The sequence below is a fragment of the Boleophthalmus pectinirostris genome, unplaced genomic scaffold (assembly GCF_026225935.1).
Source record: "Boleophthalmus pectinirostris isolate CB_2022bp ecotype Guang Dong unplaced genomic scaffold, ASM2622593v1 HiC_scaffold_16, whole genome shotgun sequence".
In the NCBI taxonomy this organism is placed as follows: Eukaryota; Metazoa; Chordata; class Actinopteri; order Gobiiformes; family Gobiidae; genus Boleophthalmus; species Boleophthalmus pectinirostris.
The window spans coordinates 7,853,236-8,118,040 of record NW_026571095.1 but is presented as its reverse complement, the minus strand read 5'-3'; the positions used below and the strand labels follow the sequence as shown (position 1 = coordinate 8,118,040).

General features: G+C 38.2%; 13 protein-coding genes, 2 long non-coding RNA genes, 3 other non-coding genes and 1 pseudogene across 20 annotated transcripts in view; 8 read left to right on the top strand and 11 right to left on the bottom strand.

The window, feature by feature from the left end:
* Positions 1–4,342: 4,342 nt before the first annotated feature.
* Positions 4,343–22,953, bottom strand: ncstn (nicastrin). Its single transcript, XM_020922196.2, has 17 exons — positions 22,832–22,953; positions 20,300–20,401; positions 19,042–19,165; positions 17,923–18,044; positions 14,733–14,878; positions 14,424–14,574; positions 13,899–14,011; positions 13,643–13,795; positions 12,880–12,984; positions 12,689–12,769; positions 12,435–12,604; positions 10,778–10,880; positions 9,864–9,962; positions 9,381–9,468; positions 8,516–8,679; positions 8,125–8,337; positions 4,343–5,467 (listed from the first exon to the last, which is right to left on the bottom strand). The coding sequence occupies exons 1-17, from the start codon at positions 22,887–22,889 to the stop codon at positions 5,345–5,347; spliced, it is 2,115 nt and encodes a 704-aa protein (XP_020777855.1). The 5' UTR covers positions 22,890–22,953; the 3' UTR covers positions 4,343–5,344.
* A 1,310-nt stretch (positions 22,954–24,263) lies between these two features.
* On the bottom strand, positions 24,264–46,549 carry copa (COPI coat complex subunit alpha). Its single transcript, XM_055151595.1, is given in 31 exon segments — positions 24,264–24,590; positions 24,785–24,979; positions 25,642–25,803; positions 26,440–26,550; positions 27,034–27,216; positions 27,464–27,604; positions 27,780–27,926; positions 28,015–28,124; positions 28,597–28,686; positions 29,228–29,351; positions 29,442–29,530; positions 30,053–30,148; positions 30,922–31,111; positions 31,764–31,910; positions 32,933–33,061; positions 33,063–33,096; positions 33,542–33,680; positions 34,488–34,713; positions 36,097–36,179; positions 36,292–36,367; positions 36,468–36,534; positions 36,690–36,840; positions 37,503–37,721; positions 37,923–38,022; positions 38,886–38,995; positions 42,832–42,941; positions 43,818–43,894; positions 44,076–44,156; positions 44,756–44,829; positions 45,909–46,022; positions 46,351–46,549. Coding segments are annotated over 31 exon segments (3,675 nt in total). The 5' UTR covers positions 46,391–46,549; the 3' UTR covers positions 24,264–24,530.
* Positions 46,550–50,319: 3,770 nt separating this feature from the next.
* On the bottom strand, positions 50,320–61,438 carry pex19 (peroxisomal biogenesis factor 19). The gene is given in 9 exon segments (XM_020922226.2): positions 50,320–53,983; positions 54,572–54,616; positions 55,472–55,615; positions 55,617–55,643; positions 56,442–56,612; positions 57,134–57,219; positions 57,717–57,879; positions 59,200–59,282; positions 61,332–61,438. Coding segments are annotated over 9 exon segments (867 nt in total). The 5' UTR covers positions 61,396–61,438; the 3' UTR covers positions 50,320–53,899.
* A 4,614-nt stretch (positions 61,439–66,052) lies between these two features.
* Positions 66,053–90,994, top strand: LOC110157836 (myeloid-associated differentiation marker homolog). Its single transcript, XM_020922228.2, has 2 exons — positions 66,053–66,249; positions 86,637–90,994. The coding sequence occupies exon 2, from the start codon at positions 86,674–86,676 to the stop codon at positions 87,553–87,555; it is 882 nt and encodes a 293-aa protein (XP_020777887.1). The 5' UTR covers positions 66,053–66,249; positions 86,637–86,673; the 3' UTR covers positions 87,556–90,994.
* Positions 90,995–93,913: 2,919 nt separating this feature from the next.
* Positions 93,914–94,807, top strand: LOC110157823 (myeloid-associated differentiation marker homolog). Its single transcript, XM_020922215.2, has one exon. It carries the CDS (start codon positions 93,914–93,916, stop codon positions 94,805–94,807), a length of 894 nt encoding a protein of 297 aa, XP_020777874.2.
* Positions 94,808–106,195: 11,388 nt separating this feature from the next.
* Positions 106,196–138,843, bottom strand: nfatc4 (nuclear factor of activated T cells 4). The gene is made up of 15 exons (XM_055152103.1): positions 138,440–138,843; positions 122,315–122,487; positions 119,336–119,450; positions 118,315–118,616; positions 117,706–117,807; positions 117,431–117,606; positions 116,675–116,837; positions 116,488–116,588; positions 115,823–115,924; positions 114,180–114,367; positions 112,561–112,701; positions 111,940–111,995; positions 110,329–110,455; positions 108,827–109,543; positions 106,196–106,421 (listed from the first exon to the last, which is right to left on the bottom strand). The coding sequence occupies exons 1-15, from the start codon at positions 138,612–138,614 to the stop codon at positions 106,354–106,356; spliced, it is 2,706 nt and encodes a 901-aa protein (XP_055008078.1). The 5' UTR covers positions 138,615–138,843; the 3' UTR covers positions 106,196–106,353.
* Positions 138,844–151,880: 13,037 nt separating this feature from the next.
* On the top strand, positions 151,881–175,293 carry ltb4r2b (leukotriene B4 receptor 2b). Its single transcript, XM_020922227.2, has 5 exons — positions 151,881–152,032; positions 169,474–170,075; positions 172,240–172,440; positions 172,525–172,568; positions 172,929–175,293. The coding sequence occupies exons 2-5, from the start codon at positions 169,494–169,496 to the stop codon at positions 173,194–173,196; spliced, it is 1,095 nt and encodes a 364-aa protein (XP_020777886.1). The 5' UTR covers positions 151,881–152,032; positions 169,474–169,493; the 3' UTR covers positions 173,197–175,293.
* A 3,868-nt stretch (positions 175,294–179,161) lies between these two features.
* LOC129408421 (uncharacterized) lies at positions 179,162–180,349 on the bottom strand. Its single transcript, XR_008631924.1, has 2 exons — positions 180,296–180,349; positions 179,162–179,290 (listed from the first exon to the last, which is right to left on the bottom strand). It is a non-coding gene; the product is annotated as an uncharacterized LOC129408421 (long non-coding RNA).
* A 467-nt stretch (positions 180,350–180,816) lies between these two features.
* On the top strand, positions 180,817–182,635 carry LOC110157798 (uncharacterized). The gene is made up of 5 exons (XR_002318678.2): positions 180,817–180,879; positions 181,447–181,475; positions 181,684–181,722; positions 182,285–182,333; positions 182,542–182,635. It is a non-coding gene; the product is annotated as an uncharacterized LOC110157798 (long non-coding RNA).
* LOC129408500 (small nucleolar RNA SNORD89) lies at positions 182,369–182,475 on the top strand. Its single transcript, XR_008631986.1, has one exon. It is a non-coding gene; the product is annotated as a small nucleolar RNA SNORD89 (small nucleolar RNA).
* A 445-nt stretch (positions 182,636–183,080) lies between the features above and the next one.
* On the top strand, positions 183,081–187,983 carry sdr39u1 (short chain dehydrogenase/reductase family 39U, member 1). Its single transcript, XM_020922230.2, has 6 exons — positions 183,081–183,449; positions 184,439–184,545; positions 184,630–184,712; positions 185,201–185,322; positions 185,986–186,138; positions 186,622–187,983. The coding sequence occupies exons 1-6, from the start codon at positions 183,434–183,436 to the stop codon at positions 187,047–187,049; spliced, it is 909 nt and encodes a 302-aa protein (XP_020777889.1). The 5' UTR covers positions 183,081–183,433; the 3' UTR covers positions 187,050–187,983.
* A 1,355-nt stretch (positions 187,984–189,338) lies between these two features.
* Positions 189,339–195,094, bottom strand: LOC129408377 (eukaryotic translation initiation factor 4 gamma 1-like; annotated as a pseudogene).
* On the bottom strand, positions 192,169–192,249 carry LOC129408498 (small nucleolar RNA SNORD66). The gene has a single exon (XR_008631984.1). It is a non-coding gene; the product is annotated as a small nucleolar RNA SNORD66 (small nucleolar RNA).
* On the bottom strand, positions 193,598–193,674 carry LOC129408497 (small nucleolar RNA SNORD66). The gene has a single exon (XR_008631983.1). It is a non-coding gene; the product is annotated as a small nucleolar RNA SNORD66 (small nucleolar RNA).
* A 4,032-nt stretch (positions 195,095–199,126) lies between the features above and the next one.
* Positions 199,127–207,285, bottom strand: mettl17 (methyltransferase like 17). Its single transcript, XM_055151525.1, has 15 exons — positions 207,151–207,285; positions 206,749–206,982; positions 205,112–205,253; positions 204,728–204,875; positions 204,329–204,418; positions 203,593–203,674; positions 202,886–202,959; positions 202,713–202,807; positions 202,364–202,434; positions 201,902–202,009; positions 201,284–201,352; positions 201,113–201,163; positions 200,618–200,710; positions 199,889–200,106; positions 199,127–199,366 (listed from the first exon to the last, which is right to left on the bottom strand). The coding sequence occupies exons 2-15, from the start codon at positions 206,815–206,817 to the stop codon at positions 199,267–199,269; spliced, it is 1,410 nt and encodes a 469-aa protein (XP_055007500.1). The 5' UTR covers positions 206,818–206,982; positions 207,151–207,285; the 3' UTR covers positions 199,127–199,266.
* On the top strand, positions 207,220–222,576 carry parp2 (poly (ADP-ribose) polymerase 2). Of its 2 annotated transcripts, XM_020922198.2 has the most exons (17): positions 207,220–207,361; positions 209,142–209,351; positions 210,265–210,435; positions 212,071–212,141; positions 212,967–213,017; positions 213,530–213,626; positions 214,194–214,269; positions 214,670–214,775; positions 215,231–215,384; positions 216,309–216,447; positions 216,524–216,587; positions 217,605–217,739; positions 218,880–219,007; positions 219,438–219,537; positions 219,626–219,727; positions 220,295–220,419; positions 221,007–222,576. In XM_020922198.2, the coding sequence occupies exons 1-17, from the start codon at positions 207,286–207,288 to the stop codon at positions 221,164–221,166; spliced, it is 1,965 nt and encodes a 654-aa protein (XP_020777857.1). In that variant the 5' UTR covers positions 207,220–207,285; the 3' UTR covers positions 221,167–222,576. The 2 variants fall into 2 exon arrangements, with proteins under 2 accessions (XP_020777857.1, XP_055007498.1); XM_055151523.1 differs by lacking the exon at positions 209,142–209,351 and having other exon boundaries at positions 207,227–207,361.
* A 335-nt stretch (positions 222,577–222,911) lies between these two features.
* On the bottom strand, positions 222,912–229,858 carry si:ch211-284o19.8 (protein lifeguard 1). 2 transcript variants are annotated; one of them, XM_020922192.2, is made up of 6 exons: positions 229,707–229,858; positions 228,002–228,405; positions 226,950–227,150; positions 225,425–225,553; positions 224,425–224,568; positions 222,912–223,296 (listed from the first exon to the last, which is right to left on the bottom strand). In XM_020922192.2, the coding sequence occupies exons 2-6, from the start codon at positions 228,392–228,394 to the stop codon at positions 223,162–223,164; spliced, it is 1,002 nt and encodes a 333-aa protein (XP_020777851.1). In that variant the 5' UTR covers positions 228,395–228,405; positions 229,707–229,858; the 3' UTR covers positions 222,912–223,161. The 2 variants fall into 2 exon arrangements, with proteins under 2 accessions (XP_020777851.1, XP_055007499.1); XM_055151524.1 differs by lacking the exon at positions 229,707–229,858 and adding an exon at positions 228,986–229,134.
* A 10,559-nt stretch (positions 229,859–240,417) lies between these two features.
* LOC129408376 (tripartite motif-containing protein 16-like) lies at positions 240,418–241,749 on the top strand. Its single transcript, XM_055151901.1, has 2 exons — positions 240,418–241,471; positions 241,571–241,749. Exons 1-2 carry the CDS (start codon positions 240,418–240,420, stop codon positions 241,747–241,749), a joined length of 1,233 nt encoding a protein of 410 aa, XP_055007876.1.
* Positions 241,750–243,351: 1,602 nt separating this feature from the next.
* Positions 243,352–264,805, bottom strand: part of zgc:66427 (uncharacterized protein LOC406256 homolog) — a 22,812-nt gene continuing 1,358 nt past the window's right edge. Inside the window, 4 exon segments of the mRNA XM_020922224.2 lie at positions 243,352–249,491; positions 252,497–252,592; positions 256,255–256,360; positions 257,411–257,506. Of these exon segments, the coding sequence (XP_020777883.2) occupies positions 252,535–252,592; positions 256,255–256,360; positions 257,411–257,506 (260 nt within the window). The 3' untranslated portion in view covers positions 243,352–249,491; positions 252,497–252,534.

The window sequence follows — 264,805 nt, the reverse complement described above, 5'->3', positions numbered from 1 at the left end:
AAGATCAATCTCACATCTCCACAGATCTGACCTGTAACTCCTTGTCTCCATGGCGATGCAAGTTTAATACCTAACTTTGGAACTTTCAAGGCAATCCAATGACATTTAGAGACACGTGACCTTAATACAAACATTTGGGGAAAAGTGTATAAGAAGTCAAGGTGTGATTAAAAACATTAAAATAATCATAATTTAGTATCTGGTTGAACTATAATCAGATCTTTTTTTAAATGTTTTATTTATCTATTTTTATTTTAAAGTTTTCATTATCGATCCATAATCTGGCTGATAAATCTAGGTCAAGAGGTGAAGTTGAATGGAAGGGCATCTGATGTTTAGACCTTGCTCTTTGTTATTTATTTGTTATTTATTGTGGCATGTGAGCTGCTGTGTCCAAAGTAGACGTAGACAAACTTTACTGATCCACAAGGGAAATGATTTGGACACAGTAGCTCGCTCATAACAAAGAGTAAAAATACATAAATGGTAATAATAAATTCTAAATAAGTAGCAAAAAAAAAAAAAAGAGATAGCACAAAATTACATTGAATACCATGGCAACTTACATAAGTGGTGTACTCATGAAAACTGGAGGTACAAAGCCTCCACACTCGCCTTTTCTCTGGGAGAGTTTTGAAAAAGAGGCGGTTCGTCCGGTCCCAGAGCGGTCCTCTGCGCGCACACCCGAAAGCGCACGGTTATGGAGAGGCCGCAGAGACGCTCGAGGATTAGCGGCTCAAAGGAAGTTTATGGCGCAGTAAAAGAACAAGTCTGGACCCGACGCACTCCCACGTACAGTTAAGATTTAAGCCCGAGATATAAAACTACTCTGTGCTGTGGATTCAGCTGCTGTTTAGTGCAAAGTAGGACGTGTTGAGTTTAGGAATTTCCTCACATCTAATGCAAGATTTTCATTACGCAGTTAGATAATAGTGTGAAATCATAAACATGACGTGCGAACTACAGCTTCATACCATTTCACAGCTTACATCTGAGAATATGAGATACAGGAAAATGCCATGTGCAACAAACAAACAATTAAAGGGTCCATATTATGCTGCTTTCTAGTCTATGTTTTAGAGTTTCTTCATCAAAAACATTCCTGGCGTTGTGTTTTCTTTCACACATTTAACACACTAACCCTGCATCATAAGGCTGAGTGCTTCTCTCAAACAGAAAACACTCTGCTCCACCTTGTGATGTCATGTGGTAATACAAGAAGTGCTCCATTCTGTTTTTAAACTCCATACACCTTCACTAGAATCATTTGGATAATTTCAGCCCTGGAATTCCCAATCACTACTGAATTAATTATGACATCACAAGGTGGAGATTTTTTTGAGATTTGGAGATGTACACAGCAAAAAACTGTGGAGGGTTAAAATTTCAGGGTAACATATTGGAGAGTTGTTTTTAATACAAAAAGTGTTATTTTAGGTATTTCAAAGTTAAATGGTTGGTTGGAGTTGATATGGTTGTTAATTCAATTCAAGTTAATTCAGCTTTCCCTAGTGTTAATTTGGCACCTCCCACAAAAAACATCTCTGTGTGTTGTTTAGCTAAATCAAAACATTAATATAACTCTTGATTCAGGAACTTTGGTCCAGTGTTACTTAATTAACATTTCCAAAAATGTTAAATTAACTCTAGAACAGATTGGACTCATATAAAACCTGAGAAAATATTAAAACTGGTTCTGTGAGAGTCAATTTTAACACTCCACTTTTTGCTGTGTAGACAGATTAATAATAAAGTTACTCATACATGTGGGAATGAAACTAAACACAACTCCAGTCTATTTTTGAAAAGGTAACAACATTCTAACCTGACTCAAAGTTCACAAGAATCAATTTTGCGTAATATAAGATCTTTAAAAAGATATTATCATCCTCATACATGCTGAAAAAGAATGCATTTTTATCATAACATTCTTGCATCATCAAACAAAAATAAGAGAATATTAAGAAGCAACAGTTTTATTTCCCATAAGACATTGCAGTTGGTCATTTTAAATCCAGCCAAAAAAAAGGAACAAAATCAAAATAATAACAATAATTCACAAATTTAAACATCATTAAAAAGATGTGATAAACTTAGGACCAAACTGTGTGCAAATCTGAAAAGTACCAAATGCATCTTTTATTCATTTAACAAAGGGCGCTCAATATAAGATTATGATAGAAATTTAGGTAGATTAAAGAAAGTACACATGATTTGGTAAATTGTCAGTAAATCAACTGCTCAGATTTTGTTTAATTATTTTAAATTAAATGGAAAACAATGTAAATATGCATAGATTTATCACAAATTGTGTTAAATGTTGTCGGTTTCAAATTTTCTTAAACATCAAAGTCAGGACTGAACCAGACCTGAGCTGGGACTGGAAACCAGGTCTAAGCCAGGACTGAACCGGGACTGAACCGGGACTAAACCGGGACTAAACCGGGACTAAACCGGGACTGAACTGGGACTGAACCCAGAACCAAACCAGGACTAATCTGGAGCTAAACCAGAACTAAACTGGGAACAAACCAGGACTAAACCAGGACAAAGTCAGGACTAAGTCAGGACTAAATCAGGACTAAGTCAGGTCTGAACCAGGAGTGGACTCACTCAGGGCTAAACCAGGTCTAAGCTAGGACTGAAACAGGACTGAAACAGGATTGAACCAGGACTGAACCAGGACTGAACCAGAGCTAGCCCAGAACTAAACCAGGACTAAACCAGGATTAACCCAGAACTAAAACAGGACTAACACAAAATAAAACCATAACTAAACCAGAACTAAACCGAAAAACGAACCAAGACTAAACCAGGACCAAGTCAGGACTAAATCAGGACTGAACCAGAACTGGACTCAACCAGGACTGAGTCAGGATTGAGTCAGGATTAAGCCAAATCTAAACCAGATCTAAAGCAGGTCTAAGCCAGGACTGAACCAGGGCTAGCCCAGAACTAAATCTGGACTGAACCTAAACTAAACCAGGGCTGAACCAGAACTAAACCATGACAGCAGTTTTACTAACAATACCAATGTAGGTCACTCTATCAAACAATAAATATAAAAACATCCTTCCTGTGTACTTGAACTTTGACTCCACTTTAAACCACGTGCACAGTATATTTGGGATATTTACATTTGGTCTAAAATTTGAACTTTTGAAAAACAAAAAATAAACAAAAACTCCCTCCCCGTATCCAGAGACCACTGTACTGTACTCCCATGTTGTTGTTTTTTTTACACATATTTCTGTTCATCGACTCATAAAGTGGTTCATTATTAAAACTGATTGATAAGTTAACTACATAACAAAGAAGATTACTACAGTATTGCACACACCATCTCAATCTCCATTTAAAGCCACGCTATGGAACTTTTCAGGACAGCGAAACTACATTAAAACTATATGCAAAATCTTTATAATTCACAGCCTGGAATGACATTTTGACCTCAAGCAAGATACATTATATTAATACAGTGACCTAAAACATAAAGGTGTAGTATGTAACTTTTCTAGTGAGGGTTCTGCACTTTCTTGTCTCCATGTGGATGTGTTTCATCAACAATGTTCCACAGTATGGCATTAAATACAGGGTGTCCCAAAAAACTTGATATCGTTTCACAGGCCGATAATTTTGGCAATTCTTTTTGAAGTAACATCACATTTTCACAGAATGTATAAAAACAAATCAAGATTTTATATTTAATGTTTTCTTTTTGTTCTGTTTTCAGGTTGAGGCATTCACTCACAAAGAAGTCATTTTGAGACTTGGAATCTGTTCACACGCAGTCACCCAAGACAAATTTTCGATATAAAATTTGGAAAAACTTCGCAATTGGCAAACAAATTTGGACTTGGTACCAAAAATTTAAAGAGGAAGGTTGCTTATGCAGGGCTAAAGGATCTGATAGACCAGCATCAACATCATCAATGAGCTAGACGTAGTAGTTTTCAAGTTAATTGTTTTTAAAATTATGTCAATTTTTTGGGAACACAGTGGATAACCCCCACGAGAAAGGTTACAAAAAGCACCTTTAAAATTAAATGTCAAATGTTTTTTTTAAAATTCCAGCGTTGTGAACATTTGGCATCGCGATTTTTTACTTGGACAAATTTTGACAACATAAAGTAATCTAGTAATATGGCATATATTACAAAGCTGACAAAAACTATAGAAGATAGTTTGTTCCATTAGATTTTGAATTTTAAATACAGCTGAATTTCTCACTTCGAATTTTTTAACTCTGAAAAAAGATGTTCGAATTATTTTTATTGTGAACTTCAGCTGCTGAAATTTTATGTATACTTTTTCAATATGTTACAAATTCTTAAAAAATTAAAAATCACCTTTTCAACACAAATATTTCCAAGCCCTCAAATTCAGAGTGTGAAATTGAACTTTAAAACACTTTGAAAATGTACACTGTCATTCAGAATAAAAATAATTCAAGAGTTAAAAATTCAAAATGAGAAATTCAACAGCATTTAAAATTCAGAATCTAATTGATCAAATCTTCCCTCGAAAACAAAATATAATATGCATTTCAAAAGGGGCTCAGTACAGATAAGCAGCTCTTGAGGCCAAAATAAGTCCACTGTGTATCGTCCGCATCTAATCATAAAGTGTTTTAATGTCCCAGAATCAGGAAGTATGTGTTAGCATGCTAGTTGTGGCCAAAAGCTCTTATAAACTCATTGCGTTAAGTAATTAAGATGCTCTGAGTGTGTAAGGTAAGTGAAGAAGACCAGTGCGATCCTTTTAAAATTAACTAGTTCTGTTTATAAGTTTTTTTTTTAAAGACATTCAGAATCAGATGCAGCACCTTTAACAGTTTTGAGGTTTAATGCTAAGTCCTAAAAGTTCCACAGTGCAGCTTTAACCACTCATACAGTTATCATCTACTCTAAAACATACATTCACTGCAATGAAATACTCAGCCATACTTTTGAACTGCACTCACACAAACACACAGTCCCATATAAGTAATGCGCAAAGTTTAGTGTCCAGAAAACACGAAACAAAACATTTTTCAACATTTAAAATCAGAAAAAAACTCAAAGAAAATTATGAAATATTAACATCTCATCCTCTCAAAAGGGCCGGCCGTCTTTCGACTTCTGATTTCGGCCCAAATTATAAGTCCAGGTTGAATCAAAATTGGCCAAAGGTTTAAAAAGTCTCATTGGCCTGTCTCACAAAACCAGTGAGTCCATTGAAACAAATTCTAAATCTCTGTACCTACCATTTGTGTGTCAACAGAAATACCCTGCCCTTGTATTTGAAGTATTTGCAATAGTAGTAGGAGTAGTGGTCCTTGTTGCGTGAATGTCCTGGTAGTTGGTCAGTAGGTGGCGTTAGTGGGTTCCCTCCCTGAACAGAACAGGATGTCTGCCTTTGAGCTGATGGCGTAGGTTAGAAGAAGAGACAGAAGAAGAATGCCGATGCCCACTCCCAAAGTCAGCATCTGAGGAGAGAAAAATAAATGAATCTGAATATAGTCAATATAGACAATATAGTGAAAGAAATTGAAAAGGGCCTAAAGACAGGTTAGACACCTTAATTTTATTTAGGTCATTTTAGATAATTTTATTTAAGAGTTTACAAAAAAAAACCCTCCCAATTTGGTAACTATAAAACTTCATCATCTCACCTTTGTAGCTCTAACTAAATCAGTTCTTTCTGCTCAGATTGTGTTAAATCCAAATCTAAATCCACTTTATTTCTACAGCACATTTTATAAACAAAGCAGTTTCCAAAGTGTTGCACAGAGATCATAAAATGAACTCAACAAAAAGGTAAACTGCTAAAATTTGGCCTTACCAGTCCTAAAACAGGGAAGCTGCGAGGTCTTAAAAGTCTTAAATTTCATGTTCCTAAATTAAGGCCTTAAAAAGTCTTAAATTATGTTGTCCAAGTCTTATCTTTTTCACAAAGGTCTTACATTTCATTAGCCTATTTTTTTCTTTAGTGAACAAGGCTGCAGTACAATGTTAAATGGAGGGAGAGGGGGAAAAAAAAAACTACAACGAGAAATAATGTAATGTGAATGAACGTCTAATTTGGAGTATGAGCAAACAATACTTTGGTTTTTGGCGCCGGCGGCAGTGAGTAAACAATCAGTTCCGTCGACACTGCTGAAGACGCAAAACTCTGGTCAGATCTGCTCACGCTGTGTACGCGCTTACGTCACATACATCACCACCTAGAGTCATCACAGAGCTGCCGGACATGCATACCCAATCCAATTCCACACACTTTTGCGTCACAGTACGCACGCGGATTTCCTCCTGAAAACGCTCGTCTAAACATGGAATAAAAAGTGAAGACGCTAGGCCACTTTTGTGTCTTCTGTTCCAGTAGTTGGTTGGTCATTATTAGAAATAGACCTGGTGTTTTTGCCCGATTAATGGGTGCAACGTTGGTCTTAACTTTCATTTAAGTGGTCTTAAAAAGGGCTTAAAAAGTCTTAAATTTGGGGTAGTCAAACCCAGAGATACCCTGTAAAACAATAAAACCAGTAACATCAAATAAATGCAAAAATCATAAAATCATAAAATAGCAGTAAATAAGTAAAATTGATAAAATAAATAGAATAAATAAAATAAAAGACACAGAGGACCACACAATTCTCTGTTAAAAGCCAGAGAATAAAAGTGGATTTTAAGACGAGACTTAAAACACTCCACTGTGGGGGCTGTTGGGACGTGGGGGGGCAGAGCATTCCAGAGTTTGGGGCCGGCCACAGAGAAGGTCCTGTACCCCCTGGTTTTAACTCTCGTTTTAGGCACCACGAGTTGGAGCTGGCCCTCGGACCTCAGAACACGCAACGTGGTGGAAATTTGGATGAGGTCCGAGAGGTACTGCGGGGCCAGTCCATTCAAAGCTTTAAAAACAAACAAACTATTATTATGTTAAGAATAACTGTTAAAATAAAGCTCGGATTAAAGTCTAACAAAGCCTCAGACAGAGCAGAGCCTACAGTTAGCATCACACCCTGAATGTTGGTAACATCAGTTGTAAAGTATCAGTTATGATGTTATGATTCATGCATATAATCCTGTACTGCCCTACAAAAGGAAAAGTGGAATAACTGCGTATTTTGCCAAACTTGAATTAAGACCAAAAAGCACCTTCAGATCACCCGTTTTATGAGTCAATTGTCTTGTTTCTGAGAAGTCTTTATGTAAACATGCCGTAATTACAAATTCTTCAGCATGAAATGTTCTAACACAGTGTTTCCCAAACTTTTTTTTTTTAAAGTCACAAACCTTCGCGACCCAAGTCAATAGACATTATTCGTAAACCACAAAATAAAGGTAGATTTGACCATTATTGAACATTAATGAGGATATTTTATTGTTGACTGAAGTGATCGTGTCTCTCTGAACAATTAGTATTACTCAAGTTTTAAACAATGAAAAACAGTAACTGAAGCAGCAATAAAAGGATCCAGAGCCCAGTCCTTGGGAAACAATGTTCTAACACGGCTTCCTTATGTGGCAATCATAACAATTTTCTAAGAGCCAGATCACAATTTAAATTTGATCATAACAAATGTCTTTAAAAGGGCCTATATTAGGTTATTTTCTGATCTACGTCATAATGTTGTTTCTTCATCAAAAACAGACCTGGAGTTGTGTTTTGTTTCATTCACATGTTTAACACACAAGCCCTGCACATTTAGGCAGAGTTCTTTCTCTCAAACTGAAGACTCTCTGTTCCACCTTGTGATGTCATGTGGTAATCCATACACCTTCACTAGATTCACTATCTTTTGGATAGTTTCAGCCCTGGTTTCGCCAGTCTTTACTGAAGAAAATGTAAAAGGAGCTGTTAACTTGAAAACTACAATTATGTGACATCACAAGGTGGAACAGAGCATTTTGAGCTTGACAGACAGTTTATTCTAGTTTATTCTATAGTTTATTCTTCTCCGTGATTGGTTATATCCACCTGCCGCTCACACAGAACATGACAGAGTCTGACCGATAGGAGCAGTGGGAGGGAGAAAGTGCCTGTTTTTAAAAGTTGGGAATCACAATGTTACCAAAATAGCAGATCTTCAGAGATGAGATCACAATCCGATTTTTATCCCTGTATTTCCCAGCCCTATTTTCTCACCTCTAAATCGTGACTGGCCACAAGGAAAATGCGCCCTGTGATCTTCTTCCACCTCGACTCGGTCCAGGTGGAGTATTCTGAGGAGGTGAGGAGGTCCAGGTCGAAAGCTGGAGAGATCGCAGAAGATGAACGAACTGAAGATCTGACGCAGTAACTCTGTCTGTCTGTGCTGTTAGGAGCTAGAGCGCCCTGCACCCACATGTAACTGTAAAACTGAAACACAAAAGCGAGGAGAAAGGTTAGATTTGAGTTAAGGGGAAGGATTTTCCAAAGTACTGACAATCAGACACTGATCGATATTAAAACTAGTATTGAAAGTGTTGTTATTCACAGTAATACAGATTCTTGTTATGCACACAGTGTATTCTGAGTCCATCTAATCTTCACTCACGTGCTTGCTATCCTTATCGTCCTCCCTCTCCCTCTGGCTCTTGCAGTTTTCTTCAGTCACATTCACAACATTCCCAGTTAAATTAGCCAAAATGTATTCGACCAAAAACGAAGGTTCGCTCCTCTGCATGTGAACGCCAGAGTAGAAGTTTGTAGGTCTGTCCACTGCAACAGAAGAACGGTTGGACCAATCACAGAGCAGCACTAAGGTTTGGGCGGAGCCAAAGGCGAAGCGCCCAAATGAGCTAAAACAAACATGGTGACGCTGACAGATGTACTGCAGCCTATTTTAGTGAAAATACAGAGTAATTAAACGTTCAGAAGGTAAGTGCTTTGTGCATTTATGTACAGGGAAGATATCCGTGCTTTCCTCTCAACTGGATATAAGTGTGAGTTCTGGTGTTATGACACTTCAACCAATTAGATTCAAATACTTGTCATGACTATCTGTTTTTTCTGATCTCGTTCAGTGAACGCCGTCCCAGACTGGACGTGTGTAGAACTCAGTTCACAGTGACACATGTCAGTCTGGTGTGAGCCAGGTTACTGCTGCCTGTCTGTTTGTCTCCATGAAGTTTATCCATCTTCATGGAGACAAACAGGCGCCTCCAGGCCAAGTTACAGATCAGATCTGTGGACTGATTCACAGAAGGAATGCATGATTTTTTAGCAAGAAATATGCCTGTAAATGAATAAATGCAAGACAGATAAGTTTAAGCCATACTTTGGAACAGTGAATACAGTGAATACTCAAATGCAAAGTATACCAGATAGTAGTAATAGTAATTTCATCCATACCACAATATTACTGGTAACTGAGGTTTAAATTACTGTAGTATAAAGAACATGAGTAAATCTCCACTCACCGAGGCGGCTGACAAAGTCTGAGGGAATTATCTGCTCAAACCAGGAATTTTTTGACTTGACCAAAAACCCATACAACAGCTGGGTCACCTGAGAAACAACAGGGATTATGTTTAATTCAAATTATAAAGGAATACAACACATTTCTGTTATTATGAGCAATAAAAAGTCAAGTCCAAAATTAAAAAGGCACTGTATGAGATTTGCTTCCATGTATTTGAGCCAAAATTGTCTTGCCCCAGTGCAGCAATAGTATGAGGTGGGTAGTAAAGTTACATTTACTTAGCAGCACAGTACTCCATTCTGACTTCTGAAAGTTGTGAAAATCTCTAATAAAATCGTAGTGAATAATTAGGATGTTCTGAATGCATGAGGTAAGTGAGGAAGAACTTTGGACCACTGCAAACCGTTTCAACTCGTTCTGTTTTTCATGTTCTTAAGACAGTAAAAATCAGATACAGCGCCTTTGATGGAATAAAACTTACTATTTTGGAGTCTGCTGTGATGGAGGGAGCTTGAGCTGCATCACCTCCAGCCTGAAGGAACAGAGTCTGAGCGACCAGCGTGGCCACATCTGTCAGAGCCTAAGGAAAAACAGTATTATTACATTACAAATAACTGATTTTACGGTTTTGTATCAACACAAGGATTTATGTAATTCATTATATCACCTTTGCGCTGTTTTATCCTGATGACCTCTTAAATATAACTGTGATAAACTGTATTTATATGACTATAATTCTATTTTTTATATCATTCTATATCATTATGCCTTATTTGATTATTTTAATTTGCTACTTATTTAGAATTTATTATGATTATTTATTTATATCTTTTTGCTCTTTCTGATTATAATATATTGTGATGTGTGAGCTACTATGTCCAAGTAATTTCCTAAGTCTAGGTCTTCACTGATTCTTTGCAGCTGATATCACCAACATTCCCTGGAGGTGATGCTAACAGAGAGCACTACTCTGTCTGAAGCTTTGTTAGACTCTAATCTGATCGTTATTTTAACACAATCTGAAAATAAAGATCTAATTTCGCTGGAACTACAAAAGGTAAGATGATTTGTGCTGTTAATTTTATTTGTGAGAGACTTGTTTAACCAACAGTTTTTCAGTTTAGTCCCTCTCACCTTTTAGTTGAAAATCAAACTCCTAAACAGGACCATGAACGCTTGGACTGATCTCAGACTCCTGAAAATGTGCTCTTTAAATCCATTTTGTATTTTTTTTCTAGAGCTTTCAGACCATCTTAAACCTTTTCAGTCAGCGATTGCTAATGTGTGCATAGTGTCTCCATGTTGACTGCTGAACATTCCACTGTAAAGATACATGTAGAACACCTCTGTGCGATGTCACGGCAAAATATCAATAGTGTTCTAATAGTCTCTTACCTTTGCAGTTTCAGTGACAAAGCTGAGCTGCTCCTCTGGGCTCAGGTCGGGAGGATAGTTCATGTTCAGGTTCTCTGGATTATCAAACATGCTTTCATAATATCTGCAGGAAAAATACAATTCATGAGACTCCATATTAAGAAAACATGCAATAAGTATGTAACTATACAATATATATATATATGTACAGTATATATAAATTATATAATATAATGCTCAGCCTAGAAGAATTCATAACAAACAAGGACTGAGCAAAGATTTAATTCAAATGGAAATCCTACAGTGAGGAAAAAATACATCTGATGGGACTCCATATTAGAAAATAAATATTGGGGATGGCCAGATACATTTCACGTTCTGTTTTATTGGCTGTTGCTGTGGTAATGTTTTATGGTTAGGATATTAATAGAGACATGCACATCCAATCCAAAAGAGTTGTAACTGTGTGCTGGGTCCAAAGATAAAAATTATGCAAAAGAAAAAACAGATCTGGACTGCAGTTCTTTGGAGCTCCCAAATTTTTATTTTTATGACCCTGAAACATCACATTGGCCACACATGATGCTTTTTAATTCTGAATTAATTATTCTGAATTAAATAGTTTGGAATTAAAATATTCTCCTTTGAGTTTACATGGAAATAATAATTCCAAATTGAAGTTTACACTGAAAACGCATTAAATCGCCTTTATTTAATTCCACTCAACATCTGGGGGTCAAGAAGGATCATCGATTTGGAAAAGGACACGAGCGTATTTATGTCAACCGGAAGAAAACACACAATTTAGCTGCTACCGGCTTTGTTGTCATCTCGGTTTGTCGTTACACCACAGACACAAACATGATCAAACCTTTATCCACAGTCGTTCAAATGATAATTAAGAAGCAGCTGGAGCAGTGTTTTACATCTGTCAGCTGAGGAGGAGAAGGGAAGAGTGTCGGAGAAGGGAGAAGGAAGAAAAACTGCATCAACGGCTGCTCTACCTCAGCCCACTCCCGCATCCCGCTCGCAAATCCAAAGAGCAGTAGCGTAGTCCAAATCCAGGACTGATGAAACCGTATTGTCAGGATCGCGTCAGAAGGGCGACCCAACGAGAATGCATTGAATGACCGAAATTATTTTTTAGAATAAACGTTTACATAATTGAGGAATAAATTTATTCGGCTTTAAAATCGGAATAAACCACCCACTTACTTTGGAATTAAGTTTAATTCCAAATAATAATTTTCATTAGGAATTAAGTGTTTACATGGTCTGATGGGTTGTTTGAAGGGGAATTAATTTTTCTTCAGAATAAAATAATTTTTATTCGTAATTAAAACTCTCATGCAAACGTGGCAATTGTGGTGTCATTTGCACAGTTTGCAGTTACTATAATAGAGCAGCTCAGAGTCGCTCAGACACCACACACACGAGGAGAGCAGTGGATTCAAAATCACATACAAGGATCCAAAGTAGGATCACGCCTTTCTGAAATCATGGTTGAGGCAAATGGGCTCCAAAATCGGCAAATTATCCTGTAGTCTGTGGCTTACGGTAATCATGAGAAAAGTTACATAGTGCACGTTTAATAACCATGTGGAAATCCAGAATAAGCAACACTCTCTTTCTAATATCTAATTCCTCAGTATTCCCCCGACTGTGCCTCCTTTCTCACTTGTTAGTATAGGCAGACTCATGATCCTGGATGACGATCCCGGGGAGAGGTCGTGCTCGGAGAAAACGCTGGAAGGACGAAGGAGGAAGAGGCTGAGACACGTCCGGTTCCCTCACGGTGACGTTTGTGTTTTTAGCCACGTTCTGGAGGATTTCAATCAGCTTTCGCACCTGACACACAACACAGGAAACATTCAAATTTGAAACTATAGCAAGGGTCCTAATTTGTCACTGTTCTGGATCATAGCCACAAACCTCTTCATTGACGCTGCTGTTCCTTAGAGACACAGGATCCGAATGGATCCATATTGGAGAATTAGAAGGTCTGATTCCCACCTATAACAACAACAAGATGCAGTCTACATTAAATTGTGATAATATAACAAAATATCCAAAGAATAATACAAAAATAAAAGAGTTTCCATAGGTCTATAAATGCTACAGACCTGTCCCACTTCCACCACAGAGTGAACATTGTCCAGGTCCAGAGCAAACTGCTTGTTCTCCATGTCGTACACCATCTTTGAGCTGCCGATGTAGTCAAACGTCTCCTGATGAAGTAAAAAAGAAATGGGGTTAGCAGCAGGGCTGTCACACAAAAATAAAACAAAACACTAAAATACTAACACTTAAACTGGTATCAACACTATATATGCATTCAAACAAGCATCAGTACTTAAAAATGGACCTTTCCTGAACAGTTTTAGAATGTTCTATATCAGAACAAGAAGCAGTCACATGGTAATATTAAACAACTATTTATTTTTCATCTAAGAAAATTATTGAAATTGGTATTAAACATTGGGCCAATATTTTCTAACTCACTTTTGACACAAGGAACACATGAGTACCAAAATAGAGTTTGAAATTGGGAATAAGATACTAGGTAAGATAATAGGTAAGTAAAAGTGGAAATAGAAGAGTAAATAGGCTAAAGATATGGCTGTATGTTTACACAATCACGCAACAAACGATTTTATATCCCAGATAAATCAATTTTCCTATTATTTTTACAAAAGTGAAAAGTTAATATGTGAACAGGTGCTCAACAAGGGCAGATATTCAATAGAATAAAAAAAAAACAAGAGACCCAAGCACTCCGTTTTTTAAAGTTTGCTTTATATACAAGTACACCAATGTTAATTTAATTCTATAAATAATTAAATGATTAAGTGTATAAATGATATATGGCATGCAGAATGGACTGACCCCCTCAAAGAAAGTGTAGACGATGGTTTTGTTGGGCTGGGTCTCCTCTGTGATGTTCTTCAGAGCCTGAGCTGCAGCCAACAGAGCCACAAGACCAGACGCACTGCTCTGAGCTCCAGGGGCCAGGTCAAAGAAGAAAGAACGACTGTCCAACTGAGACAGAGAAAGGAGAAAGAGAGATGGGGGTGTGTAAAAACTATATTTGAATCTCATTGAGCTATGCTAAACGACCTCTCGTATCTCAGTGAAGACTTACTCTGGCGGCGGCAATGACCACGCTCTGAAACTTCTTGTGTCCTTTCTCTGTGTTGTTGATCGGATGAGTGGAAGTCCAGATGTTTAACCCTCCCAAAGGATCGCACACCATCTCTGAAAAACAGCAAGAGAGGCAGAGGAGAAGGTCAGATGGAGCAGAGGAGCAGAGGAGAGGATCAGAGGAGAGGATCAGAGGAAGCAGAGGAGAGGGTTAAAAGAGCAGAGGAGAGGGTCAGAGGAAGTAGAGGAGCAGAGGAGAGGGTCAGAGGAGTAGAGGAGAGGGTCAGATAAAGCAGAGGAGCAGAGGAGGGGGTTAGAGGAAGTAGAGGAAGCAGAGGAGAGGGTCAGAGGAGCAGAGGAGAGGGTCAGATAAAGCAGAGGAGCAGAGGAGGGGGTTAGAGGAAGTAGAGGAAGCAGAGGAGGGGGTTAGAGGAAGCAGAGGAACATAGGAGAGGGTCAGAAGCTCAGAGAAGAAGAGGAGAGGTTGAGAGCAGATGGAGCAGAGGAGGGAGAGTGTTGTTGATACCGGGGCTGATGCTGAAGTCGTTCTGGATCTTGTTCCTTCTGATGCAGGTGGGGGTGTCTGTGACCGCAGACATGTGAGAAAACAGCTGCATCGCACACAGGGGATACTCAGGAGCACTGCCGTTTACTCCGATATTATGGTCCAAATAACACTGCAAAACACAACAAAACAGTTAGGGATCTGACTACAGTTCCAAGAAGACTGGCAGAAGGCAGTAAGAGTAGTAGTAGTGATAGATAGATTATTACACTTTAAAATAGACCTACTAGCAAAGGGCTCATTTGAAAACCAGCATAAACAGTGTCTTACCTGTCGTATCACCTGAGTGTCATTGTCGTCTTTTAAAGAGAAAATGGGGAAGTCAAACTCTTCGTATGAAAGGCCGTTTCCCAGAGGGTTCCACAGAGTGCCGTTACAGTGAGCGTACACTGGGTCATACTTCTCTGTGTACACACCTGGAGGAAAAGAGAACATTTATTATTACTACGTTTAAAGTGAAAGGGCTTTATATATTTTCAAAATAGTGAAGTGAGTAAAGATAAAATATGGTATGGATACACGTTTGCCTCTTACAAATATGAAAGATACACTACATAAGTTTGTGCAATTTAATATAATGTAATTTATTGCAGACTATATTGTTCGATATTTTCAGGCAAATTACATTTAACTTTGGAGTTGAAAAAAATGAAATACATAATGGAAATGTCATTGTTTTTCTTCAGAAGTATACTTAGATTTAAAGGTGCACTGCGAAACATTTCTAGTGGAGGGTTCGCCACATCCTGAAATGTTATTGCTTTGTCTGGAAGGTTTCACAGTATAGAGTAACTAGGGGTGTCAAATTATCGCGTTAATTGCGATTAATTAATTACAGTCATATTTAGCGCGTTATGTTTTTTAATCGCGTTAATCTCATTTTTAATCTCTAACTTTAGTGTTTCTGTATGCGAGTTGCTTTATTATAAAACCTGTTTTTATGTGTTGTTGGGACAATAACACACACACACACACACACACACACACACAAAAACCACATTTATACATTTTTTTATTTGGGTAATTCCTCTCATTGCCGGAAACCCACACAAAACGCGCGCAGTAAGAGCGATGTGAACGTCATGTTAAAGTTGGCGGCGTCAGGCACAATGGACGAGGTCGTAGAGCCAGTAGAACAGAGGCAGCAGTGCACAGGTAAAAACACATTCGTGTCTTGGAAATTATTCTCCCGACGTGAAATATAAAAGAAAATAAGTAATATAATATCACCTACAACTTAAATGTCACTGGTGAAAACAACCTGCATAGGCTCATGATGTCTGCACTACTGTCCTATAGTGACCTGCCACATGAGGGGACACGCACACAAACACACACAAACACACACAAACACACACAAACACCTTCATCATCGTCATTAACCTGAGAACGCGCGGACCACGTTTCCTTCCGTAGACACTGCGCGGACACCGACGTGCTCCCGTGAGCCGCGTGTGGATCGTGTTTTCTCGCGTACGCGGCGTAAACCGCGCTTCCTCCTGTGCGCCTCTAAACCAGAACTAACACCAAGACTAAAACCAGGACTAAACCAGGACTAAACCAGGACTAAACCAGGAACTAAAACCAGAACTAAAAACCAGGAACTAAAACCAGAACTAAAACCAGAAAACCAGAACTAAAACCAGAACTAAAACCAGAACTAAAACCAGAACTAAAACCAGGACTAAACCAGACTAAACCAGAACTAAAACCAGAACTAAAACCAGAACTAAAACCAGGTCTAAACCAGGACTAAACCAGGACCAAACCAGAACTAACACCAGGACTAAAACCAGGATTAATCCATTCCAGGACTAAACTAGGACTAAAGTAGGACTAAAGCAGGTCTAAACCAGGACTAAAACAAGGACTAAAACCAGTGATCTCATATATAAAGCATTTCTCTATCAATAATATTTTTAATATGGTTAAGGAAAGACTGGACTTTTTATTGTCTTTAAGTCGACAAAAGTTATTATGTTCAGATTTCCTCGTCTTTGCTACTTTACAGCAAACAGTTTCTTATTCATGGAGACTTGGGCTCAACAGCCAATTTGGAGAGATTTGTTAAACAATAAATGACTTTATAAAGTCACTTTTTTTAAGTCTATATCAGTCTTTTGATCTGCCACAATAATGTAATAATGAATTTAAATGAAAATACCTCAAATTGAAGGCTTTTCTCAGCAATTTTTAGGTGAGATTAAAATTAGATTAATTAATTACAGATCATAATTAATTAATCTCTCAATTTTTTTAATCGCATGACAGCACTAAGAGTAACCCTGTCTATCACGAGGGAGACAAGCAGGTTACAGCACAACGCTACATTACAGTTCATATCTTTGAAGAGTAGACCCTATTCACAGAAGGAATTCATTTATTTTTGAGCAACATTTTGAGCAACATAGCATTTATTTATTATTTATGTAATAAATAAATACTAGATGGGGATATTTAACAGAAAATAATTTTCACACTCTTTCTTACAAAACACATAGCAAACATGTATAAACAACCTTTTGGACACAGAAAATGCTTAATTTAGGGCCTTAGCTACAAAAGTGCAAAATATCAAGTCTGTACGTAAACTAAACATATCCTTATTGCCCTCAAAACAAAAAAAAAGTGCAATAACCCCATGACTTTCCTGGTGTCAGTCATGGACACAGCTGGTGTCAAGTCCAGGGCACAGAGCCACATCACTTTCTGCAATTCCATGCTGTTTATTATATTTGGATTTGTACATTTTGACTGAAATAAATAAAAATAGCAAGAAATGTGCAATTATGCAGACCAAGATGCATAATTTGCCATTTATTTGAGAAATATCTGCACTTAGAGCGGCGTTTTCAATTGTTACGAGTACAGACACTCAGAGCAGTCGACCATTTTGACTCACTACACTCTTTGGCGAAGTTTGGGCCAATCAAAATGGATGGAGCATATGTGTTTGGTGGAAAACAAAGCTCCTATTGGACACTCCTTCTCCCTACATCATCATGCAGTGTACGTGTGGCATAGGATAATGCCGGAAATATGCTCGGAAAGCCACGACTCCCAGCTTTTCAAGGGAAAAAAAAGTAAGTTTCTATTTTTTATGGTTCAAAGTTATGTGCGGGAATAAGTTATTTAAAACATATTCCCAGGTATCTATCGTATACAATTCTGTCCATCTGGAAGCATTAATGACATACCATGGAACATTCCAGGACAAACAATAACATCTCCATGGAGACAAGCAGGTAGTGGACCCTCCACCAGAAAACTTGTGCAGTGTATCTTTTTTGGAGTCGGGATCATTTAAAATTTCTGTTTTTACTGGAATTTAAGCCTTGTTAGGTGTGATTATGTTGTAGTTTTGCTTCAGTAGAGCCTTACATTCCCTTCTATACTTCTCCACATATTGATTGATTGATTGATATTCAGGGGCAGGTTCAGACCGGTATCTCTCTCTCACCTGTGTTTTCATTGGGGCACTGGGTGTGAGGAGAGAAGCCACCAGGTAAGTTTGTGTTTGGCTCTATAACAGCAACGCCAGCCACTCTGCGAGAGCCACTCTTCAGTTTCATCATGATCGACCTGGAAAACAAAGAGATACGATGGTTAATATAGGTCAGAGGAAATCATAGGAGTATATAATATTACTACACCACGCCTAAGACTCAGATTATGCACAAAATGATAGGAATATTTTGCTTTCCATTCAGTAACAAAGTATACCTATATACTTTGTGGCTTAAATGGCCTGTTCCACCTTGTGATGTCATGTGGTAATACAAGTTCTCCACTGTTTTTTAAACTTCATACACCACAAAAAACAAAATGGAAAAGGTAGCTGTTAACTTGAAAACTATGACTTCATGACATTACAAGGTACAACAGAGCATTTTGAGCTTTGGAGATGTAGCACAGACTAGTAATAAAGGGTTACTCAAACAAAAATTACTCAAACAAAAATTTCCCTTCTTTTTCCTCGTAAACAGCCCTACTTGTTTTCATACGTACAGACCATGTATGTCCCTGATTGGCTAATCCACCTGTCAATCACAGCCATCTAAAAAAATCTGCTCACAGGCAAAGTCATTTGGATCATGATTATTATTATTTTATTTTATTTGAGAGGGACAGTGCACAATTTTTTACAATAACCTTGACAGGAGAGATGCATTGTACCAGGTTGTAGCATCAGTACTAATTTCTACCTGTAGTCCTTGGGCAGGTTCATTGATTGATTGTATTTAACTGACCTTAGCTATCATCTGTTCTTGGAGACCTATGTAGAATGTTTTGGGTTGATGGGGGAAACCGGAGCACCCGGAGGAAACCCATGCAGACACAGGGAGAAACATGAAAACTCCACACAGAAAGGCCCGGGCAACCCAGGGATCGAACCCGGAACCTTCTTGCTGTGAGGCATGAGTGCCTCACAGCCACCGTGATAGCTTTCATATTTTAGATTTTTCCTCAAAATCTTTAATTATTGCATTCCAGTGTACAGAAAAATTTATCCAATATAAAAATAGATATAAAATGTATATTTGATGTTTTTAGCCAATAACGACCTCTGGTACAGTACCTGGTGAAGAGCTCCGCCTCCAGGATGACCATATATGGAGGGCTGTGACCAGTGTTAAGAACCCAGTCGAGGTTGTTCTCTGATTGAAGAACATGGAGGACGCCCACATCTCCGTTAAGAGAGGCTGAAAGGGAGAGAGGGGGGAGAGATAGAGGAGGGAGAGGGAGGAGAGAGGTCAAAGAGAGGAGAGAGAAGGGGGAGAGACAGAGGAGGGAGACGGAGGAGAGGTGAAAGAGGTGAAAGAGAGGAGAGAGAGGGAGGAGGAAAGGAGAGAGAGAAGAGAAGGGAGAGAGGGAGGAGAGAGAGGAAAAAGAGAGAGGAAAGAGAGAGAGGGAGGGAGACATGAAGAGTAAGTATGTTTGCAATCATCTGATATCAATCTAATCCAGCCTAAATAATTCCCAAATGTTCAAATGCCAAAACCAGTGTTTTTTCTATCGTGCTGCACTAAGTACTTAAATATAAAGTCCATTTGGACTACACCGATACCAATTCGGGACTAAACCTGGTCTAAAACACATCCAAGCCCTGATAAACTGATTGCAGATTCAATTTACAGCAGGATTAAAATTTAAAAAGTGTGAAGTTCAACTAAAAATGGAGAAGTAGCAGTAGAAGTTTTAGAGCCACAGGATTACACAGACTACAGGCTTCAAATACTTTGTTTGAGTCACTTCTCATTTCTAAATATAAACAGACATGAGAGAATTAAACTTATAAACATAATAATACTTATAAACATAATAATATAATAAACTAATAAAAACTAATACATAAACCATAACCATAAGAAATAAGGCAGATTTTGGGCACCATTTTATTTATTTTTTTGGTTTCCAGTTTCAGTCCTCAGTGCATCAGATCTGTATTTATGAACAGACTAGTAGCCATGGAAACAGAAGTCTCACTAGGTTAAAGATATGGTTTACTCAGTCATTATACAGAACTAATTATTTTATATCCTAAATAAATACATTTAGTTATTTTGACAAAAGTGAAAAGTGAATTTGTGAACTATCTGATGTTTCATTGCATCATTGACAGTGTAGTTCACATTTAAGATTAGATTTCAATTGTCATATACATCTTTACTATAACTTTGAATTTGAAAATATTAATATCAGGATTGGCAAAGACTGTGTTTTAGCCAAAGCAGAGTGGCAAAAATCAGACGTCAGTGAGCTCAGCTCAGTGAATTCTATATCAGACACCCCTAAACATAATTCTGTTAAAAAACAGACAGTTCCGGCAGACTCACACTGACAGCCGATCTGGTGCGTGGCGTTGAGCAGCCGCACACAGGGCACAGTGTAGTTCAGATCCACATAAATCTTCTTTTCTACAGAGTTACACGTGATTCCTGAAAAAAAAAAAGACCAAAAAATTCCAAATGACATTTTTGTTCATTTCTTGTGTACATTTTATTTGTTCTTTTTTAATTTTTAATGTATTTATTTTTTTCTAGAAAAGTCTAATTTAATTTCAGTTTTAATTTCCATAAGCATAGATCATACAGTAAAAGGTGCACTATGTAACTTTTCAGTTGGGGGTTGTTTCTATAAAAATGTCATTGCTCTGCTTAAAATGTTTCACAATATGACAATAAACGGATTACCTTGGCTTGCATGTATTCAATTCCTGGTAGTTTTATAGCTGAGAAATAAGTAGAAATATAGGCATTCTGACTGTGAGACGGTTGCCTCTCCACAAATCTGACCTGTAACTTGGCCTAGTTTGGTTTCCATGAAGATACAAAGGTTAGGTAAGGCCACATGGTAAAACATTCCGGACAAAGCATTAAGATCTTCATGGAGAAAAGCGTTTGACGGGCCCTCCACCAGAAAAGTTACATATCACACAATAATTGAAAAGTGACAGTGAACCCTTGTGACATTATTATTTGCAGCTCTATAATAAATTTCTCTCTCTATATTCCTCATCGCATGTAGTCACCCTGAATGCCCTTTCAGTACATCCGTGTTTCAGCCAATCACATCCTTTTTACAGTGTTTACTTTTGGTTTTACTGTCACAATGTGGTCAAGTCCTTTACATACTCTTATCATAAACAAAGCTGTTATCAGTGACAGTTTATAACAGGTAATAATACAGCCAATATTGACCAAAGATTACACACTTCACATTAGCCTGAAATGGAAACTAACTACATTTTTTATTTACACAGACATCTTTGATTTTGAAAGCATGGTTAGAAGAATTTTAGACTTATTCCGATTTATTACAGTATCAGAAGCAGGACTAAGAATGTTACACTATCAGACTATAATGTTATAATTATAAATACGTTAGAAACAAAGGTTGTCAAAAGTTTCAAAAATCTGATACTAATCAATACTAAAACTAGACACTAATTTTTCGCAGGTATCGATATTAAAATAAAGTCCAGAAGAAGTATAAGAGCACATAGACTAGACATGGCATGGGAATAGAAAAGAAAGATGTAGGTTTAAATTTTGCTTTTAAAATTCCAACAGGATTTTTTTTTTTTAGTATACTATTACATTCTGCTCTGGAAAAAACAAGAAATTGTAATCAAATAATGTCCATTTTGTGTTAATATTTTTATACTTTTAACTCAGATCAAACATTTACTTATAAGAAGCATGTAAAAAAATGAAAGTGTAACTAAAGCAGATATTCAATCTGGGAGGGAGCTACAGCAGAAGCCATGACACAGCCATTGTGTATTATTGAAAATGGGAGCAGTGAAAAATATCAAATAACTACTTCAACCAGTATTAATATGCCATAGAGACTTCAGTATTTTAATATTTGAAACATTAAACTGGTAAATATGTCTTACCTATTAGTCTAATAACAATGAACATATAGTGCTTTAAAATGGAATCGTCGAAGGTAGAGATATCAGATTTCTGTACTTTAAAACTAGGAACCGTTTCACAAACTAGTGTTTATTTTGATCATAAGCAAGTCAAATGACAAAAAAAATGCAAATATCAAGATAAATTGAGTCATAATTTGTAAATTTGTAGGCTAAAAATTAGCAAAACATAACAGTAAAACCTTTATAGTTGGTAGTACTTTGAGTTAAGTTGTATTTTGGTATATTTGGATATTAGCTATTTGGAAATTAGTTGAAAATGGGTAAATGGCCAGTTTTAATAGATATGAGATCGTATTGAAACAGTAACACTTTTAATAATAGGTCTATCTGTATAATTTATCTTTTTTGATCTTGTTTAATCCTTTACAACAGGGCGTGTACAAATTGCAGTACAGAGCAGCCATTTAAAACTCTCTAATTCATTTAACACCTGCTAAAAACCGAACTGGCTCCAAGTTTCGAGCAGTTTATCTATGTTTTTTTATGGATGAAAGCTCTAATTTAACGTGATCTCCTGCTGTTTTTGCATTTAATCCTTGAAGACGTAGCCGGGAGCGGAGATCACGAGCGGTCACGCTGAAGTTGAGTGAGTTCGGATCAGAGAACTCCAAGCTCCCATTGCACCCGGTAATATCATTAAAACTATTAAAATTAAAAGATCGCGTTAATTATTTAAGCTTTTCTGCATTTACATATTTATCAAGAGTTGCTAAAAGTATGTGGATCATTGTGTAACTAGTAATAAAAGCAGTTCTAGAAGATTTAATGCAATGAGATAGCAGGTGTGGGCGCTAGCTGAACCGTTAGCATCGTGCTAATTCAGAGCACAATGAACTCCACAGGCTATTAACAAAACTAAGTAATACTTCAGATAAAGGTGTAAATAAAAGAGGAGATGTGTTAAACGTGATCGGCAAAGGCTTACCGGTGATAAAACAGCTAATAAACAGACTAAAGATCCATTTGATCGGCAGTAAATCCATCTTCCTGGTTTGAAAACCAAAAAAACACAACAGGAAAAGTCAACGCCGAAAACTTCCGGGATCCGCTGACCACTTCCGCTTTCAGAGGGTGGAAATCAGAAGGTAAACAGGAAAAATAAACACAATTATTTAACTATTAGCAATTTTATTTTTTACGCATTTTTTTCTCATAAGTTTCTACATTCTACGTTCTTCATAATTTCTCCCAATTTAACTCTCAGAAAAAGTTGATAGAAATTGTGTAAACGATCTTAAACTATTTGTAAGATGAAAACTCTCGCTGTATTTAGGTTAGGGTGACCAGACGTCCCTATTTACCCGGGACAGTCCCAGTTTTGAGCCCTGTATCCTCTGTCCCAGCAGATTTATACAAAACCAGTGATTTGTCCCAGTTTTATACAAGAAATGTCACAGGTGCCCGTATGTTTGACCAATCTGATCCCTTTCAACAGAAAAGAGAGGCATAAATTGTCATTTGTTTAGGTCAAATACAGAAAAACTGCTAAAAATGACCAAAACACAATGAAAATGTGACTCACTTTAGTGCTGAGTGCAGAACAATTTTTCCTTAATTGACATTTTTTTTTTTTTTTTATTACCAACCCAAACCAGAGATGTCCCAGTTTTTTTATTTTGAAAATCTGGTCACCCCGATTTAGTAAAAGTAATGATTAGTGGCTATGTGGTTGAAAACAGTGTACTCCTATAGCTGGACTCTTAAATAACTGGCTGTAATTTTAAGTTTATTTCAACAAATGGCCAAATGCAACATAAAACAATTCTTCTCTGTAGTATATTTGGCTGGACACTGTTGGTTAATATTTATCATAAAATAATCCACCCAAACAATAAGTAGAGTCAGTCAAATCATTGTCGCTATAGAGATGAAGAGTTCTGTTACATTTACTTTTTAAAGAAACTGTACTTTTCAGAGCACATTTCTAGCATACTTTTACTCCTACTAATATTTTTAATTTTCAATAATATTTTTTACTGAAGTATTCTTAGTTACTGTTATTCAAGTAGTATTTTTCTCAAATACTTGTACTCTTGAGTAATTTCTCTATCACTACTTTGCACTTCTACTTGAGTGCAATTTTTGGCTACTCTGCCCACCTCTATTAGAAGACATAAGTACATTTGATTTCTTCTTAGTTTGAAAAAAGTTTACAACTCTGAGCCAGATCTGGGTCAGCCAGACTAATGGAGTAACAAGCCGTCTTTTTGGCTGTGAATACTTTAAGAAAAATAAACCAAGCAAGTTTTGAAAAGTAATTTGACAACTGAAGTTACACCATAAGTTTATATACCAAGCACTTGATTCTTTCTACATAAATGATTAAAACCAACATGGGATGAAAATGACAGAAGACATTTAAGATAGTGACAGCTTTATTATTGTTTCCCCCCATCTGAAACATTATATTTTGAAGTGACAGGCAAACAGGAGCTACATTTCAGCACAGAGAAGACCCAAGCAGCGAGTTTATTTCTCACAAGTGTTGATTACATACAGAAAAGGGTTTAAAATGTTTCCACAGATATCAACTAGGAGCAGACATGAGTTTTAGATCTTTAGGTATAATTCTGTTACATTTAAGTGTTAAACTAAACAGTTGTTGTATTTTTGTTGCACTTTGTTTAGCGGAACTGGAGTGGACTGACGCGCAGACCGATCACATCTTTTCCAATCTCAGTCACCTGGAAAAATGCAGAACAAAATAATTAAAATTGAACACTGAAAACACCTTACTTAGATCACATTCTATTGTCTAAACAAAGAGGGTTTTTATTATAATTGTCGTATCAGAATCAGTATTGAATCTCAAGTCTATTCCTTAGTAACGAAATGGAGTATAAAATGTTAGTATCATCGTGACAGAACTGGTACAGACCTGTGTGACCCTGCAGATCTGGCCCTTGTATGTGGGGCAGTAGCAGGCTCCGGACAGAGGGCACTTCTCCACTGGGCGCCCGCGGTACAGGGGCACGTATGAGGCGGCGCAAAGGTCGAAGGGGTTATGGGCATCGTAGTTCAACTGGTGAGCATCAGTCAGGTTCTTCTCACACGCAGCCAAGATCTTACGAGTCTGTGGAGAAAATGGTACAAGAGAATAAATGAAAGAAAGTTGATCTTATTTGTAACACCTTATTTTAGTAGATTTTTATTCATTGCTTCGCATTGAACCTTATCGCCAAAACACATGCCTAGTTTGGGAATTCTGGAGAAAAAGGGTCTAATTAAGGATACTATCTGTCTTTTCATTCCAAATTAAAAGTTGATTGTAAAGCTCAATTGTTTTATTTTGAAATGTTTCTTGTGTGAAGTGTGTCACTTCTGGTAACAGTGGGAAATGCTTAAAAATATGTTGATAGACATGGAGGGGGAGAATGGCATAACTTTACGGTGCTCCTGTATACTTTAGGCCCTGGCTGGAAGGAGAAAAACTTATCTGTTAACACTGTTGGATGCGTTTCTTTGGCTTGCTATTAATTCCTCGCATGTTTTTAACTCTTACAATGGTTATGCTAATATGGACAATAAAGATGGCGACTGCTGTTCACGTCCACTTGTACACATCATTCATCTAACTAGGATACTGGAGTGATATATAAATACAACTTTAAACAAGGCTTAATTGTAGTTTAGACCTGATTTAGGCCCTGGTTGAGCCCTGGTTGAGTCCTGCACTGATACTTTATATACAAAGTCACTACAGAAAAGCCCATGTTATTGATCAGTGGCACAAACCTGCTGAGCCACATCTGGTTTGGGCCCGAGCTCCAGGAGACGCCGGGCGAATCCTGCAGCGGTTTTAAAGTTTCTGAGTTTGAAGAAAAGATTCAGAGCCGTCCTCAGAACCAGCACCATGTGGACGGGCTGCAGGTTACAGTGAGTGAAGTACGCCGCCATCTAGAGGAGGGAGAAAGATATGCAGATTAAGTATTGGTGGTTTTCAGATTTAACAATAATGATGATGATGATAGTCATTTTTCCCTATTGATTACATTGTACCCAATAACCTGCTATACTGCAACAACAATTCTGGAAAAAAAAATCTGCGGTTTAACCATAATTAACCATAATTTTTACCTGCCCTATCTGTGTTAAAGGTGCATTGTGTAACTTTTGTGGCGGAGTGTCCGTCAAATGCTTTTTGCCATGTAGATGTTATTGCTTTGTCACAGTATGGCCTTATTACCTTATTATCTTTAGAGACCAAACCAGACCAAGTTACAGGTCACATCTGTGGAGAGGCGACTGCGCTCACAGTCAAAAAGGCCTATTTTTCTAGGTATTTTTGAGCTATAAACCCATCTGTAATTGAATAAATGTACGGTAGAGCTGTTTAATGTCAGACTGTGGAACATTCCAGGCAGAGCAATGACGTATCCATAGACACAAGCAATACATAGACATAAAGTAATATCTTGAGTCAAATAATAAGTCAATATATAAAACATAACAGAAGTGCAGTCTTTCCCATGAACAGGAGACTATGAAAAAAAATAAAAAATAAAAAAACAAAATAAAAGCTCGGGTCCTCACCTCACAAAGTCGTTTCTGTTGGTCCAGAGTATCTTTAGGTAACTTCTTCCTCTCTGTTTCCATGGTGAGACCTACGATGTACTCTCTGCAGATGGTTATCAGCTGCTGAGCCTTTAACAAAAGCAAAAATCAAAAGTATGAACACACAATTACATAGAAAAACTTATTTTTGATATTATAAATAAAATTAACTGCTAATTACCCATAGAAAATACTTATTCAATCCTCTACAGCTAAAATCCTATTGTATTGTTGGAAAAACAAGGCAAAAATCTTCCCGCTACAGCACTACTACAAATGTACACAAAATATTGAGCACCAAAAGATATTGTCACAGCTTTCATTTATTGATATAGTAAATATCATAACAGGCCTAACTGTTGGGTCCTTGGAAAATACGCTTTACCCAATTGCCTGTACTGTGTATTTGAGTGTTTTGAAATTGTTGGTAGGCAGAAAATTTCAGCCATGTCTTTGAAAGTGCAGCCAACAAAGTAGCTTATATGAATTAAGGATGTTGAAATTTAAAATCCTGTAAAACCTAAATATAATCCATTATTACTTTAGTGTATTGTCGTATTGATTGTTGCGTACCTCAGTGATTTCCTGTTTGTTGTCGACCACGAGCAGAGGCACAGACAGGAGGATGGCTCTGAACTTCTCCACGGCCTCCTCAAAGCGTCCCGCGGTGGTGAGCTGATAGCACTGCTGCAGACGAGAGATGAGGTCGGCCAGACGCAGGCCCACAGCGGGGAGGCCCTGCTTCGCTCCACAGTCCTGGAAATACAGAGGAAGGAGAGAGGTTTTTACTCTATCTCATAGTGGAGAGATTTGAATATGGGTCTGTAGCAACATGCTGTAAAACATGTTACTACAGACCCAAACATGCTGTAATGCTCATACATAAGGAAATCCTACAGAGAAATAAAACATTTTTGCAAACTATTAAGACTAAATCAGCAGTCAGTGGTGGTGTTCAAAGCCATGAAATTATGACATAAAAGGTAATCCATGAGTGCAGTACCTTCCAGTTTCTCTGGGGGTGGCTGCGCAGACAGGGCAGAGAGGGCAGTCCCAGGAAACAGGTGCGTCCTCTGGATAAAGTCTGCATGAAGAGGGTCTTATATGGACCGAAGTTCACCACACCCACCTGGTCGTGCAGCAACTGAGAACAGAGGAGATCAGTTAGATTTAATTAAAACTATTTGCAATGTTCCTTTTCTTATAGGTATGGTTGCTAGATTTGCTTTTTTTGCAATATGATTAAGCTTGCAGCCTAGCATTCAGCCAGTAACCATTTCAAGTAAAAATACTGGGAACTATACATTTCCCGTCCTTACCCTCATGGCGGTCTCGTAGGAACCGGCCAGGATGTGGTCCACGGGCAGCTGTGAGTTGTTGCACCACATCTGTGTGGGACTCATGCCTTTGGTTGGAGGCACAAAGAACCCATCTTCTGCCCCTCCACCTGCAGCCGCCGGGAGGTCCTGATGAGAGGAAATGTTAATATATCTGGTACAGGATATGGAGAATTCTTCACTTTTGCCTAAAGAAGATCTCAAACTCTGTTCTCACCAGCTCTGGAGGCAGGTCCAGGTCCTCCTCCACTTCCCATCCTCCTCCGCCCTCGTCCTTCACCACGCCACCCTCGTCTCCAAATCCCTCCTGGGCGTCCATGTAACCATCTGACATACACATAACAAATGATATTATTCTAAAGGTTAAATAGTGTAACTTAGATTAGCATTAACTCTGAGGCCAAAACACCTATTTTTATGAACACAAAAGCTTCCTCTGGTTAAGTGCTTTCATCATGGTAAAGGTGTTGACACGCTGTCTGCTGTGACATTTAAATATAGTTTTATGTCTAGATGTATTTTAGCACAACTCTGTTAATTCCCAATACACAATGAATGGAGCAGGAAGCGCGACTTCCACACTTTCAGGTAAAAACAGAAATAGCCAGGTGGCTTTAGGAATAGGGCCGATAGAATATGGTTACATTTTAACCTTTTTTGTTTTTAGGTGACATTGACATCTGTCACGGAACTACAGCTAAATCTGGGATATACAAAAATGTTCATTAATATGTAATGTTCCTGAAAAAACAAAACAAAAAAACCCTAATGTTCGTGTAGTCAGAGCCATGGGTTTTACCTTCGTCCAGCTGCAGCTCTGCGTCCTCTCCCCACCCTTCTCCTCCAGGAGCATCCATGTCCAGATCAGCAGCCATCTGACCAGCTTTACCTGTACAATAACAACAGAAGAATTATATTTAAATCCTCCAGCTACAAAACTAAAACTAGTTGGTCTAGGTCTTGGAATTAAACCTGGGATTTAAGCAACTACAGTTATAATACATCACATATTCACCATTGTTTATAGAGATTTGTATGAGCAGTACTGACCAGAGTATCAAAAATCAGACACTAATCGATGCCAAAACTAGTATTGAAACTAGATATTCATTTGAGCAGGTATTTGAGCATCGATACTAAAAAGTCACATTTACAGGACAGAAATGAACCTTTCCTGAATGTCTTTAGACTGATCTTGAGCTGTATCAGAACAAGTATAAGAGCACATAGACTAGTATACGCCCATGGAGCACTATGGAACCTACCTGGACCACTGAGGGATTACAAACATATAAGACCACATGGGAATAGAAAAGAAACTATGTTTTAATATTGAAAATAACCTTCTATTCTATAAAGAGAGGGTTTTTTGTGATATTGTGTCTGTTATTCTTTAGTATTGAAATCAAGTTTAAAATTTTAATACTGACCCTTGGCGGCAATGGCTCCCTCAAAGAAGCCCTTGGACACAGTGAGCAGAGGCCAGTTTGTGTCCAGAGGGTTGATGGGAGGAGGAGGCTGTAGGAGCTGGGCATTTGGGTCCACCTCTGGGATCTGGAGAAGAAACAAAACTTAACTAAGCCTGAACAATTTGTACATTTCTTATTCTTGAATTCATCTTTTAAAGATTTTAAAAGAACCTACCGTCTCCTTTTCTGGGTCAAACGTCTCCTTCAGAGCCTCGGCCTCTTCGTCCAGTCCGTGAGTTGCAGCGGTCAGATATGCCAAGGACTCTAGACAGCAAAAAAAAAAATAAAAAAATTTAAAAGGTGCAGTGCGCAACTTTTCTGGTGGATGGTCCAAGTGGCGGACCATGCTTGTCTCCATGGAGATGTTATAGCTTTGCCTGGAATGTTCCATGGTATTGACTAAACATTTCCATTTAGCATTTATTCATTAGGAGTGTTTCTATTGTTGAAAAGTATAATAATTCCTTCTGTGAATAGGGCCTTCTCTCCACAGAACTGACCAGTAATGTACCATTGTGCTGTAACCTGCTTGACAAACTCGTGACAGACAGGTTTAATCTGTTCGGTGGAACATTTTAGACAAAACAATAACGTTTCCATGGAGATGTCAGGTAGCAGACCCTCCACTAGAAATTTTATACAGTGCACATTTAATGCATTTTTTCAAACAGCAAAAACAGTTAAAAATGTCGTTAAAAATTCTACACTTTTTTCCATTTTTGACTAATTTTGAAATAGTGATTAAACATGTCATAGTGTCATATTACTGTATCTTAAAAGACTTACTCTGTCCACAGTTCTTGAGGATGCGCACTCTCTCGCTCACGTCTCCCAGATACAGAGCCGCCTGGTAATGTCCACTCATGTCCTTCCTGATCTCGGCTGCAAACACACACAAATAATATGTCAATTATGAAGACTGATTCATATGTCGGCAGTTACATTCTATTGTTGAAAAAGTACTGAGCTTAACTATTAGTACTTAAATCAGAGGTGTGTGAGTGTTGGTGGTGGTCGGAGAGGCCGATTGGCAGCCTCCCTTCTGTCAGTCTAGTGAAGGGAATGTATAATGCTTTGTAAAAGTGCTTTGGCTGTCTTGTAAGTTTTAAAATTCTAAAAAAGTGCAGACACATTTTAAGATATAAAGAGTAAAATAGCAAAGGCAAAGAGCCAAAAAATGCACATTATAGGCCCTTTACACCATAGATTGTATAATAGAAGTGGTCAGAGGGAGCTTGACATCACACATAGAGTTCAGTTGCAACCAAATGAAGCTCATCGAGGCTAGCAGGTATAGCGGCTAATCTGCAACCAGGGACCAAAGAGCCAATGTTCATATTTTAGTTTGGTGACAAAATAGTGAAATAACTAAAACTAACCCCAGGATCAAGTAGAGCGGGTTTATACGACCATCAGTTACGGCAGTTACAGAAAAAGTTACAGAGAAAGGTGGGATGATTTTTCAATAGAATGTCATTTGGAATAAGAGCTCAAAGGAATCAGATTGACTGATTATAGTGTGTGTCTCACTTGGGGACTATTCCTGAGGAGTAATTTGATATACTGTATTTACTCTATTTGTGTGTGTTAGCAAGTTCCTATGTCCATTTATATTTACAGTCTACACTTTAAAAGTACACCCCTTTCAGACTCACCGATCTTCATCATCTTCCTCAGTTTGGCGAGGTTTCCGGTGATGAGGTAGAGGAAGGTGAGTTTGTCAAAGTTCTTGGTTCGCTGGTAGCACATCTCCACGACCTGGTGATGCCCCTGAAGAAGAGCCGCTTCTCCCAGACGCTCCCAACACGAGCGCTCGTCCAGCGCTTTAGCCGCCTCCAGCGCCACCTGCAGGAGAGGAAGAGAACAGTGTACAACTTCAACAAAAATATATTTAAGCTTTAGTTACCATGTCAGATTGTTAAATGGTGAGCTAACAAACTTTTCTAGTGGAGAGTCTGTTACCTGCTTGTCTCCATAGAGATGTTATTGCTTTGTCTGTTTATGTTACACAGTACAGAATAACCTATATTACTACTAAACTAAATAACTGGTCAGTTCTGTAGAGAAGTGACGCCACCTACAGTAAGTATGTGTGTTTCTGAACATTTTGTGAGGCAATAAAAACATCTGTAAATTAATAAATGAAGAATTAAAATTGAAGTTTAAAGAGACAAGTTAAAAATAAGTTCCATTGTGGATTAATAATGTTAAAAACCATACAGCGGAACATTTCAGGGAAGGCAATAACATCTCCATGGAGACAAGTATGAGACAAACCCTCCACCAGAAAAGTTACATAGTGTATCTTTTTAAAAGCTCTAGAATCTACTTGTGGGTTTTGACTTCCTATTTACATTTTAAACACAAGTTCATTGCTATGGCGACAGGGCTAATTTGTCATCACTCTGAAAACCATAGATTATTCATTTTTATTATTCTCTTAATTATTAATTTGATACAAAAAATGGGTAATAAATAAAACAGTATAAGCACTCACCTCAATGTTTCCACACTCCAGAGCGAGACTGAAGCGAGTTTTCTCGTCTTTGACAAAGTGCAGAGCGACCTCGGGGTAGCCCTTCTTCTGCAGGTATGCAATGATGGACTGTCCCACCAGTTTGGCGTTACGCACCATGTGGAGGACCTGCGATACAAATATGAGAGTTTAATGAAGAGACAACAGGAAATTTGTAAAAGTTAAGCCAAAATTAATCCAGAATTTATTTATCCACAAATTATGAAAAATACAAATAACCCACAAATGAATGCTGGCGTTGTATCCTTGGGCCCTTTCACCCAGTTTCTGTGTACACTGATGTATTAATGTGTGTGTGAATGGGTGAGTGGTTCCTTGATGTAAAACGCGTTGAGTGACTTGAAGGTGGAAAATTAATGTGGGCCATCTTAATGCAAGGGTCTCTCATCACAGCACTTGGAGCTCTTAAACTAATAAACATTTACACTTTGATCTGATTTAGCATTTTTAAATGTATACTCTTTCTAAGTTTAGTTGCCGTTTAACTTATCATTTCAACTGCTATATTATAATACTGAATGTAAAGACAATGATCTCAAGTCATGATTGGTAGAGTAGTCTTATATTTCTATCCATTTTTACAAAACACATAGAGCCATCTGGGAGTATGACGTCACCACATTCTAGCATCTGAACATCAACAACAATATCCCATAATTAGCTCTGTACAAGCTACGTCACAAACCAGGAAGACATTTGGAAACATGCAATGAGAACTTCCGGTGTAGTTCCTGACACTGGGCTCGCCAACTGACTGTGATCAAATCCACTGAAGTAAATGTGATCAGTGGTAAAAGGCAGACTGCATACGTATGTGCTGTTTAGAAGCATCTTGAATTTGGCGCCTTGTATCTTCTAATCGCATGTACCCAGTCTGCTCGGAGTTGTGCGTCAGTGGGGAAATGATGAAAACTGAGGTATGATTGTAATTGTTGATTCGCCGAACATAGCGGAACACTGTAATGGCATGGAGATGAAAAAAACTGGGCAATTTTCAAATTTTTCCTAGATTTTGTCAGACTTACTACCACGAACAGAGCCCAAAGAAAGTTGTCATCTCATTTTTATAAATGTCTTCCTGGTTTGTGACGTGAGTAGAGCCCATAATAGTACACGTGTATAGCCCTGACCTCATCGTATTTGCGGTTGACCAGGGCCAGTTTAAAACGATATTCTGTGGGGTCGATGGTCAGGACTCTGGGGCGGCACTCTCGGTCCAAACAGTAAACACTGTTCCCTCGGACTCTGGTCACATAGATTCGGCAGGTCCAGGGTCCGGATTATACCATGGTCTCTGTGGAATAGACAATGATACAAACTGAAATTACATGGCAAAAATTAACCAACATTAGTGTTTTTTGTAGAATAAATTAAACCCTTAGTATAGGACATGGTGATAGTATTGCCCATTCCAGTCTGTCTATGCTGTTGTAGGGAGTATTATACCTCTAATGACATAGGCCAAGATGAGCAAAACAAAATATTTGACTTGTTTCAAGCTAAATTACCTTCCAGTGGGTTAAACAAAACTGAAAACAGAAATACCTTGAAAGTTAACGTCCTACAAGCAAATTAAACCACATTAGATTAAAGTTCTGTATTAAAGACAAGGTAATAATAAGTCTCACATAATGCACCCACAAAAGTCAGAATTTTCTTCCCTAATCGTGCTGCCCTAGAGGGAATACTGTGTTTTTGTAGTGTAAAACGACGCAAACACAGGCTTGTTGCCTTCGTACCCAGAGGTGAGGGCGTATTTGATGTGGTTGGAGGTGGTGTAGATGAAGACTCCGCTCTCGTCCCAGGCTCCACTCTTCACTCGGATGTTCTCGTGGATGTTACACAGAGACTCCAGTTTACGGTTGCAGATCATGATCGCTGCAAACAAAAGAAGAGGCGTTCAGGGGCTGGAGGAAAAGCAATCTATATCCACTTAGAGTAAATAATAAAATAAAATGGAACTTAATTGATCTCAGTGGAGAGATGTACTTATAATGGCAGCTCTTAAGACACAGTGAAGTGTAGCTAGTAGGACTATGCAATCATTTAATCAGACATTCATCATCAATGTTTAGAGACTTCAGAGGAAACAAATTGACTTTATGGGCTCCAAGGAATTTATTAATTTTGTTTCTGTTTGGGAAATTAAGATTTAAATTTTAATAAGATAAAATGTGATAGATCAATACATTTTGTCATACTGCCAACCCCTAGGGAACAGTTAAAAATAAAAATATTAACAAGAAACAAGTAAAAAATGTAATGTGTGTAAAAAAAAAAAAAAAAGAAAATTTAAATGTTTGACACCCATAATGATAATTACTACATCCACGAGAACGATATACTTTGGGGCTCCATATTTATCATGTACACATTTCTGTTGTTGTTTTCTATGTAATACTGTCAAATTTAAACCGAGCCACGACTAATTATTGGTACATTCTGCCATTTATTTGGTGTTGCTCAGGCCTCTTAATGGTATTGTCTATTTAAAATGGTTTACTGTGATTCTCCTGCTTTACTGTTATTGTGTCAGTCATAAAATAGTTTCAATATTTCTCTAGAGCAATATTTTGTGCTTCAAAATATATTGTGATTTTGTTTTTCCGCAAGTAGAATTTTGTTGTTCTTTTCGTAATAAAATAAAATGGTGTTATAATTTTTTTTTTTTCACTTCGCTCTTACCATGTTTGGCGAGCAGGGCCACGTGGCTGGTGTCCGCGCTCCACACCACGTATTTCACTTTGGCGATCTTCACGGTGGCGAGGGAGCGTTTCTGTTGGACGTCGAACAGCGTGACTCCGTCTGCGTCTCGGAGCAGCAGAGAGCCCGTCCCGGCGTAAAAGATCTCCTCGCAAGAAGGAACCTGCACCTTCTTCACAATCTCATTCTTCAGGTTCTTAATCAGCAGCTGAAATAGAGAGGATAATCAGAATATTGAACAAATACTGCGCCTTATAATTTGGCCAAAAGCATTAAAGGACCCATATTAGACCATTTTCTAATCTATACTAGAATATCATTTCCTCATCACAAACATACCTGGAGTTTAACACACAAACCCTACATATTTAGGTTGTGTTCTTCTCTGGTAATACAGGAAGTGCTCCATTGTATTTTTAAACTCCATGCACCTTCACTAGATTCATTTCGATAATTTCAGACCTGGAATTGCCAATCTCTACTGAACTAAAGGTAAAAGAGTATCTGTTAACTTGAAAACTATTGTTTCATGACATAACAATATGGAACGGAGCATTTTGAATTTTGAAGATGTAGCCTAACAATAAACAGATTACTCGCAACAAGTCTGAAATCATCATCAGTCCCAAATCTCACCTTCCTTCTGCTCCAAATTTTACTCTCACCATAGATGGCCACAGAGTCACCTCATAAGATCAGAAACCTTGGATTCATCTTCTGCGATACCCTCTCCTTCAGACCACACATTCGCAATGTCACCAAGACCGCTTTCTTCCACCTTCGAAACATCGCCCGTCTCCGCTGCTGAAACTCTCATCCACACCTTTATCTCTTCATCTTGACCTCCAGACTCAATTATTGCAATAGCCTCCTCTACGGACTTCCCTACACTAACCTTCAAAAACTTCAACATGTTCAAAACGTTTCCCATCCAACAGGACATCAACTTCAAGATCCACCTGATCACCTACAAATCTAACCATAACCAGGCCCTTCCGTACCTCACAGACCTCATCCATCCACACTGTCCCTCCTGCCACCTCCAATCAGCCGACACTAACCTTCTCACTCCCACAGTCAAATCAAAGTACCAGGCCTTGGGAGACTGAGGCTTTGCCGTGGCCGCCTACACCCTCTGGAAGTTTCTCCCACTTTACAACAGAAACTCAGACTCACTAAACACCTTCAAAAAACTGCTCAAACTCACCTTTTCTTCACAGCCAATAAACACCACACATGACTGCACCTCTTTACTGTTCTGTCTGTCCTGTCCTTGTTTTAGTCTTACTTTATTGTGAAGCGTCTTTGTGTTACTGTGAAGTGCTAAATAAAACCCATTTATTATTATTCTTATGCATGAATAAAAAACACTGCTGCAGGTATGTTCTTGATGAGGTAACAACATTATAATATGGCTTAAAGCTCACAAGATTTTACGTATATACCAGTATAGCTGAAATATAAACTAACTCTAACCTGTAGAAAGGTTACTTAATGCACTTTCTCTTGTAAAATTAAATGTGCAATAAAATAAAACCCAAATAATTGCAGCCTTTGCCGTTTTATTTATCTTCAGTCTTGTCAAACTTACTGAGTGCATACGATCCAGGACTGCAAATCTGTTCCTGGCCACCCACACAGCGGTGAGACCAGAGGACCTCTTCCCCTCAGGAGCTGGAAACCGAATGAATAAAGTTTGTGCAAAGAAATGGGAACAAATGTACACACCATTCACTCATATTGTCAGCTCGAATAATAAAATAATAAAATAAAAGGTTCTCCTTACCATCAGGGTTCTGGGAGTCACTTTCTTTGGGAATGGAGTATAAGTCATAAGTGCTGTTTTCCAGATTGGTCGCCCTCTGGAGGACAAAAGGAGTGTTATAAATTGTTAAAGAAAAACATGCAGTAAATTGCGTTGAATGTTATTAAATGGTAAATGTTATTCAGGGGTTTTCTTACAGTGCAGAGGAGGACGGAGTTCTCTGCAGGATTGTAGGACATGCTGAACACAGGGAACTTGGACCCACTGAAAAAAAAAAAGAATCAAAGTTTTGAAAAGACAATCAGGTAACAACAAATTACCAAAAATACAGAATTATTCATCAAATATTCATAGAATTCATAGTCCCGCATCCCCTCCTCTGGTCCAGCGCCCCTCCCCTCCCTGGTCTATCCCCTCACCTGCGCAGTTGCATGACGGCGGTGTCTTTGCTGCTGTTGAAGTCGAGCTGTCGGAGGAATCTGTCTTTAACATAGTAAAGCATGTTTCCATAGACGGCGTAAGCAGGACGCTCTCTCTCCAGTTTGAAAACGATCATCCCACTGTCATGACCTGAGAGTGGAGAAAATGTGTCAGGGCTCAGATTTCATATTTAAAAAATATTATGCAGCATGTTCAATAATATATTAGCTGAAACTATAACTAGCTGAAGTCTTTGTGAAGAAAAGTTGTAAGTCAAAAAACAAAAACAACTATTGTGTAAATGATTTTGGCAAAATCTACATTTTGAGCTAACTATAGAAAATGAAGCAACATTTGTAGTAAAATCTTAAATAGAGCAGTTTTTTATTTATTTATTTTATGTATTTAATTGCATTCATAAAACACAAAACACATCAACAGTGTTAAACATACAAGGAATGAAATGGAGCAAAAAGAATTCTTATCTTGGAAATAATGTGGTAAGGCTCAGATTTCAACTGAAAATTACAGTAGTAGTGTTTTCTCCTGATACTGTACATTTTGTATTTGGAAATCAAAGTCTATTATTGTACCTTATTTTAATGCATGCCCTATTTATTTTTTAAATTTTATCAGTGTATATTTTTATTCCTTGTTTAATCTTACAATGGCGATGCAAGTTCCGTGGTTGTGAATTTTATTCACTGACAATGGCAATAAAACTTTTCTGATTCTGATAGAAACGAAATGGGGAAAAGTCCTCAAGATGTGGCAGATAAGAGGAAGATGTGTGTAGATTGAATAGTTCTTACCGGCAGCAAACAGGTTGAGGTTGGGATGAGCCCCCAGGACCCAGAACCTGTCGTGGTCCCTCCTGAAAGTCTGGACCCCGGTTCTTTTGGACATGTCCCAGACTCGGATGCTCTTGTCCTCAGAGTTGGACAGAATCAGCTCCTGACGCGGATGGAAAACCGCGCAGGAGACGTTATTGTAGTGACCACGGCAGGTGTCCAACTCCCACGCCTTAGACTCTGGAGAAGTGAAAAAAGGGGAAATATTTAGTAAGTGGACATTTTAGTGTATGAATAAAAATATGTTTTGTTTTTGTTAATTAACTAAAACGTAAATTATCTAAACGGTGGACCCAAAAGAATAAAACTGGCTCTAAATACAAAAAAAACAAAAAACATTTACACTTCAAATCAGATTCTCTTATAAAACACGTCTCTCACCGTTCATCCTCCAGATTTTGACCTGTCTGTCGTCAGCGCCGGAGACGATCAGAGGCATGCTGGGATGGAACGCTGCCCAGTTCACTCCACGGTCATGACCCTGAACAGAAATATTGTTTTCAAGGGAAAATACTATATAACTACTACTTAGGCATGGGACAACATAGAAATTTGATGTCACAATTGTCATGCCCAGAGTTGTGATAATCAGTTATACCACAATAATTATGAACATTGCTGAAAGTTAAAAATGTTATGGATCTAAATAATGATAATTTGAATATTATGAATAGGTTCCATATTAAACAACTGTTATAGAACTGTACTTTGTTATGAGTGAAAGCAACAATGATCTAGAAGAAAACATCAAGGATAAGTATATTTTTCTTGCACATTCTAATGATAAAATGGCAATTATCTTTCTTCTTGATTATCACAATTATATAAAATGTCCCAGAACAATTATTGTCTATGCTTTTTTATCACAATAAACAAAACTGTTTATTGTAAACAAATTATAAACAAAACTGTTTATTGTCCCATCCCTATGAATTAGAATCTACTACAGGGTGATAACTAAATTTGAAGAAGGGAAGAGAATGAACTCTACAGTTAAAAGGCTCCATGAATACCATGTTATATGAGCACCACCAAAGAATTTCAAATTTTATTTTCAAATTTGATTCGTTTAAGCCCTTTTTCAAGGGGTATTCAAAATCACAACAACAAAAGAGAGACAGTAGATCAGACAGAGCTCCATAAATTCAAAACAAAACAGACTAAACAAAACAATAAAATCGACACACACCACATACACTCACTCACACTTTACTGTTAAACATTAGAAAAAATAAAACATGACCAAAACTTTAACCAGTAATAGAAGCCTAGCCCCTCCTAGAATCAGTGTCTTTTTACATAATCTAGGAGATCGAGACCTGATGCTGTTGAACCTGCACCCACCTCCAGCACATGTTTGACCACCGCGTCTGAAGCTCCAAACAGGTCGACTCCAGAGATCCCCCTCACTTCAGTCTCCACGGCTCCAGGAGACAAGTTCTTTTTCCTCAGACCTGGAACCATCATTAGAGCAGCGCGTGCAGGGGGGCGCATTTACACGTTACACACAGTCACAACAAACATAAGGGACGAAACAATATAGGCACATTTAGCATCATTAAATTTTTAAAGCTGCAAGTTTAGTTTCTGGTGAGATCTTGTGGCAAAATTGTCAAAAAACTGCTACTGCTATGGAAAGACATTTGGGGTATGCATTTGTGTATAAGCAGTCATGAAAACTGATACATTCTCAATACTGCTTTTGGTCTAGAAATGTATAGTTGGTTTACGGTTGCATACTTAATATTTATCAAACATTTCATTTAAATGCCAATAAGCTCTGACATAATTCATTTAGTTCGAGTGTATTTTAAAGGGCCATATTATGCTATTGTTACGTTCTAATGTTGTTTCCTCATCACAAACAGACCTGGAGTTGTGTTTTGTTTTATTCATAAGTATTTAAGTTGAGTTCTGCCCTCAAATGTAAAACACACTGTTCCACCTTGTGATGTCATGTGGTAATACAGGAAGTGCTTCACTGTGTTTTTAAACTCCACAGACTTCACTAGAGTCATTTGGATGGTTTCAGTCCTGATATTGATACCGAACTAATGGTAAAAGGAGCTGTTAATTTAAAACAACCACTTCATGACATCACAAGGTGGAACAGAGCATTTTAGGCTTCAGAGCTGCAAGACAGACTAATAGAGTTACTCAAACATGTGTGAATGAAACAAAACACTACAACTCCAGGTCTGTTTTCGAGGAGGTAACAACATTATAACAGAACAAAACGTTTTTAAGCATTTCCAAATAAGGATAAGTGAAATAAAATTACAATGATATGTCCCTACAGTGCTTCCATAGCCATCCACTAGCTCTAAAAAGGCAGTTGCAATTTCATCCTTTACCACTAGATGTCACTAAAAACAACAAAACTAAACATTGCACCTTTAAACTACTGACTGTTGGGCTCATGAACGCACACTTCGGACAAAACACAAACTTCATTTCTTTTCAATTTGAATCTGGAAAAATAATCATTGTACCAGCATTGATTGGGTTACAAATGTTAATTTAAATCAAACACAAACTGATAATAACTGATCATTTCCCAGAAGCAAACCACTTTAAAAAACAAAGCTTGCATTTCGTTCCATTTCAATGACTGTGGTGAACATAAGCTCAACAGTACGATGACAAAAGCAGGGTGTGGAACTAGGAACCTTTGAGCGCATGTGGATGTTTCTGGGGGGAGCATGGGGGTGGACACGGGTAATGCATGGCGAATGGGGCAGTGGTGGTTGGGTTTTGTAAAGGCGTGCTCTGATGGGGCGCCAGATGGGAGAGATGTGAATTTTGTTTGTGAATATTTTTGGAAAAGTTAACATGCAGAGGTGAAAGGTCAGAAGGGATGCTGTAGTAAAAATGATATAATAGAAAATGCCATAAGCTCTTAAAGGTGCACTGTGTAACTTTTTGGTTGGGGGTCCATCACCTGTTTGTTTCTATGGATATGTCATTGCTCTGCCTGGAATGTTCCACAGTGTGGCATTAAACAGCTCAACTTTACATTTATTCAATGACAGCTGGTTTTATTGCCCAAAAATACCAAGAAAAACAGGCATTCTGACTGTGAGTGGGGTCGCCTCTCCACAGATCTGACCTGTAACTTGGACTGTGCAACATTCCAGACAAAGCAATAACTCCAATATCTTCATGGAGAAAAGCATTTGATGGACTCTCCACCAGAAAGGTTACACAATGTACATTTAATACTTTAAGATATGTATAAAGTTTAATACCAAACTGAATATTTTAAATCAGAAACTTGGCATTGGTTAGTAATTATTAGTAGCATAAATAACTCTAAGCAGTTCTAAGGCTGAAACATTTGGGAAAAATATCTAAATGCGAATTTTCTGACAAGCATTGAGATTAAATGAGAGATTTATGTTTTCATAATAGGATTCTGTTCAAAGTTCACATTTTAAATTCATCCTGAAGACCTGACAAAGACTGAAATATAACCTGACAAACTTACACAAGAATCCCATTTCAGAACGTGTCTGCACAGATGGAAACGAGAGTTAAGTTTTTTATGCAGAATAAGATGAGATTTTACTGTTTGTGGAGGAAATTATAATTACTTAAAAAACGCTAGCCTTTGCTAAATGCGTTCATTCAAATGGTGATTTCGATTCACTAACGCAGACGTTATGTCCTGTACTTTTCGCAAATACTTTTATTTGAACCACTACTTTGTGCGTCTACTTGAGTAATTTTATGTAGTAGCGTTACTGTGCTGACTACAATTTTTGGCTACTCTACAACTTCTGTATTTCCTCAAAAGTCATTAATATTTTGTATTCTGCTACAAATTCATTATGTCTCATTATGTCTGAGCAGTAAGATTTCTTAAAAAGTTATTTGTCTAGGTTAATTCTACGCTAATAACTATTTTACGTTAATCTTTGAGGTAGTAGTTGTTGTTGTAAATTAGTTTTGTGAAGATAGAAACTGACCAGCTTGCGTGATGTAAACTGCAGCATAGTTTTAAAAAGCAAAATTCTAAACAGATGAGAGGTAAGTGTCTTGTTAAATGGTGCCATGCTTGTTATAATGACAATAATGAAAGAAGGCTTAATGGAGCTAGTGCAGGTGACCTTATTGTATGGATAATAGGGAAAGGGAGGGTATTGGGATGCAACCATGCTCTATGCAAAAAAAAATGAACATAAAACTAAAATAAAACTCAAAAAAGTCAAAAACAGCACATTTCAACACACAAGCTACCACACAGTTAATTTGTTAGTATTAAAAGACAAAATATTACATTGAAACCAAACAAAGATTATCCATGCAAATTACACAGAAATACTACTTTGTTAAACCCAAACATTTAGAATAAAGTAGTTTCCGTTGAAAATACTCCTGACTAAATGTTTTGAAATTTAAAAAAGAGGTATTTCTGTGAACAGCCCATAGAGATTGGCCCTCAAAACAAAAACAGAGCTGGAGAATTAAGCTCCAGCTTTGTACCACTGGTCCCAAAAGACAACACAAATTCACACTGCAAAAACTGAAAATCTACAATAGCTAAAATGACATGACAAGTACTTTGGACTAGTTTAGATTTGTTTACTTATTAGACTAATTGTTGCAAGATATTTCTGGTTAATTATGCAGTTTAAAGGTTCACTTTGTCACTTTTCTGAAAGAGGGTATGTTATCTGCTACTTCAGGGAGATGTTATTTCTCTCCTGGAATGATCCACAGTATGGCATTTAACTTAACCATCGCCATAGAGATCAGCGGGCCACCTAAAAGTTCAGATTTGTACTGGAGATTCAACTTCTAGTATTTTTGAGCAGTTATAACAACGATAATAAAGGAATCAGTGCTACATAATTTAATGCCGTACTGTGGAAGTATCTGTAGAAAAAAAATAAAATCTCCATGGAGACAAAAAGCCATCAGAAAAGTTACACAGAGTGCCTTCTAGTCAAGCTAAATTACTTAGCAACTAAGTAAGAAAATTGCAAAGTTATATAATGGGTGGTTCAAGTAATGCTTGAGAGATGCTATGACCTCCTAACTTAGCAACTTCAAAATATATTGATATATAGATATTTTTTACAAATACTAGGCAAAATGACAAAATGGCCATCTAAATCACTGCTAGAAATATAGTGAAGCCAGTTAAACACCCTACACCTGATAAGTAAACAAATCCACACTAGTCAAAGCTGCTTAAATTAATTCTGAATGTAACTATTTCATGTCACTTAAGCTCCTGTAGAGGCTCTGTTTTTGCAGCGTGTTTCTGTCCACTCTCCGCTCTCACCAGAGATATCCCACACGCGCACGGTCTGGTCCAGTGACGCCGACACCACCAGGTCCTCAGACGGGTGGAACTGAGCACACATCACATAGTGGTTGTGTCCGGTCAAAACACTGCAGAGGGAAGAAGAAGAGGAGGAGAGGGATGCTAAAAATGGTGGTAAAAAAAAATAGGATCTGACGATAAAACACCAACTATACAACAGCTCACCATTATGTAAAAGATAATGTTACTCATTTTCTATTTTATTTTGACTTGTACATATACACTTATACCTTATTTGACACCTCTTGCTATCTTTGCTACTTAATTAGAATGTATTATTATTACCATTCATATTTTTTACTCTTTGTTACTATAATATATTGTGATGTGTGATCTGCTGTGTCCAAGTCATTACCCTTGTGGATTCATAAAGTTTGTCTAAGTCTAAAATAGGGATGAGACAGGATCACGTGCATCAAAATTGCCACAATACACACAAGAAAATGATCCATTATCCAGCTTTTCTTTATTTTCTAAATTTTCTTTTCTGACACTGGAGTGATTAAAAAATAAATCTTACTTCAGTTCTTCCCACTCCATTTCAAGCATCAATCTTCATTAGTATGAGTCAAACTTAGACTCAACTAGCACTAGTAATAATAGTAGTATATTGCATTAATCTCTGTACCACATTCTGTTTATTTAGCTATGTCACAGAAGAACAAAGAACTATATAAGAACTATATTTATCCAGAGAGACATTTTCCCCATGTGTTTACTTTTGGATTGGGCAAAATAGGAGTTGAGTGAGTTACACCTTTTGAGAAGCTGAAGTTCCAAAAAGCAATGCTTCAATGACAGCAATAACATTAAATTAAACATTTGGATTATGATCATATGATCAAGTCAAAATCTCATCATGTTTCTTGTTCTCATCTACCTCGTTTTGTGAGAATTGTGTCTCACCTACTGTTATTATGTAATATTTAATCATAATTTCTCACCAGACACAGGTCCTGGACTGCCAGTTCCAGATGCGGATTGTCTGGTCATCTGAAGCGCTCAGAATCCAAGGGTACTCCTGAAATACAAGAAACAAAAAAATAATTTTAAAGTCACACTGTAATAAAATATTAACTAACAAACTGGCTCAACATGTCTTAGAAACTTTTATCACTATTTTTTTACTACTTTCCTACAATACATTGCCATTGTCAAACAAAATGGCCACGTGAAATTGTAGTAAATTGTATTAAACTCACATGGTGAAAGAAGGTGGTTCGGATGTAGTCCAAGTGTCCAAGGAGAGTGAAGAGGCAGCGTCTCAGTTTGTAGTTCCACACCTGAGAATGAAATGAATGAAATTAAAATCATGCAAATGAAAATAAGGACAATACAGAATAGCATATATATGTGTATGTAACAGATAATACTCCCTACAACTGTACAACAACCCAGCTAATCCTAACCCTTATGTAACAGATAACCCTATGTCCTGTCAAGCATCATATCATTGTTGCACTGTCTTCCTATGACCACTTGTATATATTGAGATATATTTATTAGTTATTTTCTATTTTATTTTGGCTTCTACATAGACATTCATATAATTATGTCTTATTTGGCACCAGTCTCTTGCTACCTTTTTGCTACGTATTTAGAATTTATTATTACCATTTATGTTCTTACTTTTTGTTATTATGTTATATTGTGATAAGTGAGTTACTGTGTCCAAATAATTTTCCTTGTGGATCAATAGTTTGTCTAGGTCTAAGTCTATATGTTTAAAACAGTACAGTGGACACATCATGTATCAACTTAAAAAGTCTACTGTAAAAAATTAACTCTTTTGTTTATTAGAGCCCAGTGCATAATGACAGTTGGTAAAAAAGTAGGCAAGCAGCTCTTTGAACTATAGACATGCTAATGATTCCACCCTCACCTTAATTTTGTAGTCATCACCTCCAGACACGAAAAGAGGCTGCTGTTTATGGAAATCGATTCCTCTAACGGGTCCTGTGTAAGAGAAAACAACCATTTAAACATGTATTTAACCACATTTTAATGAGTAACTTTTTGGTTGGGGGTCTATCACTTGTTTGTTTCTATGTCATTGCTCTGCCTGGAATGTTCCACAGTATGACATTAAACAGTTCAACCATACATTTAATCAATTACAGGTCATTTTATAGCTCAAAAATCTGACCTACAACTTGGTTTGGTCTCCGTTAAGACAGAAAGGTTTAATGCCATACTGTGAAACATTCCAGACAAAGCAATAACATCACCATGGAGAAAAGCATTTGAAGGACCTTCCACCACAAAAGTTATACAATGCACTTTTAATACTTTAAAATATGCATAAAGTGTAATGCTAAACTGATTATTTTAAATCAGAAACTTGCCATTAATTAGTAATTATTAGTAACATAATCAGTTCTAAGCAGTTCTAGGGCTTAACATTTTGGGAAAAATATCTAATTGGGACTTTTGTGACAAACATTGAGATTAAATTAGAGATTTCTGTAATAATAGGATTATGTTCAAAGTTCACATTTTAAATTCATCCTGAAGACCTGACATAAAGATTGAAATATAAACTGACAAACTAATAAAATTCCATTTCAGAACATGTTTATACAGATGGAAACTACAGGGTTAACAGTTTTTATGCAGAATAAGACTAGTGTGACCAGGCATCCCTATTTAACTGGGACTGTTCTGACAGTTTTATACAAGAAATGTCACAGGTGTCCCTATTTTTGACCAATTTGATACATGCCAACAGTAAATAAATTGACCAAAAATGACCAAAATACAAAAACGTGGCTAAACTGCCTCACATGTGCCGACTGCAGATAAAATTTTCCTTAATTACACGCTCGTTTCACAATTTTATTATTTCCAAACCACTCCAAACCAGGGATGTTCCTGTATTTTATTTTGAAAATCTGGTCACCCTAAATAAGACTGGAGATTTTGTTATTTGTGGATGAAATTATGGTACTTCAGCCACAGAGAAAGCAACCATTTAGACATGTATTTCACCATATTTTAGTGAGTTTAGTTAAAGCCACGTCAGAACCCCTCCTTACCATCGTGCTCGTCGAACTTGTCAATGAGAGTGCACATACGATAGTCCCACAGCTGGATCACGCCATTGTGCAAACTCGCAAGAACCCAGGGCCTTTTAGGGTGGAAACTGAGGCCTAAAAAAAGACAAATCAAACAATAAATAATGATATTTAACAGCAGAACTGACACGAAGTCGCTCATCTTTAGCTAAGGTTAATTGGTGAAAGAGTTGACTAGCAATAGATAGCTCTTTGCACATTTTGTTTCATTTTTCAGCAACTGACAATTAAACTGCAATGATCTACACATTGCTTTGAAGTTAAATGGCACGTATTACATCTTAATCTACATCTATCTACATATCTTACACTAAATACCTAAATAATGCTGTTTAAGAGGATTTTGCGGGTAACATTTGACTCAATCCGCTGCTAGCTCAAATGCTAACAGCTTCGTTCTTACCTTTAACACGGGCCGATTTGGTTTCAAACTTGGTAAGCATAGTCACGGAGAAAATTCCTCCTTGTAACTCTCTCAAATATAAGTCCACACAAAGGTATTAAAGGTGGAAAATGTTGTAGATTTGTAGCTCTAGGCGGCCCGTCCTCCTTGGCCCATTTAGCAGCTTCTTCTTTTCCTGACACGTCGCTGGTTCTTACTTCCGGTTTGGTGACGCAGAAAGATCCACGAAAGCTACGCACAGTGACCAAAAAAATAAAAAATAAAAATAAAAAATTTATTAATTAAATAAAACAAAACAAAACAAAATTCGCACGCTGAATGAACGCTGCAATAATTTATTTAATATATCGTGATGCAGATCATTATAACATTTTCACACACACACACACACACACACACACACACACACACACACACACCTTCATCAACAGTTCAAAGATTGAATAACACAAGATATGATGAAATACATCAATTTATTTACATGATTTGCAGGTCTTTAAAATTTGGGAAATAATTTTTGTTCCATGTTGCATACATGGTATGTTTAAAACGTATGTAACTTTAGAACCAAAAATGGTATGGAAAAAAGGTAAACAACTAGAGTACATATGCTATCTGTTGAATACATTTTTATATCAGATGCATTAACTTGAATTTTTGGCCTTGCTGTATACTTCTGCTTGACCGGGCCTATATATATATATATATATATATATATATATATATATATAGAGAGAGAGAGAGAGAGAGAGAGAGAGAGAGAGAGAGAGAGAGAGAGAGAGAGAGAGAGAGAGAGAGAGAGAGAGAGAGAGAGAGAGAGATAACCAAGTGTGGTGGGCATAGTGTCCAGAAACATCTGTACAGAGTACGGGCTGGAGATCCCAGAATCAAGGTGGGCAACAGTACCTTCTTGAGCCCCTGGCTTATCCACCACCACTATGTCTGGTTGGTTCGCCATCACTATCCTGTCAGTCTGTAACTGGAAGCCCCACAGGATCTTGGCTAAGTCATTCTCCACAATCTTTGGAAGTGTTACCCACCTTCACCTTGACCTTGCCAGCATCTTACATTCTGCAGTTATGTGCTGGACTGTCTCAGGAGCCTCTTTGCACAGTCTACACTGTGGGTATTGTCTGGTGTGGTAGATCTGGGCCTCTATTCCTCGAGTGCTCAGGGCCTGCTCTTGTGCTCCAAGATGAGTGCCTCTGTGCTGTCCTTCAGATCAGCCCTCTCAGGCCATTGGTAGGATTTCTTGATATCAGCCACTTCAGTTATGTTCCAGTGGTACGCCCCATGTAGTAGCTTGTCCTGCCATGATGCTCCCTCCAGCACCTTCTCCTCTGGACCCCACTGTCTGAGACATTCTCTGAGCTCGTCATATGTCAGGGCCTTGTCCTTGATGTACTCGTGGATCTTAAATGTTTCATCCTGGACAGTAGTTCCCACACTCACTAGTACTCAGCCTCCTTTCTTCCAGCTCGTGTACAGTCTCAGGGTGCTGGATTTGGGATGGAAGCGTCCATGCATGGTCAGGAGCTTTCGTGTCTTAACATCTGTGGTCTGTATCTCCTCCTTTGGCCAGCTTATGACTCCTGCTGGGTATCTCATCACTGGCAGGGCGTAGCTGTTTATTGCCTGTGCCTTGTTCTTGCCATTGAGCTGGCTTCTCAGGACTTGTCTCACTCATTGCAGGTATTTGCCCATAGCCGCTTTCCTTGTTACCTCTTGGAGATTGCCATTTTCTTGTGGGATACCAAGGTACTTGTAAGTGTCCTCTGTGTCTGCTATTGTTCCCTCTGGGAGTGAGACACCCTCTGTGTGGACTACCTTCCCTCTCTTTGTCACCATCCTACCACATTTCTCAAGCCCTAATGACATTCCGATGTCTGTGCTGTAGATCCTAGTGGTGTAAATCAGTGACTAAATGTCCCTCTTGCTCTTAGCGTACAGCTTGATGTCATTCATGTATAGGAGGTGACTGTTGGTGGCCCCATTTCTGAGTCGGTAGCTGTAGCCAGTGAGGTTGATGATTTGGCTGAGGGGGTTCAGATCTATGCAGAACAGAAGTGGGGACAGTGAGTCTCCTTGGTATATGCCACATTTGATGGACACTTGTGCAAGTGGCTTCCCGTTGGTTTCAAGGGTGGTTTTCCACAACTGCATTGAGTTTGCAATGAAGGCCCTTAGAGTCCTGTTGAGTCATAGACTTTCTTGTAATCAATCCAGGCAGTGCACAGGTTGGTGTGAAGGTTCTGTGCTCATGTTGTTGAGAAACAGGTTATTTTCTGATAATTGGATGGGACTGTACCCTTTGATAACATCATGGAGAAAAGCAGGTGACAAAATGTTACGTAGTGCATCTTTAACCTGAGAGTCTACAAAATTAATGAACAAGAGCTCTAACACCACTTTAAACACAACCACGCAATGGAGTTCTTCTGTCAAACAGAAAACACTCTGTTCCACCTTGTGATGTCATGTGTTTATACAGGAAGTGCTCCACTGTGTTTTTAATCTATTCAATTATTTTGAATGTTTGGGTTTACAGTGTGTTGTTTGTGTATCTTTTTTTAATTTATTTTTATTTTATTTTATTACCCCTTATTTGTTTAAAAAGTAGTATTTTCTGTTAATTCATTGTGGTGTCTGTATTTATTTGGAATAAATAATTTTGAAGGGAATATTTGAGTCATCATTCCACACCGTTGCAAGAATTATAATCTGTAGGGAAAATGAAATACAGAGAAAGATAGTTTAGATTTAAACCAAGATAGATTAACTAGTACAAATCAGTAAGTAGGATTTACTAGGATAAAACCAGGACAGACTGACTAAACTAGGTCTAAACCAGATATAAACCAGATATAAACCAGAACTAAACCAGGGCTTGAATGAAAGCCAGAGCCCACAGCCTTGCACAACTATATTTACATTAGACATAAGGGCCTAGTTTCAACTGAATTGCTCCCATGTGACTGCAGCCACTCTGGAAACTAACATAATGTACATTAAATGGAAGGTAAGGGCTAATCACTCAAGCTGCAATCAAGTTACAAACACTCCACCTAAAGAAAACATGGGCCATACGATAGACAGAAATAGGAAGTAATTTGTTTAGTAACCCTACACTATAATGATCGACAAAGGACTGCAGAGGCATCTGGCAAAAATAACTCAATATGTTTAAAGGGACAGAGCAGGATTTTATACTAGGTGGTCTAGTGGTTGGGTTTACATGGTATCACAATATTCTAGAGGCACTAATGTTTAAAGGTCCTATATTACACAAATTTGACATGTGAGCTTTAAGTCATGTTATAATGTTGCTACCTCCTCAAAAACACACCTGGAGTTGTTTTGTTTCATTCACATGTTTGAGTAAACCTTTACTATTAGTCTGTCTAGATCTCCAAAGCTCAAAATGCTCTGTTCCACCTTGTGTTGTCATGAAGCGGTAGTTTTCAGTTTAACAGCTACTTTTTACCTTTTGTTCAGTAAAGATTGGCAATCCCAGGTCTGAAATGATCCAAATGATTTTAGTGAAGGCACATGGAGTTAAAAAAAAAACAGTGGTGCGCTTCCTGTATTACTACATCACAAGGTGGAGCAGTGTTTTCTCTTCAAGAGACTTCAGTTTAAATCTGCAGGGTTTGAGTGTTAAACATGTGAGAATGAAACAAAACACAACTCCAGGTCTGTTTGTGATGAGGAAAGATCATAACTGAAAAAAAAAACAGCCAAATTAGGAAATCACAACAATTCTCAAACAAAAAAAACAAATTCTCAAACAAAAAACAAAAAAATGCCCATTATATAAACAGAAAATAGCGTAACATGGGGGCTTAAAACATGGACCAAACTAGATCTATCCTTGGACTGGACCATAACTAAACCTGGACATTTTTCATTTATAAATTTCATACAGCTGAATGTATGGCTCATCATGTTACACAGAAAAAAACACTGTGCTTTGGCTTAAAAACTGGCAATAACATGATTTTATTGTTGCTGCAACATTAATGAACCGTGAATCACATTCACTTTGGACAATTATTTAATTATTCAACAAATGTACACTCTTTTATTTGTGTATTTACAAGCTTTTTTTTTTTTTGACTATAGCTACTACATTATGTACAAATGATAAGGTGGGGGCAAAATCACACTCAGATCATAGACTATGTAAACATGGAGGTGCTATGGAACTGCAAATTCAAAACACAGGGCTGCACATTATAGTGACAATAAACAGATCCACACATTTAAAATTATTATTACTCATTTTATCTGCATAAATTAAAATTAAAAACAAAAAAAAACATTGCATTTTGTTAATAGAAAAAAAATTCATTGGAAAATCTGTCCTCCGCCTTTCTTGCTGGAGTGAATGCCTTAAAGGTGCACTGTGTAATTTTTCTGGTAGACAGCCCGCCAATTACTTGTCTCCATGGAGATGTTACTGCTTTACCTCCAATATTTAACTTTGCAGTCTCCATAGAAACAAGCAGGAGATGCCACCGGGCCAATTTACAGGTTCGATCTTCGAAGAGGCGACCCCCACTCACAGTCAGAACGCATGTTTTTAAAGGAATTTTTGAGCAATAAAAACACCCACGATTGTATAAATGCATCTGATATAGTTTAATACCATATTGTGGAACATTACAGGCAAAAAAATAGCACCTCTATGGTAGCAGATCCTCAACCTGAGAAGTTACGCAGTGCACCATTAAAGAGGAACTAAACACCAAGTCCACTATTTCGAACTGTGTATATGATGTTTTAATAGCGTGATCTACTGTTCCTAGTGATTCTTTGGCAACTTCACTGCAGATGAGGTCAGTTTGCAGCTTTCTGGTCAAAAACTCCTAAATGTAAGTTTGGGCTGGAGTTTGAAGTGTGGATACCTGTTAGACCAATCACACTGCTCCTTATACCTCCTCATTAGCAGCTCCGTTTGAAACGGACTTTTGGTGTTTAGTCCCACTTTAAAGGAATTGCTTAAATTACCTGAAACTTATGTATTAATTTTCATTGCACAAATTTGAAAGAAAATGAATGACACAGTCCCACCACGTTACTCTCCCCAAAGTTCTCCCAAAACAATTCAATTCAACCGCTGTTTTATAGTTACGTAAAAGGGAATGATCTATGTATTCTATATGGCATGCATCCATAACAATGTGCAGCCCAAGCTCACTTTCAAATCAAAACTCCCCACTACAGTAGTTTCAGTTCAGCTCACACTAACCCTAATGTATCAGGATCCTAAACCCTAAATTCTCGGCATTTCGTCCGGGGGTGGGGCTTATCTTAGCTTAGTGATCAAAGCCAATTAACTGCTGTGTGCTATTTTTCTGTGGAGTTCATTTCATAATCAACAGACATAATTACAGTACATTTTAAGGTTCGGGGATATTGACGGTATTAGTTAACTGTATTTATTTACTTATAATGTTCTTATGTCTAAAAATTACAGCTCAGACTTGGTTAGCAGACCTATCACAAAAACTCTAAACTTACTTGTTGCTAACCTAACCCTGACGCTAACCTTAACCTTAACCTGATTGTGAAAAAATATATTGACAAAAATCATCATTGCTAACCCATCGACAGAAATCTGGGAATTACATGGGCCTCCTTTTAATATAAATACATTTTGGACAAATAAAAGAAAAACTTCATGTATTTTTGTTGTAATTCTAAGTCTAAATTTGCTCTGTCTTGTCATAATGTCTGTTTTTTTTAGATCTGACAGCTCAGGTGAATTCTGAAAACACTGTTAAAAGGGGGTTGTTGGGGTTTTTATGGTTACAGCAGAACGTCATGTCCCACTCCCAGACAAATGTTGAAATTTTAGGGAGTCTCTAAATGTCTCTGAGGTTGTTTTATTGTGAAAGGCACAGCAGTTACCTGTTTACCGGTTTATTTAGTATTGTATTCAAAGAGGCTAAAGTGTATTGTAAAAACAGAAAAGAAAACTTCGTAGGGCAGTGCTAAGCAAGCATCTATGGAAAAGTCCAGTTAAAACCAACCAAGCCATGAATGAACTTCAGCCCCTCCACGCAGTTCAAAAATACACTGGTGTCATGTTCACAGTACAAGCAGTGCAGTTACAAGCTCTGTCCACACGGGCAGGTATTCATCCCAACTATAATAATTTAACAGATTATTAGGACTGAGATTGCGAGTCTCATTAAAGTAAGGATCATTTTTAGTATCATTATGTTGTTCATTTGCAAATTAGTTAATTTAGTGCATATTTTAAACAAGGAACAATAACATTTGATAGAAGATGAAACTAGACTACAAGAATCCGAACAGGTAAAAACTATAGGGCTCTATGGAGAGGGGATACTTTATTTTTTGCAGAGACTTTTATATTATTTAAAAAGCTTTACTGTGTAACTTTTTAGCTAAATCTTGAAAAAAAAAAACATGTATCTTTACTGTGAGCTGACTTGCATCTCCATAAAATAGACTCAAATTTGGTTTGATTGTCACCATGGACATTAAATAGCTTTGCCAAAATGTTCCATTGTAAGGCAAGAAATGTATCTATCTTTAAGAAGAATGTTCCAAATTATGGTTTGAAGGTTTTATGTCCATGGAGTCATGCAGCAGTTAAAAAGTTACATGATGTTACTTTAAATAATTACAGGTCCACTTACAACAGTTAAAACTGGGATTTTGACTTCTTTGCAATCGTAGTCCTTATTTTACAGTAATTTGGTCAATTGCATAGTTAGACTGTACTCACATAGAGGTGCACTGTGTAACTTTTTGTTTGGGGCTCCGTCACCTGCTTGGTTCTATGGATATGTCATTGCTCTGCCTGAAAAGTTCCATGTGACATTAAACATCTCTACCTTACATTTATACAATTACAGGTGGTTTTATAGTTCAAAAATATCTAGAAAAACAGGCATTCTGACTGTGAGCTGGGTCGCCTCTCCACAGATCTGACCTGTAACATGGTCTAGTTTGGTCTCCATGAAGATAGAAAGCTTTAATACCATACTCTGAAACTTTCCAGATAAAGCAATAACATCTCCATGGGGAAAAACATCCTACCAGAAAAGTTACACAATGCACCTTTAGGAGTAAAAGAGGTCCAAATAGCATAACCGCAAAACAATGTCTCTTTACAATTTTGAACTGGCAGCACTTGTGTTTGAGATGAGAATATTCTATGTTAGTATGCTTTTAGTACCGTACATTTAGCAATGTTTTTTAGTTTATGTTATCCCACCAGATTGTTAGCAGCAATATTTGTTAGCCTTATTTAAATCGCTTTACTCATCAAAACAGCTGCAGCTGGGGTCCTTGCACCTCCTGCTGGCTTATTTACACGTAAAATACCTTTAAACGTGTGGACAGAGCATTGGTGTAGTGTAGTGTCCGCTCCTGTAACTTCTCTTTTGGCCTTGTGATTTAAACCTTTAAGGGCTCCAGTCTCAGAAACCACGGCCTGTCTCCTCTTCTCTTCTTCTGTAGTTTCTCAGTGAGGGACTTTTACTCCAGTGATTTAGTCCGAGGTGAAACCAAGTCACATGACCGAACACTGATCAGGGCCCCCTGCTGGTCCTCCAGGGAGGTTCAGAGACTCCATATCGAAGTTTAGACCGGGAGGCTGAAGGAAAAGAGAGACAGGTGAAGAAAAAAAAAACATATCTTTTCTACAGAGGATTGGTCTGGTTTTATTCTCAAACTGCTACATAAGATGCCTGGTGAGTCAGTCTCTCCTACATCCTGTTTGAATGCAGAAGAGCCTGGAGCTGGACCATAAAAAGAGTCAAACCTTTTACCTTTTGGATAATTCATGTCAAAGTTTAATATAATCAATCAAAAAAACAGGCCAACCACAGAGTCTCCCAAATGCAGAAGACCTCTCTTGAAAAATCACAGATCATTCGAAACTATATCTATAACTTCTTTAGTTTAGGTTGTGTTTTTTGTTTCTTTTGTTGATATTTTGACATCAGTGGGCCAATGCGTTTCTCTGATTGGTTCACGTCTGTCAATTTCCATCAATCACGGAAATAGCAGAGACAGGATACAGTTCCAGATCTTTATGTGTTGTTTTTTTTGTCAAAGCCTTTTTGTCTAGAACTTTATTTATTCATGTTAGAATATGCACATCTGCTGCTCCTAGGGGTCCAAATCTGGCATCAGTGCATTCTGAGGTTCAGCCAAACAACATCATAGCACAGAAACTTACCGCATCTCCTGCAAGCTCTTTGGGAGGCTGACCAAGCTCCTGCAGCTATGGGTGAAAAAACACAAGATTCAAATATTTATAAGTCTTGAATAACACATGAAATGAAAAAATAGAAAAAATATATGCTGCCATATAAAGGAAAAGTCCTCTAGTATGAGTAAAATAAACTGCACAAAGAAGTTAATTAAGTATTCATGACTAAACAGGAGAATTACATAATAATTATTCATCAAAATTACTCATTTGAGCAGGTACTGATACAAAAAAAAAAAATAATTACACTTTTCTGAATGTCTTTAGAATGATCTTGAGCTGTATCAGAACAAGTATAAGAGCACATAGTAATAGTATACACCCATAGAGTCTAGTATATAGACTAGTATACGCCCATGGACCACTATGGAACCTACATGGACCATTGAGGGATTACACACATATAAAACCACATGGGAATAAAAAAGAAAGTACTACCATTTAATGTTGAAAATCACATTCCATTGTCTAAATAAAGAGTGTTTTATTATCATTGTGGTATCGTGTTATGGTATTGCGTATCGAGTCTATTCCAGAGCATCAAAATCAAACGTTGTTGCTCAAAGGTCAAATATGTCACCGTGTTTAATAAAATGACTCTTAACTCTTGACTTCAAACTTCAAATGAACTGTCTGAAGTGAATTGTATGTATAGTGAGTGTTTGGTACATTTGTGTTATGTACATTTGTGTGATTGTTGCTGTGCTTTTCCCTGTCCTGTAGATGATTTGACATTCGACCTCCCGAGAAACTGAAGATCCACTACGACTCACATTTCCTACGTTGTTATGTGTTAAGCTATATCTCTGTTCTTCCAACAAATAAAATGTCTTTAAAAGAGCGTATTGTGTTAAACTTAAATTTCACCTTCTGCATTAGGTCCATGATGGTCTCAAAGGTCCTCTCTTTATCGGACGCTCCCTCCTCCTCCTTCTCAAACAGTTTACAAATGTCTCCCATGATTGTGGCTTGCTGCTCATAGCGCTGGAAATCCTCAGAGCTCAGGGTTCGATTTATTTGTTTCCAACCATTCAGGATACTGTTAAAGAAAAAAATTACAACCACTGTGTAACTACTGTGCTTCAAATAACAGCAAAGGTGCATTGTGTAACTTTTCTGATGAAGGGTTCGTCAAATGTTTTTCTCCATGGGGACGTTGTTGCTTTATCTGGAATGTTTCACAGTATGGGATTAAACCTTTCTATCTTCATGGAGACCAAGTTACAGGTCAGATCTGTGGAGAGGCGGCCAGCTCACAGTCAGAATGCCTATTTTTCTAGGTATTTTTGAGCTATAAAACCACCTGTAATTGTATAAATGTAAGGTAGAGCTGTTTAATGTCACACTATGAAACAATCCAGATAAAGCAATGACAAAGCACAAAGTTATACAATGCACCTTTAAGCTTCAGTTTTTTGTTACTAAACCCACTAAAACAAAAGTGTCATAATCCTAATAAAACAATTAGTTTACTGAAAAAAAAAAAAAAAAAAGGCGGTTTAATTAAATATAAGGCAATGGTTCAGTTTATAGTCCCTGTATGGAAATTTGGCCTCTGCATTTGACCCATCCTTCAGTGTCTCTGGGTTAAACCTGTCAGGAGCAGTGGAACCCATCTCCAGATCTTCACCTAGTTTTGGTCAGGACTACCTCAGCTGGAGGATTTTATATTGTGCTTGTTTTTGGATGGTGGAGAAAAATCATGCTGCCTGAAGGAGACCAACCCAGACACAAGGAGAACATGCAAACTCCACATAGAAAAGCCCGGGAGTCAAACCTGGGCCCTTCTTGCTGTGAGATGACAGTACTAGCCCCTCACTTGTTGAGCAGAACTTACCTTGGTGGTGATCTCTTTGAGTGATGGGTACAGGACTTCTTTGGACAGTAGATTCTGCATGAAGGATTGCATTATGGGAAGAATATTACCGTCGTCTCCTCCTTCGCCTCCTTCTTCTAACGCCAGACCCTCCAGAGCCTTGACCAGGTCTTCTCCAGCCAAACCCGACGTCTAAACACAAAATAAACATTTGTAAATGTCTGTTAAAGAGTTTTTCAAATGCTGCATAGATGATTCTTTGTCTTATTTTATCAAAGGGTATTTCTCAAAGTGTATTTCTCACGGGAAAACCAACTTCCCATTAGCCGTTATCTTCCGCAAGGACAGTCCTCCCTACGCACATCCCTACCTACACCTCAGCAGCTGGCGCACACGCGCGCAAACGCACGCGCACGCGCGCACGCACACACGCACACACACCTTTTTTTTACTGTGCTAGAAAAATGTAACCACCCATTCATTCTGGTAACCTGTGTGATTCAATAAATACGTGATGTTGGACGGTGGTTCTTCGGCAGTTAAGAGCTGTAGCAGCGCCTCTGTCCCTCGCCGCGAGTAAAAACCTTGAATTCTGCCTTCTGAGTTTCTTTGTGTTAATATTTCTGTTATTTAATGACAATGTCATTTAAAAATAACAGTGCAAATATTATCACTCCACACACAAACACACACACACATACACACACACACACCTGGAGGTTGTCTGCATTTTTGGCCAGTCCCTTGAGTGTATCTTTTAGGCATGAGGTGAATTCTTGCTGAGAGGCGGTGTCTGTGCCTGTTAAAAAAACAAACGTTGTAGAAATAGGCTGATTAGAAAGACTGTTGGTTGCAAAACTTTTTTTGAGACAGAGACAGACAGAGACAGACAGAGACAGACAGAGACAGACACAGACAGACACAGTGAGACACAGTGAGACACAGTGAGACACAGTGAGACACAGTGAGAGCACGATTTCAGCCCTAGTATCGCCTCTTTCTACTGAACTAAAGATAAAACTGTAAACTTGAAAACTATCACTACATGACATCACAAGGAGCATTTTGAGCTTTGGAGATGTAGACAGACTAATAATAAAGTGTTACTCAAATGTGTGAATGAAACAAAACAGATCTCCAAGTATGTTATAACATGGCTTAAAGCTCATGAGAGTCCATTTTGCATTATATAAGACCTTTAATCAAAACATAGATATCCAAGACACGTCTGGTGTTAGCTAAAAGGATTCATTACAAAAATGCCAAACCACCAATATAGATCTAATGTAAACGTACCGACTTTCCCTGCAGCCTCTGACAGTTTCTGAAAATGCTCGAGCAGCTCTGGCTCCTGTTGGGCCAGTTCACTCATGGCCTTCTCCCACTCCTCTCGCGCCTGGTTCGCCATCTCCCCCTCGAAAAGAGTCTCAAACAGCTTACAGTCTTCAAGAAGCGGAGGCTGCACACAAGAGGAATTCAAACAAGATTATGAACAGCTTGCATTATAGTAAATGAATATTCCTTAAACATGTGAGAAATTATTGTTAACAAGTTAATACTATTAGATGAAGTTTCTCTAAACCCCATAAGAAAACATGTTAGAAATTCCCTGGTTTGTAGGGCTATAGTCGACTTAAGACATGCTTACCAATCATTAGCCAACTAAAAAGAGCGTGCAGCAAAAGCTCTCAAAAATATTATGTACCTGTATATATCTGACCCAAACACCTCTCACAAGACTACACCTGCATACAATTCCATGCAAAAACTATTTACTAATAAAGAAATGTAAGTTAGTGGGAAACTGAACTGTAAATTCATTACCTACAACCTACAGCTATACTGGCTTAAGCAAATTTTCTGAATTAATTAACACTTATAGATCAACCCAGAACTTTGAACTAATCCTTAATATGGTTTAACTAAGTCTTAACCAGGACAAGTTTAAAGTAGGACTATAGTACATTTAAATAAGACATAATCTAGGTGAAAATCAAACCAACCAAAGGTATCAATTTGAGCTAAACTGGATAAAAGTAGATTTTTTGAGATTTCTGACAAACCTTACACCACACAACCTACATTTTCATTTCCCTTGTTTCTACCGTGACTGTGAATCCAGCTTTTAAAACATTAAATTTAAACGTAGAAATATCTGGATAAAACTTGTATTAGAATAAAAGGCTGTGCAGAGACAGTTAATGCTAGAATTAGCTCTGACACAACTGAACAATGGGTTTCCACATTATTCCTGTTTACTGCTGTTGACCTCTATGTACAGTACAAATAATGCACACACAAGCATTCAAGACAATCACTGTTTTGCTCATTTTAGGAAGTGATGTCGAAGCTAGTGTATTCTTTCCACAAGATTTCTTATATTTATATTTCATTTACTTTTATTTGATGTCATAGGTAGGAGATATGCATATAAAAATATATTACAATTGCTGTTTTAGAGGTATACAAAATTACCATATTGAGTACTTTTTGTATATTTGAAAACTAGTAAAAATAACATTAAAAGAAAGAATGTCAAATAAGTTCCTAATATTTTTCTACACAATTGTACTACTATTAATTCAAAGTTTTACTGCAATTCCGTTTGTTTGTTATCACTGTATTTTGTACTGTTGAGTAACATAAAAGTAATTTCTCTTAAAGGTGTTTTTACACAGCTTTTGGTGCCTGTACTAATTATTTCTATAACAATGGTGATGTTGTGAATGTTATCTTCTTCTATGTTAATCTAACCATTGTAGTTGTTTTTGATCATTACCTTTTCAGCTCCACTGGCTGCTGAAGCGGAGGCAGCTGAAGCTGGGGGAGGAGCTGCTGCTTTGTCGAAGTCATCCAACGCACCTGAGAGAAGAATTTGTCATCATTTACATTTAATTATCATTTACAGTTGATAAAAACCATACTAGAATCAAATTAATCCAAAAAAAAATATTAAAAGTTGGTTCCAAGAAATAAGATGACATCCTGTTGTATCTTGGGCCATTATTTATTCATAAAAACCTTTCTGTGATTATATAAATATGAATCATAGTTAACAAATATTTTGAACTGTTAATAGTTAATTGAGTCAAGCAAATACATTCTATTTTCAGTCTCTGCGCTGCTATTAGTTAGTAAGAATTGGGTACCACCTGCTAATACTTTACGTTAAGTATCATTAATGTTATCACAACTGAAAAAGCTGAATTGGTGCATCCCTATTCTTTCTGAAGCTCTGAAGAGTGTTTGCTGCTAGCGGACAAAACATGTGCCAAGGTGAAGTCATATTGCTAAGTAAGTTTTCAAACTAAATAACAAAACAAAAGGGATTAACAAATCAACAAACGACACAAATGCTATGAAAGTATCCATATTTCTTACTTGATTAATAATACACTAAATCCCACTTTAAAAAATGACAATAGGTGTTAGAGGGGCACGAAACAACCAATAGACAGCCCCAATAAATACTGCACTTATACCCTACCTATCTACAAGAACTACCAATATATCATGTCAATCTGACTCATATTAGTAGTAGCAGTAGTTTATTCAGTCATTTTGCAGCAATAAACACATAAAACATAACAAAACAATGACTACAACCCCATGGATCATGCCTGAAAGGGTTTAGGTTGAAGTAAAAGTACTTATAATGCCGAACCGTGTAACCCATATACAATGACAGAATTCCAAGAAAGAAAAGCAGCATATGAACAGCAAATTTCCATTAACAATTTCACTTACGACTTACTGTATATATAAGAGACAAGATATAAATTAAAACAAACAAAGACAAATTTAATGCATAATTCATTAATTCCAGAGATCTTTCAAAACATAACACTTTATACTCTTTTTTTGAAGGCTTTTACAGTGTTAAGACTTTGTTTCTAGACTTAGACTTTGCACTCAGATTGTTACAAACACTAACCCCTCTAACAGAAATGCAATCACTTTTTTTCTTAGTTCTTACCTTCATTTTTTAACTAAATTAAGAATAATGTTAACAAAACCACAAAAGTTTATTGTTTATGAGCATACAAAATAAACCACAATGAGAATGAAAAAAATGTAAGGATTTTATTGTTTTCGTTATGGTCGTACAAACTAATAATAATGATAAAGGGTGCCATTATTTTTTGTTGCCATTGTTTGTTGCACATTTTCTACATTTAATCTGTCCATCATAAGAAAAACTAATATTATGAATACATACTATTTGTCATTTTTTGGTCACAGATAAAGGAACTATTTCATTTCAGGATGCACCGACGGAACAATTCACTCTTTGGTACAGTGACCCCACCCCTTTTTGCCACATCTGACCTTCTGGAACAACTGGATGAATCTGTAAACCAAATGACCTCTGGCCCGATTTCATAGATCTTTGTTTACACAGAGGACATCACAATAACAAACCCACTAGCCCAGTTATCACTCACAACTATATCACACGAGTTTCTTCTCCAAATCCCAGAACAAAACACGTTACGAGTACCCTGGCCTAAGCAAATCTATTGGATTAGTTAAAATTTACACTCTGGAAACAAGCATGACTCGCTTTTCAGCCCACAACAGCGAATTCCAGTTGTGCTTTGAAGCTTTGAAGGAGTTGATCTCTGTAACTATACCATGTTTAAAGATTTATGAGTTTATTAGTCAGTTATTAAAGGAGAGTCAAACTATTCGCTCTCACGGATATTCCTAAAAAAATAGGTTATATAAAACACGCAGAACTGATAACTTTTTGCACGAGCTGAATGCAAAAATCGATGACTACACTTGTCATTAGTGAAGCAGAGTACCAAATGTCCCAGAGCCGAAAGAGCAGCAAAATCTCCAAAGTAAAATTAGGCACAAATGCAGGCACTCAGCAGAGCATTTTATAAACTAAATATCAACGCTTACTGTCCAATAATTCGTCCAGTTCAGCATCGTGCCCAGAGGACGACTGTCCTGCTCCCGACGCCATGATGGATCCTGCTCCGAGGAGTGACAGGCGCGGAGAGGTGACGTCAGAGCTGTCAGGTCCCGGCGTCGCAGAGAAAGTGCGTCAAGGTTAAAATTTGTTTTGGGGGAATTTTGGCTCCATCCTCTGGGATTATTCAAAACTACAAGATATACATTGTGGTATTTCAAATATTCATGCGCATAGTATTAGTCAAAAGTTTGGACACACCTTCTCATTCAAAGTTCTTCTCTTTGTGTTACTACTTTCAACATTTTGGCTTTCTCAGTGAAGAATGGTTTTCACTTCACAGCTGTGCCTTGTCATGGTCAGGAAATGTTCAAAAATGCAAAACTGGGCTGAAACCAAAAGGTGGACATTAAATTTACATTTCTTGAAACAGGAGTGTTGGAGGAGAGAGAGTCCAAAAACATGAACAGAGACGAATCCCACACACCGTCGTACTTGCAAAGTGAGTGTGTGTGTGTGTGTGTCTATATATATATTGTGTTCATTTATAGTTTAGAAGCCTTCAGTGAGATTCTACAGTGTAAATCTGCCAGTTGATTTAACATAATAAAGTTTATTATAATAGGCCTTTTGTACACTTTATACATACAATTACAGTCTCAATTAAATTATCAATCTTGATCTGGGCAGTTTTGATTAAATTGTCAGTCTGTGGCAGAGATGGTTTGAGTGCTTGGGTGCATTATGTAACTATTCTGGTGAAGGACTTGCAGTGATTGCTTTGTCTAGATTAATGTTCCACAGTAGAGCATTAAACGTATCTATCTAGGACAGTATTTTATTAGATAAGTTTATTGCCAAACTGTGGTACATTCAGGCAGCTGTAAAGTAGTCCTGGCAAAGACTAGCTCAAGATCTGGAGATGGTCCACTGCTCCTGCCAGGTTTAAAGCAGAGACACTGAAGGATGGGTCAAATGCAGAGGCCAAATGTGTTTACGGGAAAAGTAACCTTGAAAACCAGTACATCTCCATGGAGACAAGCTTGTGGCAGACTTTCTACCACCACAACCATTGTGCACTGAAGTGTTTTTCAAGGGAAAGGGGTGCACTGCAAGCACACTCAGTCTATAAACATAAACTGTACATAAAATTGCTGTAAGTGAATATAAATGTGTGGTATTGATTAAATTAAATTGATGTGGTTATGTTGTGACTATACTGTTGAGTTGCCCAATTTTTAATTTAAAAAAATTTTTTTTTTTGGTTGTACAAACACAAACAGAAAATGTATTCTTTTAGTCTTTTATTTATTTCTAGTGTAAACAACCAAAAATGTATTTCACTCCGTTTTATACCACAAAACTGACCTAGTTTGCATTACAATTTCCAATAAATGACATAGAACAGTACATAATGTTATGAAAACACACAGATAAGTAGTGAAAAAGTGGATTTAGTGTACTCTAACTAGATCAAATCTAGTCAAAACTTCTAGAATCAATGTTTATGGACCCAGTTGTAGTCTTGTGTATATGTTGAGTGTTGAGAGAGAGGAAGGGTGTGGGAGGGTTTTTCTTTTGCTTTTGTGCATTGTGTTTCTTTTCTGGTAGAGGGTTCACCACCTGTCTGACCACATGTAGATGTTAATGTTTTTCCTCGAATGTTCCACAATATGGTCTTCAATTTAACTATCTCCATGGAGACAAGCAGGCCATATCACAAGGCCAAGTTACAGATTACACTTGGAGAGAAGTGGGTTCATTTACAGTGATAATGCACATTTTTACTGTAGTTTCAAAGAAATAAGAACACCCGTAATTAAATAGATACAAGATATACTAGTGATCAAATGAGGTTTCTTTGGTCTTCCGATAATTTATGTTATTAGGTTCTTTTTTCAGACCAAGGGTTTGTTTTCATACCTGACAGTTTCGACAGCTCACTAGCGCGCTTCCTCAGAGTGGTCACGTGATGTTGCTGTGACGTGTTCGGACAGCTGATTTTCACAGGTTTTAGCGCTGTCTTCGCACTGATGGAATCTGCAGTCCATCTTCTTCAGTACAGTACCTCAGGTGTGTGACAGTAAAAAAGGCCCCCTCATCCCGGTTTATAGTCCCGTGAACGCATTTCTGTATTTCGATTGCCTCTTTAATGATGTTTGTTGTCCTCTGTCCAATGATGTTTGCTCCATCATGGTCCATAATGTGGTTCTCTCTTTTACAGTGGTCAGAAATGGCTGATTTGAGTTGTTCCAGTTCTGTTTTGCATTTTGTTGTTTTTGTGTGCATGAAAACAAACTCTTGGTCTGGAAAAAAGAACCTCAAGATATACTAGTATTTGTTTAATGCCATACTGTGGAACATCCCAGGCAAAGCAATAACATCTCCAAGAGACAAGTTAATGGCAGACCCACCATAAGAAAAGTTGCACAGTGCATCTTTAATTTAAAAACTGAAAAAAAAAAAAAAAACTAAACAAAAGAAAATAATAAATTATCAGTGTGTTTAACTAATAAAATAAAATGAAAAAAAATTTTTTAATCTGTATATTTTTTTCAGCGTTTGTCGTAACCTCCTCTCATTATTAAAATGTTGTGGTCTATTTTCGCACCCGTCAGCATAACAACCTCAAAACAATTCAGATAAACACAAGAGAAGACGTTTCCCCTCTTCACACTTTTGCAGGAAACTCTGGGACGTCATAACTAAAAAAAAACACCGAACCAAAAGATGTTGCTTCCTTCTCTTCATCTCCATGGTAACACCCATCATAAATATCCTGCAGAGTTCAGGCGCTGGTGAGTCATGGTGCAAATATGAGACACTCGGCTCAGGGTCTCCCCCGAAGAACAGGCTCTGTAGATCACTGGGTAGACGAGAGGAGATGCAGCTGCAGATGACAACAGTGGTGGAAGAAGTACTTAGTTTTGTTACTTAAAAGTGCATTGTGAAACTTTTCTTGGGGGAGGGTACGCCATATGCTAGTCTCCATGTTTGACAATACTGCATTAAACTTGCCATATTGTGGAACATACCAAGCAAAGCAATAGCATCTCCCTAAAGGCAAAAAAGGTGGTGTACACTCCATCAGAAATGTTGCACAATGCATCTTTAAGTAAACATACAGATACCAGGTCAAAGAGATACTCAAGAAAAAGTAGAGTGTAAAAAGTAAAAGTATTTTTTTAACGTGTTCTGACACATAGACCACTAAGAGCAGTGGTGGAGGAAGTATATAGTAAATATTAACAGAGTATACAGAAGCAAATTCTGACTTACACAGAAATAAATCCAAAATCACCAGTGATTTACAGAAAGCTAATTATTACTATTCTATTCTGTGTTTATACAGTATACATGAGAACCAATTAGTGCCCATTTCATGCAAATTAAGTGATATGTATTATTTGTTAATTAGTTATAGTTAGTGCTATTAACCGTATGACCATATTTCACCTGTTATGCCACTGACCATATGACAGTGTGTCCACCTGTCAACAGGATTTAAATGCCCACGCCACGGAGGCAGGACATAGAGGGCAGCTCGGGCTGCAATTGGCCTGTCAAAAGATTGAATGGACTATTTGATTGGCTCTAGAAATAATGGAAATGTCTCAGCAATTGGCTGTCAAGTGTTGGATGTGACCGCTTGTTTGGTGAGGGAATGATTGACCCGTGAACATCATTAGTCCCCATGTACAGTCTAGCGGCCATTAGGTCACTGTCTTCATTTAGACCTGATATAATCTTGGTTTAGTTCTGGTTTAGTTCTGGTCAGTGGCATAAAGAGTAGTCACTTTTGTCACTTACATAAAACTGCACATAACGAGCATTAAAAAAAAAAAAAAAAAAGAAACTCAAGTAAAAGTATCACATGGAAAATTTGCCTATTTAAGTAAAAGTATTAATAACGTACCCAGTTTAAAGTGTATTTAAAGAGTAAAAAGTAAAAGTATTTCATGCTAAATTTTTGTATATTACATTTGCTCACTTTATGAACTTGATAAAAATAAATCCTGAAACTTTTCAGCAGGTTTCAAACAATAATAAAAAATACTCTTACTTTTATGTCCTGTTCAAAGTGTAGTGGAGTAGAACGTACAGGTACCTGCTCCCAAATGTAGTGATGTAAACTTAAAAAGCATCCTCTGTAAAATGTATGCTAAGGTGCACTGTGTAACTTGTCTGCTACTTGTCCGTCACCCCCTTTTCTTCATGAAGATGTGCCTAGATTGTTCCACAGTATTGCCACAGAGTAAGAATCTCCATGGAGACTTGCAAGCCACATTACAGGTTAGATTTGTGGATAGAATTCATGTTTTCTCACATATTTTTGAGCAATAAAAACACCTGTAGTTGACAGATCAGTTTAAAGCCATACTGTGAGCAATGGAGACAAAACAGGTTGCAGAACCTGTCCAAAAAGTTACACAGTGCACCTTTCATTACATCACAGAACACACTACAGATATCTAAAATTTGTACTTAAGTAGGCTACACTATTTTGCCACTTTCACTTAATTACATTCCACCACTGGTTCTGGTTGTACTCTGAAGCCCAAATATTTTCTTAGGTGGTGAAAGTTGGAGAACCACCGCGCTGGGCTTCTCTACAGTGGCTATGGGCGTGTCCCGTTATGGCGCTGCGGTCCTCCGTCTGTTACGCGCGGGGGAGGAGGACCGACCCAGGCCCTGCCCCGGACAGATGTGAGTAACGGGACTCACCACAGCCCCGCAGCCCCGACATGAAACTCCTAATTCTGTTTTCTGGGCGGGACCTGCCCCTCCGAACCCGCTAATATTCCTCAGCGGGCGATGTTTTAGAGACAATCCACGCTTTCCTCCAAGGAGACGAGGTTCTGCGCGGAGCAAGACCGAAGTGAACGCAAAACAAGCAAAAACTAGAAGGTAATGCACTTTTAAAACTCATATTTGTAGTTGTATGTCAATTTTTGACTTTTAATTTCAATATTTCCATGCAAAGTTGAGATAAGAATTTGGTATTTTCTTGCTAGCACTTGTTGCGTCTACTGCCTGCTGCGCCTCAGGCAAGAGTCGCGTGGAGATACAGATATTTTGTTGTGAAAATGCAATGCCGGGCATGATCGTATTTTAAAAACTCATTCATTACCTTTGAACACAAAAAATAACATTTTATTTTTTTTAATTGTTGATAAAGCTTGATTTTTTTATTTTTTATTTTTCCAAATTGTTTTCTTTTCTGAATAGCTGCTATACAGATCAATGTCAGGACCTTTACGTCTTACCGACGTTATTACGTAAAAAAAAAAAAAAGAAAAAAAAAAGCAGTGCATTTTAATTTGATGTTTTTTTATTTTATTTTTTATTTATTTGTTTGAGTCATGAAAGATGAATATAAAAATGTTGTTTCATACTTAAATCAATGTGAATGAAAAGGAGTAGAAAGAAGTGTAGACTCACACAGGATTGGTATAATAATGTAGGCTACTACTACATTTACATTTGTATCAGGGCATTTACCAATAGAATTCTTAGTAGGCTATTGATGCAAAAACAACAGTGAAGCCCACAAAACACATAGACTTTCCAGTAACTATAAGTGTTTTTTCTATATACCGTCATATCATGCATGTTATGATTTCCTACACAACTTGTTGCAATTGAACTTCTACTATTATACAGATTCTGATATCACTGTGATAATAAAAACACTTTTTCTTTAGAGAATAGAATGTGATTTTCAACATTAAATTGTAGTATACTTTCTTGATTTATTCCCATGTGGTCTTATATCTGTGATCCAGGTCAGTTCCATGGGTTAGTATCTAGTTTTGATAGTTTTAGTATTGATTAGTGTCCGATTTCTGACAATCCAAGTACATCTCAAAAGTAAATACACCTTTAAGGACTGTTTTATATATTGTTTGCCTGTCAAAAGAAAAATCCATTGTCCATTTCCTCTAATATGTGATTTGAGATGATGTAATGGCTTCAGCTCTATTGGATTCTCTGGGCTCTAGTTTGAAGAAGGGAGAAGGGCGCGACATGAGGCACACCCACTGAATGAATAACTCCTCGACTTTTCCACCTCACAATCATGTAAATTAAATGTATGGATACACATGTTTCAACTAATTTTCAAAATGTGATTAATTGTTCCTCTTTTCTGATATTTATTTCACATGTGATTTGGTCATGCAAAATTCAAGTGACTTTCTATGTTGTAATACTTGAACTACATTTGAACTTGGGATTGTGACATTTAGATGTTCTCACTTTTAGCCTGTTCAAAGTTAAAGAAGATATATTATGCAAAATCTGCTTTTTCCAAGTTTTTCTTCTTATTAATAGTGAAAGTTGCATTTTGAGTGCTTTGTGTATGTTTGCGTAATATTTATTGTCCTATTTTGGACACCATTGCTCGGAGAAATCCTAATTTCACCTACCCCCTATACACGCCCACTGCTCTGTACCATAGTGATACAGGTAGCTTGTGACTTTCTCACTTTTAGTCTATTACTAGTAAAAGAAGACATATTATGCTAAATTTGCTCCTAAGATCTTTAAGACTCATTCAGTACCAGTGAAAGTTGCACTTAAGCACTTCTGGCATTTTTGAATACTATTTATTGTCCTATTTGAGACACCATTGGTCAGAAAAATGCTGTTTTCATTTACCCCCTATACACACCCTCTGCTGTGTATTATACCACTCTAAGCAACTCATTAAAAACTGCTTTTTCCAACTGTGAAACATATCTAAACTTCACACGATGATTTCTGAAGCTGAGTTAGAGTTAAAGATAATAATCCATGCATTTGTGTCCTCAAAACTAGACTATATTGTAACTGTCTGTTTACCTGTCTGAGCAAGAAGGAACTTACCCGGCTGAAAATGATCCAAAACTCTGTCGCAAGGCTTCTGACGCACACCAGTAGGAGAGCTCATATCACTCCGATCTTAAAATCCTTACATTGGCTCACCGTTCTTTTTCGTGGTCACTTTAAGAACCTAGCGCTGACCTTTAGGGACCTACATGGCCAGGCTCCTGCTTACATCACAGATTAGATAAAGCCATACACCTCTGCCCGTAGCCTGAGGTCCACCAGCCAAACCCTACTAATAGTTGCTTGGACAAGTTTTAAAACGCGAGGCGACAGATCCTTTCAAACCGTCTCCCCTAAACTCTGGAATGAACTGCCTCCTTACCTATGCGCCTCCTTATTTACTTACAATTGTGGTGATGCACATAGCTTGTATCTTTCTCACTTTTAGCCTGTTAAAAGTTAATGAAGACATAAATATTATGCTAAATCTGCTTTTAAGATGTTTTCCCCTCATTAACAGTGAAAGTTGCATTTTGAGTCCTTCGTGCATGTTTGAGTCATCTTTATTGTCCTGTTTGAGACACCAATGGTCTGAAAATCCCCTTATACCTGTTAGGGCCGTTGACTAAAAGTATTAGTCTACAAATCATGTTATTTAGATTATCAGGATTTAGTCAACAGTCAACAGCTGCAGCACGAAGGAAATGAATTAGCTAAATATTTGGAAGTGAATCACAAGTTTCATCTGCATGTTTCTCACTAGTTTCCATTTAAATATTAGTTTTTGCACGAACTCTGCAGGTGTAGTCTTCTGAGTGAAGTTTTGGTCAGACACATGGTGAGATTATACAGATATTTAATAGTTTGGGGAGTTTTTGCCAAGCCCCCTTTTTAGTCGACTAAGAATTTTGTTTGTCCAGTGAGGTTCATCTGGAGTTCTGAAACTGAAACCAATGAAAACAAACTAAAGTAGTCTATTCAAATGAGAATACACGTAGCTTGTTTCTTTCTCAGCTTCAGTCCACACTGGCTACTTTTAAGGCTTTACTCAGAAAGTTTGTATTTTATTATGCTTTCTTTCCATTGGCTGTACTTTGGGTCTAGGTTTGGGGTGTGTCCGTGGCCCCGCCCTCTTGGTCCCTCGCTGCTCATTCACAACTTTATGGGTCATTATGTAAGTGACCTTTACTATAGTGGTAGTAGAAGGAACAACATTTGGAATATTTTCTCATCTGTTCAGTATTTGGATTAAAGTTGTGGTTAAAGTATTGTGGTATTATGCTATTTTCTGATCTACTATATGTTCTATAATTGTCAACTTCACTGTTAACTGTTAATTTAAATGTCCTATAGTACACAAAATTGACTCTTCTAATGTTGTTTCCTCATCACAAACAGACCTGGAGTCGTGTTTTGTTTCATTCATTGATGCATATTTAGGCTGTGTTCTTCTCTAAGGCTGAAAACACTTTTCAACCTTGTGATGTCATGTTTTAGTACAGGAAGTGTTTCTCTTATTTTTTATACTCCATACACCTTCACTAGAATCATTTTGATAATTTCAGCCTTGGAATTGCCAATTTATACTGAACTAAAAGCGAATTGTAGCTATTAACTTGAAAACTACAGCTTCATGACATCACAAAGTGGAACAGAGCATGTTGAGCTTTGCAGATGTTGACAGACTAATAATAGAGGGTTACTCAAACATGTGTGGATGAAACAAAACACAACTCCAGGTTTGTTTTTGAGGAGGAAACAACATTATAACATGGCTTAAAGCTCACAAGAGTCCATTTTGTGTAATATTGGAGCTTTAAATTCACAGTGAAGTTGACAATTTTCAGATGGACTAGACAATAGGACGTAATTTTCAACATTAAATCGCAGTACTTTCTTTTTTATTCCAGTGGTCCAGGTAGTTTCCGTAGTGGTCCATGGATGTATACTAGTCTATCTGCTCTTATACTTGTTCTGAGAGAGCTCATTGTAGTATTGATACCTGCGAAAAATTTGTGTCTAGTTTCGATATTAGCTTTAGTATCGATTCGTATCCTCTTTTCAATACTTTTGACAGCCCTATTGCCTTGTTACCTAACCATTACTATCACCATTGTTGCCTTGTCTGTTGTCATACCTCTATATTATTCCAATTGCACAAAACATTCCAAATTTCTGTAGTATTTGCGTTTGGCTTATCTCCCAGCTTTAACCAAATATTCACAGGCAGAGACAGAGACGTGCTGTGCCTGGGTCGAAGATGGCTCTAAGCAGATTACAGTGAAATTGAGTTAACATCGCTGTTGTGTCATAGCAACCAAAACAACATGCACTCAGTAAACAACATATGGTGATGGTGATGTTTGCTTCCTTATTTTAGTGTCTTCTGGGTCAGGTCAAAAATTAAGTCATAATTGCATGTTTCCTTGTTTCCCTGAGAGTTGGGATGTTTTGGGGGAAAATGAAAAAGTACTGAGATACGTAAAACTGGTATTGAAACTAGATACTCGTTTGAGCAGGTATGATACTAAAAACTCACAGGAGAGAAATGAATGTTTTCAGAATGTCTTTAAAATGATCTTGAGCTGCATCAGAACAAGTATAATAATAATAATAATATCAAGTTTGAACTGTAAATATAATCATGACACCACTTTTAACTTAAATGTGCATTGTGTAACTTTTCTGGTGGAGGGTCTGTCAAATGTTTTTCTCCATGGAGATGTTATCGATCGATATGATACCTATAAAACAGGAGTTAGAGATGCTGATAGCCTATATAAAAGCCGATATATTTAGTGATGTTAAAATTCACTATAAAATTTCAGTTGATTATAAAACTTAGGTTTGGTTCTGTTGGATTTTAAATTGTGTTTATTTAAGATACATTTATTGTTATTCTGCCTCTTTACGTCATATTAAAGACAGCAGGTCGGCCTAATGACATTTTCACATGACATTCTAGCCAATAAGGAAAATAAGTAAACTACAACTATCAACCTTTAGCAGTAAATGCGTGTGCGCCATGGTAGTTATGTGTAAATAACTACATCATTCACACCTCTGCTCAAAGCTCATTTACATCAATGCAGGTCCAAAAACATACAGCCACTGTAGTCACTTTACAATAGGCCATTGTCAGAGAAAACACGCTGTTTATGTGTGGGAGCTATGGATGCAACAATAACTGAAATATCGTGATATCGCATCATCAAAGTTCTCACAATAATATCGTGGACCATCGCAATGTATTGAATTACAAGTCTCTTTGTTTAAATTAAGAGTTATGGTGCAAAAAAAGACAGAGGGAACTACATAGACAATGATCATTTGCTCCATTTCAGTGCAGACTACATGAACAAATAACAGTTCTAAGCACTTTTAAGTCTTAGTTCTTTGGATTAAGTCTTTTCAAGGCATTTTAAGAGGAAAAAGTAGCATATTAACAGTTTTGTTTGCAGCCTCCACAAAATATCGCAGTAAATATTGTACCGTGAGATGTATATCGTGAAAGTATCGTACTAAGAGACTTGGATATCGTTACACCCCCTAGTGGGAGTTACAGCATCTGCTCACACAAACACCTCAAGTCTTCACTAATAAGTGTCCTTTCAATCCTGACTCAAAAACATTGTCTGTAAATATAATATAATCCATCATATTGACTGCAGATGCATGTATAAACAAGTGCACTTGAGTGACGTGACTCTAGGGGTTCATTCAGGGGCAGTATGGCGTCACACACAGACAAATTACTCAGAAGATAAATATTGATGTGGCGCCACATATTAGGACATTTATCTGTCTGTAAATTGGATTTAATAGACATAATATATATGCCCACGTGGACTATCGGGCCATATCGGCAAGATTTAGGTCGATAGCGATATGTCTCCAAGTGCCCATATCGGTTAAGCCCTACTTTCTATCTCCACAGACAGCAAATCGGACCAAGTTACAGGTCAGATCTGTGGAGAGGTGACCCAGCTCACAGTCAGAATGCCTGTTATTCTAGGTATTTCTGAGCACCTGTAATTGAACACATGAAACAAGCACGTAAATGACTCACCAATTTAAAAAAGTTACACAATGCACAGGGCAAAGATCGCATTAACTGATGGAACTGACCAGGACTTGACCGGATGGAACCTAACTCAATAGCTCTCTGTTGGAATAGGCTTGAATGTAAAGAAGACCATTGTAATGTTCACTAACCTGCAGAGACACGTGGGCTTCTGGTATGCGCAGTTTTACAATGAGACGTCACTTAAGGATTGAGAGCTGGAATCTACTCAGCAAACATGACGCAAGTTTAAGAAAATGTGAAATAAACAAAATCATTATTCATACCAGTGTTATCACGATACTAAAATTTCAAGCTTGATTTCAATGCTGAGGAATAAGCGCCATACTCTACACCTATTCAGAAACCATAATGATTATAAAAAACACTCTTTCTTTATAGACAATAGAATGTGTTTCTCAGTATTAAAGGTGCAGTATGTAACTTTTCGGTTGGAGGTCCATCACATTCTTGTTTCTATGGATATGTTATTGTTCTGTTTAGAATGTTCCACACAAAATCTTTTACAATGCCCTCTTAGTAACCCCATTGTAATACCAGCAGATTATCAAATTCAAGTCTCAAATTCCAAAATGTTGTGTCATCTTAAAAATAAACAAATATCCCACAGTTGGTTTTTTTTCCCACTTTTATCCAAATATTGACTTTGTGACACAGATGCATGTGGTCTGTGGTCTCCCACTGCTCCTGACAGTTTAACCCAGTGGCACTGAAGGATGGGTCAAATGCAGAGGGCTCATTCTCTAAAGGGTTTATAAATACAGTCTTGGACCAAAACAGGACTAAATCAGGTATGAATTTGGACTACACTATTCTAAGTACAAAACAGTTCTAGACTAGCTCAGATTTAAACCAGGTCTCAACCAGATCTAAACCAGGTTTAAACAGTCCAAAAAGTATTTTCTAAACCTGATGTAAAGCATATACCAAAAAGGTTTAAACCAGGTTTAAACCAGATCTAAACAAGGTCTAAACCAGGTCCAAACCAGGACTAATTAAGGTCTAAATCTGGACTAAACCATGTTTAGGCCAGAAGTCAACCAGGTGTAAGGCAGGACCAGAATAGTACCTGGCCAGATGTAAACCAGGACTAAACCAGATCTAAACCAGATCTAAACCAGAACTCAACTAAGTCTAAACCAAGTCTAGACTCTTCCAGGTCTAAACCAAGTCCCCAATATGTCTAAAAATATAGCATGTCCAAACTATATGTAAACAACGTCCGTGCGATAGGTCTAAACCAGGTCTAAACCAGGCTTAAGACCAAACTCAATCAGTTTTAAACTAAGTCTGGACTTTTCCAGGTCTATGCCAGGGCCAAACAAAGAGCTGACCAGATCGAAACCAGGATAAAATTTTCCTGATGGTACAAATAAAGTTACCTTGAACCATGGACCAAGTTTAAACCAGACCAAAACCAGGTCTGAACAAAGTCCAACCAACTCTACTCTAAACCAGGTCTAGACCAGAACTCAACCAGATCTAATCCAGGACCTAACTAGGGCCTGCCTAGATATAAACCAGGACTAAACCAGTGTCAGACTAGGGCCTAACCAGATTTAAAAAGAGCCAGTTCTAAACCAGTTTTTAACCTGATCTAAACAAGGTCTAACCCAGGTCTAAACATAGTCTAACAAGTCTTCTGTACACCAGTTCTTAACCAGGTCTAAACCAGGACTTAGGCTGGTCTGGACTGGTATTGTCCACTATGACTCAAACAAACAAGTATGCTGGAGCTCACAAAAGTCTGTGTGGTTGTACAGAGGCAGGGGGCCAGATCTAAACCAGAATTCAACCAGGTCTAAACCAGGACCAGAATATTATCTGCAGATCTAAACCAGAATTGAAACAGGACTAAAACAAATCTAAACCAAGTCTGAATCAGATTTAAACCAGTAGGGCCTAACCAGGACTAAACCAGGTCTAACCCAGATCTAAACCTGGTCTTGAAAAAGAAAGACAAACACATCTTCTGTAAACCAGTTCTTAACCAAGTCCAAACCAGGACTTAGGCTGGTCTGGACCAGCATGGTCTACTATGACTCGAACAAACAAGTATGCAGTAGTGTACAAAAGTACTTGTACAGAGGCATGAGCTCATATCCTGTTTTAAGCCTATTTCTAGACCTGCTCCATTTGGGAAGTGCCCTCTTCTTGTTCGAATCCTGTTGTCTTTTCCACAAACTCCCGCCTAAAATCCCACCTTTCCACACTAAATCCTTTTTTTTCCCACCTTTTTTTCCGTATTTCTGTTGGCAGTTTTCGCTCGTTTTCCTTTCTTGCTTTTGACTTTTTATTACATAAGCTGCAGTAATGGCGGTAAAAGTGGGGACATTGATTTTTCCGCGAGCTATAGGTTTATTTTGAGTGGTTTGGATAATTGTAGACTACAGTGAGGAGGGAGGGGACAAGGAGCTAGGAAGGATTGTAGGAGGCGAGGAGAGAAGAGATACACTGTAAAAAACTAAAAGGGGGTGTGGCAAAAGATCTCAAAACTTTTACGTATCTCGACTAGACCAGAACTAGACCAGGACTAGACTAGAACTAGACCAGAACTAGACCAGGACTAGACTAGAACTAGACCAGAACTAGACCAGAATCAGATCAGGACGAGAAGAGAACGAGACCAGAACTATACCGGGACTAGACTAGAACTGGACCAGGACTAGACCAGAACTAGACCAGACTAGTAGACTAGAACTAAACCAGGACTATACCAGGAGTAGACTAGGACCAGACCAGAACTAGACCAGGACTAGACCAGGACTAGACCAGGGCTAAACCAGGACTAGACCAGAACTAGATCAGAACTAGACCAGAACTAGGCCAGGGATAGACCAGAACTAGACCAGGACTAGACAAGAACTATACCAGGACTATACCAGGAGTAGACCAGGACTAGACTAGAACTAGACCAGGACTAGACCAGAACTAAACCAGGACTAGACCAGGAGTACACCAGGACTAGACCAGAACTAGACCTGAACTAGACCAGAACTAGACCAGGACTAGACCAGGACGAGAACGGGACCAAACCAAGTGAGTACTGAACTGTGTAACTTTTGTGATGGAGGGTCCACGCCACATTACGGGTCAAATCTGTGGAGAGGCGACCCAGCTGCATGTTTTTCAAAGTATTTTTAAGCAATGAAAACATCTGTAATTGAATCGGTGTAAGATATATTAAGTAAGTAAGTTTAATGCCATACTTTGGAAAATTCCAGGCAGCGTAATAACACCACCATGACGACAAGCAGATGGCAGACTATCCACCAGAAAAGTTACATATTACATCTTTAAGTACGCCTTTCACCACACCCTTTATGTATCCAGCCTCTCCCCCCAAGTCATTTCGAATAACAGATTTTGCAGTGTTGAGAGACTGAACAAGCCTTAAAAGTAAAAGGGAGTGAAAATAAGTTGGCAAAAATGACAAAGTTCCCAGTTGTTCGGCAGCAGACAGACTGTAAAGCATTTGGAAAGAATTAGACGGTTGGAAAAAGTTACATGAAAAAGAGGGGCCTGAGGTGACTCACGGAGGACTGCACTGCAAAACGCAAACTCCAAAATATGAGTTCATTTAAGTCTTTTGGAGCTAAAGGGCGTACTCACATGTCCTCGTATGAGCCCACGTCGAGTAGTGATGCAGGCCTTATTTAGTCCTGGGTTAGTCCTGTTATTTAATCCTGTTTTTTAGTCCCCTGTTAATTCCAATTTTATGCAGATTTTAGTTCTGATTTAGTCCTGGTTTAGTCCTTGCTTAGTCCTGGTTAATTCCTGGTTTAGTTCTGTTTTACTTTTGGCTTAGTCTTGGTTTAGACCTGGTGTAGTCCTGATAGTTAGTCCCTGGTTTAGTCCCATTTATTTCCCATTTTAGTCCCACTTTAGCCCTGGTTTCCTGTTATAGTCTTGGCTTAATCTTGGTTTAGACCTGGTTTAACCGTGGTTTTAAGTCCCTGGTTTATTCCCCTATTAATTCCAATTTAGTTCTGGTTTAGTCCTGGTTTAGTTACACTTCCATTAAGTGGTGATGTAGACTTGATATGAACCTGGTTTAGTCCTGTTTTAGTCCTGACTTAGTTCTGGTTTAGTCCTGTTTTAATACTGTTTTAGTCATGGTTTAGTCCTATTTTAATCCTGGTTTAGTCCTGTTTTAATGCTGTTTTAGTCCTGGTTTAGTACTGATTTAGTGTTGTTTTAGTCCTGCTTAGTCTTGGTTTAGACCTGGTTTAGTCCTGTTTTTTAGGTCCCTGGTTTAGTCCCATTTTATTCCCATTTTAATTCCGGTTTGGTTCTGTTTTAGTCCTGGTTTAGTTAAGTGATGTTGGAGACTTGATTTGATCCTGGTTTAGTCCTGGTTTAGTCCTGGCTTAGTTTTGGTTTAGACCTGGTTTAGTCCTATTTTATTCCCATTTTAATTCCAGTTTAGTCCTGGTTTAGTCTTAGTTTAGTTCCAGTTCATTTAAGTGGTGATGGAGACTTGATTTGATCCTGGTTTAGTCCTGATTTAGTCCTTGTTTAGTCCTGGTCCAGTCAAAGTTTAGTTACCCCCAGTCTAGAACAGAGATCGTTTAGAATCCAGACCAACTGATGCAGATCATTTTGGCCTGATTTTAGATTCTTTTTCCCCTAATTTCTGTCATTCTGTCAGCCCTTTTTACCACAAACCTTTAAAAGAGTACCACTAGTCAGAGTTTACGCGGTTATCTCTGGACTAAACTGTTCAAATAAAGATTTCCGTGACCGCTGTTTTCACTGCCACTGGTACACACCCACTGCTCTGTACTTACTTTGTTCTCTAATTTTATTCTCTTATCTGTGGTACAGGATACAAGAGCACTGCTTAGTCATTTTGGTATAAATGGAAAAAAAAAATTGCAGCTTTTTGTTGTGATGATGTCTATGGCAACATCTGCTCTCATGGTTACTGCAGAAGTCAGCTGTTGTTTTAGATTTTTTTTTTGTAAATATTTTTTTATTGCTACTTATTTAGAGCTTTTATAACCATTTATATATTTTTTACTCTTTGTATTTATAATATATTGTGATGTGTGAGCTACTGTGTCAAAGTCATTTTCCTTGTGGATCAATAAATTTTGTCTAAGTCTAAGTCTAAAAATGTCCAAATTCTAGCATAATGATCCACGGCTGTCACAGAATATAACTATACAGCAGGACTAGACCTGGACTAGACCAGAACTAGACCAGAACTAGACCAGAACTAGACCAGGACTAGACCAAGCCTAGACCAGAACGAGACCAGGACTAGACCAGAACTAGACCAGAACTAGACCAGAAACTAGACCAGGACTAGTAGACTAGAACTAAACCAGGACTATACCAGGAGTAGACCAGGACCACACCAGAACTAGGCCAGAATTAAACTAGGACTAGACCAGAACTAGACCAGAACTAGACCAAGACTAGAGCAGAACTATACCAGGACTAGACCAGAAGTATACCAGAACTAGACCAGAACTAGACAAGAACTAGACCAGAACTAAACCAGAACTAGACCAGGACTAGACCAGAACTAGACCAGAACTAGACCAGAACTAGACCAGGACAGACACAAGCACAATATGAGTTCTTTAAGTCCAATAACACGGTCACCTCTCCAACTTGGCTTGGTTGTATCACCTGTTTGATTCATGATATGTGAACCAGAAAAGTTACATTGTGCATCTTTAACCGGTGCTAAAACAGATGAAAGTAGGAGAGCAAACATTGGCCTAACCCGGGTGAACATGGGGTCAGACTCAGGCGTGTGGATATCAGATCAGAACACTCTGCTCTCAACTCTCATTTACCTCTTGTATGATTGTTTTTTTGCAGTGCAGGAGGGGCCCGGGTGAGTCATGCTGGGACTATTCCACCACATTTGTCTGTGGCCAGAGCAGGGCTTCCCTCATTTATCCCTTCCTCCCTCTCTTTCTGTCTCTCTGCCTCTTTCTGTCCCTCTGTCTCTCTCTTCCTCTGTCTCCATCTTTCTCTCTTTTTCCCTCTCTTTCTCTCTCTTTCTTCCTCTTTCTCTATCTCTGTCCTTCTCTCTTCCTCCTTTCTTTCTCTCTGCTTCTTTCTGTCCCTTTTTCTCTCTCTTCCTCTGTTTCCATCTCTCTCTCTGTCTTTCTCTCTTCCTTCGTCTCTTTCTCTCTCTTTTTCTCTCCCCCTTCTCTCTTTCTCTCCTCCCTCTCTTGCTTTCTCTCCCTCTCTCTATCTCTCTTCCTCTCTCTCAGTCTCTTTCTGCCCCTCTTTCTCTCTCACATTCTCTCTCTCCCTCTTCTTCTCTCTGTCTCTCTCTCCCCTCCCTGAGCCCCCCTTTATCTCTGTTTCTCTGCCTCTTTTTGTCCCCCCATCTCTCTTTTTCTTTCTCTGCATCTCTTTCTCTCTCCCTCTCTCTTCTCCCTTCTTCCCTCTCGCTCTTTCTCTTCCTCTCCCCCTTCACTGTTTCTCTCTCCTCCCTCTCTCTCGCTATTTGTCCCTCTTCCTCTTTCTCACTCTCTTTCTGCCCCTCTTTCTCTCTCTCTGTCTCTCTCCCTCTCTCTCTCTGACCCCCCCATCTCTGTCTCTCTGCCTCTTCTTGTCCCTTCTCTCTCTTCCTCCCTCTCCTTCTCTTTCTCTTCTTCTCCCCCTTCTGTGTTTCTCTCTCCTCGCTGTCTCTCGCTTTCTGTCCCTCTTTCTCACCCTCTTTCTACCCCTCTTTCTCTCTCTCTCTGTCCCTCTCTGACCCACCCTCTCTATCTCTGTCTCTCTGCCTCTTTTTGTCCCTTTTTCTCTCTCTTCATCCCTTTCTCTCTCTCTCTTTCTCTTCCTCTCCCCCTTCTGTTTCTCTCTCCTCTCTCTTGCTTTCTGTCCCCTCTCTCTCTATCTGTCTCTTCCTCTTTCTCACCCTCTTTCTCTCTCTCTGTTCCTCTCTGTCCCCCTGCTCCCCTCTATCTCTGTCTCTCTGCCTCTTTTTGTCCCTCTTTCTCTGTCTCTCTCCCTCTCTCTTTTGCTTTTTCACCTTTCTCTCTCTCCCCCTCTCTTGCTGTCTCTCCCTGCTTCCCTCTCTCAATCCCTCCCTCTCTTCCTGTCTCTCTCTCCTTCAGTTAAAATGAGTCATCAGAGCAGGACTTTGGGGTTCACTTTTTCCAAACCCTCCCAAACATGCAGTCATATTATTCAAATATATTTGGTTACGACATTTTCTGGAAAGGACAGGGTTCAGCTGCTAATTCTGTGCTATCGCTTTTATCGCTTGGAGGAGAAGGAAACAGAGTACACAGCAACGCAGCAAACAAAGAAAACTATGTATTTATTTAAAGATTATTAGTGAATCATGACTTTAAGCTGCCTAATTGTATAAAGTCTTTGCGGTAAGTGATTAGGACGCTCGGAATCACAGGCTGTATAAAGAAGTGGACTTCAGAGTGCTGGGCTTAATGCTCAAGTTGGATTTTTTTGTGAAATCTGATTTTTTTTCAAGGTCATTCACATTTCCAGTTAAATGTGACTCCAGTGTGAACTTTAAAAGCCCCAAAAGTGTCCCGCATGAGCAATGAGGGACTAAATGCTGGGCTTATCTCCCAAAATACGGTCCAGTTCTTGGTAAAATGGACTGGTTACACATCCACCACGGCCTCTATGTTTGAGACTTTAGCCTCCTTGTATTTGGCTGGCAGGCTCTTTATTTTTCATTGACACTGGAGCCAAGACCACCTGTAGCTGCATTGAGACATTTCTTTGGAAATCATTTTAAAAAACACACGGTTCCGATAAGACCCCTCCAATTTGGCCTCCATTGACTAAACTCCGAGCTTGATGTGTACTTGGGATGAATGTGGCCTGGCCGTTCAGACTGAAGTCACATGTCAAAAGATCAGATATGTATTAGTTTTAGGAGCACGTATCCAAGTGGCCTGGGTCGCATTTGAAAAAATTGGATCTGTGTCGTCATTAAAAGATCAGATACAGGAGCATAGGAGTGAAAAAATGGATTTGGGTCACTTCAAGCTGCAGTCTGAACCTAAGTGAGCGTGATGCCCTACAAAGGCAAAAGATCTTAACTTGACAGGGTGTGAAACTGAGAACAATGACTTCAAAGTTTCTGGTTTTTCCAGACAAAAGTATAATAGATAGGGCTCCCAAAACAGACAAGTTACTTAGCAGTATAGTATGTACAGTATGAATAAATACACAAAATACTAGTGTTGTAGTACTCGAGACCGGTCTTGAGACCATTTTTTTGCGGTCTTGGTCTCGTCTCGGACTCAACTGCACTTGGATTCGGTCTTGTCTCAGTCTCGAGGTCTGACACTCGACGGGTGATAAAATGGATAAATTTATAAAACATTCATGTACATATATGTGCCAAAATAACAGATATATACAAATAAATGTCAGAAATTACAATGCTGATCTCGATTTGATCTTGATGGGCCGTGGTCTCGTCTCGGTCTCTGCCTTTAAAAGTCTTGTCTCGGTCTCGACCCTCGGAGGTCTTGGTCTTGTCCTGGTCTCGGAACCCTGTGGTCTTGATTAGTGCGGTCTTAATTACAACACTATGAAATATTTCCACATTAAAGATAATTTAAATGTAAGTGAACACAAAGGTAGATTTATTTCTCGCTATATCGACTCTGGCTCCTATTCATTTGTATTGAAAAAACGTCACCCCTCTCTCCCCTCAGACTCCTCATTTTGGTCTAAAAATGTTCGTATTAACCCATTCTACATAATCCTGGTGTTTTTATTTCACTATTTTGTCCGTACTGGAGCCGAACGCTATGGGGGACGCCACACTCCCTTAGTCCATTTCTTTATACAGCCTTTCCTCCATTGTGTCCATGTTATCCCAGCTTTTTCTTTTACTCTCTTGTCCTTGCAGCTGTAGCGGTTCATTCTGTAGGTGTCTAATGGGAGTCATGTAAACTGTTTATTTCTCTGGGCTGAGCTGAGACTGGAGCAGAGGCTGGGACAGAGGAGCCAAAGGGAGACAGTTAGACTTAGGGTGTAGCCTGTGGTCTTTAAAAACACCACAATATCATGAGCATAATAAGGTTTGGTTGTGTTAAATTTGCTTCAGCTCTGAGACATACACTGATGATTAAAACAGATTGAAGATTTTAATTTTAAGTTTCTACTAGGGTTGTCAAAAGTATCGAAAATCTGATGCTAATCGATACTAAAACTTGCATCGATACTGAATACTCATATGAAGGTATCAATACTTCACAAGTCACATTGACAGGACTGAAATGAAGCTTTCCTGAATGTCTTTCGAATGCTCTTGAGTTGTATTAAGAGCATAAAGAACAAGTTTAAGCGCACATAAAAACTACTTGGGCCATGCAGGGATTGCACATCATGCTGGGGGTGTTCTGCATGTATCTCTATGGTGGAACGTTCTACAGCTGCCAAACGTGCTCAAAAAGTTTTACAATTGTCTCACAACTCAAGAAAAAACCCAAATAGTTTTAAATAGCACATTTTCAGGAGCCTATGATCAATGCAAGCGTTCATGGTCCTGTTTAGGAGTTTGATTTTGATTTTCGTTTATTTATGCTTAATATCTGTGTAATTACTCGGCCTATCCACATGAAACCAAAAGTGACACTTCTCACAGAAAGTGGTGCCATTGTTCAACTCTGAAGATGTGATATTTCCTCCGAACACAATAAATTTCCCATAGAGAGAGTCCGACCGACAAGTCAAACCTCAGATTCAGGAGGAGCAGTGTCGGTTTTGTCCCAGTTGAGGAACACTGGACCAGTTCTGTTCTCTCCATCAGGAGCTCGAGGTGGTGGAATGTTCTGTAGCTGCTACAGAGACACAGATGCTGTAAAAATAGTTTTACAGTTGTCTCAGAACTCAAGAAAAAATACAAAATGGATTTAAACAGCACATTTTCAGGAGCCTGTGATCTATACAAGCGTTCAGGGGCCTGTTTAGGTTTAGTTTGATTTTCCACAAAATGGTGAGAGTGACTAACACTAGCACAGCGCAAATCAGCTCACCTGTTGTAGTTCCAGCTAAGTCATCTCTTTATGGTCAGATTGTGACCATAACAGAGCAGTGCCTCTTGATGACATCAGCTGCAAAGTATCTGTAAGGCCATATGGTGATAATAAAACAAATTACTATGATTTAATGCTGAAAACCACATTCTATTGCCGAAAGAAAGTGTGTTTTTATAATCATATCATATCGGTGTCTGTTGCATTTCGAGTCTGCTCCTCAGTTTTGAAATCAAGTTTGAAATGTTAGTTTCGCAATAAAACAAATTCTGCTGTAATTAATAATGTTTAGTTAGAGATGCCGCATGGTTGAGATCTTTCCTTAGCCCTAATAACGACCATATTTGGAGTTTTATGCTCTTTACATCACAGAGGAATTCACTCGGAGCTGTGTGTGGTCCCTCTCCTCTTGTGTTGTCTGGCATTTTGAAGTTACTGTACCTTAAATAGCAGACTCGTATAACTCAGGCTTAAAAGAGCTTAAGTTTGAGTTTACTGCCCCACCTGTTGAGCATAAACAAGGAAAATGAGATGCGTAATTGTCTCTTCTTAGTGTGAACCAAGGTTAGATTTTAGTGGTACAATTATGGTGATTTTGAGTTATTAAATTAGCCATATTATGTAATTGACTTTTATGAGCTTTTCACTGTGTTTACATGGTGTTTTTTCATCATTAGTTCACTCAGAGTTGTCACGTAGCTACTTTTCAACAGTAAACAATGTTAAATAAAATCTGGGAAAGGGACCTAACTTGGACTAAACGAGGACCAGACCAGGATTAAACCAAGAATAAACCAGGGGAATCAAAAGGTTTAAAGCAGGATTACTCTTGGACAACACTTGGATTAAACCAGGACTAAACCAGGACTAAACCAGGACCAAACCAGGACCAAACCAAGACTAAACCAGGACCAACTCAGAACCAAACCAGAACCAAACCAGAACTAAGGTCTAAACATGGAGAAAATGAGGTCTAAATCAGGATTATACTGGAAAGAAACCAGAACCAAACCAGGACTAAATAAAGGTCTAAATCTGGATTAATCTTGGACTAAACTAGAGCCAAATCAGGATCAAACCAGGTCTAAAGCAAGGCTAATAAAGGACCAAGAACATTTTTAATAAAGGATAATTTGCTTTCTAAATGTACCCCATACTCCCTCTTAAAAGTCTCTTGTGAGTTTTAAGCCATGTTATAATGTTGTTAACTCAGCACAACCATATGTGGAGTTGTGTTTTGTTTCATTCACACGTTTGAGTAATCCTTTATTACTAGACTATCTACATCTGCAAAGCTCAAAATGCTCTGTTCCACTTCAAGTTTCAAGTTAACAGTTTCTATTTTAGCTTTAGTTCAGTAGAGATAGGCAATTCTAGGACTGAAATCAACCAAATGACTAGTGAAGGAGTATGGAGTTTAAAAACACAGTGGAGCACTTCCTGTATTACCACATGACACACAAGGTGGAACAGATTGCTTTTAGTTTGAGAGAAGATCTCAGCCTAAATGTGCAGAGTTTGTGTGTTAAAAGTGTGAATGAAAAAACACAACTGCAGGTCTGTTTGTGATAAGGAAACAACATTATAACATTGATTTTAAAGAACTGCATAATATGAGCACTTTTAATAAGTCTGAATTATTGCCTTTTTCGTTTTGTTTTGCATGGATAAACATTCCCAGATAAAGTTGGTATGTAGTTGTGTGGGAGTGAACGAGGAGGTCGCTGGTTTTGAGGCCGATCACAGAAAAGTATGGAGTAAAAGTTGAACCACGCCTGAAACTCAACTCTTAATCAGATAAGATCCAAACCAGGAGTGAACTAGGTCTAAACCAGAACTGAACTAGGTCTAGACCAGGCCTGAACTAGGACTAAACCAGGACTAAATAAGGACTAAACCTTCATCATCGAAGAATGTCCAAACAGAGCAGAGCAAATGGAGTAGAGGGGGACATATGTTATACTGTGAATGTAACCAGTTAAACCAGGACTAACCAGGACTAAACCAGGACTAAACCAGGTCTAAACCAGGTCTAAACCAGGACTAAACCAGGTCTAAAACATTATAAGGGCTAAAACAGTTCTGGATTTTACCATTTTGTCATTTAAAGGTTTGGAAAAAAGCTTAACTTCATGGCTTGGACTTAAGTCTGGTCTAAACCAGTTTCAAGGTTTAACTTTTCTGGCGGAGGGGTTTCTACATGCTGGTCTGCCTGGAAATGTTATTGCTTTGCATGGAATGCTACACAGTATGGCATTAAACCTGTCCTCAGTTCTAACTCCATGGAAATATATAGTGTCACACTGTGGAACATTCCAGTGAAAGTGCACACATTTCTTCAGAAACCACACCACCAGAAAAGTTACATAATGCACCTTTAAGTCAGGAAACATCCCAGTGTTAACCAGTCAGGACTAAACCAAGACTAAAACCAGAACACCAGGACAAGACCTTGTGAATACCATAAATAACATGTATGAATGTATGTATGCGTTTGTGTGTGTGTGTGCGCGCGTGTGTGTGGAGGTTAATGTTGTGCGACAGAGGTGACCACAGAGACTGCATTATGCTTAAATCACATTGAGTTTTCATGCTTGTTGCTTTTACCATTCATAGAAATACAATGGCAGCTTTGTGTGGCTTTGTAAATGAGCTGTAGGGGTGGACAGGGCAGAGGTGGAGGCTGCAGCGGCCTTCTAGTGGTGACATTTTGAACTAGACAGAGGAAAGTCATGCTGTCATACAAACAGGCTTATCATATTATTATTTACTTACAAATATTATAGTTTTATGGATGACAGTAGCCAGAATCGTACATGTAAATACAAATAATATGATCTGTCCAAGAACTGGTGCTTTATAATGGGGTTGGTTGATAATAATTACTATGTTACTAAGCTGAAACTAGTTCAGGTTAAAAAGCAGGTCTAAATAAAACCAGGTTCAAACCAGGATTGTGCCTGTACTGTAAACCAGGACTAAATTAGGTCTACAACTAAAAGGACATTACTTTTTTCACACATTCTAGAAGTTCTGTTGTTCATAATTAAGAAGGACACCAAATTCTGTGGTGTAATTTGCTGTGTAACTGTCAGATTGTAGATTTGTTGTTCTGGTTTATTTATGATTAATGTCTGTAATTACTGGGCTTGTCAACATGAACCCAAAAGTGACTTCTCACAGAAACTGGTGCCATTGTTCAACTCTGAAGATGTGATTGTTGTCAGCTGAAATGACTGTGTGAATGGCTGCATGCAGATTGTCTGTTTAAATATTTCCTCCAAACACAATAAATCTCCCACAGAGTTACACAGGCTCTTGCCCTCCATCTGAAATGATGATATACAATTCTAGAACGTGAACCCAACCTATCCATCGACTTCAGAGTGATGAAAATCTAGCACTGTTCCAAGTAGGCACCGATCAAAAAGGTTCGGTAAGTACCAGCACAGAAAAACTAAAAAATAAACTAAGAAATAAACTAAGAAACAAACTAAGAAACTAACATTCAGGAAAAAATTTGCTCCTCAATATCCAAGGCCAAGGTTTTCAACTGGAAAAAGATGGTGGGTGGAGAGTCTCGAGGTCTTGTTCTTGATTGAGGGGAGGATGGAGCATGAGATTGACAAGCGGATCGGTGTAACGTCTGCAGTGATCCAGTCACTATATCGAAATGTTGTAGTGAAGAAGGATCTGAGTCCAAAGGCAAAGCTTTCCATTTACCGCTCAATCTACTCTCACCTATGGTCCTGATTTAGTCCTAGTTTAGTCCAGGTTTAGTATAGGTTTAGCTCTCTGTTCCTACCCTCACCTATGGTCATGAGCTTTGGGTAATGACAAGATCACAGATACTTGTGGTCAAAATGAATTTCCTCTACAGAGTCGCTGGGTGCTCCCTTAGAGACAGGGATCGAAGTAGAGCCAATACTCCTCCATGTGGAGACGAGCAGCTGAGTGTGTGTCCTGGAAAGACCCAGTCTGGATCTTCCTACTCAGACGGCTGCTTCTGCGACCTGGCCCTGGATAAAGTGAACAAAAATTGATGGATGGATGTTGCCATAGCAATTAACTTATAACTCATATAACTTATTAATTCATAACAAAGTATATAATACTTTTGAATGGCAATGGAAAAGTGTTCTAAAAATATCACCTATTAACAGGAACCCTCCTGTTCTGTGTTGTTGCTGTCTGTCTGTGTACATGTCAAATGAGCTCTGTGTTTGTGAAAAAGAATTTCCCCTTGGGAACAATAAAGTCTAAAGCCTAATTCATGGGTTTCAGGCAAACAATTCCTTCCTGATTTGTAGGATTTTGTCATACCCCCATAGACTAACCTATGTACTGATAAAATCTATGACAAAAAATTAGTCAATAAAATTAACCCACCCTCTCTCTTTTTCCAGATCTTCCTTCAGACGATTGGACCTTCTCCTCATCACCATGCCAATCGTCCTGCAGTCCACTCCTCTGTTCTGGACCCGCCTAGCGGCTCTCATCTTCTCCTGTGTGGCCTTCTCCGTTGCAGTTCACGGAGGAGACCTGAGGCATGGCACAGGGGACTGGTGCATCTTCTGCTGGGCCTTTAGCTTCGCTGGAACTCTGCTGGTGTTGTTGGTGGAACTTTTCGGTCTCCAATCTCGCGCTCCTGTTTCGTGGAAGAACTTTCCAATAACTTTTGCCTGCTACGCCGCACTCCTCTGCCTGTCTGCCTCCATCATCTTCCCCCTGTTCTACCTCAAGGGCGACACGTCATCAAACACAATCCGCGACTACCGAATTGTCTCAACCGTTTTCTCATGTTTAGCAACAATCGCGTACATGACCGAAGTTAGCATTAGCAAGGCGCGTCCAGGTGAAGTCGCTGGCTACATGGCTACCGCTCCTGGCCTTCTGAAAGTCTGCGAAACCTTCATCGCCTGTATTATTTTTGTTTTCATCAGCGACCCGGTTTTGTACGAAAGGGCAGACGCTCTGAAATACTGCATGGCTGTCTACTGCATCTGTTTCATTCTGTCCGCTGGTATTATAGTTTTGTGTGTTTGTGAATTCACCGGGTGCCTTCCCTTTCCATTTGCGCGTTTCCTATCTGGTTACGCTTGCCTAGCTGTTCTCCTGTACCTCTCCGCGACAATTGTGTGGCCGCTTTTCTGCTTCGACCCCAAACATGGTGGAACGAAGGACCGTCCGAGCAGATGTAATGTCCGCACGGGCCTCTGCGAATGGGATAAAAGGATGGCGGTGGCTGTGCTCACGGGTCTGAACTTTATTCTGTATTTGGCAGACATGATCTACTCCACTCGTTTAGTTTTCGTCAGCTCCTAAAAGACAAATGTACTAAAGCTGGGTGGATGCTTCAGATAGGATTGTGTTGATATACTGATGTAGACACTGGGGTGGTGGTTGGTTAAGATCAGTAACTGCCTCGTTTTTTTCAATAAAAAGGCCCTATTGATACTTTGTAGCTGATGTCATCAATATTCCCTGGGGGTGTGAAACTAACTGAAAGCACTGCTCTGTTAGAAGCTCTGTTACTCAAATTAACTTAATCTGAACTTTATTTTAACAGTATCTGATTTGGTTGTGACTACAACGGGTGAAATGCAACAAGTCTTTCACGTAAAATTACAGTCACAAGCTTAGGTAGTTTTTCAGTTAGTCACACTCAGCTTTTTTGTTGAAAAGCAAACTCCTAAACAGGACCATGAACGCGTATCACAGGTTCCTGAAAATTATTATTTTTAATTCATTTTGTATTGTAAAACATTTTTGTCTGTGTTTGCTAATGTGTGCATTGTGTCACCATGGTAACTACTGAATATTCTGCCAATAGAGATACATGTAGAACCCCCAGTGTGATGTCACTGCAAAGTATCAATATTTCTGTCTCTCAAAGCTCTACAATTCAGTCATTATTCATTCACTTCACTTCTGGAAGTAAGTTACCTCTGTAGCCACAGCTGCCCTGGGACAGATTGACCAAAGAGAGGCTGCCCATCTGTGGCTATCTTCAACCTGATTAAAAAATAAATATAAAATGTTTTAGAAATTTAAATTGTCAATATTTTAGGTTAAGGTTCACATGCAATTCCAATACATTGGCATTATTAAAAAGTAAATGGTCGCCTTTCCACCTTCAAGGCACTCAAAGCTCTCGCTCATTCACACACCAGTGTACATAGACACTGGTGGGGATGTAGGTTAAGTGTCTTGCCCAACGACACAACGACAGCATTCACCTGTGGGAGCTGGAATCACACCAGCCAACCTGTGGGTCAGTGGACAAACGCTCTATCAACTGAGCTACTGTCACTCATAACAATGTAATGATCATTTTGGTATAAAGTTGATAAATTAAAATGATATTAAATTAAAATTATAAATTAAATTCAGTTCTAGCTCTTGCATAAGTTAATCCATAAACTTCCAAATTACCGTGTAAATTTGTGGTAGAATTTCACTTTCATGGAAGTTATATCAAAGCACCAAACCCCTAAACTGGAAATCATATTAATATCTAAAAATCAGTGAAAATAGAGTACAAACACCATCCATTCTCTGTCTAGTCAGTAATGTACAACCTGATGCTAAACTTTTTCATTTAAAAGCTTTCTACAGCCGCTGGAAGCCATTACTGACATAACACAAAGTGAATGAAGTGTTGGGACATTTCCTGTTTCAATGACTGTAGGAACGAACCTTAATCTTATTTAGTTAATACAATAAAGGTGGAGTCAAGGCTATACCACTAAGTGAACCAAACCCAATTGAATTTAATAGGCTGGGTTCACAACATTGTAGAATCCCTTTAGTTTAAACTGAGCTGGAGGACAGGTCAGAATACTATAGTGGAATTTGCTGTTTAAAGTGCATATGATGATTCTCTAATATTGACTTAATTTTTTAGGATAATACGTGTTGTAAATATAAATTATAGTTTTAGACTGATTAAGAAGCAAATTGTTAAGAAAAGTTTAAAAAGTAGAAAGTTCTATTTGAAAGAAAGCTCTATATTGATGACAGCACACTAGGGAGTATTCTATCCAAAAAGTTTGACAAAATTTACACATATTTTCACCAAAAATAAAGGTGTATTGTATTTTCATATTTGTCAAAACTTAATTTCATCTTTTGAAACCTAAAAAGTAATCAAACTGTGCATTTTTAACATTTCTTTTGGTAAAATCTTAAATATAATTACTGTTTTAGTCAAATGAGTAATTCAAAAAGTCATAGGCTCCTTAATTGTCAGTTTGCAGATTTGTTGACCTGGTTTATGGCTCATGTCTCTGTAATTACTGGGCCTATTCATATGAAACAAAAACTGGCACAAAGTTCAACATCTCCATCAGCATAAATAAACAAAAGTCAAATGATTTTTTTCACAATAGCTTCAGAAAATGGCATTAGTGGATCTCTGGATATACATTTTAGAACGTGAACTCAACCTAAATGAAGTATGCACCCAGCTTTGGAAGTTTAAAAGGCTTATAGTTGTAAAGGCAATATGAACATGTACAAAAAGAAATATAGCACTTAGTTAGCTCCAAGTACTGCGTGCATGTGAAGACTGTCTAAAGCGAAGAAGAAATAATAAAATGGCGGCTTATTTTTGTTTAATTTTGTTGCATTTTTTTTTTACATGTTACCAATTGTTTTTATGCTACAAAGATGTATGGTAGATTGGTGCATTCGATTTATTCTAAAACTTGAAGAATTGTACCAAATGCTTTTGCTGGCTTTGTGCGCTGATTCAAAATGTATAACTGCTACAATAAATGTATATGAGAAATGATGGCCTAGAGTGAAATTACATGCAAGATACATGTGTGTATTTTATTCAGTGTAACCAGTTCTATCATTATTTTTCAATTCAAGGTTTGATTTCGTTTTTCAGATTCTGATGTACATTTTTTGTTTTGGTTCAGGCGGAATAACTTGATATAATAAACTAATTGTTGTAAGCTTTTAGAACACACTGCAAAGAATCTATAGTTAAAATGAGTAAAAAGTTGAAATTATCTTTAAACAATTCATAATAATAAAGCTCTAAAAATTGCTCATTTGCTGCACTATGTAACTTTTCATGTGGATTTTCGGTCAGATGATTGTCTCCATGGAGATGTTATTGCATTTCCTAAAATATCCCACAGTATCACATTAACTTACCTATCTTGATGGTGAGCAAGATCACAGATAAAAGTGTTGAAGTGAATTTCCTCTGCAGAGTATCTGGGCGCTCCCTTAGAGTGAGGAGCTCAGTCACACAGGAGGAGCTCAGAGTAGAGACACTGCTCCATGACGCCTTCCTGGGAAGGTGTTCATGTCCTACCAGGAGGAGACCCTGGGGTAGACCCAAGACACGATGGAGGAACTATTGTGGCCTTGGAACATCTTGGAGCCGCACCGGAGGAACTGGAGGAAGTGTCCAGGAAGAGGGAAATCTCTGCTTGGATGGACCGAACTTGTGGCGGCACTTGTCTGTCACATACATAGATGAGATCTATGCCATACTGTGGAACATTTTAGGCAAAGAAATAACATCTCCATGGAAACGGGCAGGTGATGGACCTTTTCCTCGAAAAGTTACACAATGTACCTTTAAATTCAAAACTCATTCATAGATATGGCTTTTTTGCAGTGCACAGCTCATGCTGAACTACACTGTTAAACATTTCCACTTTTGTTCTTGCACGCCACCATGAGTGTATCCAAAATATATAGTTATCAGTGTTCAAATAAAACATATGGTATTGTACATTTACCTCTGTGTCATTTTTCTTTTTCATTTTGGAGTTGGCAGCTTTCAGTTTATTTCCCAAATAATATATATAATATATCGTATTGTTTAATGTGATGATACAGTATTGATATTTTCAGCTGCTGTATCGCCAAGAGTATTGGAATATTTTGCTTAATTATTTTCTTACAGTCCTACAGTTTTGTTGTTTGTTCAGAGGAAGGAAAGCCATTTATGCAACACATTTGACATTTTCACTGTTTTGATGATTAAAATGTTTGTGTTTTATATTCACTTTGCACAAAAAGTGGTTGAACAAAAACTTTTAGTATCACAGCCATGATTTAGCCTTTATTTATCAAAAATGCACTGTATCGAGGTATGTATCATTTCGGCAACTTCTTAATAATAGTCAGCCCTAATCCCAATGGGTTCTCCAGTTTACGCTAGAAAGAGAGAGGGAGATAGTGGTGTTTTAGTTAAAAGAGAGGAAGAGTCATGCAGAGGTTCCTATACTAAAAGAGCTATGAAAGGAAGCAGGCTCCTTTTCTAAATTCCTTCTAACTCCGTAGAATATCCGGACTGCCCTTGTTATGGAAGACCGCAAAGTGCATTGGGTTTGATTTAAGGAGCTTGGAGCGTTGTGGTCATTTGGGGAAGAGCCTCACCTGTGCTCTCTGGTCTTCTTCTGTCACAGACGAGCTGAGTGGAGCTGTCCACAAAACACAGACTCAGAAACATCTTATTTAAAAAGTGAAAAGTTAAGTTCACTGTGTCTGATCCCAGAGTCTCTATCAATGATAAATAGTGTAGCCTGCAGTGTCCCTGTCATTAAGCTCTTTACTGGTTTTCTACTGTGGACTTGTTTTAAATGTCAGATACAATCTAAATACTGTATATAGCAGAGTTGTAGATTTTGAAATTTGTTACTAAGCTGTAGAACAGACATGTCAAACTCATTTTCATATTCATATTTGGCCTGCGAGATCATATCAAATATGAATTAGAGCTGCCTGTCGGCTACAGATAGACTATAGAAACATTATTTCTTTAAAATGTTGATATTATTTATATTATGCTTGTTCTGAATTCAATATTTAAGCAAAACTATTATTAAACATGTATTTTAATAAGAAAAGGTTTAACATTACATATCTCAAAAGAAGAGAAAACATGCCCATGTTGTTGAAATTTTTCAATAAATATTTAGTTGGGGCCACGACTTAGTCCCAGTTTTTAATTTTGGCCGTCTGTGAATTTGAGTTTAACACCCCTGCTGTAGAAGTTCATTCACATTTTAAATGTGTTTTGAGCTTTAACGGAAGATAATGCCATTACCTTACATTTCATTCACCACTGACACTCATATAATGTTGTTTCTCGCTAATTAAGTTCAAAAGGCTCTGGTGTTATCTGCATTACCAGGGGTTCTCAAACTTACTGAGGCCAAGAACCCCCTATAGGTCTCCATGATGTTTAGAACCAAATATACAATGATAATTTCACAATGTTTGTAATTGTAAAGTATATCATAAGATATTGTAGTAAGCAATGATCCAAGTAATCACAGGTTTGAGAGACCACCAACACGTGGCTCAAGGACCCCCTCTTTGAGAACCACTGCGCATGTTAAGGATCTTTTTTTTATTCTGAGACTCACGGACTGACAAAAACTATGACAACAAAATATATCAGACAATAAAATTAAAGCAGACCTATTATTACAATTCACATTTTTAGATCTTTTAACCATCTTATAATTATTTCCTCTCAACATTTACACACCTGAAGTTAGTGATCTGTGCTTTTGAGTACTTCTTAATCACTTATTTACAAAATCAGACTTATTTCTTTTATCAAGGTCCATCAAATAATTTTCTCTATGGAAATGTTTCACAGTATGGCGGTAAACCTTTCTATCATCAACCCAAAGTATGCTACACAGGTCTCCAGAACAGTTGATAGTCAAGGTCAGTTAAATACAACCAATTAATGAACCTGTCCAGGGACTACAGGTGGAAATTAGCACTGATGCTACAACCTGATGTACAATGCATCTCTCCTGTTAAGGTAAAATGCAAAAATTGTGCGCTGTCCCTGTCTCAAATAAATAAATAAATAAATCATAGAGACCAAACCAGGCCAAGTTACAAGTCAGATCTGTGCATAGGGAACCCTGCTCACAATCAATTGTCTGTTTTTCTAGGTAATTCTGAGCAATAAAACCACCTGTAATTGAATAAATAAGGTAGAGCCGTTTAATGTCATACTGTGGAACATTCCTAGCCAGGCTGATGCCACCTAGTGCATCTACTCAATTTAATTTCTCTCCAGCGATTAGGTTAGGAATCAGAATACACTAGACTGTTCGGAAAAACCCTGGAAGTGCAAGTTCGGGCACCAGCCAATCAGCGAAGAGCCATATATTCTGTGTTGGCAACAATTCCCGAGATCGAGGATTTAAAGCGGGAACAAAGAGAATGTTTGGTGAATTTTATCCAAGGGAAAGACATTATTGCCCTTCTTCCAGCGTGATTTGGGAAAAGCTTAATATACCAGTTCGCCCCATTAGAGGCGCATTATATACATCACAACCAATTAGTAGCAATTGGTTAAATGAAAAAAAGTACCCCCTACTGTCAAGCGAAAGAATCCTAATGCTGTAAAGTCAGATGTTTTTTATGAAGTGAAACCGGCTGATGAATCTGGCTAGAACATTCCAGGCAGAGCAATGACATATCCATAGAAACAAGCAGGTTATGGACCCCCAATCAAAATGTTATATAATGCATAAGTCGTAGATCAAATTTGCAAAAATGTGCAAAGAGATTATACTGTTACTATGTAATAGATACAAACACAATAGGTCTTCTTTAACCCATCTTATATCTACTTTCTATTTCCAGATCTTTCTTCAAACATTTGGACCTTCTGAACATCACCATGGCGATCTCCTTTCAGTCCTCTCCTCTGCTCTGGACCCGTGTGGCCGCTCTCGTCTTCACCTGCATCACTTTCTCCGTCGCGGTTCACGGGGGCTGGCTCTACTACGGCACAGGGGACTGGTGCATCTTCTGCTGGGCCTTTAGCTTCGCCGGGACCCTCCTCATCCTCCTGGTGGAACTTTTCGGCGTCCAATCTCACGTTCTCATTTCTTGGAAGAACTTCCCGATCACTTTCGCTTGCTATGCCGCTCTCCTCTGCCTCTCCGCCTCCATTATCTTCCCCATGGACTACCTCAAGGGCACCACCATATTCGCATTAAGTGAGACCAACGGCTGCAGAATCATCTCAACTATTTTCTCGTGTTTCGCAACAATCGCGTACATGGTGGAAGTCCGTATCAGCAAAGCACGTCCGGGCATAGTCACTGGCTACATGGCTACAGCTCCCGGTCTTCTGAAGATTTGCCAAACCTTCAGTGCTGCCATAATTTTCTTTTTCATCAGTGACCCGATTTTGTACGACCGGTTTGAAGCTCTTTCCTATTGCATGGCGGTATATTGTTTTTGCTTCATCGTGTCTACTGGTATCATCATCGTGTGTGTTTGCGAGTGCACAGGGCGTCTCCCGTTCTCGTTCTCACGCTTTTTATGGGGGTACACTATTCTGTCTGTTCTCTTGTACCTCTCTGTGGTGATTCTGTGGATAATTTACAACTTTGACCCCAGAAATGGCGGAGAGAGAGAGCGGCCGAGCAGTTGCCGTTACGGGCCCGGTGTGTGTAGTTGGGATAAGAGGATGGCGGTGGCTGTACTCACGGTCTTAAACTTTGTTCTGTACGTGGCCGATCTGATCTACTCCGCTCGCGTATTTTTCGTCAGCTCCGAAAACTGAAATGTGTTAAAGCCGGGAGGACGCTTCATGGAGTATTGAACTAGTAGAAAATGGTGGAGGGAGTTCAACCATTTGTTTGGTTTAGTTTTGTTTTTCTTCATTGGATATTTTGCAGTGACAGCACGCTGAGGGGGTTCTGCGTGTGCACTAACAGTCAAAAGTTTGGACAAAAAAAAACAAAAGTACCATATTTTTTGGACTATATGTCGCACTTTTTTTTTCATGGTTTGGGTGTTTCCTGCAACTTATACTCCGGTGTGACTTATATATTAAAATGTTCACACTGACAGCCTCAGGAGGGCGCTCTATGCTTGTGTGCCAGTATCTGCTGCTCCTATCACACCACTGATACTTCACTCTACTGAGCATGTCTCCTGCAGAAAGAGCCTCTGTTCTCTCTGTATCATGTCAGTCGATCGCACCATTACTTCTGTACCACTGGAAATTTAAGGGACTTCAGTGACATCAATATAAAAAAAAACAGCTTTTTTTTTTTACCCTTATGCTTTATTGATTTGCTGCCTTCGCACAATTGAAGTCTACTGAAATGGCTTTTACTTCACAGCTGTCCAGGATCATGAACCAAATACCAATACCAAAAGAATTTCTTAAACCAGTCACTGTTTTGAACCTTTTTTTAATCTAAAATAAGTTTGAGGACACAAATCATCTCTCCCACTGTGGTTCCAACTAAGTCAATTCTTTATGGTCAGATTGCATTAAAACAGACAGAGCAGTGCCCCCAGTTAGCATCAACCCCCAAGGAATGTTGATGTCGTCAGCTGCAAAGTATCATATCATAAGAGTTTTACAGTGATATATGTGATAAAATGCTTGAAAATGATCACTTTTGATGACTATTTGTCAGGCAGACAGACATTTTTTTTGTCTTTCGGGATATGTTGAGGGTGACATTTGACAGTAGAAAGGCAGCAAAAATTTCTGCTAGTTTCCCCTATGTGTCAGGATACACCATGCAAAATGTTTGGATTATTTGACCAGTTATTTGACTATTTATCCAGTTGCAGTACCTTAATATTTACAGTTACATAATTTCGCCAAAAGCTTTTCCTAAAAAGGGTGTTTTTTTGGGCTCTGAGACCAAACAGGGCAGAGTTGGGGGTGGTCCCTATCAACTTGTAATGGCCCAAGATATAACATAACAGGAAATATTACTGAAAAATGGTAGCAAAAAACATCCTGGGGAGTGGACTGGCTCCCAGCTTAACATTAAAACCAAAAATGGAACCAACAGTCATTCCCAGTCTACTCAGAACTGTGTACATTACTCTTTTCATTTTAACCCCTTACAATTTTTTGTATGGTAACACCCAATAGTTTTACCCACAGGTGTCAGAATTACTGTAAGTATATCTGCTAGGTATTTATACACTTTGGAGCACACATAAAAAAATATTTTTCTCATCCTAGCCTACATTTTTTTGTTAAAATTAAAGGCCCTATATAAACAAATTGGTCGCTTGTGAGCTTTAAGTCACGCTATAAACTTCCCCTGGAGTTGTGTTTTGTTTCATTCACACATGTTCGAGTAATCCTTTATTATTAGTCTGTCTACATCTCCAAAGTTCAAAATGCTCTGTTCCACCTTGTTCTACATTTCACTTTTAGTTCAGAAGAGACTGGCAACTCCATGGCTGAAATTACCCCAATGATTCTAGTGAAGGTGTGTTTTCTCAACTCAGCCTAAATCTGCAGGGTTTTGTGTTAAACGTGTGATTGAAACAAAACACAACTCCAGGTCTGCTTTGGATGAAGAAACAACATTAGAAATCAGAAAATTACTTCCCACAGCAGCTGAAAGCCATTACTGACATCATAACACGGAGCTAATGAAGTGTGGGGATTTCCTGTTAAATTATTACAGGAACAAATTTTAATCTTATTTGGTTGAAACAATCAGGGAGGTGTCAAAGCTATAGACCAGTAAGTGAACCACGCCTCATTCAGTTTTATATGAAGTTTGCGCCCAGCTTTGGAATGTTAATGTATTCAGTAGTGTTGTAGTCAAGACCGCACTAATCGAGACCAAGACCAGTCCAAGGCCACAAGGACAAGACCAAGACCTCTGAGGGTCGAGACCGAGACAAGACCAAGACTTTTAAGGCTGAGACCGAGACAAGACCAAAACTTTTAAAGGTTGAGACAGAAACGAGACCAAAACAAGACCAAGACCTCTGAGAGTCAAGACCGAGACAAGACCAAGACTTTTAAAGGTTGAGACAGAAACGAGACCGAGATGAGGCCGAGACCACAGCCAAGGAGACCAAAACAAGATCATCTCTGACATTTCCTATATTTCTTTGTATTTTATAATTATTTTGGCACATTTATATCCGTGTTTTTATAAATATATCTCCCTTCTATCGGATTAATGTTAATTTAAGTTTAAAATAGGTCAAGCATACTGTACTGCACTAAAACACTCTGCGTCCCTTTTTTGGACCCTCACCCACAGTTTGAGAACCCCTTCTTTAATTCCACTTCCACTGGCACTTTACAGAAAACAACTTCGAAGTTGATCAAGTGGGTTTTTTCAAGTTCATAACATTTACACTTACATTATCTTACTGGTTTTGCAGTGATATTTAGCAGCCTCTGCACATTTAACGGCTGTAATGAAATATAATAGCACTTGTCAAGTGTCTTGAGTCAAGACTGAGACAAGACCGAGTCCAAATGCACTCAAGTCTGAGACGAGACCAACACTGTAAAAATGCGATCTTGAGGAAGGTCTCGAGACCAAGACCGGGCGCAAGTACCACAGCACTAGTATTCAAAATAAAAAATGCTAAAAGTTAAATGTGCACTATGTAACCTTTTGGTTGTGGATTCATCATCTGCTTGTTGCTATGGATATGTCATTGCTCTGCCTGGAATGTTCCACAGTACGACATTAAATAGCTTTACTTTACATTTATTCAATTACAGGTAGTTTTATAGCTCAAAAATACCTAGAAAAACAGACATTGTGACTGTAGGTGTAGTTGCCTCTCCACAGATCTAACCTGTAACTTAGTCCGGTTTGGTCTCCATGAAGATAGAAAGGCTTAATACCACACTGTTAACATTCCATAGAAAGAAACATCTCCATGGCGAAAACATTTAACAAATTTTCTACCACAAAGTTACACAGCGCATCTTAATGGTTAGATTATGGTTATGGTACAGACAATTTTAACCTGCACAAAAATAATAACAGCACTTAGTAATTAGTTCCCTAATGTTGCGTGAATGTGAAGACTAAAATGAAGATGAAATATAAAAATGGCAGCTTATTTTATGTTTAATTTTGTTGCATTTTTACATGTTATAACTACTGACTTACTATAAGAGAGTGGGTTCTGTTGTCGTGGCAAATGTGGCAGCCATATTGTGAGAGGCGGAAACGCAAAATTCTGATTCACAATTATAAAATAAAAAGAGAAAAATACATAGACCAAAGAGTTTAAATTGGTATATAATGGTGTATTTTTGGTCCTAATAATGTAGAGAGCTACTGGTGTCACCCAAGAAACACTGCACTAGTCTATAAGTTTTGCACAATTAAGTGATTAGAACAAGGGCATTAGACAAAAGTAAAAACACAAAAAAGCCCAATTATTAAAGTATATTAAAGTAAAGGGAAACTTATAATTAAAAGGTCACACTCCCTTAGATTGTATGAGTTCTTGAACAGAATTTTCCATTGAAAACATGGCTGCCGGAAATGGACGTTCCCTCTCTCTAGTCCACTATTATATCTTATTTATTTACTTTATTTATCTATGTATTTATTTTCATTGAGATTTTCAAGAGAGACCTGGAAAAGGTAGCAGCCAACACTGGATGATTATATAATTAAGTACTAAGTTATATCTTGCCACAAAGACGTACGGTACAATCAGAATAATGAATCGGATTTATTTAAAAATTTGTATTCTTTAAAACTTGAACAATTTGCAGCAGGTTTATGCTTTATTCTAGCTTTGTGTGCCAGTTCAAAATGTGTAACAACTACAATAAATGTATATGAGAAATGATGCCTGTATAATAAGATGTAAGGTTCATGTGTGTTTTTATTCAATGTAACAAATTTCAAAAACATTTTTTATTTCATTTTTCAAATTATGTTACACATGTTTTTTGTTTTTACACAGAATAATCTCATATAGAAATCTCCTCTCATGCTGAATTGTTATAAGCATTTAGAACATGCTGCAAACAAATAGTTAAAATTGATTAAAAATTGTAATTAAACAAATCATGGTAATAAAGCTGTAAACATTTACTCAATCTAAATTCCACTTGCTTGTCGACATGGAAAGTTAATTGAATTGCCTTGCTTAAAATGTCCCACGTTATGGCATTAACTTAACAACTTGGCACTGTGGTGTTACCGGTTTGTCTCCATGTGGCATCGTGGCCGCCCTTTCACCAGAAAAGTTACACAGTGCACCTTTAATATTCTGAATTCAAAGCTCATTTAAAGATTTAGAGCTCATACTGTTTTAGTCCTAAACATTTTCACTTTTGTTCTTGCAAGTCACAATCAGCGAATCTAAAATATGTTGTTTCAGTGTTTAAATAAAACATTTGGTGTTGTACATTTACCTCTGTGTGATGGTTCTATTCCTGCGTGGTGTCGATCTGTTCTTTGTGAGTTTTGTGGCTCTCCAGTTTACTCCAGAAGTGAAGAAGAGTCCTAATAATGTAGAGAGCTCACCTAAAAACACTGCACTAGAGTATTAGCATTAGATAAAAGTAAAAACACAAAAAAGCCCAATTATTAAAGTATATAAAAAAAAAGGGAAACTTACAATTAAAAGGTCACGCTCCCTATAACAATGTTTCCCAAAGTTTTCTTCTGGGGACCTATTTTATAAAAGTCACAATCTTTTGCGACCCAAGTCAAGAGACATTATTCGTAAATCTCAAAATAATGGTGTGTTTGGACATTATTGAACATTAATGAGGATATTTTATATTTTATTGACTGAGTGATCGTGTCTGGGAACAATTAGTAGTCATTGAAGCAGCAATAAAAGGATCCATAAGTCGCTTATTTGGACATTAAATGTAGCCTATTTCCTTTTCTTTTCAACATTCAATGGAACCAGCGATATTGGAACAATATAGTCAATAAGATAATTACAAAAAGATTAGAAATTATACAAAACATCTGTTAACATTTCTACATTTCTATTAAGATAGATGGGCCTGTCTGCCTTTTTGTTGAACATTCCAGTCTGGGCGCAGGAGGAAAGCGCAACACGAATATCAGTGTCAGAACTGTATGATGCAGATCTACATGCAGATCTTGACAATGCGACCCCCCCCCCCAAAAAAATCTCTTGCAACCACCTGAAGGTCACGATCCAGTCTCTGGGAAACAATGCCCTATAGGCCCCACTGACACTTACAGGAAGACGTCTGGAATCATGCGGGTGACAACTTCCGGTGTAGTTCCTGACACTGGGCCAGTGATAAAACCATGGATTCAAGCAGCAGCGTCTTCACAACCTGCCAAAGCTTTTCCTGGTGATCACATTTTTGCTGTTACTCACAGGCAGCTGGTTGGAACTGTTGATCTACCGAACAAAACGAAACATTACAATGGCATCTTTTTTATACAATACACAAATTAATTAGCAGTTTATAAAAGGAAAAAAGAAAGAACACAATAACACTTAGATAAAGAAAACTGGGCCATTTTCTCAGTTTTCCCAGATTTAGAAAGAGTAAAGGAGTATAGAGCTCACATTACAATCAGCATGCATTTCGCTAATGAAACTACTGCACGTCGCATCAGGTTTGTGAAGTTGTAGAATATTGTTTTCTATCATGTTTTTGTATATTTATAGAATTGTCGTATGGGAGCATGGTTGGCGTAGGCTTGTGGGTGGAGCTTTGGACTGAATCTTACAGCTAACCATAAATAATTTGAATAGGGCCCAGGAGAGATCGCTAAATTACTCAAACATGCATGGATGATGTCTAAAAAGAGGGAACAGTGTTATAGCATGAAAGAAAGCAAAAAACTTAGACTTTGCATAATACCAGTTTCTTTAAATGAGAAAAAGACGGGGTTTAAAAAGAGAGAGGGATTAAAAAAAGGGATTGCAGTAATGTATCAGTGAAGAGAGAGAGCGATGCAGTTTAGAGAGACAGACAAGAAGTAATGGAGGGAGGTGAAGAAAGAAATTGGGGGAGAAATATAAACGAAAATGGAGGGCTTGTTGGGGGGGTTGTTTCAGCGCTATAGCTTACAAAGAGAGAGGGAGGGATGTAGAGAGGAAAAAAGGGAGGAGAGAGGGAGGAGGGGTGTAGACAGATGGAGAGAGAGAGGGAGAAAGAGAGAGGGAGGGAGCAGAGAGGTTTAGTGAAAAATAAACAGTGTGAATACATTGACATCTGCTTCTCTCAGTCTATGTATACTGTACGTCCATGTTAGTTCTGTCCTTCACCACCATCAAACACACTCCTCCCCCTCTCCTTCACTCACTCTCCTCCTCTTTTTCACTCCCCCTCCTCCACTCCTCTGAAGTACTGCAGAGAGAGACCACCATAGGAGCCCCCTCACATATGGAACTGCAGCAGAAATGTTTAAACTTCTGAGACCAAAGTGCCATTTCTGCCCCTACTCATGAGTTTCAGCTATAGGGGACATTTTGAGGACCATTCAAGATGTTAGTAATATTTTGTTTTGAATTGGTAATTGCCATGGTAACAGTGCTAATTTTTCATCACTCTGAAACTGAAACACAGACACAGCCAACTTAAACGCACAAAAGTTGTTTACTCAGTAATTGCTAAATTAAACTAAATTCCAATTACTGTATTTTTTGGACTATAAGTCACACTTTTTTCAATGGTTTGGGTGTTTCCTGCGACTTGTACGCCACTGCGACTTATATAGCATAATTTTCACACTCACAGCAGCGAGAGGTTCTAGTCTTGTGTGTGAGTATCTGCTGCTCCTGTTCCTCCTGTACCACTGTCACTTCACTCTACTGCACATGTCTCCTGCAGAAAGAGCCTCTGTCCTGTCTGTATCATGTCAGTCGATCGCACCATTACTTCTTTACCACTGAACAATTTAAACAAACTTATAAGGACAACTGAGAAGACTGAACACAAATGCCCCCAAAAAGAAAATCAGATTTTGCAGATTACATGCTGCAAGTCGTGAAATCTGCAGCTGAAAACAGTAATCGAGCAGCAGAAAGAAAGTTTGGAGTCAGTGACAAAATTGTGACACCGGGAGAGTGCAGCATGAAACTTTCCTGGAAGTCATTGGATGGATGGACAAAGCCTGGACTTCAGTGACACCAAAACCATCCTGTCGGGATTCAGAAAGGCCGGAATAATTCTAACTGGAACTGATGCTGAGTCTGACGACAGCGACACAGAAGAGGAAGAGGTGCTCTGTTTACCTCTGGAGGTCGCGGAGTTGCTCAGAAGTGACATCGAGAATGAAGAATTCAATGGATTTAGTGATTTGGAGTGAGATGGAGAGTTTGTGAGATGAGGGCTTGAAAATACTTGTGCTGAATATTTAAAAGGAGCAATTATATACATATACAAAAGTATACTTAAAATTTCAGCAACTAAAATTCAGAATAAATATATTTCAATAATCTTTTTTCAGAGTTAAAAAAAATCAAAGTGAGAAATTCCACAAGATTTAAAATTCAAAATCTGATGGAACAAATTATGTTCCATACACTGTCTGCTTGTCTTCATGGGAATGTCGTAGCAGTGTCTAGAATGTTCCACAGTACAGATCAAACCTGTCTATCACAAAGGAGACAAGCAGATGACAGCATTATGCTACGTTACAGTTCAGATCTGTGGAGAGGCGCCTCTATTCACAGAAGGAATTGTTGTATTTTTGAGAAGCAGAAACACCCATAATGAATAAATGCCAGATGAATGTGTTTAATGTCATACTATGGAACATTTCAGGGAAAGCAATAAAATCTCCATGGAAACAAGCAGGTGGTGTATCTATAGACTGTTCCCCCCTATACCGCTGATATTGGCATTAACACCATTGTTGCGTCCTTGGGCAAGACACTTCCCCCATCTTGCCAATAACTAGACGTGTTAGTTTGATTGGAGGGCAGGGAACTCCAGGGAACTTGTAAAAATGAAGGTGGAAAAGTGTTTTATGAATAGTCGTATTGTCCGTGTACTATTTGGTTTTTTAATGGTATTTTTCCAAAGTTTTTTTTGAGGAAACATTTTAAGATTCCCAGTTTGACCAATTCTATGACTTTTAATTGTAGCTGTAGATGGAATAGTAGCAGCAGTTGTAATAATTATAACATAGTAGTAGCAGAAGTAGTAGTAGTAGTGCCCAAAATAGCCATGAGTTAGTCATTTCTTCTGGGACCCCACTTACTTTCTTGTTGAGGGGTAAAATCTCATATCTGTCCTCACTGGTGGTCTGGAGGATCTGAACCAGACTCAGGAGGTTTCAGAGTCTAAACCTGGGACTGTCAATCATCCGGGGGCTTTTGAGAGGTTTCTGGCGCCCTCTACTGGTTCAAAGTTTTTTTTACTTCTCCAGATAAAACTGAATATTTCACAAATTGTGGCATTTTCAAAAGTCTAAAGGTGCATTTTGTAACTTTTCTGATGTAGTCCCTGTCCTGCCTTGTCTCCAGGGAGATCTTATTGCTCTGCCTGGAATTTTCCACAGTATAGCATTAAACTTTTGCCTGGGATCCAGAATACACACTTCTTCAATTTGTTGTAAATATCCAACTGTATAAAAATATAGAGATTATATCATTCTGGATTTGGATCTGTACATTGTATAAAATAAACAAAACAAATACTCAAAATGTGTTTTTTTATTTTTTTTTTACATTTAAGCCAAATGACATAGATTTGATTTAGACAAATTTACTGATCCACAATGGCCCATATTACGCTTTTTTCTGATCTATGTTTATGTTGTTTCCTCATCAAAATTGTGATGTCATGTGGTAATACAGGAAGTGCTCCACTGTTTTTAAACTCCATCCACCTTCACTAGAATTGTTTGAATGATTTCAGCCCTGGAATTGCAAATCTCTACTTAACTAAAGGTAAAAGGTGAAGGTTTAAAAAAAAAAACAAAAAACACTTCATGACATCACAAGGTGGAAAAGAGCATTTTGTGCTTTGGACTAATAAACCAGGATTACTCAAGCGTGTTAATGAAACAAAACACAACTCCAGATTTGTTTTTGAGAAGGATACTACACTATAAGAGCCCATTTTGTGTGATATAGGATGTGAATGTTTGTAATTTGTTTCCACCCCAGAATAAATGTAACTTAAAGGTGAATTGTGTAATTTTTCTGCTGGAGGGTCGGTTAAACACTTTACTCCATGGAGATGTTATTGCTTCATCTGGAATGTTTCACAGTATGGCATTAAACCTTTCTATATACATGGAGACCAAAACAGACCAAGTTACAGGTCAGATCTGAGGAGAGGCAACCACCTGTAATTGAATAAATGTAAAGTAGATCAGTTTAATGTTAGCCAGGCTGGTGCCACCTAGTATCACTCAATTTAATTTCTCTCCAGCGACAAGGTCAGGTCATGCAACTAAGCGCATTAGCCAATCAGCTGTGAGCTGTGAAGCCATGACGTCAAACTCAAGCGTCTGTTTGGGTCCTTTTTGTGGTACAACACAACAGTAAACAAAGGGGTCGAGATGGATGTAGACGAAGTCATACATTCTGTGTGGACAACGATTCCCAAAATCGAGGATTTAAAGCCGGAACAAAGAGAATGTTTGGTGAATTTTATCAAGAGGAAAGACATTATTGTCCTTCTTCCTACGGGATTTGGTGCATTACAAATGTCATGACCAAACAGCAGCGACTGGTTAAATAAAGTACTGTTGAGCGAACGAATCCTAATGCTGCGAGATCAGACAGTTTCGACGAAGTGAAACCGGTTGATGAATCAGGCTAGTTTAATGTCACACTGTGGAACATTCCAGGCTGATCAATGACATCTCCATAGAAACAAGCAGGTAACGGACCCCCAACCAAACGGTTACACAGTACACTCACCACATCTGGCTATAGGAACCATACAGTGTTCTCATTCACACTTAATTTTTTTTTTTACCTCACGTGAACTTTTCCATTCTTTCATGGGTCGACGTGGAGGAAAGTCGTTGTCAGTGACGAATTACAACTTCAGAAACCATTAAAAAACCTTTACACGTTTTACACCAGGGCTCTGCTGCTGCCAGAACATCAGTACGGGTCCATCCCTGGTTTGTCTCAGTCTCTCCGTCCAAACACGCCCTTATAAGGACATGCCGCTCCATATGTTCGGCCGTAAAGCTGTCAGGGGCACGGTGAAGGCAGGTTTAGCGTCTTCACTTTTCACTCCGGAGCTTTTAAACGGTTATCTATCAAAACAAGAGGAAGGCTTCAGGATCTTAAAGAGAGCGTATTAAGTAAAATCGACTCTTCAGAGATTTGAGAAGGTAGAGAAGCTAAAAGTTGTATTCAAGTAAGGTTACTTCAAAATAATATTGTGCAAAGTAGTGCTCCAATAAATTACTGAAGAGTTAAAAAGTATTTGGGAAAAGTATAACTCAAGTAAAAGTAACTTAAAGGTTCTATATTGCACAAAATGGACTCTTGTGAGCGTTAAGTCATGTTATAATGTTGATACCTCCTCAAAAACAGACTTGGAGTTGTCTTTTACTTCATTCACACATGTTTGGGTAATCCTGCATTATAAGTCTTGAATCAACAAAGCTCAAAATGTTCTGTTGCACTTTGTTATGTCATTTAGTAGTAGTTTTCTGTGTTTCTGCAAGTGAACAGCTCCTTTTTCCTTTAGTTCAGTAAAGATTGGAAATCCCAGACTGAAATCATCCATACAGTTCTAATAAACGTGTGTGGAGTTTAAAAACACAGTGGAGCACTTCCAGTATTACCACATGACATCACAAGGTGGAACAGTTTTTTCCATTTGAGAGAAGAACTCAGCCTAAATGTGGAAAAAAAAGATTAATAACACATTTTTATGAGCGTTCATGGTCCTGCTTAGGAGTTTGATCTTTAACAAAAACAACTGAAAAGCTGTCGGCTAAAGCTGGATAGCCTGTGAGTGTAAATTTAAGTGCGAGAGTCTTGCTTAACAGCACAAATCAGCTCACCTGTTGTAGTTTCATATCCAGTCAATTTTCAAGTCTAATTTGAGACAGAGCAGTGACTAAATTTAGCATCACACCCCCAGAGAATGATATTAGCTGCAAAGTATCAGTTGTTTAACTAATATAATGGGGTCTTATATTTGAACCCTCAGAAAACATGTTCTGAGAATCAATATTTGAGTTATGCGAAAAAAAGAAACAACACTAAATACTTTAATACATAATTTATCTTCCAAATGTGTTAAAAATACTTTAAAAACATTGTTCTTGGTGGTTTCATTACATTATTTTTTACAATCAAAACATTTTAGCCCAATGCGGTTTAAATCCATGTGCCTCAGGTTTACTCTGATGTTTGAGTCCAGGTTCAGTTTTGCTGGTTTTCCATTTGTGTCGAATGGTATGAGTGTAAGTCCTCTCCAATCAGCTCCGTCACTGTGAAGGAAGCAAAAAAGAATTATTATGGATCAATACCAGCAAAACAATATGCTTCAATAACGTGTAATATATTAAGTATTATGTTGCACGGTAACATTTCCATACTAAAGAATAGACTCAAATCAAATCAAATTACACTTTATTTATAAAGCACTTTTCATACAAAATGCAACACAAAGTGCTCGGTACTCAATACTCATTCTGATGCTATGATAATAATAAAAAACCTGCTTTATTTAGACAATAGAATGTGATTTTCAACAGTAAATCGTAGTATTTTCATTTCTATTCCCATGTGGCCTTATTCCTCAGTGGTCCAGGTCTAAACCAGGTCTAAACCAGTTCTAAACCAGTTCTAAACCAGGTCTAAACCAGGTCTAAACCAGTTCTAAACCAGTTCTAAACCAGGTCTAAACCAGGTCTAAACCAGGTCTAAACCAGGTCTAAACCAGGTCTAAACCAGGTCCATGAGCGTATACTAGTTCATGTGCTCTTAAAATTGTTCTAATACAGCTCAAGATCATTCTAAAGACATTCAGGAAAGCTTCATTTCTCTCCTGTCAATGGAACTTTTTCAGTATCGATACCTTCTCAAATGAGTATCTAGTTTCGATACTAGTTTTAGTATTGATTAGAATCTTATTTTCGATACCTTTGACAGCTCTTTAAAGTATTAAAGTTTAGAAATCACTTATAAAAACACTCAAAGACAATACATTTAAAGGGAGCTACAAGCTTTTAACTAGGCCATAATTCAGTTTTTTTAATTTAATTTAAACATCTACACTTGACAACATTTTATCTAAATCAGTATTAAATGGTCAAATTTTTATATAGTGCTTTTCCACCTTCAAGTCACTCAAAGCGTTTTGCAACAAGGAACCGCTGACACATTCACACACACATTTACACATCACTGTAAGCAGAGAGTGAGGGCTGGGTGGGTTAAGTGTCATGCCCAAGCACACAACAACAGCATTCATCTGTGGGAGCTGGAATCAAACCACCAACCTTCTGATCAGTGGACAAACGCTCTTACCAACTGAGCTACTGTCGCCCCACTGAGCTATTATAATTTGTATCTGGTTGGTTCAATCTAGCCTCAAAGTTGCCTTTAAATTTGCAATCAGCATCATTCATCCACTCGACTCAGATTTGGTGCGATGCTATTTCTGCAGTCACAGCTGTCTTGGGGCAGACTGACTGACGCTGCCAAATCCTACATGTATCACTGATTATTATCTTTCTATTTGATTTTTACTGTACTGTACTGTATTTAGATTTATATAATTATGTCTTATTTGACACCTGTCTCTTACTATCTTTCTTGCTACTTATTCGGAATTTATTATTACCATTTATATTTTTTACCCATTGTTATTTTATTATATTGTGATGAGTGAGCTTCTGTGTCCAAATAATTTCCCTTGTGCATCAATAATGTTTGTTTAAGTCTAAGTCTAAGATTAAGAAAATAAAATTGATGAACGAAGTAAGTACAGAGCAGTCGGTGTGTACTAGTGCCAATGAAAACGAGACATCTTCAATACAAGAGAATAAAGAATACTCAAACATGCACAAAACACGATAAATACTACTAATTTGAGAGGGTAAATCAAAAGAAAAATAACCGTGACAGAGTAAAAAGATCTGAAAAGTCGATTTTGCATAACGGGCCTTCTTTCATAAAGGTACAATGTGTAACATTTCATTTGAGGGTCTGTCACCTTCATGTTTCTGTGGATATGTCATTGCTCTGCTTTGAATGTTCCACAGTGTGACATTAAACAGCTCTACTTTACATTTATTTAATTACAGGTGGTTTTATCATTCTGACTGTGAGCGGGGTTGCCTCTCCACAGATGTGACCTGTAACTTGGTCTTGTTTGGTCTTCATGAAGCTAGAAAGGTTTAATGTTATACTGCAAAACATTCCAGAAAAAGAAAACGAACCCTCCCCCAGAAGTTACACAACGCACCTTTATGCCTCATTTAGAACTTCTAACACTTCTAGCTGCATTTATATATAGTTGCTAGGGGTGTAACGATATCCAATTCTCTTGATACAATACTTTTACGATATTGCGATATTTTAGGAAGGCTAACAAAATTGTGAATATGCTACTTTTGTCTTGTCATAATCCAAATAATTAAAATTTAAAAGTGCTTAATAACTGTTATTTCAACATGTAGATTAGACTGAAAAAGCGCAAAGGATTATGGTCTATGTAGTTCCCTCTGTTATTTAGCTATTACCGCACCATAACAATGAATTCAAGCAAATAAACATGTGATTATTGTGATGGTCCAGGATATTATTGTGAGACTTTTGATGATACGATATCACGATATTTTGGTTATTGTTACATCCGTAATAGTTGCATTTCTAATATTGCACCCACCTTCTTCAAATGTGATGTGCTGCATGGTGGTTGAGCTGTTGAACTCTAGGGGGCAGTCTAGTGCCTTCCCCTCTCGGTCTCCTCCATGTCTCCCCTGCATCTCCCACGAATCGAACTGCGAGTACTGCACCGGGCACATGTCCTGGTAGTGACCTGACGAACTGGACAGCAGCGGAGGGGGCGACGGGCACACTTCTTGGGGGTAAACCGAGTGGAATTGTGGGTAGGGCGAGGAGGGCATGGGGGGTAAGGGAGAGGAGGAGATGGGGCTACCTGCCGGGAACGGACTGAGAGAGGAGGAGTGCGAAGGAGAGGGTGAGGAAGATAAATATGGAGAGTCCAGCCACGGCGAAGGGGAGGGAGGCTGGGGACCGCGGGGGTAGAAGGGGGGAAGGAGCTCGGTGAACCCCAACTCTAGGTTCTCGAAGCTGGGTTGGCGTTCGGATAGTACCCCCCTGGTGTCCTCCACGGGCACTGCTTCGGGTTTAGAGGAGGAGGAGAAGGAGGAGAAAGAGGAGGAATCGTCCGGGTAGAGCATGGAGGGGCATGGAGGGGAGTAGGGGTACAGGGGTAAGTGGAAGCCCAGGGAGCGGTCTTCGTTGGAGGGTTCGGGGCGCAGCTGGTGCGCCCCCCGGTGGTCGACGGGAGGTGGGTGCAGAGAGTCCAGAGGAAGAGTAGAAGGGCGAGGTAAGAGAGGGTCGGCCTCTTTGAACATGACTGGAGACAGAGAAGAAAAAATAATAAAGAACATATAATATAGGTTGATCAGATTCACAATTTCAAACACTAGTTTAAAGTTTTTTCTTTCACTGAGTTTTAGAAATTCTAAGCACTGCAAACCACTTGTTTGTTTGACCGTGAAAAAATCTAGGAAACCAATTACCTTGAAAAATGTGACTTAAGTCGAATGTGAATCTAAAGCTGAGCTACAAGTAATTCCTCAGTGTAGTGTACAGTAAATTTCTCTTTCATCAAACTAGGCACAGCAAGTGAAGAGTACTTTAGTTTCCATTCATAAAAATCATGTTGTGAAGCTGTGCCAATGAATCATCCAGTTCAACATGTAGTAACCTTTACTTTAAGAGTAAGTTTATCTTACTTAGTAAAACCATGGAAACTGATTGTCTTGAACTGAGCAAGTAAATGTTACTTCTATATACAAGTTACAGTAAAAACAGTTTCTATTCTACAATAATGCCATTTAGGATTATTAAATAAATTAAATGAATAAAAAAAAACAGCAGAATGAAACACTGCTTACTTTGCATCTGTAATGAACCATAGAATAGTCTTTTATCATATAGTCAAATATTATTTGTTCCATTAGATTTTGAATTTTAAATCCAAATTCAAAATCTGATGAAACTAATTATCTTCCACCGTCATGTGAAGAAAAAGTACACACGATAAATACTGAACCCCCAAAAATGTATTTCCAGCTTTCTTCTATTAAACAGGGTGCATTCCTTTCAAGTCTGTGAGCACTGCCAAACGTCACTTACTGGGAAGATATTTGAATGAGTGAGTGGTGCTTCTTTTCCTCTTTCCGTTGGAGACGTACAAACTGACGGAGACTGGGCGATTCACAGAGAGGTCACTATAGGCGGGGACTCGTACACACAGCAGGCACTGAGGCAAAGACAGAGTCAGGTGTTTATGGTGACGGGGTATTCAGATCTGTACAGTCAACACATCAAAACTTGGACAAACCTTGGACTAAACATGGAAGTAAACCTAGACCAAGAATAACCCAGGAGTATAACAGGACCAAACTAGGACCTGAAAGTGTTCTAAGGGGACACTCACACTAGGACTTTTGTACCATGCCCTGTTAAAGCATGATTGCGTAGTGTTCTATGGTCACACTCACACCTGCACAATCAAACTGAGCCGATGTTTGTTTACATGCTGCGCAGCAGAGCTAAAAGCTTTTAGTGGCATGAAATATCTATTAAATAGTGAGACAGGTATGAGTCCTGCTCGATATGAGCACCTCTGTGAGTTTATGGGTATAAAAACAGCACCGAGGAGTGAGGACAGGAGGAGGAGTGAGAACGGGGGGAGGAGTGAGAACGGAAGGAGGAGTGAGGACGGAAGGAGGAGTGAGGAAGGGAGGAGGAATGAGGACAGGAGGAGATGAGGCTGAAAAACTTTAGCCTCTGTCATAGTCCATATTGAAAGTGAGCGTGGAGTTTTGGAGCAGACTTTATTCACTCTTTTTCAGCATTGCCAAGCTTTGCCCCACCTCCTCCAACAGGGCTGAAGTCCCAACCGTGCTGCACGTGGCAAGGACTGACTGCAGTCACACTGGACAAATGTATTGCACTTTAGGGGTGATCCGTACCTGGGCATGGTTCTAAAGTCCTAGTGTGAGTGCACCCTGATTCACCTATTTGGTTAGTGTACATTATTGAGGGTTCTAAAACTACTTTAAGAACTCTTTGTTTTAGACATACAGGTGCACTGTGCAACATTTTTATCTTTGCTTTACTGTCTCATGTCACGACTGCTTGTGTTGTTTAATGTTGCCTCTTGAGCAGCTCATCATTACAGATGAGGTGTGTTGACTTTTCTGGTACAATATTTAATATATAAATAAATCAAATCAAATTTTACTGGTGGGGGATACACCACCTGCTTGTTGTCTCCATGGAGATGTTTTATTGCTTTGCATTAATTGTTCCACAGTATAACATTAAAGATACCTATCTCCATAGAGCCAAGCAGGTGCCACGACCAGTGTGAGTTACGGGTCAGATCAGTGGAGGCAACAACACTTACAGTGAGAATTCAAATTTATCAAGGTTTTTTTGAGGCAATGCCATAATATGACAGACTCCAGGCAAAGCAATATAATCTCCATGGAGATAAATAACATGGACACCTCACAAAGAGGTGAAGTTTTTTATTAATAACCATTCAATAACAATTCAATGATTTATATTTGTGTTTACAAAACTCCATCTGTAAAAGGTTACATCCTTGTTTATAGTAAAATCTTAGCTGGTCCAAGGTCACAGCTGGTTTACTCCTGGTTAGCATCTGGATCACAGCTCATCACGCATATTCAAACACAGATGAAAGTTGAAAGCATCATTTCTGGTTTATGTTACCTCACTGCTGTTGTCTCTGTCGACGTGTGCCTCCTCCTCCCACTGCACCTTCCCATCTGAAAAACAATAACAATAAATCAAAGGCAATACAGACAATACATTTTCAAACTTGATCTCTTTCTTTAGACTATAGAATGTGATTTTCAGCGTTAAATCATAGTATTTTCTTTTCTCCTCCCATGTGGCCTCATATGTGTGTAATCCCTCAGTGGTCCAGGTAGGTTCCATAGTGGTCCATGGGTGTATATACTAATCTATATGCTTTTATACTTGTTCTGATACAGCTCAACTTCATTCTATAGCTTTTCAGGAAAGGCTCATTTCTGTCCTGTCAATGGGACTTTTTTAGTATCGTACCTGCTCAAACAATCTACTGTAGTTTCAATTAGTAACTGAATTTCAATACTTTTAACAATCCGGCATACATCAAATATCTACTTTTGTTACTCGTTTTTTGTATCAATTATTATCTGGACATTTATTTTTCTGACTACCCTAAAGAAATATATTTAAAGGTCCTATATTACACAAATTTGACTCTTGTGAGCTTTAAGCCATGTTATACATAGAACAGATCAGAAAATCGTGTAATATGGGCCCTTTCAATATCGTCTTTCTGACCTGTTCCTCTCTCCATGAACACTACTCTGGAGATGGGGAGAAAGTTGGTTCCGCTCAGCAGCAGCTCGTCTCCTCCTTCGGCCGAACTCGAGGTCAGACTCAGAGACTCCACCACAGGCAGCTCCTGGGCCGAGCGCTGGGCTGAGGGCAGGAAATATGTCAGGATTATTAAGGATTTATAAGTCAATGTCAAATTGAATGTAGAATGTATTTATAAAGCACATTTAAAACAACCACAGGTAACTAAAGTGCTGTGCAGGTAAGTAAATACATAAGAAAACAGTGGAATAGTAGAAATGCACAAAAATACAGTACAATATTAACGTTACATAAAAGATGACCTGGTCTACATTGAATTAAAACTCAAAGCAAAAAACTGTGATTTTAGTTTAGATTTAAACTCCTCCACAGACTGAGCAGAGTGGAATAAATGAATAAATGTAAGGTGGACCTCTTTAATGTCATATAGTGGAACTTTTCAGGCAGTGCAATGACATCTCCACAGAGAAAAACATTCAACAGACCCGCCACCAGAAAAGTTACATAGTGCACCTTTAACTTCTATACAAATCTAGCTCGATATATATAAAGTTGGCTAAATCTTTATCCATGGTTTCAGAACAATGAAAAGTTAGGACATAGTTTACTCTCCTCAACTCGCCCTGACACTGATCTGATGACTTGACCTGTAGAGCTCCACTGAGACTTTAGTTTAAGCTTTTTTATTATTATCATCATCATATATATTTGTATTACTATTGTATTTTACTTATTAATGTGTTTAAATTAACCCTCAGGGACAAAAAATGTAATATTGACTGATCATTTGAACAGCTCACAGTCCTCAAAATGGCACCATACAACAGGAAGTGGAAACCCATGAAAACCCATTTAATTTCAATGTAAATATAAACTATTATATGGCTTGCTATTATTGTTTTCACTTGAGGGCCTGTTTAAACGAGAACGCTTACAGGTAGAAACGACAAAATATTTTATCGGAAGTGCCTTTCATTTAGAAGGTGACGGCGTTTTTAGGGATTAAAAATGCAAAAGTCTGAAACCACCCTCCAGAGTGGAAAAGTTTCCGTCTACACTGCCCAAGACGCAAAACTCTGGTCAGATCTGCTCACATCACATCACATACATCATCACCTAGCATCCTCACCTAACCGCCTGACATGCATACACAATCGAATTCCACACACTTTTGCTTCACCGTATGCATGCAGATTTCCTCCTGAAAACGTTTGTCTAAACACAGAATAAAAAGTGAAGATGCGACGCCACTTTTGTGTCTTCTGTTCAGACCATCAACATATAAATGCAGCCTTAAACTTAAATTTTTCTGGTGAGGGCATATGCCACCTGCATGTTTGCATGGAGATGTTATTGTTTTGCTTGGAATGTTCCACTGTAATGCATTAAATATCTATCGACATCTATCCACACAGAGACAAGCAGGTCAGTTACATGTTAGATCTGTGGAGAGGAGATCCCATACCCATCACAGTAATAATGCATGTTTGCATTATTACTGTGATCTGTAATTGCATAAATAGATTTTTACATTTGCGTTTACATGAAAAACTGCACTGGTTTTGTCTTGTGTAACTTACAGCACTCTATAGGCAGAGAGGCCACCTGCAGGGCCAGTACTCGTCCTGGGGGGCCCACAGGGGGCGCTAGAGGGAGGTGAGTCCGAAACACCAGACGTACTCTGGTGTTCTTCCTCCCAACGTCTGTCTCCCCTTTCCTCAGCTCGATGTCCGAATTCCTCAACTTCAGAATCCCAGCGCAGTCAATGCTGAGAGAGAGAGGAGAAAGAGAAGGAAGAGGAGAGAGGAGAGACAGGAGAAGAGGAGAGAGGAGAGAGAGGAAAGAGGAGAGAGGAGAGAGAGAGGAAGAGGAGAGAGGAGAGACAGGGAAGAGGAGAGAGGAGAGACAGAGGAAGAGGAGAGAGGAGAGAGCAGGAAGAGGAGAGAGGAGAGACAGGGAAGAGGAGAGAGAGAGAGAGAGGAGGAGGAAGAGAGAGAGGAGAGAGAGGAGAGAGAGAGAGGAGAGAGGAGAGAGAGAGAGGAAAGGAGAGAGAGAGAGAGGAGAGAGGAGAGAGAGAGAGAGAGAGAGAGAGGAGAGGAGAGAGAGGAGAGGAGAGAGAGAGAGAGAGAAGAAGGAGAGAGGAGAGAGAGAGAGAGAAGAGAGAGGAGAGAGGAAGAGAGAGAGGAGAGAGGAGAGAGAAGAGGAGAGAGGAGAGAGGAGAGAGGAGAGGAGAGGAGAGAGAGAGAGAGAGAGAGGAGAGAGAGAGAAGAGAAGGAGAGAGAGAGAGAGAGAGAGAGAGAAGAAGAGAGAGAGAAGAAGAGAGAGAGAGAGGAAGAGAAGAGAGAGAGAGAGAAGAGAGAAGAGAGAGGAGCGTGTAGGAAGAGGAGAGAGAAGAGAGAGAAGGCATAGGAGACAGGAGAGAGAAGGAAGAAGACAGCAAGAGGAGAGAAGAGGGAGAAGGAAGAGGAAAGAGGAGAGAGAAGGAAGAGGAGAGAGAAGGCATAGGAGAGAGAAGAGAGAGAAGGAAGAGGAGAGAGATGGAAGAAGAGAGCAAGAAGAGAGAATAGAGAGAAGGAAGAGGAAGGAGAAGAGAGAAGGAAGAGGAGAGAGAAGGCATAGGAGAGAGAAGAGAGAAGGAAGAGGGGAGAGGAGAGAAGGCAGAGGGAAGTGGAGAGAGAAGGAAGAGGAGAGAGACAGGAGAGAAGGAAGAGGGGAGAGAGAGGAGAGAGAAGGAAGAGGAGAGAGAAAAAAAAAGAAGGCAGAGGAGAGAGAGAAATAATAGGAGAGAGGAGAGAGAAGGAAGGGAGCGAGACAGGAGAGAGAAGAAATAGGAGAGAGATGAGAGAGGAGAGGGAGAGGAGAGAAAAAGGAGAGGGAGAGATGGTACCATGTTAATCAGGATGAAAGGGTGTATCAACTCTCTCACACCTGCAATACAGTTCTGAAGAAGTCAGACTGCAGGTGGCGCTGTTGTAGGAAAACAGCACCAAAATCTGAGCAAACACGTCACAGCAACATCATGTGACACTTGTGAGGAAATGGAGCCAAAACTATCAAGGGATGAAACAAACTGAAGTCTGGGCATACAAATCTAAACTATAATCATTGCAGAAGATCTAATGAACCTAATCTAATCTAATCTAAGGTTTTGAATTGAAGAGGTCAGAGGTCCTCCTTGTAACTTTATATCATTTTGTAAAGTATCAGATGGTCTAATACTCACAGGGCGCTCATGTTGTTCTCTGCTGTGAGCGGAATGTCCAGCAGTTTGGTCCCAGCCTGAACACTCTCATGAGACGCAGTACCCACCATCTTCCCAGTCACTCTAAAAACACAAATACAACAATTCACCAATGTAAAGCTCAGAATGCAGTGATCAAAAGCAGGGCTCCCCAACCACCAGCAAGCCATCTAGAACAAGGACCCACAGGAAAATATGACCTATCTGTTAAAAGGAACTTCAAACTGCAGAAAAGTTAGTGTTCTTCAGTGTTACTGCTCTAATAGCTAAATTGGGTAAATCCGTGTGTAGCACGCCCTTGGTTCTCCCCCTGGAAACACCACCGCAGAGGAGATCATCTGAGGGCAAGCTCCAATGGCTTTAAGAGGCACAAGGGGAATATTGTACTTCCTCAATGGACAGTCAAATGGATGAGCATCACCACACACCAGTGGACGCTGGTAAAAGCTGTTTTGAGTACAGTTCTAAAGCCTACGGTTCTAACCCTAATGAATCTGCTTCATCACCAAAGATGTAGAAACAGGATCATCGAGTGAAGTAGCGCCCACCATCATAATGAGCTTTAATACCAGTCCTTAGAGTAAAAAGGTTGGGGAGAGTTGGTCTAGAGCCTTCTGAGACTATAATACTGTGAATGAGAAATTTACCTGTGTATTTGATAAAAAGGGTGTGGTCTCACGGATCTGTCATCGGCTGTGCCCACAAACACCTGGAGAGACAGAGGCTTTCGCTCCGAGTATCCACACAACTGTGAGGGAGAGGAGAGGGGAGAGGGATTACATATGTTTAAATCCACATTCTTTAGATTTAATCCTTGATTTGCCGTACATGTACCTTTACAACTGGATGTCCGGAGGGCGTGGCCTTCACTGCCCCTCTGCTGCCCTCTGTCTCATAATGGGCGCGGTGATGAGGTCGGGGCTGCACCTCGATCTTGAGCTCAAACTGATCAAACTGAGAGGGCAGAGGCCAGTCCAGAGGAGGCAGGGCTGTCGACCTACAGGGAATACATCAAGATATTTACACATATAGAATATGTAACACATGCCATAAACTATTCTACTAATATATATAAACTTCTCCTGTGTTTGAAATCCAGCGTCATGGTCTTCTCTACAACAATTAATTCAACAAAATTTTAAATATACATACAGGCAATGAGGGTAAAGTGTTTTGAAGTGTCTTGCCCAAGGACACAACCAGTATGCATTAAAGGTGCATTGTGTAACTTTCCAGGTGGAGGGTCTGTCACCTGCCTGTTTCTATGGACATTAAACAGCTCTACTTCACAATTATTCAATTACAGGTGGTTTTATAGCTCATAAATACCTAGAAAAACAAACATTCTGTCTGTGAGCGGGGTCGCCTCTCCACAGATCTGACCCGTAACTTGGTCTGGTTTGGTCTCCATGAAGACAGAAAAGTTTAATGTCATACTGTGAAACATTCCAGACAAAGCAATAACAACAAGAACCAAGATATGCATACTTTTCAGTGATTTTAACTGACTGAAGAGTTTATTAGATCTTTTTTAAGGTATCATCTTTCCTCACCTCCATCATGTTTATAAAGCAGAAGTTGTGTATGTACCTGAACAGAGGGCTGTGAGCGTTGGCCCTGGTCCTGCCCCACACCAGCGCGGGGGGCACAGGGAGGTAGTCCATGCCCAGAGGAGGGGCCTCTCTCCTGGGCAGAGGAGGCTCGGGCAGTGGGCAGGGGGAGGTGTGTCCTGGAGCCTGCTCCTGATCCACCTCCCGCGGGGATAACTGACACAAAAACACGGAATATGGGATTTAGAAATATATTTGTCTTTTATTCATGCAGAGTAATAATTTGAATATAAAACATTTTGTCTCTTTATTTACTTGCTCCAGTGAGGTCTTCCTGGTTTTCTGAGGGACACTGAGCTCACACAGGACTGGACCCTGGTTTAGGGAGTTGGAGTCTCCACCTTCAATATTACATCCCTGTGAAATAAGAAACAACAGGCTAATTTCAGTTAACCTAAACCTCCTTGTCAAAGCCTGATCTCATCAGTTCTCAGAAGTTAAGCAGGGCCTTTGATGGGAGACAGCTGGGAATATCAGGTGCCACAGAGGGGCGCTATTGGCTCTAGTGGAAACTTTTGTTGTTTCCTTAGGCAAAACACTTGACCCACATTGAATAGTATGAATGTGGTAAGTAAGTGATAGTCAGAAATCGGAGGGGCAGATGGTGCAAACTGGCAGCTTCCCTTCTGTCAGTCTGTCCCAGGGCAGCTGTGGCTGTAGCTTACCACTACTGAGTGTGGAGTGAAGGAATAATGCACAAATTGTAAAGCAACTTCAAGCATCTGGAAAAATGCTCTACAAGACTAATGCATTATTATTATTAACTTTTCCTAGACTAAATTTAGGTGAATTGTGTGGCTCAATGAATACTCCTGATAACTTCGACTTAATATGACTTTGTACACATGTAGTGACTCCACCCACCTCCCCCTGCGTGTCCTCAGAGTAGCTCCCCCTTCTGGACGTGCAGGGCGATGCCAGGGGGCTGTTCCTTCTCTTCTTTCCTCCCGGAGACGTGGGTCTGGACTGAGGGGACAGGCCAAAGTTCACTGTGGCCTCATTGAGCTCGTCGTCCTCCACAGACAGTGAGTCACAGCTGGAGGCCGGACTGAGCCAGCCCCGAGATGAGGGGCTGGAGACTGGACTCGGACTCACAGAACCGGGGCTGCGGTCTCTGTAGGAGAACGGGTCCAGCAGGGGCAGGTACAGACGCTCTCTGTCCCACACTGTGGAGAAGAGAAAAGAGTTATGATTCAACTGACAATCTTTGAGTTGAATAATAGCACCACTTTCTGAGGCCATTATGAAAATAAATATTCTTCTTTTGTTTATTTATTTTGACAGAAGAAACTAAATTTGTGTGCCATTTTTTGTTAAAGAGATATTAATAATAACCCAGGTCAATAAATCTTTAATCTGACAGTTAAAGGAAATCCTCATCACAAACAGACCTGGAGTTGTGTTTTGTTTCATTCACGCATGTTTAACTCACAAACCCTGAATACCATTTTTAACCAGAATTCTTCTTTTCAATAGAAAACACTCTGTTCCACCTTGTGATGTCATGATGATGTGGTAATGAAGTGCTCCACTGTGTTTTTATACTCCATACACCTTCATTAGACTCATTGGGATAATTTCAGCCTTGGAATGACTAATCTCTACTGAACTAAAAGTAAAAGGAGCTGTTAACTTGAAAACTCCTTCTTCATGACATCACAAGGTGGAACAGAGCATTTTGAGTTTTGGAGATGTAGACAGAATAATAATAAAGGGTTACTCAAAGATGTGTGAATGAAATAAAACACAACTCCAGGTTTGTTTTTGAGGAGGTAGGAGCATTATAACACGGTTAAAATTTCACAGAAATCCATTTTGCGTAATAAATATAGGACCTTTAAACAGCAAATTCTCCCATATAAACCTGATCTGTCCCAGTTCTCACCTCCTCCTCCTCCAGAGTTGATGTCCCAGCAGGAGGACAGGCTCGGGGTATCGTCCTCTGGGGAGATGGTGGTGATCTGGATACTGGGGCACTCCACCACGCGGGACTCTGACACCTGTTTTATACATACAAAACATGTATTGTATTTATTTGAATTAGAGCAGTGCATACTGATTCTTTGCAGTGAGATCAGCCTGGGGGTGTTCTGCAATCTGCATGAATGTCTATGGCGGAATGTTCAGCAGTGACACAATAGACAAACTATTACCAATAGGGATGTGACAATATCCAAATCTCTCTGTACGATATTTTCATGATATGCATCTCACAGTACGATATTTATTGTAATATTTTGTAGAGGCTAACAAAACTGTCAATACGCAACTTTTTCCTCTTAAAATGCCTTGACAAGACTTCACCCAAAGAACTAAGACTTAAAAGTGCTTAGAACAGTCATTTCTTCATGCACTGAAATGGAGCAAAGGATTATGGTCTATGTAGTTCCCTCTTCACCTGTAAAATAAAACCTCTTTAATTTACCTATGTTGGGTTCTGCTTTTTGGTCCGATCCCTAGTAAATACAGATAAAATGTAGGTTTTTGTTGTAATAAAGCATGTTAATGGGTTCAGTCATCGATAGAAAAGATTACTTTAAAAGATTTGTGAATAAACCTTTTGATATTTCAAGATAAAATACAATTTTATTAATAGGGAAATCTGTCTCTAGGCCTCCATCTTATTTCATCATTCCATTGTACTTTCTTATGAAGGGTTAGTTACAAATACAATATGGTGCTTAAATCATTTCTATCAATAACCAGACCCTAGAACTTGCTATATAACACCTTTTTAAAAATTTGTACTATTGTATTTTTGGCTGCCCCTTGTTTGTATTAAATAATATTGGCCTATAGAATGTTGTGATGTTATCTGAAACCCAGCAATAGTGTGTTTTTCTAGTGTTTTTTTATTAAATGCCAAGTTTTAATCGTCTAAAACACATGACGCATCACAACAGTTGATGTCAGCTGAAGATTATTTTTGTTTTTGTTGAAAATCACAATCAAATGATGAGTATAAACACAACCAGAACAAAATCTAAACACATGTGAATAAATATAGATATTATGAGTAAAAGCCGCAGTGACCATCCGTGTCTCTGTGCTGTAAACACATGATACTCTAGACTAACGTGGATTAAAACAGATGAAACATGACATAGTGTTAAGACTACAATACAGAAATGCAGCTATCTCTATACAACAACCACACTCAAATCAAACAAAATGGTGCTCTGAAAACACAGTTGTTTGGTCCCATATTATTCTTATTATGTGAGTACTTTTTACTCCTTAGCCTTAATATTTCATAATGTTCTTGGGCAGTACGTACGAATGTGGTGTGTGAGTGGTGATGGTCATAGGGGCAAAACTGGGGCAAAAATTGTGAGTCTTGTTTCCGTTAGTCTACTGAAGGAGCTCATTGGTCGCACATTATTTTGAACAAAATCAAACTTCTCTCATCTCAGATTAACAGAGTTTAGTGCTTCATTCATTGATTTTGAGAAATTCACAATGCTTTTCAGTCTTTTATGATATTTTTTTCTTTTTTCCTCATAAGCAGCCACTTGTTTTGATAAAGACAAACCATGAATGTCTCTGACTGGCTAATCCACATGTCAATCATGCTCATTTGAACTCTGGGAGATTCACAGACATCTTTATAAAGTATTGGAGCAAGTGTGTATTGCGGTATCCATTCGATACACAGAGAGAAAAGTATCAAATTGTAGATGAATTTTCAATATAAAGTTATAAGACTAATGAATCTAGTAAATCCTATGTACTTGAAACATTGTTGTGAGTAGGGGTGGGCGATATATCGATATTTTAAATATATCAAGATAGTTTTTAAACTCGATATGAATTCTGACATATCGTATATATCGATATAATGTTTATATTCAGTTTAGATTTCGCCGCTTCACTTGTTTACCTTCTCTCTCGTCGCCTCCGCGCGCCCCCGCCTCCCTAATTTTGTTCGCTCGTGTCTCCTTCACTCGTCACTGTCGCTGTGAACGCCGAAAGTTGGTGCCAGTGAAAAGCTTCAAGCACCACGAACCTTTTCCATCATTTACAGACAAAACCATCAGCAGCACATCCTCATATTCCACTGAGTCGCGTCCTTTAGCCCGAAAGAAGCTAAACGAGTTGAGCTGCGTGAGAAGTGCGCTGTTTATGTTTATGCAAATGAGCCATGCGCTTAAGTTTCGTTTCTGTAAAATGTAAACACACGTTCGCAAAACTGCATTAAACACATTCTTATCTCAAACGGGCTGATGTGGCTCTAGAGTCATTATGCTTTATATGTTGTAAAGTTTAGCAATGTAAAGTTGTTTTATGCAAAATATTTTAATTAATCATCTGCTGCAGTGTAACTTGAACAACAGTGTTTGGAAACGTTGGGTTTGATCTGCAGTGGATTGTGGGATTAAACCTCAGAGCTCCTTACTGCTGGTCAGGAACATGGATCTATTAAAATAAGGAACATCCTGAGCTTCTTCTGCTAAATGAGCTCATGGTTCTGGTTCTGGTTTGGATAACAGAGTTAATGCAAAGATGATCTTGTGTTGAGTTGTTTTATTTATGAATGAAAAGAAGGAAATATGTATTATTTATTTAATTTTACTGTTAAATTATTTATGTAATTAGGGTTTTTTGTAATCTTAAATGTTCCTATATATAAAAAAAAGGACCTTGTGGAATTTGGCAGATTTGTTTTTGCAGTTTTCAGTTTTAGGGGGTTATTTTTTCTTGAACATATATTGAGATATATATCGTATATCGAGATATAGCAAAATATATCGAGATATATTTTTTGATCCATATCGCCCAGCCCTAGTTGTGAGTATAGTACTAGTCCATATTGTTATAAGACAATTTAACACTGTAGAAGTTATTGAGATTTGGTCCCTCTCACCTGTACAGATCGTGCTGGCAGACTCTCATAGGTCCCACTGAACTCTCGGACCACGGCCCTGCGAGGAGGAGGAGAGTGCATCCCTGCTCTCTGATTGGACGACGGAGACAACGCTGCTCTCTGATTGGATGAGGCTGGGGGGCTCGGGATGGAGATGGAGCGAAGGTGGCTGTCTGAAATGACAAAAGAAACAGGGTAAACTTGAGCTTTGTGATCAAACTAGAAATATGTGTTAAAAAAGTATATACTATATTCTAGACTCAAACAAAACACATTTTAAACCACTTGGACGCCCTATTACATACTGCGCCTTCAAATGTATAAAGTGTTTGTTGAAAGGTGCAATATGGGGGTGTCACATCTAGGGATGCACCGATCCACCTTTTTCAGTTCCGATATCTATATCAATCCTTTGGCTTTAAGTATTTGCTGATACCCGATATTAACCAATACCAGTGTAGGAACAGAAAATGGCACTTATCTCCTTCAAGGTCCACTAAACACCGTCCTGAAGCTTTACTCCACCCCTAAGCAAAATCTGAAAAATGCTCCAGAGTGGGCTGTGTCTGGTGAGTCTGGGGGGAGTGAGTGTGGGGTGGGCTCTGGTGCAGTGATTGACAGCTGACTGAGAGCCACAACAATCCAAAATGGTACAGACCCAAAAGACAGATTTTTGAACAAATATGCACTAAAATGCCAAAATAACGCCATGGTTAATTAGAAGAAAAAAGTGGTTTTGGTGTTTAGTGGCCCTTTAAAACACTGTTAACTTATTACACAAAGATCGAATAGCATTATGTAACTGTTATTTAACCTTCAAATAACCACAGAACCACTTTGTATGAAGAAAAGTTCAAACCTGAAACATTCTAGGACAAAATCAGCCTGTAAATAGTCAGTATCAGTGCTTGTCACATGACCTGCAAGATTCTATGGAAATAGCAAATTAAAACCATACTTCAAAACAGATCAACAGGTTTTATGCTATACTGTGGAATATTATAGTCAAAAAACAACATTTCCATGGAAAGAGTCAGGTTTGTGGAGATGCAAGACCACTCACAGTAAGGACACATGTTTTCATGAATTTCAGTGCAATGAAATCATCAAAATGGAAAAAAAAGCTTTTATTTAACTTTTTTTTTTTTTTTTGGCTAAAAGGTTACATACTGTGCCTTTACTAAACGATCAGATATGTCCCTTTCATATACTGTCAGTACATTTTTATCGGAATTTTGTCCATTAATAGTTGGGAGAGTCCTTTTCAAAACTTGAAACTACTTATTGTAATTTTCCATATTTTTCTCATCTTTCCTTCACAAACTAAAACTAAAACTGAATTCAAACAGTAGATTGGTCATAGCACAGCTACATGATGGATCGGAATCAAACTGAAATCACAATTTGAATGGACGCAATTAGCAAATCGCAAAGGCAGCAATATTTTAAGTACCATAATTTCCTCCACAAACAATAAAATCTCCAGTCTTAATCCACATAAAAATTGCTAACCCTGTAGTTTACATCTGTACAAACACGTTCTGAAATGTGATTCTTGTATTAGATTGTCAGTTCATATTTCAGTCTTTTTGTCAATTCTTCGTCCAAAATCGTAACCACAATGTTTGTCAGAAAATTTAAGATATTTTCCAAAATCGTGCAGACCCACTTTAGAGCATAATTACAGTATTTTCCAGACTATAAGTCGCTCCGGAGTATAAATCACACCAGCCAAAAAATGCGTAATGAAGAAAAAACATATATAAGTTGCACTGGACTATAAGTCGCACTTTTGGGGGAAATGTATTTTATAAAATTAGAGACAAGACACTGACATTTCATCTTGAAAGTCAAGTTCTAGTAATAACAATAGAAGATACAGACTGTTAATGTTAAACAGACTGTTAATGTCACATATGAACAGTTCTTCAGATAAACTATAACATAAACAACAGAACAGAACAAGTTTACCAAACTCTCCATCTCACTCCAAATCACTAAATCCATTGAATTCTTCATCCTCGTGTCACTTCTGAGCAACTCCACGACCTCCGGAGGTAAACGGAGCCCCGCTTCCCCTTCTGCATAGCTGTCGTCAGACTCAGCATCAGTGCCAGTTAGAATTATTCTGGCCTTTCTGAATCCTGACAAGACAGTTTTGGTTGTCAATGAAGTCACTTAAATCTTAAATTTTCAATGGTACAGATGTAATGGTGCAATCGACTGACATGATACAGACAGGACAGAGGCTCTTTCTGCAGGAGACATGCGCAATAGAGCCAAGTGACAGTGGTACAGGAGGAACAGGAGCAGGAGATACTGACACATAAGACTGGAGCCCTCTTGAGGCTGTCAGTGTGAAAATTTTAATAGATAAGTCACACTGCAGTATAAGTCGCAGGAAACATCCAAACCATGAAAAAAGTGCAACTTACAGTCTGAAAAATACTTTACTTTAAGGGCCCATGTTATACTTTTTTCTGATCTATGTTCTAACGTTGATTCCTCATCACAAACATGAATGGAGTTATGTTCTTTTTCATTCACACATGTTTAACACACAAACCCTGCATATTTAGGCATATTCCACCTTGTGATGGCATGTGGAAATACAGGAAGTGCTTCACTGTGTTTTTAAACTCCATACACCTTCACTAAAATCAAATGTATGATTTCAGTCCTGGAATTGCCAATCTCTACTGAACAAAAGGCAAAAGATAGCTGTTTACTTGAAAACTCATTCCTTGTCTCCATAGAGATGTAGTTGTTTTGTCTGGAATGTGCCACAATATGGTATTAGACTTGTCTATTTCCATTAAAACAAGCGTGCGACACCAGCTAGCTACATTACAGGCCAGATTTATGGAGAGATGACGGCACTGACAATAATGATGCATGTTTTAAAGGTATTTTTGAGCAATAAAAACAACTTCAGTTGGATAAGTTTACTTGCATACTGTGGAATATTCAGGACAAAGCAATAATGTCATCACAGACACAAGCAGGTGGCGGACCCTCCCAGTGAAAGTTACACAATGCATGTCAATTTTGCATAATATAGGCCTTTCAACTTCTTTTCAGATCTTCTCAGAGCTGTTTTCGCTGTTTTTGGTGCAACTTTTTGGGTTCACTCCGACCCATAGCAGCCCGTGCCAGCTCCATCAGGACTCAAAATGTTTCCTGGCAACGTGGATCTTTCCAGTGTGATTAAAACCTCTGCAGTTGTTGTGGATATTTCTCATAAAACATTGATTTACATGTTTGTGCTCGGACCAGCGCGTTTTACAAGGCTCAGAAACATTACGGCTGGTTTTAAGGAGAACTATTGTCAAATTTCACACATCTCTGACGCTCTAGCACTGTGTAAGCCCCAATAATAATAATGAGTACAGCCTCCACTGCACAATAAAAAGCAGAGTTTGTGGTCTTGAAAATGTAACTTGTGTTTTTGAAAATATGGTAACTGCAGCCATCAAGAAGTGTTATTTAGAATCATTTTATTACCCAAAATGGACTCTTGTGAGGTTTAAATCGTGTTAGAATGCTGTTACCTCAAAAACAGACCTTGTGTTTCATGTTTTGTTTCAGTCGCGGTAGTTTTCAAGTGAACAGCTACCTTTTTACCTTTGGTTCAGTAAAGATTGGGAATTCCAGGGCTGAAATGATCTAAATGATTCTAGTGAAGGTGTATGGAGTTTAAAAACACCGTGGAGCACTTCCTGTTCTCAGTTTGAGAGAAAAACTCAGCCTAAATATGCAGGATATGTGTGTTGAATGAAACAAAACACAACTCCAGGTCTGTTTTGATGAGGAAAGAACATTATAACAGATATATGTAACTGATTTTGATACTCAATACAGTTCTGATACCACAATAATAAAAAACCTCTTTCTTGAGACAATAGAATATGATTTTCAACATTAAATTGCAGTATTTTCTTTTCTACTCCCATGTGTCCTTGTATCTGTGCAATCCCTCAGTGGTCCAGGTAGGTTCCATAGTGGTCCATGGGTGTGTACTAGTCTATGTGCTCTTATACTTCAGGAAAACTTAATTTCTATCCCATGAATGTGACTTGTTTTAGTATGGCGAAAATTTTTTATCTAATTTTGATACAAGTTTAGTGTCGATTAGTATCTGATTTTCTGTATTTTTGACAACCCTACCTGATTTTAGTTAGTTTTACATTAATTGACAGATTGTCAAGAGAAGCTGAGAAAAAAGTTGAAAATCCTCTATAATGTCATCAATACACAAATTTCCATCCAAAATGCATGTCCAAGCAGGAAGTAAAATCATCAGGGTGTTGTATCTGAACTTGACCGTCTTAAAAGGACAGTTCAGAATTTTGGACACGGTACCTAATTTTCTAGTGAGCCAGAGTGTTGGAGACGTGTGGAGACACTTTTAAAAAATATTCCATCCAGTCCTTGTATTTGCAGAGGTCGCTGCTGCTAAGCTAGTGCATGTTAATGGCCATAGTTATCCTGTCACTAAAAACAGTCTTACCCACTCCACAAAACACCCGAAGCAGAACTATTATTACTCCAGACTGTCAATGTAAATGTCTGTGTTGCTAGAATAATGTTTGAAATAAAACTAACCTTGCATCACATGAATACTCGCATGTTGAGGGATCATTTTCTCACATATCAGTCTGCCGCTGCTGAGCTTTCTGTCAGGAAGTACAACTCACTGCTGCTGCTCAGACATAAATCCTCCAAATGCAAGGTTGGTTTTACTTCTAAATGATTCTGAGACATTTACATCAACAGTCTGGTGTTATAATTGTTTTGCTTCAGGTGTATTGTAGAGTGGGTAAGACAGTGACAAGTTTTAGTGACAGGATAACTATGGCCATTGACATGCACTAGCCTAGCACCAGCGACCTCTGTAAATACAAGGACTGGATGGAATATTTACAAACATGTCTCCACACGTCTCCAACACTCTGGCTCACTAGGAAATGAGTTTGTATGTCCAAAATTCCAAACTGTCCCTTTAAACATGTGAAAGTCTCAGGCTATTTCATAAAGGTGGATTGTGTAACTTTTCAGGTGGAGGATCCGTCAAATGATTTTCTCTATGGAGATGTTATCGCTTTGTCTGTAATGTTTCACAGCATGGGATTAAACCTTCATCTTCAAATCTTCATGGAGACCAAACCAGACCAAGTTACAGGTCAGATCAGTGGAGAACCTACACAGATCGAACCAAAGCTAAGTTTTTCGAGGCATTTTTGAGCTATAAAACCTGTAATTGAATAAATGTAAGGTAGAGCTGTTTAATGTCATACTGTGGAACATTCGAAGCAGAGCAATGACAGAAACCTTCATAGAAACAAGCAGCCCCCCCAACCAAAAACTTACACAATACAATGTGAAACTAAAATTTGTCAAGATTTTGTCAAACAAGACTTTATAATAATCATACGTTTCAAAAGTCTGAAACACAAAATGAGTCACAAAGTCCGAGGTCAGTTGAAGATTATTTGTGTTTTTGTTGAGAAGTGTATCAGAATCAAATGATGACGAATACGGGCGGCTCCCACAATCAGAGAAGCAGATTTAAGCGTAAACATGACCAGAACGTGAAAACAAAACACGCGTAAATAAATACAGATATTATGAGCAAAAGTTACTGTGGCCTTCTGTGTCTCTGATCTGGAAACACATGATACTGAGAGACTAATGTAGGTTAATACAGATATGCTATAGTGTTATGGCTATTACTTAAAGCTGCACTGTGTAACTTTTCCGGTACAGGGTCCGTTATCTGCTTGATTCCATTTAGATGTAAATGTTTTTCCGTGGAATGTTCTACGGGATAATGGAACAATTAGCTCACAGCTCATGACAATAGACAAAGATATAAGAATAAACATGGTGGAAAAGGGAATTGAAGTGAAATAAAAAGTGCAATAAATGCAATGGGACAATATGGTGCAGCATGATGGCATTCCCTTTAGAGTTTATTTAAAAGATCAACATAACATTTACTAGAGTTTAAGTTGGAAAATAAGTCCAGACCAGGAATAGCACAAGGATTAGACCAGAACTAGACCAACGATATCCAAATCTCTCTGTACGATATTATCACGATATGCATCTCACGGTAAGATCTTTGTTGCAATATTTTGGAGAGGCTCATGTAATTCTAGATACTGTAGAGACTTTTTTGCTTTTAAAATAGTCTGACAAGATTTTGGTGTGAATTATTTCTGTCATAATCCCAAGAATTCAAGTAAAAAACATATTTCTTCATGTTGTCTGCGCTCAACTGAATCATGGGATATGTAGTTCTCGATGTTTATAAGCTGTTATTACTATAAAACATTTAAGCAAAGGCACTTCGAAATGTGACACGATATTTCGGTTGTTGTTACATCCCTAATAGAGTGGGGACTAGACTAGGATTAGACTAGGACTAGACCAGGATAACACAACATCTGGTCCTTAATTATAGGTTATATAAGAGGCCTTACAGTCCTGAATGCATGGTTTCCGACTGCATAAACATTTGAGAATGTTGACAAAATGACATAGAAATGTACCATATTCTTGTTAATATCTAATATCTAATATAATACAGGTATTTCTAATAATAAATACAAATTGTAAATAAACATTGGGTATCAATCCACAAAACAGATTTTTTTTTCACTTTTGACATGTGTTGTTACTGTTGACCAGGTCATCTCTCCACAGATCTGACATGTAGCCACGTCTGACTGCTTATCTCTATGGATTAATGGTGCACTGTGGAACATTCCAATCAAAGCAATAACATCACCCCCTACCACTGCAACCAACCAGACAAAATTATGGATACGACTAAACCCTGGACCAAACCAGGACTAAACCAAGACTAGAACAGGACCAAACCAAGTCATGCCAGAACTAAACCAGGACCAAATCAGGACTAAACCAAGAGTAAAACAGGACCAAACTAGAACTAAACCAGGACCAAATCAGGACTAAACCAAGACTAGAACAGGACCAAAAGAAGTCACACCAGAACTAAACTGGGACTAAAACAGGACCAACCCCAATTTCCATCAGGACTAAACCAGGACCAAACCAGCACCAAACTAGAACTAAACCAGGACCAAATCAGGACTAAACCAAGTCTAGAACAGGACCAAGCCCAGTCTATAACAGGATCAAACGAAGTCTACATCAGGACTAAACTGGGGCTAAACCAGAACTACAACAGGACCAAACCCAGTCTATAAATGGGACTAAACCGGGACTAAACCAAGATAAGAACCGGACCAAACCCAGTCTACATCTAAACTAAAAAAGGACCAAATCAGGACTAAACCAGAACTAAACCAGAACTAAACCAGGCCGAAACCTTGGTCCAAACCAGGACAGTCCATGTGAACCCTGCCCGTGGGTGAGGTGAGGATATGGTGAGGTGTGCAAATGAGAGAGTCAAAGTGGAGGAGAATACGACGTGCACATGGGAACACTTAGCTCCCCTCCCTCTCTCGCGCTCTCCCTCTCTCCGTCAAAAACATACAAAAAACACTGATTAGAAACACATTTAGTCTGGGCTCGCACGCACTCCAAACATGCACGAGAACTGTACGCGAAGCAACCAGACACACACAACCAGCACAAAGAAAAATATACAGAGGGAGGAATACAGGGGGACACATGCATGCACTAATAGGGCTGTTCTGAACCATTACATTTGAATGGGCCTCGGGCTAGAACAATAACTCCAATGATTCAGGCATTTTCGACAAGTTTTGGTTGGAGTCTAGAGTAGTCCTGTTTGTTAGTGAAGAAAGTTGTACTATAAAATTATCTACAAGAGAAAAAAAGCAGATGTGCAATAACTTAAATTCTCTGCCTGCAGTCTTCCACCGTATGACATTAAACAGCTCTATTCAATTATTATCAATTATATCACAATTATTATCAATTATTATTCAATTACAGGTGGTTTTATAGCTCAAAAATACCTAGAAAAACAGGCATTCTGACTGTGAGCGGGGTCAGCTCTCCACAGATCTGACCTGTAACTTGGTCTGGCTTGGTCTCCATAAAAACAAAAGGTTAAATGTTATATTGTGAAACATTCCAGACAAAGCAATATCATCTCCACCAGGGCTGGGTATCATTAAGAAGTTGCCGAGACAATACATACCTCGAAACAGAGGCCACGATGCGATACGTTTTTTGATACACTGCACTTTCAATTCAATACAATTCAAAACGATATATTTCAAAGCGGTTCCATAGGATTCTGTGAAAAACATAGGCTAAATCGACAAGTCTACTAAGTCCACTGGGTTAATAAGAAAAACACCCATTTTACTCATCAAAACAGTGAAAATGTCAACACAAGTGTAGCTCTTACACAAAACAATTCAGTAAAACATACCTAAAAAATACTGTTGATGATTAGGAGATGTTGGTATATTTTACCAAATTTTACCAAATAATTTTGTTACAGTACAACAGTTTTGTTGCTTGTTCAAGGGAAGGAAACTCTTTTACGCAACACATTTGACATTTTCACTGTTTTGATGATTAAAATGGGTGTGTTTCATATTAACTTTGCACAAGAAGTGGTTTAATAAAGAGTTTTAGTATCACAGCCATGATTTAGACATTATTTTTATTGAACCATATCGAATAGTGTTGACATACATCATATCAAATCAAAAGTGCAGTGTATCGAGATATGTATCGTATCGTGGCCTATGTATTGAGGCATGTATCGTATCTGCAGCCTCTTAATGATACCCAGCCCTATTGGTGATATATTGATACAGCAGCCCATGATACTGATACTGTATCATCAAATTAAATGATACAATATATCGATATTTCAAAATTTTTGCACCCCTATTCTCTATGGAGAAAAGCATTTGCTGGACCCTCCACCGGAAAAGTTACACAATGCACCTTTAAATTTTTTATTACAAATTTCAATTGATTTAAATTATGGCAGTACTGTTGACAATATAATTCTAGTATTCAAACATAATTTTCACAAATTTTAAACTTTCTGGTGGAGCTTCTAGTACCAGCTTGTCTGCATGGACATTGTGATTGCTTTGTCTAGAATGTTCTACAGTATGGATTTAAACTTTGTTCCAGCAGGACAAGCAAGTGATGGTTAATGGTCACATTTTTATACAGCACTTTTCCACTTTCAAAGCACTTTACATAAAGAAACCACAAACCCGTTCACACACACAATCATACACCAGTGTACACAGACACCGGGGGGAAGGTGGGTTAAGTGTCAACCTGTGGGCCAGTGGATCTGACCGCTCAACCAATGATGCATGTCGAGAGCGGGATTCGAACCAACAACCTACAGATCAGTGGACAAACACAACTGAGCTACAGTCGCCACTAAGACACATGTTACAGATGTACAGGTCAGATCTATGGCGATGTGAGCCCGCTCTCAGTAAGAATGCATATTTTTGAAAGCCAAAATCTTTAATGCCATATTGTGAAACATCGGCTCTTCAGCATTGGACTTCTTCCCTAAAGGCTCAAGGAAAAAAATATCACAGGGGACTGGAAAAAAATGCAGATTCAGTTTTTACTGCAGATAAAGCGTGAGCTCTTTTGTTTCACATGTGAAATAAACAGATCTGTTTGGACGGTTGTGTTTGGTTCTGGCTCGAGGCGCGATGTAGAAAGTGAGACCAGACTGATACATAAAATCAGTCTGGACTTACTGGGCAACCACAGTTATTTCAACCCTTCAGCCGCCACACACACTACAGGATTTCTCGATCTTAAATGATTTTTAAAAGCGCAACAAAAAGAGCACACCACAGACACAAGGGAGAATCTTATGAGATTTTAAATTTCTGATCGCAAAGACTGCTGCGGATACGGCTGTGGACCACAGGCTAAAGTTATGGGCGCACCTCACATCTGCTGTTTTCTTTCTACAGTAGCTTTGAGACTCTTAAGTGTTCAAAAGATCAGAGCACTGCATTTCTAGTTTAGATGCAAGACAAAACTGTGTTATTATTTGTGAAATGTGGTGCAATACTTCAGATACATGATTTTTAAAGCATAAAAGACTGCTGATAAAAAACACAGGAAGTAGAGTCACTATCACTAATCTGCAGCTTCACCCTGATACGTGTGCTGTGTGGACGTAAACAGACCCACGTAAGGAACTACTCTGCTTTTTTACTTTTAAAGAACGCTTCAAGATGATGTTGAAGTTTAAATTTACAACTTTACTAGAGCTGAGTAATAATTATTTTCGCTGTTTACTGAGTTTGTATCTTGCGTCTTTGCGTCCGTCACTTCGTCTGCCCCTGACTCCGTTTTATTGACTGTTGCTGTAGCGTTGCTGATGTTTGGTGGTTATAATTTGACAGAACAGCTCAGAGTCACACTGACACCACACGAACATGAGGAGTGCAGCGGCTTCAAAATCGCACACGAAGACACAAAATCGGGTCAGCCTCCCCAAACTCGAGAAGCAAATCACAGCCTAAATCGAACAAATTCTCCTGCAGTGTGTGGCAACCTTAAATCATCTTGAAATTACAGTGGAAAACAAAAGACTAATACATTTCTATTTTATATTCTATTATCTGAGTTTCATTTCTCCTGGCCTGACACTTGGAGACCTCCTATTCACTCACTAAAAGCTGTTTGGAGTCCACTATCACCAAAACTAGGTCAGTATATCCAGCCATAGTTACTAAATAATGCTGTCTGCAGACTTTTCTATCATGGTACAAGCTATTTTGGATTATTTTAGAAGACATCTATCATCTGTAGATCCCACTGTGAATGTTTGGAAATATATGAGGTCTATTCTTAGGCCAGTATCTGAGTCGCTGAATTATGAGGTGTGGTGTCTCTGAGTGCTCCCTCTTAGATTTTCTTAGATAGAAGTCTCGAAATTTTTCTGTGTTACGGTTTAGTCCTGATATAGACTTGGTTTGGTCCTAGTCTAGTCCTGGTTTAGTTCTGGGTCCAGGTTTTGATGTAGTGTGTGTACAAGTCTGAACATACCCCCAGTCCCATAATAGTCCTGGTTTAGTTCTAACAAGGTCTTAATTTGAATTGAGTGGTGCATTGTGTACATTTTCTTGTGTAGTGTCTGTCAAATGCTTTTCTAAATGGAGATGTTATTGCTTTGTCTGGAATGTTTCACAGTATGGTATTAAACTTTTCTGTCTTCATGGAAATGAAACCAAGCCAGACCATGTTACAGGTCAGATCAGTGGAGAGGCGACCCCGCTCACAGGTACAATGTCTGTTTTTCTAGGTATTTTTGAACTATAAAACCACATGTAATTGAATAAATGTAAGGTAGAGCTGTTTAAAGTCATACTGTGGAACATTCCAGGCAGAGCAATGATCTCCATAGAAACAAAAAGGTGATGGTAATTAACATATGACTCTTGTTACCTTATGCATTCAGAGCATCCTAATCATACACCACAATGAGTTTATAATTGCTTTTCACAACTTTCAGAGGATGCCATAATGCCAACAACAGCTAGCATGCTAACTACACACTTCCTGATTCTCGGGCGATAAAGTGATTTGTAATTACATGCAGACAGAACACAGCTGACTTATTTTGGCCTCAAGAGCTGCTTATATCTCTACTGGGGCATCAAATTTAAGGAAAAAAAAAAAAAGTAGATGCCCTTTAAAAGACTTTTAATGCTCTATAGTTCAATATTAGCTTTTATTATAGTTCTTTTAATAATAATTTTTGTAGTTTTCAAGGATTTCCATTTGAAAATCACAATCACGAGACAGTTAAAAATGTTTAAAAAGTCCCAAATCTTCTATGGGAGTTACAAATTAAAGTTAAGTAAGGTAAACAGTAGTGAAATATTAGTGTTGAGTGTGTTCTTTGAGTTCTGGTTTAGTCCTACTTTAGTCCTTGGTCTAATCTGGGTCTAATCCATGTTTAGTCTTGGTTTTAGACAAAGAGATGTTTTGTCTTTGTTTATCTTAGACTCCAAGCCAACCCTAAAGCCCATTTGTAACAGCTATTTTTACGACTCTTTTGCGCAGGAGCAGACGAGGTGGACAGCCAAAAATACTGTTACTTTAAAAACTTAAAGGTGCACTATGTAACTTTATGGTTGGGGGTCCATTCACTTCTTGTTTCTATGGATATGTCTGCCTGGAATGTTCTGCAGTATGACTTTAAACAGTTCTACCTTACATTTATTCAGTTACAGGTGGTTTTATAGCTCAAAAATACTTAGAAACAGAAGATAGAAAGGTTTAATTCTTCTGTGAAACATTCCAGACAAAGCAATAACATCTCCATGGAGAAAATAATTTAACAGACCCTCCACCAGAAAAGTTACACAATGCTCTTTTAAGTACATGATGATTCTGATTTTTAATTTAGAGATGAATGTAGATTTGAATTGGACAGGCAAAACATGAAATAATGCATATTAACTTGAAGCTTTTGTAACTTACAGATCTTAGAAGAGCCACCAAAATATTTAGGTACACTGTGTAACTTTTCCGGTGTAGATCTACCACTTTCTTGTCTCCATGGAGATGTTATTGCATCGCAGAGAACATTCCACAGTATGACATTAAACATATCTGTCTCCATTGACATAAGCAGGTCACATTGCCATCTTAAATTATGGGTCAGATAATGGTATTTTTAGCCTTAAAAACAACACTGTAATGAAATAAATGAAATATGGATAGGTTTAATGCCTTATTGTGGGACATTTCAGGCAAAGCAATAACATCTCCATGGAGACAAGAAGGAAGAGAACCCCTAACCAGAAAAGTTACATAGTGCACTGTTAAATAACGAGTAAAAGATATAGATACTAACTAATACTAAAACTAGTATCGAAACTAGATACTCATGTTCCGCAGGTATTGATATTAAAAAAGTCCCATTCGCAGCACAGAAATGAACCTTGATCTTGAGTAGAGCTGGGTATCATTAAGAAGTTGCAGATACGATACATACCTCAATACAGCGTGCTATCGATTCGATATAGTTCCATAAAAAAATAAAGGCTAAATCATGGCTGAGATAGTAAAAGTCTTTGTTAAACCACTTCTTGTGCCAAGTTAATACGTAACACACCCATTTTAATCATCAAAACAGTGAAAATGTCAAATGTGTTGCATAAAATGTTTCTTTCCTCTAAACAAGCAACAAAACTGTAGCTGTGACAAAATAATTTAGTAAAATAAACCAAATATTACTCTATACAGCAGCCCATGATATTCAATGCTGTACCATCACATTAAATGATATGATATATTGATATTTTCTATATTTTTGCACACCCCTAATCTTGAGCTGTATCAGAACAAGTATATGGAATCTGCCTGGACCACTGAGGGATTACACACAAATAAGACCACATGGGAAAAGAAAAGAAAGTACTACTGAGTGTTTTAATTATCATCATGGTAATAACATCAGTATTGAGTATATAAATCTATTCCTTAATATTGAAATGGAGTTTTCAAGACGCACTGTGTAACTTTCTGGTGGAGGGTTTGCCTTTACTTTGTCTGGAGTGTCCCACAGTACAGCATTAAACTGATCTATTTCCATGGAGACAAGCCCACAACGCCTCCAAGCCAAGTTACATCTCAGATCAGCAGAGACGTGAGCTCACTCGCTGTATAAATGAATGTTTTTCCCATTATTTTTGAGCAGTAAAACATCCGTAATTTAATAAATGCAACATAGATAAGTAATGCAAGACTGTGAAACCTGACAAAACAAAAATATCTCCATGGTAACAAGTTTGTGGCAGACCTCCTACTAAAAACATTACACAGTGAACATTTAAATTTTATTATCGAGACAACGCTAGAAGTAAAACTGTGGTGTATTATAGCTACTTGAATGAGACTTTGGCTTACTGCACAAGATGTTTAGTATCGTTTTGTTGTATTGACTGATTCTGAACACAACTTTCTTTAGTTTAGACAGTGTTACAGTTCATTTAGAGTTTATTTATTGCTTAGCCTTCACTATGCAGCCAGTCAAGGCCATGAAGTCGACATAAGACAGTTCCCATGCACAGCTAAACAGAAATGCAATAACAGCCGGTAGTGTTATCACAATACTAGATTTTGAAAAACTAAAAGCAATAAACTTGATTTTGATACTAAGGAATAGACTCGATGCTCAATACCGATTCAGATACTCTTTAGACAATATTTAGACAATAGAAATAAATGAAAATAACCTGAGTAATCACAACGGAGACAGGTTAATGGTCAGATCTATGGAGGAGCAAGACTGCACATGGTAAGAATTTGTGTTTTAAGGTTTTTTTTTTAGCTATAAACACCTGGAATTGAACAAGAGCAAGGAAAAGACATAACATCTCCCCAGAGACAAGCATTTGACGGACCCTCCACCAGAAAAGTTACACCATGCACCTTTAAACTTTAAACTACCACAATGATAAAAAAAAAACACTCTTTGTTTAGACAACAGAATGTGATTTTCAATATTAAATAGTACTTTCTTGTCTCTTCCCATGTGGTCTTATATCTGTATAATACCTCAGTGGTCCAGGTCTATGTCTTACTCGTAAGCCTAGCAACCAGTAGAATTTTTTTTTTTATCAATTCAAGAAGTTTTCATTATAGTTTTGAATTTCAGAATTGGATCCAGTCTTTATGTTTCCAATTTAGAGATTAAACTGATTATACAGACAATATTTGATCAATTAATGGCTTAAACATAAAAGGTCTAGCTTCAGTTAGTTTCAGGCCTGTATATTAGGTCATCACTTCCAATAAACATATGAATACATTTCACTTTTCGCTAGTTTTTCCTATTTTCTCGCGTTATTGCGGTGTCTGGAATGCTCCGCAGTATGGCATTAAACATGTAGCATTTATTTCATTCAAGTTGGTTTTATTGCTCAAAAATACATTGAGGAGAAAAACATGAATTCTACTGTGAGCTGACTCGCCTCTCCACAGCTCTTGTAACTTGTAACTTGGGCTGGTGTTTCCTCCTTGTTGTTACCATGGAGATAGACAAGTTTAATGTTGTACTTTGGGACATTCCACACAAATCAATAACATCTCCATGGACCCTCAAACAAAACATTTCCATAAATTATAGTGCACCGTCAAGTATAATTTTTGGATAGAAAACGTCTCTGATCGCTTTTATTTAAAGGTGTATTATGTAACTTTCTGGTTGTTTCTATGGATATGTAACTGCTCTGCCTGGAATGTTCCAAAGTATGACAGTTCTACTTCATATTTATTCAATTACAGGTGGTTTTATAACTCTAAAATATGTAGAAAAACAGGCATTCTGACTCTCCACAAATCTGACCTGTAACTTGGTCTGGTTTGGTCTCCATGACGACAGAAAGGTTTAACACCATACTGTGAAGCGTGAACCATCCACCAGACAAAGCAACAACATCTCCATGGAGAAAAGCACTTGACGGACCCTCCACCAGAAAAGTTACACAACGAACCTTTAAACGTTAAACCACTATTTTAAGCTACTTCTTTTAGGCTATGCGTCAGCTATTAGGCTACAAGGAGCAAGGCATATTCCAATTTATAGTTCAGCTCAGAAGCTTGTTAAATGTAAAATAGGGGTCCACCAAACTCCTCGGTGGAAAACCAGATCCCAATGAAAATCTTTATCCATTGTAATAAAGGCTACAAGGCTGAAAGGCATAGGAAAAATATTTAATTGCAACTTTTTCTGACAAGTTCTGCGATTGTGATTTAAGTTTTAATAATAGAATTTTAAACTCGTCCAGAAGAATTGGCAATAAGACTGAAATTAACAATAAATTCAAACAAGAATCACATTTCTGAACATGTTTGTACAGATGTAAAGTACAGGGTGAGAAGTTTTTATGCAGAATAAGACAAGAGATTTTGTTTGTGGAGGAAATTATAATTATGGTACTTCAAAAAATGACAGCTTTTGCGATTTCTTATTCAAATTGCGATTGCGATTTCAATTCGATTGCGATGAATCTTGAGGCAGCCCTAATAAAAGCTCTGGTCTGCCTCTCCAACTTAGTAACGTAAACAAAGTAGTCGACATTTCCCATGCACTTTTCACACTAACTTCAGCGTGACGAGGGAAAAAAAAACGAAACTGACCGTTGTTGGTGGTCTCCAGGGGCAGCGGGCCGCTCTCACTCTCCTCCCCGGGCCTTGAGCGCTCCTCCTCGGCCGCGCACACCGGAGTGGGCCGCTGGTTCTGGTGGTCCTCCTCGAAGACCAACTTGAACTCAAACTCGCCCTCCTCCCAGCCCGAGCCCGGAGCGGCCCCCATCGCCTCTCGGGGCAGCCTGAACGCGGACACAACGCTGCAAATACACGCCGATTGCAATAAAGTCGTAGTAGTTTTACCGCAAAAACACTTCAAACTTTGCAGTACGTGTCTTGCAACTTTATCTGACGTCTTCTCCTATCAAAACATCGCATCAAACGTGACAAAACGCCTCAAAAACGTGGCAAACTCCGAGAAATATCCCATCTTCTTTCATTTCCACGCCATCTTCCCTCCGCTCAAAAGAAAAAAAAAAAGTTTATCAAATATTTGGTCGTGGTTTTTGCCTTAATTACAGATGGGAAGGTTTGGCAGCGTCAGGGGCTCCGTTACTCGTATTCTGTTGGCTAATTCAACTGTCAATCAAGAAACCCCTCTGCCCCAGGTCCCGCCTCCACAGCAGAGGTTTCCCATTCACTTTACACGATGAAAAGTTGAAAAACTGTTTTTAAAATGCTTAATGTGGGTGGCATGATGGGTTAGTTAAAAGTAATATAATACAATTAATAGTCTGTATATGTATAGTTTTTAACCCCTTTGTGTTTTGGCCTATTTTTTTCCTAAAATGCCATCTTAAATGACTCAACAATTCAAACTGAATCTGTTTCTGAACCTTTTGGGGCTCAGATGAATGGCTGGACTCTTTGCGAAACTGAGGCTCTGGAGTGGTAGTTGTTGTCTCTGCCTCTGTTGTCCTCTAACTGTCTCTGTTCCCTCATTTGAATTGGGAACAAGCTCTATACAGAGGAAAGTCAGATTTCAAAGTCCACCTAAATCTTTGGGGGTAAATATAAGAACAGGTATAGCAGATGTCCCTGGAGATGGTCTGAGAGACAGTATCAGAGCATTTGTTGGATCTTGACAATTCCCATGTCAGAGCTGAAGCGGACCTCAGTAAACATGAGATTTAGAGACTTGTAATGAGGCAAACAAGTCCAGGTGGAATTCATATAAAATTCCTCTTAAATTTTTTTTTTTTAATAATTTTGGGCTATTTTTGTATTTGTGGGTTTGGAGTCCAGACTAGTCCAGATTCTTCTCAGAATGGTTGATTTGACTGAAAATAAGTGGGTGATATTAATGTTTTACATGTTCATGAGATTGAGAGTTCCCTTTTTATCAGAAACTGAACAAACAGAAATGAATTAATAAAAAATACAAGGGCTCGTATCAGGCCAGTAGTTTTTAAGCCCTATTATGTGATATTATTCAGCAACAACAAGTTTTTATCACTGTTGAGAGGAGGGAAACTTTTAAAAAGATAAATATATATTTAGTTACAGAGCACTGAATATATGTATTAAAATGTATTTTGTATTATATTTCATTACATGGTCCAATCAGAGTCCTGTACGCTCAATACTTAGAGTACTTGATACTTTTATTGGCTTGATTTATACTAAAGTGTTAAAAATACTTTTTTGCTGCAGAGTTTTTGAGGCATTTATTTGCTAGGGTTGTGAAAAGTATTGAAATCAGACACTTATCGATATTAATACTGTATCAGAAGAAGTACACACGTGTTACACACATAAAAGGCCAATATAAGGTAAAATAAAAGAAAGCATGATATAATACTGAAAATGAACTCTATGAATTCTATACAGTTTTTATTATTAATTTTTTTTTTTATTATATTTATCATCATTGTAGTATTAGAATCAGTATCAAGTCTCCACAGTATTAAAGTCAAGTTTGAAATTTCAGTATCATGGCACAATTTAGCAGACACACTGACCAAAAAAGTGATATATAAGCAATATATTTCTTTGATTTTAGTAAAGTAACTGTATTCTGAATATAATCAAATGAGAGAGTAATTATCCCATAATACTGTTACTGAAAACTTGGTAGGCCTCTATTTAGTTACTTCCCAAAGCAGATCATTTCCCGGTGTCTGTGTGATCCACTACTAAAAAACATAATGAGGGCTGTTGGTGCAAACTGGAGCCACACAGGGGTTTGCCCTCTACAGGTGGTGGAGAGTCCCTGCCTCAAGTGGAGGAGGTCAAGTATCTTGGAGTCTTGTTCACGAGTGAGGGTTTTGGTCTGGTCCTGGGTTAGACTTGGTTTAGACCTGGTTCAGTGAAGGGAGGATGGAGCGTGTGATTGACAGGTGAATCAGTGTCTGCAGTGTTGTGGTGAAGAAGGAGCTGAGCACAAAGGCAAAGCTCTCTATTTACCACTGCATCTATTCTCCTCCCCTCACCTATGGTCATGAGCTTTGGGGAATGACTAAAAGGACAAGACCACAGATACAAGCGATCAAAATGAGTTTCCCCAACTGAATGGCTGGTGCTCCCTTAGAGACAGGGTGAGACGCTCAGTCACATGAGAGACGCTCAGAGTAGAGCTACTACTCCACTTGGAGAGGAGCAGTTGAGGGGAGAACATCTGTCCAGACGCTTCCAGGACGCCTCCCTGGAGAGGCATTCATGTCCCACAGGAGGAGGCCCTGGGGAAGACCCAGGACACACTGGAGGGACTCTGTCTCTGGGCCTGGGAACGCCTTAGGGTCCCCCAGAGGAGCTGGAGGAGGTGGGTGTGGAGAGGGAAGTCTCTGCTCAGACTGCTGCATCTACAACCCGACCCTGGATAAAGCAGAGGGAAACAGATGGACAAACAAACAGTTTACACCATCAAATGAGCTGCTAGTTGTTGTTTGGGTTTTTAACATTACGCTGTATTCCATATTCATCCTGGTCCTGTTTAGGGGTTTGATTTTCAACTAAAAGGTGAGAGTGACTAACTGAAAAACTGTTGGCTAATGCTAGTTACATAGTAATGTTATTTGAGAGAGTGAGAGATTGTTTAACAGAACAAATCAGATCATCTGATTTAGTTCTGGCTAAATTGTTCTTTCTGGTCAAATTATTGAAAACAAAGCTCAGATTAAAGTCGAATTTGAGTAACAGAGCCTCAGATAGAACAGAGCCTCTAGTTAGTTAGTTACAACCCCCCAGAGATTGTTGATGACATCAGCTGCAAAGTTTATCAACCTTTTAACATTTTATTCCCAATTCAGTGCAAACGAGCTTTTCCTATATGACATTTTATACATGATTTTTGCTTGGTCACCTTTGTAAATGTTATTGGCTCATTATTTGGCATTACCTCATGTTTAGTCATAGTTTTAAACTGAAGTGCTTTCGACCTAACCACATTATTATAACCTTTTAATCTTTTATTTGCTGACTCATCCTTTCCCTCATAAATACTCTCTCCTTGTGCAAACTCCCATTAAAATCCATACGATGTTTGTAATGGTGACGCCGTGTGGGACAATCTAACCACAGCTCCACGCCACTTCCTGTATTTCAGACTGTACGCACGACGGTGGCATTTGATCATATTTACGGTAAATTTCAAGGTTAAACCAAGATACATACTTTATTGATCCACTGGGAAATAGTCAAAGTGGCTAAAATAATTCAAATTTTTATTGGGTCATGAAATATGTCATGATTGCATACATAACAATTATACAATATTATAACAATTACATAAAAATACAGTTTTTTTGTTTTAAATTGTTTATTGCTATGACAACAGTCTTAATTTTTCATAATTCTGGAATATAAATGGTTATTGAGTTGAGCACAAGTAATATTTGTCAGTTAATATGTATATTTTCAAGGTTGGATCAAGAAATAACTTAACTATTAACTTAAGAGTAACTGTCTCTTCAAATGATAAAATCTGATTTATTATATGAAGTTTGAAATTTGAAGGACAAAACATGAAATAATCCACAAAATCTAGTATTTTATTTTGAAGGGACAGACACAAGAATGAGAAAAAGTAGCATCAAGTATATATAAAATGGAACTGAGTACTCTGAATATGAAACTTTAGTGGATTTTTTTCTTTAATATTTCTAATAAAAATACAACTATTTATACAGGAATACTGGATCCAGTGTCCTATCAAAATGGTCTATCTGTCAATTTGAGCTACCCGAGGTACAAGTTTTGTGGCAGAATCCTACGTTAGATGATTGAATAGTTTGGATTTAATATTTGATTTTATCGTTATTATTTTCATTACATGTGTTTTATTTTGTTTCTATGTGGACATAGAATAAAAGTGAGGTGTGCTTCCTCTACTGATGCATTATTTGGGGGAAGATATAGGCCTGTCAAGATTTGCTACCTCTACTCAATTTCATATAAATGAGTAAATAATGGTGATTCTGCAGTGGGAGCATTATTTGATGGCTAAAGGCCTGCACCCTTTAGTCTGAACCCTATTTCAGCAGAATACGACTGTCTAAATGAACTACCTATGCCAACTGTCTCCAATCTGTAGCTCGCCAAGGGATTTCTGAATTATACGTATTGTCCTAAATAACTCACATCTGACTAACTAAAGGCCTTTTTCCAATGTAAATGTATCATTTTGATGCCTAATTTTGTGCACTGATAAGTGTATAATGATCTATCTATGCCCACATGTGCTCTGAGGTCCGAGGGCCAGCTCCAGCTCGTGGTGCCTAAAACAAGACTTAAAACCAGGGCAGACAGGATCTTCTCTGTGACCGGCCACAAACTCTGGAACACTCTGCCCCACCACATCCGCACAGCTCCCACAGTGGAGTGTTTTAAGTCTCGTCTTAACACTCACTTTTTAATGAGCTGTGTGTTCCTCTGTCTTTTATTTATTTTATCTTTTATTTATTTATTGTTTTTATCCATTTTATTTTTTTAGTAATGCTTTTAATTACTGCTTTTATTATTTTTATTCATTGATTTTATTATTATTATAGTATTTATTGATTCTATGAGTTTCTTTTTTTGTCTGGAACATAATTCTGTTGAGTTTTTAGAGTTAAATGTTTTTCATTGCTATGTGAAGCACTTTGGAAACTTGTTTATAAAATGTGCTCTACAAATAAAGCTGGATTGGACTGGATTATGTTTTATAAGCATCTAACTGTACCTCATCTGAGGCTCGCCGTGGCTCTTATATTTATTTAATTTAAATATTTATTTTTTGGCGACCGCTAAAATGAGTAGCTCTCTGGCATTTTTGAAAAGTAGCACACAGGAGGAAAATGGTTGGAGACTACTGACCTACTTACACAGGGTAGCGTGAATGGATAGACGTCACTGTCAATTTAGGCTGCAGGGAGCTCATCTTGATGGAGCAGCTTATGTCTACAGAACGCTGGCCTCAAACTGAGCGGAGAACATCAGCACATTTTTATAATTTAAAACAAAAATTCTGACTTCATTTTCCTCATCTCTTCCCTCCTTTCTCCTCTACTTGTCTCCTCTTGCTCCTTCCTCTTTTATTCTGGTCTATTCCTCTCCTCTCTTCCTCTCTATTCTGTTCTCTTCCCCTTTTTCTCTCTCCTCTCTCTCTATCCCACTGTCCACTCTCCTCTCCTCTATCTTAGGCCTCTCCTCCTCTTTTAGCTCTCTTACACTCTCCATACGCTCTCATCCCTTTTCGTTTTTCTCCTTTCTCTCTCTCTCCCTCCCCAACCCTCTAATCTTCTTTTTCTCGCCATCTCTCCCCGCTCTCTCTTTCTAACCCCACACTACAGTTTCTCTGCTCACTCCTCTCCCAACTCTCTCTTCTCTTCTTTTTCCCCTCCTCCCTCTCTTCTCCTCCTCTCCTCCTCTCCCGCTCTCTCTAATCTCTTTCGCGCTCTTTCCCCCTCTACTCCCTTCTCTCTCTTTCTCCCCTCTTCTCCTATATGTAACTCTCTCACCCAGTCCACTTCTCCCCTCCCTCCTCTCTCCCCTTTACTCTCTCGCTCCTCTCTTCCTCAGTCTCTCCCTCCTCTCTCTTTTCCTCCCCCACTCTCTTGTCTGTTTCTCTCTCTTTTTCTCCCTACTCCCCCTCCTCCACTTGCTCTCTCTTCTTTCCTGTCTCCTCTTTCTCCTCCCCTCCCCCACTCTCTTGTCTGTTTCTCTCCCTCCTCTCCCTCTTCCCCACCTCTCTCCTCCCCCTCCTCCCTTCGACCACTCTCTGGTCTATTTCTCTTCTTCTCTCTTTCTATCTCTCCTCTTTCTCCCTCCTCCCCTCCCACACTCTCTGGTCTGTTTCTCTTCCTCTCTGTCTCTTTCTCCTCTCTCCCTTCCCTCCTCTCCTCTTTCCCCTCTCCTCTCCTCCCCCACTCTCTAGTCTGTTTCTTTTCCTCTCTCTCTCCTCTCCTTCCCTCCCTGGTCTGTTGCTCTTCCTCCTCTCTCTGTCTCTTCCCTCCTCTTTCTCCCTCTCTCTCCTCTCCTCCCCTCCTCTGCTCTCTGGTCTGTTTCTCTTCCTCTCTGTGTCTCCCTCCTCTCGTCTTTCCTCTCCCTCGCTCCTCTCCTCCCCTCCCCCTCTCTGCTCTGTTTCTCATTATGTCGGGGTAGTCTCTGCTGTCTCACTCAGAAAAACTTTAAATAAACACTACAGTGAAACAGGCCCCGCCCCCTCTCCTTATTTGGACAGGCCCACTTCCCCCCGTGTTTCCCCCCTCCTCGATCACTTCCTCTTTCTCACAATCATTCAGAGCCACAAAGATACTCATCTGTATGTTGTTGTCGTGTCCTCTGGCAAGACACTTCACTCACATCTCCCAGTTCACCCATGTACATCTACACAGTAAAAACTGAAGGGTTAAAATTTCACAGTAAAATAGTTGTTGTTGAGTTATTTTTAACACGTGTTAAAAAGTGTTATTTTAACTACTTGACAGTTAAATGGGGGTTCGAATTGGGGTTATTTGCCAGAGTTGATATGGTTGAAATTAATTCAACTCCTCCCAGTATTAATTCATCTTCTCCTAGTGTTAATTCAACTTCCCTTAGTGTTCATTCAACTTCTCCTAGTGTTAAAGGTTGTATGGAAAAAAAAAAAAATTTGTTTCAAATTGTCATTGAAAGTTTAAAATACCATTACAGAGACACAGCAGCCTAGTAATTATGACCAAAAAAAAAAAAAAAAGAATGAAAATCTATCAACTGTGGACGTGTTGAGGCCAGATAAACATCAGCCAATAGAAAACGAGGCTCCCTCATTTTCTATTGGCTGTTAGGTCGTCAATCAAACTTCCTATATTTCTAGTGCGCGTGGGGATTATGTGGTTTATGCAGCGGTTCTTAGAGCATTTTTCAAACTGTATCTTCCTTGCAATTCGCACAAAGTTTATTGAGATGGCGGAAGAGAATCCGCGACCAATTCGCCGCAAAAGAAAGTCGGTTTTTGAGGTCGCTGAAAGAAGAAGAGAAGAGGAAAAGGAGCAAAATCAAACTGAGGTGATTCTTGGAGATTCCTTCCAGCGATTGCACAAATGAAGCAGACAAAGGGACTAAAAACTGACGTGTCGGTTGCTAAATTATTTCTAGACAGGTCACTTCAACAGTAATTCTGAACGCGCACTGGACGTAAACAAACGTGATTTCTAGAGTAAAGAGACGGGAGGAGATGTTTCTACTGAGGGAGCTGTGGAGGAGGGACAACGTTTGAAAAAGGACTGTCGCTGTATTTCTTTTCCCTTAAAAAATCCTCTATACAACCTTTAATTCAACTTCCCTTAGTGTTAATTTGGCTCCTCCCACCTACCACTTCAAACTCCCGCGAGAGAAGACCAGTTTGAATCAGTTTGTACATAATTTCATTTCATTTCAACTAAAATAAAGTGTAAAAATGAAACACCTCTGTGTGTTGTTTAGTTAAATTAGGATAACCCCACAAAGTGTTGTCCGTTTACTCTCAAAATGTTAATATAATCCTTGATTTTGGGGTTAAACAGGAACTTTGGACTAGTGTTACTTAATTTAACATTTCCAAAAATGTTAAATTAACTCTAGAACAGATTAGACTCATATAAACCCAGAGAAAATGTTAAGACTGATTCTGTGAGAGTCAATTTTAACACTCCACTTTTTATTTTATAGTAACTGGTTGTAAAAAATAAAAATAAAAAAATAGGGAGGGTATCCTGCTTAAAGAAAAAAAATAAAGGTCCTATATTACACAAAATGAACTCTTGTGAGCTTTGAGTTATGTTCTAATGTTGTTACCTCCTTAAAAACATATCTGGAGTTGTGTTTTTGTTTTATTCACACATGTTCGAGAAATCCCTCATCCTCCAAAGCTCAAAATGTGTGATGTCATTAAGTGGTGGTACGTTTAGACTCCATTGAACTGCTTTACTCTACAATACGCTAGAATAACCTTAAGTTGCCTTTTAAATGTTTTTTGTTTTATTTTTTGTTCAGTTGAGATCTTCACAGAAAGTTTACCAAATCTTCTCATGCACAGAGGAGCAAAAAAAGACTAAAATAATAGCTGTGGTTTCAAAGTTTGGCAATTCCAGGGCTGAAATTGTTCAAATAATTCTAGTGAAGGTGTATGGAGCTTAAAATCATGGTGAAGCGCTTCGTGTATTATCTCTTGATGACATCACAAGGTGGAACAGAGCGTTTTCAGTTTGAGAGAAGAACATGGGCCTAAATACTCAAGATTTGTGAGTTAAACGTGTGTGAATGAAGCAAAACACTACTCCAGGAAAGATTTTAATGAAGATACAACATTATAACCTAGATCAAAAACTGGTGTAGCAGGTGAGAACATCAGACTAAGTTACAGGTTAGATCTGTGTAAAGGCGAACCCTATCACAGAAAGAATGCATGCTTTTATGGCAGTAAAAAGACCTGTAATTGAGTAAATGCAAGATATGATGCGAGATATGAGGTTTAATGCCTTACTCTGGAACATTCTATCCAAACTAAAAGCCCAGTATGTGCTCTCATCATATGACTGAAAAACGGGATACAGGACAAATGATGTTTTCTACACTGACAAATGATCTGTGGGCGTGTACTGAAACAGGCCACCACTAGTTCTACTGCACAAACTCACCACAAGATGGAGCTACTGTAAAACAGAACTACTACTATTACTTCTATTGCCACTACTACTACCACCACCACCATAGCTACTATTTCTACTATTACTACTACTATTACTACTGCTACTACCACTTCTATTCCTACTACCACTACCGCTACCATTACTAATACTACCACTACTATTACTACTGCTACTACTACTACTACTGCTGCTGCTGCTGCTGCTGCTGCTGATACTTCCACTACTATTACCACTCCTACAACTACTACTACTACAACTACCACTAGCACTACTATTTCTACTATTTCAACTATTACTACTACTACTACTATTACTACTGTTACTACTTCTATTACTACTATTGCTACCACTACCACTACCACTACTATTACTACTGCTGCTGCTACTACTACTACTTCCATTACCATTACCACTACTACTACTACTACTACTACTACTACTACTACTACTACTACTACTATTATTACTACTACTTCTACTACTGCTGCTACTACTACTACTTCCATTACTATTACCACTACTACTACTACTACTACTACTACTACTACTACTACTACTACTACTACTACTATTACTACTGTAACTACTTCTATTACTACTACCACTACTACTAACACTACTATTACTACTACTACTACTACTACTACTACTATACTACTAATACTAATACTAATACTAATACTAATACTAATACTAATATTACCACTACATCCATTACTATTACCACTACTACCACTACTAGTACAAGAAAGTTACATGATTTCAGGTGTACTTCTTGCCTCTCCTCAACTCAAAGGTGCTAAGACACTACACAGTAAACAACAGAAAATTTGACTAAGCATGTTACCAGAACTACGGCTAAATGAACAACCTGTCACTTTGTGGATGTGGCATGTCACCTGAGGCCATGGAAACACAAAGTTACAACCATACTTTGGAACAGTCTCCATGGAGGTAGCTCAGTTTTGTGCCATACTGTGGAATATTACTGTAGCCAAAGGAACAACAAAGTCCTCCTCCGGGCCAAATAAGAGTCAGGTTTGTGGAGATGCAAGCTCACAGTATAAGGACACATGTTTTCAGGGCAATAATAACCATCCATTATTTTAGACAGTAAAAAAAAAAAAACTACATAGTGAGGCTTTAATTTGACACAAACAAAAACAAACTGACAATCTAAACATCATATAAACCCTATTATATAATCAATTAACAAAACAGACATAGGATAGGTGCTGTGGTTAGCCCACTCCCTGTTGCTCCAGCCCTTTCAGAGAAGTCACATTCTTGTAGTGGATACAGACTTGTTTGAACAAGGAATGCAGGCATCTTATTACTGTATCGTTATACCTGTTAATGCCTGCGCCAGCCATTGATTCAGCATGTACCCTGAGCTCTGAGCCCCGTGCTCTTTCCAAATACAAAGTGACTCAAATCGCCGGAGGAAGCTTAAACTGAGAGACACTGTTCACAATATCATACATTTTCTTTATGGTGTATGACAAAACATGTTCAAATGATTTATATTGTATGTATGATTGGCCAATGTTAAAGCTGCACTGTGTAACTTTCTGGTGAAGGATCTGTTACCATCTTCTTTCTATGGAGATGTCATAGCACTGCCTGGAATGTTGCACAGTATGACATTAAACAGCTCTACCTTACATTTATTTAATTACAGGTGGTTTTACAGCTCAAAAATACCTTGAAAAACAAAAAACAAAAATGCATTCTGACTGTGAGGGGGGTTGTCTCTCCACAGATCTGACCTGTAACTTGGTCTGCTTTGGTCTCCATGAAGATAGAAAGGTTTAATGCCATACTGTTAAATATTCCAGACAAAGCAATACCATTTCCATGAAGAAAAGTGTCTGACAAACCCTTCACCAGAAACATTATGCAATGCACCTTTAAAGTATTGCATTTTAAAGGTGGGGCTGTATTTTTTTGTGTTTAACTTTTAATTAATATATCTCAGTCCCAATGCCAGTACCTTGTTTCTGGTAAGAGAGTTTTAAACTATAGTTCTTCTGTATCCACCACTCACTCCAAAAAAGTTTATCCTTTTTTATACTTTTTGAAAATATCATGTCACTGATATTACTATACATAGCTATACATATGTAGATTAAAATCTGATTGTTAAAGCCATAATATGTAACTTTTTAGAGCCAAAAAAATAGACATTTTAGGCATTACGTCATGTTTGAATAAGTATGTTTTTGGTTGGTGTTTATGAGAGGCCTGCAGCTGTGGATCAGTGCCCACACACACATTCACTCTCCATATCCAACTCTTTCAGACCAAGATCTCAACAACCACAGACTGTATCAAGAAGTGAAATAAGGGAGGGTGATGTTACCTCCACCTTTCTGCTCCAGTCAAATGAAGCTCAGTAAGGCTGGTGGTTACAGGAGCAAATTTGGAGTTCTACATTAGAAGTAGCAATTTATTTATGGACAAAATAGCAAAATAAACCCACCAGGATCATGTAGAGCGGGTTAATATGAACATTTTAAGACCAAAATTATGAGGCTCACGGCAGCAGTTACAGAGAGAGGGGCAACAACTTTTCAATGTAAAATCAACTGGAGCCATAGTCGAGTCAAGTGGTCAGCTTGAAGGACCACTCAGGTTACTCAGACTGACCATGCCTCCTGCCTCTTGGTGTTCTCTGGAGTTCTCTGGAGGAGGGTGTCCCAGGATGTGAAAGGAGGAATGCTCCGTCATCACAGTTGATGTGTCCTGCCCCATTTCCTGACTTCAGTGTTCTCCCTGATAAAGTGTTTGAACTCGCTATTCTCTGATCCAATGACCCAGGCCCCGTCCGGATATAGAATGTGGCTGTGGTGATTTTGGCACTGTCTTCCTACTTGGAGCAGAAGGACGACAGCTCCAACTGCAGGTCGACTTCTTCAGAACTGTATCCCAAGTGTGAGAGAGTTGGTACACCCCCTCGTCCTGATTTACAGTCTGGTGGACACGTTTCCACAACAGCAACATCACATGACCACTCTGAAGAAGGAGCAGAGTGCAGCTGAAATTATCAAGATGTGACCATACTGGCTTGTCAAAGTCTGATATCATCAGATCTCAGAAGTTCAGCAGGGCCAGACCTGGTTAGTACTTGGATGGGAGACCACTGGGAAAATCTGTTGCCACAGTGGGCATCAGTGACAAAAACTGTCATTGTGTCCAAGACACCTACATCGCCTAGTAAGAAAGTGGTTCGTGGTGGACAGAGGGGCCGATGGCACAGATTGACAGCCTCACTTCCATCAGTCTGCCCCAGGGCAGCTGTGGCTACAATTGTACCACCACTGAGTGTGGAGTGAATGAAGAGCGCTTTGGGTGTCTTGAAAAGCGCTATAAAAATGTTTTATTAAATTAAATAAAAATTTTAAAAAAAAACATGAAACAGAGGTCTGTACATAAGAATCTAAAGTGTAACTGTCCCAGTAGTATGTTTTATTTGCTGCCCTCACATGAAAACTTTATTTTATTTCATTTTTATTTTTTTATTTATTTGATTCATAAAGAATAAAAAGACATAAACGGTATGAAAAGAAATACAAGAAATGAAAAGGAGCAGAAAAAGAGTGATCTTATATTATCTGCCCCCTTTTCCAGACAATACATTGACATTGACAGTTATTTAAAACATTTAAAATCAATACATTTCATTTCAATCACAAATATTAATCAATTGCAAACCTTTACTTTTTTTTAAATTCTGTATTCAGAATTCTGAATTTTATGAACTGCACTGACTGTACAAGTGACGGCACTGCTTACATTTCCGTTTTTATTCTGTTCTCTGTTTCTGTCTATTTGATGTCTATGCACCTTGCACTTTCACCTGGCGGGACAATAAAGCGCATCTTATCTTATCTTAACGGTGCATTGTGTAACTTTCTGGTGGCGGATCCGTCAAATGCTTTTCTCCATGGAGACGTTATTGCTTTGTCTGGAACGTTTCACAGTATGGCATTAAAGCTTTCTGTCTTCATGGAAACCAAACCAAGGTTTAGACCTGGTTTAGTTCTGGTTTAGTTCTGGTTTAGACCTGGTTTAGACCTGGAATAATCCTGTCATAGACTAATCCAAACCCTGTTGCACACATCATTTGAAGGAATTTTTAAAATTCCAAACACAATTACACAATATCTTTCTTTTTAATCACTATGGCGACAGGGCAAATTTTTCATCATCGTGAATTCCATTTCCTCCAGGGCAGTTGGAGATTGTAGTGAAAGTGTTCGTTTAAGCGTGGCAGAGCGTATCGTGTGTCATTTGTGGTGGGAGAGAGATTTTTCCTGGCCATGCCCCCTTCTTGCGTCTCCGTGGCGATGAGTGATCAGGGCGAGTACAAGCCTGTGTGTGATCTGTGCTACGCCTCAGTCAGGAGTCAGCCCACGGCAAGTACACAACAAGAAAAAAGCAAGAAGAAGAGGAGAGAGAAGAGAGGAGAGAGCTACAGATACACAACAAAAAAGAAGGAAAGAGAGAGGAAAGCTCTAAAGAAACAAGAGATTTTCAAACAAGAATATAACAGGTAAGTGATGGGATGAATACTTTGAAAAAAAATTTTTGCGGTCAACATTTTAAGGTGCGTTGCGCAACTTTTCTCGAGGAAGGTCCATCACCTGCTTGTCACCATGGAGATGTTATTGCGTTGCCTGGAATATTCCATAGTATGAAATTAAGAACATCTATCTAGTATTTATTGATTGTGGGTCTTTCGATTTCTCAAAAATACAATAATTCTACATAAATAGGGCTGATTCTCCACAGATCTGACCTGTAATGTAGCCTATAGTTGCCTGTATGGAGACAGATAGGTTTAATCTCTACCGTGGAACATTCTATCTAGACAAAGCAAGACGAGCTGGTGATGGACCCTCCACTAGAAAAGTTACGCAATGCACCTTTAAAGCTCGCATATTACACAGTGATGTTATAAAGCTGTTACCTCGTCAAAAACATACCTGAAGTTGTGTTTTGTTTCATTCATTCATGTTTGCGTAATTATTACATCTCCAAAGCGCAAAATGCTCTGCTCCACCTTGTGATGTCAATGAAGTGGTAGTTTTCAAGTTACCTTTTAACTTTTGTTCAGTAGAGATTGGAAATTCCAGGGGTGAAATGATCCAAATGATTCTAGTGAAGGTGTGTGCAGTTTGAAAACATAATGGAGCACTTCCTGTATTACCGCATGACATCACAAAGTAGAACAGAGTGTTTTCAGTTTGAGAGAAGAACTCAGTCTAAATATACAGGGTTTGTGTGTTAAACTTGTGTGAATGAAGCAAAACACAACTCAACAAAACAACATTATAACGTAGAACAGAAAATAGTGTGATATGGGCGCTTTAACTTTTTTGGAGTACACAAAAAGAATAATTTTAAGAGTCCAAAACAAAGTACTAGTATTGGTACTGAGAAAAATACAAATAAAACACTACAGAAATATAGCAACTCTCAAATGCAAGTATTTTTCAAACACGAATATAAAAGGTAAGTGATATAATATGAATACTTTGAAAATATATTTGATCAAAAAATACTGAATCTGCATTAAAAAGTATTTTGTTACGTGTTCTGATACATGGGTCAATCAGAGCAGTGGTGGAGGAAGTACTCAGTTTTCGAAATGTACATCAAGAGTAAAAAGTAAAAGTATTTTCTAATTTCTAGCTGTTTTTATTTGTTAAATTTTTCGTTGCTCAAACTACAAAATGTGTTCAAAATAAATCCTCAGTATTTCCAGCATTTCTCAGACTGTCATAAAAAATAATTTTACTTTTCGGTCCTGTTTAAAAGTGGAGTAGAAAGTACAGATACCTGCTCTGAAATGTGGTGAAGTGAAAGTAAAAAGTATCCAGTTTAAAACGTACTTCAGTAAAATACAGACACCTAAAATGTACGCTTAAATACAGTACTTAACTACTTTTACTTTGTTACGTTCCACCACTGAATCAGAGTACTGTATTCTGAACACTTAGAATACTTTTACACCGAGTTAGATTTAAATCAGTGCAAAAATGCTGGATTAAAAACAGCTTTATTTGTTTCACCATTATTTATTTATCATTCACTGGAGAAGGAAAAAAATCACACACGCACTCACCACAGGAGCTGCAGTTTCTATTTTTATCACCAATTCTGCATAGTTTGAAGCCTAAATTGTAACACCCTCACCATAACTGTAAACTCAGTATCACCAAATGAAAACAGTAACTGTATTTTTTCATACAAAATCAACTCTTGTGAGCTTTAAGTCATGTTAGAATGTTGTTATCTTCTCAAAAACAGACCTGGAGTTGTGTTTTGTTTCACACATGTTCGAGTAATCCTTTATTATTTGTCTGTCTACATCTCCAAAGCTCAAAATGCTCTGTTCCACCTTGTGACGTCATGAAGAATTAGTTTTCATGTTTCACCTTTCTTTTTGTTCAGTAGAGATCGGAAATTACAGAGCTGAAATTATCCAAATGATTCTAGTGAAAGTGTATGGAGTTTAAAAACATCTGTATAATAATGTTTTCAGTTTGAGAGAAGAAGTCAGCCTAAATCTTTTGTGAGTTTGTGTGTTAAACATGTGTGAATGAAACAAAACACAACTTCAGGTCTGTTTGTGATGAGGAAAATACATTATAATGTTGACAAAATTTCACATGAGTCAGTTTTGCGTAATATACAGGAACCTTTAAAGTGCATATTTTATTTGATTGATGAATTTATTTATTTATTTTCTTGTGAAGTTTCTAATTTTACTTCCTGGACATGAGCAGCAGATATAAGTAATTCCACAGCTGTTACTTAGCATCCTACGTCAGTCTAAAATGGGACAAAATGTGTCTAAATTACACAATAGTTATGGTTAGTCTAATAAAGATTGACGGTCTTTATTTTGTTAAATGAGGGTTTAAACTGTCAGAAAAATGCTGTCATAAGTTGCACGTAAATTGTCTCTGTGTTTTGGTATTTTCCGTGCTGGTGACATAAGTACAGGGGGATTCTGTTTTAGAACTAACTGCTGCTTTCTGAATTTGACTTATTTATCATTTTTCTCCCAAAAACTGACACTGACCTGATGTAAAACTGTGATAAATCTGAAACACAGGGACTATCACCAAACCACAAGATAATTAGAAAAACACAAAACCCTGCCATATGTACTTCAAGGTACACAGCGAAAACCAGAGGGTTAAAATTTTAACACAAAAAGTGTTATTTTAACTGTTTGGAAGTTAAATGGGGGTTCGACTTGGTGTTATTTGTGAGAGTTGATATGGCTGAAGAAGTTAATTCAACTTCCCTTAGAGTTAATTTGGCTACCCCCCCATTTTTTATAGTGTACCTTAATTTAGACTTTACAGTGTATATTTACTACTCTCCAAAATGTAAAATTCACTAAAGTAAAATGTAAAAATAAAACACCTCTGTGTGTTGTTGAGCTAAATCAGGATAACCTTACAAAGTGTTATCCTTATTACAATCAAAACGTTAATATAACTCTTAATTTCAGGGTTTGGCCCAATGTTAAATAACATTTTCAAAAATGTTAAATTAACTTTAGAATAGATTGGGCTCATATAAACCCTGAGAAAATGTTAAAATTTATTCTGACACTCCACTTTTTGCTGTGTACTGTTAATGCATTGGACTTATAGATATCATATTTTTGCTTGAATATTTAATCATTATGGCAGCGGTGATCATGTTTTCATCATTTTGAAACCCGCAGAGCCTTTCCAGAAGCGCATTACAGTCTGTTATGAATTCATTCATATTCCACATTTTTTATTTAAATTGGAAGAGCATTTTCCAGATAACATTAGAATTTTTATTCTAGGAAAGTCATATTAATACTTTAATACTATTAATAAAATGGACTCTCGTGAACTTTAAACCATGTTACGCTGTTCTCTCCTTAAAAACAGCCCTGGAGTTGTGTTTTGTTTCATTCACACATGTTTGAGTAACTCTTTATTATTAGTGCCTCTATATCTCCAAAGCTCAAAATGCTTAATTCCACCTTGTGATGTCATGACGCAGTTAGTTTTCAAATTAACAGCTACTTTTACCTTTGGCAATTCCAGGACTGAAATGATCCAAATGATTCTAGTGAAGGTGTGTGAAGTTTGAAAACACAGTGGAGCTCTTCTTGTATTACCACATGACATCAGATGGTGAAATGATGGTGAGATGATGAAACAAAACACAACACAACTCCTGGTCTGTTTGTGATGAGGAAACAACATTATAACTGACAGTAGATCAGAAAATAGCGTCATATGAACCCTTTAAAGTGAATCCTGGTACTCTGTCACAGTAATAGTATGATGGTTTGCATGTGTACTTTTAGGTGTCTGAGTAAACCCCCAGTCATCCAGGCGAATTCCAGTTATTGCTATCTATAGTCCCATCTACTTTTAGCCCTGGAGGAATGAGAGGGAAAACATGCTGGGTTCTCTTCATTTGACCCATCCTCAGCCGCCTTTGGTTTAAACCTGTCAGGAGCAGTGGGACCCATCTCCAGATCTTGACCTAGTCTTGGTCAGGACTACTTTAGCTGGAGGATTTGACCTGTTGTGCACGTTTGGGTTTTTAAAGGTGTGTGACTTTTCTGTCAAATGCTTTTCTCCATGGAGATTAGGGATGTGCAAAAATATTTAAATATCGATATATTGTATTGCTTAATTTGATGATACAGTATCAATATCATGAGCTGCTGTATCAATATATAATTGTTTTGTTTAAGAGCTAGAATTTTCACTGTTTTGATGAGTAATATGGCTGTTTTTCATATTAACTCTGCACAAACTCAGTGGACTAACTAGACTTAAAGGGACAGTCTGGAATTTCGGACACAGGACCTCATTTCCTAGTTCGCCAAAGTGTTGGAGATGAGTGGAGACACTTTTGTAAATATTCCATCCAGTTCTTGTATTTGCAGAGGTTGCTGGTGCTAGGCTAGTGCATGTCAATGGCCATAGTTAGCCTGTCACTAAAAACAGTCTTACCCACTCCACAAAACACCCGAAGAAAATCTATTATTGCACCAGACTTTCGATGGGAATGTCTGTGTTGATAAGATATGATGTTGATAGAATAATGTTTGAAATAAAACTAACCTTGCATCACATGAATTGTTGCTATTTTCTCAGCAGCAGCGGCATTTTACTTTGCCAGTTAGAGGTGCTAGGTGATATCAGTCCACCGCTGCCAAGCTTTCTATCAGGAAGTACAACTCACTGCTGCTCAGACATAAATCTTTCAAATGCAAGGTTGGTTTTACTTCTAAAATTATTCTATCAACACAGACATTTACATGGACAGTTTGGCGTTATAATTGTTTTGTCTTGGGTGTTTTGTGGAGTGGGTACGGCGTTTTAGTGGAAGGTTCACTATGGCCATTGACATGCATTAGACTAGCACCAGCGACCTCTGCAAATACAAGGACTGGATAGAATATTTTATAAAGTTTCTCCACATGTCTCCAACACTCTGGCTCACTAGGAAATGAGGTCCTATGTCCAAAATTCCAAACTGTCCCTTTAATAAACTTTCAGTATCATAGCCACAATTTAGCCTTTATTTCTCACAGAACAGTATCGAATCAGTTTGAAATATATCATATCAAATCGCACTGAAACAAAAGTACACTGTACTGAAAAAACTTATTGTATTGTGGCCTATGTATCGAGGTATCTATCGAAACAGCAACTTCTTAATGATACCAGCCCTAGTGGAAATTGCTTTGTCTGGAATGTTTCACAGTATGGCATGAAACCTTTCTATCTTCATGGAGACCAAACCAGACCAAGTTACAGGTCAGATCTGTGGACAGGTGTCCCCGCTCACAGTCAGAATGCCTGTTTTTCTAAAGAAGAGCTATTTAATGTCATACTGTGGAACACTCCTACCAGAGCAATGACATCTCCATAGAAACAAACAGGTGACAGACATCCAACCAAAAAGTTACATAATACACGTTTAAGTACAGCGCTTTACTCCTTTCATTTTTTTTTTACATACTACCACTGACCATGACTAAAAACCAGAACTGAACCAAAGATCTGTGAGGGATGTTGATAAATGTGTGAATGCACTTTTCTCAGTACACTGTAGTTGCTCTTAGAAAGTATTTTCGTGTTCAAACATCTTCATATGAATGTATTTTTGGCTCTGTTTGAGTCTAATAATTGAGCAGATCTGGTAAACTCAAAAGCTTTTAGTGGCACCACAAGTTAGAAAGAAGGTTTACATTTTGTACCAATGATAATTCTGAGTTTGAATGGTCTATTGATTTATTAGCGCCAGTGGTTGTGTGTGTATGTGTGTGTATGTGTGTGTGTCCAGCTAGTCTTATGTATTTTGTTGTGTTCTTCACACACTTCACTCTGTTTGAAAGCTGTGTGCGAGTAAATGGCACGGATAATGCAACGTTAAAGAGCCCATCTGATCTGTGTTCTAATGTTGTTTTCTCATCATCAAACAGACCTGGAGCTCTTCTGTCAAACTGAAAACACTCTGCTCCACCTTGTGATGTCATCTGGTAATACAGGAAGTGCTCCATACACCTTCACTAGAATAATTTGGATGATTTCAACCCTCCAATTGTCAATCTCTACTGAACAACAGACAAGAGCTGTGCACTTGAAAACTATCACCAATTCATGACATCACAAGGTAGAACAGAGCATTTTAAGCTTTGGCGATGTAGACAGACAAATAATACAGGATTATTCAAACAACAAACGCAACTCCATGTCTGTTTTTTGAGGAGATAACATCATAACATGGGTTAAAGCTCACAAGTCAGTTTTGTGCAATATAGGCCCCCATTGCTATAGAAATTAATAATAAAAAAAAAAAATCTGACTTTTCAATGATAACAAGCTCTCAAAATGTCTCTTATAAACAGGAAGTTGAACGCTTTTAATATAATACTGATTGTTTATGTTTTTGCTCTGGTTAAATATACAATAGTTTGAGTTCACATGACATACACATTAATTTGCTGTTTAATTGTCTGATATCAGATTTGTTGCTCCGGTTTATGGTTCATATCTCATGTAATTACCGGGCCTATCCACATGAAACAAAACTGACTCAAATTTCAGCATTCTCCCTGTCAGTATAAATAAGCAAACGCAAAATTAATTACTCATAATATCTCCAGAAAGCAGTGCCAGTGATTCAAACCAAAAGATGAGATTGTTGTCAGTAGAAAGAGCTTTAAGACATAATAATAATATAATGTTAGTATAGCACATTTCAGAAGCCAATTCCAAACAAATAATGAAAAGTTGTGCATTATAAGATTGGAGATTTCTTTCAAAAACTGTGAATCTCCCATAGAGTTATATTCTACTGCCCTACAAAGGCTGGTGATTTTGTTTGTATTTGACACCTCCTTTATCATGTGAATAAATGTTGTGAAAATATTGAGCTCAAAATTGACCTTTGACCCGTATTTGTCAGTTTTTGTACTCTGCCTTTGTATCATCTGTCAAAAATCTGAAAAAAAGGAGTCATACAAAGGCAAATGGCAGAAACAGTGTATGTTTTCTTTGTGATTTATTTCATAAATATATTTTATTTTAAAATCCAGCCTGTCGGCTGCTTCTTTTTGTTGCAGTCTTGGCACAGGGTCTTAACACATTCAATAAATATACCGTTGTATTCAATTATACTTCAATTATCTTTACTGTGAAAATATTTTGTGTATTTATTCATACTGTACATACTATACTGCAAAGTCACCTGTCTGTCAAACTGTTTAACTGTGTAAGTGTCGCCGCACGATCCTGATCAGCACTAAACAAAAAATCCAAAGCTCTTCTAGATCATTTCAAACAAACATCACGATGACTGGCCCTTGATGATGTGTTTTTATCATAGATGGAAGTCTCGGGAAAGTCAAGCAAATAATAGTGGTCATGTCAGTTTCTGCCTTTTGCCTTCACAGAACTCCTTATTTTGGGAGCCCTACTATTATAATTTGTCTGGACAAAACAGAAACTTTGAAGTCATTGTTCTTACTTTTACACTCTAGTGAGTTAAGATCTTTTGCCTTTATAGAGCAGAGTAGAGTTCAGGAAGCATGATCAATAAATAAATCCGTTACCATGGAGATCCACCATGTTTGTGGCTGCAGTGCAAGCTTTTTCTATTTTAATTTTATTCATTTTAACTTTATTTATTTTTATTTTATTTTTATTATGTTTATGTTTATTTTTATGTATTTATTGTGATATGTATTTTACATGTAGTACAAGCAGATGTTTTTCCCCAGCAGTTTTATTGGGTTGTTCCACTGCACTTTTGTTTACTTTGAAACATTATTTTGGGGACTATTTTATGTGAGAATTTAGCACCACTGCCAGAAAAACGGTGAATTTCCATGGTAATGTGTTTTTGTTTTGTTTTTTTTTCATTCCTGTTGATCTTTTGCAGCTGATATCGTCAACATTCCCTGGGGATGTGATGCTAACTGTAGACTCTGAGGCTGTCTGAGGCTTTGTTAGACTTTAATGTGGGCTTTATTTTAACACAATCTGACCAGAAAGAACTGACTTGAACTACAACAAATGAGATGATATGTGCTGTTAAAGAAGTCTCTCATGTATAAAATTCACATCTTTTTGTTGAAAATCCAAACCAAAAAAGCAAAGGTCTATTTTTTGGTTCAAATGTTACTTACTGTGGCTTTAAAATAACCACATGAAGCACATACAGAAGCTAATAGCATTCTGCCTTATAACAAAAATAGAAAAAACACAAACTGACCACTAACTTTTGAATAGAGTTCTAGCTAAATGTCCAATCATCACAAAAGCTAAAGGTGAACTATGTAACTTTTTGGTTGGGGATCTGTCACCTTTTTTTTTTTTTTTTTCTGTGGAGATGTCATTGCTCTGCCTGGAATGTTTCACAATATGACATTAAACAGCTCTACCTTACATTTATTCAATCACAGGTAGCTTTATAGCCCAAAAATACCTACAAAAACAACATTCTGACTGTGAGAGGGTCGCCTCTCCACAGATCTGACCTGTAACTTGGTCTGGTTTGGTCTCTGTGAAGATAGAAAGGTTTAATACCATACTGTGAAACATTCCAGACACAAAGAATTAACATCTCCATGGAGAAAAAGTATTTGACGGAGCCTCCACCAGAAAAGTTACACAGTGCAGCTTTAGGTGCCCATGTATAGTCAGTATGAGCTCTTGACCACAGGACCAGACTCCACACACTGAAATATGTCTCTGCTTGTGCTTTAAAGGTGTCAGTTGTGTATAGTTTAACCAAAAGGGAACACATCACTCTCATTTTCCCAACACTCATGACATCCTCGTGTACACATCAGGTCTGCTCTGGTTTTCAACAAAAAAATCCTTACATTGTTCCAGTCTCATTTTTCTTATTTTGGTGGGATCATAAACAATAAACTTCTGTGCCTTCTTTATCATTATTAGTTTGTATGACTATAGTACAGTACAAAACAAAGCATCAATTATCAATGTACAGCAACTATATATATATATTTTTAATTAATAGAGGTGGGTTAATATAAGCTTTTTTCTTCTTCCCACTCCTTTTTGAGAAATGTGCTTTTCTGTTATCTCAAAGTTGGCAGTTTAATTCCAAGGTATCAGTGTTGCTTGACATTGTTGGGTCCTTAAGCAAGAAACTTTAAAGCAGTTAAAAGCAGAAGGCTATGCACGTGATAATACAAAGTGGGACTAAACGCCTAAACTCTGCCCGCAACCACATTTGAAACAGAGCTGCTAAACTGGGCAGTACCTGGAGGACTAAAGGGGAGAGTGAGGATGGAGGAGGAGTTTGTGGGGTCTGGAGGACTAAAGGCGAGAGTGAGGGGGAAGAGGAGGGGTCTGGAGGAATAAAGGGGGGAGGGAGGGGGAGGTCTGTAGGACTAAAGGGGAGAGTAAGGTGGAAGACGGAGGGGCAGGGTCTGGAGGACTAAAGGGGGGGCCTAAACATGTGATCGGTCGAACAGGTATCTACACTTCAAGCTCCGCCCCTCCAGCCAGGGGTTTGTATCAGAAACACCTGACTGTGATCAGGGCAGTCCTGTGTAATGTCACATAATACTTGAAATTACAGAAGCCACGGGATTTATTTTTATTTATTTATTTTTTGACCAGAAAGCTGCAAATTGACCTAGTCTGCACTAAAGTTACCGAAGAACTGACTAGAAACAGTAGACTGGGTCAAAATTCCTGTAATGTACACAGAAATGAATAATTGACAGATAAAAATTTAAGAAAACACATTTATTTTGTTGATATAATGATTAAAAGTATAGGTTTCTTGCGTGTAAATTGTGCTGAACTTTTAGATAAAATTTTAAAGAAAAACTCTCTACTTCCTCTACTTTTCAACATGACTTTTCTTCACCAATTGCTTCTCAGTTGGTGTAAAACTATAATTTATGTTTACAACAGGTATTATTTAAACAAATTAAGTAAAAAAAAAAGTAGACATTTTAAAGCTATAACTTTCTAGGCAAAGAACTATATGATCCGTGGTGACGAGCGTACAGAAAGGTTACACAGTTCATCTGTAACGGAGACTCAGGTTTGCCCAACATCCTTTAATTATTCACATGTTTTGCACTTTACGACGTTGCTCACGGACACTATTCACTCAAAATAAAGATGAACATTACAAGGAAATGTCTGTGGTGAGAGCGTCTCCATCTCACCAAACCACAATGGATTTCAAATGGCGCTATTAGCATTAGCGCTACAAACTGACGAAGCTTTTTATGAGCAAATTTGGGTTAGTATAACATTATTTGTACATTAATGAGGCTGACGAAAGCTTTTTAAAGAGATGAGGATCACACAGGTCACCAGACATAAGTGCTAAGAAGGAAAGTTGAGGAAGATTTAGAAATTAGTCAAACAGTAATTCATGTGTGTTGTCTTCTAGTGTTGTAGTACTCAAGACGGTCTTGGCCTCGAAACCATTTTTTTAAGGTCTTGGTCTCGTTTCGGACTCGAGCACAATTGGACTTGGTCTTGTTTCGGTCTTGAAGGCACTTGGTCTCGGTCTTGTCTCAGACTCGAGGTCTGACACTCGACAATGTGCGATCATATTTCATTACAGCCGCTGCTGTCGGCAATAAACTTGTACTGGTGTGCAGTACATCTGTGTTTGACATGATGTGCATTTGGTTTGGTAAATGTGCAGAGGCTGCAAAATCCCACTGCAAAACCAGTCAGAGAATGTAACTCAAGTCAGGAATTTGAAAAATCCTACCCACTTTATTCACTTCTTCACAGTTTTCTGTAAAGTGCCAGTGGAAGATCTCTTAAAGACGGGATCTCAAACTGTGATCAGGGTCCAAAAAAGGGGCACAGTGTGTTTTCAGTGCAGTACAGTTTGCTTGACTTATTACCTCCGCCAAAGAGGTTATGTTTTTGCTGGCGTTTGTCTGTTTGTTTGTTTGTTTGTTTGTCTGTTAGCAACATAACTCAAAAAGTTATGGACCGATTTTGATGACATTTTCAGGATTTGTTGGAAATGTGAAAAGGAAGAACTGATTTCATTTTGGGGGTGATCCGGAAGAAATCCTGGATTCTGGATCACTTTGAAATTTTAGTTAACATTGTGGTAAATGGGGCCAAAAAAATTGTTTCTCAATACCTCGGTTAATTATTGACCAAACCCCATGAAATTTGACTCAGGGATGGACAATGGGATCCTCTTTCATATTCCAAAGGCTGATCTGGATCTGATCCAGAAGACTGATTTTATCGCAATTTATATAAAAAATGGGGGTAGTCCTTGGCGGAGGTCTGCCACTCTCTGAGTGCTTTTCTAGTTTTAATCTTAAATTAACATTTATTAGATCAAATGGAGATAGATTTATAAAAACTCAGGTCACAGAGGTCTTGGTCATGTCTCGGTCTTGGAACCCTGTGGTCTCAGACAGGTCTTGGTCTCGATTAGAACAGTCTTGACTAGTGTTTTCTGTTGATATGAGCATTTGGCTGATACAGTCTGAACTCAAATCATGGCTATTGGACAATCAGATCTGTCCACACAACTAAACTTAAACAGCACCTTTTGCACATGACCCAGGGACTGCAATCATTTGTATGTAGATCTGTAAATAGATAATTAATGCTGTGCATGTGTAAGTAATGAGAGTATGTCTGACCTGTACATTTTAATACTAATGTCAGAAGAGTGTGTTTTACAGTGTACGAGGGAGAGATGTATGTGGGAGTGCAGATTACAGGCTTTTATCGTGTTTTATGAACTGTGCAAGTTATGTGGATAGGAGCATGGTCTGGGGGCGGTTCTCTTTTTTTTTTCTGCTCCCCCTATCCTCATGCCAGGGTGCATTGTTTATTCCTGTTTGTTCCCTGTCTTCCAGTCTGGTCCATGTATAGTCTTCCCATGTGATATTGTATTGTGTGTTTGTGATGTACGGATGGGGTGACAGGTCCAATTTCGATTCCTTTGTATGTACGTGTACATGTGAAAAAATTTACAATAAAGACCATTATTCATTCATGACATATACATTGACTTCAACTTGGGCACCTCCGTTTTCGAACGCAGAAGTCAGTGAACTTGCTTCTTTTATTAAGTCATTTTAGATCAATACTGAATATTTAAAGAGCCCAAATGATAACATAATGATCCACAGATGTCAGTGATTTTAACTATAGAGCAGACAAAAGCATAGTATGTCTTCTTAGGTAGGTGAAAGCCTCAAATGCAGGACAGTATAGGATTATTCAAACACACATGCATCAATGAAATTACCAAAGTTAAAAGCATCTGAAAGCTGCTTTTACGTAATGTGTCTCCTTTCATAGAAGAAAATGTTAGAGGTGAATTTCCTCCAGTATTATATGAAATAATGACCTCTAATAGAAGGAAAACACATGCTGGTTGTCTTTTATTTTGGTTGGTGGTTCAATGCCAGCTCTAACCATGGGAAAATTTTGCTGTGTCCTCGGGCAAGGCACTACTTCACTCATGCATGAATGTGGTTCAAGTGAGTGATTGGTATTGTTAAGATTGTCAAGGCACTTATTGGCAGCCACATCTCTGTCAGTCTGCCCCAGGACAAAAAGAGCTCTATTTACACAATTCAATTCTGTATCCCAGATGTAATTATTTTCTATTTACACGTCACTGCTCTTCCTGGAATGTTCCACAGTATGACATTAAACAGCTCTACCATGCATTTATTCAATTACAGACCGTTTTATAACTAAAAAATATCCAGAAAAACTTACACTGTGACAGTGAGCAGGGTCACCTCTCCACAGATCTGACCTGTAACTTGGTCTGGTCTGGTTTCCCCCTGAAGATAGAAAGGTTTAATACCATACTGTGCAACATTCCAGACAAAGCAATAACATCTCCATGGAGAAAAACATTTGGCAAACCCTCCACCAGAAAAGTTACACAATGCACCTTTAACGATGATGACGTTGTTGATGATCTGTCATCAAACTCAATCAAAAACCACTCACACAATCTACTGTTTCAATCTTCAGGAAAAGCGTACGTCTATACTTAAAGTCAAATTAAGGAAAAAGTACATTCAAAAAGTACAAAAATTAGATTACATTAAAGATCTTACACAAAATCTACACTTGTGATCTTAAAGCCATGTTCTAATGATGTTTCCTTCTCAAAAACAGACCTGGAGTTGTGTTTTGTTTCATTCACCATGTTTGAGTAACAGCTTATTATATTTGTCTGCATCTTGAAACCTCAAAATGCTCTGTTCCACCTTGTGATGGTGAAGGGGTAGATTTCAAGTTAACAGTGTCATGGTGTTAATTTTCATTGATTTATTTTATTACTACCTCCTCGAAGGGTTGACCAGGTTTTGTATTCACCCTGTGTGTCTGCGTGTGTGTGTCTGTGTGTGTGTCCACCCGTGATAATTCCGCCATTTATGGACCGATTGTCACCAAATTTGGTACGCGGGTCAAGCCCCCATGCCCAGTGCGGCAAAAAAAAGTTGGGTGATGATCCGAGGTCATTTGAGGTTACACGGGTCAATTGAACGGTCAGGCCATTATAAAGGATAGGCAATTTCGGCAAATTCTGAACCATCTGCGGGCTAAAATATTCACCCAATCATTACACAAGTTGGCACACACAACACTGGATGTTACAGGTTGAAACTGGTCAAGGTCACTTGAAGGTCAAGGTAACCATGGTCGAATACGTGTTTTTGGTCATAACTAATTAAATTCTAATTGGAATGAAAATAATTTCCATTTCTTCTTTTTCTGGTGATACACAACACACTGATCTACAATCTCAGAACTAACATATACAGAGCTCATGAAAAATGACATTTTCGTTACACGCTAGTAAACACAGACATTCTCATGTGTGACCAATATCACCTTTGCCCTTTGTTGGTTCTTTTGTCATTGTCAGTGTTACGTCTGTTTCGATTTTTTTGTGTTTTGTTGTTTTTTGTTCTATTAAACAACTTTGCAAATGCAGTCCTTAATTTTGGGGTCCTCCCTCTACTCTAAATGTGACAAACAGCTCCTTTTACCTTTTGTTCAGCAGAGACTGAAAATCATCCAAAAGATACTAGTGAAGGTTTACGGAGTTTAAAAACACTGTAGAGCACGTCCTGTATTACCACATGATATCCCAAGGTGGAAGAGAGTGTTTTCTATTTGAAGAACTCAGCCTAAATCTGCAGAGTTTGTGTGTTAAACATGTGTGAATGAAACAAAACACAACTCCAGGTCTGTTTGTGATGAGGAAAGTACATTAGAACATGGATCAGAAAATAGCGTGATATGACACTGCAAGATCTAGGATAAAAACAAAGCAATAACTTAGAATAATGAGTGTCTTCTGTTGTTTTTTTGAGAATGTTTTGAATAGTTTAGACTCATTTTAGCTGCACCAAATCTGCTCCAAATCTGTTCCAAAAATGGCGTCTATCTGTTGAGTCTGTTTTGAGTTAAATTCATTTCTCTGTTTCATTCGATGAGTGCATCTCCCACGTCACTGCCCTGAATCCACACACCAAACTCACATTGACTCAGCTAAATTATGACATCTCAACCATATTTGGAACAGATTAAAGACACAGTATGTAACTTTTAGCTGACAAACAAACTAAAATAAAAGCATTTGTGTCAAGAGGTTTGCCCCCCCCATAAGAAGTTGGGTTGAGTCTGGGCAGGTCCAAAATAAGTGAGAGGTGACTTCATTTTTCAGTTCACAAAACGTACACTTTGTGTCCACTGTCCTTCTAAGAATATTCTTGCCGGGATAACAGTGATGTAGAAGTTTGTAGCAGATTTCTCTTTGCTTGTTAGTGTTGAGATATTTGTGAGGTAATGTCTGTACATTTTTCCATGGAATATTGTCATTACAGTCCAGCTGCTAACAGTGCATGAGTGGGGCTCTGTTTGGGAGGGGCATTTATGGCGATGGTCGCTCATTTTCTGCGACAACTCATTATAAGGCAAGTTTACTTGAAGATGAAGCCAAGTAAGTTCCTTTTGAAAATTTTTTCAAAGTTTGGTGCTGCGTCTTCACTCATGCCTGCTCAAGCAGACATCTTCAGGTGTGGCCCTGTCCTGCCGCTTCCCCAGTTTAAGCTCCTGGTACCACTTATGACGTCAATCTGTTGCAGCCAATGAAACAGCAGCAGATGTAACCCTGCCGTCACATCACTGAATACATCTCAGAACGTCTAATAAACAAAATGTGAACTAAAACGTGTTAAATTAGTACTTCTGAGTTTGGAAAAATATTGGAATAAATGTATATTTGTGTTTATTCAAATAAAATGGCAAATATTGGTAGGGACTATTTTGTCTTCCCCAAATATTGGTTGTGACATGTCCCCGTCCCTAAGCAAACCTGCGCTCTTCATTTGTGTTTTTTTTGTTTGTTTGTTTTGTTTTTTGTTTTTTTTTTATTTGCTTTTATCACACTGTAAAACATGTGTCACACTGAAAAACATGTGTTCTTACTGTAAGTGGGCTTGCATCTCCACAAACCTAACCGCACTCTTATTTGACTTGGAAGAGGGCCAACTCCTGTTTGTTTCCATAGAGATGTTGTTGCTTAGACCATAATCTTTCATAATATGGCATAAAACGCATTTTTCTTCATAGGGAATGTTTCAAATTATGTCTTTAAATTTCCATGGAATCATACTGGTGACTTGCCACCGCCATGAAGCTACATTACCTTTACCGAGCATTAAACTTATCGATCTGCCGATACAAGTCAGACCTGTGGGGAGGCAAGCCAGCTTACAGTAAGAAATGTTTTTAACAATAAAATATTTGTAATTAAAGATGTATTGTGTAACTTTTCTCATTACCACCAGAAAAGTTACACAATGCACCTTTAAATAAATGTAAGATAAAGTTTTTGGTTCTGGGTTCCTCCCCTGTGTCCTTATGTGGTGCATGAGAACTCCAGAGTTTAGAGCCAACTCTGAGCACTTTTACTCATGGAAATGTATGTGGAACTGGCCAAGAACATAACTGTTTTATTTCAGCTATCAGTCTGAAATCATTTTATCTTTAGGGGTTTAGTCATAAACATGTATAGGCTGGGGTGATGTTTATACAATGGTATGAAGCAGATGCAGAGGTACAAAGCAATAGAAAGACTGTAAATTAGCCATTGTGCTGTGTGATGGGATAAACAAGACTAAATCATGTTGAGTGATTCATACATTACTAAAAATGATACAGGGATGGCTAAGGCTTTGCGGTATGGAGCAAAAAATATATCTCAATATATTTTGCTTGGTATACAATATATATCTCGATATCTTTACAGGAAAAATAACCCCCCAAAATCACTGCAAAAACAAATATGCCAAATTCCACAAGGTCTTTTTTTATTGAAGTGCAAAGACATTAATGTTGAACCTGATGATTTCCATCAGTGTCTAGACCCAAGTACTCAAAAAAAATCAGCATTTTAACAATATTAATATTTATGGAGTAAAAAAGATTTCAGAAATATTTGTGTGCATAGGATAGAAATCCGTGCATATTTGGCTTAGCCTGATTCATCAGCTGGTTTTACTTCGTTTCACTTTGTACAAACCGTCTGACCTCGCAGTATTAGAATTTGTTCGCTCGACGGTAGGTGGGTACTTTTTATTATTTAACCAATCGCTGCTATTTGGTCGTGATGTATGTAATGCGTCACTAACTCACTAACTGGTATATTAAGCTTTTCCCAAATCCAGTATGAAGAAAGGCAATAACGTCTTTCCCCTTGATAAAATTCACAAAACATTCTCTTGATTCCAGCTTTAAATCCTTGATCTCGGGAATCATTGACAACACAGAATATATGGTTCTTCGCTGATTGGGTGGTGCCCGAACTTGCACTTCCGGGGTTTTTGCAAACCATCTATTGTATTTTGATTCCTGACCTAGTCGCTGAAATGAAATTGAGCGGAGGCACTAGGTGGCAAAAGCCTGGCTATATTTGGCTGTAGTTGAGCATAAAATAAATATTTGTAAACTCTCGAATGAATCCAGTCGTACATAAAACCTGTTGTGTGTATCCATCTGAATATGAATTGAAAAGTTACGACATCAAGAATTACAATCATGAAATGAAAAGTTATGATTACGCTTTCTTCAGTACAAACACAAATTTACTGTCAAAAATACATCATCACTTCACAGACATTATTTCCTGAGCAGAAGAAACATCGATCGAGATGCCGGACTTTTGCGGACTTTTGGGGCTGAACCAGGTCTGAACTAGGATTAAACCAAGACTGAACCAGGACTAAACCAGGACTAAAACAGGACAAAAATGCCAGAGAACTACAAATTTTAGTGGTTGCAAGAAATTGAGAAAGTTTACAAGTCACGGCAAGCATTAGACAAGGTACAGTTAGATGCCTATAAAACACAAGCAATAAGACTAATGCTTTTTATTATGATTTGTCTTCTATAGGCTCCTGTATCCCCCTCACCATGCCGCCCCCCACCGCCGCCCCCAACCTCATCATCTCCACCACCGACCCCAACCCGGAGGACGACAGCCTGGTCAGCAACGACTTCTCCACCACTCTGGGTGCTCTCATCCTCGCCTTAGTCTTCCTCCTCGGCGTTCCAGGAAACCTCTTCATCGTCTGGAGCATTTTGGCACGGATTCGCCGCCATTCCGTGACCACATTCCTTATTTTAAACTTGGCGTGCGCTGACGGGTTCCTGATGGCACTTACAATATTTTTTGTTGTATACCTGGCCAAGCAATCGTGGGTTTTTGGGAATGTTATGTGTAAAGGGCTGTTCTACCTCTGTAATACCAACATGTACGCGTCAATATTTTTGATTACGTTGATGAGTGTGCATAGGCTGATAGCGGTGGTGTGGCCGACTAGAGTTTCGCTCATCGCAAGTCCCAGGATTGCAAAAAGAGTGGTGGTGGGAATGTGGGTTCTGGTTTTTATTATTTCAACTCCATCGCTGGTGTTCAGAAACATCAGGATAGATGAAGACGAGCTGGGCAAGCCGAGAAAGGTGTGCGCGCCCAATCACACGCTGCCAACACATGTAAGTGAATCTTCTGCTCCATCTCACCTACTTCTCTCCATCCTCTGCCTCTTCTGACCTTTTCCTCTGTTCATCTGATTCTCTCCTCTCATCCTCTCCTCCATCTGACTCTCTCCGATCATCCTCTGTTCCATCTGACCCTCTCCTCTCATCCTCTATTCCATGTGACTCTCTTCCCTCATCCTCTGCTCCATCTGACTCCTCTCCTCTACTTTGCATCCTCTGCTCCTCTGCATCCTCTACTCCATCTGATGCTTTCGCTCAAAGAAATACATTTTCAGGATATAATGCTTTACGGATGGAGTTGTATTTTGCTTCATTCACTCTGGATTCATTAATCCATTATTCCAAAATCTTCTCTGAGCATTTACAGACTCCTAGCCAGGCTAGCGCCACCTAGTGCCTCCACTCAATTTAATTTCTCTCCAGCAACTAGGTCAGGAATCGGAATACACAAGACAGCTCACAAAAACGCTGGAAGTGCAAGTTCAGGCATTGGCCAATCAGTGAAGAGCCATCATTCTGTGCTGGCAACTATTCCCGAGATCAAGGATTTGAAGCCGAAACAAAGAGATTGTTTGGTGAATTTTATGAAGGAGAAAGACGTTATTGCCCTTCTTCACACAGAATTTGGGAAAAGCTTAATATACCAGTTAGCTCCATTAAAGGCGCATTACATACATCACGACCAAATAGCAACAACTGGTTAAATTTAAAGTACCCGCCTACTGTGGCGTGAACGAATCCTAATGCTGCGAGGTCAGACGGTTTCTACAAAGTGAAACCAGCTGATGAATCAGGCTAACAGACTTCCTCTACACAGTTTGAAGCCCAATTAGTTTTGTGTAATATAGGACCTTTAAAGGTTGTATAGAGGATTTTCCAAGGAACGAGAAATCCAGCGACTGTTTGTCCTTTTTCAAATGTTGCGCATGCGTGAAACCACCCCCCCTCCCCTACAGCTCCCTACGTAGAAACGCCTCCTCCCGCCTCCTCCTTACGCCAGAAACAGGTTTGTTTACAGCCGGTGCGCTGCACATGACTTGTACACGACTAACTACAGTGTTGGTTAGGCAAGGCGGAGAAGTGAGGAGCGGGGGGAGCGGGTGCGCGGACATTTCGTGCGCGGACGAGAAGTGAGGAGCAGGGAGAAGAGTGGAGCAGGGAGCAGGGAGAGGAGAGAGGAGAGGGGAGCGGTGCGCGGAGATTCCGTGCCCGGAGAAGTGAGGAGCAGGGGGAAGAGCGGAACGGGCAGCGGGGACAGGAGCAGAAAAGGGGTGCAGAGAAGGTTGCGCGGAGATTCAGTGCGAATGAACTAGCTACAACACGCAGCAGCAAGCGGACTCTTTCTTTGCATTGAAAATTACGTTTTCAGACATAGGATATCGCTTTTGTGTCCTGCAAAACGTTTGACTAGCTCTTGGAAATAAAGTACGTTTTCATAATAAGCAGAAGTGACCTGTCCAGGAGTAATTTGGCGACCAGTGCGTCAGTCTTTAGACCCTGCGTCTGCTTCAGTTGCGCCATCGCTGGAATGAATCTTCAAGAATTACCTTAGTTTGGCTTCGCTGCTTTTCCCCTTGTTTTCTTCTTTCAGCAATCTCAAAAACGGACTTTCTTTTGCGGCTAACTGCTCCTGGATTCTTGTCTGCCATTGCAACAAACTTTGTGCTAACTGCGAGGAAGATATAGGTCAAAAAAAAGCCGCTAAGAACTGTTGCGTTGGTGGAGTAAACAGCGTCTGTGCGGCTTGCGTCTGTGGACTGTGTGACAGGCGTACGTAAACCACGTACTGGCGGCGCGCAGGCAAGTCAGTTATGCTAGAAACGTAGGGAGATTGATTGACAGCCTGTCAGCTAACAGATAACGAGGCAGTGTCGTTATCTATTGGCAAATGTTTAGCTGGCCCCACCACGTCCAGAGTTGATGAATTTTTATTCTCTTTTTTTTGGTCATCATAATTACAAGGCTACTGCACCTCTATAATGCTATCATTGACAATTTGAAACAAAAAAAAATCCTCCATACAACCTTTAAGTTAGAAAATGTGAAATAATCATCCAAAGATGACCAAAAGCATATTTAAAAGGGAATTAAAGACACGAGAATACATATGTGTTTTTGTGACTTATATGTTACTTACCAATTCTCCATCTTGCTCCAGGTGAGGTTCCAGTACGCCTTTGAGACTGTTTCTGGGTTTATTCTTCCGTATGCTGTCATCATCACCTCTTACGTCCTGATCCTGAGGCGACTGAGGCAGACACAGTTCAGGAAGAAAGTTCGGAGTGAAAAACTCATCCTCGCCATCGTCGTCACCTTCGGAATCTTCTGGTTCCCGTATCACATCATCAACATGATCCAGGTTTGAGGAGTTGGATTTCTGTGGAATATTTGAGAAAAAAAAGAAAAAAATATTAAGTTGTGGTTTTTTTTTTGGCTTTTGAAGGTGGCCGCAGAGTGGTATCCTGAAGATTCACCCACAAGAGAAGCGTAAGTACAGAAATGTGCACTGTGTAAATTTTCTGGTGGGGTGTCTGCAATGTATTTGCATAATTTACAATGTAGTTTGCATAAAAAGTGGCATTATTAAAGTGTTATTGACTAATGTCACAGCATGCTACTGCTCCTACTGTATTGTCTTTAAAAAGAAACCAAGAAGTAAAAATCTAGTAACGTTTCCATAGCAATTAACAATTCAAATAAAAAAATTCTCTCTTTTGAATGGCCAAAATCTTCAGCGTCACCAATGACCAGAAAGTCATAAAAACGTGTGAATACCTGTATTGATTTTTTTTGGTTGAAATGTTACATGGGAGCTTTAACTATTTAAATTTCTTCTTTGTTTTCTAGCTTGGACCACATCTGGCAGTCAAGTCGCGCCGTCACCTCAGCATTAGCCTTCATTAGTAGCTGCGCTAATCCGGTTCTGTACACTTTCGCTGGGAAGTCGTACATCAGACAGAACGGCTTCGCTTTCATGGCGCGTCTGTTAGAAGGAACCTCTCAGGACCAGTGCACGAAAAAGGGGAGGAATCCAAACTCCGAGTCCAACGTGGGGTTAAATAATACGGTTTCCAATGGCAACGGAGGCTGTGTGCCGCTCCCTACTAATGGTTAAAAGAATTGTGTTTTGTTTTAATGGACAATTTTCAAATGTTGACCTGCTTAAAATGTACTGAAGGGAGTTTTGTGTGTTTTCAACTAAAGTACATTTTTGACACCAAGCTCATGGCACACAATCTTTTATGTGTAGCCCATAGACTGTATAAAGAAGTGGACTAAGGGAGTGTGACCTGACCCACAGCGTTCGACTCCCATCAAATGAAGCTCACGATGCTAGCTGTTATAGGGATGAATTTGGAACCAGATCCATATTTGAATTGGGAATTTATTTACAGATAAAACCCTAACCCTAACCCTAACCCAAAATAAAAACACCAGGATCATGTAAAGCAGGTTAAAATTTAAGTGTCACTTCCTATTTGTTTGTAAAGCATCTTTGAGTGCCCAAAAAAGAGCTATATAAGTCTGATGTAGTATTATTATTATTATTATTATTATTATTTATTATTATTATTATTATTATTATTATGTTAAGACCAAAATGGTGAAACTCACAGAGGAAGTTACAGATGGTTTTTCAATGTAGTCAATGAGTCGATGGATCCAGAACTGCACCCATGCTCACTCCCTACTTGATAGGCTAGCATGGTGGCTAACGGGTTAGCTATGTCCATTTATATTTATACAGTCTATGGTGTAGCCCAAGTAAATTTCTTATTCACTGGTAACTAATGAACACAAGGCCTATAATTTTATTTCAGATCTGTTTCTGAAACTTTATAAACCTCAGTTATTAAAACATTTTGCCGAATATTGCTTTTAATATGTGCTTTTTGGACTTAAAGCAGCCGACTTATGGACATTAGTTAGCACATAGCTGCTTAGCCTCTGCAAAGTCTTGGAATTTTGTTAATATTTTTTCTATGCGAAAGTCTAAGTCTATGCAAAAAATTTATGGAAAATTTACTTCCAGAACCAGAGCAGACTTTGAAGTGGGCAGGTCTCCTTTTGTGAATTTAAGACTAGACTTAAATGCAGGAAAATGCATTCTTACACATATCATTTTATAGGACAGTAGATGAGGCTGGAATAATCTGTTGTCCCAGGCAAAAAACTGGATTGTCTTCCTGTTAAATTATATTACGGGGGGCCCATTTGAGGCTTCTTGCCCCAGGCCCCCAAATTTCTGTCAGTGGGCTTGAGTAGACATATCATTATCCAAGAGCCTGTCTGCTTGCTTCCATTCATACGAGCAAACAGGCTAAACACAGGCAAACTGGGTACAATGTCTTGCTCAATGACACAGCCACAGCATAGTCATACAGGTGTTGCTATATACTTTGTTACTGGAAAAACAGTTAGAAATTCAGTACTTGAGTAAGTTGTGCAATTATCAAACACAGAAATCTCATGTTCAAAGGCCCATATTAGGCTATTTTCTCATCTCTGTTCTAATCTGTTTCCTCTATTTCCTCATCAAAAACAGACCTGGAGTTGTGTTCTGTTTCATTCACACGTGTTTAACACACAAACCTGCAGATTTAGGCTGAGCTCTTCTCTGAAACAGAAAACACTCTGTTCCACCTTGTCATTTCATGTGGTAATACAGGAAATGCTCCACTGTGTTTTTAAGCTCCGTACACCCTCACTAGAATCATTTGGATAACTTCAACACTTCTATTGTCAATTCATACTGAGCAAAAGGTTAAAAGGAGCTCTTAACTTGAAAACTACAGCTTGATGACATCACAAGTTGGAACAGAGTGTTTTGAGCTTTGGAGATGTAGACAGAGTAATAATAAAGGATCACTCAAACATGTGTGAATGAAACAAAACACAACTCCAGGTTTGTTTTTGAGGATGTAACAACATTATAACATGGTTTAAATCCATTTTGCATAATATCGGACCTTTAAATACTGGCTTTGGGAGAAAAGGAGAAAGAGCTTCCTTCAGTTGTTTAAGATGTTCTGTGTACAGTATTAATGACTAGCACAAGGAAATGCAATTTTGTACATACTTTATTTGTGTAAATTAAACATGTCACTGATTGCTTATGAGGTATAACTATAGCACTATGTCATTTGAATAATGTAAAGTTATAAGCATGAAACTGTTATATCTGCCTTAATAATAAAACAAGCCTTTTGCATTCGAGGCTGTGGACACATGTATTTGAATAGTAGACCTTATGGAAGATCATTTGTTCCATTAGATTTTGAATTTTAAATAGTGCTGAATATCTCACTTTGAATTTTTTAGCTCTGAAAAAATATTTTTGAATAATTTTTATTCAGAAATTTAGTTGCTGAAATTTTAAGTATACTTTTTCAATATGTTTTAAATTCAGAATACAAAGTTCACCTTTGAAATATTCAGCACAGATCCAGATCCAGTCCAGAGTGTAAAATTGGGTAAAAAAAAAAAAAAAGTATACAATTTGCAGTGAAAATTTTCACAGCAAAGATCCAAGACATCAAAGCAGAAGCAAAAGGCTCTATTCACGCTTACGTCACAAACCAGGAAAAAGTGATTACAACTTTCAGTGTAGTTACCGACGCTGGGCTCACTGACCGACTGTGATCAAACCCACTGAAGTAAATGTGATCAGTGGTAAAATGAAGACTGCAAACGTATGTGGTGTTTGGAATCATTTTGAATTTAGCACCCTCATTTCTTCTAACCACATGTACCAAGTGCACTTGGAGTTGTGTGTCAGTGGAGAAGTGATGAAAACAATAGGGTGAATATGACCCCACACTCAGGGCAAGTTCAATAGGCTTAGCTCACGAACAGAAACTGTAAACAAATAGGTGTGTTAGTTTCAGAGTAGTTTCAGTGTAGCTAGCTCCTCCCTGCTGGCAGATGTAAAGCAGCTTGATGAGCTGTGAAATGTTTTCAATCAAAATAAACATTTGTCCAGTTGAAAAATTGCATTTCTCCTTTTGCTCATCCAAGCTATTTTTTTCAGTCCTTACTAAAGAAGCAGCTTGGGCAGCTCATCCTTTTTCATGGGCCTGTTAACAATGTCATGTAACACCATTCCCAGGTCCTGTGGTTCAGCTTTTTATCTATGTACGTGCTATTTTGTTAGTGTATTCAAATGTGGTTAGTGTATACTATTTGGTTAGTGTATAAATATTTGGTTAGCGTATAAATCTTTGGTGAATGCTTTCAAATTGGGGCTTCTGGATTCCTACTTCTTCTGTTTTTAAGGTATTTTTCAAGCAATATAAACAGCTGTAGTGTAATTAATGCAAGATAAGACAAATGTAATGTCATACTGTGGAACATTCTACGAAAAGCACTTACATCTCCATGGAAACAAGGCATTAACAAGACCCCCCTACACTAGAATAACGCTCACATTTATGGTATTTTCAAAGGATAGATATGAAAATGAGCTAAATGAAATTATACATGAAAGCTTCTGTCACCTGTAGACTTACTCACTCAGGAACCTTAACTTTTACTACAGTAAGAGCACAGTTACTTCAGTACTAATATTACTCAAGTAGAAGTACAAATATCCTGCAAGAAAAATACTCTGAAAAGTAATTTTTTTATTCAAGTTACGTAAGTTACGTAAGTTACGTTAAGTAAATGTAACTGAGTAATATCCAACTTTGTTCATTTATGCCATTGATAAAATAATCCTGAAGCAAGATTAACCCCCAAAAATATTCTAAATGTATGATATAATTAAAAGTCCTATATTATGCAAAACTGATTCTTTGAGCAATGTTGGAATGTTGTTACCTCCTCACAAACAGACCTGGAATTGTGTTTTGTTTCATTCACACCTTTGAATAACTCTTTGTTATTTGTATGTCTACATCTCCAAAGCTCTTCCAACTTGTGATGTCATGAAGTGGTAGTTTTCAATTTAACAGCTACCTTTTACCTTTAGTTTAGTAGAGATTGGCAATTCCAGGGCTGAAATTATCCAAATCATTCCATCCATCCTTCTATTTTCTTCCGCTTATCCAGCGCCAGGTTGCGTGGGCAGCAGTCTAAGAAGGGACTCCTAGACTTCCTTCCTTCCTCACCAGACACTTCCTCCAGCTACTTCGGGGGAACCCTAAGGCGTTCCCAGACCAGCCAAGAAACATAGTCCCTCCAGCATCTCCTAGGTCTTCCATAGGGTCGCTTCCAGGTGGGACATGCCCGGAACACCTCCCGAGGGAGGCGCTCAGGAGGCATCTGGAACAGATGCCCGAGCCACCTCAGCTGGCTCCTCACGGCGTGGAGGAGCAGCGGCTCTACTCCGAGCTCCTCCCATGTGACTGAGCTTCTCACCCTATCTCTAAAGTAGCACCCAGCCACCCTGCGGAGGAACCTCATTTTGGCCGCTTGTATCCGCGATCTTGTCCTTTTGGTCATTACCCAAAGCTCATGACCATAGGTGAGGGGAGGAACATAGATTGACCAGTAAATCAAGAGCTTCACATTTTGGCTCAGCTCCCTCTTCACGACAATTGTACAATACAGCGACCGCATCACTGCTCACGCTGCACCGATCCGCCTGTCAATCACACGCTCCATCCTCCCCTCACTCGCGAACAAGACCCTGAGATACTTGAACTCCTCCACCTGAGGCAGGACAATCATTCCAAATGAGTTTATAAACACCATGGATCACAAGATGGAAATGTGTGTTTCCTGTCTGAGCGAAGAACCCAGTCTAAATACGCAGGGTTTGTATGTTTAACATTTGTGAATCAAACAAAACACAACTTCAGGTATGTTGGTGATGAGCAAACATTAGCAAAGGGACAAGATCTCGTGCCACAAGACTGTGTGCACATAAGAAGAATAATCTCGAGAGATTTTTTCCCCATTTGGATTGGATGAAAAAAGATGAAGTGCTTTTGGGTTGCATCTTTTGAGAAGCTGTAGTTCCAAGATAGATAGAATGACAACAAAAATATGAACTGAAAAAAAAAAATGAACTGATGTAAAAAGGAAACAAGCACTTTGGGGATTCTCTGGACATGTTTAAACTGTATTTGAACTGCAGTCATCTTCCTGAAAACATTCTTCTAGGTTCCAAACACCGGACACTTTAATCTCTTGTTCGCCCCCTCTTAAAATCGCTTGACTTGACTGAGATCCAATGACTTCTGTCCAGGAAAGTAAAGCACAATAGACCCACTGTTTGTTAAAAGAAAAGATGAGAATTAAATGTAATAAGAGTGTAAATGCCAACATCTGCAACTTAAAATCACTACAAAATTGTCAACAAAACTCACTCTTATAAATTGCTTTTCCCCTCCTTATTTATCCTTGGTGATAAACATTTACACTAAAACGGATTTGGCTGATGGTAGTTCTGGTGTTGGACAATAGCGCCCTCTGCAGACCATCAACATAAATGCAAGCTTTTCTGGTAGGGGTCTGCTCTGTGGAGGTTAACAGTTTAATGTTCCACAGTGTGTCATTAAAGTAGTAGTACTACTACTGCTACAACTGCAACTACTCGTACAACAACTTCTACAACAAAAAATGCTACAACTACAACTATTACAACTACTACAAGTACTCCAGTTTTGCTATTTATTATTGCTAAAAAATACCAGTCACCTCCCCATAGATCAAAACTAACTTACTTAGCTTTGTGGTGAAACCTGATTGCCTAAATAAAATTAAGCTGTGGAACATTTCTGGAAAATCTACCAAGATAATTAGGTAGTATTTGACCCTCCACTAACAGTTACAGTGAATCTAAGCTATGGAACATTTGGTACCACAAAGTATACGGCATCAGTAATTTAGCTATAGAATAAGAAAAAAAAAAAAAAAAAGAAAAAAATCTAAAAACCTGTAACAAAGATTTCCTTTTGCTGATAGTAAATATTACAGATAAAGGACATTTTCTTCAGGTTTTCCACAGATTTAGGAAGTAGTTAGGTTTTTGCTCAACTTTATGGATAAAACCAGAACCTTCTCAATCCAATGCACAGCTCTTAAATTAATTGAAAATTGTTTTAAACTATTAATAATGATCAAAAAGTCAAAGAGGCATTTCAAATTTTTATTCAAAGTTTAAAAAGTTGTACACAACATCAAACCAAAAATACAAGTTTCTTAATACAATGAGTCAGTCCAAATGACAACACCCACCTCCTCAACGCGATGTCCCGAAGTTTCTGAAATGAGAACAAACGCAATTTAAGCAAATCTGAACATTAAAAACACAGAAATGACATAATATTTTTCTGTCAAACAGTTCAGTGCAGTAAAAGCTGTAATCATGTGTTCTCAGGTGAAACACGGACTGCAAATCATCATTAGTTTGACATTCATGCCTACACATTTTAAGTTATAGCGGTTTAAAAAAAAAGACCTCAACATGCCATGTTGTACTTTTCTGCCAGAGGGTCTGTCAAAGGCTTTTCTCCATGGAGATGTCATTTCTTTGTCTAGAAAGTTTCACAATGATTTCTATCATCATGGATACCAAACCAGACCAAATTACAGGTCAGATCTGTGGAGAGGAGACCCCACTCAGTCAGAACGCCCGTTTTTTTTTTTGTTTTTTTTAAGGTATTTTTGAGCTATAAAACCACCAGTAATTTAATAAATGTAAGGCACAGCTGTTTAATGTGCAAAGTCCCAGACAGACCAATGACATATCCATAGAAACAAACAGGTGACGGACCCAAAACCGAAAGTTATAGTGCATTTCAGGTCACCATTTTTGATATTTAATATTTCTGCGGTCATTGTAGTCACCAGTACTCTATTTTTTCAATCCAAACGTAAAAACATGCAAAAATTTATATAAAAATAAAAACTCTTTAGATAATTTTTACTCTGTGTGCACAGTCTTGCTGCAATATTGTCCCATCCCTAGTAGTTGGTTACTGATTGACAAAACGGTACCTGCCCACTTTGATATATGCAATTTCGAAAACTATATGGATAATGATTTACTTAGTTGATAAAACTAAATATATACATTATTTGGAAGGCCAAGTCTTTCGCAATACACCAGTCTCATTGTTGCACCACGAGGTTTCCCTTATCATAGCGATTGCAAGATACAAACACGAGAGCTTCCAAACTACAAATCACAGCAAATCAAACATCTGTCTGTAAATCCGCAATTACAATTTCAACAGAATACGAAATTTACGGCAATAAATACGTACCACATGTGTTTCTAGTAGGCTCGAAACCACAGCACGACCACCACCCTATGACACCGCAACAAGGAAGAGAGGACGATAATGACGATCCCTCGCAATTTATCAGAAAATCAAACCACGTGTTTACGACCTGCCGTTACACGACTTCCGGATGACGCCAATAAACAAAGTAGAAATGTATTTGTTAATAGAAAGAATAAAAATAGTAAAAGATACACGGGTCAGCATCAATCACTACAGCAGGTGCACATAATATCTGGGTTAAAAATAAATTGTATAAGATATGATGTGATTTTTTTATGTTTTAGTGACATTATCAAACATTTAAACGTTATATGACGCTACTACAACTTTAGAACAATGTCTCAAATTTAATTATATGTAATAAAATCGATTTGTTTGAGTTTTATCATGAATTGTGCTGTGCTGCTTCGATAGATGGCGCAGTTTAAATTGAATTCCATGTGTTTCAACGAGGAAGCGAAAGACGCGCTCTGATTGGTCGAAGAACTATTTAAATTTGAGCTAATGCTACTTGCCGTTAACCAGTTTTCACCTCGGATTTGAGCGGAAAGTATGGAAAGCAGGTATTAAACATCTTCATTTGAGTGCGTTACATGTTATAATATTGCTATTTTATATAATATTGCTTTGTGTTGCTATTGGTGGTTATCGCTAATCGATATGAGTAAAATTACCGAATTTAGCTCAAAACATGAATTCGTATTAGTTTGAACTGTCGAAAATATTTTGGGAGATGAGCTAAAATAAAGCATAAACACTGTTCTTGCACATAGTTTTTGTGTGTAAATTTAACCGAGAACTTTGTTTGCATGTTTATGAATGTAATAAACTTGTTTGATTTGTATTAAGGAAAAGGCACGTGCCCTCAAAGGATAAAGCACTTATAAGCAAATATAACAATCATTTTGTTTTCTGATATGTACTTCTACTTCTATACAATTTTTACCAAGTTATTTAAAGTGGGGAAATGGCTTCAAGACTCTTTAAGCTTATCTTTACTATAATCGTAGTTGTAAAAGCTGAGAAGTAACTGGGTGAGCATGTGCCCTACTCCTCTAGCACTCAAAAGACCAAGTAACAAACATCTCATTTATAAAGTTATTTAAAAATTACTGTTTTTCTTCCCCCAGGTTGATGGGTACTATGCACTGCTTTTTAGGTAAGGGCATTTTCTTTATTCCCTCAAATTTTATGAACTTTTCTTGAGATGATGAAACAAAAGGCCGACTGAACCTGTCCCTTAACAGTTTTGTTTGGGGTCAGACATGACTAAAACCTACTGAAGCGTTATTTCTGATCTGAAAACATATTTAGAAATTGCCTTTTTAGTTTCTCCACAGTTAACTAACATTTGTTTTCTGTCACAGCCAGGTGACTCTGGGAAAGCTGCTTTTAACTTTCATAAGGTGAGATTCTAAAATGGGACAATCTTTGACTTCTGTATTTACACCAGTCCTGCACATTATACACCTTTTTAAAAAAAACTGGATTCAGTATATCTTGCTATTGTCTTAGGAACCGTTAAGCACATCAGAGATTGCATACTTGATGATACTTGTAAAGCGTGTGATACAAGGGTCCAATATAAACTAATTGCACAGAATACCACAGTGTACAGATGACTTTGTGCAACCTGGTGTAGGTGGAAAGGTATTTCTATTGGGACTTGATGTGAACAAAAGGCCGAAGTGGAGCTCTATGACAAAGACTGACCGAAGCGTTTATCTGATCCCATACAACTATGCACTTTATGGGGAATCTAATTGTGACAACTTGGAGCTCCTCTTTTGGTTTGGGACTTTGAGGCTTCAATATGTAAAACTTGACTTTTTTTTTTTTCCTTTTTTAGTACTCTATATCAAGACCCAATGTATTGAAACTTTCAGGCTGTAGTGTTTCTTAAAAATTAAGCATATACATTTATATTCCTGTTCTGTATTGACTTAAAGTTGCTCTTTTTATTCCCAGGTTGTATAATGGCATATCTGCATCACTTGAGCCTTCCTCAAATCAAATGGTAAGAAATTGTGAAATTCAATCTGTTTTTTCCATAATGGGAGATGATGTAAACAAAAGGCCGAATTGAAGTGCTCTGCCGCAGTTTGTTCTCAGCAGGACACAATGACAAAGACCGACCGAAGCGTTTATCTGATCCCACATTTTACATATCAACAGATTCTGTTCAAATTACTCTATTTACAATTTAATTGTCCTATGTTTTTCAGGACCATCGATCCCCAAGGCTGATGGACGGTATATTTGTATGATCAAAGTTTTCATAAAACTTTAACTTATTGGTAATAAAGAATTTCCTCCAAATGTTTCATTTTTTTTCTTTAGAAATATATAAAGTCATCAAAATGTTTGTCCTCCAGCTCCTGATATCTTTGACTAATAAAACAAAGGGGACAATGGAGATAATATTCAAGACCCCCCCCTTTTTTTTTCTCCTTCCAGTCAGAGCTGTAACCCACACATACAAACACTGGCCAAGGAAGTGTGTACATGTCTCATGATTTTGGTACTGCTTCGTAATAACAGTAAAACATTTTGGTTATCAAATTGTGTTTTGCAATATGGCAAGAAAGTGTTCTTCTGGGAGGACATCAGTGATTTCTGAATATAAATGGTAAAAGCCTCCAGAAGCAAATATAATAGACCAATTACTTTAAATTGACACTAAAAAAATGTTTAACTGAAAATGTCAGTGGTTTATATTTAATGTAGAATTGGTTTGTTTGCATGGCAAGGCTATGAGGATATAACAATTGATAATTATTCTATACAGAAAATGAAGCTTTATTAGTATGGTTGAACATTGATAATTGATACAGCTCAAATTCAAAGTCAATTTAACAACAGTCAATTTAAAGACAATTGCTATAAAAACACAGACTCAGTAAACGTGTAGTTTTACAGAATTGCTCTCTGTTTCATGATTCTATTAAATTAACGTCACATCGAAATGGACCAATGGCGAGAGCGCATTCAGACTACGGTGTCCTGCCAGCCCAAAACACATGTAAACACTTACAAAACCACTTTCTGTGAGATTTCTGTACATTTGCAAAGTCCTGCCGCATCAACAACAAAGTCCCGGGCTGTATTTCAGATGATATGAAGGTTTTAATCGGTACGTGCATGTTTTGACTCGGCTTTAGCTTGTGTGAAGGTTGTTAGCTCGCGTTAGTGCAGTGCACATATGAAAGGTCAACGTGACATAACCATGGATCTATAATAAGTTTTTATCTACAGTTCTATTTACAGTTTTATGAACGTAACGTGCTACTAATATTCACACGACATTAGGTTCAATACGTTCAGCTCAGTTTAAACAATGAGACAGCATATCTGCCAATAATTATAAATCTGTTGCTTTATTTGATCTATTGTATGTATTCTTTGACATTTCTGTAAACTCCCTAGTTGTAATGTAATAATCATGAACCAACACGGTAGACTATAAAGAACAGGAGTGTACAAAATATTGAAATATCGATATATTGTATCATTTAATGTAATGATACAGTATTGCTATCTTGGGCTGCTGTATTGATATATCACCATGAGTATTTTTTGGTATATTTTACTAAATTATTTTGTTACAGCACTACACTTTTGTTGCTTGTTCAGAGGAAGGAAACTTACTTATGCAACACATTTGAGATTTTCATTGTTTTGATAATTAAAAGGGTTGTGTTTCAAAAAGAAATAGGCTTGTCTTGGAAAATTATGAATTCATACTGCAATCGGGCTTGCCTCTCCACAGATCTCACCTGTGGCTGTTACTTGGCCTGTTGGCGTCACCTTCTTGTCTCTGTGGTTATTAGTTTAATGCCATACTGTGGAACATTTTAGGCAAAGCTATTACATCTCCATGCACATAAACAGATGGCGAATAGACCTTCAAGAAAAGTTACACAAACTAAAAAAAATACTAAAGTCCATTGGCTACACTGGCTATCATTTTTTAACATAACATTTTAGAATAAATCAGATAGTAATAAATAAAATGTGTTATGTTTGTGGGTAGGTTGCACAAATCAATACAGAATGATTTGTGATTACACTTCTCATACATTCTTTATTTATTTGTACTTGTTATTCTTCTTCTTCTCACAGGAGGTGGTTCTGGCTTCGTGGGTCGGGAGCTGACTCATCTGCTTAAAAACAAAGGTCATGAAGTTACTGTGATCTCCCGTCAGCCCGGACCCGGCAAGATTACATGGGTACGAGTGGCATTATATTAAAGTTCACACAGTTTACAGGTCAGTTTATTATATTTAATAATTTTATTGTTTTATTTTCTACAGAAAGAGCTGGAGTCCAGTGGACTTCCTGCTTGTGATGGGGCTGTGAATTTGGCTGGAGAGAACATCATAAACCCACTTCGATGGTGAGCAAAACTGGATGAAAAATACAGCAAGAATGCAAAATAAAAATAAACGAGAATAGCTATGTCCGTTGCAATACTAAACTTTCAAACTCGATCATTCTAAAGTTATTGAGCAAAGGTTCATTTCTGTCCTGTGAATGTGACTTTTTTAGTATCGATACCTGCTCAAATGAGTATCTATATTCAATATTAGTTTTAGTATCTATGAGTATCCGATTTTATATACTTTTGACACTAGTCTATAAATAGCATCATGTACATTTCGAATAACACTTTCTGTATATTATTTGAGATTCCTCGATAATGCAAACTGCCATTGTGTCATTACACTTTTCTCATGTATGAATGTGGTGTGTGCGTGTTGCTGGTGACCGACAGGGGGTGATGGCACAGATTGGCAGCCTTACCTCTGTCAGTCTACTTTAAGGCAACTGACTACAATAAGAGTTTACACCAGCACTATATAAATCTATTGTACTGTTTTCAAGGTGGAATGACAGTTATAAGAAGGACCTGTTCTCCAGTCGGATTGACACGACCAAAGCTCTGTCCAGCGCCATCGCGTCCTCCACCAGCCCCCCGCACTCATGGGTTCTAGTGTCTGGAGTTGGTATGTATTACATTACAAAATGGAGCTTCAGGGCAAAGTCATGCTATGCTAGAATTTGCTTTTAAAGGTGCATTCTGGTGGAGGAATGCTTTTCTCTCTTTGTCTGGAATGTTTCACAGTATGGTATTAAAGCTTTCTATCTTCATGGAGACCAAACCAGACCAAGTTACAGGTCAGATCTGTGAGGCGACCCGACTCACAGTCAGAATGTCTGTTGTTCCAGGTATTTTTGAGCTATAAAACAACCTGTAATTGAATAAATGTAAGGTAGATCTGTTTAATGTCATACTGTGGAACATTCCAGGCAGCGCACCTTTAAACTATTAAAAAGTAGATGTTTTTTCCTGGCTTATGGTTAATATCTGAAATCTCTAGGCCTATGTCCACATTAAATAAAAAACTGGAATGAAGTTAAACGTCTTCTCTTCATCAAACTAGATGAGATATGATTGGACTAGAGTTCTGGCATAATACAAACAAATGTATGCCAAGGATTAAATATGTACAATTTCTGGATGCAATCCCTAATAGTGATGATAAGGTTCGATATTGGTGAATTTTCAGTTATTTTCAGGTTTCCTTCCAACACAGTCAATGTCTGAGTTATACAGGTATCTGCCCTTCATCCTAGGTTATGGTCATGAATTCTGTCTCCTCCTTTAGCCTGTTACCAGCCCAGTCTCACAGCTCAGTACACAGAGGAGAGCGAGTGGACGCCGTTTGACCTTTTGTCTAAACTGGTGAGGGAGTGGGAGGCAGCGGCTGAGCTACCTGAAAACGTTGCCAAGACGACCAGACAGGTGGTGATCAGACCTGGTGAGTGGAACATTTACACCCATTTGTACTGTCTTTCTGTCTATATTTTGTTATTTAAATTCTATCCAAATTTTATTGTAACACCTTATTTTGTGCATTCTGTTTGTTTTGGCATTGTTTTTAGTGAACACCCAACTTATTGCCTTTTTATAGCTAAAAAAAAATGCATTCTTACTGTGTGTGAGGTCAGTTCACCACAAGTTTTTTATATTTCTTACTATTCCATAATAGTGTGATTTTCAACATGAACTCATAATGTGGTCTTATCTGTGTAATCCCTCAGTGGTCCAGGTAGGTTCCATAGTGGTCCATGGGCGTATATTATTCTAACATTTCCCTACAATCCATCAGAAGGAGCCTCAACCAAGATATTTACTGGCATATTTAATAATCACAAAAGATAAAATAACTGTATTAAATAAAAATACCCTTGTTTAGAAAATTATGATCCCTATGTTGTTGTTTACCCTTCTTTTTTTTCAGGTGCAGTTCTGGGTCGAGACGGCGGTGCCATTAAACAAATGTGGCTGCCCTTTTGGCTCGGACTGGGTGGGACTCTGGGCTCGGGCCGGCAGCCGTTTCCATGGATACACGTCGCAGATTTGGCGGGAATCATCGCTCACTTTCTGGAAACACCCTTGGAAGCCCCACCCGCCTCTTCACCTCAGGTGTACAATGGTGTTGCCCCCTCTCTCAACACGAATTATGAGTTTACGAAAGAGTTTGGGAGGATTTTAAAGAGGCCGACTATCTTCCCCGTGCCTGGTTTTGTGATGAATGCTACCCTAGGATCTGAACGGGCTATTATTTTAACCCAGGGTCAAAAGGTCATCCCTAAAAGGACTCTAGAGGCAGGATATCAGTACAAGTATCCAGATTTGAGTTCAGCGCTGAAAGAAATTGTGGGTTAGTTCATTTATTTGTACGAGGAAGATATTGATATTTTACAGTGACGTCACACTGGGGGTGTATGTACATGCTATTGGAAAAATGAGAAATTCAAAGTTTATTTGGTCAAATACGTTTCGCAGCTCATCCAGGCTGCTTCTACAGTTCTGGTCAAAATGCTGGTAGACACTGCTTTATATCTGCCAGCAGGGAGGAGCTAACTACAATGAAATTTCTCTGAAACTAACACACCTAGTTGTTTACAGTTTCTGTTAGTTAGTTAGGCCTATTGAACTTGCACTGAGTGTGGGGTCTTATTAGCGTAATCATTCATGGCCATAATGGAGCTTTCACACCTCTGGACATGACCTGGCTATCCCTGTTGTTCTCTTGTTTGTTTTGATTTAGCTTTGAGGATGGAGTTCTAAATAGGAGACAGATGATGTCTGAGTTCTCCATTTCTGTTTAAAGAAAAATTCTCTTTCTTAACAAAAATAACTTTAACTTCCCTCTCAAACCAGTTCTTTGGTGTATGATAATGCTAATAATACCCCACATTCAGTGCAATTCAATAGGCCTAGCTAACTAACAGAAACTGTAAACAAGTAGGTGTGTTAGTTTCAGTTTCAGAGCTGCAAGGTATCAATAAGCGCACCTATTGGCCATGTATAATTCTATCCTTGGGTTTGAAAAATTTAAATATGCACCGCTGCCATAGCTATTAACAATTCAAAATTTAAAATGATATATTTTGAACGGTTATAAGTCCTCAAAATCATCTTGTGCATTATTCTGATCCTTATTTATATAAATCTGTCATAAACTGTAAACTATGAAATACAGTTTGGAGTGTTTTTAGTCATACACATAAAAACCCAATGTACATTCAACTTTTATTAGTAAATTGCCCAATTCACATCTAATCATGCTGTTTGAGTTATAAAATGTAAATAAAATTAATTGTGTATTTTCAGTTAAAAGTCTACTTTTGTCATGCTTTGATACTTCTCTACCATTATCATGATCTAATTTTCTGGAGTTATCAGATTATTGAGATGTAAATCGTGGCAGTGTATCCAGTCTATGATTTTAACATTCACACCAAAATCTGATTGTAATCTGATTTCTGGACATTTAGGATTATTTAAATGACATGTAAACTGCAAGATCTGATCTGTGTACTCTGGTGGACCATGGTCAGAAAGAAATAAAATTATTTTGCTGTTTACATGTCATTTTAATAGTCTGAAGATGCAAAAAAAAAAAAAAAAAAATCAATAATAACTGGATTTAGAGTGTCCTTGTAAACAAACAAGCCTGTTCCATCTGATGTAAGTAATAGGATTTTCTTTCATATTTTTAGCACCTGTGCAGGTTTTGAAGGAAAAATATACATGAAAAGGCAAACTAATGACAAAGACAAAAATGAATTAAAGCCGCGCGCGGCGATGGTGGCCCTCGCCCCGGGCGCGCACCGCCCCCCCACGCGACCTCCGGGGACTCGCGACCGCCCCGGCACGCCACCCTCTCTTCCCGACAGCTCCCGAGGCCGACAGCTCGTCCACCAGAAAACATAGTCTACCTTTAAATGTTTCAGAGGAGTCTTTGCGCCCCTGCTGGCCAGTGGTGGAAAATGCACCATGTCCGTAATAAACTTTTTTGCTTGTCATCATGCATAGAATTTAATTTCCAAATTTCGTACAAATCCGATAATGTTGACATTTCATGTCTATGCTAGGGGGCGCTATAGTATTCACTTTTCATATGTTTTATAGTGTATTATATTCAGGCTGTGATCACGCATTAGTGATTCAAATTTCAGCACGATCGGACTAAGCCTGTGGGTGTAATCATTTTTTTATTATTTTTTTGGGGAGTCTTTGCGCCCCTACTGGCCAACCATGAAAAATGCACCATGTCCGTAATAGACTTTTTTGCTTGTAATCATATACAGAATTTAATTCCCGAATTTGGTACAAATCCAATAATGCTTACGTTTCATGTCTATGGTAGGGGGCGCTATAGAGTTCATTTTTCATATGTTTTATAGTGTATTATATTCAGGCCGGGATCATGCATTAGTGATTCAAATTTCAGCACGATCGGACAAAACCTGTTTGTGTAATAAATTTTTAACTTTTTTTGGGGGGAGTCTTTGCGCCCCTGGTGGCCAACTGTGAAAAATACCCCATGTCCGTAATGCACTTTTTTGCTTGTCATCAGGCATAGAATTTTGGCCTTCGCCACTAACAAAGTTAGGGGCGAGGGGTGTTGTTGTTGGTATCCTTCTGCTGGATGGAAAGAAAAGATTTTTAAATGGTGACCAATTTGTCCTTGTTTCAAACTTTTTTATTGCTGTCTTTTGATGCCACCTCTTCTCCTAAGGTATACTCCAGTTTCTAAAATACATAAAAAAATTTTAAACAATTCTATAATTTATAATTTAGTTTAACAAACCTGTAATACTACAAACCTGATCTGTTACAAATTTGTTAACATCTTCATCACTGGGCAGAAAGTCCTTCCAGTTCAACCCAGCTTCGGTCCACATAGCCCCAACTTTCTTGGGGGTCTAAAATTTTAAAAATAATTCCCTGTCATAGTTTACCAATGGAATTACAGAACTGTATATAAAACTGGTGTCACCTACCATTCCTTTACAAAGCATGTTTAAGATTTGTACCAGGAGCACACCCGCCTTCCCAAGAGGCACTAGAGGCTTTGAAATCTCCCTAAAATCAAATGAAAAAGTATACTCATTTTACATGTGACAATCGTAAATTGGTGATGAGCTGATAAAAGACAAAATTGTACTTACCTGAAGAGCTGTCCCATAGAGAGCCCACCTTCGTGTAACATAGGGGTGATGAGCTCAGCCAGGTAAAGCCAGATGTGAGGTATATCTATTTCCATATCCTCTGCCACTTCTAAGATCTCATGCAGCCTACAGCATCATAGTTTCGTCATTTTTAAAATTATTAAATTACATACAATTCTAGGAAAGTGTCCCCCAAAGGAGCCCAAAGCTCACCCTTTGTAGTATTGCTGCGGAGGCAGATTCCCGGCCTTGATCAGCTGATGCAGCAGCAGTCCCATGTGCTCCCGGGCAATGGTGCTGCGATCAAGTGTCGATTCCAAACCGACCCGTACAAAGACAAAAAGCAGGGAGGCACTGTTCAGCTCCGCAACGCACTGTAATGCTTCCTGCAAGACAGAGGGGGGAAAAAACACAATGGTGTGAGTTTATTTCATTATTTATTTGAGTACAATTATTGAAAGTTTTTTTAAGCTCCTCATTTACCTTCAAGTCATTAATATGGAGGTATTCTTCAATTATGGCATTTGACTTCTTCTCTAACTCTTCTTCAGACAAAGCAGGTTTAGATGGAGGTGGCGTTGGGGCACTTTCACGCTTAACTAATATGACAATTAAAATCCAGAATTAGGCTACTCTGATTAGACAGCCTCCCACAAAAATATTTTCCAAGTCAAAATAAATACAAAAATGCTAACCTGAATGTATGTCTTTACTTGAAGCACGATCTTTGCTGCCCCTGTCACGGCTCCCTCGGTCGCGGCTGCCCCTGTCGCGGCTGCCCCTGTCTCGATCGTCTGTCATGCTGGCCACACGACGAACAGAATCCAGAGCACTGCGTCCCTCTCCTCCTCGGCTGCGCTCCTGGGATTCTCGACTGAAGCTTCTCTTTGTGATTTCAGGGCGGTTGCTCCTGTCACCATCACCTCCTTCCCTCCGATCAAAGCGGTCAAAACGATCTCTGTCACCAACCCCTCGTTCCCGACTGGAGCTTGACCTAAAAAAAATTTAAATTCAAATATTAATTAATGGTAAGCAAATGTGTTTGGCTCAAACTAGCTACTGAAAGCAATGAGGAGACACAGTAACACAATAACAATAGTAGTCAATGTGAATACCTCTGAGGAACTCGGCGATCAAACTCTGATGAAGACCCAGACTGCAGGGCTGAGAAATGGTTCAGTGTGCTAGTGGCAGGACGACTTGAATCTAAACATAAGTGAAGACATGATTAATAAAAGTAATGTGGCTTTCTCAAACTCACAATCTTTGTTTTATATTTTACCCTTTTCTGCACTGGATGGTTTAGTTCCACTTCCTCCACTGCAACCTTTTCCCCAGCTACCCCACATCCCTTTACCACCTGGAGCCAACAACTGATTGTTAAAGTCCATCGCACCAGGCTACAAAAAAAACAAGATATGTGCATATATATGAGAAAAACAAAAAAAAACAATGTATAACCAAATCATATGCAAGTGTAGATGACAGGCTTCATGTTACCTTCGTGATTTTGCTCAGACGGGTGGTGTCAATAGGTCTGTGTTCTTGGAAATGGGGACAGTGTTCCATCCTTCGTCCTGGGTTTGGCTGGTCCTGCCTCCCCCGGGAGTGTGAGGACCTCGGCCACCCCACCCATGCTCATTCTGCCTCGCCGCCCTCCTTCTTGGATAGAAGCTGCTGCTGGACCTTTATCTGCTCCCTGTGCTCCTCCAGCTCTGCCTCCTTGTGGATCTGGTCAATTGTTTTAGGTCCCTGGTCTGCTCTTCTAGGCACCCAGTTGCTCTACAGTGGAAAATGGTCACATTTTAATATAGCACTTTCCCACCTTCAAGGCTCTCAAAGCACTTTACAACAAGGAACCACTCAACCATTCATACGCACACATTCATACACCAGTGTAAGCAGACATTAGGGGCAAAATGAGTCAAGTGTCTTGCCCAAGGACATAACGGCAGCATTCATCTACATGAGCTGGAATCACACCAGGCACACCAGCTCAACCAATGAGGTTTATGTTGAGAGCGGGATTCGAGCCGCCAATCTTTGGATCAGTGGACAAATGCTCTACCATCTGAGCTACTGTCGCCCCACTTTTAAAGTTGCCAATGAGAAATGTGATCTACTACATCTCAAATCAAACAATCAATACCCTTCTGAGGTCCAAGACATCTTGCAGTATGAAACAAATTCTTGACGTGGTCTTTCTCTCCTTTATGATTTTGTCCATGTGGTTAAAATACTGGTCCATGCGGGGCTAGAAAAAATAACTTTAATGAAATGCAAGTTTAAATTTCAAAGTTCAAGGTTAAAGATGTAAATATGTTCTCTTTAGTTTCTAAATACCAAGATCACCGAGATTCATTGGCCCAGACAGGTGATGCAAAATTAATGGTCATCCAACAGAGGTTGTTTATATGTTAAAAAGGTATTTATGTTCACATGTACCTTTGCCTTTTCAAAGTCCAGGTCTTTGCCGATTGTAGACAACAACCTGCATAGACACTCAAGAGATTCTTCATCGTGATTCTTCAATAGTTTTACAACACAGTCGTGCATAATGGCTTCTGTCAACATTTTCAGTTTGAAAAGCTCGCCAATGAACTTGATGTTTCCCAGTGATCGCCGTCGGGCCTTATCTCTGGCTTCCTCTAGCTCCGCTTTCAAACGATCACATTCTTCACCCTGAGAAATGCAGGCAATTGTTATTAGAACCTTCCATGTTTCATTGAATACATTTTACAATTATTGAACCACTTACTTCTTTTGCAGCATCCAATTCTTTCTGTTTTTCTCAAATTCCTTTTGACAGCGATTTTGCAGAAGTTTGCGAAAGTTTGCGGTAGCTCCTGGCTTTTCTGCAGTAGGGACTTTTAACTGTAGTGAATAAAAATACATAATTTAAGGTGATGATGGACATGGCCCAAGATGGTATTGAGTAAAAAGCCGACATATGATTTGACACATCATAGCTATCACTTAAGCATATCATTGACCATAAGTCAATAAATTTGTAAAATATAAGTTACATGTAAAATAAATTGTGCAAAGGCTACTTAGGTCATGTCATTCTTCAAGAAAACAGTTCAAAGCGACTTACCCCCCTGAGGCAACGACACATGTTGGCATAAGCTACAGAAAAGTTGGGCTCCATGATGGCTTTTTCAAAGATGAGATCAGTGGCTCCTTTCAGTCTCTCCTCAGTGTCTATCGGCAGTTCTTGCACTTGCTTCGTCAGCTCTTGAAACTTCTGAGGGGTCAGTTTGTTGAGGATACTACGCAGTCTGTTCAACACCTCTTGAGTCTTGATTTGTTCAGCATCCTCCTCTTCAGCCTCGTCTCCACGGCCACGTGACATGGACTTTTTCAAAGATGGTTTCCAAGCTTTTTCAGCCTTGTTCAGCTGAATGTCCTCATTCATGCTACTAATGATTTTCCTAGGTTCCTTTCGCTGACCTTGCTGAGAACACCGAGGTCCTGGAGGCTATTTAAAAAAAAAAATAAAAAATTAACTCACCATATTACATATTTTTACTTAAAGAATTTTCAATTATTACCGGGCCTCGTGGTCCTCCCACTGATCTGCTTCCTAAGTTACCCAAATATGAGGGAGTGAAATCAGTACCAACATTCACTAGTCGACCCGGGTCCGCAGGACGCAGTGGAGTCTTATTCACCTAAAGATGGACCAAAAAAAAAAAAAACTTTCAGATTTATGACAACCAAATAGACAGAAGTAGTTCAGTACACAAACTGCTTCTTCAGATCCTCAAACCCATCATAGATATTCAGTGGCCCAGACACGTGGCACAAAACAAAAGTCATCACTGAAGCAGGATACAGTTCAGAGGCCAACAGTCTACAACTGCTAAGTGATCTATGTCCATCCACAACTTAATCAGGGATGAAAAACACTAATGTAATATGATTATAGTAACATACCTTATCAAGAACAACATCACTGATGAGTGGCAGGCCTTCTGGTTTGTGCATACTGGCACTGCTGAACTGGAATCCCAGCAAAAACTCCCTATCGTACCGCTTCTTTGCTTCTGGATTAATGGGTTTCCATTGTTCTGAAAGAAAATAGACGTTTAGTCAAAACAAATAAAAGGATTCTGAGAAATACAATTTGGAATTTACCTTCTTTGTATTGATATTTCTGCTCTGTGGCCTCAGCTTTGCGTTTAATTTCATTCTGTTTGTCTTCTTTCTCCTCCCAAGTCTCTTCTACAACCTCAGCTGGAGTTTCAACTGGCACAGCTGGGGCAGTTTCAGCCTGAACAACCACAGGCTCAGGAAGGGGTTTGAAAACTTTTTTATTGCTGTCTTTTGATGCCACCTCTTCTCCTAAGGTATACTCCAGTTTCTAAAATACATAAAACAATTTTAAACAATTCTATAATTTATAATTTAGTTTAACAAACCTGTAATACTACAAACCTGATCTGTTACAAATTTGTTAACATCTTCATCACTGGGCAGAAAGTCCTTCCAGTTCAACCCAGCTTCGGTCCACATAGCCCCAACTTTCTTGGGGGTCTAAAATTTTAAAAATAATTCCCTGTCATAGTTTACCAATGGAATTACAGAACTGTATATAAAACTGGTGTCACCTACCATTCCTTTACAAAGCATGTTTAAGATTTGTACCAGGAGCACACCCGCCTTCCCAAGAGGCACTAGAGGCTTTGAAATCTCCCTAAAATCAAATGAAAAAGTATACTCATTTGATCTGATCTAACCACTTCTTGTGCAAAGTTCATATGAAACACAAACATTTTAATCCTCAAAACAGCGAAAATGTCAAACGAGTTTCCTTCCACTAAACAAACAACGAAACTGTAGCTGTAACAAAATCATTTAGAAAAATAAACCAAAAATACTCTTGGTGATATATCGATAGAGCAGCCCACAATATCGATACTGTGTCATCACATTAAATGATACGATATATCGATATTTCAATATTTTTGCACACCCCTCTACTCTTTATCACACGAAGACCACAGACCATAGTTTAAGGTCATGGTTTAAGGTCAAGGGTATATTTCCTCTGTTATTTCTGGCCATTTTTGTTTTATAATTGAGTTGTTTTGTAAGTGTTGCTGTACTTACTGTTACGCAGATAAAAAGTGCGACCTACTCTGTGAAATCTACTCTGTAAAGTCTCCTCTGTGAAGTCTACTGTTTGAAATCTTTGTACGATTTGCTCTGTGTCAAGCTCAGCTAAATGTGCTTTTTCCGTTAAGCGATATGTGATTTTCGATTTGTGATTTGCGATTTGCGATTTGCGATTTGCCTACTCTTATAATCTCCCCGAGGCCAAACAAAGCTTTGAGTTAAAGCCCACAAAGCTTTGAAGTTTAGCTTTGAGTTCCGGAGTTGCCATGGTAACAAGGCTTTATGGAACTTTACATGTATGATGTCATCGGCGCCGTGAACCTGATGGAACTGGGAGGTTTTCAGGTTCTAGAATGTGATGATGTCATACTCCCAGACGGGGCAAGAGCCACGTTTCCCTGTTGACTGAGGCCGAGTGTTGTTAAGAAGTCACTGATATGAGACAAACCTCGATACAGTGCGCTTTCGATTCGATACGGTTCAGTAAAAAATAAAGGCTAAATCATGGAAAATCTTTGTTAAACCACTTCTTGTGCAAAGTTCATATGAAACACAAACATTTTAATCCTCAAAACAGCGAAAATGTCAAACGAGTTTCCTTCCACTAAACAAACAACGAAACTGTAGCTGTAACAAAATCATTTAGTAAAATAAACCAAAAATACTCTTGGTGACATATATAGCAGCCCACAATATCGATACTGTGTCATCACATTAAACGATACGATATATCGATATTTCAATATTTTTGCACACCCCTCTACTCTTTATCACACGAAGACCACAGACCATAGTTTAAGGTCATGGTTTAAGGTCAAGAGTATATTTCCTCTGTTATTTCTGGCCATTTTTGTTTTATAATTGAGTTGTTTTGTAAGTGTTGCTGTACTTACTGTTACGCAGATAAAAAGTGCGACGTACTCTGTGAAATCTACTCTGTAAAGTCTCCTCTGTGAAGTCTACTGTTTGAAATCTTTGTACGATTTGCTCTGTGTCAAGCTCAGCTAAATGTGCTTTTTCCGTTAAGCGATATGTGATTTTCGATTTGTGATTTGCGATTTGCGATTTGCCTACTCTTATAATCTCCCCGAGGCCAAACAAAGCTTTGAGTTAAAGCCCACAAAGCTTTGAAGTTTAGCTTTGAGTTCCGGAGTTGCCATGGTAACAAGGCTTTATGGAACTTTACATGTATGATGTCATCGGCGCCGTGAACCTGATGGAACTGGGAGGTTTTCAGGTTCTAGAATGTGATGATGTCATACTCCCAGACGGGGCAAGAGCCACGTTTCCCTGTTGACTGAGGCCGAGTGTTGTTAAGAAGTCACTGATATGAGACAAACCTCGATACAGTGCGCTTTCGATTCGATACGGTTCAGTAAAAAATAAAGGCTAAATCATGGAAAATCTTTGTTAAACCACTTCTTGTGCAAAGTTCATATGAAACACAAACATTTTAATCCTCAAAACAGCGAAAATGTCAAACGAGTTTCCTTCCACTAAACAAACAACGAAACTGTAGCTGTAACAAAATCATTTAGTAAAATAAACCAAAAATACTCTTGGTGACATATATAGCAGCCCACAATATCGATACTGTGTCATCACATTAAACGATACGATATATCGATATTTCAATATTTTTGCACACCCCTCTACTCTTTATCACACGAAGACCACAGACCATAGTTTAAGGTCATGGTTTAAGGTCAAGAGTATATTTCCTCTGTTATTTCTGGCCATTTTTGTTTTATAATTGAGTTGTTTTGTAAGTGTTGCTGTACTTACTGTTACGCAGATAAAAAGTGCGACGTACTCTGTGAAATCTACTCTGTAAAGTCTCCTCTGTGAAGTCTACTGTTTGAAATCTTTGTACGATTTGCTCTGTGTCAAGCTCAGCTAAATTTGCCTTTTCCGTTAAGCAATGTGATTTTCGATTTGTGATTTGCGATTTGCCTACTCTTATAATCTCCCCGAGGCCAAACAAAGCTTTGAGTTAAAGCCCACAAAGCTTTGAAGTTTAGCTTTGAGTTCCGGAGTTGCCATGGTAACAAGGCTTTATGGAACTTTACATGTATGATGTCATCGGCGCCGTGAACCTGTTTCAGAGGAGTCATTGCGCCCCTACTGGCCAAACGTGGAAAATGCAGCATGTTCGTAATAGACTTTTTTGCTTGTAATCATGAGAATTTTATTCCCGAATTTGGTACAAATCCAATAATGTAGATGTTTCATGTCTATGCTAGGGGGCGCTATAGAGTTCACTTTTATTAAATTTCATATTTCATTACATTCAGGCCTGGATCACACAGTTGTGATTTTGAATTTGAGTTCTCTAGGACAATGCCTGTGGCCGTGACAGGTCACCGAAAAAACAGGAAATTAAGGCGTTTTTCGCCGGTGTGCTACGGGCGAACCGTAAGGAGTATCCCAAAAAAATTTGGCAACTTCTGTGAGTTTATGTCTGTAGATGTGACATGTCAAATCTGAGCTCATTTGGACCAAACTCCGGGGACTTGAATCTTTTTGTAGACCCCCAAGTCAAAACGGTGGCGAATGTTTGATCCAATATGGCCGACTTCCTGTTCGTCATAGGGGTGCACAATGATTGACTTTTTTGCTTGTAATCATGCCTAGAATTTAATCCCCAAATTTGGTGCTAATCTGATAATGTTGACATTTCATGTCAATGGTAGGGGGCGCTATAGTGTTCACTTTTAATATGTTTTATACTGTTTTATATTCAGGCTGAGATCACACATTAGTGATTCAAATTTCAGCACGATCCGATTAAACATGGGCATGTCATCATTTTTTAACAATTTTTGGGGGGAGTCTTTGCACCCCTGCTGGCCAGTGGTGGAAAATGCATCATGTCCGTAATAGACTTTTTTGCTTGTAATCATGTCTAGAATTTAATCCTTGAATTTGGTACTAATCCGATAATGTTGATGTTTGTCAATGCTAGGGGGCGCTATAGAGTTCATTTTTCATATGTTTTATAGTGTATTATATTCAGGCCGTGATCAGGCATTAGTGATTCAAATTTCAGCACAATCGGACTAAGCCTGTGGGTGTAATAATTTTTTTAATATTTTTTTGGGGGAGTCTTTGCGCCCCTGCTGCTGGCCAATAGTGGAAAATGCATCATGTCTGTAATAGACTTTTTTGCTTGTAATCATACATAGAATTTATGTCCCGAATTTGGTACAAATCCGATAATGTTGACGTTTCACGTCTATGCTAGGGGGCGCTATAGAGTTCACTTTTATTAAATTTCATATTTCATCACATTCAGGCCTGGATCACACAATTGTGATTTGAATTTGAGTTCTCTAGGACAATGCCTGTGGCCGTGACAGGTCACCGAAAAAACAGGAAATGAAGGCGTTATTCGCCGGCGTGCTACGGGCGAACCGTAAGGAGTATCTCAAAAAAAGTTGAAAATTTCTGTGAGTTTATGTCTGTAGGTGTGACATGTCAAATCTGAGCTCATTTGGACCAAACCCCGGGGACTTGAATCTTTTTGTAGACCCCCAAGTCAAAACGGCGGCGAATGTTTGATCCAATATGGCCGACTTCCTGTTCGTCATAGGGTCATGCTCCAATTCATCTTTTGGTTTGTTCTCTATCACTGTCCCGAATTTCGTTTCCCTGCGACAAACTATGCCTGTCCCCACTCCCATAGGGGTCCAATTCTAGGTGGCGCTGTTGAGTTGGGTCACTCGGGTCATTGTTGCGATGCCCATTTTATCGAATTTTTCGCCGGGCCGATCGATCTGGACCCCGGTTTGGGGACTTTTCGATTTTCGTCGATGTTCAGGGGGTCAAAAATGCGATCGTTTGGTCAAAGGAAAAAAATAAATAAAGAAACCGACGAAGAACAATACCCCTCGCCCCTAACTTTGTTAGTGGCGAGGGCCAAAAAGTTAGGGGCGAGGGCCAATGAGAAAATGTTGAAGATTTAAAGAATGATTTTAAAATTCATTGTACTTTTATCTTCCAAATACAACAGTTCCTCTAAAAACCCACTGATTCACTGTCACATGTCACCAGTTGTTTTTATGATCAAATTTCTCTTGTGAATTTAAACACACACCAAAATCAGATCTAATATTGGGATTATTCTGACCATGTAAATGTATGCAGTGATTCACACAGAGGTTTATGGTAAATAATATTTTAATGTTCTGTCTCCATCTCCTGTTATACTTATAATATCAAACATACAGGCGTTGTGGTGAATTGTGTTTAATGTAAGAATAATTCCACTATAGTAAAGTTCCCTCTATTTCCACTGGGGGTCACTGTTCTTCAGATTCACTGTGGTCTTCGCTATCTGTTATTTGAACCACTGGAATTTGGTCTCCCCAATCACTGCTGCGTGCACATCTGTACACATCTCTGAAACACAAAATGTAGATTATTTTAACATGCACAATAAAGCTGTTATTATGTATATATGCACAAAAAACTACCATATAATGTTTGGAATTCTTATCAATGATCCATGGTTCTTTTATTTGATTGTAAGAAAAATGCAGGGTGACATAACATTAAAATGTATAAATACAAATATTAATACTATATGTTGTGGGAATAAATCTATAGCAGTGGACCTCAACTTTTCACACCACCAAAACAAAAGACTTTGCTTTCTAACTACTACCAATCAACAACTTGAATGCCATTTTATTCTTAATTACAGAAACACTGGATGTGATTATGGTCAAGTTGTTTGTTATACTTTGGTGTTTTGGTTCTCAAGATTGGCTCTCCCTCAGTCAGCTCAGTGAGGGAATTCTGGAGGTTTTGAGCTTTCACATGAGGCATGGGCTGTCCATATACTGAGAATGAGACAAACTCGTGTGTCCTCTATCTGCAGTACCTTTTTTTAACTATAGAGGGCAGGCTACAGTTTCTTACCTCCCGTGTTTTCTGGGAGTCACCACCACATGCTGTAACTGTCCATCTGTGCAGCACATTCTGCAATGAACGTGACGAGTCCGAGGCAGAACCGGAGCAATGAGCCGGGCCCAATCCAATCCAGGGTCCAGACCAGAGTCCAGACCAGGGACCAGGGATTTGGGATCAGCTCGAGTAAGAATCAAGTAACTAAACTTTTCAGTCAGGTGAGAAATTTGCTGCAAAACAAAGTTGCACAATTAAAACTGCATTCCACATCAAAACTTTCCTGGTTTGATCGAGGTTTAGTCCTGATGTAGACTTGGTTTGGTTCTGCTCTAGTACAGGTTTCGTTCAAGATTTAGTCTCAGGTTAGACTAAATCTAACTAGGACTAAACCTCGATCAAACCAGGACAAAATATGCAACAACTTAATAAACAACACAGAGGTTGATATAGTTCTCTTGTATTAAAACTCAATCCTCATGCCTCTTTTTTCAACCCTTGGGTTGAAAAAAGTTGTAGTGTAATTTATTCTACAACAGTCGTTAAATGTAATATAGCTAATGATAAACACAAATTAGCACTAGGTCTAATTTTTTAAATGTTTTTTTTTATTTAGTTAGTTGTTTACTTCAAACCTGCACATACAATGTGCTTGTTTTGTAAAACCAATGAAGAAATAGAATTATGACTAAATGTACTGTATAAAGTAAAATATAAAAGGATATAAGGAAGTTGAAGTCTCACCCCAGGCAAAGATAGTGTGTGGTATTTCTGCTGGAAGTTACAGGGAAAAACAGGTTCTTTGGTCAGTTTCGGACACATCATTTCGTGAGGACACTGAAAGAAAAACATATATTATGAGAAAAAATAGGTTTCATATTGAGAGATGTTATTGCCTAGGCTGGCATGTTCCACCCTGTGGCATTTAAATATATCTATTTCCATGGAGACAAGCAGGTGAAAACACTGGGTGAAATTACAAGAACACTGGGCCAAATTACAAGTCATATCTGCAGAGAGGTAACCCAAGATCACACTCAAAAGAAAGCATGTTTTTCAAAATATCTTAAAACACCTACAACTGAATCAATGTAAGATGGATGAGTTGTGAGAGAAATGCTATAGTGTCGAACATTACAGACAAGGCAAGAACATCACCATGGAGACAAGGAGATGGTATGCCCATCATGTACCTTTAATAGAGTAAATATAATAAAAATAAAACTGATTTTCACTTACAGGAGCAAACACTGAAGCTGGTCTGAAGTCATGGACAATCTTTTCTTGTTTCTGGAAAAATACAATTATAGATATTTTTACCAAGTGATTTTCTGCATTATACATTTTACGAACAACAGTTCTTTCCAAAGTGCTGCTCATGGTGATTTGCATTAGTCATATTTTACTCACATTTAGTAAAGTGTCTCTGGCCTCCATGAGCATCTGATGTCCCTCTTTGGTCCCATTCTCCACAAGCACCTGAAAAAAGCAAAGGGGGAAATCACGAGTAACATCTATTACTTATTTTGTTTTTGTTGATTTTTTGTTTTGCTACGTGCTAACCCTGTAGATTAGACCTGTACAAACATGTTAGAAATGCACAGGATTCTCGTATTAGTTTGTCAGTTTAGTTACTTCAATTTCAACTCAATATTTTCTAAAATGATTCAGCCTTTGCACTGACAAATCAACGCTATTTACTCTTAAACTTAAGTTGCTCTTACTTGAGTACTTTTCACAAATACCTTTTTTATTTGTTACTTTGTACTTCTACTCAAGTAATATTATTTTGAAGTAGTGTTACTCTATCTTTAGTACAATTTTTGACTTCTCTCCCACCTTCAATTCTATAAACAACAAAGCTACACTCCGCATCACATTACAGCATGCATAAAGAATTGCATTACTTGTATGATGTTTTAAAAGCTTGTCAAATGTGCACACTATTCTAGAAATGGTGACTTTAAAATACATATAAAAATATAATACAGTAAGTACAAGTCAGTTTAACAGATTCTTTGCACAAACCAGATATCTGTTTGTTTTCCTCCACAGAGTGAGCACTACATCTTCTCTGTCGGCTGCTTTGGGGAGTTCGGAGAGAGTGAACGCTGCTACCACCAAATCGAACTGCACCTGCAATCACAAAACACGAGCTATTAATCGAGTCATAACAATACAAATAATAATTACATATCAATTATACATATTTCTAAAGGTATTTAGACTTCAGTAGGTAGAGGCACTAGAGATATAATGAAGGGACAGTATAATAGATATGTTAAAGATGCGCTATGTAACTTTTCTGGTTTTACACCAATCTGGTTTACAGATCGGTGACAAGGCGACACCCACTCGTAAAGATGCATTCGTCAAGGCATATTTTTAGCAATTAAAGCGCAAGGCTGTGATGGGCTGACAGCGTAACAGGAAATAGGAGAACATACATTCTTCCTGGTTGATTTTAGCTTTATTTAAAAATGAACTTACTTTTGGAGACACTGGAAGGAACTGTCTGAAATAGACATGTTTGAAGTGTGGTTCTTCTTTTTCGTTGTCACCTGTCACAGACACACTTTACAAACACCACGCCAGAAAAGATTGGACTTTACAGAGCACTGTCACAACACAATCAGCGTGCACCCCACTAATGAAACTAGAGCACATCGCATCTGGTTTGTGGTGTTGAGTGTATTCTTACATGACTATGAGAAGAAGCATTTGTCACAATCTTAAAATTCAATCCAAAAGGGATTTAGACAAAATGGGTTAAACAATCTCAAATCTGAAATGCTACTGATACAGATTACTTGATTGCACCTGATAATATCTGTTTTACCTTTCAGTAGCCGCTCTGCTAAAGTGTTCATGGGCCCAGAGCTGTCCACACAAACCATCTCCTTCAGAGAGTCAGGCCAACATGAATGAGATGCCCTGAAGGAAAAGTATAGATAAGAAAAGGAACAACATCTGTGAAGGACTGTAGCCTGTTTATAAAAGTGTAGTACAGACCAAGCAACTGTTCCCAGGCCTGATCCAAAATCCAAAAGAGACTCCGGAGCGAAGGAGGTGTCTCTCTTCTTTATCTGAAATGGAGACAGATCATTTATTTACTGTGAACAAAACTAAGTAAAATGACTCTCCCTTTAGATCAACATATCTGTATTCTCTATGAAAATGTGACTCTTATATGGTCTGGAGCAGGGTCTTACCTGCTTGTTTTCATGGAGATTTTGTTCCTTCTGCTATAATATTCCACAGTATGTCAACTTCTATCTCCACGGAGAATGTTACAAAGTATGGCTTTAAGTATATTTATATGGCATCATGTGTTTCCACCCCCAGTTACATACTACCACTTTAACTGTAAAATGTTTTTGCATTGTGTAACTTTTCTGTGGAGGGTCCATCAAATGCTTTTCTCCATGGAGATGTTATTGTTTTGTCTGTAATGTTTCACAGTATGGCATTAAACCTTTCTATCTACACGGAGACCAAAACAGACCAAGTTACAGGTCAGATCTGTGAAGAGGCGACCCCGCTCACAGTCAAAATGCCTGTTTATCTTGGAATTTTTGAGCTATAAAAGCACCTGTAATTGAATAAATGTAAAGTAGAGCTATTTAATGTCACACTGAGGAACATTCCAGGCAGAGCAATTACATATCCATGGAAACAAGCAGGTGACGGACCCCCTACCATAAAGTGACAGTACAGACCTCATTGAGCGCTCTCCTCACTGCAGCATATCCTCCAGCCAAACGAGCCGCCATGTAAATCACTCCCATCTCCTCGTCGAATCTGGAACAGTTATTACAGAACAAGAAGAAATACGCAATTAGTTTCATATTAATGACTTTGCGTATCCATGCCTTTCAGATAAAGCTGTCACGATAACACATTTTAAAGAGTGATATAATGCTATAGAACGATACCGAAACTACTTCATGCAACTGACACAGGAGCCCACAAGAAGGCTCATCTCTTTTAAATGAAGCGATAAAAACATGAGCTGCAAATATAACACCTTTTGAATCGGCAAAAGTCCTCAAAGTATCACAGGAAGCTGAAACCCATGAGTCCCACAGTAAAAATGTTGCATCATTATCTCAAGGTTTTTACAATAGCAAAACCAATCCTCTGGTTCATGTGTAAATGCTTAACCCACTGTGCCACTGAGACTCTACATTAATTTGAGGGTGTTGGCTGTGATTACATGTGAAATGTGATGATTAACAGATTTTTAGAGTGATAAGATTACTAAAATGACATGTAAAGTGCTAAAGCATCTCGTTTTCTTTCAGATCATGGTCTTGCTGAGATAAGATCAGATAGGCATACATGCAATTTAAGACAGTAATCTAAAAAGTCCAGAAATCAGATAATAATCAGATTTTGGTGTACATGTAACTGCAACCAGTGTTGGGGAAAAAAAAGGGAAATTGAGTGTTTTACTTGAGCTGTTTCCAGTGGTACGTGGTTCTCCTCAACTCTGAGAGTACTTTCTTCTGTATGCGTTCCTCCAAAAGTTGTTCATCGACATCTATAAAGGACATAGTAAAATATATATAATAATAAACTCTTAATACATTTCAATAAATTACTGCCTGCCTCCTCCAGAAACTCCACGGGCTCCCCATCCCTCCCCTCAACACATTCACTTCAAAATTCTCCTCATCTTATTTTCTCTTAAAGATTTACCATTTCTATCTTTTTTTGTATTATTTGTTCATTTCTCTTTATTGACATTTTTAATATGTGTACTGTTTAGCATATTTTAGTGTCCTAAAAAGAGCTACATAAATAAAATGTATGATTATTATTACATTTTATGATATTCTTCTTCTCTCTCACCTCTGTTTCTCTGTAACTTTGCTCCACAGCTCTCTCTCCAGGTTCAGTGCCTTCTGCCTCAAAGCTTTGTCCTCCATTTTTCGTTTACGACTCCACAAAAAGTCCACAAGATTCTGCGCCTTTACATCTAGACCTTTTATTTGAGCCCCTGCAGAAAAGACAACAATCACTTAAACAAAATATTGACAAAATAATGTTTTCTTAGATTCAGGGTATCAATACCACAACAAATCCACCTATGAATGAAACACACACACACACACACGCTTTTTGGAACTATAAGAGCTATAACTCACCAACATGTAACCATTTTTTGAGGTAAAAATCTCACAAGATAATTTTTGGAGTGCCCATATAAGATAGGATTTATTAACTTGTACTCACTGTGAATGATGGAGCGAGCAGCCACCTGTAGTTTTTCAGGTAAACGTAGAGTTTTCAGGTTTGTGACTCCTGGATGTTTTCTGTGAGGTGCTCCATTTAGGAAATCTGCATGAGGCTGAAGTTTGGCAGCTGTGCTCATTCCCTGGGGAAAAAGTTATTATAATGTAACTAGACTGAGGCTTGTAGATTTTGGTCATCACTATAGTAACTCACTGTACCTACTGAAAAGCCTGCATGTTTCGTTTCTGAGTGAGTAATTAAGAAAAACTGTTCTGCGAGTCACTAGAGTCACATTTTCTTTGTGTTTTGGTCATTTTTAAGCAGCTTTTCTGTATTTTACCTAAACAAATGTCAAATGCTTATGCCCCTCTTTACTGTTGGCAGGGATCAAACTGGTCAAAAATAGGGACAACTGGGACATTTCTTGTATAAAACTTGGACAAATCAATGGTTTTGGATAAATCTGCAGGAACATGGGACACAGGGCTCAAAACTGGGACTGTCCCAGGCAAATAGGGACGTCTGGTCACCCTAACCAATCACGTTTACTGCAAATTTCTCTGATCTGGTAAGATTTTAAAACTTATGTCAGGTTATTCATCTTGTTTTCAGATTTATTATCTACTTACTAGTTCTGACACTGCTTCATTCTAGTCGAGAGGTAGTTTATTTTAACATATCTTGTGAAGTAAAATTATCTTGTTGCACGGACAGATAATTTCACTAATTTTAAGTCATTTTCCGATAGATTTAAGTGTTTAAATTAAATTTTGATGAAGCTTTTTTTGCAGCGTTGTCACCCCTTTTAGTGCACAGACTATACAGAAATTCATAGACTCAGAATTGAGTGTGTATATCTTAAATATGTGAATATAAAACATCAGCAACAGCTTTACAACAAACATTTAACTTGATCAAACTATTAACATTAGTTAGGAACGATATGTGGGAAAATATGTCATTGACCTAAATACTAGTCCGAGATGCTGCAATGCAATAACAGTCTGTGCAGGTTTATTCTCCGCTGTCCCTTCAGAACTCACCACTGTGTGATGGATCACCAATTGTCCCGGCTCACTCTGTCCTCCTGATTCCAACTTCACTGGTTATTATTTATTTTTAAATGCATTCATCTCAGTTATCCTGAATATATCAAACAGTATTTAATTCCATTCAGATCCTCCTACAGTTTACTCCACGCAGAACAGATATTTTTTTGTTGTCCCAAGAGTCAAAAAACAAATAGGAAAACACTCATTTACATATAAAGCTCTCTTTGATATGAACAATCTTTCCTCATCGATTCGAGCATTAACTTCTGTCCCTTCATTGAAAAATGCTCTGGTGCAACATTTACATAACCCGTGTAATTGCTTTTTGTGACTGTATTTGAACTCTGTCTTAGTTTTGTTAAAACTGGATTTATTCTGTGTCTGAGAGTCATGTGTTAGTGGATGTGTGTGTATATGGTTGTGTTTTTTGTTGTTTTGTTTTTTCTGTGTTCAATTGAATGTATGTAATCTCCTGTCTGCCCTACTGTATCTGTCTTCTGTTGTTGTGACTATGAGGACCCCCTCACAAACGAGATGGAGCTTATCCTCCAAATACATTCAAATTCCAATGTTAGTTCCACTCACCCGCAACGTTGTCTTCACCGCAAGAACTCTGTGACAGAAACCACAAGCGCTAAAGCTCCGTAAAGCCATTTTAGGTTATTCTGATAGTGTCCTTTACTTTGGTTTAGTATGACTTTTATCTTGATTGTTCGGAATGACAGGAGGGCACATTTTCCAAGATGTGTCCTTCAACAAAATAAGTCCGTGTAGCAGCAACAGCGGAAGGAGTAAAAAGTTCCGCTAACAAAAACAGATCTGTTCAAAGCAAGAGCAATCACTCAATATACACATTAAATCATATTTGTAAAATACAGTTTCACATTCAAAAAAAGTAACTGCTAAATATAAAGATAATAAAACATTCAAAATTCCACCCAATTGCATAAATAAACTTTTGATGGCCAATTATTTATATTTATTTACTCTATCGGAGTGCTGCCTCTTCCCATTACGCGATCCTCACCGGCGCCTAAACATTAGACACAGGGAAACTTTCTCCGTCTTTTTCTCTCCTTTTTCTCCATAAATTTGTCCAAAAACGGACTCTTTTAATCCATCATGAGGCGATCAAGAAGTACAAGAAATAAGAGCCAGAACAGCGCCAGTCAAAATGGTGAAGGCGAGTCCAAAACAGGTTAGTGCGTGTTTCGTGCTAGCAAACCAGGAGAAGCTAAGCAGGCATGTTTGTTTAGGGAGACAGATTTTTATTTTATTATTTTTAAAATTATTACCTCCTTATTACCTCATTATACTGTATCGATATCATGGGCTGCTGTATATCGATATATCGCCAATAGTATTTTTAGGATATATTTTACTAAATAATTTTGTGAAAGAGCCACAATTGTGTTGCATGTTTGGAGAAAGGAAACTTGTTTATGCAGCACATAAGACACACTCACTGTTTTGAGAAGAATGGGCATTTTATATATTAACTTTGCAGAAACTTTGTAGTTTAATAAAGACTATTAATATCGCAGCAATGATGTAGCCTTTCTTTTTTACCGAACTATATCGAATTGATTTGAAATATATGATATCGAATCGTATTAAATCGAAAGTGCACTGTATCGAAAAACGTATTGTATCGGCAGCTTCTCAGTGATACCCAGCCCTAGTGCTTTTGTTTTCATGGCTTTGGGATTTGTGCAATCATTTTGAGAATTTATGTAACAGGACAAGAGAGACTGTGGGAAAATCTTTCTCAAAGGCTCCAAAAAATACATTCTTACATTAAATTGTAGGTTTGTACCAAGCTTTCTATTCACAAACAAAAACATGGGTGACCGTTTCTTCAACACCATGACAGAATAAGCAAAGATGATGTATATTTAAGCGAAATCTTAGTCTTAGTTACAAAATATTTTCCAGACAAAAGCCAAACATCGTACCATTTAATGTCTGTAAGAGTATTGCTCCAAACAAAAACAGAAACTGGTTTACTGATAGACTCCCTTGTGATTAGTTCTCTTATACATTTGTTAGTTGTCTTAGCTGGGCCATCATTAGAAACGTGTACATAAGTGGACATGATTAACATTTTCACACCAGAAGGGATGGCGTCAAAAACAATTGCATATTCTCTTAGCATTACTGGAAAATTGTAAACATTGAGAAATTAACTATAGGAATAGGTGATGCTTTCATTGTTGAACTGTTGGTGTACAAGTTTTGGGAGACAGTAACAAATGCAATTAGCTACCAGTGACATTTATTTTTGTATTTAAAATATGTGTCTAAACGGCAGCAGCTTTGGGAATGTCTTACTAGATCTGATTAATATCTTTGACATTAATTATATGTATTATTAGTTATGATAGAATGGGCTCCAAACAAACTGCATTTGTGCATTATGTTCTTAAAAATATTATTGTTTTTCTTATTATTTTGTATTTTATTTTATTATTAAGACACAAGAGTGGGTCCACAATAACAAGACTCTTACATTACATATTGACTAAATTTTTAATAAACTTATTATGCCATTCAGGTTACAAATTTGGCCTTACAGTTTTATTTTTATTTACTGAGATATAACTATATTAACTTGTTTAAAGCGACATTTTGTAGCTTTTCTGGAAAGGGTCTGCCGTTTGTTTCCATGGTGATGTTAATGCTTTGGATAAAATTGTTCACAGTATGGCATTAAACAAATCTGGCTTGCATTTATTCAACTACAGGTGTTATTTATTGCTCAAAAATATCTTTTAAAATATATAATTTCTTATTGTGAGTAGGGTCGCCTTTCCACAAATCTAACCAGTAGTTTGGCTTGCAAGTCTTCATGGAGATTCTTAAATTTATGGCCATACTGTGGAACATTCTCACCACATCTCTACTGAGACAAGCTGGTGACGAGACCCTCCACCAGACAAGCTTAACTGTGCATCTTTAAATCTGTGTGTATTTGTCAGTATGGCAGTGGAAGGGGGATGAGGACCAGTGGGAGCCGTACCCTGAGTCTGTTTGCAGAGAGCTGGACTCGGCTCTGGCTTCAGGAAAAACATCGTTCACTTTGAGTCTGGAGTCTGGGAGAGAATACGACATGGACCTGAAAAAGATGTTACAAATCAATCCGGTCACGAAATACAAGAGAAAGATCCGTGCACAGACGTTGAAAACAGGTGTGTCTTTACATAGAATTACCTTATATTAAAATGTCATTCAACAGAGGGCAGACAATAAAGATTCTAGGGATGTAGGAGTTTAGTCTTATAGTTGATGAATTGGTTGATGGTGTCTTAGTCGTCCAAAATTTGTAAACTAATCATTTCATTTAGATTATAAGGATTTATATGGCACAACAGCAGAAAGACGAAAAGGTGCATTCTGTAACTTTTCTGGTGGAGGGCCGGCCAAATATTTTTCACTATGGAGATGTTATTGCTTTGTCTGGAATGTTTCACAGTATGGCATTAAACCTTTCTATTTTCATGGAAATCAAACCAGACCAAGTTACAGGTCAGATCTGTGAAGAGGCAACTCCACTCACAGTCAGAATGCCTGTTTTTCTAAGTATTTTTGAGCTATAAAACCACCTGTAACTGAATAAATATAAAGTAGAGCTGTTTAAAGTCATACTGTGGAACATTCCAGAGCAATGACATCTGGATAGAAAAAAGGAGGTGACAGACTCCCAACCAAAAAGTTACATAGTACATCTTTAAATGTAAAAAGTCAGATTAAACTCATGATTCGCAAGTTAAATCTATTTTTATATAAATACACTGTTTCCTTGTTAATATTTTAAATTACATGTAGGCTCCAGTTACTACTTCCAACATTAATTAAATCTGAATCTTTTCTAGGTATTTTTGAGCTATAAAACCACCTGTAATTGAATAAATGTAAGGTAGGGCTGTTTAATGTCATACTGTGGAACTTTTCGAGCAGAACAGTGACATCTGCATAGAAACAAGCAGGTGACAGACCTCCAACCAAAAAGTTACACAGTGCACCTGTATTAATAATTTATATGTGATCATGTTTTAGATTTATTTACATATTTTTAACTTTGTTTTGTAAAATGATTTTCAGAAATCAAGAATGAAGGATTAGAAAGCAGTGACGTTGCTAATGGACTCGACGCGGAAATTAAAGAAGAAGAGGAAGAGACAGAGGAACCACCGGCTCCAAAGAAACGTAGAGGACCCAACAAAAGTCAAATGAAAACTAATTCTGCCCCCAAAGAAGAAGTCAAGGTCGAAGGTAAAGACTTTATTGTAATAAGACTTACAGTTATGTTCAAAATCTTTTGTACTCCAGACAGATGTTGAGTTGCTGACAGAAGTTGCTGGCCTCATAACATAGTAACTGCCTTATAAGTCCCACTCTCTCGACACTGCGGCATCTGTATGTGTCATTGGCTCCATCCTCAGCCAATCAGAAAACTTTTATAACCCAGAAAACACAAACTGCCCCAATTGTCTTACTGACATACATGCAACTGACATATGCAGTTTATTTTTGTATTTCGAGAAACCTTTGAAAATGACTTATTTTGCAATGAGGCTAAAGAAATGTAAGTCAGTTTTGGGCTTAAGAATTTTTGCCTCTTAAAGACAAAAAATATAGTTGGAATATGATGTAATATTAAGTTCAACAGAATTATTTGGTATCTTATTTGAGTTTACTTAATAAAACATTTTGAAATAAATATTAGCTTCAAAAATGAGTCTGTGGTGTGTGGTTTTAAGAATCTTTATATTTATTATCAGATCTAAGAAGCTGGGCAGGGCAAGGTCTGGTTAGTACTTGGATGGGAGACTGAGTTCTTATTAGTTGTTTTTCTTTAGGCAAGACACTTTACCCACGTTGCCTAGTATGAGTTTGGATGTTGGTGGTGGTTGAAGGGGCAGATTGTGTAGGCTGATAGTTTCACTTCTGTCAGTTTGACCCAGGGCAGCTGTGGCTGCAATAGTATCTTACTGCCACTGAGTGTGGAGTGAATGAATAATGCGATGTAAAATGTCTTTGAGTGCCCAAAAAAGCTCTTCATAAATCTGGTCCATTCACTCATTTACTTTAGCATGTGCAGAGTGAGAGCTCCTAATTTCAATAGTTGATCTTTGTCTTTTGTTGTTTACTTTTATTTTCATTTTTACCTGGCTCATAGGGAGCCTCAGATGATTTTAGTAAATTAACACAGTGTGGAGGATCTTCAGGTGTGATGCTGCCTTCCAAAGGTAAATACTCTTTCTCCTGCACAAATAGATGAAAAAGAAAAAAAAGCTTATGAGACCTGTGGTTCATATTAAGCTCTGAGCTCCAGAGTGACCTGAGGGAGCAGTGTTAAAAGTCTGTGCATGTGCAGAGGGGAGGGGGGGAGAGTGAATTCATGCTTTTTTCTTTTATTTCTTAAAGAAAACAGCAATTCAAGTGTGTTCTATATTATAATCCATACTTATAATGAGGAGAGAGGACACAGGAAGGAGTGAGGATCTGGCAGGTGAATTTTTAGTCAGACTTGCTAAAATTTAGAACAAATTGGTCACCCTCTGCAGCCCTGACTGTGGAGAGGTGAGCCCCCTCACAAGAAAAACACATATTTTCAGTGTATGTGTTCTGCAAAAACAAATACATTTCGATTGAATTGAATAAAGGAACATGGCAAAGTAAAAACATCTCTATGACATCAAGAGAGCAGAAAGCAGACTCCACTCATAAAAGGTTGCATAGTGCACCTTTCAGTGTTATCTTGAAAATGGTCTATTACGTTATTTCTAGTTGTATTTCTTCTTTTATTCTTCTTTTTATTCTTTATTCTACTTTAATTTCTTCTTTTATTTCACTTTTATTCTAGATTTATTCTGTTATTCTTCTTTTCATTCTTTTATTGTACAGAAACAGTGAAGACGGTGGTAATGAAGGGGAAGGCTCCTGTGGACTCTGAATGCAAAGCCAAACTCGGAAAGGTACATTTTGAAATGATTATGTTTTTAGTATGTTATAGGTTGATATAATTTGGGAAGTGCTCCATCGTATTTTAAACTCCACACACCTTCATTAGAATCATTTGGTTAGTTTCAGCTTTGGAATTGACAGTCTCAACAGAAAAAAATGGTAAAAAGTAGATGTTAACTTGAAAATTACCTCTTTATCACATCACAAGTTGGTACACAGCATTTTGAGCTTTGGAGATGTAGACAGACTAATAATAAACATTTACTTAAACATGTGTGAATGAAACAAAACACAACTCCAGGTTTGTTTTTGAGGAGGTAACAACATTATAACATGACCTAAAGCTCACAAGAGTCAATTTAGCGTAATATTGGACCTTTAAGAAACAACACAGTACTTCTATAACCAAAACATATTGTTTAGTTTAAAATGATTATATTATTATTATGTTATATGTTGCTCTATAAACTAAAGTTGCTGTATCTGTTTTTTACCCTCTTAAAACATAAATAAACAGATCTAGTTAGTTTCAAACCATTTGCAGTGGTTCCAAATTTCTTTCTCACTTAACTTCTGCATTCAGAGCATCCTAATCATTCACCAAAATGAGTCAAGCATGTGATTGTGCACTTCCTGGTAATTGGACAATAAAACACTTTATAATTAGATGCACACTGTTCACAGTGGTCTCATTTTGACCTCAAAAGCTGCTTATACAAGATAGTACATGTATCTGTACTGGGGCAAGACACATTTAGATTTAGATGGGAAAAAATTGGGTCACCTTTAAGTATCAATGTTTATTTTATTGAATTTTATGTTTGTCTTGTCCCCAGGCTCATGTTTACTGTGAAGGAAAAGATGTTTACGACGTCATGTTAAATCAGGTAATTAAGTGTGATGGAAATTTATATTGTGGAAAGATTTTTCTCAATATGTCTTTGTGTAAATGAACGTGATTTCTACCTTAGACCAGACCGAACATTAACATGTGTGAAGTTTCAGCTGCCACAACTGTCCCCACCTTCAGGAAACTGAGTGTTGTCTTACCTGTCCTCAAATGTAATGTACTCAGAGGGGGATGCTCTGAGGAGATGGTTAGAGCATTTTCCCCCAAAGCATCTGACATCTGAGTATTTATACAGAAATTCAGTCAACAACATTTAAGACAGCACAGTTTCCTGAGGGTGGGGACAGTTGTATCTGCTGAAGCTCTACATGTTAATGAGTGATCTGGTCTAAGGTAGAAATCACATTCATACACAAAGACAGGTTGAGAAAAATCTTTCTACAATATAAATTTCTATCACATTAAGTTACAATGACAATATCTGGCAGTGTGCGTGTTCTCTCTGCATTACTATGGCATAGTGGATATTCAGTTATATTTATTTTTCAGACAAATGTACAATTCAACAACAACAAATACTACCTGATTCAACTTTTGGAAGATGACAATTCAAAATCTTACAGCGTTTGGATGAGATGGGGGCGAGGTAATTAAAGGGTCCATATTACATTATTTTCTGATCCATGTTCTATTGTTGTTTTCTCGTCAAAAACAGACCTGGAGTTGTGTTTTGTTTCATTCTCACATGTTTAACACACAAACCCTGCATATTTAGCACGACTTCTTAAGATGAAAACACTCAGTTCCACCCTGTGATGTCATATGGTAATACAGGAAGTTCTCCACTGTGTTTTTAAATTCCACACACCTTCACTACAATCATTTAGATAATTTGAACCTTGGGATTGCTAATTTCTACTGAACTAAAGGTAAAAGGAGCTGTTCACTTGAACACTACCACTTCATGACATCACACTGTGGAGCATTTTGAACTTTGGAGATGTACACAGAGTAATAATAAAGAATTATTAATTATTATGAATAAAACAAAACATAAATCTACATATGTTTTTGAGGCGGTAACAACATTATGACATGACTTCAAGCTCACAAGAGTCAACTTCATGTAATATAGGACATTTAAAGAAATAGCACAACATTTCTATAACCAAAACATATTCTGTAGTTTAACGTTTTAATTGTTTTATTTTAGTTGGAAAAGTTGGTCAGAACAACCTGATATCGTGTGGAGGAGACCTGCTTAAAGCTAAAGATGTGTTCAAGAAAAAGTGAGAGCATTTAAATTTTAAAGGTGCACTATGTAACGTTTTGATTTGTTTGTTTCTATGGAGATATCATTGCTCTGTCTGAAATGTTCCACAGTATGACATTAAACAGCTCCACATTACATTTATTCAATTACAGGTGGTTTTATAGCCCAAAAATACCTAGAAAAACAGGTATTCTGTCTGTGAGCGGGGTCGCCTCTCCACAGATCTGACCTGTAACTTGGTCTTTTTTGGTCTTCATGAAGATAGAAAGGTTTAATGCCATACTGTGAAACATTCTAGACAAAGCAATAACATCTCCATGACGAAAAGCATTTAACGGACCCCCTACCAGAAAAGTTACACAATGCACAATTTTTTAGTTGCAGTATTGACTTCTTCTTGTGTTTTTACCCTGTAGATTTTTCGACAAAACCAAATACAACTGGGACCAGAACAGAGCGTATTTTGAGAAAGTGCCTGGAAAATATGACCTTGTGTTTATGGACTACAGCACCAATGACAAGGTAGGACTACTGTTAACACTGATATCATTGTTTTAAGGTGGACAATGTCACTTTTCTGGGGTAGGATCTGCCACTTGCTTGTTTCCATGGAGATGTTTTTGCTTCTCCTAGAATGTTACGCAATTTAGCATTCAACTAAGCTAAATCCATGGAGAAAAGAAGCTGGTGGGACCTTTACACCAAGCGACAAGTCAGTTCTGTGGAGAGAGGCACACAATAAGAATGCATGTTTTTCCATTTTTCCATTTTTAAGCAAGAAAACACAAGTAGTGAAATAAATGAGATTAGTTTAATGCTATATTGTAGAACATTACAGGCAAAGTAATAGCATCTCTATGGAAACAAGCAGGGGGCAGACCCTCAACATATAATGTTTCATATTACGTCTTCAAACTGATGGTCATGTAACAATAATTGTATCTCATTTCCTGCATTTTAAACTTGTATCATTTCAGGAGGAGAATAAAACAGAGCTGGACACTGCGGCGGTGAAGAAGCCGTCATCTTTGGACAGTAAAATCCAGTCTCTGTTGGAGCTGATCTGTGACCTGAAGGCCATGGAGGAGTGTGTGCTGGAGATGAAGTTTGACACTCGCAAAGCTCCTCTGGGTCAGTCACAAACACAGGGATAAAATCTGACTCACAGGAGCAAAAATCTTTAGGCCTGCAGTGTTCAATCATTTACATCTTTGACTCAATTTCTAATCTGGGGGACAGTAGAAGGTTGGTGGTTCGAATCCAGCGCTCACATTTAACGTTGTTAGTTGAGCGGTCAGATCCACTGGCCCACAGGTTGGTGGTGCGATTTCAGATCCTACAGACTAATGTTGTCGTGTCCTTGGGCAAGACACTTAACCTACCTCGCCCCCAGTGTCTGTGTACACTTTGTGTAAATGTGTGTGTGAATAGGTGAGCGTTTCCTTTGGATCTTGAAGGTGGAAAAGCGCTGTATGAAAATGTGAGCATTTCTCAGTTAATTACCTATTCCCCTAATGTCTAAAGAAGGCTGTCACAATATTGTGTTATTTGAAATTTCAACTTTTTTTATATTATAAATGTATACTGTGTAACTTTCTGGTGGATGCTTGTCTTCTTGGCGATGTTGTTGCTTTGGTGAGAATGTCTCACAGTATGGCATTAAACGTATCTATTTCTATGGAGATAAGTCTGCAGTGCTTCCAGGCCAAGAATTGAGCTCCATCATTGTAAGAATGCATGTTCTTCATAGTATTTTTCAGCAGTAAAACACAAAAAATTTAATAAATGCAACATAGGTGAGCTTAGTGCCACACTGTGAAACCATTCAGGCAAAGCAAAAATATCTCCATGGAATTAAGCTCGTGGCAGACCCCCTACCAGAAAAGTTACACAGTGCACATTTAAACAAAAAACAACTGATTTTATGTTGTTTAAGACTGCTTTTAATTCATTTCATTCATTCATTTCTTCGTGAGTCTAGCCACTTTATACAAATAGTGACTTTAAAATTCAAATTAAATGTAAAAATATTTAAAAAGGTGATTTGTTTTGCAGGTAAACTGACCACAGAGCAGATTCGAGCTGGATACGCTGCGCTGAAGAAAATCGAGGAGTGTTTGAAAAAGAAAGGAGGAAATCGAGAGCTTCTGGAAGCCTGTAACCAATTCTACACACGCATCCCCCATGATTTTGGGTCAGGAAAATCATAATATATATGAACATAAATGAAGTCAATACATCACTAAAATGAACTATGAACCTATTTTCAGGTTAAAGACGCCTCCCATCATCCGCACAGAGGAGGAACTGAAGCAAAAGATTGAACTTTTAGAGGTAAAATACAAAGCTGCACTATGTAACATTTGTATATTCCACACACTGTTTCATTGATACTTTCCAGTGAAATCTCGCTGAGGGGGGTTCTATATGTATGTGTATGGCAGAATGGTCAGTAGTTACCATGGTGACACAATGCACACATTGTCAAACATTGCCAAAAAATTTGAAGATAGTTGTGAGGTAGTGCCTCATTTTGGCTGTGATTTCCTGTCCTTGAGTTGAACCTTCTGCACTTCTTGTGTGTGGTGTCAGTGTCAGATCATAACCACGAAAAATCAAAGAAACCGAGCGTCATGGGCAGAAGAGTGACGCACACAGACGTGCACTATACAAACTCGGTAAATAGCAAAAATAATAAGAAGACTTTATTCCTCACCTCTTGTAAAGTGGTAAATTTAAAATGCAACATCTTATCCACATTATCCATAGAAATTGTCCTCCACAAATAATGACATCCAGTCCACAAAACCGCGCTATTAATCCAGTTTGAAGTGTTCTTTAAAAGTAAAAAGGTGAGAGTAGTTTTTCACGTGTGTCTGTTTACATCCACACAGAGCACAGATCGAGGTGAAGCTGCTGATGAGCGATAGTAACTCTAATTTCTGTGGACTTTATCACCAAACATTAATGCTTTAAAACTCATGTATCTGAAGTATTACACCACATTTCACATATAATAATAACACAGTTTTGACCTCGTATCTAAACTAGAAGTGCAGTGCTCTGATCTTTTGAACTTTGAGTCTCAAAGTGAGTGGTTTTACTGTAGATGGGAAACAGCTGACGAGATCGCGCTCACAACTTTATATCCTGTGACATATCCCGCTGCAGTCTTGGCAATCAAAGATTTTAAGTCTTAAGATTCTTCTTGTGTCTGTGGTGTGCGCTTTTTGTCACACATTTAAAAATCGTTTAAGACCAAAAAAATCCTGTTGTGTGTGGCGGCCTTATCATGTTTTAAAATTGATAAGACTCAATTTTGCATCTTCTTCTGTATCTCTCTTGTTGCAGGCTCTGAGTGACATCCAGATCGCGGTGAAGATGGTTCAGTCGAGTGGAGACAGTAATGAGCATCCTCTGGACCGTCAGTACAGGTCTTTGCATTGTGGTCTGCAGCCACTGGACCCCAACGCAAATGAATACAAGGTCAGAGACTAGACCTGACAGAAGCATTGCAGGGGCCCCACAAAGTTGGGCTGGACACAAAATATTGATAAGGCAATATATCGTGATGGACTGACGATACTTTTAAACTACATAAATTCATTCTAAATTGCAATGAGATGGTCCTTTATTCGTCCAGGAGTGATTCACTGTAGACATGGGAGTGTTTTGATTTCAAAAAACAGATGATGATGAGTCCAGATGACCACCAGTGAAACTTTCTCTACATTATTTATACATTATACAGTAAATTGCAATTATACACTTATAATATCTGTGACTACTGCATTCATGCTGAATCATCATTGCATTGTTATATAAATCCATTGTGAAATTCTTTTAAACTTTTAAAACTGGTTTTAATGGAGATCCATGTATCAGAACATGTATCATATCAACTGGATATTTAACGTGAGGTACTTTCTTTCTATGTAATATAACATAGTTTTAGTACCCAGAAAGTTGATGGGAGAGACTGTAGCAGGGCAGTGTGGGAGGAGCTACTGTCTGTCTCTGCTAGAGGAGGCAGAACAGTGTGGACAGAGGCATGAGTCGTGAGTATGCAGTGAGAGAACTCAGGAGGAAAAGAAATCATCAAATCATCCTCAAAAAAGAAAAAGTCTGATACTGTAACTCCCCTAGCAGTCTATTATAAGAGTAGACTGGCTATATTATACAATATAAAATAGCCTGAAAAAGTACTGTTCTTATTTTCACTGAATTAAAATTCTGAGCTGAGAATCATTGAACCAAATGAACTAAAATAAAACACTTCACATATAAACAACAGCTGTATAGTAGTTTTTCTGTAGTGTATGATGTAGAATGTAGGTATTGTTTCATTAACATCTAAGTGTCATTATACTCAGCAGAAAAAAAATGACATGAGATTTGTTTTTTTGCGTCTTAAAATGTATCGTTATCAAATCGATATTGTGACCCGTGTCTCAAGATATGTATGGAATCGTGGGAAAACTGTATGGGTGCATCCCTAGTAATTGGCAAGACAGATTACTTATACTTATAGGCTTAATACTAATATAACGTAATAATGTATGCAACTCTAAGGAAAAATATGATTACATTCCTAAATATAAATGTTTTTACTGTGCTTCTCTTTAGGTGATAGAGCGTTACCTGCAGACAACACACGCCTCCACACACAAAGACTACACCATGACCATCCTGGACATTTTCTCTGTTGATCGAGAAGGAGAGAGCGAGCACTTTCTCAAAGACCTACACAACAGGTTTAGTGTTTCATATAAACAAGTGTGTTTTAAGGGGTGCAGATAAAAATATAACACTAAATTGACTCAAATAATGCTAATGTTATTACCTCCTCAAAAACAGACCTGGAGTTGTGTTTTGTTTCATTCACACATGTCAGTTACATTTTACCTTTAGTTCAGAAGAGTTTGACAAATCCAGAACTGAAATCACCCAAATGATTCTAGTGAAGGTCTATAAAGTTTAAAAACACAGTGGAGCACTTTATGTATTACCACATGACATCACAATCCTTATTTTGCAGGGTTTGTGTGTTAAACATGTGTAAAACACACAACTCCTGCTGTGTTTTATTTTGATGACGAAACAACATGATATTATAGATCATAAAATAGCATGTCATTATTGTTAACATGTATTTTAACTTGTGAACATATTATTTCTCCATAGGACCCTGTTGTGGCACGGCTCTCGTTTGTCTAACTGGGTCGGGATTCTCAGTAAAGGGCTCAGGATCGCTCCACCAGAAGCTCCTTTCACTGGATACATGGTAAATTTGAACTTTAAATACATAAAAATACCTTATTTTTTAGCTTGTTTTAAAATTTTGTTGATTTTTTCTCATTTGTTTCCTTCAGTTTGGTAAAGGGATCTACTTCGCCGATATGTCGTCCAAAAGTGCAAACTACTGCTTTGCAAATCAGCAGAATAATAATGAAGGACTGCTGCTGCTCTGTGAGGTGAGTTTGAGACTTCAGATCATTTGATACTAAAACTACAATCAAACCTAGATACTCATTTGAGCAGATATCAATACTGAAAAAGTTCCATTCACAGGACACAAATGAAGCTTTCCTGAATGTCTTTAGAATGATCTTGAGCTGTATCAGAAATATAAGAGCACATAGACTAGCATACGCTCATGGACCTCTAAGGGGGAACCTACCTGGACCACTGAGGGAGGGATCACACACATATAAGACCACATGGGAATAGAAAAGAAAGTACTACCATTTAATGTTGTCATATTCTGTTGTCCTGATAAAGAGTGTTTTTTATTTTCATCGTGGTATCAAAATTGGTATTGAGTATTGAGTTACTGGGTATTTAAACGAGTTAGTGTGAAAATGTGTTTATTTAGGAGTTTATTCATAATATGACAGTTTAATCATGTATTCTCTGTTGACCTTGTATCACTGGGTTTCACAGTAATGAATGAGAGAAATCCTCACAATGTCACAGTGTAAACACATGAAAACAGCTTTACCGCATTATAACTCGTTTTCTTTTTTTCCCCCTTTTCTCAGGTTGCCCTTGGCGACAGTCACGAGCTGATAGACGCTGATTATGAAGCGGACAAACTTCCTCCAGGAAAACACAGCACCAAAGGCCTGGGCAAGACCGGACCTGACCCCAAGAACGCAGTCACTCTGTGGGTACCAGAGGCAAGGGAGGGGGTCATTGTGTTAAATACATGCAGAAACATATATTTTTTTTCCTAAAATATAAATATTGCACTGTAATTTTTGTTTGTAGTTTAAAAAAATCCACTTTAATTCATTTTCACATTCATTTGTGGTTTATGGTTAAAAGAACCAACTCCGTGAGTGACAAAAGCTTTATGTGGACAATATGAAATCATCTGAATACTTGCAGCGCTCCTTCAGACACAAGTTCGTCTCATTTTTGTATCTGTCCTTGGAAAATAGCGGATTTTGTGCATTATTTCATATTTGGTCCTTCAAATTACATTAACTTTAAATTATAAATCAGATGTTATGGCACGATAGTTACTTTTTAAGTTACTCTTACTGAGTAGTAGTTTTCCCCAATACCTTTTTACTCTTACCTGAGTCGTTTCTTGGACCACTACTATGTACTTCTACTTGAGTAATACTATTTTGATGTAATGTTACTCTTACTTAAGTAAAATTTTTGGCTACTTTACAAACTCTGCTTGTAGTATATTGTTCTAATACTTCTAATACTGACTCTCTCTCTCCTCTTCTCCCTGCTCAGAGATGGTATGACAGTCCCGATGGGTCCTGGCGTCTCCACTGGAGCTGTGAATACTAAAGGTTATTCTCTCCTTTACAATGAGTTCATCGTCTATAACCCAGCTCAGGCCAGAATGAGGTACCTGCTCAGAATTAAGTTCAACTACTCTTCTCTCTGGTGAAACTGAGGACCAAGGAACAAATCAAAAACATGTACACATACTTAGACAGTTTGCATTGGACAAAACTCTGTTGGGACTCCCTGAATTTTCTGCATTTCGTCCAGGGGCGGGACTTAGCTTTCCACATCAATCAAGGGTAACGAACTGCTTTCCATGGAGAGTGAATTAATTTTTTTATCTGCAGATGTGATTACAGCAAATATTGAAGGTCCTATATTGTGCAAAACTGACTCTTTGGAGCTTTAAGCCATGTTAAAACATTATTACCTTCTCAAAAAGATACTTGGAGTTGTGTTTTGTTTGAATAATCCTTTATTATTAATCATTGTCTACATCTACAAAGCTCAAAATCGTCTTTTGCACCTTGTGTTGTCATGAAGCGGTAATTTTCAAGTTAACAGCTACTTTTTACCTTTGGTTCAGTAGATATTGGCAATTCCAGGTCTGAAATCATCTAAATTACTTCACAAGGTGGAACAGTTTGAGGGAAGAACTCAGCCTAAATCTGCAGGGTTTGTGTATTAATCATTTGTGAATGAAAAAAACACAACTCCAGGTCCAGGTTTGTGATGAGGAAACCACATTATAATGTCATATGGTCCTTTAACGCTCAGTAACATTGACGCCATTTTTGTAGTCCATTAAATAGAGTTAACTAATACTTTTATTTATTTATTTATTTTTTTCGCCTAAAAAATTGCTGTTCACTTGTGTTAAGACCCTGGTAGCAAAACTGTCTCAGCTCCTCACTAACCCGCTCCTCACCCTAACCTTCACCTAACTGTGACAAAAATATATAGACAAAAATCAACTTTAGAAAGCATAAACGCTAATAGTCTGCAAATTATCTGCATCAACTGGAAATAAAAGAAAATGTGGATGTGTTTTTGGTACAATATTAGGTCTAAATTTGCTTTGTCAAAAAGTCAGGTTTTTTGGCTGTATGGGTGAACAGGAAACCACTGTTTAAAATGGAGTTGCCATAGTTACAGTAGAACATTAAGTCCCAGTCCTGAACAAAATGCCGAACTTTTAGGGAGCCCCAAAACCAATTAGAATTCAATAGCAAAACATAAACGATGTGTCATTTTACCAGACGACGTCCTATTCATTGCCATTTTAAAAATGGACAACATTTTGCACTATTCTCACATATCATGCCTTTTTAAACTGTAGCTTTGTGTCAATTTAAATGTTGTTTACTGGTAAAACTAATTAAAACACTGCATTTTATTATTTTGGTGATTTCTCTGTTATTAAAATGGTTCAAATCATCATTTGCGATGCTTTGGGCGTTGCAATATTGTATGTCTTGTGCCAGTGTTTTAAAATGAAGACATGTTTGTAATCTTATTTGGTGCTTGCCGTAGCTCTATACAGTCAATAAAACATAAATAAATGACAGTGTTAGATATTGGTGTGTTCAGTGAGTCTTCAGAATTTCAATGTGTTTGTACCATTCAGTCAGATCATTTTAATTAAGAGCAAGTACACAACTCTCTACTTTTCTTGTGTTTAAAAATGATTTCTGTCTACAAAAAGGGGTTTTAGACCACTATATAATATGGTTGCTTGGTAAGAGTGGAATTCCCTAGTGTAGCGTCATGATTTCCAACCAGGAAGTAAAATTTGAAACCTAAAACATGACCAAAGTGGGAAAATAATTGTACATGTTAATGCTTACATATCACTGCTCTGCTGCCATAACCGTGACATCACTATAGCAACGAGTAAACACAGTCAAATGTAGGGACTAGCTTCATTTAAGACACAGAAATAAATGATAGTTGAGACATTTACAGACAGTGGAAATTCACTTTCAGATTCACAGGTGAAACATTTCAGTTTGTAACACATCCAGCTCTAAAACAAGCACATTCGTCATAACACCGTAATAAATAAAAAACTTAACAAATGCTGTATTCTCTTCATAAATGCTGTTTTCTCTTACAAATAACTGTATTCAATAGTTTTGTTGTGAGGCTTGTGGTGTTTTCATCTTCGACCGAGCAGGTAGAGGAAGATGAGGATGATGTCGAGGTAAATGATGAGAGCTGCAGAGACGTACTCCTCCGGACTCACACGGTTATTCATACTGCCCGTCATCAACTGCACATCGGCCATCAGGAACTGACGAGGAGAAAGAGGAGGGGGAGAGAGAACGAGAGAGAGAAGGGGGACAGAGGAGACAATGAGAGAGCAAAGGAGGGAGAGGGGGAGAGAACGGGAAAGAGGGGGGAAAGGAGAGAGGAGGGGAGAGAATGAGAGCGAAGGGGGAGAGGGAGAGAGAACGAGAGCAAAGGGAGAAGAGAGAAGGCGAGAATGATGGGGGAGGACAGGGAGAGAAGGAGAGAGCAAAGGGGGAAGAGAGGGAGAGAGAATGAGAGCGACGGGGGAGAGAGGAGAGAGTACGAAAGAGCGTAGGGGTATAGAGGAGGAGAGAACAATAGAGCGAAGGGGGAGAGAAAAGGAGAGAATGAGAGCAAAGGAAGGAGAGGAGGAGAGAGAATGAGAGAGAAGGGGAAGAGCGGAGGAGAGAGAATGAGAGAGAGAAGGGGAAGAGAGGAGGAGAGAGAACGAGAGTGAAGGGGGAGAGACGAGGAGAGAACGAGGGAGAGAGAGAACAAGAGAGACGGGAGTAGAACGAGAGAGAAGGGAGAGAGAGGGAGAACGAGAGGGAGAGGGGAAGAGAGAATGAGAGAGAAGAGAATGAGAGGGAGGGGGGAGAGAGTACGAAAGAGCGAAGGGGTATAAAGAAGGAGAGAACAATAGAGCGAAGGGGGAGAGAAAAGGAGAATGAGAGAGCAAAGGAAGGAGAGGAGGAGAGAGAATGAGAGAGAGGGGGTACGGGAGAGAGAGAACGAGAGAGAGGAGGAGAGAATGAGAGAACCAAGGGGAAGAGAGAAGGAGAGAGAACGAGAGTGAAGGGGGAGAGACGAGTAGAGAAAGAGAGAGAGAGAGAACAAGAGAGACAGAGGGGAAGAGAACGAGAGAGAGAGGGGAAGAGTGAATGAGAAAGAAGAGAGAGAGGGGGAGAGAGGATAAGAGAGAAGAGAGAGAGAGCCGGGAGAGAGAGAGGGGGGATAGGAGGAGGAGAGGGGGAGTGAGAATGAGAGAAAGGGGGTGAGAGAGGAGAGAATGAGAGAGAGAAGGGGCAGAGAGAGATTGGTAAGTTTAATGGAGAGAAGCACATGACTGTACCTCCACCAGAAAAGTTCCGCAGTGCACCTTTAAATCCTGTTTAAGTGTGTTTCTTACCAGTGAAAAGAGCAACGCCCCCAGAGATCCATATGCCACCTGAGCCATGTGATAGTAATAGAAGGAGGAGAAGATCACGAACATGAACAGGTCCAGACAGAGGATGAGGAGGAGGCCATAACATACGGTGAAGTCATAACGGCTCTGAAAGAGATGAGAAATAATCAAACATAAAGAGAAATAAAAGGAATAAACCACAAGTAAACCTGAAGTATACTGGGACTAAACTAGAACTAAGGACTAAACTGGGACTGAACCACGGCTTAACCAGGGACTAAACCAGGACTAAAATGGTATACTTAGTGTTTCCAACTTGATTTCTATATTAAGGAATAGACTCAAAATTGATTCTGATAACACAATGATAATAAAATAGACAATAGAATGTGATTTTCAACATGAAATCATAAAGTGGACTGAACAGGGACATTTTGAAGTACTGGTGCACAGTGACCTCTGCTGGTTAATTTATAATATTGTTTCCTCATCAAAACAGAAAACACTCCATTCAACCTTGTGCCATACAGGTCCATTGTGTTTTTACACCTTCATCGGAATCATTTGGATCATTTCTACCCAGAATTTGACAATCTTTACTCACTAAGAAAATCTCTAAGAAATTGTAAAATGTAGCTGTTAACATGAAAACTAACACTTCATGACATCTCAAGGTGGACCAGAGCATTTTGAGCTTTGGAGGTGTGGACAGAGAGAAAAACATGAAAAAAAATCTGTTTTGTGTAATATTGAACTTTTAAACTGAAAAAATGAAAATATGTTTGGCTACATCACCGCCAGTATTCTCATAGTCATAAGTATCAGTTATAAAGCAGGTCTAAATCAGTATCAAACTTCAAGACTAGACCAGAGCTACACAATAACCCAGGACTAGACCTGTACTGAAGCAGACAAAGTGAAGTCATGAGGAAATGGCATTATAACAGATCAGAAAAAAGTGTAATATAGACCCTTTAAACATGTTTTCATTTCAGTTTCAGACCTGTGTAGAGTAGGCAATGATGCCCAGGGTGATGGCCAGAGTGGCTCCCATGGCCAGAATTACTGTCATAGTGTCGTGGTATGAGGCGATAGTCCCCACCATGTACGACAGGCTCACGGTCACCAGCATCTGCAGAGGAATATACACGCAAACAGTTAAAGCAACTGTGTGCAAGACTTTCATTTTAAAGGTGCCCTGTGTGACATTTCTTGAGGATGATTTGCCACCTGCTTGTCTCCATGGAAATGTAATCTTAGAATGTTCCACACTATAGACAGAACCTATCTATCACAAGGGTCTCCCCTATTCACAGAAGGAATTACTGTATTTTTTCAACAAGAGAAATGAAACATAATAAATAAATGCTAAATGGAAATGTTTAATGTCATACCATGGAAGATTCCAGCAAAGCAATAACATCTCCATTGAGATAATGGACCCTCCACCAAAAAGATAGCACACTTTTAAATTTCACAAACATTACCTATTTTGTAAAACTTCTAATGCTGATTTATTGTTAATTACAAAAACATTGGACATGATGACCAAGTTGTTTAGGTTATAATTTGGTGTTTTGGTTCAAGACGATTATCCAATCAGAAAGCAGAATTCAATGCTGAACTTTAAGCCTAAAATGCCTTTCTGATTTGAACGCTCTCTACCTAAACCCCACCTCCTGTACCAGTCATGAGTCACGGCTAGTGTAGCCTCTGCTCCCCAAGGAGGGAATTCTGGAGGTTCTGAGATTTCACATGACGAATGACCTCACCATATACTGAGAAACCTGTATGTGTCGTCTATCTGCAGGTTAAGGCTCTGGGAACACAGGTTCAGTTATAATAAATAATGAATATCTTCTTTATACTTTTATACTTTTTATACTATACAAGCGCAGGCTACAGACAGTTCCATTAACCAACAGGAAGTTATAAAAATCTGTGAAATAACAAGCATTTAAGTGGAACTAAACACTAAATCCACTTCCAGTTGTAAAACAGTCAAAAACTGTTTGCTGCCCCAGTGGGCTCTGCAATTTCATGTATTGTGTCCAGTATGACTCAAAATTGACTTTTGTGAACTTTAAAACAAGTTATGGTATTTCCTCATCAAAAACAGACCTGGAGTTGTGTTTTGTTTCATTCACACATGTTTGAGTAACTCTTTATTATTAGTCTGTCTACATGTGCAAAGCTCAAAATGCTCTGTTCCACCTTGTGATGTCATGAAGCGGTAGTTTCCAAGTGAACAGCTACTTTTACGTTTGTTCAGCAGAGATTGACAATTCCAGCGCTGATATGATCCAAATGATTCTAGTGAAGGGATGTGGAGTTTAAAAACACAGTGAAGCACTTCCTGTATTAACACATAACGTTTTTTGTCTGAGAAGAGTTCAGCCTAAACATGTGTGAATGAAACAAAACACAACTCCAGGTCTGTTTGTGATGAGGAAACAGGTGACGGAGGCCCAACCAAAAAGTTCCATAGTGCACCTTTAAACAACATTAGTATGGGGTTTTCTTCTCACCAGAGCAATGAGGTTCCATGGGTGTCTTCTGTTCAGGGATGTACAGAGGCTGAGAGGAAGCGCCACCACAATGAATAAGATGTAGGCCGAGACATAAACCCAGATATCTTTCTGGACCAGCTTCTTCACTGTCTCCGAGAACGTGAAGATACAGACCACAGTGAAGGTGAAGAGCAGCTGAAGGAACACCAGACAGAACACCTGCAAGGACCACAGAGACGAGTGGAGGAAGAGGGTTAAAATAGGATTAAACCAAGACTAAAACAGGACTAAACTAGGACTAAACCAGAAGTAAACCAGGACTACAACAGGACTAAAGCAAGATTAAATTGGGACTAAACCAGCACTAAACCAGCACTAAACCAGGATTAAACAAGGACTAAACCAGAACTAAACCAGGACTACAACAGAACTAAATCAAGATTAATTGGGACTAAATGGGACTAAACCAGCACTAAACCAGGAGTAAATCAGGACTAAAAAACAGGACAAAACCAGGAACAAAACCAGGACTAAACCAGGACTAAAAACCAGGACTAAACCAGGGACTAAACCAGAACTAAACTAGGACTACAAACCAGGACCAAACCAGAATTAAACTAGCACTAAACCAGGACTAAACACCAGGACCAAACCAGAACTAAACCAGGGACTAAACCAGGACAAACCCAGGGACAAAACCAGGAACTAAACCAGGGACTAAACCAGAACTAAACTAGGACTAAACTAGGACTACAAAGCAGGACCAAACCAGAATTAAACTAGCACTAAACCAGAACTAAACTAGGACTAAACCAGGACTAAAGACCAGGACCAAACCAGAACTAAACCAGGGACTAAACCAGGACAAACCCAGGGACAAACCCAGAGACAAAACCCGGGACAAAATCAGGGACTAAACCAGGGACTAAACCAGGGACTAAACCAGGGACTAAACCAGGGAGTAAACCAGGACAAAACCAGAACTAAAACCAATCAATTCTAAACCAGGACTAAAACAGAGCTAAACCAAAACTAAACCAGGACTACACCATGATGAAACCAGGACTTACCTTACGTATAAAAGCCCTCCTCACGGTTTTGTCTTCGAAAGCAGATGTTGTGATGGCAGCTGTATCTGCTGCACAAAAATCTGGGTTTGGTTCAGGTTCTGGGAAGGTCTGGTACAAACCCGGCTCTCCTGCTTTCTCAGGCGGGTACGCGCTTGGATTCACTGCAGAGTATGGAGGAGGTTCAGCCTGGACTATATCTGGATTAAATCCATAACTTGGACCAGGATTTTGATCAGGTTTTTGATCAGGATTCAGATCGGGATAAGGAGCAGGATCAGGGCCAGGATAAGGATCAGGACTTGAGGGGGTCTCTGTGGATTGTGGGTATTGTGGAGTGGAAGGCGGCAGCCCAGAGAGAGCAGGGTCCTGAGATTCAACCACTGGGTCGGACATGATTAGGAGAACTAGAAAAGAAGATCAAATTATGGTGAAAATGTGAAAAACAACAATGGAAACTTGAATCTTCTGCTCCATCGGACCCTGTCCTCTGCACCCTCTGCTTCAGGACAAATCAAGGCCCAAACCAGGACTAAACCAGGGCTAAACCAGAACTAAACCAGGATTAATCAGGGACCAAACTAGGACTAAAACAGGACTAAAGTAGGTCTTAAGCAGGACTGAATGACGACTAAACCAGGACTAAACAAGGACCAAACCAGAACTAACCCAGGATTAAAGCAGGTCTAAAACAGGATTAAACCAGGACTAAAATAGAATAGGGATAAACCAGGACTAAACTGGGACTAAAATGAGACTAAAAACCAAGATTTAACCCAGGACCAACCCAGGACTTAAGCAGGATTTCATTAGGACTAAACCAGTATCAAACCATGGCTAAAAGAGGACCTAAACCAGGTCTAAACCAGGATTAACTCAGATTAAACTGGAGTCCAAACCAAGACTGAAAACCTGCAAGAACACCTGGGTGAGAAAAACTAAAAGAAAAGATAAAAGTATGGCTCCAGACACTCTCCTCTGATTCACCTGATTTTGTCCTCTGCATCCTCCAAATTTGCACTAAATCAGGACCAAACAAGGACTAGACCAGGACTAGATGAGAACTAAATGAGGTCTTCATCAGGACTAAACTAGAACAAGAAAGGACCTAAACCATACAGCAGAACTAAACAATGAATAAGGAAGGACTAGACCAGGACTAAACTGCCTGTCATTTTGGTTTCATTTATTGCACTGGAAAAACTTGAGTGAGCTTACATTTCCACAAACCTGACCCTGCTTGTTTCCATGGAAATATTGTTCTTTTGACTATAATCTTTCATAGCATTTATGTATATCGCTGTGGAGAATGTTCTGAAGCATGGTTTTAACTTTTGTTTCCACTGTACCTTTGAACAAAATACAACAAAATATCTTCACAGTATGGCGTTAAACCTTTTTTTCTTCAGAGACCAAACCAGACCAAGTTACAGGTCAGATCTGTGGAAAGGCAACCCTGCTCACAGTCAGAATGTTTGTTTTATGAATATTTTTGAGCTATAAAACTACCTATAATTGAATAAATGTAAGGTTTTGTAAGTGTAATGTCAAATTGTGGAACATTTCCAGAGAGAGAAATGACATGTCCATAGAAACAAGCAGGTGACGGACCCCTAACCAAAAAGTTACATAGTGCACCTTTAAGTGTTTTTAATCTAGAAATTAATTTTAGTTTTGGATTAGTCATAAATGCTTTAAAATAACTCACCTTCACAGCAGATTATGAGTAACAGTCTGTCTCCTCACCTCGCAGTAAACCCGTGTGAAAAGCAGAAGTGTGGGCTTTTATTGTGGGGAGTTGTGGTTTGGTTCACTTCCGGCTTCTTTTGAGTAAGGGCCCTGAGAGGCATGAATACAGACTTTAGAGACTCCACTATTGCACATTTGGTTTGAAGGAGGAGGTTAAGAAACATGGGGGGACTTGGCTGAATTTACACATTTACAACATCTCCTATAGACCGTAAATGTACTAACGTATATCTGTAATCACTCTGTTAGATGGCCTATATTACACTATTTTCTGATCTACCTGATGTTATAATGTTGTTTCCTCATCACAAACAGACCTGGAGTTGTGTTTTGTTTCATTTACACAAAAAAGAAAACACTCTCTATACAACTTCACTAGAATCGTCCTGATCATTTTCTACTAAACAAACGATAAAAGGTAGCTGTCAACTTGGAAACTATAGCTTCATGACATCACAAGGTGGAACAGAGGATTACTCAAATGTGTGTGAAAGAAACAAAACACAACTTCAGGTCTGTTTTTGAGGAGGAAGCAACATTCTAACATGGCTTAAAGCCCACAAGATTCAATTTTGTGTAATATAGGACCTTTTAACCACTAATGGACTATATTAACCTCAAAAGACAGATTTGTTCTTCTTTCTTCTTTTATTCTCATCGTCTACCATCTAAAAAAGGGAAGTTGTTTTCATGTGAACATGAAAACAAGAAGGCAAAGAACAAGGCAAAGAACAAGAAGGCAAAGTTATGAACCACTTACACAAAAACTGAAACGAACTAAATCAGATCTGAAGGAGTGCTGCAAGAAACACAAATGTTCAAATCATTTCAAACTGTCACATAAAGCTTTTGTCACTTGTAGACTTTCTCACAATGGGAAGAGGAACCACAACTTTTACACACATACAAGTTCTGGTACTTAAATTTAAAAAATATTTCACAAGTAGGTGTAAATGTATGCTGCTAAAAAAGTCACTCAGAGTTAAAGGCCCTATATTACTCAAAATTGACGCCTGTGAGCTTTCTCAAAAACAGACCTGGAGTTGTGGTTTGTTTCATTCACACATGTTTGAGTAACTCTTTGTTATTAATCTGTCAACATCTCCAAAGCTCAAAATGCTCTGTTCCACCTTGTGATGTCATGAAGTGGAAGTGAACAGCTACATTTGACCTTTAGTTCAGTAGAGATGGGAGATTCCAAGGCAGAAATGATCATTGCCTCCATGGAGCTGTTATTGCTTTGCCCGGAATGTTACACCATATGGCATTATAGGGACAATTCGGAATTTTGGACATAGGACTTAATTTCCTAGTGAGCCAGTGTTGGAAATGTGTGGAGACACTTGTTTCAATATTCTACCCAGTCCTTGTATTTGCAGAGGTCGCTGGTGCTAGGCTAGCGCATGTCAATGGCCATAGTTAACCTGCCACTAAAAACAGTCTTACCCACTCCACAAAGCAAAAACGCAAATCTATTATTACACCAGACTGTCCATGTAAATGTCTGTGTTGATAGAATAATGTTTAAAATAAAACTAACCTCGCATCACATGAATCGTCGCATGTTGAGGGACTATTTTCTCATATATCAGTCCGCCACTGCCAAGGAAGTACAACTCACTGCTACTGCTCAGTCATAAATCCTTCAAATGCAAGGTTGGTTTTACTTCTAAAATTATTTTATCGACACAGACATTTACATCGTCTGGTGTTATAACTGTTTTGAACTGAGTGCTTTGTGGAGTGGGTAAGACTGTTTTTAGTGGCAGGCTAACTATGTCCATTGACATGTGCTAGGCTAACACCAGCGACCTCTGCAAATACAAGGACTGGGTGGAATATTTTAAAAAGTGTCTCCACACGTCTCCAACACTCTGACTATCTAGGAAATGAGGTCCTGTGTCCAAAATTCCATACTGTCCAAGGGGACATCCCCAAACCAGGTTACAGGTCAGGTATGTGCAGAGGTGATGTCACTCACAGGAAGAATACGAGAAAACGTTGTTTTTTTACATCCAGCTTTTCTACACGTGTGCAGTGGCTGGTAGACAAAAAGTCAGTGGGGCCGCTCGGTTGTGTTGACAGTTGTGTTGCGTATGTCTGTCATGAGATAACTCGTTTTAGTTTGAAGTAGGTTTTGCATTTAATTGTTTTGACATGACTTCATCATCTTACTCTAAGTCACTGAATGTTGAGGATCAAAAACGATACTTGTTGACGGTGTCGACTTGTTGATACGGACGCTTTTTGCCTACCAAAATGGCTGCAGCCCGGACGTGATGTCATCGTGTTTTCTCTTATACAAGGACTGGATGGAATATGTTAAAAAGTGTCTCCACACGTCTCCAACTCTCTTGGAAAACTAGGAAATGAGGCCCCATGTCCAAAATTCCAAACTGTCCCTTTAAACTTTACCAAGTACTTCACCAAGGGGACATCACCAAACCAGGTTACGGGTCAGGTCTGTGCAGAGGCGACCTCACTCACAGTAAGAATCTACAGTATGTTTCTCAGAGTGTTTTTGATCAATGAAAACACCTGTATTTGAATAAATGCTCAGCTAGAACATTTCAGGAAAACAAATACATCTCCATGGTTTCAAGCAGGTAGCAGACTCCAATAAAAAAGTGACATAATATAACTTTAAACAGTACAAAGAATGTAACTGAATCATTTTGCATTTATCACACATATTTATTGTAAAAAATACATATAAAAACAATTTGAGACATACAAAAGATTGGAGCTTAGAAACAGTATTGAACTGACAAAGACCAAGCCATTTCTCGCATTATATATTTACATTTCAATAAATAAAACTCAAATATTTTTAATAAACCAAAAGGAAGAAAATAAGAAGAAAAGATTGTCCATTTTGGGGCTGCAAATGCCGCTGTAACAACTTATCTATAATACATATCTGGTGGTTTGGAAACTCCCGGAAGTTTCGAAACCAAAAGTGAAATTGAAAAATGCTAATGTTGCTAATATTGTTTTGTATGGAGAGGAGCTAGCATTAGTCTATAGTATACAGAGCCTATAGCTGAATTATTGGTAGGTTTTTAAGGTATTGCACCACAGAGAAAAGAAAGGGTCAAAGAAATAAGGAAAAATGTGCGATTTTAAGGCTGTTTACACAAGAATGCATTTCAATGTCGCAGTTTTTCCTTAAGTGAATTTCTATATTTCATTTTCATTTTGGTTGCATTTATGTGTTATTAATACTGCTTATACAATTATTAGCATTTTATTAATTCTACCTTGCGTCACCCCGTTACCTTTGTATTGAAACTGTTGAGAGTGTCGAGATAAACAGTTCTTGAATGTGCAATGATTTTGAAAAGCGTATTTCAACACAGTGGTTTTCAAATTCCTCAAATCTGCAGTGACTGTCGTACTTGCACACACTTTTCAGTTTTAAATTCAAGGGTTAGACTTGGTTAAATTTTGCACTAGTCCGGGGTTTAGTCATGGACATGTCTGATCTGGTTTAGACCTGGTTTAGACCTGGTTAAATTCTGAATTAGTCCTGTTTTAGACCTGTTTACATCCCAAATTAGTCTGGGTTTCGACCTATTTAAGACCCGGTTAAACCCTGAATTAGTCCTGGTTAGACCTGTTTTAGACATAGTTAAATCTTGGTTAAGATTTGGTTTAGACCAGGTTAAATTATGAATTAGTCCTGGTAAGACCTGGTTTAGATCTAGTTCAGTCCTAGCTAAGACATGGTTAAGACCTGGTTTAGACCTGATTAAATCCTGAAATAGTCCTAGTTTAGACCTGGTTTAGACCTGGTTAAATCCTGAATTAGTCCTGGTTTAAGCCTGGTTTAAATCCTGAATTAGTCCTGGTTTAGACCTGATTACATCCTGGATTAGTCCTGCTTTAAGCCTGTTTTAAATCCTAGTTTAAACCTGATTAAATCCTGAATTAGTCCTGGTTTAGACCTGATTAAATCCTGGATTAGTCCTGGTTTAAACCTGTTTTAAATCCTAGTTTAAACCTGCTTTAAATTCTGAATTAGTCCTGGTTTAGACCTGATTAAATCATGAATTAGTCCAGGTTTAGACTTGATTAAATCCTTAAATAGTCCTGGTTTAGACCCGATTAAAACCTGAATTAGTCCTGGTTTAAACCTGATTAAATCCTGAATTAGTCCTGGTTTAGACTTGACTAAATGCTGAATTAGTCCTGGTTTAGACTTGATTAAATCCTGAAGTAATCCTGGTTTGGACCTAGTTAAATCCTGAATGAGTCCTCTGCTAGACCTGGTTAAATCCTGAATTAGTCCTGGTTTAGTTCTGTTTAAATCTTTGTCAAATTTCGAATGAGTCCTTTTTAAATCTACATTTAGACCTGGTTAGTATCGGAATTACCCACATTATTAATAACACAAAGTGACCATGAAAACAAGACATTTTCTATTTGAATAGTCTGAAAACCACTAATTCCAGACAACTGCTTTAGGTAGAAGGTAGAATACTGAGATTAAAATGCAGCCAAAACTGTTTCTATGATTCTTCCCCATTGCGAGATGAGGCCAAAACACCAGAGGTTTACTCAAAGTCACCTATATATATTCTAAACTGTCTGTAATAATGAAAACTTTACATTTTAGCAATTCTTGTGTTAGCAGCCCTTTAAGATTGTCCATTTCTTTACAATTTCTTAACCACATTGCTGACCCCGCCCTCCTCAATTCAAATTACAAAATATAAAAACAGGTAAACCAACCAACCCGCCCACCCTCCACGCCAAAAATTACAACATCAAAATTCACCACAATTATTGAACAATGATGACCGATGCATTTCGCTACGTCTTCTTCTTCCTCTCAAAATGCCCACACTAAAAAAATTTGGCATTAGTTATATTGTATTTCACTGTATAGTCCACTGTGAAACTCCCTCCTCGCAACAAAATTGAGGGAGAATGCGATCAAAGCCAGCTCAAAAATCTATAAATCCACGGTTCTGTCTTCTACCAGTTTGAGGCAACATCCGTATGGCCATTTTAAAGGTGCACTGCGTAAAATTATTTGGTTATGCGATCTCCATGGTGACTACAAGGTTCCTAACTGTTGGGCCAGAAACCAAAATAGGGTAAAATTTAGATTCAAATTCCCATATCTGGCTTGACAATTGAAATTCGTGAAGATGAGTTAAATAAGTTAAATTAAAAAGACGCCAAATCGGTAATAATTGCAGCGGTTAATATTGAAATTTCTATAATAAATTAGCTTTTTGTTCTTATTTTTATCTATTGGTGTAGAAAGAGAGTTTAAGTCATAGGTTGGGTTCACATTATAGATAGAATTAAATTATTACATTTCATATTCAAGAATTTAAGAGATGAACCAATAAAACTTTGAATAAATATTGACAATTCATTCATTTTTTTTACACATTTTTTGTTACAAAGTGGGTTCCTAAACTCACTACTAACATTTTGCTTTCTTGTCATCTGTTTTAATCACACTTTTATGACAGATTGTTTTTTTTTTTTTACCAACATAGTTAAATCATTTCACATTTAGTGTCAGTAGAAGTTGCCGATTTGGTTCTTAACAATAATAAATTACATTAAAATTTTATCAGTTTAAACTATAGATTTTCACATGAACCTAACCTACCCCCAACCTAAAGCATGTTTTTATTAATTATTTATTTATTAATTCACGATAAATTTCACAAAAACATTGCCAGATGAAGTCTCAACAATCCTAAATTCGCCTGATATTTTTTCTAATCATTATGTCCTCTTCAAGCCACCGTACTTGCTCAAAATCAGACTTTCAATCTCAAGTTTCCCCACCAGATGGCGCCACAATGCTACACAATGCACCTTTAAGATTATCCATACGAACAATACTTTCCTGTAACACACAACCCCACTGTCTCCAAGGCAACCAGCACACAAAGGCAAAAGAAAGCCAACAAACACTTAGCAACAGCAATGCTTATAATGGAAAAAAAAAACCAAAAAAAAAAAAAAAACCTATAGTATTAATATTTTTAAAATCCTAGAAAAGGGCTCAAATTCTCCACTTCCTGTCAATAATCTCCGGTAAAAGGGAGATAGCAGACACACGCCAAGTAAACATGCCCCAAAATTGTAAGATATCACTAATATATTGTCTTATTTGTCAGAAAAATGTGAAATTAATTTGAAAATTGGGTTGAAATCTCTTATATAACTTCAAAAAATGATCTCAAAAGAATGGTATGATATGGGTGGGGACAGCGCGTCTAAATAAGGGTTGAATAATTTTGAGCGTATTTACACAAGGCCCACTCTGTCAGGCTATTTGTGGGCTTCAGTTTCCTGTTATAGCCGCCATTTTGAGGACCTTTTGACCATTCAGTGTTAGTCATTATGGCAACAGTCCATATTTTCCCATACCAAAAATACAGATACGATAGATAGTAACAGAAAAATTCATCATAAAAAAGGTTATTATTTCTGAAAAAAACTGATCAACTTTGCAGAATTTGGGTCAATTTTCTCATATTTTTTTCATATTTGCAACATGGAATTTATTTATCTTTAGTTAATTTATCTAGAGATTGTGGGATTTGAACCAGCTGCCCTTTGGTTACAAGACGACCAAATCAGTTTACAGGTCTATGAAAATTCTTGTATTAGTTTAGTCTATTTCAAATTTGAATATTCCTCGATTATCAATTCATTTTGAACTGAAAACGAACATCGAATCACAATATTCATCCACAAAAATCACGATCAAAGCTTTCCTCAAGTTGTCCAACCCTCTTTGCCACTGTCCCAATCCAAAACGTACCACTCTGAAAACCAAATTAAAGCAACGTCCTTAATGTTTTGTATCTTATAACGCGACAGAAAGCATGTCACGGCAAAATGTATTATAAAAACTACATTATTTCTGAAAAAACCTTCGAAACTTTGCAGAATTTGGGGCGATTTTTTACAATAAACACGCACACACACTTTCACTCTGAATATTCTACAAATCCAAAGACAGGCATTAAGTCCTTAGTTGTCAGTTCACTCACCCACTCGATAATATCCCAGATTTATAATGAAATAAAGAAATTAAACCAAAAAAAAAGGGACAAAAGTGCTCAAGAGTTGTGCCAAGACCAGCCCTCCTATGGCCCTATGGAAAACCGTTAGTCCGGCCACTTCCTGTCTCCTTTCAAAAATAGCAGCACGTTTAAATCAGCGCTAACCTATCCGCCACAACTGACCTCTTCAAAATAAAAGTCCAAGAGAGAAAAAGAAAAACCTTGAAATCCCCCCTTTCCCGTGAAATGTTTACAGCACAAACTACGATGGAAAAGAAGACACCTTGCATTTTTTTGGAGCTGTATTTTGGAGTTGGCGGTTAGAAGTTTTGTAGAGCTGCACGATATAACACGAGATTAGCATGAAAATTAATTAATACAACATATTTAAAGCTACGAATTACTTGTTCTTGAAGTAAGATTCTTTAATTAACTTCGCCATAAACGTTTGAAAATGGAAACACCAAGAGATTAAAGGTAAACTAATGGTCAATGTCCAATAATGCAGCTATATGTTATCAAAAAATAACACTTCTCTCACTTTTTCAGATGGGCGTGATTGACAGGTGGATTAACCAATCACGGACAAGCAAGCTTCATCTGTGTCAAAACAAATATGGCTGCTTAGATTGGAGGAAAGAAAAGGAAAAATANTCTTTTTAAGTCATTTTTATTCATAAATGTAATGTAACTTATAAAGAGGATCTATAATAGTAAATGTGTGAATGCTTACCCACAGCACTGGGGTTAATGGAGACGTAGGCTGTGTGTTTTGATACTCGCAGTTCCTCCAGGGCAGTAAGCTCCGCCTCTGCCTCTGCTCAACCAATCAGATCACGTAAAAATATCAACAATTAAATATATTTTTTAGTAGAAAAACATACACATCTATTCATAACAACTCACTTTTCTGTATCTCCAGCCTCTTCTTTGGGTCGGGGCGTATCACCGTGAACGCTGCGTGACTAAAACAAAACATTTTATTATCATTTTCATGCAAGAGTTTCACTAATATTTCTAGTAATTTAATTTGCAAAGGTTTTCAAAATGAGAAATTGAAGAATCTCTGTTTAGGTTAATTGATATTTTGCAGCTGATGTCAACATTCCTTTGGGGTGTGATGCTAACTGTAGGCACTGCACTGTCTGAGGCTTTGTTTGAGTTTATTATTTTTTTTAGGCTTTATTTTAGCACAATTTGACCACAAGACCTGACTGAGCTGGAACTACAACAGGCGAGTTGACTTTGGGCGGATTGACAAGCTGATCCGTAAAGCTGGTCACGTGATCGGCCGTGAGCTGGAGACGTTTGTCACAGCGAGGGACAAGAGGACACTGGACAAACTGCTCCCCGTCACGGACACTCCTGCTCACCCACTGCACCGGACTAAAGAGGGACAACGGAGATAATACTCCCTACAACTGTAAAAAAAAAAAAAAAAAAAAAAAAAAAAAACTCACCCACTGCATCAGAATACAGAGGGACAGAGGAGGTAATACTCCATCAGGCTCCTACAGCTCAGCTCAAATTGCGAGAGATACAGGACTACAACTACTCACCCTTATGTAACAGATAATACTCCCTACTACTGTACAACAACCACAGGCTGCGCTACCATTAGGCAAAAGTAAGCAGCTGCCTCGGGCCCCCAAACCTGGAGGGGCCCCCAACCAATTGCCCTCAGTGCCACTACTGTCCAAGGCCTCAGAGTGATTTGATTTTCTCTCAATATGGCATTAAAAGAGAGTAGTTTACTTTTAAACAATAATCATAAGAAAAATAATCATAATCATCATAATTTAATGGATGAAAACAAACATGTAATTGTACTAGCAAAAAAATAAAACTACTTTCAGTTCTGGTTATCTAGTAGATGATCAAACTAATAAGACAAGTTTCCAATCCATCATAATTCAAATAAATAGAGATGTGCGTGTCTCAAGAACAATGGGGAAAAAACAGACAATAAATATATTAAAAAAACAAAACAAAACTTAAAAACTGTGCATTATAATGAGGGCCACAAACTCAAGTTCGCCTAGGGCCCCAAAACTGCTAACCCCGCCACTGACAACAACTCACTCACCCTATGTCTGGTCAGTCATCATATCGTTGTTGCACTGTCTTCCAATTTTTGTATTTTATTTTGACTTGTACATTTACATTTATATAATTTCACCTTATCTGAGACCTGTCTCTTGCTCTTTTTTGCTGCTTATTTAGAATTTATCATTTACCATTTATATTTTATCTCTTTGTTATTTTATATTATATTGTGATGTGTGAAACCTGTGTCTAAATAATTTCCCTTGTGGATCAATAAAGTTTAAGTCTAAATCTAAATGTAAGTCTTTACTGCTAAACAAGTCCATCACAAATTTAACTAACACAGTCTGTTAATGAGAGCTCAACTTTTGTTTTCTTTGTGTTGCTTAAATCCATTTTTGTTTATTTTCTTTGAGATTTCACTTACTTAAAATAATTTCTTTATTCCATGGGATATGATTGTTTTGCTTAAAATAAGACAGAAATAGAAAATTACAGTTAATTAAATAATAAAAATAAACCTGGACTTCTCACCTGTGCCTCGTAGATGAGAGTTGACCCTGATCTTGCGCCCTCTGCTGGCTGCATTTCGTTTCAGCGGTTTGTTTATCGGGAATTCTCGGCTTTTTGTTCCCAGTTTTTGCATCACAGCGCTGGGTGACGGGTTTAGGAGGTGTGGAGGCGGCTCTGGTTCTCCTCTGGGAGTTTGGAGCGGCTTTAGGTCCCGCTGAGGCCGCCTCTGAGCTCTCTGGCGGACACCGTGAGCAGCTCGCCGTGCGGTTCCCACGGACACTGCACGGTAACTTTAACTCGCTTTCTCCGGTTGTTTCTCTTACCTTTAGCGGTTTAACTCTCTCTCTGGGTTTTTTAGACGTGCCCAGTGGATTGGTCTTTGTTACTTTTGGATTTGACATGCTTATTTGGATGTTTTAAGACAATAAAAATATGTAAACAATAGCATTTACATGTGACACTGTTGCTAGGGGGCCTTAGCAACCAGGTGTCTCGTCAAATGAAATCATGGAGCAGTACTTCCGGTTTGAACATTCACAATAAAATTATAGATGTACATTTTCAACAATTAAAATGACTGGATGTCCATAGATCACGACTTAGCTTTTGGTACAGTGTGTACATGGGTCAATCAATATGGGAATCCTACCACAGGTGCATTAGAAAAACTGTATTCAAGTTTTTGCGAGAGCAGTTTGGAGTTTTATTTTAAGAGCTGTAATTTCCGGAAAATTTCTCATGTGCTCTACAATCATAGATATGTTTGCTTGGTTTCAGATGACGCCGCAGCATTTTATTGGACAATATTTATTAATACAGAACTGAACTAAAACAAAACTTTTGACTGCTACTGTATATATAATGTGTGATTTGGTTTTCAGTGTTTTTCAAGTGTTTTGCCTACCACTAAAAATGCAGTGTCTGTCTGTTCTGACTCATTGTCTCTGCTAGTTCTGTTGGGCACAAATCCAAAGGGCGGATCCTGCTCCTCCTCAACTCTGCCCACACAGGTCTCACTTCTCTTTCTGTAAAACTGAAACATCATTTACTTTTTCATCTGAAGCAGAAATGGAGCAGGGTGCTGTTCAGCTCAACAGACAGGCCTTTTTCTGTGCCATATGTTTGGATCTGCTGAAGGAGCCGGTCACTCTTCCATGTGGACATAACTACTGTAGAGTCTGTATTCAGAGCCACTGGGACCGACAGGTGCAGAGCACCTGCCCTCAGTGTAGACAGGTGCACAGCCCCAGACCTGTGCTCCATGTAAACACCATGATGGCAGAGTTAGTGGAGCAGATGAGGACTGAATTCCAGTACAACACAATGGACCCGGAGACTTGGAGGCAGCAGATCCTGCACAGCATTCAGGTCAAAGAGGCAGAGCAGCAGAGGCTCCAGCAGGAGGCGCTGTCCCTGAGGCGTCTTGCTGACGAGACAATTAAACACAGTGAGGAGCGCTTCAGTTCGTTTGTGCGTGTGCTGGAGTCTGTTCACTGTGACGTGTCCCAAAATATCAGGACTCTGCAGGAGAAAGAAGAGGCCAAAATGAAACAGATCCATGACCAACTGGGGCTGGAGGTAACAGAGCTGAAGAACACTCTCTTTGAGGCGGCTCCAGAGACGCTTCAGAGACACCTCCCTCCCTCTGCCCACACACCCAGGACATACTCACTGCCCCTGGGGTACTTTGAGCAGGCCAAATCAGCGGTGACCGCCCTCACAGACCTGCTCCAGTCGACTCTGACAGAGGGACTACAGAACATCTCACAGGGTTTTACACAAGGCCAACTATCAACCAGACCTCAACTAGGACCTCCACAACCTGAGCCCAAAACCAGAGCAGAGTTTATGAACTATGCACGAGAGATTGTCCTGGACCCAAACACGGTTAATAATATGATGACACTACACAAAGGAAACAGGAAAATAATGCATATGACTACGAACTATAAGCTTCCTAACATCTATCCCGATCATCTGGACAGGTTCAGTGAGTACAATCAGGTCCTGAGCAGAGACGGTCTGACAGGCCGCTGTTACTGGGAGGTGAAGTGGAAAGAGACATGTATTGTTCTTGCAGTGTCTTACCAGGACATCAAGAGAAAAGGAGATTCAGAGGATTGTAAATTTGGATACAACAAGAATTCTTGGGCTTTAAAATGTTATACATATAAATGTTCCTTTTGGCATCACAGTGTTAAATCAAAAATATCATGCTCAGTATCAAAAAGAATTGGGGTTTACCTGGACCACAGTGCAGGGGTTTTAGCATTTTACAACATTGAGGACCAAACCATGAGCCTCATCCACAGAGTCCAGACCACCTTCACTCAGCCTCTGTATGTTGGAGTCGGACTGGACCTCTTAGATCACACAGCCTATTTCCCTAAACTCAGATAAACTGAGATTCAATTTGAGCACCTTATTTTGAAGGACTCTCTTCGTACAGTTATATAGGTAGAATTCTGTGTATTATATTTTTTTCATATTCATATAACATTGCATTGTCGGGAAAGAAAAATAACTGGTGAGGTGGGAAAACACCAACAAACAAAATGGTTCTTTTTGGACAGAAGACCCTGACACTGTGCTGAGTAAAACTAAATCTCATCTTCATATCTTTACCATCCCTTCATCAACATTAAATGTGAGCTGGTAGATTATTTGATAATTGATTCATTAAAATCACTGCTTTCAAGAACCAAAGTTGCTCTGTTTATGTTATGCTCATTAGTTTTTTTCCAAATACATGTTGCTGTGATGTATACATGTTTATGTTTATTTTATGTATATTTTTCTCTATATTTTCACAGTTTGAGAGGAAGAAGTTCAATTATCTCCATGTAGCCCTATTGTATGGAGGTTAAAGTGAAAGCATCAACTTTCTTACTCTTCCTTGAAAAAATATATTAAAAGTGCACTATGCAACCTGGTAGAGGTCACCAAGTCTCTCAGAGATGTTATTGTCATGTTATACATTGTTATGTTATTATGTTTTGTTTTATGCTGATTCTGATTATTGCTTTTGCCTGGAATATTCCACAGTATGCCATTAAAATTTCTCTATCTTGCATTGATTAATTTATATGCATTTTTGCTACAAAAAATACATTTTTACTGTGAGTGGGCTCAACTCTCTAGTCTCTACAGATGTGGCCTGGTGGCATCTGCTGCTTGCTTTCTCTAATACAAAACAACGTGGTGTGATTCTTGCCATAACCTGAAATTGCTTTAGTAACTGATCGTACTTTGGTCAAATCCTATTTTTGAGATTTGTTTGATCAAATTTAATCTTGGAATATAAACAGTTTTACTAATAAATACTTGCTCAAAATCTGTGAAAAATATATATTTAAACTGTTCAATTTTCTTCATCAGTGATTTAAAATGTCCATATTATAACATAATGAGCCACGGGTGTCATGGATTATAACTATACATCTGAAACAAGCACAATATGTCTTCTTTTGCATATGCCTTGAGCGCTCTGAACCTTATGGTCTTTTGTTGCTCTCCACCACCTGAGCCCAAAACCTGAGCAGAATTTATGAAATATGCATGAGAGATTGTCGTGGAAACAAACACAGCTCACCATTCAGTGACACTATCCAGAGGAAACAGGCGAGCAGTTTCCTCCAGTTGTTCATGTTTGTTCACAACTATTCCAATGACCTGGACAGGTTCAGTGGGTACCCTCAGGGTCTGAACAGAGACGGTCTGAACAGAGACGGTCTGAACAGGGTCTGAACAGAGACGGTCTGAACAGAGACAGTCTGACAGGACGTTGTTTCTCGGAGGTGGAGTGGGAAGAGCTGCGTGTTGTTCTTGCAGTGTCTTACAAGGACATCAAGAGAAAAGGAGATTCAGAGGATTTGGAATCAAAGAGAAGTCTTGGGCTTTAGAATGTGATCGATAATTTTTCCTTTTGGCATCACAGTGTTGAGTCAAAAGTATCATGCTCATTACACTCATTATTATGCCATTATAGAAAGAAAGGGTCAAAGAAATAAGGAAAAATGTGCGATTTTAAGGCTGTTTACACAAGAATGCATTTCAATGTCGCAGTTTTTCCTTAAGTGAATTTCTATATTTCATTTTCATTTTGGTTGCATTTATGTGTTATTAATACTGCTTATACAATTATTAGCATTTTATTAATTCTACCTTGCGTCACCCCGTTACCTTTGTATTGAAACTGTTGAGAGTGTCGAGATAAACAGTTCTTGAATGTGCAATGATTTTGAAAAGCGTATTTCAACACAGTGGTTTTCAAATTCCTCAAATCTGCAGTGACTGTCGTACTTGCACACACTTTTCAGTTTTAAATTCAAGGGTTAGACTTGGTTAAATTTTGCACTAGTCCGGGGTTTAGTCATGGACATGTCTGATCTGGTTTAGACCTGGTTTAGACCTGGTTAAATTCTGAATTAGTCCTGTTTTAGACCTGTTTACATCCCAAATTAGTCTGGGTTTCGACCTATTTAAGACCCGGTTAAACCCTGAATTAGTCCTGGTTAGACCTGTTTTAGACATAGTTAAATCTTGGTTAAGATTTGGTTTAGACCAGGTTAAATTATGAATTAGTCCTGGTAAGACCTGGTTTAGATCTAGTTCAGTCCTAGCTAAGACATGGTTAAGACCTGGTTTAGACCTGATTAAATCCTGAAATAGTCCTAGTTTAGACCTGGTTTAGACCTGGTTAAATCCTGAATTAGTCCTGGTTTAAGCCTGGTTTAAATCCTGAATTAGTCCTGGTTTAGACCTGATTACATCCTGGATTAGTCCTGCTTTAAGCCTGTTTTAAGTCCTAGTTTAAACCTGATTAAATCCTGAATTAGTCCTGGTTTAGACCTGATTAAATCCTGGATTAGTCCTGGTTTAAACCTGTTTTAAATCCTAGTTTAAACCTGCTTTAAATTCTGAATTAGTCCTGGTTTAGACCTGATTAAATCATGAATTAGTCCAGGTTTAGACTTGATTAAATCCTTAAATAGTCCTGGTTTAGACCCGATTAAAACCTGAATTAGTCCTGGTTTAAACCTGATTAAATCCTGAATTAGTCCTGGTTTAGACTTGACTAAATGCTGAATTAGTCCTGGTTTAGACTTGATTAAATCCTGAAGTAATCCTGGTTTGGACCTAGTTAAATCCTGAATGAGTCCTCTGCTAGACCTGGTTAAATCCTGAATTAGTCCTGGTTTAGTTCTGTTTAAATCTTTGTCAAATTTCGAATGAGTCCTTTTTAAATCTACATTTAGACCTGGTTAGTATCGGATTACCCACATTATTAATAACACAAAGTGACCATGAAAACAAGACATTTTCTATTTGAATAGTCTGAAAACCACTAATTCCAGACAACTGCTTTAGGTAGAAGGTAGAATACTGAGATTAAAATGCAGCCAAAACTGTTTCTATGATTCTTCCCCATTGCGAGATGAGGCCAAAACACCAGAGGTTTACTCAAAGTCGCCTATATATATTCTAAACTGTCTGTAATAATGAAAACTTTACATTTTAGCAATTCTTGTGTTAGCAGCCCTTTAAGATTGTCCATTTCTTTACAATTTCTTAACCACATTGCTGACCCCGCCCTCCTCAATTCAAATTACAAAATATAAAAACAGGTAAACCAACCAACCCGCCCACCCTCCACGCCAAAAATTACAACATCAAAATTCACCACAATTATTGAACAATGATGACCGATGCATTTCGCTACGTCTTCTTCTTCCTCTCAAAATGCCCACACTAAAAAAATTTGGCATTAGTTATATTGTATTTCACTGTATAGTCCACTGTGAAACTCCCTCCTCGCAACAAAATTGAGGGAGAATGCGATCAAAGCCAGCTCAAAAATCTATAAATCCACGGTTCTGTCTTCTACCAGTTTGAGGCAACATCCGTATGGCCATTTTAAAGGTGCACTGCGTAAAATTATTTGGTTATGCGATCTCCATGGTGACTACAAGGTTCCTAACTGTTGGGCCAGAAACCAAAATAGGGTAAAATTTAGATTCAAATTCCCATATCTGGCTTGACAATTGAAATTCGTGAAGATGAGTTAAATAAGTTAAATTAAAAAGACGCCAAATCGGTAATAATTGCAGCGGTTAATATTGAAATTTCTATAATAAATTAGCTTTTTGTTCTTATTTTTTATCTATTGGTGTAGAAAGAGAGTTTAAGTCATAGGTTGGGTTCACATTATAGATAGAATTAAATTATTACATTTCATATTCAAGAATTTAAGAGATGAACCAATAAAACTTTGAATAAATATTGACAATTCATTCATTTTTTTTTACACATTTTTTGTTACAAAGTGGGTTCCTAAACTCACTACTAACATTTTGCTTTCTTGTCATCTGTTTTAATCACACTTTTATGACAGATTGTTTTTTTTTTTTACCAACATAGTTAAATCATTTCACATTTAGACAATTTGTGTCAGTAGAAGTTGCCGATTTGGTTCTTAACAATAATAAATTACATTAAAATTTTATCAGTTTAAACTATAGATTTTCACATGAACCTAGCCTACCCAACCTAAAGCATGTTTTTATTAATTATTTATTTATTAATTCACGATAAATTTCACAAAAACATTGCCAGATGAAGTCTCAACAATCCTAAATTCACCTGATATTTTTTCTAATCATTATGTCCTCTTCAAGCCACCGTACTTGCTCAAAATCAGACTTTCAATCTCAAGTTTCCCCACCAGATGGCGCCACAATGCTACACAATGCACCTTTAAGATTATCCATACGAACAATACTTTCCTGTAACACACAACCCCACTGTCTCCAAGGCAACCAGCACACAAAGGCAAAAGAAAGCCAACAAACAGCAACAGCAATGCTTATAATGGAAAAAAAAAAAAAAAAAAAAAACTATAGTATTAATATTTTTAAAATCCTAGAAAAGGGCTCAAATTCTCCACTTCCTGTCAATAATCTCCGGTAAAAGGGAGATAGCAGACACACGCCAAGTAAACATGCCCCAAAATTGTAAGATATCACTAATATATTGTCTTATTTGTCAGAAAAATGTGAAATTAATTTGAAAATTGGGTTGAAATCTCTTATATAACTTCAAAAAATGATCTCAAAAGAATGGTATGATATGGGTGGGGACAGCGCGTCTAAATAAGGGTTGAATAATTTTGAGCGTATTTACACAAGGCCCACTCTGTCAGGCTATTTGTGGGCTTCAGTTTCCTGTTATAGCCGCCATTTTGAGGACCTTTTGACCATTCAGTGTTAGTCATTATGGCAACAGTCCATATTTTCCCATACCAAAAATACAGATACGATAGATAGTAACAGAAAAATTCATCATAAAAAAGGTTATTATTTCTGAAAAAAACTGATCAACTTTGCAGAATTTGGGTCAATTTTCTCATATTTTTTTCATATATTTGCAACATGGAATTTATTTATCTTTAGTTAATTTATCTAGAGATTGTGGGATTTGAACCAGCTGCCCTTTGGTTACAAGACGACCAAATCAGTTTACAGGTCTATGAAAATTCTTGTATTAGTTTAGTCTATTTCAAATTTGAATATTCCTCGATTATCAATTCATTTTGAACTGAAAACGAACATCGAATCACAATATTCATCCACAAAAATCACGATCAAAGCTTTCCTCAAGTTGTCCAACCCTCTTTGCCACTGTCCCAATCCAAAACGTACCACTCTGAAAACCAAATTAAAGCAACGTCCTTAATGTTTTGTATCTTATAACGCGACAGAAAGCATGTCACGGCAAAATGTATTATAAAAACTACATTATTTCTGAAAAAACCTTCGAAACTTTGCAGAATTTGGGGCGATTTTTTACAATAAACACGCACACACACTTTCACTCTGAATATTCTACAAATCCAAAGACAGGCATTAAGTCCTTAGTTGTCAGTTCACTCACCCACTCGATAATATCCCAGATTTATAATGAAATAAAGAAATTAAACCAAAAAAAAGGGACAAAAGTGCTCAAGAGTTGTGCCAAGACCAGCCCTCCTATGGCCCTATGGAAAACCGTTAGTCCGGCCACTTCCTGTCTCCTTTCAAAATAGCAGCACGTTTAAATCAGCGCTAACCTATCCGCCACAACTGACCTCTTCAAAATAAAAGTCCAAGAGAGAAAAGAAAAACCTTGAAATCCCCCCTTTCCCGTGAAATGTTTACAGCACAAACTACGATGGAAAAGAAGACACCTTGTATTTTTTTGGAGCGGTATTTTGGAGTTGGCGGTTAGAAGTTTTGTAGAGCTGCACGATATAACACGAGATTAGCATGAAAATTAATTAATACAACATATTTAAAGCTACGAATTACTTGTTCTTGAAGTAAGATTCTTTAATTAACTTCGCCATAAACGTTTGAAAATGGAAACACCAAGAGATTAAAGGTAAACTAATGGTCAATGTCCAATAATGCAGCTATATGTTATCAAAAAATAACACTTCTCTCATACTTTTTCAGATGGGCGTGATTGACAGGTGGATTAACCAATCACGGACAAGCAAGCTTCATCTGTGTCAAAACAAATATGGCTGCTTAGATTGGAGGAAAGAAAAGGAAAAAATATCACCAAGGACTGAAAAAAAAAGCCAAATTTCTGCAGAATCAATGAGTGAAGCACTAAAGGTGCACTGTGCAACTTTTCTGCTCGTTTCCATGGAGATGTAATTGCTTTGCTTTGAAAGTATGGGAATAAAGTAGGTGATCACGTTGGAGACAAGTCAAGCCTTCACATTGTCAGTATTCATGTTTTTCAAAGTATTTTCGAGCTATAAAACACTTGCAATTGAATACATGCAAGGCAGATAAGTTTAATGCCATACTGTGAAACATTTCATGCAAACGAACAACATCTCCATGGAGACAAGCAAGTAGCAGACCTTACATGTGTCACTGAAATAAGCAAATCTGATTGGACCAAGTGACCAGACTGACATCCCTTTGTATAAAAATTACAGAGATCATTCTAGACTGAAATTCTGAAATTCAATCAAAGAAGCAACATTTGGTACATTTTATGCCAGTTTTTAAAGAATATTTTTGGTTTAGATGATCTATAGTCTACATTAACGTTTTAACTCTTGGTATTAGAATTTTTCCAAACATTTGTGGGAAGAATTTCAAATCGTAATAGTGTAAAAGAAAACTGCGAGAATCTTCAAAAAGCGCAGTTTTAGTCACAATAAGTTTCAAATTTTTTTCAATTTAACTCGATGTGTATCAAAGATGCATTGTGTAACTTTACTTTCCTCCATGGAGATTTTATTGCTTTGTCTGGAATGTTTCACAGTATGGCATTAAACCTTTCTTCGTGGAGATCAAATCAGACAAAGTTACAGGGCAGATCTGTGGAGAGGCGATGTCGCTCACAGTCAAAATGCCTGTTTTTCTGGGTAATTTTGAACTATAACACCACTTGTAATTGACAACTGTCAAGTAGCGCTGTTTAATGTCATACTGTGGAACATTCCAGGCAGAGTAATGACATATCCATAGAAACAAGGCAACAACACCTCTTGATAAGTTATCAAAGATTGCATTTTCAAGTTTAAATACCTTTTCATTTGTTACTATATATTGTTATTTTATATTGCGCAGCTCTACAATTTGATTTTGGGGGGATTTCGCCGACAGAAAAGCTAGCCAACACCCGAAGCATGACGTATTTGCAATACTTTCGTAAAAATACTGTACTAGAATGACCAAGCAAGTCCTGTTCTTCGAGAGAGAAAAATACACAGGGTAAAACGTCCGTCCTCACAGTAACATCTCCATCTGAAGTTCAAGATTTCACCAAAATGTAAAGGTTCTTCTTGTTTACTTATAAATTTGTCATTTTTTTCCCCCCCCAACGACGTTCGGCGCGTTCAAGCCATTTTCGTGAACTCGGAAATAACGGTCAAGGCTCCGATGACATTCCGACACAAAATGAGAAGTTAAATCATTTTCCTTTTTGGCTTGAAATGGGCTGCGTCCTCCCGGGGGATGTCACTGAAGTCTGGAAGTTGAAAAGCTGGCGTCCGCTTGAATGTACAGCTCAAAGGGACAGCTCTTGTTTTCGTTCAATCAAGTTTTTTTATTGGGGTTTTAAATGGTGTTCAGTGTAGTCTCCTGCAAAAGAGAAGAGAACTATTTTAGACAAAGTAAACATCACAAGAAAGGTTTGTTAAAATTGAGGTGGACTAATTATTTTTCATTAAAAGGCCCATGTTACGTTGTTATCTGATCTATGTTATAATGTTTCCTCCTCACAAACAGACCTGGAGTTGTGTCACACATGTTTAACACAAAAATCCTGTATATTTAGACTGAGTTCTTCTCTGAAACAGAAAGCACTCTGTTCCACCTTGTGATGTCATGTGTTCACTAGAATTATTTGGATGATTTCAGCCCTGGAATTGCCAGTCTCTTCTGAACTAAAGGTAAAAGGTAGCCGTTAACCTAAAAACTACCGCTTCATAACATCACAAGTTTGAACAGAGCTTTTAAAGCGCTGCATGGACTGTGCTGCTCAGATGTACAAAGGTAACTAAATAGTTGTATAGGGAGGAACTATGGAACCACTGTTTGGGGGATTTTTTAATATATCCTACTGTTTGGTGAAGGAATTAAATACATTTTTTCCCATACTCCCCACTTAATTAAATATTAAACCAGCAAGGTGGGGTTACCCATGTTCCCCTGTTCCTCATACTCTATAGATGGAGGAAAGTACCAGGTCCACCACAAAGCAATCTAGTTACCAGTTTTAAAGAAGTGAGTCAGCTGGCTGTGTGCATGAGTGTCGCAATAGGTTCATCTAACTAAGTGAGGCTGGTGGATTATAAGAGTACTATTATGTCCAGGATAAAAAAAAATGTTAGTTTGTGGCTGCACTATGATAAAAATAATGTAAGAAATTAAACTGAAGTCTAAAAAGGTTTTGCGATGACTGAAGAAGCTTGTCAGAAATGTCATCAGAAAAGTTGTTTTTGTTAGGTTGTTAACTTTACATGGATTTAAAATGACAAAAATGACAAAATGTCCCCGGGGTGTATTACAGAGGACAAGTTATGAAATAAAAAATTAAAATAAAATTAACAAAACCTAAATTCCATATAGATAGTGTTCCATATAGACAGAAAATCAAAAAATATATATATTGCAAACCACTTTTTTTCTTTGGGTCCCAAGAGGATAAGGCACTAACATGTCAGAGATGTACTTTGTACTTTAGTGCTTGGCCATGGAGAGACTTGTACACAAGCAGAGCCACTTTAAAGTCTATTCTCTTAGCCACAGGGCAGCGCAGAGAACTGAGCACAGGAAGCATGTGCTCGTACAGAGAGCAGGCCATTACAGTAGTCTAACCTACTGGAGACAAACGCAGGGATCTCAAACTCTGCTTTAGACAGGATACCTTTGATTTTTGCTATGTTTTTTTAGATGGTAAAAGACTGCAGATGTTATTGATTTGATGTGGCTGTTAAAGTTCAAGTTTGAGTCCATTATTACCCTAGACTTCTTGCCTGATTTGAAGGTTTCAGAGAGAGAGACTGGGGGTGACTGCTGACACTGTCTCTTTGTTTCTGTGGCCCAAAGACTTTAGAAGGAGTTTAGCTGGAGAAAGTTGTTTTGCATCCACATGAAACGATTACTCAACGTGTTGCTGAAACAACTCCAGGTATGTTTTTGATGAGGTAACAAGATTATAGCATGTCTTAAAGCTTAAAGAGTCCGTTTTGCATCATAAAGAACCTTTAAAGGGAAGGAGCACATGACGAACCCTTTACTCTTTTCAGGCTGTAACTCATGTGTTTAAATGACACTGACGGATGTTTGAAGACCTCAAAGAAAAGTCACATGAAACACTTATGTCATTAAAGGTCATGTGACAGACACTAAAAAAGGAATGTGTTGAGATGTCAATATGATTTATTTAGCCCATTTTTATCCTGAGAATAAACAAACATTAAAACAAGGGAGTTGCTAGAACTACAACTGTTGAAACAGTGAAATTATTTATATTATTAACTATAAATTATGTGCAACAGTCATGGCTATTTTTCCTAAACAAATAAACAAGAGGGTTTCCCCAAGTATGAACAAAAGGCTCCAGGGCTAAATGGCTATGCTCACATGCACACCAAAATCTGATTATAATCTGATTTCTGGACCTTTAACATTATTTATGAACTATTAAATTGCAAAATCTGATGAGAGTATTCAGAGGGACCATGATCAGAAAGAATTAGATTTAGCCGATTACATGCCATAATAAATAATCTTCATAATAATAATAAATTAGTGAGTATAACTGCAGCCACTGAAGAAAAGAAGGTTCAGAACCATTGATAACTTTTTATGATGTGGCGGTGTTTTGTATTAGAACACAAAATCAATCACTAAACATACAACTGAACGTCCACCCTGTCTCCTAACTCCTAACTGCATCTCCAATAATGTTATGTTTAGTGTATTTTTATGTATCATTTTAAATAGTGCTATAGATCAGACTCTAGAGTACTCATTGGTCACATTTTTGAATTTTGAATTAATTGTTCTGAATTAGTTTGTAATTAAAATATTCACCTTCAGTTTTACATGGAAATAATAATTCTGAATTGAGGTTTACATGGAAAACATGTTAAATCACTTTTATTTAAGTCCACTCAACATCTGGGGTCAGGAAGGGGTCTGATTGGACAGGGACACAAGCATATTTACGTTGACCGAAAGAAAACACACACTTCAGCTGCTACTGGCTTTTTTGTCATCTTTGTTTGTTGTTACGCCACAGACACAAACATGATATAAAATTTTTCCACAGTCGTTCTCATGATAATTAAGCAGCGGCTCGAGAATTCTATCACACTTTACATCAGTCAGCTGGGGAGGAGAAGAGAGGAAGAAGACAAACTGTCAATGGCCACATCATCTTGCTAAGCACGGTGATCTATATTGAGTGGTCTTTATCTAGTGACCATCGCTGGATGCCACTTTTCAAGGTGCACTGTGGGAAATTTTTGCGCAGACAGCTTTTTGAGCTACTGCAAACAGCACTCACCCCTATTTAATGCCCTCTGTGGGGAATATTGTGGACATTCAGACGCAGCCAGTGACTTCCTGGTTGGTACCTGAGTTGTTGGTCACATGACAGATCATGTGACACAGGTCAGTCGAAGGGATGCTCCGGGCAGCATGGCTTCACCTTGGCCCAGGAGTCAATGCAGCTGGAAAACAAGAAAGCAGAATGAAGGAGCCGTGTCACATGTAGTGCGATACTAAAATTTCAAATTATACTTAACAGCGTCATTCCCCAATATGAGTCATTCACATTGCGTTGATTATGTCAGCTGTTAACTTGAGTATATTTTTATTATCTCAAAGCCACCACACACTACAGGATTTTTTGGTCTTAAACCACTTTTAAATGTGTGACAAAAAGCGCACACCACAGACACGAGGAGAATCTTATGAGACTTAAAATCTCCAATCGCAAAGACTGCCGTGAGACACGTCTGCGGACCACAGGTTATAAAGCTGTGAGCTAGATCGCGTCTGCTGTTTCCTGTCTTCAGTAAAACCACTCGCTTTGAGATTCTTAAGTTTTCAAAAGATCAGAGCACTGCACTTCTAGTTTAGATACAAGTCAAAACTGTGTTATTTATGAAATGTGGTGCAATACTTCAGATACATCATTTTTAATGCATAAAAGATTGGCGATAAAGTCCACAGGAAGTAGAGTCACTATTGCTAATCTGCAGCTTCACCTCGATACATGCTCTGTGTGGATGTAAACAAACGCACATGAGAAACTATTTTCACCTTTTTACTTACAAAGAACACCTCAAACTAGATTAATAGCACTGTTTTGTGAACTGGATGTCATTTGCGGAGGAAAAATTCTATGGATAATATGGACGAGATGCTGCACTTTAAATTTTCCACTTTACGAGAGGTGAGGAATAAAGTCATTATTTTTGCAATATCGTGAGTTTGTATCTTGCGTCTCTGTGTCCGTCACTCCTCTGCCCCTGACACTTTGTTTTGTTTGCTGATGCCGTAGCATTGCTGATGTTTGGTTACGATCTGATAGTGACAACACACACACGAGGAGTGCAACTGCTTCAAAATCACACACGCAGACAAGAAGTTGGGTCATGCCTCCTCAAACTCAGGGAGAAGAAATCACAGCCAAAATGGGGCAAATTCTCCAGTAGTGTGTGGCGGCCTTTACTCTCTGAAAATGGTTTAAAGTGTTATCCGTCAGGTATAGCCTTAGTTCTCCATTCATTCAAGTTAAATAGAGCTCGCAAAGGATGTTTCATGTTTATTTTTAGAAAGAGACGTAATAGAAATGAATAGTCTGTCCATGAATGTATGCCAGATATATGTATGGCATAGTGACCAAAATTTGTTCAGATTTCATTTTGACGCAAATTCGATTCAGATTCAAATGGGGGAATCACATGGGGTGTAGGTCAGAGGGTCGTGGAGACATGTGACCAGCTCATGTGCTAATGTTAATGCTAATGAACGCAAACACCCAGAACTAATGGGGGACAGAAGAGGAGCTGTGCTGTGGGGCCCCGGGGCTCCATAAAGTGTGAAACCAGACGCTTGTAATTACTATGAGACAATGAAGTGAACTGTTACGGACATGAGAGGATTACACTGGGATTATTATAAACATCACTCTCAGAAAATAACTGTTCTAAAATACACTTTCTCACACACTATTTCCCTTTTCTTTTAAATGTGCACTCGTTGTATCCATGGAGATATGCTTGGGAGATTGCTTTCCCTGGAATTTACCACAGTATGGCATTATACTTGATGATTTAATATTGGTGCTTTTACAATAAAAAACTATACCTTGAAAAAGATGCATTCCAATATATAGCATATGCCCATCTCTCCATAGATCAGAGCTTGGTCTCCATAGAAACCGATAAGTTTAATATCATATTGTGAAAAGTTCCAAGCAAAGCAACAATATCTTGATGGTGGTGGACCCTCTACCCGGAAAGTTACACAGTGCACCTTTAACAGCAACCATGATTCACTGGTTTAGTGATTAATTGCTCTTAAAATACTACGACAGTACTACACATGAAAAAATATGTTTTTCTTTTTGCGGTTTTGAATAAAAAAATACAGCAGTACAAGAGGGGGTATTCTGCAAAATCCACTTTTTTGAGCTTTCTACCTTGTTATAATATTGTTCCCTCATCTTGAAACATGCCTGAAGATGTTTTAGATGTCATCCATGCATGTTTGAGTAATCTAGCAATCTCTCCTGGGCGCTATTCAAACCCTCCTTACAGTTAAGCAGTACAATTCTGTTCAACGCTCCACCCACAAGAAACAGCTTGGGTCTGTCAAATGTTTTTCTCCATGGAGATGTTTTTTGAGATTACTTTGTTTGGAATGGTCCACAGTATGGCATTAAACTTTTCTATCATCATGGAGACCAAACCAGACAATATTACAGGTCAGATCTCTGAAGAGGGGACCTTGCTCACAGTCAGAAAGCCAGTTTTTCTAGGTATTTTTGAGCTGTAAAACCACCTGTGATTGAATAAATGTAAAATAGAGCTGTTTAACATCATACTGTGGAACATTCCAAGCAGTACAAAGATATCTGCATAGAAACAAGCAGGTGATGGACTCCCTACTGAAAAGTTACATAGTAATATTCATTTATTGCTTTAAAGGTGCACAAACTCTAAAATGTAAAATGTAGGAATTATTTAAAAACAACTGCATTACATTCATTTTGCTTCACAGGCCCACAGCTTTGTTCAGCCCCAGTACAAACCTTTTCTTTTCTTATCACTGCAGTTCATTTGCATATTAACCCCTCTCTTTTGTTGGTGTCTGTCTGTTGCACACCAGCCATTCATATGCAAATACTCAGAGTGTGTGTGAATGGAGATGGCAAATATGTAGGTTTGGACATTTCATCTGTGATCAAAGTTCAGGTTCAAGTGTACTACTACTTTGAATCCCTGTATAAACTGTCCTCTGCATTTGACCCATCCTTCAGCCTCTCTGGGTTAAGCCTGTCAGGAGCAGTGGGACCAATCTCCAGATCTCAAGTTAGTCTTGGTCAGGACTACTTCAGCTGACAGATTGACCTGTTGTGCATGTTCTGAGTTGATCGGGGAAACCAGAGTGCCCGAGGGAACCCACTCAGACAGAGGGAGAACTTGCAGACTCCACACAGAAAGTATGTGTGAACAAACAGCACCTTTAAAGAAGACCTATTGTGCTTAAGATTGCTCAAACATGCAGGAATCACTCCAAATACAACTTCGAGAGGGTAAATGAGAAAAGGAAACAACTATAACATTGTTAAAAGCTCAGAAAAGTCAATTTTTCAGAATTGGTGTTTTTCAGATTCTACAAAAGGATGATGTCATACTTCCAGATGAGAGACAAGAGCCAGTTTTTCCTATTATAATGACATTGTACTTTGCCATGAAATATAGGAAAGGTACATTTCCAAATATGGAACCTGAGCATGTCTATTACTGACTAGACCCAAGACCATGCTAGGTTACAAGAGAAATCTGCAGTTGAAGAATATTCATTTTAGCTGACCCCCATCTGTGTATAGGCCTATAGAATGCTGTGATGTCATCTGAAACCCAGCAATATGTCTCCCTTTAAGAACCACTGGTCTACACGCATCATATGTGCGATGTATTGTGTGCGTCAGACTCAGACAAGGGTTTATGGCGAGTGTCGAGCAAAATTCACAAACCAGAAAAGTGCTTTGGTGCTATGGTGCAACATAAAACAATGAACAACAATAGTACAATACAAACTATAATGAAATAAAAGGCACACATTAAATAAGATGGTACAAAAAAAAAAAAATACTAACCTCTTGTGGTAGACGCAGAGGCAGGCGAGGCGGGCAATGGTTTCCCCTTGGACCAGCTCCTCCAAACAGATGGAGCACTCACCGCTGTCTTTACTGAGCACATCCGCTACGCACACACAAACACCAAGTTAGAGCATTCATGTAATATGCTTTAGATTAGGGCTAGTTAAAGCCACAGTATGTAACATTTAGCCTAAAAATAAACTAAAACAGTATGTATTTTTTCTTTGAAGAACTTTTAAAAACATGTGTCCGTATTCAGTGAGCAGGCTTGCATCTCTACAACTGTTGCTCCTTTGGTGATAATCTTCCAGAGTATGACATAAAACATATCCATCAGCAAGCAGGTTCCAAAGTAAGCTTTAACTTTCCATTACCATGGAATCCTGCAGGTGACGTGCTACCTCCAGAAAGTTACACACTGTACCTTTGAGCTGTTAGGTTTGTCTGTTTTTGATATTTTAAGTAACAGTTTTTGGTAATGTGTAATATGGTTGTTGACAGTTTACAAGGAAATAGTGGAATGTTCCAGGCAAAGTCACGACATTTCCACAGAGGTAAACAGCTAAATAATCTCTCATCAAAAGTTTGGCCCAATCCGAAATGGCAAAAATACTTTTAGTACTTCCTTCTCCTTTGCCTGGACCTTTAAGAGCTACGGCATGTGGTCAACTATAAGAACCAAGCAGCGAGGAGAAGGAGCTACCGCTGCTTTTGTTAGATCCGGATCCAGATTATGAGAATTATTTAAGCCTATTTAAGCCTTTTCATCACAAAAATAACTAAAGTGACCATTCATGAGTGAAATTACTGCTGCTAAATAAAGAGCTGCACACATATGATTTCTAAAAAATGTACAAAAAACATAATATCAAGCAGGCTGATGTGGCTCTATAGTAGTCATGCTTCATGTGTTGTGAAAATTAATCTTATTTATGCAGAAGATTTTAATTAATATCTGCTGTGATGGATCAGCATAATGTCTCCTTTCCTTACTCCTTCCTAACTTCACTCATCAGTTTGAATTGTCCTTGTCCAGTTCGATGAGGAAAGGAGCTTCAAAAGCTCATTTAACCCAATTCGGATGGAGCCTTGCATAGTGTACCTTTATTTACTTGAACTTCTATTGTGTGTAGATGTTTATGACTATACTTACTGTTGTAGGGCAGAGGGGGAGAGGTGAGGCAGCTGAGCAGGTGGTCCTCGATTCGACCTCCAGGAAATGGTTTGGAGCAGAACGGACAGCGGATACCTGTGACAGACAGACACAGAGAGAGGTGAGTGTCTGATACAGGGGGACCATTAACAATACAGTCCTGGGCCTAGGGTCTGGGGCCTAGAGTCCGAGGTCAGAGTTTGGTCCCAGTTAAAGTGGGACTAAACAACTAAACTCTGCCCAAAACCACATTTCAAACAGAGCTGCTAAACTGGGCAGTACATGAAGGACTAAAAGGGAGACATCTGGATGTAAAAGGAACAGTATGATTGGGGCAGTCCTGGGTGATGTCACATAGTACTTGAAATTGCAGAGACCACTGGAGGCAGCACACACAGAACTGCTGAAAAGGACTAGGAACTGTGGATAATACTATATTTTGCTATTATTTTGATTTTATTGATCTATATTTAACCAGGATAGATTAAGAATCTCTTTTTCAGGGGAGTCCTGGCCCCATAGGAGATCCTGTTGTAAATGTTTTTTAGTGGTAGGAGAAATCAGAGCACCCAGAGGAAACCTACACAGGCACAGAGAAGAAAACACAGAAAACCCCTGCACCGCCCCAGAATCAAACCCAGGTTGTTGTGAAGCAATAGCACTAACTGCTTTGCCACCGTGCTGCCCATTGTACACACCATACACTTCAGTAACAGAAAAGTTGATTTAGTGTTTAATTCCATGTTATATCACAATTTTGACCTGGTGTTAACATACCCAAAATCATTTTAAAATGGGGGTATTATACATCTATGAGGTAGCTGGTATTTATGCTAAAAACAATGTATTAACATGTTTAATAAGTTTCACTTTCAGTTTTGACGCTCTGAGTTTCCCCTCCAGTTGCTCCCCATATCATGTATCATGTTTTTATATTTATGGAGAGCTGTCCTGTGGGAGCATGGGTGACGTAGTCTTACGGGCAGAGCATTTCAAAAGAGTCTTATAACTAACTGTGAGGAGAGTTCAAATAGGGCCTGGGAGAGATTGCAAAAATTCATGGAAGCCATCTAAAACCTCTTCCGGCAGGTTTTTGATGAGGGAAAAGCATTATAACATGGTCGATTTTGCGTAACACTCCCTCTTTAATAATAAACTACATAGCCCCAGCAGAACTAAATAATAAAATGCTAATTTGTCCAATGCCCTGAAAGCTCCAGAGACAGCCCCCCGGTCTCCCTTGGCTCTTGCCCGTCTCATGATGAGGTTTTCTGGGGAAAGCCCTGTAGCGTCACTGGGGAAGTGGGTCAGATCGGCACAGGAGGAGAGAAATCTAGGCCAGTGTTTCTCTCCTCCATCTATGGAGTGTTCTAACGGTGGCCAGAGCATAGTGCTGTCCAAACAGACCTGCTCTCTGTCAAATCTGCTCATGTCTGCTGGGAAACTCAATTTTGTTTCCAGTCAAAGGGAAGCTGGTATTGATGAAGCAGGGAATCATCAATCAATCATTTACAAAAAACAGGTTTGCCGGGCTCGGCTCTGTCTGAAGCTCTTCCTCAAGTTACACTTTAATCTGAAGTTTATTTTTACACAGTCTGACCAGAAAGAACTGACTTTGTTGAAACCACAACAGGTGAGATGATTGTGCTGTTTAAAGGTGCACAAAAAATGAAAAAAATAAATAAAATAAAATAAATAAATAAATAATAAATAAAAATAAATAAATAAATAAAAATTCACACTCTTTCATGCAAAACACACAGCAAACATGTATACTGTAAACAACATTTTGGACATCAGAAATTCTTAATTTGGGGCTTTAGCTCAGTTACATTTTTGTATGAAAAGCGCTTTATAAATAAAGTTTGATTGATTGATTGATAGCTATCAAGTTATATCAAGCTATATCAAGTCTGTAAGCAAACTAAAAATATCCCTATTGCCTCAAAACAAAAAAAGTGCAATGACCTTATGACTTTCTTGGTGTCAGTCATAGAAACAGCTCGTGTCAGGTCCAGTGCACAGAGCAACATCAATTCCTGCATTTCCATGGTGTTCATTACATTTGGATTTGTACATTTGGGCTGAAACCTTTCAAATAAAAATAGCAAGGGATGTGCAATAACGCAGACCAAGACGTATAATTTGCCATTTATTTGAGAAATAACTGCATTTAGAGCGGCTTTTTCAATTGTTATGAACATAGACGCTCAGAGCAGTTGACCATTTTGACTCACTATGCTCTTTGGAAAAATTTGGGCCAATCAAAATGGATGGAGCACGTGTTTGGGTGAAAAACACTAGTTTTCCCTACGTCATCACGCAGCGAGCATGTGACATAGGATAATGATGGAAATATGCTTGGAAAGCCGCAATTCTCAGCTTTTCAAGGAAAAGTAATTTTCTGTCTTTTATGGTTGGAAAGCTATGCGCCGTTATATAAAACATATTCCCAGGTATTGTATATTGTATTGTATGCTTTGCAAATATCATCTTGAACAAGGTAATAGGTGAATGTTTATATGTTTCCTGTTATTTTATTAATGTCAAACCACCGTCTCTCACTTCTGGGTTTTGAATCTACAGAAAAACTCCAGTGAAGTTACACCAGACTTCCGCATTTTATGCCATCCCCTGCTTTACACAATGGCCCTGTTTCAAAGTTTTCGTCAGCAGCCTCTGAGCACGAGAGGAGATCATCTGTTCAGGAATGTACATGCCCCAGATACCCAAACATGCTGTTATAACTTCAAAACCGGGTGAAATATGGCTATGGCCGGGTACTATCAAGAGTGGAGAGTGAATAACTTAACACATGTCTGTTTACACTAGGAATATGCAACTAGGACTGGTTATCATTAAGAAGTTGTCAATACGGTACATATCTCAATACATAGGCCATGATATGATACATATCCCAATATAGTGAGCTTTCAGTTTGATACGATTCAATAAAAAATAAAGCCTAACTCATGGTCATCTTTGTAAAACCACTTCTTACATAAAGTTAATATGAAACCCACTCATTTTAATCATCAAAAAAGTGAAAATGTCAAATGTCTTGCATTAAGAAATGTTTCCTTCTTCCGACGGAGCAACAAAACTGTAGCACTGTAACAAAATAATTTAGTAAAATATACTCGATATATCAATAACGCAGACCACGATATCAGTACTGTATCATCACATCGATATTTAAATATTTTTGCACACCCCTATATGTTACAATATGTAAATCTCACAGTACAATAAACCTATGAGGTTCAATTATTGTATTGACTTGGGGCTATATTGGTGTCATTGTTCAAAAAATGAAGATAGAAAGGTTCTTTATAACTTATTTTCATGTTTTCTGCATTGAAATGGACAAAAAGATCACTGTCTGTGTAGTTTTCTCCATTTTTTAGCTGTTACTGCAATAAAACAATGCATTTAAGCAAAGAACTGTATTATTATATGATATATTGTGACAACCCACAATATTATTGTGAAAACTTTGACAGTACGATATTTTGATTATTGTTACATCCCTAGTTAACACAACAAAGAATTTTATGACCCAATTCCATACATTTTATTTACAAAAAAGAAAATTAATTTGCAAACTTTACTATAACCTAAAGGTGCACTGTGTAATTTTTCTGGTGGCGGGTCCGTCATATGCTTTTCTCCATGGAGGTCTTATTGCTTTTGTCTGAAATGTTTCACAGTATGGTATTAAACCTTTTCATCTTCACGGAGACCAAACCAGACCAAGTTACAGGTCAGATCTGTGAGCCGACCCCGCTCTCTGTCAGAATGTCTGTTTTTCTAGGTATTTTTGAGCTATAAAACCACCTGTAATTGAAAAAAAATTAAGGTAGATCTGTTTAATGTCAATATTCCATCAGAAAAGTTACACAGTGCACTTTTGAAATAAATTTGCAGGCTGCTGTTATTTTTTAAATCTTGATATTGGCAGAATTATACCTATATTGCACCATCCCAATATGAAACTTCTATTACGTTAAATAAGGTTTGGACAAAAATAATGCTGAGCTTAATTTCACGGGTCAAAAGATGCATTATGTAACCTTGGCACCTGCTAGTCTCCTTGCAGATGTTTTCACCTGTAACGTTCCACGGAGACAGATACCACCATGTTAGATCTGTGGAGAGTCAACTCCTCTCACAATAAAAATGCATGTTTTTCAACTGACTTACAGTAAACGCAGACATTTTTTAAAATTATTATTAGCAGACACCAAAATGAACATTCCATTTTTTGAAAAGTTTTGTGCTCATTTACTATTGTTTATTGCCTGGGATGCAGAGTACACAGAGTTTTCAGAAGGACGAGACTGACAGATGGATTAGACAATCAGGGACAGGCATGGTCCAACTGTATCGGAAAAAAATATCACAGGGAACTGAAAAACACTAAACTAAACTCTTAATCTGAGTTTAGCTAAATGTGATTTTATTTATAAAGTATATGTGACCAATGAGCCCCTTCATTTCACATGCATCACTGGAAAAATAATCTGATTGGACGATCTTGCTTGACCTGGTTTGAGACAACGAAGGGAGCCAGGACCAGACTGTTGTAAAAATACAGAGAGATATCAGTCTGGATTTGCCATGCACTTTTTAAAAATTTAGTTTCTGTCCTAATTATAACATTACATTTTTATATTGTACCATCTCTTCTTTTGGATACTAATAATAGACTGCTAGAAACCACACAGTGCTGCATGTGTTCTCAGTAACATTGTGCTATATTCATGTTGTTGAAGCAAGTTTCACATCTATGCATGTTTATTTATGCTTCTTATACACCAACCACCCACTTCATCAATTCTTTAAATCTAAATGAGTCACGATTACAAAACAAAAATGATGAAGTAACATAGTGGCTGTGCTTTAGTCATAGTACTTGGTTAATCCCGTGTGTGTTTAATGCAGGGTTTCCAAACTGATGGTCAATGAGGCACATAAACAAATTGGAAAAAAGACCTAACTCCTATCTACTCCTATTTCCTATTTTAGATTTCCAGGAAGTGAGAAGAACTGAACATGATTGAAATAACATTTCATAACATGTTGGTACAGGGTTAGCTGTTTAGTTTTATAGAATAAGACAGGGGGTTTTGTTTTGAAATGGCACCTTTTGTGATTTACTAATTGCGTCCATTCAAATTGCGTTTTCAATTTGACCATAATTAATCTTGCAGGCAGCCCTAAAGGTCAAACTATTATAATGTGGGTCATTTTACTGTCTATTTACACCTGATAATCTCAACCAACACACACTTATAGGCATATTTTATCATGTATATCAATGGCATTGTATTTAGTCGATGGATATATAGACAAACTTTACTGATTAACAAGGGAAATTATTTGGATATCAGAATGATCTTATTGCAGACAATACAAGGCCCACTTCTAAAACCCAAAGTCAATGTGACTCATTTCACAACCTTCATGACAGACTTGTGCAATATTTGAACCTTCACCCAGGCATGTTTAACACATTTAAGATTAACTGCAAAAAGTATTTGATCCATTGATTTATCCAATTGGTAAATTACTGTCATCGACAGTCCCTGGGGGTGTGAAGCTAACTGAAAGCACTAATCGGTCAGAAGCTCCATTACTCAGGTTAGAATAAATCTGTGTTTCATTTCAACACAGTCTGAACAGAAAGAATATACTTAGTTGGAACCATAACAAGCTACAACAAGCTAGCATTAACCAACATTTTCAGTTAGTCACTCTCAAAATCAAACTCCTAAACAGTAACATGAATGCTGGAGTTACAAGACAAATAAAATTACATGTAAAAAGCAAAATAATCACTTTTCTTTCTAAAAATGTTTCCTCTGGTTACTCACATCAAACATAACATAACATTTAAATAATGCTAAAGGTCTAGACATCAGATAATAATAATCAGATTTTTGTGCTTGTAAGCAAACCCAGTGTGGACCACCCAGGTACACCGCTCTGTAGATCTATACTCTATAATGAAAGGCTGCCAGGTACTAGGCCAAAATGATTTGTGAATGGATTTAAAAGACTAACTTTATATGATGATGAATAATACAAATTACTCAATGTTTAGAGATGCCTGGGGAAAAGCAAATTTACAAAAGGAAAGTAAAGTGTTAGAAGGAAGCCATGATACACAGCATGTATAATCAGTGGTATTCAAAATGCTGGAGGCTCTGTTATTATAAAAGTATTTTCCACTGGATCAGACAGACACACGTGAGACCATGTGTCATCACTGCTGTCTGCTCCATCAGACGACTGCTCCTCCTCAGATTAAACTCATGTTAAAGTAACTGGGCAGGGCATTATTGTCACCATGTTTATCCCACTAACAATACTACATTATTAATAACAATATTATGTTAGTTCAACTAGGGCTGGGCAATTAATCAAATTAATTTGACTAATGATCGAGATTTTGAAAACATGAAACATTTACTTCTGTTTCTTACTTCCAAAGCACAGTCATTGTGCAGTACAATTAGATATCTACACAAATATATTTTAAGGTGATTTAACTACTATTAACTATTTGTTAAATAATCTCATATAACAAGAATGAAAATGTAAAGCGCTTCTGCCATTTGAAATGTACTGGTTGAGGTTTAAAGGGCCTGATTTTCCTCATGTATCTGAGCAAAATTAGTTTTGCCCCAGTACAGGCGTATTGTACAAGCAGTTCTTGAAGTCAAAATAGATGCTGTCTGCATTTAATTATAAAGTGTTATTTTATTGTCCAATAAACAGGAAGTGTGTGTTAACATGCAAATTGTTGTTAGCATTACTGTGATGGAAAAACTCCACTCTGGTCTGGTGTGAAAAGCTCTTATAAACTCACTGCAGTGAATAATTAGGATACTTGGAATGCTTGAAGGTGAGGAATAAAGTGAGGAATAACTTTGGCCCACTGCAAACAGTTTCAAATTAACTGGTTTAGATGTTTTTACGATCAGGTACAGTGCAATATTACGTATTTCACAAATGTGAAATGACGATGATGTTAAACTGTCCACAAAAATATAAAAGTATAAAAATATCACTTAAGATACCTGGATGTTTATTACATACTTTCTCCCTATTCTTTCTAACTTACTACATTCTTCAAATTTTGTATCTTCAAAAGAACACTTGCGTAATTAATACATTAATTTATTGCCCACATTGTCTAGAGTAGACCAAACTAGCCTATTTCCCAAGTAACCCAGATATCTCAGTTTCTCAGAATGCTATCTGATAAGAATATCCACTGCCATTCAATCACTCCCTTTGTAAAGATGTTAAATAATTATGAGCCTAATTTGGCAGCAAGTTCAGATCAGTTAGTCAGTCTGACCTAAAATAGATCCTAATATATTCAAG

Bases quoted from the DNA above. Each gene is read 5' to 3' on its own strand.
- ltb4r2b (XM_020922227.2), top strand. From the start codon at position 169,494: ATGCCGCCCCCCACCGCCGCCCCCAACCTCATCATCTCCACCACCGAC. The intron at 172,441-172,524 runs GTTTGAGGAGTT...TGGCTTTTGAAG, and splicing joins ACATCATCAACATGATCCAG to GTGGCCGCAGAGTGGTATCC. The intron at 172,569-172,928 runs GTAAGTACAGAA...TTTGTTTTCTAG, and splicing joins GATTCACCCACAAGAGAAGC to CTTGGACCACATCTGGCAGT.
- LOC110157836 (XM_020922228.2), top strand. From the start codon at position 86,674: ATGCCAATCGTCCTGCAGTCCACTCCTCTGTTCTGGACCCGCCTAGCG.
- LOC129408376 (XM_055151901.1), top strand. From the start codon at position 240,418: ATGGAGCAGGGTGCTGTTCAGCTCAACAGACAGGCCTTTTTCTGTGCC. The intron at 241,472-241,570 runs GTAAATTTGGAT...TATCATGCTCAG, and splicing joins AAAAGGAGATTCAGAGGATT to TATCAAAAAGAATTGGGGTT.
- nfatc4 (XM_055152103.1), bottom strand. From the start codon at position 138,614: ATGGGGGCCGCTCCGGGCTCGGGCTGGGAGGAGGGCGAGTTTGAGTTC. The intron at 119,451-122,314 runs GTGAGAGGGACC...TGTATAAAACAG, and splicing joins TGCCAGCACGATCTGTACAG to GTGTCAGAGTCCCGCGTGGT. The intron at 115,925-116,487 runs GTAAATTTCTCA...TTGTGTTTTTAG, and splicing joins CCTTTTTATCAAATACACAG to AGTGACTGGGAAGATGGTGG.
- si:ch211-284o19.8 (XM_055151524.1), bottom strand. The intron at 227,151-228,001 runs GTAAGTCCTGGT...TGGTCCTTGCAG, and splicing joins GGAGGGCTTTTATACGTAAG to GTGTTCTGTCTGGTGTTCCT. The intron at 224,569-225,424 runs GTCTGAAACTGA...CATCTCTTTCAG, and splicing joins TCATTGCCTACTCTACACAG to AGCCGTTATGACTTCACCGT.
- mettl17 (XM_055151525.1), bottom strand. From the start codon at position 206,817: ATGGCTTTACGGAGCTTTAGCGCTTGTGGTTTCTGTCACAGAGTTCTT. The intron at 202,960-203,592 runs GTCTGTACTGTC...TCTCCATTTCAG, and splicing joins TGAGGAGAGCGCTCAATGAG to ATAAAGAAGAGAGACACCTC. The intron at 200,107-200,617 runs GTGAGACTTCAA...TTTGTTTTGCAG, and splicing joins ACACACTATCTTTGCCTGGG to CAAATTTCTCACCTGACTGA.
- sdr39u1 (XM_020922230.2), top strand. The intron at 184,546-184,629 runs GTACGAGTGGCA...TATTTTCTACAG, and splicing joins GACCCGGCAAGATTACATGG to AAAGAGCTGGAGTCCAGTGG. The intron at 186,139-186,621 runs GTGAGTGGAACA...CTTTTTTTTCAG, and splicing joins ACAGGTGGTGATCAGACCTG to GTGCAGTTCTGGGTCGAGAC.
- LOC110157823 (XM_020922215.2), top strand. From the start codon at position 93,914: ATGGCGATCTCCTTTCAGTCCTCTCCTCTGCTCTGGACCCGTGTGGCC.
- ncstn (XM_020922196.2), bottom strand. From the start codon at position 22,889: ATGGATTTACTGCCGATCAAATGGATCTTTAGTCTGTTTATTAGCTGT. The intron at 12,770-12,879 runs GTCTGTAGCATT...TTGTTGTTATAG, and splicing joins CTGTGGTGGAAGTGGGACAG to GTGGGAATCAGACCTTCTAA. The intron at 8,680-9,380 runs GTGAGTGGAGAT...CTTCTGTTGCAG, and splicing joins AGACTTTGTCAGCCGCCTCG to TGGACAGACCTACAAACTTC.
- parp2 (XM_020922198.2), top strand. From the start codon at position 207,286: ATGAGGCGATCAAGAAGTACAAGAAATAAGAGCCAGAACAGCGCCAGT. The intron at 207,362-209,141 runs GTTAGTGCGTGT...TGTATTTGTCAG, and splicing joins TGAAGGCGAGTCCAAAACAG to TATGGCAGTGGAAGGGGGAT. The intron at 210,436-212,070 runs GTAAAGACTTTA...TTTATTGTACAG, and splicing joins AGAAGAAGTCAAGGTCGAAG to AAACAGTGAAGACGGTGGTA.